Below are 228,140 nucleotides of genomic sequence, written 5' to 3'. Positions count from 1 at the left end.
GCATTTCTAAGCCAATTAACAAGCAGCGTGAAGGATACGGTGGCAGCTCAGCAGGATTAGTCCAAGGAAGCTGACGAAGGGCGAATCGGATAAAGTATGTTTGGACTCGTTCTAGTTTGAGGGCATGTGGGACGTGATACGGTGCCCAAACTGGCGCTGCGTACTCAAGTACACTACGCACCAATGAGCAGTATACAGATTTTAGAGCATAAACGTCAGTGATAAATGCTGCGTTGCGGCGAATGAAGCCCAGGACAGAAAATGCTTTTGCTGCAGTTAGCGAAACATGTTCATTGAATCTTAGTTTGCTATCAACTACCACACCTAAGTCACGAATAGAACTAACCCGCTCAAAGACAGTCGAACCAATTGCGTAGCTAAATTTGATAGTAGTCAGACACCGAGTAAACGAAACTACTTTACATTTCTTTATGTTAACGGCAATTCCGTTTTCATCGCACCACATCAAGAGCTGATCGATATCATTTTGCAAGGCAGTACAATCTACGATGGAAGCTATTATTCGGAAGATTTTGAGATCGTCCGCGAAGAATAATTTCCCAGATTTTAGTCGGTATGCGAGGTCGTAGATGTATAGGATGAAAATTAGCGGACTGAGTACGCTCCCTTGAGGAACCCCTGAGGTGATGTTGAATAGCGCTGAGGCGTCGTGATTCACTTGAACGAATGCTTTGCGGTCTGACAGGTAATATTTTAGGACACCTCTACGAATAAACCGATTTAAGTCGGATCACGACTGCTCTGCGACGTAGTTCCACCTCAGCGTGGTGCAGAGTGTAAACGTGTCTGCAAGTCCGGCGTATTGCAAATGTACGGCCAAGAGAACTACACCAAATCCACTAGAGGATGTCGACGGGTATGCCAAACCCGCGCGGAAGAAGTGGAGCACCCGGGTACTTAGGTACCTTTACTTGGGTGTGTGCGTGATGGTCCAACACGCTTTCGGGGGGTCATGGCCCCGATATGCGGACGTGACCGGAGGGAGAGCGATCGCCAACTCGTTTTGCGCTTCGGTGGGTATAGACCCGATTCCCAAAATGAGTAGATGCGCAAAGTGGTGGCCAATGGTGGGCCGATCACTTAGGGACGTGTTTACACGTCAGTGTCCGAGAGGCACATATTTGCCGGAGGTGTCAGGGTTCGACACGCGTTTCGGGAATTGATGCGCCTGAACCGCGAGTGTGACCTGATGAGGGCGTTCTATAGCCCGATCTGCGCTTCGGGTGGTCATGCGCCCGACTTGAAGATCGGGTAGTTGCGCTGAGTGGTGACTTAAGTCAACACTATTTGTGAGTTCGGAGGAGTCTGAGTCCTACACGTGGCTTAGGGGGCTTACCCCTCCTACCCGCGTGTTTGAACAGAGAAAGCGTCGTCGAGAACTCGCTTTGTGTTTCTGGATCTTGGACTGGATTTACAAAGTTAGTAGTTGCGCTGCGTGGGGACCTCATTCACACGATGAGATGTCGGGTCCTAACTCGTCAGAGGAGGGGTTGCGCATCGAGTTGTGTTAGAATGAGGTTTTGCTGATAGAGGATTCGGAAACGAGTATTGCCTTGGAGCGCACTAGCGCGAATTGACCTCCCACTATTGAAGTAAAGTGTGTCAAACAGTTCGAGGTGGGAACAAAGGTCAGTGGCCCCAGGTGGACTTTATGGCGTAAGGGGTACAGTGTTTCTTAGCATTGTATCATGAGTCGTCCAATTGCACCCATGGACCCAGAGTAGCAAACTGGGGGGACGCGGTCGCTCGCCGCGCCTTGGAATGCAATCCGTAAAATGGATTTACCACCTGGGTTAACAACTAATAAATAAAAAACTACGCATCAGTACGAAGCATTATGGAATACGCTGCACAGATATGGGCTCCTTTTCAGAGCACACAGAGTTACCGCCTTGAACGAGTTCAACGTAGTTTTATAAGGTATGCTTTACGGCGCCTTCCCTGGACTGAACCGCTTCGTCTTCCGTCTTACGAACAAAGATGCGCCCTTGTAAATCTGGCTACGCTTGAAAAACGTCGTACCGAACTTCAGCAAACGTTTATTTTTGACACCCTGACTCATCGTGTGGACTGCTCTTACATACTCCAGCGTGTCAATTTATACGTATCCACGAGGACGCTCCGACAACGCCAGTTTTTCTGGATACCTTACCACCGTACTGCGTATGGTCGAAACCACCCAATCGACAAATGCTGTGAACGTTTCAATGTAGTGTACCATCTGTTTGATTTCAATGTGTCTAAACGTAAATTTAAACTAGACATAAGTAGAATAACCTAGTTTTTAAGAAATTTGTCTGTATGGTAATTCCTTATCCAAAGACCAAGTAATAAATAAAAGTTTTATCCTCTTTAAGCAAAGTTCTCGAACAAATGTTGGCTGCTAGAATTACAATGTTTTTTCAAAGGTAAAACATTCTCTACAACTGCCAATATGGATTTCAATCAGGCTCTAGTACTACAACAGCCACTTACGAACTATTTGTAGATGTTTACAAAGCCTTGGATCAGAAAAAACGCGTCGGACTTCTCTTTCTAGACTTGAAAAAGGCGTTTGATACCATAAACCATGAAATCTTTCTTGAAGAGCTTGCATATTATGGCATACGCGGGAAACCTCTGGAATTGATGAGACGTTTTCTAACTGGTAGAAGTCAATTTGTATCCATCAACGGAGTATAAAGCAGTATTCAACCCTTAAAAGTAGGGGTCCCACAAGGAAGTGATCTCGGACCGCTTCTATTTCTTGTAAATGTGAACGATCTGCCTAAACTGAATATAACCGGGAAGGCACGTTTGTTAGCTGACGATAGGGGAAAAGTTCATATAACGCCCCATGTGGCTAATACGCGCCACCTTTGTTTTGAAGAATCTGAAACATTTGAAGCCTGCAAAATATTACCAATTTGTTCTAAATGCTGTGATTGGTCATGGCAAGTATGAATTTTTCCTTAAAATGCCCCTGTGTCGTGATAATTTCACAATTTAGGTTTTTCGTCATTTTGATCTAAATTTTAAAACACTTTCAATAAGGTGTCACCAAGCAGAGAAAAACGAATAAGACAATATTTTCTGACACATCGATAGAGGAGAATCTAAACTATGATTTTATGCTAAAAAATCATACTGAACTCGCAAAGGTATGCTTCTTATGGGTATGTTCTATCACGGCCCATGCGCTCGTTATAACGCGCCAATCGTAGTAGGCTGAAAATAGCATTAATTTTTCAAAAAGGCCAATTTTCATTGAAAATGAACAAAAAGTCTAAAACCATATTTTGAGCGTTAATTCAGCCCAAAAAATCTACTTTTCATTTTTTTTCAAAATTTTGATTAGTCCATTTTGAATTTCTTTTAAGTCAAAGTGTCTGTAAGTATTGGTGTGTTTTTGGTCTTCGGCTGCTTTCGGGTGTGTTCGGCTGCTAGGCGCATATTGAATACACAGCGGCGCGTATTTGCAACACAGTTTTGTTCTGTGGCTTTGAATATGGTTTTTAAAAATCAAGTTTTTGAAGCAACTATAGCAATTTGAGTAATGAAATATCACAGGCATTTGTAGAAAACACTTTTCTTCAACGATTGCACCCATTTTCAACATAATTTGTTCGTGGAATACATAGAAAATCAGCGATTCGCTTAGGTGGCGCATAATAGGGCATGTTCCCCTACATGCCTTTTTACGCTGGTGAAGACTCTTCCACAATAATCAGAAGTATGCGGAATGACATGGAAATCTTAAGTTATTACTTCGACGAGAATCTTCTGTCGTTGAACCTTATGAAATCCAAATACATGGTTTTAACAACAACCAGAAAACCCGAAGAAGCGCACCAAGATCTGATAGTGAACTCAACACCAATTGAAAAAGTAAATCACTATACATATCTAGGTCTTGACATCAATTACAAGCTGAAATGGAATTACCATATTCAAAAGCTCCTGAAACAAATGGAGAATGAAAACGATTCGTCCCCAGAAAACAGCAGACCGTGTTGTACCAGGCATTCGTACAATCAATATTACAGTATCTAGTATTCATTTGGGGTGCTGCAGCAAATACTCAGTTAAAGAAACTTCAAGCAGCTCAGAACCGCTGTCTCAAAGCTGTCTACAATCGTCCTTGGTTGTACCCTATTAAAAACTTGTAGGGGAAAAGTTCATATAACGCCCCATGTGGCTAATACGCGCCACCCTTGTTTTGAAGATTCTGAAACATTTTAAGCCTGCAAAATATTACCAATTTGTTTTAAATGCTGTGATACGCCATGGCAAGTATGTATTTTTCCTTAAAATGCCCCTGTGTCGTGATAATTTCACAATTTAGTTTTTTCTTCATTTCGATCTAAATTTTAAAATACTTTCAGTAAGGTGTCACCAAGCAGAGAAAAACGAATAAGACAATATTTTCTGACACATCGATTGAGGAGAATCTAAACTATGATTTTGTGCTTAAAATCATAATGAACTCGCAAAGGTATGCTTTTTGTTGGTATGTTCTATCACGGCCCATGCGCTCGTTATAACGCGCCAATCGTAGTAGGCTGAAAATAGCATAAATTTTTCAAATAGGCCAATTTTTATTGAAAATGAACAAAAAGTCTAAAACCATATTTTGAGCGTTAATTCAGCCCAAAAAATCTTCTTTTCCATTTTTTTTAAAATTTTGATTAGTCCATTTTGGTTTTCTTTTCAGTCAAAGTGTTTGTAAGTATTGGTGTGTTTTCGGACTTCGGCAGCTTTCGGGTGTGTTCGGCTGCTAGGCACATATTGAATACACAGCGGCGCGTATTTGCAACACAGTTTTGTTCTGTGGCTTTGAATATGGTTTTTAAAAATCATGTTTTTGAAGCAACTATAGCAATTTGAGTAATGAAATATCACAGGCATTTGTAGAAAACACTTTTCTTCAACGATTACACCCTTTTTTTAACACAATTTGTTCGTAGAATACATAGGAAATCAGCGATTCGCTTAGGTGGCGCATAATAGGGCATGTTCCCCTATTCTGAAGCTGATGACAGTATAATTCCAATTCAGGCGCTGAGAGAGCTACAAGCCACATCGATAATCCACTTACATTTGAACGATCAACTGATACATAACAACGTAGTGTACGAGCAACCCAACCACGCGTACGAGCTTCGTAATTCAGCCGCCCCCTTTCAATTACGAGACCCAACAGGGAAATGTCAAGGAAAGCATTCCCTTACTATAGCAAGGTCCTTTTTAACTCAGTACCCAGAAGCCTCAGAGAAGAAAGAAACCCACGAAAATTCAAAAGCAAGCTGAAAACTTACATCAGAAATAAAATTGAATCATATTTCCATTAAATCTTATTCTGGAACATCCGATGGTTAATAACTGTAAACCATAGCCAACTAGCGCTTCCTTAACAGAGATTATTCTCGCTGGAAGCAAAATCAACTCTACCTTCCCATCATTCGATACCCCGTAAACGTTCCAACCACATTCATCTAACCACAAATGTATTATTTTATCTTCTCATTCCCGCCAAATACCACCGCCGCCAAAAACCTCCACCACCCACCGCTACGCCCACCGCCATCGCCCGCCACCTCCAATAAGTACCACCAACAAACGCCACCAAAATTAAGTGATTCGAAAAATTCCAGTGTTTTTTAAATGAATGTGCGTAACAAATTGTAAAATCGAATTGAAAAAAGAAAAAAAGAAAAAAATGATGAGGAGGTTTTGCGCCCACTGGAGAAGGAACATGGCTTTTCCCTGCTTATAAAGGAAAAAAAAGGATGTCAATTAAAATTCTACATATCTGAAAAATTACCAAATATAGTTTGAATTATGAAGAATCGTTTTATATCAATAAATCAAAATCGATCATTTTTGCTACGTCGAGGCAAATACAATCAAAGTTCATTTCATTTTTTCAAAAACGTTACAAAATAAGAAATAATTTAAAAAAAATCAGAAATTTCAATGTATCTCTTTAATTTAAATTATCAGTTTCGATCAGTTTCGATATCTTTAATTAAGACAAAAAATTGGAGCTTGCAATGAAAAATAAACCAAGAAATGGAAATGTAGTATTAGATGTAGGAAACAAAATCGAATCTGTCCAGGTGGACATCTGTAGGAAGAGGTTGGGGTTGCCATATGTCCACATTTGTGCACGGAGAGAGAGAGAAGGGGGTAAAAATCTCATATGTCTGTCCTCGTGAACGGCCCCAAAGGCAATTTAATACTTAGAGGCTCAAGTCGTTTTTACTTCTAAAAAGGAGCGAGATATATTGATCCATCAAATATGGAACCAAACCGATCTGCAATGACTCGTAAGATAACAAAGTTATGATCAAAACAAATTTTATTGAACATACCAACTATATGGTGAACATGTATGTATGTATGTATGTATGTATGTTTGACCCACCAGTGGCTGATATGTCTTTCTACCCGAGTCGGTACGGGAAGTCTCGATCGCATATTCAAATATTGTTCATGCTTAACTCATCAACAATAAGTGCAGCACAACCAAGGGGTCCGTTACCACTGGCTTGGGACAGGTTTGACACATCTCACTCCCTTCCAACTGTTCGAAACAAATAAAGAATCCTGAAAAGGTACCTTAGTAGCCTAATCAAGATTCCAAATTTGCCGAGATACTCCGGCTGGCTTGAACCCACAATCCATTGTACATCAGTTTTTCGCTCGTTTGATGCCCTGTACTACCCCCTCTTATCCCCAATAATAGAGTTAAGCTATTTATAATCAAAAAATATCAACACCTTTTTAATCATGTTTTACATCTTACCTTATCAGCATTCACAATTCCCTTTTATACTTACCTCAGCATCTCTATAATGAAAGGATACTTATCATTATACCACTAAAGATTTCAGTTTTTTTAGCGGCCCACGCAATGATGTGCGTCAAACCTAACTGCAACTTTCTAATGCCAAGGACCAAGAATCCATCCAACATAATACACTCAAATGCTACTTTCAAGAGCATTTGCAATCTACATCATATAAAAACAACAAAGCAGGCATAGAAAATAGTTTCCACAAGCAGCTATTTCCAAATTAAACCAGAATATTTCTGTCGGACCAACTTCAACCCACGAGAACAACATTGATCTTCGAAATCTTCCTCCAGGAATCATTTAATAAAATTTGAGCACACATTTCCGGGACCCCCTCGATCACTACTTTAACACTTTGGCCAGGGCGTCATTTCTGGTCTTAGCCTTCATTGCAAAATAACCCAAAAAGCAAAAATCAGTAAAAGTGGGGTGCTTTTTTATTCTTGCCCCCAACACCTTTCAAAAACTCATTTGATTTTTGGCATTTCGGCGAGTTGTGAAAATTCAAGGTAGAATATTTAGAAAGAACATGAAAGTATTATAGGTGGAAAGATCAAAGCTAGAGCGCTTTGGGTAGAAGAAATTGAATAGTTGGTGAAAATGTGAGCAGGGCTTTTGTTGTGTGAACAGCTTTTGAACTACTTGCGTGATTCTTTGCCGCGCGCCGTTTCAATGTTGATAGGAAGCGATGAAGAAACCCATCGCATTCCTTATTTTAATCGCCGCTGGGATATATTCTTATTTAATTTTTGGCATTTCGGCGAGTTACAAAAATTACAACACAATTCACCACGATGCAAAAACAAAAGTAGCAACCATCCGATGTACCTAAAAAAGTAGCACGCATCGATAGAATTGGCTTAGCAATAGAACAGCACATGTGAGCGCTGCTTGGGTGATTTTTTGCCCGGTCGGACACAATCTCACATGTGTTCGACCCGTCCGTGTTTCAATGTGGGTAGGAATGCGATGGGTTTCTTCATCGCTTCCTATCAACATTGAAACGGCGCGCGGCAAAGAATCACGCAAGTAGTTCAAAAGCTGTTCACACAACAAAAGCCCTGCTCACATTTTCACCAACTATTCAATTTCTTCTACCCAAAGCGCTCTAGCTTTGATCTTTCCACCTATAATACTTTCATGTTCTTTCTAAATATTCTACCTTGAATTTTCACAACTCGCCGAAATGCCAAAAATTAAATAAGAATATATCCCAGCGGCGATTAAAATAAGATAACAAAACTCATTTGAGAAACTTTGTTCTCTACTATGAAAGACGTTTTCTCTGTACGAATGATAATCAAATACACCGGACATAATTATCGCACTTAACAACTGAGTGATTTCCAAAGATTGTTATTTTTCTTTAGTGAATCTTTGAATTAAATCAAACTTGTCAGTTGTCACTGTCAGCACCGAAAATAAATATGTATTTGCAGTTAAGTTTACACCTCAACTATCCGAGGAGTACAAACACATCTTAAAACAATCGCATCAAATGCGCACCAGATCCCGTGATTAGCTGGTGATATTTTCTCCTACTATTCTCCACCTGAATAACATCACATACCAACTATATGGTGAACATTATCAAAAATGATCAAACTATAGGGCTTGTGATATAGCTCAGTTGGCAAGTCTGTTGTCTCCTGAGCAGATGTCCGCGAGCTCGAGCCGAAGAGTAAACATCGAACACAGTTGTACCGGATAAGTTTTTCAATAACGATCCGCCAACTGAATGATCCCAATGTTTTTGCTGATACACCATACTGAGGGATGAGCCCAAGTTTTTGATGGATAACAATCTATTTTATCTGTTAAAGCACTATGCAAATTTTTAGCACAAAATTAAAAAAAAATGTGTTTAGACATTTATGAAAAAAGATTGAAATGCAACTCGAAATTTTAAATTCGGCCCACCCAACCCTGAACTGATCGGGTTGAAATATAAAGTGCGATTTTTTGGAAATTTTTAAACTTTGAGCAAAGTTTAAGTCATATTTACATATACATTTTGCCAAAAACATACGAAAAAGGTTTGGATCATCGACTTTAGGATGAGATCAAAAGAAATGCTATATGTCATAAGATGACTGAAATATGACCAAACAAATTTTCTTGTTTTTTGAGGGGGTGATCCCAAACTTATGGCCGGTAGCGTATATGGTCAGCAAATTGTTATTCAACGCTGTAAGTACCTTAACAAAAGTTATTTGGTGAAATTCGTTAATAATTTCCCAGATTTTAATCGGTTTGCGAGGTCGTTGATGTATAGAATGAAAATTATCGGACCGAGTACGCTCCCTTGAGGAAGGTGATGTTGAATAGCACTGAGGCGTCGTGATCCACTTGAACGAATGCTTTGCGGTCTGAAAGGTGTTACCATTGGGGTATTTTGCCCAATCAGAACCCACCGAGAGCAAGTATTGAGAGTACTCAATCTGAGTGCTTACTTAGAAGATATAATATTCATCGATTAAATATCGACAATTCTTCCCGCTTTTATTTAAATATATGCTTCATTAATAAGAACAAAAGCTGTTAAATGACTGAAACGGACCTTAGTTAGTATAAGATTAAAATATTAAAACACAGTAATCACAAATTCAACACAGTAGCGATCACTCCAAATAATGGATAGAAAGTATTCACTTTACACTGATGACACGAAACAAAATACACTAAACACTTAGCCACGAGTTAAAAATTAAGAGTTGGAAAACGTCAACTGGAAAGCGGAACGGAAATGCCAGTTAGGATGGGTAGCTAATCATTATACTAAAAGGCTCTACTTGTTCTTTCCATTCTCAGCCGGCATATTGTGCACATCGTGCATAATACGTTACATTTAACCCAATAAAGTTTAACAGTTATACTTTATTATACAAGTGGAAAGATTAAGTACAATTTGTATGAGATTAGCCTAGAATCAAGTGAGTGATTAGCATTAAACCCAGCAATAGCCCATCCGAACCCAAATCAATTCTACAGGACCCAGAAATCTTGTGCATAAATCCAACAAAGCACCATTTGGTCAAAGGCAAATGGGCCAGTGATCCAAAAAGCAATTCGATCCTTCCGGCCCTGAAGAATCAGTGAGTTGCAACCAAGAAGTTCGCAGAGGCTCCAGTTTGGCTTAGGCAAGCCAGTGAGCCTTCTCGTTAAACCCTATCGTTGATCTGTTGAGGAGCCTGCGAACCAGCATGAGGTGCTAACCCGCGGGCACCATCCAGAGCAACCAAGAAGCATTGATCTTCACCACGAGATTCTGGAGGGCACAGTTCGATCCCTTCAAACGGGCTCGTGAAACTTCGAACGTGTACCCTTCAGTTCCGTCGCTCCGTTGGTGACCTTGGCTTCGAAACTTGGTCCCGGAGAGCATCCAGTTGACACCCCAAACATCCGAACCAACATCTGAACCAACATAGACCATCCATCGCCGGCCGGCTCAGCATCAGCAGCAGCAGGAGCAGAAACACACCTCACACCCATACACGACACACACGTAAGTTTTTGTAAATATACAGGACATGAAAATTTAACGAGATTGTGTTTTCCTAAGAACATCCGACCAGTGCCCATTGTGAGAAGCCGACCCGAGCTAGCCAAGTAAAAGAGGCCGCATGTGAGCCCACCCTCACTAGAATTCCCGTGGCTTGACCAGGAGTTCGAGGGCAGTAGTAGCTGGCCCTTCTGGCCAGCTAAGTAATAAAGGTAATATTTTAGGACACCTCTACGAATAAACCAATTTAAGTCGCATCACAACCTACCACCTGTAGTTACCAATTAAAAAAAAAAGTCGAATCACGACTTCCCTGCAGAGGAGCTGGAACTAACGGTAGTCCGCGAACGGTGAAGGATGACTCCATCGACGGGGACCATCTAAGTAGTGTGCGTTCGATCCCTTGATCGAAGCTACAAAGATAAAACATCTTCTGCGTAGCGGAGGTCAGGGGTGCGCCCCGAACGTGTGTAGGATACCCCAATGTCGGGGGGTATCCGAAAAGTGCCGCTTCCTAAGGGGGAAACTCCCTGGATAAGACTTTACCTTCCTCGTAGCGGACCTCGAAGGAAGAGGATTAACCACTGTCGGGCGATACCCACGGGTAGGGAGGCTCTCGATGCCGGGTGAGCCTCTCGAGTCGGTGTAGGATGTCGTCATCGTCGGGAAACATCCGAGTCGCAGCGTTCAAAGTCCCGATCGTGTGGCAGGACAAGCTGCTCTCGATCTGGCACACAACGGGCAGAAAAATCCGCGGGCCGTCAATCCTAGGGTTACCAGCCAAAAGGGATAAAGAAGACTGGACAACAGTCAGAGTAGAGTGACCCCATCCACGGGGGGCTGTTATGTTGGAAAGGGTTATTCCACGATCGGGGAATACCCACGGGTATATCGGGTCTCGACGCCGGGTGAGCCATTCGAGTCGGAGTAGGATGACGTCTTCTTCGGGAATCATCCAAGTTGTTGCGTTAAGTCCCGCGCGTGTACCTTGACAGGCGCGAGTCTAGGATAAGTTGCTCTCGATCTGGCACACGACGGGCAAGGGGGAAACCCCGAATCCAGGAGATAAGAGCTCGGGCTTCGAGTCGTTAGAGAGGTCAGGCCTTGAACCTCCAGGCGGAGAGGTTTGTGTGGTCAACCTGAGTCTTTATGATAGGGGGTCTGGTCTCGAGTCGTAAGAGGAGGGACCAGGCTCTGTATCAACAAGTGGAGGGGTACAAGTGGTTACCTCGAGTCGTCACTAGGAGAGATCTCAAGTCGGTAGAGGAGAGATCGGGCCTTGAATCGTGCAGATGAGTGGTAAACCTCGAGTCGATGCGAGGAGGGGTCGGATCTCGAGTCGTTAGAGGAGATATCAAGCCTCAAGTCGCAAAGAGGAGAGGTTTGTGTGGGAATCTCTAGTCATTGCGAGGAGATGTCGGTTCTCAAGTCGTTAGAGGAGAGTTCAGGCGTCGAGTCGTAAGGATGAGAGGTTTTGCTGAAAGTGGTCTCGTTAATGAGTATTGCCTCGGAGCGCACTAGCGCGAATAGACCTCCCACTATTGAAGTATAGTGTGTTAAACAGTACGAGGTGGGAGCTAGGTCTGCGGACCCAGGTGGAGTTTAGGGAGTAGGTGGTACACACGGAGTATATCATGAGTCTTCCCATTGTACCCATGGACCCATAGTAGCAAACTGGGAGGATGCGGTTGCTCGCCATGCCTTGGAATACAATCCGTAAACCGGGATTTACCACTTGTGGTTACCAACCAAGTCGGTTATTTCTGTCAATGTTTGCTCCATTTGCTTGGTATTAAAAGGGTTAAGAGCGAATGAGTGGCTACAAAACGCATGAATCTTTGCAAAAACAGTCCAAAAACGCTCTGTATTACAGTGATATTGAGATAAAGATAAGATTCGACCCTAAGGACTTCAACGTCATATGTCATATGATAAAAATGAATGGGTTGTCTTTCAAAAATAACAAAACCAAAATTTTCAACAGTTGAATATACGTATCTTTATTGATTCTGATCTGTATGTGTGTATGCATATATGTATATTGGTTGTTTCAGTTAGTATATGCAGCTTCCAACGTTTTCGTTTATCATTTCTCCACTTGCCACCAACATTTAGTTCCGGTTCCGGGTTTTATGCGCTATCAGTACTTGTCTTCCTGCCTCATTATCTTAACTTTTTTTTCGGTATTAATCGGTACATCATACTTTAAGGATCTAAATTTGATTTTTCTATATTTTGTTTGTATGTATTAGCTGCGCGAACACAATGAAAAATGTTAATACTTTCTATTGTTTGTAGAATTGCACGTTTGCTGTTGCAATTAAATATTTTTTTTTCTTATTCTATGGCTCCACATTTACCTCTTCTTTTTTATATTACACAATTTCTCAACTTTTTTCTTAGGTTACAATAGTTTTTTTTCAATGATTATAGATCTTCTGTATAGATGAATCTACCATCGTTTTGTTATATATATATACTTTTAGGTAAAACAACTAAATATATGTATTTTCTAGTTTGATTTGTAATGTTTTTCTTCATATTCTTGTCCTTTGGTTGTGTTTTTTAGTTTTTGCTTGTGTTTTATTACAGTTGGAGATACCTCATCATTCATTCGATTCATTCAGTGACATTGCCAGAATGGTTCCGTTTTATTTTCACGGAGACCTAACGACATTAAAGAACTTTCGAATGCGTAGGAGATTGAGAACTAAAACAATCAACAATCACATTAACCGATAGAGTAGTGTTTTGGATAAGTGATTACCGAGTTCTCTTATCATTGATGGTTTTCGCGCGCTTGCATTAGCTCTCGTTAAACCATTATTATTTTGGGGGAAGGATGAACTACCAAAAAGGGAGGAACCAATCGAATCGATCAGTGTCCTGATTTGATTTAGTTTTAATTCGTTAGCTTAAGGTTATTGTTTTATTTTTTCGATAGATTTACAGTTCATTTTAATACTATTCTTTCTTTATGTTCAATGAAACCAATCAATGGGAACCAAAACAATAAAATTATCTACAATCTGCTAACTAAGACATCTCTACACATCCATACTAAAGATTGAATTGATCGTTTTGAGGGGTCACCTTTTGAAGTTTGGTTTATTTCCTGCTACTGTAACGAGTTATGGTAACAGAACTGCCCTATCGTAACGATAATATAATAATTAATACCCGTGTACGGTTAAATTTTATTCCCTTCTTCCATGCCGCAGAACTGACTCCAACAAATATTCAACAACAAAAACTGGCAATAATTGCTTTCGTTTTTTCCTCAATGCTTTCAGTTTTGTATGTACAATTTTTTTTATTGTTTTTATCGTTAATCTATACTGTTATTGTTTGCTTCTCTTGATGAGCCTCTAACGTTTTTATTCTTAAGTAAGCCGCAGCTTTGAATATCGTTAAATTTTCGTAGCGACGCTTGCAAAGCATAACTTTTTTCTTACTCAATACGCTTTTCTTTTTCTTATTGTGCTAAATAGGGTTTCCCCTTTTTTATTTCTTACGACTAGATGTGTTTATTGTCTTTTTGTCACTTTCGCAATATTTTAGTCATCGTTTCCAATGACAAGGGCCTTACACTAGTATTTTCAAATAATGTTTAACAGAAATTACCATGAACGTTCGAAAAAGTTACAAAAGTCTAATGCGACAAAAGAAATAAAAGTTCTCTCTGAAAACCTATTTTTATTATAACTCGACCTGTGATTTTTCAACTTAAAATTTCCAAAACATTGATTGAAGCTGGGAAACGACAATCGGTGTTTAAAAAATGGAATGTGATTGATGAGAACTCTATCTTGACCTTCTTTTTTGGGGATTTTCATCCGCATTAATGATTCATCAATACAATTGATGCTCTAAAAAGAATTTTAGTTGCATGAATATTTTCATAAATCATGTTTTTAAAGATTTTATCAAAACATTCTGTTGCTTGAATTCTTAAAATTAAGCACTTTTCAAAACATATAAGAAAAATAAAAAAAAATTAAAAAAAAATTGAGCCATCTATTGAAAATGCTCCCTATAAATGAAAATATTGTGTTTCATATAACTTTTTCTCGAGTGATGGGAAAGAAAATGCAAAAAAAAATATATCAAATGGACTAAAAGGTGGTTTTCAATTAGTATTTACAAATTTGCGTAGGAAATATCGGAATTCAAAACTTTAAATCATGGGTGGCCATGATTTTCACCAAAAATTGCCTTATTTTAAAGCTGCGGACAGCAGAAATTGAACATCGTTACGAAAATTTCGCATCATGGATCCGCCTGTGGGCTCTTTATGTACATCTAAAAAAAAACATTTGCATAGATTCGGGGATCTGAATAGAATCCATTTGGCCGCGGGTTTCTGAATCCGAAAGACATCTGAACAGCGTTGCCAGATTGCAAATCGCTCAAGTCCGTAGTTTCGACGAAAATCTTAAAATATATTGATTTCGGCAAAATGAATCTTTTTTGGTCGGCAGGTAGAATTTTCGTTTATTCGCAGAATCTCGTTAATTTTTTCGATAATCCGTAGAAGATTCGTAGGAAATGCTGAAAGCCCGTAGATTTTGAGCATCGATCCGTAGCACCGTAGAAATGCTTAAAATAGTTAGATCTGCGGAGAAATCCGCAGATCTGACAACGCTGCCCCTGAATAAATGCTAATATTTCATTTTAATTTCAATGTACATAAAGAGCCCACAGGTGGATCCATGTTGCGAAATTTTCATAAAGATATTCAATTTCTGCTGTTCTCTAGCTTCAAAATAAAGCAATTTCGGTAAACATCTTGACCACTTATGCTCTTACCCGATCAGGAGGAAAAAACTAAATGTTATCAAGATTAGATATTTTGATACTATTTTTTTCCTATCTAAATGAGTTATTATTCAGTACTCGTAGGATGTTAAAATATCTCAAATTATATCAAAAAATCTATGCAATCATAGCTAAATTATATCAATTTTAGATATGCTCCTTTCAAGATTATATCTCGTTCAGATAGCATAGTTTGATATTGGGCAGAACAAAATCTATCACAATTATAACTTATCAAGATATGAGGGCTTCGAGAAAATTGTCTAGTGGAAAGTCAATAAACCACATTATTTTTTATAACCGTGCTCCATTTTTGGTTTCCTAAAACTTGGATTCAATTTTATGATATTGTTGAGCGAAACTCATGAACGTACGGTTTGGGCCGTTGACTTCGATGTCCGTGTTTTAGAAAAAGTTGTACGTATATCAAAATAAGATATAATCATTTTATTTGAGGACTAAAATTTTGATCATTGAAAATGAACTCAACCCCATTCAAGTCTGTCAATCAGAATAAGTTATAATTCAGATTGGAGAAACTTAAAATCGAAAATTTGTAGTACTTAATTATAACTGAATCAGATGTAAATATCTTGGTGAGATACGCTTGAGTTTTTATTTTGATATGCTTTCCTGATCGGGTAATTATTCCCAATAATTAAATTTGAAATTTTTAAACTGGAATACCAGTATCTTACATTTGTGGAAAATAGAAATTGTGTGTTCAATATCTATATATATAAAACAGGGAGAGAGACAGCCCATACAGAAATGTGCGAACACGCAAAACTCTTCACTGGATCATCCGATTTGCATGCGATTTTTTTTGTTGTGTTCGTCTTCACGTGAAGAATAACACAACGGAGAGATAATTTTGAAAATGTTTTTGTGGAATTTGAAAATTAATTTTTAGTTTTTATTCGTATCAAATAAAAGTCATGGCACCCAATTCCCATTTTTTTTTATTCGAATCACCCAGAGTAGGAAGGCGCCAAAAGTAATCAAGGCTTACTGATGTGCATCCATCACGCTATAGGAAGTTTTGGCGCCCATTTTCGTTGCAAGTGTACTTTTCACGTGGCACCAGTAAAATGGATACTTGGATGTGATCAGGGGCGGTCCTAGAGCTGGCTCTTGGGGGGGGTGATTTTCCAAATTTTCAAAAATCAGTCAAAAACGTAAATATATTGCGGAAAAAATCATTCATTTGACGAGTGCGAGTGCGGGGGGGGGGGGCTTATGTGCAGTTTCAAATGAGACTTTAATATTTGCTGCACACCAGACCCGTTCGATGGACATGTCCATGGCCATGGGTGAGAATTAGTACGAACAATAGCTTATAGTGTAAATCTATTATTAGGTGTAACAATTTCATAGCGTGAGAGATAAATATTCAAATAAATTTTGGTTGCACTGGTAGGCTGACGGCGCAGCAATGAGCCGTTATCGGAAAGAGAAAAATAACGGCGAGAGGAAAAGAGAAATCAATGTTTTAATGATTGATTTAGTAGATTTTGATGCGCTGAACTCGAATCTTCAACTAGATTTTGTTTATCACTTCTCGTTTTGGTGATATGGAGTTTTGATAAGAATCAGTTTTGGGTGAAATCAATCATTGAAAACTGATGTATTTACAAGTGAACATGAAAAAAACTGGTTCTGAACTTGTTTATTATGCATTATTCAATTAAGGAATACTACTTTCATTATGAGGAATGATTTAAAAAAAATCTACAGTGTTTAAAAATTCTTTAAAAAAAAACAAGAATTTCTTACATTACTGAAGAAAGTTTTAGAAGACAAAGATTTTATTTCATTTAAAAATTTTGCTGAAGTCTGAAAAACGATTTGGTTTCTGCTATGAGAAAAATCTTAAATTCTATGTAGTCATTACTTCTTAAAATTCGTTAAAAGTCTATTATTTTCGAAATTGGGAATAGTAAATAAACAGAAAACTTCAATAAAAAAAAATTTCACAGAAGTCAAAATTACATGCGTTCTTGCGGAAAGAAATGTGATATGAACCGTTATTTTGAATTTTATTTGTAATGTTTAAAAGTTTTGTCAGACAGTGCAGAATTTTCTTGAATAATTTTTAAATTATTTAATATTTAAATTATTTTTATCTGAAAAAGTGTTAATCCTGTGGCCATGTGAATTTATAAAAACCCCTTTGAACCTGGAGTTGAACATTTAGATAAAAAATAGAGGCTGAAGTTGGTTTCTTGAAAAATATTTCATATCAGCATAAAATTTGTAATGATTCAAACAATTTTTTTATCTTAGTGATTAATCATCAAAGTAATGGATGAATTCGATTGAATATACTACTAAAAAACAATATTTCACGAACATGATGCACACTGCTTCTCCTCTTCCCTTCCAATTTCATTTTAAATTAAGAAGTTAAACTGCTCTTTTTGATATCCTTTTAAACTGCTTATACATCCTTTTATAAAACAATGTACGAATCTTATATTCGAATCTAATCGAATCTAATATTCACTGCGAACAATTGCTGACAAAAAGATAATTTCCGTCATTTGTATATTGCGCAGTTTAAAAATTATCAATTTAAGAACTCTTTAAAGAATCTTCCGATATAAATGTAATTTACAAATGAAAAAATAAACACATGTGAAAAGAACAATTTATTTGAGAATGTGTTAACAATTGCTATGAATTTAAAACTGAATGTTTTATTATTTTTCTAAAGTATTTTGCTGAATCGTGATTCGAAAAGCTAATTAATATAAACTCTTGTTTCGATTCTTCAATTTCAAAATATAAATTTAATTCTAAAACAAAATTATTAAAATCAAATTCTTAGGTATGCAGCTTTTGGAACTTCATTTTTATTTTTTTTCTCTTAAATTTCAAGCTCTCATAGATTTTAAAATTTATTTTAACTGAATCGAAAGATATAGTTACAAATTTGAAACAAATGATTTAGTAAATCAGTAAAAAATTATATTTTTGCTTCATGCATTCAATATTTTCAAACATAATGTATAATTTAAAATGAAAAAGATTAATAAAGGATTCATTTCTTATAGCTAATAATATTTTTCAACGAAAAGTACTTGATCCCGAAGAAATAGGCGAGTTATGACGGGATATTATTATCACTGGTTTTATCTCATCTTAATACATAGGCAAGTTTTTGGAGCCTTTTTTTAATCTGTTCTTGGAGGTATGTATATTCCTGAACTCAATTTTTATCAGGTTATTTCATCACCTCACCATCACCAATTTCGAATTAAACACTGTAAATGCCTTAACAAAAGTAATTTGGTGAAAATTGTTACAGCTGTTTTAGTTCATAGGACCGAATTTTTTTTCCAATTTTAAGAATTTAAGAAATTAATAAATTATATTATTTAACAATCACCCCCACGGAGTGGAAAATTTTGAAAATACCAAAGAACACTCACTAGGAAATGTTCGAACTTTTCATAGAAATTCCAGCGTTTGCGAGTATTTTGTAACGGTTTTTTGCTGCTTGGGGGGGGTGATCACCCCGATCACCCCCCCCCCATAGGACCGCGCCTGGATGTGATTTTCCCTATGGGGTTCCGCAACTACGAAGCATAGAAAGCCTGTACGAAGAATATTGACAAAATTTGTAATTTTTTGCATCAGAATCAAGGCAATTCTTAGATTTTTTTAGATGTTTGTTCGTTCACCGTTTTTTTTAAATGTCATATTCTTTTAACAACTCAAGCAATATGGCTGTAAAATTTCCAATAGACTCAAAACATGGCTTCATGAGTTTGAATTGAAACTTTTCATTATCAAATAATTTTTCATGAGTTTTGGTAACACCAATAGAAAGTCATATAACCGGTAAAAGATCACCTTATTTTATTTTTTGTTGATTTTATCCAGTTAGTTTGAGAATTGGAGGTTATTAATTTTGTGATTCCAAGTAAATTGAATCATTATCATAAAAACGGATGGGAGGATCAGGAAACATTGGAAAATCCACACAACCTTTCATGCTCAGTGGTTAATCGGAACTTTTGAAAATTTTAGCTATATAGGACTTTATCTTGATATTAGATCCAACTCTCAGTTTCAAAAGTCAGAAAAAAGGATCGTAATCAATAATATCTTCAAGTACTAAAAACTTGAAAGAATATAAAAATTACATTTTAAGAAAAATGCATGCCACCTAAAATTTCGAACATTTAAGTATAGAGAAAAATCTGAACCAATACATAAAAATACAAAAAAAGTTTCGTACCAGAGATAAAATCTAAAAAAAAAAAATCTGTCAAGCATAAGTAAATTAAAGTATATTAACACTTGAATTCGACCAAAAAAAAATAAATCAAGATCAACGAAAATCCAGCTTTTTAATTAACGTTTTAATATAACTTAAAATCCAGATTCATGAAGCCAAATTTAGAATATTGATACAAATTAACAATTAAATTCAGAAATAAATTTATCTGTATGGATTACAGTTTCTTTTCTTACGATCATCAACTATAAATTTAAGTAATTTGTGAATATTTTGAATTTGTATTCCAAATACTCCAAATAGATTTGCTTTCATTCAGGGCTTGCCTGTTATTAGAAAAATAATCTAAATACAAGAAAGTTTAAATTCTTTTTTTTTCTAAATTCTTAAATTCTTAGTGCAATTTGCCAATCCCTAACTGAAAATTTAAAAAAAAATGGTGACACAAATTTCGAAGACATTTTCAAACATTATATTGATTAGAAAAGTGTTGCTGTAAAATGAAATGAAATTAAACTTTTTCTGAATTGTTAAATATTTGTCAAACTCAGCTCTGTAAATTCACAATAGGATTCAATTAGTGTATTTAGTGCAAAGTCCGAAAAAAAAACATTTGAAATAATTTTAAAAAAAATTAAAATGAATTTTATATTCATTATTCTTCAAATGTTCCGGGTAATTTTTTTTTTAAATTTTCTATTTTGACGACCATTCATAAAGAAAACTGTAATGTATTTAAATACAGAGGTTAACACAAATCGAAAATACAACTCTATTTATGACGACTCCAGCAAAAAAGATCCATTTTCTGTTGAAATCAATCTTCAACATTTTTAAAATACTTTATCAGAAAAATACTTTATCAGATATTTTTGAATAGGAATGATGACTAAACTAAATTGAAACTTGACAGATTAAGCGTTCTTAAGTTACCGGAACTGATCATTAGCAGAACTTTATTATACGCTACCTCAACAAGAAAATAAGTTCGCTAAACAAAAGTTATAGCAAATCGTATGAGCGTTTTTGTGTCACGAACTGCCGGTTTTGAATATAAATTTATGTATGATATTTTCCATTCCATTAGCGGTTTTTTGAATGAACTTTAAATAATGAAATTCGAATAACGAACCATAATTCTGGATTTTTTTTTCTGATACAAAGGTATCCACTAGCTTCTAAACACTTAAAAGACAGGCTGTCTAAGGAACAGTGCTAAAATATAAAAAAAAAACTCAAAAATTACAGGCTTAACAAAGTTTGCCGGGTCAGCTAGTTTTAACATAAAATGATATCTACTGATACTGATGATATTGTTGAGAACATTTTCAAAATAGCTAAGATAGTCGATGGTATAGATGTTCTTAAGTTTCAAAATAAACTTAACTTTTTATAATAATAATATTTATATCATATCACAATAACTTCTAAAACAATTTTTTTTCAAATTAACCTGTTAACGGCCATGGTTCGTAAATACGACCCGAAAACATTAAATTTTGAAAATCGTGGGTCACCGGGTTCTTATCAAAAAGGTGAAGAATAAGTGCACACATTTCCCTTTTTTTTACCGTAAAACGGGGTAACATTGATCACCGGGGTAGCTTTGATCAACATGAAATTTTTCCACATAGTCATCAATAACTAAGTCTAAAGTTAAAATATCCAAAAACTGTTTTCTACGTTTTAAAACCTACATGTTGAGTTTCAAATTGGGTAAAATTTAATTTGTTTTTGAAAATTTCAAATCTAAGTAAAAATGTTATTTCAAAATCTATTTTTCCGAAGGCTCGCCAACAAACACCCTGCCTGATGAAATCAAAGGGTGTAGAAGCAGCAGGTTGATTTATGTGTAAGTTCAACTTTTTTCCTGAGTAAATGTATAGATTTGGTGTAGTTTTGGTTGTATTTTGAGGTAAATTTTTGATATTTAAAAAAATAGGGACATTTTTCAAGAGTAAGCCAGTTTACGACAAAAGGCTAGAAATCTTATCAAATAATCAAGTTTGTAGGAAAAAAAAATAAAGGGGAATAGTGCGAGGGCCTCAGGAATTGATTGAAGGCAAAATTTCATTTTTTTTTGTTATGATTTTTTAGGTAATGTTAAAAAACTTAATTAAATTAATTAAATTTAATAATTTAATCAATTACTTTATGATCAAGAAAACTTGTAAAAACCATTAAAATAAAGACTTATCAAAGTTACCCCAAAGCATCAAATTCAAAACAAAGACGAAATCGAATTTTAAATCAAATTTAAAGTGGTCTAATAAATTTCTGCAACCATGTTTTCGTTCATAGGAGTCCAGCACTGGTTTTGAAAAATATAAAACTTGACACATTTCCCTTAACAGAAAAAAATAATCGAGAAATATTGAAAAAGTGATCAATCTTACCCCGTTTTACGGTACAATTAACCCTCCTTACTTCCCTTTCAGTTGGAATGTTGTAAACGCCATGTTTAAAAACGATTCAAAATGGATCTTATAACAGCGTTCGAAAAAAGTTCAGAATTGTCAATTAGGGACATTTTTTAAATCCGTTAGTGAAAATTTATGAATTTTTCAGTGATAATACTTAGTAATGTAAAGTTCACGTGTGCAATATTTTGTGACTATCTGCCTAATAGTTTTTGAGATAGCGTCTTCAATGATCAAAATTTGACACGTGTAAAAATCACAGTAGTTTTCGAGGAAATATCTTATTGAACTTATTAAAACACGTCTTTTCGAGTTTGTATAGGCCATTAACAGGTTAATAGATGCATAGTTGCAAAGTTCTTCTAGTCAAATTAATAACTAAGAGGCTTACATAGTTAACATAACGGAAAAACCAACGGTATAATTTAACAGCTTAAATTTAATATTATTGATAGATACTACTTTCTACTAAATATACCTTATCTTCTAGGGTTTTATTGTCAACACAGCCTTTGAGAGTGAGTTCACCTCAAAAAAGTTTTCTTACAGTATATTTTCTTATATTCGATCTCATCCATTCATTCTCATTCATTCATTATTTCAAAACCATAAAATGAGGTTGTTGAAAATTGTTTTTGGAGTAATTTCGCATATTACTATTTTACTCAGGCTTTTCAAGTCCACTATTTACGTTAAAAATTTCGGAAAAAAATAATCGTAATCCATCGCACATTCATATATTGTTCATGCTTAACTCATCAACAATAATTGCAGCACAACCAAGGGGTCCGTTACCAATGGCTTCGGTGGGACCGGTTTGACTCATCTCACTCCCTTCCCGAAATAGTTCTATATTTAAAAAAAAAAAAAAAGACATACACCGTCTTAGCCGACTTAGGCCTTACAGACTGAATAAATGACGTGGACAACTTAAGATTAACATTTAAAACCCAGTACCGAGATGGGAATCTCGGATGGGAATGGGAATCAGTGGTCTAGCGATTACCGTCCTACCACGCTACCCACTCGACCACCGAGACGTACTGACGCTCACTGTATGTATCTTGAATAAACATGCTTCACTTATAGTTTGACTTTCTGAAGAGAACACGCGTTTTTTTTCGAGAAAGTCGTGTGTTAAAAACGGAAGTGTTTTAGGAGAACTTTCTGCGAAATGGAGTGGGCAAGACTGTCGCAAGGCTGCATAATTCGGATGACGAGGTCGTTTTCGGAACAAGCTTTGCTTCAGCGAGACCAACTTTGGAAATTCATCGAACCGGGCGTAGCACCAGCCCCCATAACGGACGCTTGGCGGGAAGGTGACGAGTGACGAGAAAGCTTTGTCTACTCTCCAGTTGTTAGTGGAAGAAAGCCAGTTGATTCGCGAGAAAGAGACGGCGCGACCAACTTGGGAAGCGCTACAGGAGCACCCGTACCAAAGCGACGTTTGAATAGAAGGCTGCACTGCTTAAACCAATTACCAACCAAAGCTATACAGTTGGCGATTAAATGGAGAGTTTTCTCGTGGGCATCGAACGTCAGTATGCTCGTTTGGAGAGTTCGGATCTAGAGTTGCCAGTACTTTCGAAAGTGATTTTGATTTTGAGCAATTTGCCGGAATCTTCAACCCGCTGAAGACAGCGTTGGAAGCGCGCAAGAATGATGAGTTGACCTTGGAGCTGGTAAAGCTCAATCTCATCGATAAGGCTGAAATGCAGATTCAATCGGAGGTGGATGAGCAAGCGCTGGAAATGCGCTCCAATCAGCAGAGCCGATCGTTTGTGTGTTATTCTTGTGGTGTACCGGGACAAGAAGCAAAATTTCAAAGCTCACTATGCAGAAAGTAGAGGCGCAGAAAATGAGGCAAAGAAGAATCCTAAAGAAAGAGCGAAAACATTGCGCGAAAGTGAACCAAGTGGTTCAATGACATTCAAGGTTAGTTGTGGTGATTACGGTTCGGGTGCGTGGCTCCTAAATTCAGGTGCAACGTCGCATGTTTCGAACAGTAAGAGCGCGTTCGTGAAGTAGGACACAAGTGAGCGTTAGGGAATCGCGTCAGCTGACGGAAAACCGCTCCGTGTAGAGACATCGGAGATTGCCGAATCGTGTGTGTAAACTAACTTAGAGAAATTGTTCCTATTATCCTGACGGACGGTATTTTCGCTCTGGGGTTGGAAATTAGCCTTATTTCTATCGGGAAATTAGTTAGTAAAGGGGTTCATGCAATGTTTGACGACCGAAAATGCAAGTTAGTGTACAGCAACAAAACAATTGCCACGGCTGAAAAGATTCGAGGTCTCTGTCGAATGAATCTGATTAGTGAGATTCTTCGGTTCTTTGGAGAAGCGACACACATCGGAGTGTGTGCATACATGGTACCGGCGGTTAGGCCACAGAGATCCAGAATTCTAGGAAGCGGAAGAATCTTGCTACGGGTATTCAAGTGAAATCGTGCGGCATACGTGTTACCTGCCAGTGCTGTGTTGTTCCCCGCTGTTTCCGAGAAAAAGTCTGGAAAATTACGCGACTTAGTGCATAGTGGTATTTGCGGTCCGATGAAGGCCTACAGATTCCTTGGCCAAGACGTGAGTGTGACGCTGAACCGGGGGCGGTGAAGGAGGAAACAGTGTTAGCCAAAAAGGCTGTAGAAATCCCTCAAAGCGAAACTGTGTTTAAAAAGAAAGTTGGCATAAAAAGTGGTGAAAAAAGTGACCCATTATCAAACGTCCGATAGTTGAAGTGAACAATCAAAACGATGAAGTGAATATTGAATATGATAAAAGTATTACACGATCGGTCGTTTGCAATGAAAGTGATAACGATTAACGGAGTTCTTCGGATTTGACGAATCTTCGGAGTTTGTCGACATTGAGGAGGAGCCGGTCGAAGTTCGACGATCCACTAGACCTAACATAGGTGTGCCACCGGAACTTTACCATGATTTGGTTGGATTAGTGGTAAATTCGAAAGCAGAACCGAAGACTTACCGAAAAGCGATAGCCAGTCCCGACACTAAGCAGTGGCGTTCTGCCATGACTGAAGAAATGACATCATTAGCAGAGAACGACACCTGGATTCTGACGCAGTTACCCCCAGCCGGAAAGCAATTGGTTCCCGCTTTGTATTCAAACGTAAGGAGGATGAAACTGGTAAGGTGGTGCGCTTTAAAGCGAGGTTTGTGGCGCAGGGATGTCTTCAGAAATACAGTTGCGATTATGACCAGGTATTTGCACCGGATGTAAAGCAAACCACATTCGGACGGCGCTGACTGTGGCAACGAAACGTCGGATGATGGCTAGGCAAGTGGACATTAAGACTGCTAATCTCCCCGGCGAGCTGCTAGAAGAAATTTTTATGCGGCAGTCGCCGGGTTTCGAGAGCGGAAATCCCTCTGCTGCATGTCGTCTTAAGCGCAGTCTGTATGGCTTGAAACAGTCTGCGAGAGTTTGAAACCAGAAGATCGATAGACTTTTGACGGGTTCCAAAGGTCGAAAGCTTTTACAAGAAGCAATCCGAGTGTGCATGCATTTATGTACTTTTGTATGTCGATGACATGATCGTGCTTATAAACAACGCACAAGAATATCAATCGCAGATGGGAGTGAATTTGAGGACAGCTGAACTTAGAGATCGTAAGTATTTTCTCGGGATCCAGGTGTGACGTGTGGATAACAGGTATGTTTTTAAACAAAAATCCTATATCCCTTGTTTGTTTCGGCATGGATGAAGCCAATACAACGGCGGCCTAATCAGCTAGTGCTGTCATAAACAGTCTTGCGTGGCACTTTTGAGTACGGAAGCCGAATATATCGCGCTTGGTGATTGCCTACAGGAGCCACAATGGCTACGTATGCTCATGACTGACCTCGGCGAACCATTAAAATTGCCCGTGGTAGTAAACGAAGACAATCAGAGCTGTATAGCTTTGCCAGCATCTGGAAGGACGAGCTGGAAATCGAAGCATATCAACACCAAGTTCTACTTCGTGAAGAACTTGGTGACCAGCGGAGTTATTAGAATTCAGTATTGCTCAACTGACTAAATGGAGGCCGACTTGCTAACTAAACCACTCGGCGCAGTGAAACTTCGACAGCTTCGAACTGTCATTGGGGTCAAGGAGCCCCGATGTTGAGGAGGAGTGTTGGACCCCTTTGTGAGGAGACAACATTGTGTAGAGAAATAGTTCTATATTTGACGCCCACTGTATGTATCTTGAATAACCATGCTTCACTTGAAGTTTGACTTTCTGAAGAGAACACGCGTTTCTAATTCTGCTGCTGATCCGATTCCGAACCCCCTATTTCACTGTACGCCCTGTGAACAAGTTCTAGATTAATATCAAAATCAGAACTTTCAATCAGAATTTAGAACCAAATTTAAGGATCATTATTCAGAAGAAGAATTCATAATCAGAATATTGAATCGAAATCCGAATTTTGAATTAGAATTAGAATGCTGAATCAGAATTTTAAATCGGAATTTCGAGATCAGAATTCGGGATTCAGAATTCAAAAATCAGAAATCAGAAATCAGAATTCAGAAATCAGAAATCAGAAATCAGAAATCAGAAATCAGAAATCAGAAATCAGAAATCAGAAATCAGAAATCAGAAATCAGAAATCAGAAATCAGAAATCAGAAATTAGAAATCAGAAATCAGAAATCAGAAATCAGAAATCAGAAATCAGAAATCAGAAATCAGAAATCAGAAATCAGAAATCAGAAATCAGAAATCAGAAATCAGAAATCAGAAATCAGAAATCAGAAATCAGAAATCAGAAATCAGAAATCAGAAATCAGAAATCAGAAATCAGAAATCAGAAATCAGAAATCAGAAATCAGAAATCAGAAATCAGAAATCAGAAATCAGAAATCAGAAATCAGAAATCAGAAATCAGAAATCAGAAATCAGAAATCAGAAATCAGAAATCAGAAATCAGAAATCAGAAATCAGAAATCAGAAATCAGAAATCAGAAATCAGAAATCAGAAATCAGAAATCAGAAATCAGAAATCAGAAATCAGAAATCAGAAATCAGAAATCAGAAATCAGAAATCAGAAATCAGAAATCAGAAATCAGAAATCAGAAATCAGAAATCAGAAATCAGAAATCAGAAATCAGAAATCAGAAATCAGAAATCAGAAATCAGAAATCAGAAATCAGAAATCAGAAATCAGAAATCAGAAATCAGAAATCAGAAATCAGAAATCAGAAATCAGAAATCAGAAATCAGAAATCAGAAATCAGAAATCAGAAATCAGAAATCAGAAATCAGAAATCAGAAATCAGAAATCAGAAATCAGAAATCAGAAATCAGAAATCAGAAATCAGAAATCAGAAATCAGAAATCAGAAATCAGAAATCAGAAATCAGAAATCAGAAATCAGAAATCAGAAATCAGAAATCAGAAATCAGAAATCAGAAATCAGAAATCAGAAATCAGAAATCAGAAATCAGAAATCAGAAATCAGAAATCAGAAATCAGAAATCAGAAATCAGAAATCTTAAATCTTAAATCTGAAATCTGAAATCTGAAATCTGAAATCAGAAATCAGAAATCCAGAACTCTGAATTTAGAATTCAGAATTCAGATTTTTTTTTTTATATTAGAATTCAAAACTCAGAATTCAGAATTCAGATTCTAAAATTCAGGATTTATAATTTAGTATTAAATACTCAGAATTGAGAATTGAAAATCCGAATCATACCTATTTTTGAAAACATTCAAGAAGCTTAAGTAATGATCTGTTATAATTTTCTCGCTCAATCATTGCTTTCATCCATATTTTTTTCATTTTTAATCTACCTCCTTCAATCTAGACATACCCCGAGCTTCTGGAGTTTTTCGCTCCTTAAATTTTACGATTTCAATAGATTTATTTGTCCTAATCTGTGCAGCTCGACTGTTTCAAATCGGATTCATTATAATATACACCGTTTTTTTTCTCTCGTCAGCAGAAATTAACATATTCTGCTTATTTCTTCAGCAACTGTTTCACATGAAGAGTTGGTTGATTTGGTATTAGTTAGATATTTCGTTACATTTCTGTGTTTTTGGATTTATGCTTTAATACACCGTTTACATTTATTCCCGAAATTGACTCTTTTAGTTTGAAAGAAATTGTTTTCGTTTTTACAAACCGACCGGTTTTGAGTTGATTGGTTTTTTTCTCTATTGATCCAGGATACAGACAGTTTTCTAAGAGTTTACGGATATTCTGCCAAACGGTTGTTATTAGAGGGTACAATTTGAACACTTAGTTGATTTTATGATTTAAAATTATTATTATCTGAGTGCTTTGTATTAACAATTGCTCTACACGTTTCATTTGTAGTTCTGTTGAAATTTTGTGGAACGCAGTCCATCATTGATTTACATAATTATTTACAATTTTTTTTCTTTTTATGATTTGGAGTGATTTCGATGATTTTCTATGGCTAAACGATGAAAATGAAATTCTAAGTGAAAGTTAATTTCAACATTCTAACACATACTTTTCTAAGATCTGCTTGAGTTAGCATTCGTGTTTTTGTATTTGTTTTTGTTTTTGTTTTTGTTCTATCTAAAGTGTAATTGCTTAAGCAGGGTTTTTATTTCCTTTTTTGTCGTTTCCATCGATAGTAATCATTTGAGAGTTATTTTTTCCATTTCTCGAGTTAAACTAGAGCTAAATTTGTTTGATATACATTTTACGATAAATACTGATTTTATTTGCATTCGAATATATTCCGCTATTCGTTAGAATACTCTCAAGTATAAGTAGAATTAAAGTTCTTCTACCTAAGATCACAATAAACAAAGCAGAATTAATAGTATAAGTATTTTTGTGTGTTGAATTTGAACAGTTTTCCATAACGTCTAATATAGTTCCATTGTTATCGCCTCGTGGCTTTTCAGAGGTCCAACGTACACTTTATGTTACAGATATTTTCGCGAAACTTCAAGAAAAGCACTATCTACTCCTCACTGAACGTAACCGTCTTTCGAAATCCTCCCGGAGACACAGGTCAATATGTGCGCTCGTTTGGATTTCCGTGCAGATACGTGTCTCGGGCTTCCGGTTGGACGGTTTCCTCGCTGATTACATTCGGATAAGCGAACGGATTGTTGGCCACATGTTGGGCCGTTGCGCCGTATCCGGCAGGCCGAGCACTGTTCGGATCCAACATGGCCGCCCCGGGTCCGGGAGCTGCCCCTCCGCTGGTGTCGTTGAAGGTGGTTTCCTTTTCGTAGCCGCTGGCCATCGGATCCCAGGCTTTTTGCTCTTCGACCTGTGGTTCAGCCCAGGGTTGCAGCTCGCCGGAAGCAAATATCCCATAGAAGGTGATTCCGACCAGATGGACTGTCGCGGCTATCGTGAAAACCGTAGACCAACAGGATTTTGGCTGAGAACGGAAATGAGAATTAGATATGAGAATGTTTAAATTAAAATTTTGCCTTTGTATGATGTTTTTTACGTTAATTTGAAAATTAGACATCAGCAGATTGATTTCGATTTTCAAATTTGTTGGCGTTGACAGGTAACCCGCGTCAACGTTGGTGTTAGTCTGGGGCTAAAAGCCTGCTCCGAAATCTACCACGCGGCGCTTGGGAATGACAATCGGCTGGTCCATACTCGGTTGCGGAGTATCAAGACGAATCAATAACGCTGCAAAGTCCTAGCCATACTCGGAGTTGGACCGTGCAATATCGTTTCCAAACGCGCTATCCTGAGGGTGATGATAGATGACAGACTCAGCTTTACGAGTCATGTTGACTACGTAACCAAGAGAGCGGCAATAGCCACGGCCGCACACACACACGGATGATGCCAAACTGAGTGTGACCACGTCATTCTTGCGGTAGGGATCAGTGGCCTGGAGGCAGGCCCTGGGAAGACACTGTAAACTGCAGCGACTTAGCAGCGTTCAGCGGCTGATGAACTTGCGAATCATCAGCGGATACAGGACCATGTCGTCCGAGCAACAAAAAACCGTTACAAAATACCTCCAAATGCTCGAATTTCTATAAAAAATTTGAACTTCCCCTAGTAGATGTGCTTTTGAATTTTCGAAAATTTTCCACTCCGTAGGGGTGTTTAATTAACAAAAAAGTTGTTAATCACTTAAAGCCTCAAGATGGAAGAAAAGTCGGTCTACCAAACGCAAGCAGCTGTAACTTGCAATTCCCTGGACCAAATTATACCAATTAACTTCTGTTGAATTACTTAGAGTGTTGACTTTGAATTTGCTTACAATTTATCAACTAAACATTTGAGCTAGGTAATGAAATGTAGAGAATTTTTTTATTAATTGTCACTAATATCCCTCATAATGAGTGATACGGTCAAAATTTGGTCAATATCAACTTGACGTATTTCGTTCAATTTTGCATTTAAAAAACCTGAACACCCCTCATTTTGAAGATGTGTGTGTGTAGAATGCATACTCCTATTTTGATTTTGGAATTCACTCTTCAGTTGTCAAAATGCCGTCCAAGGAAGAAGAGAGGCGTATCAAAATTTTGCTCGCGTATCGCAAAAATCCGAGCTACTCGCAAGCCAAGCTGGCAAAATCGCTAAAAGTAGCCAAATCAACCGTTACAAATGTAATTAAAGTGTTTGGATAACGTTTGTTGACAGCCAGGAAGCCTGAATCGGTGGGAAATCGAAAACCGGAATCCGCTGAGACGACAAAGAGAGTTGCCGGTAGTTTCAAGCGAAACCCTAACCTCTCTCTCCGAGATGCCGCAAATCAGCTGGGTGTATCGTCTACAACCGTACATCGAGCCAAAAAACAAGCCGGATTATCGACTTACAAGAACGTAGTGACTCCAAACCGCGATGATAAACAAAATACGACGGCCAAAGCGCGATCCCGGAGGCTGTACACGACGATGCCGGGACTGTCAACCAAGAAATTTACGTGAAAGAGTGTTTGAATAAACGTCTGCTGCCTTTCCTGAAGAAACACGGTTGTTCAATACTGTTTTGGCCGGATTTGGCATCTTTCCATTACTGTAAAAAGGCCATGGAGTGCGCCGCCAACAACGTGCAGGTGGTTCCCAAGGACAAGAACCCTCCCAACACGCCAGAGCTCCGCCCAGTTGAGAAATACTGGGCTATTGTCAAGCGGAACCTAAAGAAGACCAAAAAACTGCTAAGAACGAGCAGCAGTTCAAGGCAAACTGGCTTTCTGCGGTGGACAAGGTGTCTGTACAAAATCTGATGGCAGGGGTTAAGCGTAAGGCCCGGCAATTCGGATTTGGAAAAGCGGAAGGCTAACTGAATATTTTTCCTGAATTTTATACTAATTAAACTTGAAAATGAAATTTTATTTGATTTTTTAAATAAATGATTTCACCGATTTACACGCAATTTCCCTTGACCAAATTTTGACCGTATCACCCTTTAGCTGGTTCCCAAATAATAAAATCAACATATGAAAGATATCAAACAACAAAATCATCAGAGTATGAAAATCATTATTTGGATTTAAAATCAATCAAACATTTGGAATGGCTCTGGAGTTCGCAACGAGGTGTGGTTGAAGATTATGGCAACAAACCGTTGTCCAAATGGCCTTAAAACCTATATATGTATATCCCGAAAAAACGGAGGTGAAATAGAGTTCTGTATTATTCACTTTCTCTTTTCAATAAAATTAAGAGGTTAATTTCTCTATTAAAAACAAAAGATAAATAGCAAACAAGAATGAATCCAGGATTCTTTGTCTTGATTTATCATCATCAAATACTAAGCTCATCATCTTTCTGCCTGCATAGAATATGACATTTGACAGGCTTCATCCGATTCTACATCATCCTCCTCCAGTAGAATGTTTGTTCAAAAGCATCGTTGCAATCCGTTTGCAAGTAGCAAATTTGTCGTCGTGATACGTTGCTCTGGAATTTCCTTTCCTATCTTGTGGCAAACGCTGCAAGGAAAGGGGCCAAGAATTTTCTACTGGCAACAGTCCAATATGGCTTCAGACTTTGTGTGTATCAAATTGAAAGCTGAAGGAAATTCCTCTGATGAGAGCAGAAGAATAAATCCTATGTTTTTTTTTTTTCATTGGATGGAATTAAAAACCTGTATACCTACGTACATGTTTTCCTCTATAAGAGTGAGTGAAATATATATTTTTCAGATACGATCTTCTTTAAAAGTAATTTTAAGTGCACACAGAGTGCAACAGAGAGTTCGAATTTTTTAAATGAGTTAATATTAATTATCAAATTCCTCAAAATTAAAAATAACCACATAGAATATTTCACACAAACTGGTTACCTTCACTCCATTACATTTTGTCTTTTTCGATTATCTCCTATGGCAACGGTAAAGATCTGAAAAACAAAAATGAAAGCCAAAACATCGTTCCGATGTTACAAAGTCAGCAAGTTTGGTACGCAAAACATTTCCATCCCAATATCCTACCGATGGCGGTGGAGGGAAGAAAATAGAATGTTTTCCAGACGATTGCGAGCCGTGATTTATTGTTAAAAATCATCAAGCGTAAAACGTCATAACAAATTTAATTTAGCACTTCTTGCTTGATGCTTCAACTGAGAGAGGGTGAACATCTCTATCAGGAACAAAAAGCCGTCGGCCAAAGTCGACAGGAAATGGAAAGCGTATGGCTGGTGGAAATTTGCTATTCATAGCCCCGGTGCGGCGCCACGGTAGGTTACGATAAAATAAAGGCGGAGTTTTGCTCATTTTTCTGGTCCTTTGAAGGGGAGGAAAATTTGGGGAGCAAATGCTCCCCCTGAGCGATGTAGCTCTTCGAGTGCTTCCGAGCGTCAAGTTTACTTGAAGAGACAGATAACCAAACCACTCATTGCAAAATTTAGTGATCTGACTTTTTCCGATAAAAATTTCAAATACCATAACTCTGTTGTGTTTGTGAGCCTACTTGGTTGAATGATTCAACTGAATCAAAGCAATCGAAAGATTCCTTTTAATTCAACCACGGTAACAAACTTCCATCTAAAACCTTGTGGAGTAATCTTAAACGGGAAGGTGTACATAACAACCCTAAAGACAACCCTTCCTGTATCGAAGGGAACGTTGAAGAACTGAATACATTCTTCTCTGAAGGTCACAGACAGATGCTACCACCTATCAGTACTTATCATCCAACACCGGTACAAAACCACGTCGATCGTAGACCAACTTTTAGCTTTCATCACACTAATGCTGGTGAAATCAGTCGCAAAATATACGACATACATTCTAACGCTACTGGTACCGACGAGATTCCTATTTCGTTTGTGAAACTCCTGTGTCCTTTTGTGTTTCCCATCCTTTGTGAACTTTTCAACTCCATAGTCGATACTAAATCATTCCCTGATATCTGGAAAAAGGCTCTTATTACTCCTATCCCTAAGATTTCTGCTCCCGCTCAACCCAAAGACTATCGCCCTATCAGTGTGTTACCAGCAATATCGAAAATTTTCGAAAAAGTCATGCTTTCCCAGATAACTGATTATCTTGATTGTTCTACACCTCCTCTTCTTGCTGAGCATCAGTCTGGGTACAGAAAAAATTTCAGCACCACTACCGCACTCGCAAAGGTTACCCATGACATTTATAGCGGTCTAGATAAAGGAGATTGTACAGTCATGGTGCTTGTCGACTTCTCTCTGGCGTTCAACTGCGTCAATCATCGCCTATTAAGAAGTAAATTAGAAAACGAGTTTTTCTTTACAAGCGAAGCTTCAGACCTCATATCATCCTTTTTGAACAGTCGTTCACAAATTGTACGTCTTGGTACGAGCCTGTCAACTGACCGAGAGCTCATCGATGGCACTCCACAGGGTTCTTGTCTAAGTGCGCTTCTTTTCTGCCTGTACATCAATAGTCTACCGATCGCTTTGATGAAATGCCAATACCATCTCTACGCAGATGATTTACAGCTCTACATCTCTGGCTCTATTGGCGAAGTAGACCACCTCATCGAGCAAGTTAATCAAGATCTGACAAGAATCGTGGAATGGTCCAATAACAACTGTCTTGTACCGAACCCGAAAAAGACCCAAGCCATTGTGTTCAGTAAAACCGGAACAATTGTGCCGAACGTGGCAGTAGTTTTTAGAGGAGAAGTTGTACCACTTTCAACCGCAGTCAAGAACCTTGGAATTTACATGGACGTCAACCTCTCATGGACCCAGCAAGTGAATGACGTCGTAGCAAAGGTTTTTGGTACCCTCAGAACCTTTCGTCGTTTCTCTTCCGTACTATCTCGACCTACTCGCCTCAAACTGGTTCAATCCGTGATAGTTCCTTTGCTGACTTACTGCGACATTATCTATTATCCTGGATTAGCAGCCGCTCTCAGGAAGCGACTAAATATGTGTTTTAAGTCAGCTGTACGGTTTGTTTTCAACCTCCGGGGCAGAGACTCGACTCAACGCGTTCGGAAACTCATCCTTGGTCACGAGCTGGACTCCAACTATCAACTCCGAATATGCTGCTTTATGCGACAAGCTTATCACAACATTCTACCAAAATATGTTACCCAACATCTGCAAAGAGGACGTCAAGAGAGGACCCAATGTTTCATCATTCCGAGGCATGGTACATCTGGAAGGAAAAGCGTGCTTGTTTTTGGGGCGTCGCTCTGGAATGGAACGCCTATCTCCGTCAAAGAAAAGCCCTCATATGACACATTCAAAACCACATACAAACTCTTGCTGCAATAGTCACCTTTTTTTTCGTTTCGTCTCCTTTGTTAATTTAAATTACCTCCAATACTTGTTTTTGTTTGATTAGTTTTAAATTCATTGTTAGCTTAAAATAGTGTTTATTCATTCCATTGTTCTATTTGCTTTCCCACTGAAATCTCCTTGACCTGATACAATGTAATTTTACAAAAAGGTTATCGTCACTGAATAAAGAAACAATTACAATTACAATTACAAAATAAAAAGTTCATATACCAGTATTTCGATAGCAACTTACTACCTTCTTCAGTGAATCATCAATCGAAAACGTTCACTGAAGAAGGTAGTAAGTTGCTATCGAAATACTGGTATATGAACTTTTCATTTACCGTGGTTGAATTAAAAGGAATCTTTCGATTGCTTTGATTCAGTTCAAATACCATAAGTAATCTTCAATGTGAATATGAATAACATAATCATCAATCAGTTTTTTTTTTCAGAAATATGTTTACCATAAAGTGGTGGTAAGAGAAATTCTAAAGTTAATTTTAAAAGTGATGATATTTAGTAATTTTTCTTATAAAAATTTACCTGTCCCCTCGTGAGATGGTCAATCGCAATCGGGCATATCAGCCCGGCGATGGTTCCGATGCCGTTGGACATGCCCATCAGGATACTGGCGTAGCGGGGCGCGATGTCCAGATGATTGACGTTGTACCCGGATATGGCGAAACCGCTGAAGGCAACGCCCAAGGTGAGGGCTGTCACGGCACCCATCTGCGGAAAAGAAGGAAATTTTGCAAAAGTTTAAAATTAATTAATAGTTGAAACTTTGGAGATGGCTGTGGACTGAATTCGTAATTGGATAAAAGTAAGTTAGACTATGAAACTTGATGCTTGATTTCAATTGATTTTGTATTTATCTAAAGGATAGTTTAGGGATCTTCAAGCATACTCTATACTAATACGCGGTCATATGAGGAGGGGTGGTGATCGGGGTGATAACTCCCCCTTCCAAGCGGGAAAAACCGCCACAAAATACACAAAAAAAAACTAGAACTTCTATTAAAATTTAATACTTATCGGTAGTCGGTATACCTTTAAATTTTCAAAAAATTCCTCACCGTGGGAATGTTTATCAAACAAAAGAAGATACTCAAATTGCCGTTATGGTGGAATATTTAAATTTAATTCAAATTTTCCATTCTATTTATTTTATGTTAAACTTCAAAACCCCCAGTTTTTTTTAGCCGAAAAATTCATATTAGTTTTATGAGTACAACCCACTTTAGCTTAACGAAAAACTTTATTGTTACTTTTTCCGTTTTTCAAAATTTGCTTAACCACATGGGCTAAATAACTTAATATCAGTACTTTTTCAGTAGTAAATATTTATTTATATTTTGTATTTCCTCTTTTCTACCGAGCTTTTTTTCTAAAAATAATAAAAACGATGATGGTTAGTTTAAGACTTTACACCTAAATACAAGGACCGACATTTTCAGAAAAATAGGCAAATTTTCAATTTTGTCATGGTTTTTTTAGTTTTTCTTAAATTTATCTCTAACACAAACAGTGGTCATTAATATGGATTGTTTGATTAACATATACACATACACAACATAACAAAATTTGACTAAACTACGTTGAACGCCATCAGCAGTTTATAAAGTCAGTTAAGCTTCATCATTCTCAACTTGAAACGAAACTTATGATACAATTTAAATGTTTGATTTTTTTCTTATCTTAGTCACTCGAATTGAACAAACCGAATATTTGAAATGATTCAACGATAGAGAAAAAAAAATTTTCAACAAATTACAATTTTGAATGAAATTTAATTTACAATATGCAAAACTGATAAGCTCTCACTTGAACGTCACAACTAAGGAAAATAACATACATTTACGCTACGAACAAGTTTGAAGAATTGGTGTGAAATTTGATTTTATTATTAATTCCTGATTTTTTTCTATGTTCACCCTATTTTGTGTTTCAAATTCAAGTTCATCGTAATCATTTTATATGTTGATTTCAAAATAACCAAATGTGAAACTTATTAGTGTTTGTTAGAATGTGTTTTAACATTTTATAAAAACTAATTCATCAGGAACTTCGCAAGAAACCTTATGCACTTATAAATGTTCGAGGAATAAAAGATTTATATGATTTCGTAAAGAGAATTCTATTTTTGCGTTAAAAAAATCAGTTCATAGAATGCACAAAAAAATGAATGTACTCGGATTTGGAAGCTCAGATACAGATAATAAGATAAAAAACGAATAACTTGGAGCAATTGAGAAACGCATATTTGAATTTAAGAAAAAAAATATATGTATCGTAAATGAAAATTTGAAATTAATTTTACGGCCTTATCTGTGAATGTTATGTTCTTTTAGTGAGAACACTTTAAGATTTCAAAATTATAGACGAGTAGAAGCAGATTAGAAGAAACATTACGGGTGTTCAAAATGAGCGGGTAGAAAATTTTTTAAGAAGCATTTTCACCACGTACTTAACTTTTGTTCAAGCACGGATCAACTATTTTGAAATGTTAGAATCGGACAGGGTTGAGTCTAACCCTATCCGATTTTTACATTTCAAAATAGTTGATCCGTGCTTGAACAAAAGTTAAATATGTGGCGAAAATGCTTCCTTAAAAATTTTTCTACCCGCTCATTTTAAACACCTGTAATTTGTTTTTCTAATCTTCTTCTATCCATTTATAATTTTCATAATCTTGAAATGTTTTGACTAAGAGAACACGAAAATTAAACAATTAAGCCGTAAAATTAAATTCAACAAAAAATCACGGTGATTAATCTTAATTAGTAAATTACAATGGGCGATGGAATCGAAAAGTTATTCTTTCTCTCCTTAAGAAAAACCCGTAAGATCTGTCAAAAGTTGGGTGAAATTTTAGCTGCATCCCACTTGCACTAATGGAAAACCATCACCCAAATTCGGCAGCGCTTCCATATAGAGGACATCAACCCCCTGGCAACTTGACGTTTCCCATACAAATCGCGTGTGCCACTTTTTTCTGGTTCTCTGGTTCTGTCAAACCGAAAATCAAGCGACTTAACATGTCGGAAGGACGCATATTGACGCATATTAAATGCAATTGATTCAACAAGTTAAAAAAAAAAAATGATTCGAATATAAAAATTATTAGCTCAGTTATATGTAAAAACGATCTGTTTTCAAAAGTTTAATCGATGCAAACGACTCACAGACGTAAATCTGTGTGTCATTTATTAGTTTTAAAACTTCTGGACTGATCAAAACAATCCAATGATATACCACAGTTTTTTGGAACAAGTATCCCTTCCACCGAAACTATTGTGAACAAAAAATGTAAAACAAAACATTACCCCAACAATCATCAAGTGATTTTCATAAACTTCGGTACATATGAAAATTTCAGAATGGCAAAACTTTCACATTATAGCAGAACATTTCCTGTTTTATGGAAAAACTGTTCCTTTACAACAAATAAATAGGTATATTATAGAATGTGTATAATAATTCCGGTTGAATCTTTTTTTCATTCATTCGAAAGTTATGAATTTGCCTGATTCGCACCATTTGATGATGTGCCCTTTCCATACGCATGGCTCGAAAAGTTTGTAAACAAGCGGTACACATGCGACATCTGCGATTTTGAATCAGGCACACGAAACTCGCCAGAACTGTAAAGTTGCCAGGGGGTTGGAGGACATGATCAGTAAAAAATAAACATTAAATTATATATCACATACCATGAATCACATAACAAAGAACATGATGTGTTCTCTAGCGAAGTCATTCTTTACAAATTAATTTTAAATTTTCTATCAAAGCAAGTTCACTCGTGTTCGGCAACAGTGGTAGAAATTTTCACACTTGTAGCACATTTTGAAAACTGTACCATGCAAAAATGTTTTCAAGACTTTTGGGCGTTGTATTTTTTTTACAGCACCGTTTCTATTTCAGCCGTATGTGATATATAGAGTGCCTATAAGAAGAGTGACGCCAACTGTCAAAATTGGAATAGCGATGAACTGTCAGTGTCATTCCAAATGAACAAATGACTTGTCAAATTCGGTCAAATTCAGCCTGAGAAGGCTAAATTTGACAGGTCATTTGTTCGCTTGGAATGACACTGACAGTTCATCGCTATTCCAATTTTGACAGTTGGCGTCACTCTAGTGATATAATTATTGCTACTTTTGCATCACAGCATGCTTAAATACAACACGTGTTGTAAAAAAATTTGAATGCCACAGATGTTCAAAATGTTTTTGCATGGCACAATTTTCAAAATGTGCTGTAAGTGTCAAATTTTCTACCATTTTTTCCCAACAATAGTGAACTTTCTCAAAATAAATGTGTTGCAACGCACAACAGGTTAAGCTAGTTAACCTGCATTAAAACTGTAAACCAACTTTAAATATTTTCTTAATATTTTTTATTGAGTGAAGGATCCAGATTTTGTCAAGATTTTCTAGTTTCTGAGATACAATACTTTACAAATTAAAAGTAATTCAACATTTTTTAGAAAATCTAACTGATAACAACAATTTCTGTCATCACAAGAGTGCTTTCAAAGTTTTTTGATACAAAAGATTTCAATTTCTTTAGTAACTTTGTTGAAGACTACGAACGTCATTTTGATTTTGAATTTCTCTAAAATTGCATCAAATTGCATTTAAAATCAAAATGAAAACCTATGTATCTTTTTCTCAGGAGTCGAAATGGCAATTATTGAGAAAGTTGACCATTAATTCAATAATAATTTTGAAAATTTTCGCAAAAGTTTCCTTTTCTTTCCAAATAGTACACAATTTTATTAAATGAATTTTTTACCCATTTTCAAATGATACCCTTGAACCTTAGAAACGAGAACGGATATATAAAGTTAAATGAATATTTCAGCACTTCAAATCAATCAAAAACAGCTCTAAATATTTTTCACATAGGAAAAATATTAATTTTGTTGCTTTGTGCTATTAGAAACTGATCCTTTGATTCATGATTATTTTAAAATTATTTCTTTAAAATCTTTAAAAAACTGGGAATAATGTGGCTTTCAATAAAAAAAAAAACATTTTTTCACTTTATTCATAAATTTTTTATGCAAATTAGAATTTTTTTTTATCGAAGAGTTTATTTTTGTTTGAAAAATAAAACTCTTCGATAACAAAAATTCAAATTTGCATAGAAAAAATCAAAGAGTAAAAATTTCATTTAATTTATTTCAGTTTAATAAAAGGTAAAAATCTATGATGTGTGCTTGATTTTTAGTAGCAAATCAATGAAAGTAGTGTTTCAAAAGCTCTAGAGTTCAGAATGTTTTTCATAATTCAGAAATAAATAAGGATCTGTAATAAAAGTTCTTTGGTCACAATTTACAATGAGAATCTTTTAAAATTGATAAAAAGCAAAACGATATTCTTGATTCAGACAATAATAACAGAATAATAAGGCTGGAACAAATATCAATTTCTTCTTTTGTCAACCCCCCCCCTTCGAAATTTCCAAAAACCCGAAGGGGCGAAAAAATAAAGTTTGAAGTATTTTATGTTAATTTCGACAAAAAATTCAAATATCCGCAAGATTACAAGACCAAAATACAAATTTTGGAAGATGGGAGTTTTTCCACCTTTTCTAATTTTGATTTTATTGAAAAAGTACTTGATTTAAAGGTTTTGTGCAATGATGGAGTATGCTATTTTGTTGCATATAAGCTTTCGTGCGATTTATTCCAATTTATTTGTTTTTCGCATTATTTTTTATTGTCCCCCCCCTTGCGATGATGTTCCAACTCCGAGTGACAAAAGAAGGATTTAAAATTTGTTCCGGCCTAACAGTTTTATAACAAATTTTAAATTAATTGTAAAGATTATCAAAAACTTATCTTCAAAATTTGCTTTCGAATGTAAAGTTGCAAAATAAGAATTAAAAAAATAACGTTATGTTAACCTTGCGCTGATATGAAAAAGCTCAGAAAAAAATAGAAAATTGAAATGCTGTTTTTAAATTTTCTACTATTCAGCTAAAATTGTATTATTTTCATTTATAAAATGACATTTATAACTTGAGCTCTTTAGTCGATATTTTAACCTGGTAGACAAAATACGAAAATCATTTTTTCACCAAAATTTTCTAGCACGGAAAATTATAAATTAGCAGGTTTAAGTTGTAAGACATCGAAATCTATATATCGGTAGCAAAGTTTGAATAGGGCGAATGCGCCAAATGTAAACAAACTGAGTTATGCTGGGTGAAAAAGTACGTTCGAAGACCTACAATTTGATTATACAAAGTTATCTAAAAGATTTTTGGTTTATGAGAAATAAAGGAAACAAAATAATATTTTCTCGACACATTCGCGCATTCGCCGTATTCAAAATTCGATACCGATATATAAAAAGTTATTTCCGTTTGTATGTTCGTTTGTATGTTTATCTTCAACAGGCTCAGCCGCCTTAAGAGCAAGAGAGCTGAAATTTGGCATGGGTGCTCATTAGGACCAGGAATGATGAAAAATGTTTTTAGATTTTCGGATGACCGCTTCTGAAAGGGTCGTCAATTCAACACAAATGTTGTTTTAGCGATATTGACGTTATTAATTATTATTAAACATCGGATTGAGATGAACATTTGCACATGGGTGTTATGTGGCATGGGCATTTGATTTCATGAATCAGATTTTGTGTAAGGGGCCGGATAAAGGGGTCGTCCATACAACCCACATACTGTTTTAGTGATATTGATGTTATGGTTCACTGGATTGAAATGAAAATTTGCACACGGGGGGTTTTAAGGGTGGGCAATCTATTTCAAGTATCAAACTTTGTAACAGGAGTCGCCGAAAGGGGTCGTCCATATTAACTGTTCAGTATTTTCGCGTATTGTCGTTATTATGCATCGGATTGAAGTGGAAATTTGCTCACATGGGTTTTAAGGGACGGGCAGTTCGTTTCTGGTATAAAATTTTAGATCAGGGGTCGGTCGAAGAGATCGTCAAAATTAACTGTTCACTCTTCTCGCGATATTGTCGTTATTAAACATTGGATTGGCATGAAAATTTGCGCAATTAATTCAAAAAAGGGGTAAAAGGTTTCCGGTTCCAACTTTTGGGTCAGGGGTTGAAAAAAGGTGTCGTCCATGTCAATTGTTCATCGTTTTTGCGATATTGTCGTGATTAAGCATCAGACTGTGATGAAATTTTGCTCATGAGAGTTTTGAGAGAAGAGCTTTTGATTTTATGTGTCCAATTTTTGATCGAGGGTCGGAAAAAAGGGGTCGTCCTTATAAATTTTTCAATGTTTTCGCGATTTTATCGTGAGTATGCATCGGATTGACATGAAATTTTGTACATAGAAGTTTTTGTGACGAAAAATTCATCTCGATTTTCCAATTTGGGGTCAGGGATCGTCCATTTTATGTGCTCACTGTTTTAATGTTTTTAGTGTCGTTGTAATACGTTGGATTGAGTTGATAATTTGCAAATTGAAGTTTTGAGGAAAGGCAAAAAATGTTAGGTATCAAGTTTTGGATCAGGGGTCATCCGTTTTGGTTGTTCGCTGTTTTTTAATATTGTCATGAGTATGCATCAAATTGATACGAAATTTTGTTTACGAGATTTTTGAAGGCTAGAAAATTGATTTCATGTTTCCATCGAGGTAAAAAAAGGAGTCGTTTAAAATTTTGGGTCACAGGACAGGCAAAAGGGTTGTCAATATTAAATGTTTTGCAAAATTGATGTATCGAAATTAGAAAAAAAAAATGAACGAGAGAGTTGCAAAGAACTTAAAAATTGTTTCCATAATCAAATCTGGGATTCTACATTAGAAGGGCACGTCCAGGTCAAGAAAAGGAGTCGTCGATATAAACAAACCAATGTTTCTACAATAATAGTATGACGATGCATTGCAACCGAGCGATGTTCACTCACAGGTGTTTTATTGGACAGTTAATGGATCTAGAATTTATTATTTAAAAAAAAAACAAATAAATGTCCAAAATGTTCAACTTGAGAGATTTCCGTGATGACGAGAAAAAAGTCGACTGATAACGGTATAGTTTTAAACTCAGAAGGGAAAAAATAAAATTTAGGCAACTTTTCACATGCCGATGTTTAAAAACTGATTTTCGGAGATCCTCAACTCGATTTTTGTGTCAGATTTTTTCTAGCACTTCTTGCACAGAAGTTTTAAATTAAACAGTGAAGTCAATGATTGATAACTGAAGAAGAATGAAGTATCTAACCTAAAATATAAAATGAGTTTGAATATATTTATTATACTTCATTCATTCACCGATACAAATTAGCGGGAAGAATGGCACAAAGTGGTAAAAACCCGAAAAAAACGATAAAGATTTTGCTTGGAAAATCTTGTATTATTTTTTTTTTTTTTAATTTTGTATCAGAGATACAAAACTCTGGAAAAAAAATAATTTTTACAATTTTTAGAAAATTGAATGGACAAAATTACTTTTATTTCTGACATCCCAAAATTTAGTTTTGTTCAGTTAAGTATTTTAAACTGAAGATTTCAATCTATTTACCAACTCTATTGAAGACTGCAAAGCATTTGAACTTGAATTTTGAATATATATATTCATGATTCATTTTGAAAAAGAGCAAAATGAATACTCCTTTAACTTTTTTTTGAGAAGTTAAATTTACTTACGATGTTTGAGAAAATTGATAAACAAGCTAAAAGCATTATATTATAGATCTTTGACACATTTTAATCTTTTTTCTGAGAAGTGCACACTTAAATGATGAATGATGATGATGATTATTTATTTGAAATTTATTTGTATTTATTTAACAAAAAAATATTTTTTGTTTTTTTTCTAGAATTTATTCAAACACACTAAAAACTTGGCCAAAACATTTCTAAAAAGTATTCCAAACGCCAGCATCAGTACAAAACAACTGAGTTTTGACTAGTTTTTTAGACTCAAAATTTTAATATTGAAACGATTTATGTTTTGCATTAATTAAAATTATAAAATCATGTTTTCACCCAAATTTCCATACAAAGTTAAAACTTGATTTTTTAATCGACTTTAAAATTTGAAAGCTTTCGTAGGTGTTTGGTGCTCAAAATGTCGAAAAAACATATGGAAGCCATATGTAGAAATTTGATGTGACCTTGTTTGATTTCTGGATGTAAATTTATAAAACTGCCCTGTTTTTTCACCCAAAGGCGTTTTTTCCTGCCATCAAAATTTTAAACATATTTCGAAATCTGGAAACTAGACGAAGGAAAACTGGATAAACTTTTGCGATGGAACCAATGGAACTTTCGGAAAGTAAACCATCCCATCTCCGAAGGTTCAAGCACCAGATTTTCTGGCGAACTTCTCTAACATCTGGGATTGTCATTTTATTTGGAATTTCTGATGAGCCCGCTCCTTAATGTTTCTTTTTAATTTTTAAGAAACCATTTCAATTAAACTAGTTTGAGCCCAAGAGTAAACATCGAACACAGTTGTACCGGATAAGTTTTTCAATAACTGTCCGCCAACTACAACGTTGATATAAAGTCGCGAATGCCATATAGATGGTAAAACGACTATAATCGAAGAAAAAAAAATAAACTAGGGACATGAGAGGGCAGGTTACATACAAATAAATCCTAATCGAATGTATTTGCAATGTGAAACTTGTTCTTCAAGCCACACCAGCAATCGTGGAACTCGAAGGGGTTGATATCGTAATTTGATTTTGAACAAGTAATGCATACATTTGATATAACCATACATTTCTGATTTTACGGTTTAACGTGGATGCGAGTAGTTAATCATGCTAAGTTAAGCTAAGCTAAAACTGCCCTGTTTTTCACACGAATATTTTCTTTGACGACATAAAGAAAACATCTTGAACCATTGAAAAATTTTGTAATGTAATAAATAAGGTGAAACAATGCGTATTGTAAAATCTGATAGCAAGTATGGAAAAAAATTAACTTATTGATTTTTATCAATCAACCTATTTGACCTTCAACCAAAAACTTAAGTTCATTCTTTTTCGGTTAGTTAAAATATTGTTGAAAAACCATCAGCGGTCCAATTAAAGTTTTTTTTTCATCGAATCAAAGCTTTACCTTAGTATTTATCTAGTACTAAATACACTTACAGAGCTAGTGGCATGGGCTACCACCAGGAAGAACAGCCCTTCTAAACCGAAACCGCCACAATTGAACAGCTTCCGAACCGTGGTGGTGGTCATAATGCCAGATTTTCTCAAATAATCCGCCAACATACCGCCAAATGGAACTATGATGGTCATCAGCAGATGTGGCAGTGCTCCTAATATACCAGTCTGGAGAAAAAAAATATTAGCAGGTATCAGATACGGAGATTAATACTGACTAAGAGTCATCTTACCTCTTCAATTTTGAAATCAAACGAATGCTTAAGATATGCGCTTTGGTACAGCACCAACAGGTAGAAGTTCCAGGAGCGGCAGAAGTTGGCCACTATGATTGCATAGACCGGCATGGAAGTGGCCATGTCCCGCCAAGGCGTCGTGGCGATCGTTGGCATCGGCAGCGTTACCGACTCGCCCAGAGACTTTTCGATGTATTTCATTTCTTTAACCGTGATGGTCGGATGCTGCCGGGGCTTTTCGAAGGACAACCACAGCCAGAAGCAGTACCAGATGATGCCCATCAGCCCATAGAAGTAGAACGGAGCATGCCAGCTGATCCATCCGGTTAGAATTCCGGACATGGGCATTCCTATCACCACCCCGGCGTAGGAACCGCTGAAGGCCATCGTAGCCAGCCGGGATCGTTCCAGCGGAGGAGCCCAGAAGCGCCAGATACCGTGACAAGCTGGGTACGTTACTCCCTGTGGTCAATATTAAACATTGAATTTACAACCCATAGAAAAACATTTCAAGCTCTTACCTCAACTAAACCTTGAAGGACTCGCACCAGAATGACGACGGTCGGGTGCAGCATCATGGCACCGGGAACCAGAAGGTTCAGGAACGAGGAACAGGCGATGGCAGTACCGAAAATTCGGTTGGCTGGGAACATGGAAGCGAGAAATCCTCCGGGTACCTGCGTTACCAGGTAGCCCCAGAAGAAGGAAGAATCTACGGCACTCTCCATGGCCACGGTCCAGTTGTATTTGACTTCCTGCAATGAGAAATTAAAAAAAAAGAATGAAAATGAATCTTTACAGAAATAACACACGACATATTACAGGACACGAAACTTACTAACGGAAAAAGGAATTAAATTCACGATTTTTTGTCGACTGATTTCGGGGTCAATGATGCCCATCTATGTATAGGACGATGTCCTATTACAATCCAACAGTATTCGTCGAAGGGTGGTCGGTTTATTAAAAAAATCAGTTTGAACAAGTTGAAAAGCGGTGATGTCACTGCAGCGTAAACCTCATTCATAAGTGGCGTTTCTGATGTGTTGAAATACATGGATTCCTAAAGCTTAGTTCGTTTAGAAATGGGACAGTTACGAATGCGTGTATCTCAAAAACCTTTACCTTTAACCCCCTTCGGCCAGCTCACACTTTTTTCAGTCATGATAATGATCAGTTTTTTTAACTTATACTTCGTCTAATCTGTATTTTAGGTGGCTACATCCCCCTCCTTCAATTTCTGATACTTTTCGGACCAATACTTCTCTTTTAAAAGAAACTGAGGCCACTTTAGTGGATACAGCTGTTTCGAAGCTAACAAGTTTGATTATTTTTGAGCCACTTTTTGAGCGTTTTCAATGGAATTTCTGCTGGCAAAATCTGGCAATAACGAAGTAAAACTATGAGGAGATTGAACTTAAAGTATAATCGGTTAGTATAGATCGTAGGTTGCGAAGGGTAAATAAAAGATTACTCTTTTTAGGCTTTTGAAAAGAGTAAAAACCATAGTTTTCGTTTTGAAAATTGTTGTTTTTTTCCACAGGAGCAGAATTTTGGCAAATCATTATATTTTATACAAAATAATAAGCAAATACATACTTTAATATACTCGGGACCTTGCCACGAGCAGAAGTGGTATAGGATTCAAACGCTGAAATTTGTTTAAAAGAGGGTATTTCATAAGTTTTGTCGTTCATCAGAAATCATCTGTCCCATAGCCTCGGAACCAGATATACAGCTTACGAGCTATGGATCTGGCAAACAATTTTTAGGTTTGAATGACTCATTAAGAAGCAACACTTTCAGCTTATCGGAGAATTTTTTTTTTGGAAATTTCAGCGATCTACCCTTAGTTTTTTGCTTATTGAAAATTAAAAATGCTGGTATGAGACTTGACTTCCCTGATGACCCTTAGCCGAAGTTACCGATCATATGCTTCACTCCAATGGTTGATTTGAACTTTGTGGACATTTTTGACAGTATTTCCATACTTTTCCACCACTCACACACAGTAGTTCTTTGAATAATCAACGGGTTTGTCGGATATCAATTTGATTATGATGGATTTTGAATGAAACTGTGCAAAATTATTTTTTCATTTTCTCTTGCATCGTAAATATCTCAAAAACGCGTAAAATTTAAAATTTGAAAAAATAGGTCGGAAAGTACTTTTTACAGGCAACAAAATGCTGTCAAAATTTTGAATGTCCGATTACTAGTAAACGAGCTATTAGCAAAAGAAAGTGTCCCATTTCTAAAAGAACTAAGCTTTATGTGCTTAACGGAAATTTAGAACCAGAATCAAGGAACATAAAACGCAGTAGATATCAGCAGGAACAACGAACCAAGTGAAGCTGCTTACGCGTCAGAATTTAATCATCGCATACTAAATTGGGATAAGGTTCACTTTAAAAATGTGTACGCAAATCGAGATATTTAATCGCAAAGGAATCCATGTACAGCCACCACATCGTAAATGTAGATCATGAATGAGGATGACTCTCCAATCACATCACCGCGAATCAACTGTCTAAAACCGAATTTTTAACAACCCGATCACTCTTCGAAAAATATTATTGGGTAGTATGGAAATGCCTAAGTGTTTTTCTTTCATCTACACCTATAGAAAAGGTTGAAAAAATCTATTGCCTATTTAGCAAATCTCTGTCCTGAATGCGCAGAAACGGGTATATACAGGGTCCGGCAATTCAACAGTAATTATTTCGTTGCACAGTGGCTGGCAAACGGTGGATAATGTGCAACACGAGACCCCATAGTGCTCATATCCAGGCTTCCGAAAAGTACTGCCGAATGACAGTATTCTGCGAACGTCGCACATCCGTCACGATGAAAGCTTTTCGAATATTTCTTCCCCGACAGTTTTAAAAGGCGCGGTCGTGCGATGTACACAGAGGCCGGCAATTATATTCAAACCGTATGGAGCACATCTCTCAAATTTCCCTTCAGATTTCCCCTTTTTTGACAGATTTAAGCTTTTTTCCTCAGATTTAAGCTTTCATCTCCTATGCTCTCAAGGCAAAAAAAGCTTAAATCTGAGGAAAAAAAGCTTAAAAACGAGATTCACGACTACTTATTTAAAAGATATTGGTCACACGATACATAGACAAATTGTGTAACGTTGCCGCCATCTGATGACAGTACTGCTAACTCCGTCCGACTGTAGCCGAGATTTGCTTTGGATTATCATCCACGCTCGGGCCGAGTTAATTTCCAACAAACGTATGAATTTTCTTTTTCCTTTTGCCTCTCCTCCCCTTTTCGCCTAAGGTGCACCGGCACCCCATATCGCGTTACGCCTCGGTCGTATGCTGCTGCTCGGTTCGAATAGATGGCAAGTTCGATCTATTCGAATCGAGCAGCAACGCATACGATTGGGCATGGGTACGGTATGGGCTCGACAGTCATCCGTAACAGTCCTGCCCAAAACTGTCACGCCCTGCAGCCGCCAGTTAGGGTGAAATAGTTTTCGAAATAGGTGGCATGAAGGGATGGAAACGGAACTGCCGGTTGGGTTTGCTACAGCTTAAAGCACAAAATTTTCGGCCGCGCAAGATTTGAGCCGATTGTTCGAATGCGTTTCGATTCGTTACCGACGGTACAGCAGCGAACGAGTGGTAAGGAAAACCGAGACAGTTTGTTTGACAAGAAAAAAGCTGTCATAGCAAAGCCGTACTTTTAGGAAGCCTGCTAATATCACCCCTTATTCACAACTCCTATCTCTACCTCCCCGTGGTGCCGGCTGGAATGCGAGTAACCTAAGTGGAGATCGGGTACCCAACCCCAGTGGATGCTTTCGTCGCATGAAGACTGAGAAGGTGGCGGCACGCGTCTGTTCTGTCAGGGGCGGCGTGCAACAACAACCGAGTGTCTGTTCTCCAGGTCAGGGGCGGCTCAAACAGCGTCTGTCTTGCAGCAAGCGGCTGAATTTATGAAATGCGGCTCCCGCCAGCTAAGTCCAAGATGGCAGCCCCATCGCGGGATAAGGACTTTCGGCTAACAACCTAGTGCTCCCGATCTGTTGAATTGTTACATAAACTGCCGATTAATCATTAAATTAAAATCATAAACCAGCGGTGATAAAACTGTTAACACAAAAACTGAGAGAAGAAATAACCGATTTTGAACTTTGGCAACGACTTTCAGCATGAAAACACGGACTAGAATTGGAACTTGGAATGTTTTGACCCTTTCCCAGCCAGGTAAGCTGACTCAACTTGCTAAAGAAGCTAGCCGCCTCAAGCTAGAGATATTGAGACTGAGCAAGTCCGATGGCCTAACACTGGAGAACATTAGACACAGACTGGGCAAGTACTGCTTTACTCTGGCATACGAGAAAAACACGCTACACGGGAACGTGTAGTTGGTTATCTATTAAGCCCGCAGGCCCATACGGCCCTCATAAGATAGGAACCGATAAACGAAATAATAATCGTAGCCAGATTCAGAAAACGGGATAGAAACCTTACAATGGTCCAGTGTTATGCGTTAATCCTCTAAAAACTAATATTGTATTATTTACTAAAAAACGTATCACCCGCGGGGTGCGGCCTCTGCTGTTTTATGGTTCCGAAATCACCGTGTCTGATCAAGTTAAATATTTGGGTGTCATTCTTGACTCCAAATTAAACTGGTCAAATCAAATCGAATTCAGAATCAAAAAGGCATACATGGCCTTCGGACAATGCCGACGTGCAATCGGGAAAAACTGGGGACTCAAACCCAAACATATTCACTGGATTTACTCCACAATAGTAAGACCAATTTTGGCTTATGGGTGTCTAGTGTGGTGGCAGAAAGGAGAAGTTGCAACAGTTCGGACAAAACTAAATCACCTTCAAAGAATGTGTCTCTTAGGGATGTCCGGATCGTTCACTACAACTCCTACTGCAGCACTAGAAGCTCTGTTTCCTATCAAACCTCTACACTTGTTCCTAAAACAGGAAGCCTTCTCATGTGCTTTTCGTCTACAGGCAATTGGACTCTGGCTGTCAGGAAATATCGAAAGATCATCGAGTCATACAAATGTGTGGCCTGAATTAGTTAGATTAAACGAATTTAATCTAGCGCCAAACGATTTAACACTCTCGAGTAGTTTTCCCTACATGGGGTTTAAAGTCAAATTTCCTTCTCCTCAAGAATGGTTATCAGGTTTCGTAGAGGACCAAATGTCCTCTCATATTGTATTCTATACTGACGGTTCATTATCAAACGGCTGTGCAGGTGCAGGAATTTACTGTCACGAGTTGAACATAGAACATGCTCAACCTCTAGGAAAATATTGTACAGTCTTTCAGGCTGAGCTATATGCTATTATGCAGGCATGTCAAACTGGGGGTTTGCGGGCCGCATGCGGCCCGCGGCCTTGTTCAATGCGGCCCGCGTAGCCCCGTCTTACATTTTCACAAAATTCCCTTCTACACAGAAGTACGCTGGCTTTACTGCCACAAAATATTAAAAGATTTTTTTTGCTACTAGAGGAAATAATATTATTTTTGGAAATGAAAGGTGAACCTGTTGAACAATTTCAAGCAGACGAGTGGGTTCAGGATTTGGCATTTGACGTTGATCTCACTGGCCACCTGCCAGATTTGAACTTAAAGCTTCAAGGAAAAGAAATTAATATCATAACTGCTTGTGATGATGTGAAAAACTTTCAGGCGAAGTTACAGTTATGGATCAACCAAATTTCCAAAGAAAACCTTGTGAACTTCTCTACGTGTCAAGAACTGAAAAGATCAAAAGAGGCTGCATCATTTCGTAAATACGTACGATTTAATAATGGGTATGGCCTCCTTCGACCTTCAACATCTCCTATAAGTGCTTCGTTATACTTTCAACAAGGTTGTGCAAGTGTTGTGGGTCGAGTTCCTCCCACGCATGTTCCATGGCATCAAAATAAGTATTTTTAATTTGTCACACCAGTCTTATCAATCAGAGCATCGGGGAAGGCCCACAGATTTTCGATGGGGTTCAGATCAGTACTTTGTGGGGGCCATTCAAGGGGTTAGATGTGGCAGGAACGGGAAAATGACTTCATCGGATTGGCCGTATGCTTCGGATCGTTATTCTGCTGTAAAACGAAGCGCTCTTCGAGGCCCGTCTTGATGAGGTATACCTCGAGGTTTTCCCGCAGGATATTAGAATATGACTCAGCTATCATGATTCCGTCAATTTTTACCAAATTGCCCACCCCACCCCAAGAAAAGCACCCCCACACCATCACGTTACCTCCTCCGTGCTTGACTGTTCCTTGGATAAGGCGATCTTGGAGCTCCTCATCCGACTTGCGCCACATATGATCCCGCTTCTTCCGGTTGAATAGCTCGAATTTGGATTCGTCGGCCCACAACAATGTTTTCCAGTACTCGAGCCGTATATCGACGTGTTCCTTGACGAACTTGAGCCGCTTAGCCTTGTTCACCTGGCTGATAAAAGGCCTTCTCACTGCGATCTTTCTATGGTACTCCTTTGCATGGATGCGGTGACGGACAGTACAACGCAATACCGAAAACTGGAGCTCTTCCTGTATCTGCCGGATCCTTATTATTGCGTTTTTCTTCACTTCAAGAATGATTTTCTTGTCCGTTCTGGCATCTGTCTTGGGCTTCAGTCCTCTTTCTGGGCGATCCATCTCCGATCCGAACGTTTTCATCTTCTTCATGATTTTTGATACCGCTGTCTTGCTGATTTCGTAGTGCTTGGCCACTTCCCGGTGCGTTTGACCGTTATTCACATCACGAACAACCAGTTTCCGGATAGACAACGGAATGGAACCAGAAATTTATGCGTTCTCCATATTTTACAACTTATTCGAATGTAGACACCTGTTTGAATACTCCAGAGCCCAGCCAGTTGTTTATGAAACGTCAAAATACACAAAACAAACTAATTCGAGGGGCCTCGCGATGGAAACTTATCGAAATTATATTGATTTTTGAGTTGAACACTTTATTTTGCCCATGTTTTTTTGGAATATTAACTTTTTTTTCTATCAGAAAAACTTTGTTTTTTTCCAGCGCAACATTAACAAAAATTAAAAAGAACACAATAAACAATATTTTAAAAACGATGTGTTTTCGGTGAATTTTAACCAGAAAAATAAAAGAAATGATAAAAAAATAATTTGGACACTTTATTTTGCCCCTCACTGTATCTCCATTTTCGTTTGCTCCTAAAAATTCTGCTGATAATTTGCAACTAGAGTTGATAGAGCTGCAGTGCGATTCTTTATTAAAAGCGAAATACATTGAAGTGGCTGTACCGATTGTATCCCATTTACCCGAAAACCATTGCCCAGAATAAATTTTTCCCAGAATGACAAATACCCGAAATCAAACCCCAGAATGAACCATTTCCCAGAAAAAAATTCCCCAAAATGCACCATTTACCAGATTTTTTTTTTCCCAGAATGGACCATTTCCCAGAATTTTTATCCCCAGAATGGAACATTTCTCAGAATGGCACAAATCCCAGATTTTTTTCTCTAGTATTTTTATTGTTGTTTTTCTAATGAATTCTTGTAAATTTCATATGATTCGAAATTCATTTTTTCGAAATGATTTTTTAAATGAATCTACAACTTTGAAATTTTCCAACTAAATTTATTATATTGTGCTTTGTTTATGGTTTGGGTACTTTAATTGATTCAATGCTTACCATGGTCCTTTAAAAAACCGTTTTGGTATCCGACTCCTCACGCTGCGCGTTCGAACTTGAAAGACGTTTTGTCCTTCACGCTGTCGCGTGACGGACGGGGCTAAGGAATCACCCCTAGCTTTCACACAGACCTAGGAAGCCCTGGCTGACCTAGACCAATGTCTTAGGGCCGCCGCTTCCGACGGCGGGTCGGCGGCCACCTCGGATTTGGGAGCTTCGGCGGCTTTGTGCCGCCTCGTCCTCTTCATCCTCGTTGGTTGCGGCTTTGCCGCAAAAGAATACTATTATGAGAATCCAATTTTTGTTGAAAAATCTATTTTAATTTTTTGAATTTCAGGTTGGATAAATATATTCGATTTTCTGGGAAATGGCAATTCTGGCGAAAATTTCTCTGGGAAATGGTTCATTCTGGTAAATTTTTTTCTGGGAAATGGTTCATTCTGGGAAAAAAATTCTGGTAAATGGTGCATTCTGGGAAAAAAAAATTCTGGGGAAGTGGATTTCTGGTGATTGAAATTCTGGCGATTTTTCATTCTGGGCAATGGTTTTCGGGGAAATGGAGTACAACCGGCTGTACCGAAATTTTACATCTATTTGCCTGAACGCTACGTTGAGTTACGGAAATTTGTTGCCAGAATTCTTGCTATGTTTGCAAGTAGCTATCTATGTGAGCAGTTTTTTCCATAATGAAAGCTACAAAAACTCCTCATCGTTTGAGGTTATCTGATAAAAATTTATCATCAATAATGAAAGTGTCAGTGACCAATAAACTTCAACCTGATATCAGGGCAATAGATATAATCCATTATAATATAAGAATGTTAAACATTAAAAGCTTACAAAAAAAAATGTAAAGCGAAATTTCATTCCAAGTTTACTTATTACTATATTCCCTTTTATTGTATCTAATCTCCACGAAACTAATATATTATGTTTTCTAACTGATTTTGGCTGCGGCCCTCTACGTCTTAGAAAATTTTTAATGCGGCCCGCACACTTGAACGAGTTTGACATGCCTGCTATTATGTATGGAGTGCAAATTGCACTTCAAAAGAAAATTATGTTCAGAACAATTTATTTCTGTTCAGATAGCCAAGCAGCTATCAAATCACTTAGTGCTTCCAGTTCTAGATCAAAACTGGTAATCGCATGCCGGAAAGCAATCGAAGAACTTGCTGAAGGCAATGGATTAAACCTTCTATGGGTACCCGTACATAAGGGAATTTTTAGAAACGAATGCGCCGACGAACTCGCTAGAGCTGGATCGGAAAAGGAATTTTACGGACCAGAGCCGGCTGTCCCAATATCGCCATGTTGGTTCAGAAACCAAATTCAAACTTGGTCCTCTAACCAGCATGAACGATACTGGGAAGAGTTGGACACGTGTCGCCAAACTAAATTATTTTTAGAAAAACCATCTCCAATCATATCGAGTTACTTATTAACTTTAAATAAATCTCATTGCTGCATCTTGATCAGAGCACTCTCCGGTCATTGTAAATTCAACTATCACATGTACAACATTCAGCGTGCTGAATCTCCAGTATGTGGTAGTTGTGAATCAGATGTGGAAGATCCCTTCCATCTTATATGTAACTGTCCCTCATTTGCCAGTCTACGTTTTCGTACTCTGGGATCTTACGCTATAAGCGAATCTGAGTTTCAGACATTAAACTTAAAAAACATGCTATCATTCCTTACCGAATGTAGAAAAGAGCTTTAATGCTAATAATCCCTAGTGGATAGGCTTTATGCCATCTTAAATAGATTGAATTTATTTCTTCCTTTTATAGGTTTTTCAGGTTTCTCAGGTAAATGATGAAATCTTGGATAAAAAAAAGGCTAGGCACAATTTTCCCGTATGTTTGGATAACGTGCCGCTATTAAGCCTACCCCCATACTGATACCTGATACCTGAAGCCCGCAGGCCCATACGGCCCTCATAAGATAGGAACCGATAAAGGAAAGAATAATCGTAGCCAGATTCAGAAAACGGGATAGAAACCTTACAATGGTCCAGTGTTATGCGCCAACAGACGTTGCTGATTTTCAGGAGAAGCAGCAGTTTTACAGTCAATTGAACAGCGTGGTTGAGAAAATTCCGAAGGGTCACATTCAAATCCATTTGGGCGACTTCAACGCAAAGATTGGCTCCGACAATCAGGACCTTGAGCGCATCATGGGGCGCCATGGCCTTGGACAGATGAGCGACAATGGAGAGCTGTTTGTAGAATTTTGTGGCAACAACAACATGGTGATCGGTGGATCGCTCTTCCCCCAGCACATAAGGTCACTTGGGTATCCCGAGATGGCCGAACAGAAAATCAAATTGACCACATCTGCATCAGCCGAAAATGGAGAAGGAGCCTTCTTGATGTTCGCAACAATCGAAGCGCAGGCATTGCATCTAACCATACGACTGAGAGTCGCGCGTGTCCAGCGGCGAGAGGAGAAAGTCGGATGTCGATAAAACGTCCGCCGTTTGGAGAATCCAGAGGTGAAAAGGGCATACGTTGAACAGCTTGAATCCCGAGCCTCGGAACTGCCGACAGACGGAACAGTCGAAGGACAGTGGTGTGGAATCAAGCATGTCTTCATCACAACGAGCCATGGTACTCTGGGTAAAGTTTGTGGAAGACGATGTGAATGGATGTTGGATGAATCCTGGAGGATGATCGATGATCGGAGAAAGGCGAATGTCGGAATTGAGCAGGCATGTACCGGTCAGCCAAAGCAGTCACCCGCTTGCGATATGCGGAGGTGGAAAAGGCAGTTAAACGAGCTTGTAGACGAGACAATAGAGCCTGGACAAACTCTTGTAACCATCCATTTGATGAGTTACAATAACATCTTGGTTTTTGGGCCAATTTGGATGATACTCTGTAAATATTGTACTTCTATTATTGTTGTTAAATAACTTAAAATAGGACAAGATGTCAGACTCTGTGATTTTATGTTTGAGTGATATCTTTTCCTGTTTTAGCAGCATAAGGCTGGTGTCAATTCGCGTTTGTTTTGTTTAGCAATTATTTATTTATTTATTTATTTTATTTATTTATTTATTTTGTACATTTTCGTTAAATATTTATTATAACATTTACATAGTTTTTTTTATTCGTAATTTTGTTATACATTTAAACTTGTTAGCAAATTTGTTTGGAATGCACAAGATAAATATAGATGTCTGTACCTATAACCGTTTGTAAGTCCGACACCAGCCATATTTTTGTAAATAGTTGTGAAGCGTTCGTGTACCTGATGTTCAACGAAGGGGACAACAACACCATCCACGGGAAGTGAAAAGGAAAGGGACACATACAGACAAAATCATAAATAAGCGCTGCGCCCGCAGCTCGTGGCTTATTCTATCAAATGATAGTTCCGGTCCGAGTGAAGTTGGAAGAGCGACAGTGACGTTTCATCCGTAATTGGGAGGGAACGACCCCCTTCTGCTAATTTGTGAAAAAAAAAACCACGACCAGCTAGACGACTACACGCCGTTTTTTCCTAGCTGGTCGGTCGAGTGTGGCCGAGTGTAGTGTTTCCCAGGACATTTGTTCTTATCAGTGCCGATATCACCATTGCCCAGAAAAAGTCACCGGTATTCCGCGAGTGCAAATGGTCGTGCAGTGTTAAAGTGCCCTTTACGCTACAACCCCCTCAAGGCACGGTGGCAGGTGGTGAGGCCTGGTGGAGAAGCGCCTGGGGATCCATTCACCGACCGCCTTCGTTAGTGCCCTCTCGTTTGGTGAGTCACTCGCGTGGAAATAACGTGCACCATTACCACTCCCCGGACCCACCAAAAAACAAGGCTTACGCCCAAAAGGCCGAGTTGTCGCCAGAATATTGATTCCTCAACAAGCTACGGCAGTCCCGTTCCTGAATCCCGTTTCGTGGTTCCCCCAAAAGGTGTCCCCCAACGAGTCGACCATCGCAGCAACGGCCGCAACGAAATCCGGAAAAATTTAAACAAAGTGCGCAAGTACAAATCCTTAAATTAAAATAAATTACTAAAATTCAACTACGATATTTTCCATTTTTATAAAAGCACTAAAGTGCTAAAATATCAATCAACTCCAAATATTATATGGTCTTTAATATTCAAATTGTTGTGACTTCATTTGAGTGCATTCCGTAATTTAAACATTGTATTTAATTGTTGTTGTACATATCATGTTATATTGTTTTGTTAGAAGTCCACTCATAATCCTAAATGTTACGGTTGTTGTGATTCCTCCTCGAGAACCATTCAGTTTATTCCCCTGTTGAGCTAGCGCAGGGAAATGGTATCTTTCAGATTCTAACACTTTCTAGCCGAAGAGGGAGAAAGAGCCGCCGCCAATGGAGATATCCGATTATTATATGATATTTCTCGCCGCCTTATAGTGGTGCAAGGACTAATGCAAGAATGCCGCTGAAAGACCAAGCAGGTCAGTTATTGATCGATCGAACAGATCAGCTCAAGCGTTGGACTGAGCATTTTGAACAACTTTTCCGAGTCACAAATTGCGATAGCCAACAGAACCCGCGGCGCCAACAGTAAGTCGCATTAATGGCGTCAACTCGGAAGCGCCTTCGCTGGCTGAAATAGAAGCGGCAATCAAAGACATGAAATCCAACAAAGCGCCTGGAATCGATTGCATCCCTGCTGAAATGCTGAAAGCCGACCCTGCCTTGTCAGCACAAATGTTGCAGAGCAAACTCGACGACCTCACCGAAAGCTCCAAGGCAGCAGGTCTCAAAATCAATGTCGGAAAGACCAAGTCGATGGAAATCAACACAGAAAATCATTTCAATTTCGTGGTAGCTGGACAACAGGTTGAGAAAGTGGAGTGCTTCCACTATCTTGGTAGCCAGATTACGCCTGATGGTGGTACCAAGAAGGACGTCGAAACCCGGATCAGAAAAGCCCGATTTGCGTTTGCGAGTCTCCGAAACATCTGGCGCTTACGCCAGATCTCTCTACGAACTAAGATCCGAACCATCAACTCAAACGTCAAATCCGTATTGTAGTACGGGTGTGAAACTTGGTGCACATATGCGGCGACGACGCGATAACTGCAAGTTTTTGTGAATCGCTGCCTGCGGAACATCATCCGCGCTTGGTGGCCTTGCAACTGGATCTCAAACGTGGAACTTTATCTCCGGTGTCATCAAAAGGCGCTGGACATCGAGATTCGGGAACGTAAGTGGAGATGGATTGGGCACACGCTTCGAAGAGGTGAAAACGAGATTTGCAGAGAGGCGCTTGACTGGAATCCAGATGGGCATCGAAGAAGAGGCAGGCCCAAAAGCTCGTGGTGGCGAAGTCTAGCCGCTGAAATCCGCACAGTTGACGAGAACCTTGGCTAGCAGCAAATGAAGACGCTGGCTCCGGATCGCCAGCAGTACAGATCTTTTATCTCAGCCCTATGCGTCGGTCAATCGGCGCCGGATAGGTAGGTAGGTAGGTACACGAAGCAGTATTGAAAGGCCCCTTGTCGCTTTGTTTACATTAAGTCTTAGCTACCATTGGATGTAAGTGTTACTTTTGTAATCAGGTGTTATCCGGAAAAATGGATCTCGAACAGAAACGTAGGGCTGTGGTTGCCTTGTTCCAAGCGGGCAAACGGCAGAAGTACATAGTTCGTGAGCTGTCCGATATAAGTGCGTGCAGAAGTTTTGTATACCGTACAGTTAAAAGATACCTGGAAACCGGAAGTGCCAAAAACGGTATGGTGGAAGACGCCTACCTACTGTGGTGACACCTGCCGTGGCGAAGATCGTCAAGAAGTGTCTTAAGAGAAATCCTCATCGTAGTGCCACTAAATTGGCAGAGGATCTAAAATATCCGAGCGAGGTCTCCGTCGGATCCTGAAAGATAAACTTCAGATCCAAAAGGTTCAAGACCTTACGGTGAAGCAGAAACAAGAACGGATAAAAAGAGAGAAACGCTGCTGAAGAGGGCCGCGGAGAAAAGGTTGAAGAATATCGTGTTTACTGACGAGAAACTTTAAATCGTACAGCAGTTCTTGAATAAGCAGAACGACAGAGTTTGGTTGCCATACAGATCACGAAGCCATGCCGACTTGCTGACGTCCACCCGGCGACAGAAACCAGCATCGGTGATGGTTTGGGCCGGAATCACCCGTGATGGCCGGACTCCGCTGGTTTTTGTCCCTGCAGGAGTGAAGATCAACCAAAATACATATCGGGAACTAGTTCTACAGAATGTCGTCGAACCGCGGGCACGTTGACATTTTGGTTCTAAGGATTGGGTTTTCTAACAGGACTCGGCGCCAGCTCACAAAGCGAAGAAAACCCAACTTTGGATTGCGCAACATTTTCCAGGGTTCATTTCGAGCTCCGAGTGGCCGGCAAGTTCGCCAGACCTGAACCCTATGGACTTCACTGTTAGGAGTATGTTGGAGGCCGAAGTATGCTATAAGAAACATGAAGGTGTGGAGGTCCTGAAGTGACATTTCGTGACAACCTGGAATAAAATACCACAAGAACACCAGCGGGCCTCATACGATACGTTTCTGTTTTCATGAGAAATTGAATGAATTTGAAATAAAAAGTTGTTGTTTTGATCAATTTGTATGTTTATTTCAATGTAGCACTTCAATTGCCGGACCCTGTAGGCACGGGAAGGGATCGCTCAACGTTTTTGCATTCTAACATGACAAAAATACTTGATAGCAGTCATTATTTGACGAAATGACACAAATTCCATTAACTTAGATGAATGTCATCCTTAAACATGTTTGCCAATTTCGAAACTTAATAAGTTTTCTTTCGTAACTTTTATTGAAATGCGATTTGATAAGATATATTTGTCATAATTTAAGCTTTGAGAAAACCCGCTTTCAAATGAAATCTGCCGCAAGGAACCGAAGTTATTGATAAAAACTGGTTTTTCATGTTCCTCCCGAACAAAATGTATCAAAAACCCTTACAAACTTAAGGCTCGTTGAGCTTCCCCTTCCTGTGATTCGATCTGGCCCAAATTTGGTATGGGATCTTTTACTTCGCCTAGGACCAATTTCAGCCTGCAGCGAATATCTTTTTCAAAAATCGGGTCATTTGGGGCATTCTAGTGCACATGCACATTTTTGCACAAGAGTTAGATTTGATAGCAAAACACATTATTTTCTAAGTTTTCACAAATATTTTATTTGAAAATATTTATGTTATTTTTTTTTGGAAAAAAATTGAACTTTTTTTTTTAATTGCCCGCCACACTCCCCCACACCAAAAAACTCAATTGAGTCCCCTGGTAATGGACGCTACTGTTCCCAGCATGTCGACAGCATACAAATAACAAAACGCGAACAAGACTCTACTCATGCTGGGAACCAATTTTTTTAAGCTATATGCGAAGGAATGGACGAGAAAAAATATCTACATTTACGTTAACGTGTGAATCTCAGTGGACATATATCCTTTTAAGAGATCCACAGAATACGACAAGAATTAACAAAATTAAAATTAGGTTAAAAGATATTAGGTTAAAAGAACTTGATATATGAATATATATCCATATGTGTAGCTTTGTCATTTTTCAAAGAATCCTAAAATGACATATCAAAATTTATTGATTTTTTTCAGTTTTCATATAAAATATTTAAAAAGTATAAAAATTTAGTAAATAAAAACTTCTCAATGAAAAATTGTAAATATGCTTTAAAAAGTGTAGCGTTTGCCTCACTAAATACTTCACGAATATTTTATTCCAAATTCGAATTCCAATATTTAATTCGGTTGATCCCGATATTTTCTTCATACATTCTTGGTGTTAAAATAATTTCTCGATGTCATGATTGCGGTAACAATTTATCGACGTATCGTGACGTTTTCCGGCCAAGTCAACTGACGCCAACTATCGACTAATGAATGCTCTTTCTACATGTTATCCGAATATGAGATAGCATCGGGCGCACTGAAACGATGTCGAACAAAACGAATAAAACGACAATGATAATGAGCTACCGAGAGCCGAACGTCCGTCATGCAGCACACACAAAGGAAAATCCCTCCCGATCGAAGCCGATGATACGGGGAAAAACATTCTCCCATTGCATTGACTGGAGGAAATGGTTCTATGGATGGAAAAAATCCGTTCTGGCGGGCTGAAAGGACGAAGAAAATATGAAATTTTATGAACTGCCAAACATAATGGAAGCATTTATACCGGGCTGGCGAAGCTGCCCGTAATGCTCGCACAAAAGATGATAATTTTTTATTCATACCGCACCGAGACAGAATGGGCCGTCGTCGTCTTCGGGTTCTTCTAGCTAAACCAAAACAGGAAAACGACACGATGGCGACGACAAACGGAAGTCGATCCGTTTCCTGTCGTTGCCGGGTGATCCGTTTTTTTTTGTTGGATCTCGGAAGAATAGGGACAGATTTTTGGATTGCTTCTATGAATAGTGCGTAAGGATTTGTGTTTGAGATGTGGAGTTAAACGGATGCAACAGAAATTTCAATGCCTGGATTTGAGGAAAGCTTCTTTGACAGACGTACAATTGTTATCAATATCTAAGGATGATGAATCACTTAAATTCAAGTAAATTTATGATTATTCTTTGCAAGAAATTCGCCGCCCCATACATAACCTCAAAGTGAGAATCGAACTCGGTTAGAGAAAGGTACTAAAAAACACTGTCTAATTAGTCCGAATTCCTGACATTAATAACACTTGCCGCCGTTCCTGTAGAACGCCTAAAATGACACGTGCCTCAGCCAGATTTAAAACCCAACAACCGAAAGAACTCCATTAACGTCCTACACAAAGGTGGATACTCACCCCATTCTCGAACTGCAGCTTGGCCATGCCCATATTGCATCGCATGCCAAAGGAAATGATGAACCCGAGGCAGGTCATCAGGGCGATCGTGTATCGGGTCGTTTTGATGCAGGGACATTCGGCCCTCACATATTTGTCGATGTGGCGCAGTGGTGGTCGTTCGATTTCCTCGAACGATAGGGGTGAATCGACGCCCCCGCCCTCGTATCCCCCGGGACCTCCTCCGCCGCCGGGAACCCCACTGCCGTCCATCTGGTCGTAGCCGTGCTTCGGCATCTCGAACTTCTCGAAGCCCATTCTGCAACGACAAAGATGGAAAGATGGTTTTCAAATACTCATTTTGCATAAGAATGTTGAAATAGTTTTTAAAATTTTAGAAAAATTTAGGTGTTTGAGTTATTTTTTTAAGGTACGTCATTCGCTGTTATCTTTCAAAGAAACCTTACTGCATCCCAAAATACGTACATATTTATCGAACTTTGAAAATTAATTCTTTTCAATAACTGCAAGCAAAGTGACTGAACATTTGAACTGCACAATAAAAGTTGTACAATCGTTTTTACGTTTTGAAAAGTTCAATTACACAGCGAAAAACTTAAATTGAAAAAAAACAACGTCTCTCATCGCTTCTTTTGAAATACGGATTTTTTTTTATCACCGCGATAGATTGTGAATTAATTAATCCACTTTTTCGGCGAGTTTTTGAAATGATTAAAACGTGTTTACCAGTTGTTGGATTCTCAAACAAGAAAATGTGAAATGACGTCGCGATTGTTGACAATTTGAGAGTTTGGGACTTTTGTTTGTCGAAAAATCCAGACGCTAACTCCGCCTTCCGGGCCGACCCAGGAGAGCTGTACAGAAGGAGGAAACTGATGCAAATTTAACTTAGTTTTAACAAGATAAGTAGTTTGATTCTGATTCTCATTTTGTACAAATTATAAATTTAAATGGGAGTTCATGAAGCAAAACATTCAGAACAGAAATTTCCTGAGTAAGGGAATGGACATGGGAAATGAATCGTCTTTAAAAAAAACTTGAACACAAGTGTCCTTTAAGGAAAGCCTGTTGTGCAACTTCAACCAATTTTTACCTAGCTATAACAGTCAAGGTTGCCGAAAATAATTCTGTGTTTTGACGAAAAAATTCTGACTTTCTGTAATTTTACCCAAAAATTCATGTTAAATTGCGTCTTTTTTACATTTACTTACATTATTAATTTTATAATATTTTCCAATTCAAAGATAATTATCCAAAATTTATATGACATGCAATTTTTTTTTTTTAAGTTTTATTAACGACACTTTACCATCCTTATGGCATTCGTGTCGAGACATAGAAATTTAATTTCGAGAAAAACTTCCAAAATTTTAAAATTCTGTGAAATCTGAGAATATTTCCAAAATTCTATGTTCTGTGTGTGACACAGATTCTGTGATGAAAATTAGCTCAAAATTCTGTGAAATTATAGATTTTTCTGAAATTTCGACAACCATGATTGCAACGCATGTAGGCGTTTGTATAGATCTGTTTGAATTTTCAAATAGCTTATGAAAGCAATTGGCGATTCAATGTAAAGGTTTTACAGGGTAAGCAGGTTGTGAGTCAAACTGAAACTTGTTATTTCATCCGTTTATTCGAAGATTCGGTATCAAAATTAATTTCGTTTCACAAAGTTAACGATAATGATAGCATATTTTTCGATTTGAATCACATTTATCAGAAAAACTGGTTGTCTTTTCGTTGGTTTTTGTCGTGATTTTGTGTTGGTACATACAAAATATAATGGAAATTGAAAAGTGATTTATTCAATTGATTGAATCAGTTTTTCGGCAGTAAATAAGTACATGCCTGAAGTTATTAAAAAAATGTTAAACTCCGTTTATTTTTAAATACAAACTCATTTATCGTATTGAATGTAGCTACCCAGACAGAAATCGAGCAGTAACTTCATGAAAACATTTATGAGGGCGGCAGACTGTAGTTAGTAGGTCAAGGAGGGAGTAGTATTTTTTTTATTGCCTAGGTATTCGAGCTTTTCAGATTCGAACTTGGATTTGGTAGGATGACACTGCTTTTATGTTAACTGAAATTCAATTTTAAATTTTTTGAAAAGCGTTTTTCATCAGCGTTTCATTACCCGATCAGGAGTGCATATCGAAATAAGAACATAAACATATTACATATCTCGTTGTAATATGTTTATGTTCTTATTTCGATATGCACTCCTGATCGGGTAATGAAATGCTGATGAAAAACGCTTTTCAAAAAATTTAAAATTGATTTTCAGTTAACATAAAAGCAGTGTCATCCTGTCACTGTCATACCTTTTTCAGTTCGAATATTGTTCTCATAATTTTTGACTTTTAGTTTCTTGAATCTTGGTTATATCTTATTTTGCTTGGTATTCTTGAATAGGATTGAACTCACTTTCAACGATGAAGAATTTGTTTCAAATTGTTATAATATTTTATAACCGTATCTTATATTGATATGCATATAACTTTCCATGAAACACGGGCATCGAAGTCAACGGCCCAAACCGTACTTTAATGAATCAAATTTTGATTTTAGCAAATAATGTGGGTTACTGACACTCCGCTAGAAATTATCTCGAAGCATTCATATCTTGATAAGTTATAATTTTGGTAGGATTTGTTCTGCCTAATATCAAACTATGCTATCTGAACCAGATATAATCTTCATAGGAGCATATCAAAAACTGATATAATTTAGCTATGATTATATAGATTTTTTTTTATTTAAGTTGAGATATTTTAACATCCTACGAGTAGGGGAACTGGGGGTATAATGCCCAGTGTGGGCAAAATGCCCCACTGCCATATCTAGCTAGATTTACACTTATTTTAAAATTCTGTACGTTGTTCCCTTCTAATTAACAGTAGAAACCTTTTGTACAAAAAATAAGCATCACATATGTGATAAATCCCTGCAAAAATCCAACAACATTTTTCAAGCCATATTCCTTGCAATTTGTGCCTTGACTCTCGTAAGGAATTGTGGCATCTATCAGCAAAAAAAAAACTACCTGACATCTGTTGAAATGATGAACATTGGTCTTGAAAATCAACACAAAACGAAAAATTTCCTTATTAAATATTTTTTTCTGTTATTTTTAACGATTTTTAATAAACATATGTTTAATGAGAAATTAGAGATTTATTATAATCATTTAATTAAAAGCATGTTTCAAATGCACATAACTTTATAAATTTTCAACTGAAATCATCAAATAGCACATCAAAACGCATTGAAATTTTATCAACTTGTCAATAAAATATTTAGAAAAGTATAAAAACAAATTTTTTTTATTAAAAATTGTAAAAACGCTTTAAAAATTGTTTTAAGGTATCACCGGTATCATCAAACATTCTCCAATAAAATATGTTACGAACTTCTTGCGAACTATTTGATTCCATGCAGAGCTTCTTACGAACTTTTCGGTTCCATGCGGAACTTCTTACGAACATTTTGGTTCCATGCGGAACTTCTATAGAACTTCAATGCAAATTGAGTTGTGTCAAAATTTTCAAATGGTTTGTTTACATTCTCTTAGAAATTTTTTCGAAGGTGTTCTCAGTTAGTAAACAAAAATGGATAATTTACAAAAAAATAAGAAAGAATGGTTTGATTTATTACCGTCGCTGGCTATTGGAACAAAAATGGGATGAGGAAAGAACATTACATAAGTAAGTACAACGGAAAATAATATTAGGAGAATATTTTACTAATTAAAAGTTGAATTTCAGCACCAGCTTTCCTTGGACCAGAGTTGTAAAACACAAACCCTTTAGTTTTGAAACATCAAAGAACCTTTTCCAATTGGTAACAGTTTAATCTATCATGTTCATTCAGAAAGTTTATCGATGAACACTTTGGAAATTTGGGTCGATTGATTTTTTAATTTTTTTTTCTGGTTTCAGCCAATCTAAAATATACATATGTGTTTTAATTTAGGAAAATATAAAATAAACTAGAATTAAATTACAACTTCCTCCTGTAGAAACTGTTTATGCATTTTTTTAAAAATTGGATTGTAATGTAACAGAAATTGCAGCGACTTGTTCACGGCCCACATATTAAGGTATATTCCTTTTTTGAACTGCAAATGAACATTATACAATGAGATATAAAAGTCACAAAAAAGAAACTAGTTCGTGCACTTACATTCAAATTTAAATGTTGTGGATACGACTCACACGAAGATTATCTATTCATGGTATGCAAAATTGAAGGCAAAGATAATTTATTTCGTACGGCAGCCCTCGTTTCACAACTTCTGTTTATACTTTTTGAAGCTGATTGTTTACTATTTTTCATCTCGCCTACTTTTAAAAGGATAACCCGTAATTATTTTAAATGGATGTTTTAAATACCATTGAATCAGAAAACAGCCATGGTTCAAAGGTAACGTGCTCAGCTTTCATTCCACAGGTTAAGGTTCAAATCTCCAAGCAGGAAAATTTTTCTAGTAAGTTTAAAATTGTTTAAAATAGAAACAAACATTAAAAATAATAAAGATTAAACCAAATCAGAATTCAAAGTAAAAAAAACGACTATAGAACTCTATATTTTTGCAAGATTTTTTTTTTTTCAAAGGTTCATTTGAAGCTGAATAGCCTTCTACTCAGCTTTGTTTCTGGAACTTGAAAGTATCAATAAGAACTTAAAATTTCAGCTGAGTAGAACGCTATAAAGCCTTCAATCAGAGCTGAGTAAGCTTCTAAGAGACCATTCTATGGAACTTTTGGTTACTTGGGCATGTCTAGGTAGGGCAAAACGCGCCATGTCCGTTTATCTTTAAACATGTTTCATATTTGTTTAAATGTATATGCAGTTTCATCATAACAATTTAAAAGATATTTATATGTTGTATTGGAAAACATAACTTGAATATAAACGAATATATTTAAAATTTCTAAATTTAATATAGATTTAATAATCGATTCACAAGAATTTCAGTATATCTGGCAGCACTGCATTTTTCCATCTGTGAAATAGAATAGAAGTGTTTTTACCTGGCAAACACTTTCGGAGGCACTTGAATCAATAAACACTTACAATAAATACACACATATGCGCATTATGCCCCTACTGAATCTGAAATCCATTTTTAAACCTACTCTTCAAATTTCATTAAATTTGTGGCATTTTGGACCTTCCAGTTAATCTAACTATCAGAATTAGACAAAAAATAAACCAAACTTCCAAACACAAACGAAAATTAAGGTTAATCTTTTCAGATGTACTCTAAAACAAGGCTTTCTTCTTAACGTGGGCATTATGCCCCCTCTTCCCCTACTGAATTATAACTCATTTAGAAAGAAAAAAAATAGTATCAAAATATCTCATCTTGATATCATTTTGTTTTTCCCTCCTGATCGGGTACGTATAACTTTCAAAAGTCAAAATATTACTTCAAAAGGTATCAAAACTTGTTTGAATTTTTTTTTGAGTTTATAAATTCATAAAATTCGCAATGCAATGAAAAAATCTCGCGTGAGCCTTCATCACGTCATATGAATCATCTAAAGAATTCACTGGAAACTGCTGCAAAAGTTCCCAAAATAACTTAAAATATGTATTTCACATACAGAACATATTGTTTTGTTTTTTCTTTGTAATAATACTGTTTGTTTACATTTTGTTTCATTCGACGTAATGAAAGCTCCCGCGAGAAATATGTTGTTTAACCAGCCAGGTGAGGCCTCAGCAACCTATTGAAGCAACGGGGAAATTCTTTTGGCGGCTGCATTAAAAATAAAATTTAGGTAATGACAGAGCATTACGTAATTTTTATAACGAAAATTTTCTGACTAAAACAAAACTGGAAAAAGTTCAAAAAGTAAATTTATGTGCTTGTATGAGTTTTTTTTTTTCAATATAAGGCGATTAAACTAGCCGCAGTTGAATAGATTCATCACTGAATCTTTATCATTTTTCAATAATTTAAATGTTTTGATTGATTTGAAATGTGTGGCGAATATTTGTTTATACACCCAAAATTCAGCCTCTGTGCCAATGGCGTGTAGTCAATTTCATAGCATCATTGGTACAAGAAGATAACGCGACCGGCACTGATTCGATTTGCGCCCACCGGCATTAAACTCCCAGCGCAACCGAATTGCGTATGTCTGAATGAAACAAAATAAAAACGTTTTCGCGTCCCTCCCCATCGCATCACAAGCCGAAGAAGGATGGAAATAAATACCGGCCAACACCAGGCACAGCGAACCGAGCACTGCGCGTGTGAATGTAGCAAAAGCAACAACAAAAACATCCTTCTAATTCAATCAACCGGCAAACACGGCAAAGCTGTGCGTGTGTATGTAGCTAAAGCAACAACAAAAACATTCCTTCAATTTACCGGCAAACAATCATCGGCCAAGCTGCCTGGCTTTAGCAGCTGTGTATATGTAGCGTGTGTATGTAATAGCAGGCAGTAAGCAAAGCACAGTTCTCATTCAATGGGTTTCCCGTTCCTTCACTCCCGTTCCCTTTCCCGTTTCCATCTTAAGACAAAGGAATGCATTGAAAGGAGGCCAAACGCCGGCAAGCCGCCGTTGTACGTTTTTTGTGATTGATCGGTGGCAGAAAGCGTATGACAAATATACCTCGTCCTGCATGAAGCTCGAATAGTACACTGGTTAGAATGTCGGACTGGCATGACGATACAATTGGTGATGTGAGATCGATTCTCACTACAGCGCTGTGGTTTTAAGTTTTATTTTCTTGTTTCTGGGATGAATTATCCAATAGGAAGGAAATCCCATAAAATGTTTTTCTTGTTTCGCTTGAATGTAGTGGTCATCATTTTGGTTGGGAGCCGAGTCCTTATGCCAGTTACGGTTTTTCAAACATACCGTCTTCGGCACAGTGCACATTTCAGCGCATTATCGGCACAGAGATTTGCTAAATAGGCATTGGATTTTTGCAACCTCTTCTATGGGTGTACAAAAAGAAAACATCATTTTCTTTCCATTTATATATTAAAAATTAAAATATTTGAAACTCTTTCTATGGATCGTAAAAAGATTTGATCAGTTTTCTGAAAATAAGAAACGTTTTTGTTCGAACCGAGACGATGGTATTTTTCGTCATCACTTCCATTTCATGGAGATTAACCAAAGCGATTTCTTCTGTGCCTTTTTTCGATTTTTTTTTATTTAAATTATGTCGTGAAGCCACCTTTTTTTTATAAACGGTGATTTTTTTATAAGAAGTTCTTTATGGAATCATTGCATTGAGATGTTGAGTAAGGTTTCAAAATCATGAAAAATTCAAAATTTCCCAGATTTATAACCAGATTTGTCAATGTTACAGTTAAATTGTTTTCCTATTTGGAAAATCTTCACAGATTTTTTGTCAGTTTTTATTTCCGAGATAATTTTTATAAATAGGTAAAAAATTAATCAATTTGTGTAATTTTTTGACAAAACTGTAAAATAAAAATACTTGACTCAATGATCAACTTTTTCAGAGGCCTCAAGTATTTTTGAATTCTGTGAAAAAAGTTATGATTAGTTTTCTTTTCGTTATTAATTTAAAAACGGGAATTTTGACGAAATTTTAAAGAAGAATCAAACTAAATTGAATCTTTGATATTCTTAAAACCGTAAGTCAAATCATTTCGTTGTTGTTGAATGAATTGAAATCTTTAATATTCGATATTCAATGACTTTCTCTAATGTTGTCTGAAGAAGTTGTATAATATAAAGACATATTAAAAAAAAAAGCGCACGAATTTTGAACTTGGATCCTCTAAATAGTTTTGTCCAATTGACTTTCAAAGTTGAGATGAATCATCATATACTATAGGTCGTAGGTTGCGAAGGGTCCATACAAGATTACTCTTTTTAGGCTTTTAAAAACAGCGAAAACCAAAGTTTTCGTTTTGAAATTTGTTTTTTTTTCACAGGAGCAGAATGTTGACAAATCATTATATTTTAATCAAAATAACCAGCAAATACATACTTTAATAAACTCGGGGCTTTGCCACGAGTAGACATGGTTTAGGATCCAAACACTAGAATTTGCTTGAAATAGGGTTCTTCTTAAGTTTGGTGGTCCATAAGAAATTATCTGTCCCATAGCCTCGGTACCGGCTATACAGCTTACGAGCTCTGGAACTGGAAAAAAATTGTTGTTTGAGTTTAGGTATGAAAAACTTCCTACTAGGCAACACTTCCAGCTTATCGGAGAAAATTTTTTTGAACATTTCAGCGATCTACCCTTAGTGTTTCGCTTATTGAAAATTAAAAATTTTGGTATGAGACTTTACTTCCCTGATGACCCTTTACCGTAGTTGCCGATCATGTGCTTCACTCCAATGCTTGATTTGAACTTTGTGGCCATTTTTGACAGTGTTTTCAAACTTTTCCACCACTCACACACAGTAATTCTTTGAATAATCAACGGATTTGTCAGCTATCAATTTGATAATGATGAATTTTGAAGGAAACTGTGCAAAATTATTTTTTCCTCTTTCACTTGCATTGTAAATATCTCAAAAACGCAAAAATTTAAAGTTTTGAAAAAATAGGTCGGATAGTACTTTTTACAGGCAGCAAAATGCTGTCAAAATTTCGAATTTCCGATTTCTAGTAAACGAGCTATTAGCAGAAGAAAGTATCCCATTTCTAAAAGAACTACGCTTAACTCTATGCCAAATATGGTACGAATTATGACTGTAATCAATCAAACACCAAAATCCTCAGGCAGACAGCCATTATCACATACACCATACTTAATGCGGCACCAAAGTTACAAATCATCTGATTCATCAAGCAAAGTCACCAAACATTCTTGAACTTTCGTCGCCGCCACTCGATTAGTTTCGTATTGCTGGAATGGCGGGGTTAATCTTGAATCTGAAATAAATAACAGCCGAAAGGAGGACTGGCTAGATTTTTTTCCATTTCCATTTGGGCATTTTCTCCGAAACGGCGGCTGGTGGTGCCGAAAAAAGTTAGACCTCAAGAAAGCCGATATCGGCAAACAATATTATTAATCCCGGAGAAAGTAACTTAATTATGTTTGCCAAAGACGGCGATAACCTCTCGTCGTCTAAGAAAAAAAGCGAATATTGTTGCCGTGGAAAAACAATAGGAAAGAAAATCGGCATTCTCCCCGGCTCAAGATTTTCCCTTCTTGAAGGGGGAGACCGAAATCCGGGATTTATCGTTCCTTGTCGGAGTGAATTATTGTCGTCTTGCTGATTATGATTAGGGATGAGATTTTTTTCTCCCCACATCCAGAATTATGACGCATAACAGGATGAATGGGATGAAATTCGAGAATGAGAAGATTTTTCGTCTTCGCAAGGTTGTGGGTGGAACAACTAAAAATATTCATTCGTTGGTATTTTATGTTCCGTGAACAGAAATGGTTCAGTTTTTTAGTGTCGTTCGTTTAATGATCGTATAAATTGTAAATTGATCATACTTTAGGATAAATCACAAGAAGTATTTGGAAAAAGTGTAGAATAACATGACCATGTCTGCTTCGAAAAATGAACTGTGGAAAAAAAATGTATGAGCTCTAAACATCAAGTTTACATTTTCTTCACTTCACGTTTTTAAAATAATTTTCCGTATGAACTACTAAGAGTTACCTGACCTAAAAAACATTAACAACTGCCGCTTTTCAATCACTCTTTTTTGTGTTTGTCTTATAATTTAGACTAGGTTCCAAGGCAAACGACCACCTTCAGGCAATATTTCGGCGATAAAGATTTTTTTAAAATTATTTTCGTTCATCAATACCAACCGCCAAACCGTAAAAAGAATAAACAATTTGTTCCACAGCATAGTTTTCGTTGCGTCGTATCATTTAATTAACCCCCCCCCCCCCCTTTTGGATTCGGAGGGGTTTGAAACTATTATCAAACCCATTCTTGGTCTAGAAAACGGCTACACACAATATTTCACGTTGATCGGTTCAGAAGTTATTTTTGGTTATTTTGTATGGGAGCCCCTCTTTTTTGGATTCGGAGGGGTTTAAAAGTATTATACAGACCACTCCTGGTCTCGAAAATGGCTAGACATCAAATTTAACGTTGATCGGTTCAGAAGTTAACGAAAATTGTTCGAATTGTGTCAAATTTTTGATAATTTTGTATGGAATCCCCCCATTTTTGGATTTGGAGGGGTTTAAAAGCATTATAGAAACTAATTCCGGTCTCGAAAATGCCTACATATCAAATTTTACGTTGAACGGTCTGTTTAAGAGAATGTTGATGTTCGAGGATTCGAAGTGAGAACGTAGGAAAAGTGAGGCAGTTAAGTGAAATAATTTCATGAGGATAGACGCGTGTGGTGAAAAAAAAAGAAATTGTCCCTGACGCCTGGTCACTACAATCGGTTGAGTAGTTTACGAAAATTGTTCTAATTATGCAAAATTTTTGATAATTTTGTATAGGAGCCCCCAGTTTTTGGATTCGGAGCTATTTGAAAGTATTTTAGAAACATCTCCCCGCGAAAAAACCCTTATATAACAATTTAAACAATGATTGGTTCAGTAGTTTACGAATCTATAGGGAACAGACAGACAGACAAACATTCATTTTTAAATATATAGATTAACTCCAAACGCCTTGATTCTAAAAACAGTTGGTATTATTCATGGTTTTAGGTAGAGGACATATTTTTTGTTTTAGTATTATAACCCGTGTAGTTAGAAAAATAACATTCATTAAAAAGTTGGGGAAATAAGGGAATAATGAGCACCCGGGGCTTAGTGAGCACTCTTCTTTTCTACAAAAGTACGTATTTTCCTGGATAATTTTTTTTGAGGATTAGATTTGTGCTTCCTATGGTTTTTATTTTTCAGCCAAAAAGAAATCTTCTTATCATTTTTACAGAAATATTAAAAAAAAATATTCTCAGTGACGAAAATATTATAATTTTTAAGCACCTGAAAATAATCTTTTATGATTGATAAATCATCTTGATCTATAATGTGTGCACTGCAACATGATGTACACATTATTCCTCAATTTTCATCATTATTATTTTTTTTATTTTTCACTATAACCAATTTTAAAACCCTACCTGAGACCCAAGACCTGAGACCTATGCGCTAGTACGATCTCCCTTTCGAAGTCTCAGGGCAGCTTCCGGATTGGGATAAGGCCTGAGGCCCTAGGTGAAGTTTGGGGCGTATGTATAAGTATAAGGATGAGTGTATACGAGTCGACCCATTGGTTCCATGGACCAGATTTTTCTGGGGAGACACCAAAAAAAAAAATACACACACACACACATATGAGACCTGATCCCTGAGACCTGAGACATGAGACCCGAGACATGAGTCATCAGACTTCTCATGTTTCACTTCCACTTCTCACTTATCATGACTCATATCTCACTTATCACGTCTCACTTCACTAAGCTCATTCCTCAATGCTCACGACTCACTTCGTACTTTGCCCGGCTCATTTTTCACTACTTACCTGTCACTTCTAACTTCTCACGTCTCACTTCTCGAGACTCGTGTCTCATTTCTCATGTCTCACTTCGCATTTCTCACGGATCATTTCTCACTTCGTCCGTCTCACTTCTAACTTCTCGAGTCTCACTTCTAGCTTCTCGAGTCTCGCGCCTAACATCTCACTCCTTCCTTTCTCATTCATTAACTTTCACTTCTCACGTCTCACATCTCATGTCTCAGGTTTCATGTTTCATGTGTCAGGTCTCAGGTCTCAGGTCTCAGGACTAAAGTCTCAGGTCTCTCGTCTCAGGTCTCAGGTCTCAGGTCTTTGAATAGAACAATAATGAATACATAACAGGAGAGAACAGCATTTTTGGTGCCAATGTTTGGCGTGCTGAAATTTAAATCATTCGTCAGATTTTTCTATCACCTCTTGTTTTGGAGATATTTCTTTTAATTTCTTTAAAATTTCTTCAGTTTCACATAAATTAACATGTATTTGGTATCCTTCATTCAATCAAGGATTATGATCTTGCTTATCAAATTTAATTTCGGGAATACAAGGCAGAGTAAAATTATTAAATTTTTAAAAATTTAAATAAATAGATAAGACACAACTATTTCTAACATAAGGTTGCCAGAATTTTTTTAGCACGTATCCGGGCTATTTTTTACAAAAACCTGGCCAGAACTAGGCTTTTTATTTCTAAATTGACGACCAAATATCCGGGCAATATCCGGACACATCTTGTAAAAATTCAAAAAATACACAACAAAAATCAAGATAAATGAATTAAAAAAAATATTGTTTTTTTATCAAAATTCAAAAACAGATTTTAAATCGTATTTTACGCTTCGAAAAATCCTTTCATGATTATTTTTGCAAAATCTGCTGACAAATTTTTGATTTGGTGGCTTGATAAAAAAATTACAAAACGATTTAATTTTCTTTTTTGTTTGATTTGCCAAATAAAGTGATAAAATCCGGGCAAAATCCGGGCATATTAGTACAATTTGCATAAAAGGTTTTATCTCATATAACAATTTTTTTTGGAGACTGCAAAACGAGTTGAATCATGCTTAAAACAATATCAAATATTCCATTTGCTCTAAGTTTTCTTCAAAATTTCGCCAAAATTCTCGTATTGTCGTAAAGGAAAGTTTCAGTAACCTTTTCCCAAGAATTCAGAATATATAGCGGTCCAGACAAAGTTGATCATTGAAATAAATTGTTTGTTTTCTAAATAGTTGTAATCTTAAAAACAAAAAATGGGTGATTTTTTTTGTGACACCATGAATTCGATTCGGATGATCAGAATGACTTGAAATTTGGTTTGTTTATTTGTGCACAAATTTATTAAATGAGTTTTCACTTTTTTTATCACTCATCTGGAAAACTAGATCTCATAGAAAATAAACTATTTACATATTTGGAATCGTCGCTTCTAAATTTTTCAAAATCAGCGGAAAAAATGTGAGTTCAGTTGCTTGTGATCAAATAGTTGATCCATGCCGAGCAAAAGTTAAGCATGTATGTGATGAAAATGCTTCTTAAATGCTTCTACCCGCTCATTCTCAGCACCTATAGTTTTCTTCTAATTTTCTTCTATCCATCTATAATTTTCAAAATCTTGAAATGTTCTCACTAAGAGAACATAAAAATTCACCGATAAAACCGTACAAAATAATTATCAAAAAAAAAAATTGTTTTTGTGAAATGTGTGCGCAAATTTTCTAAACATGATCCAATTTTTTTACAGGGCAATGTAGTAATCGTTTTCTGTTTTCTATTCCTATCCTTGTGAAACAGATCAAAATGATTTTATTGAGCTTACGAACAAAATCCATTTTGTAGAACAAAAAAAAATAATAATAAAGTCATGTTTTTCAATAAACCAATCATAAAAACTGGCATATATGAAAATTGTGGAAAACTAGGTTTTCTTTTATCTAATGAAATTTTTCCAATAAACATGAAATTTGGAATGGGTGTAGCGTTATAAAAATACCTACTTGTATTCCTAAATTATACTAGTAAAAATAGAAAATGATGATAAGAAGTAAATTCCTTTTGTAAACTATCTACATTTCGAATTTTAAGAATCATGGATGTTCTTTTGATGATGAAATTTAAGGCGTGAAATAAAATTCAGTTGCTTCTTGTACTATTTTGCACACCCCTTAGTTGCAAACTTCTCCATAAATTTGTTCTCAACAGGCATAACGAGCACCCGCACTGCGAGCCACAAATAACCGTTAACTTCTAGGATACGAAAGATTAATACTTTTACTACCAAGCAACAAACCACCCCCGCATAAGCGAAACGATTCATCATCACAGCGGGGAAGCTGCGACTCACCACTGTGATATGACAAATATTCATGTTCCGTTCTTGGAAGGTTAGAGGAATCACTCCAGTTTACGTTTAACGATAAATTTACCGGTACAGCTAGGTTAGAAAGTTTTGAAGAAAATTCGTTCAACTTTGAGAGAAGAATTTATGCCTACATACTTCAACCTTCAGAAACCAAAATGTGTTGATTCCAAGAAAGTGTAGAGATCCTGTTAAACTACATTATTGTACAATCGAATGCTTGAGCACCCTCTTGAGCTCACTTTCTCCCTTCAGCTCAGAAAACCCAAAGACGGTTTTCTCCACTCCAAGAGTCACGTGGAAATACCAACAAAACCCAACGAAAGATCCCGCCATCATCCATCCCAATGTAAAGCAATTTGCGTGCAAGGAAATGACATTAAGTGGGCTTTCTCATTTAATTTCATTTCACTTTTTCTATTTACTTTCTTCTTGCGTTGGGGGCGGGAGACAAGAATATCGTTTGTCGGGGTGCTTCCGGTTTACCCAAACAGCATCCACGTCACTTTACTTTAGAGCTGTGCAGGAAACAGTGCAATCTTGAGCGGAAAGGTCGTTGTTTAAAGGTTGAATGTTTGTCCTATAGGGTTCCATGCAATGAAATAAAAAAAACGTCATCTACAGTTGACTTACCCATGCATTTTTGTGGCGGTTCGAAGTTACTTCGGGATTCTAGGGGTTTTCAAGCTGAATTTGCTGTCTAGAAGAATTTCTAATGACTACACTAAAAGACACTAAACAGGTACCACTTAGCTACTTTACTACACGACGAAAAATTATCTGAAATAAAGTACAAGTACATCAGTTTATTCAAGGAAAGAAGCTGAGAAAGTGCATGCGGGAGGTTAAACATAAACTTTAAAAAAGAATATAAGTTCTTCAATGTAACATGCAAGCATTTAATAAATCGAGTAATGAAATTTGCTAGAAAATTCCCAATAATAATAAAGCTGGTGTACTGTTTAGGTAAATATTAGGTACTATTTTGACTGTAGTTATGGTTGAATTAATGTTGATGAAATCATTTGCTTCAGTGTAGATGTTCGTAGAAGCTCTACCATAAAACTTATAAAAATTTTATGAAATCTATTGTTATCTTTAAGTACACTTGGAATTCATATGGCAAAATAAAACGGATCTCAAACCATAAATATCTTGTGATGATTTATAATTCAAATGCCGTCGATTTTTTTTTGTTTTATAAATACTCGCGATGAAAGAACAGTCACGTTCCATACTTTTCTCGTTCTCTTCCCAATCAGTATCAAACCGAAAACCTTTCAAGAAATTCAATTTCCACTCACTTTTGCGTGACAATCGGATCCTTCTCGGGCAACAATATTGGCAAACTGTTTAGATATTCTCCGGAAGAAATAAAAAACACGGAATTGTAATCCAATACCGCTTTTGAGAAATTCATTCTTTTTTTCCTCTCATCTCGCCATGCAGTTCGTTTAGCGACCGATCCTTTTGAAAAATTGCCGTAATTTGAAATTTGCGTTTTCCTCCCACCAAGTCATTGAGTGCGAATTGAATTTCAACGCGTTTCGGATTTGTTCCAATTTCGGGCGCGCTTTTTTATGAGCCAGCTAGAAGAGCCTTTCTGTCAGGAGACGTCGTCGTCGCGTCTCGTTGTCGTCGACAGCAGCATAAATCACTTCCTTTTATGCGTTCCCTGCTTTTTCCCAAGAAATAGACTCCATCCAACCCTTTCCATGTCTTCTGAAGACCAGCAAGTTACTTTAAAAAATGACTTCAAATGATGTCATCAAGTTTGTTGAGGAAAAGAGCTGCAAAAAATTCATCTGCCAAACTAAATCGCAATCCATAAAAATGGAACAGCTTTAACTGCTTCAACTTCACATTGAGGGAAATTGCAACACCACCTACTAGAACCGGAGGAATGAAAAAAAGCGGGAAAACCTCGAAAGCGGAAGCAATACTTGGGGAGAGAGAGAGCTAGCGCCTAAAACCCTTCAAATCCCTTCGGCATTAGCAAAGATATTGTGTTTACGTTCTTGTCGGATTGCGGATGAGGTGCAACATGTTTGTCAGGGTTTCCGACGAATGGGATGGAGGGTTGGTTTTGCTCGAATTCAAGAACAGCATTAGGGTGATTCACCTTAACTGAGTTATTCTGAAAACAAAAGCTAGTTATCTATGTTTAGAAAAAAACATGTTTATTCACATTGCCGAGCACTTCTGTGTAATGTTCCAATACGGTCAATTGCAGTTTGGCTATTATGCCCACTTTGATAAAATATGTGCGTTAGCCGTGTATGAAGAGTGATTTCCAGTGATCCTATATTTCATGCTCTGTCTAATGTGCATCGGGTTGGCCCATCCTTCCCAACTTCGTTGAAAACTAGCTCCCACTCCCAAATTTCGTCCACATAATGTAAAAACAATACTGGCAAAATTTTAGCTCATTCGGATAACTCTTAGGCGATCCTCAAAGACTTTCAAATGTGTATGGAACTTTCTTTGTCAGAAGTGAAAATTAAAAAAAAAAGGTATCAATGATTTTGCCAGCACTGCAAAACCACAAGTGCGTCAAGGTTTCAAGTTGAATAACAACTTTGTACAATATTATGAAGCGTCTGATGCACTTGAAAAAAATTAAAGGGATTTTATGTTTTTTTTTTTTTACTTTTTTAAATATTTCCACATTGATCAATGCCATGCGTGCGTATGTGAATCGGAACAATTCCCTCATCTGTTGTTTTCATCTTCGTTTATATTGTGATGGGATTGGGAGAGACACGAAAATGTTTTTATTTTGTTCCCTTTGGTCATATGCAAAACGGTTGCGCTGGGAGGTTGATGGCGTTCACATCTCATGCCAATGCCATTGAAATATTGAGAACTCATGATTGGAGTAAAGGCTGAATTTTGGACGTGCTTGTTGTCTTCTAAAAAGTTGTTCCTTGGCTTGAAATCTTCATTGCAATTAAAATTCAATTTTTCCAATTTTTAAAATTTTTCCAAATCTACCTTTTTCGTCATTTTTTTTTTCATTTTCAAGGCGTTTGAGGGTCGGATCAGATTTTCCGGTCAAAATGAAATTTGTCACATTTGGTTATCTTGATAAAAGGATCAGTATATGAGGCTGGGAGCAGTAAATTTATGGCTCTTAAAAACTCCCTAATAAACATTGATGAGCACTTCTGTACATTGTTTTAGCACTGACCACACCAACATGACAGTTAGAAAATGAATCCGATCATTCTTTGGCTCATATAGCCACCTGCCGTCTCGGTATTGCGCGGCTGTTAACTTCGACAAAAAAGCTTCGTGGATGGATGGCACTTTCCAACTGAGATAGTATTTCATCAAAGCGATCGCACTGCTGGAAAGCTTAGTTCAAAAACCAAATCGGGTGTCCTGTCAGTGTAGTGAGGGGTTGTTTCTTCAAAAATTTCGTCTTCAAGCGATGATAGGCTAATAAGAAAAAAATCTCATTAGATACTCTCGTTCCCGCAAACCCTGATCGTCCCTTTCTGCGCTTGTTGTAAAGATTTAACGCTGCCGTAGCGATCGCCAAATATGAGAAAATTCAGCTTGATATTCAGGTTCAGTACATTCACTTTCGCAGCTGGATTCCTCGTTCGATTAATTGTATTGATACTATTTCTTACATTTGGAAAAACACGTATTTTACGGAGCTAAAATTTTGACGTCCTTGCAACGCAAAGCCTGCTTAGAGGCCCTTGTACTTGGCTGTACATCCTGCTTCATAAATTTGTCGAAGATGTGCAAGCAAGCGATGGTCATGTTGTGTTCGTGAATATAAGTGGCAGAAAATAGTTTTTTCAGAGTGGCAGAGATTTGTTATGGGTTAATCTAATTTTTTTTAATATTTTAGGAGTGTAGTTGGCTGATACTTGGCCCAGCTGATATGGCCCCAGATCTTGACGACTCGCAGCCTAATCTCTTCTCTGACGACTCGATATTTGACCCCTCGTTATGACTCGAGCTTAACGCACCTATCCTATATACCTTTCTTCTACAAGACTCAAGGCCTAAACTCTCCTCTAGCGATTCGAGATCTGACCTCTCTTTGCAATGACTCGAGATCAACATGCATAACCCTCCCCTTGCCAACTTGTAGCCTGATGCTTCCACCAACGACTTAAAGTCGGATGAGGAAAGGATGTTTACAGAGGTTTAGAAACGGCAGAAGCTAGTTCTGCTGCCCAAACCAGGAAAGCCATTGGGGAACCCATCGGCAAACAGGCCAATATGCCCACTGGATACGCTTGGAAAGGTTCTAGAAAAGGTGATCTTGAATCGTATTCAACGATACACCAAGGGCGAAGGCGGATTGTCCAGCAATCAATTCGGCTTTCGGAAAGGGCGATACACAGTCGACGCCAATCTAACTGTCATCGAAACGGCTGATTAAGCCAGACTCAAGAAGAGAAGAAAGGATCGTTTTTTTGTGGTAGTAACACATGACGTACTCAACGCCTTCAATAGTATCAGCTGGGCAGCGATTGCATTTACGCTTATAAAAATGAGGCAATCTCAGGTGGTGTTTCGTCAATCCTTCGATATGGAAGGGCGGCCTAGAAACCCGGCCTAAACATCCAGTGTAAACAGCAGAAGCTGAACAGTGTAAAGAGGGGAAAGAATTTGTGGGAGTCATGCCCATCTCGGTTTTGTTGGTGGAGGACTTCTATAAGGATATATACGGATGATAGTATTGGCTTCAGCCATAACCTCAAATTTGGATTAGCTGGTGCGTTACTAAAATCAATGTTCGGAAAATCGCACAAGAAAAGCAATCAGGATTCATTTCAAGCTGGAAAAGATGTGATAAGCACATGGTGATGGTTTCCGTTGAATATTTGTCGAACATCATCACTAACTTGATACAAGAAAATATAACATGCCCCATCGAGGGCTACCGTTGCTATTTGTCACGTGGCTTTTCAAAGGTAATCGACACACTTGATGATACATTTTGAACATCGCTCCCACAATCATTCACGAACGTCTATCCACGCATCATTGTGTATAACAACGTTCGTTATTGATAGACGATCATGAACGTATAAGAAGGAAAAATTGAAGAAATTCCAGTACCAAATGCATAAAAAAAAGTCGTAGCACATGCTGGACCAGGGGACTGAGATAAACGTAGAATCATCGTCCATGATCAAACAAATTTTGTAGCCAATGCACAGTGGTGCAGAACATCAATCTAGCTGTACGAAATTAATAGCGCCCAGGGATGAAGAGATAGACATTTGATGTCTTCAGCAAGATTGTTCAGTGCTACATGGAACATATTCTAGTATAAAAAATTTTGCCAAGGGTCCACCGATAGCGAGATAAAAATGCTAACTTTTTTGTTTTTCAAATTAGGGCTTTGATGTCTTCGACAAAGTTGTTTATCTGATCAAAATACATAAGTTTGTAGAATACATTAAAGTTCTATCACATCACCCTCAGAAGTTACAGTCAAAGTAAAAAAAAATCTCTTGTAAAAACAGTTTTTTTAACCTGACTCGTTGTAGATTGGATAAAATAGTTCGCTGTCTTTGAAACAAAGTTGTAAAATGCCACCATCTACAATTGTCTTATACATTATGATGGGTTTAGAAGTTGCTGAAGCCCTACAGAAAGCATTTAGTGTATTTTATTGGCAATTTTGGAAGGCTCGTCCATCGAAAAGTGCACATTTTCGCAACACCCCCTTTTTTGTAATTATTTTTGATGATAAGCGAAACCCTTTCCATTTGAAATTAAAGGGGAAATCGGTGGAACTAGTAGAGATTTGAATGATTGAAAATACACTTTTTATATATAAATTACCTATTTTACTTATAGAATAAACGTTGAAAACATTTAATTTATTAATAAAGTATTGCAGTTTTCTTTTACATGTTTTGTTTTATTAAAAGAAATTTAAATTCGATTTTTCAAATCATTTGAACTCAAAAAAAAATTAATGTAATTAATCTGTTAAATTTGGTACAGCACTACATAAGTATTTGATATCATATAAATGAATAATAGAACCGGTTTTTCCAGTACACAGTAGTGCTTTACCAAGTTTAACAGATTAGATCATTTTTTTGGAGTTTAAATGATTTGAAAAATCGAATTTAAATTTCTTCTAATAAAACAAAACATGTAAAAGAAAACTGCAATACTTTTTTAATAAATTAAATGTTTTCAACGTTTATTCTATAAGTAAGATAGGTAATTTTTATATAAAAAGTGTATTTTCAATCATTCAAATCTCTACTAGTTCCACCGATTTCCCATCTAATTTCAAATGGAATTGGCTTCGCTTATCATCAAAAATAATCACAGAAAAGGGGGTGTCGGGGGGGGGGGGGGGGGCCTTCCAAAATTGCCAATAAAATACACTAAATGCTTTCTGTAGGGCTTCAGCAACTTCTAAACCCATCATAATGTATAAGACAATTGTAGATGGTGGCATTTTACAACTTTGTTTCAAAGACAGCGAACCATTTTATCCAATCTACAACGTGTCAGGTTCAAAAAACCGTTTTTACAAGAGATTTTTTTTTTACTTTGATTGTAACTCCTGAGGGTGATGTGATAGAACTTTAATGTATTCTACAAACTTATGTATTTTGATCAGATAAACAACTTTGTCGAAGACACCAAAGCCCTAATTTGAAAAACAAAAAAGTTAGCATTTTTATCTCGCTATCGGTGGACCCCTCGGCAAAAACTTTTATACTAAAGTATGCTCCATGTAACATTGAACAATCTTGCTGAAGACATCAAATGTCTATCTCTTCATCCCTGGGCGCTATTAATTTCGTACAGCTAGATTGATGTTCTGAACCACTGTGCAATGATTGAATTCGTTATAATTTGTTAGAGAGAATTAAAAGGTTTCAGTTAAAATGAGAGAAACCGGTGCTCAGAGAGAGTGAAAATGTGCTAATTGTTGCAAATGTTGCAAATTGTTACAATTTGTTAAGCAGTTGTGGAATTTTGATCATTACCATTCCAAATGCAAAGAATTCTCTCTCCACTGCAATCCCTTGTGCTGGACAGTTCATTGCGGATACCTAGTAATGATTTGTCCTTCGATGCACAGCGAAAATTAAAAAATCAACTCAAGAAAATCATCAAGGAAGGCAAGCATCATCGAAACGTTCATATCTGATAGTCTGCGTCCTTCTTTACCGCATCATGTTTTGCAAGAGTGTTTCAAATACAGGAGCGTCGTTGTCATGCATGATTGTTTTTTATAGTTTGAATGAAGAAGAAAAAATTGACTGCTTCGATCAAGGGATTGCAGTGGAGAGAGAATTCTTTGCATTTGGAATGGTAATGATCAAAATTCCACAACTGCTTAACAAATTGTAACAATTTGCAACATTTGCAACAATTAGCACATTTTCACTCTCTCTGAGCACCGGTTTCTCTCATTTTAACTGAAACCTTCTAATTCTCTCTAGCAAATTATAACAAATTCAATCATTGGCTGCAAAATTTGTTTGATCATCATGGACGATGATTCTCCGTTTATCTCAGTCCCCTGGCTTCGATTCTTTAGCTCAGAATGCAGTAAAGCATGGCTCAGTGAAAATGATCGATTTTCGGAATATTGACTTAAATCAGTGTTTGATTGATTTCAACTAATAAAAAATATTCTGAATTGGTTAAAATTTTTAATTGTCAACAGCTAAACGTTTGAATTCATTTACGAGGAATAATTACACATTCGGATAGAAATCTACCGGAGAGTTGCAATTCTCAGTGAAAAGATTTTTCAATAATAATGAATTGAAAAAAAATGTAATCATTTTACAAATATCAATGCACTAGGCATTCCTGAACACCCTAAAAATCAAAACGGATCATGTGTGTATCGCTTTTCCATAGGGCGAATTTGTCGATATTAGTGCCGGAATATCACGTTTATCGTGCACCCTTTTCAAAAATCGATTTAGACCCCCTTCTGAGGTATTGCCTTAGGGCAGTTACCGGTTTGGGATATGGTCTGAGGCCCCAGGTAGAACTTAAAGTGTATGTATATAAGGATGAGTATATACGGAGTAGACCCATTGGTTCCATGGACCCGGATTAGTTATGGTGAGGCACGGTAACTCGACGTGCCTTGGTACCAATTCGTAAAATTCCTTCTTCGAATCTACCACCTAATTTAATGAAAAAAAAAGATCGAACCTTTTCTCGGAATGACTCGAGATTTAACACATCAAAATCTTGGCGACTCGAGACTTAACATCTTGTATAACGACTTGAGGTGATATCCTGAACTCGTACCTGTGACAACATACGCGCGGGACTTTAAGTAACGACTAAGGTGATTTCCAACAGAGATGTCAACCTATTTACACTGACCCGAAAATTCGCTGCGAGAGTAAGGTCAAGTTATATGCACACAACCAACACACCACTCACATACTCTCCGGAGGTGGAGACATGCTATTAACTCGGACTAACTCCTGTCACAGTACACGCACGGGGCAAACAACCACTTTTTAACGAAACCATTCTGATGTTTCTCGACGCTGCAAAGAAGGTCAAGTCTTACTTATACCCACAGCTTGGAAGCGGCACTACTCTGATACTTCCTGGCGGTAGGGTATTCTCACAAGCACGCGGTTCACCGACGACCTCCACAACGCAGAAGGTAGAGAATATTCTTCGAAGTTTCAATCGTAGGATTGGACGCGCTTTACTCAGCAGATGTTCCCCGGGATGCTGTTTGTGGGATGCTGCAGAATCTAACTGCTATGCAATCCAATTACCCAGCAAACATAAAATCGCATTAAAAATAATAACTCAGGTCATTTAAAACGTTACTGCGAATCGTAATCCCAACTAACGCAAGTTCAAGGTCGAAAAATTCGTTACTCGAAGTTGGATTAAATGGTTTAAATCGGATATGATAAAAAGTCCGCCATATTTGCAGATTTTGAAGACGATTTCGTTCTTTTTTTTTCTCCCGCGTGGTTCAAATCAGATAGTGTATTTGCAAGAACTGTCCAATGACAGAAGCAACAAATATTGTCGCTGACAACGGTTCGCATGCGTTGAGAGAAAAAACTTGTGCTCTCTTGCATTCTTTCAGTGTATATGAATAAGGTGTCGAATATTGTCCAATTCGTATACTCTTATCGCTTTAGCCAGAATTTGAAAATATATATGTATAATGCCTGTACTTTGGTAGGTGAATGCTGTTTTTTCGAGTTTCATACTATCATTCTGTAATATAAATAAAACGTATAACAAAGTTGTTGAGAAATATATCTACAAAAATGCTTGTTGGGTATAATCCGGGTGACCGCGTGTCACCACCAGCGTACTCTGCACCACACAATCAGCTGTTCTATCGGGTCCTTGTGATGCTCCAGATATCCACCAAAAACCGAAAGACTTTTGGGGACCAAAATAAAACTTGTGCCAAACATAGATATTACTGTGTAGAATATACGTTAATTCTGAAAAAGCAGCTGAAACATCAGGGACACAACTAATTTAGTGTTGGCGCACACTTCAAACACTGCTGACGAAAGTGCGTTTCCTGTGCCAAAAGCACCATGTTTACCACCAACATCATTCTGGCGAAGGATAAGAGGGTTGCGAGCAATCAGTCGAGTGCATAAAGCTAAACGAGTAGCGTCCGCAATGGAACGTGTTGAATAATGCAAGATGTTTGCAGAGCAAACTCGACGACCTCACCGAAAGCTCCAATGTCAATGTCGGAAAGACCAAGTCGATGGAGATCAACACAGAAAATCCCTTCAGTTTCATGGTAGCTGGGCAACAAATTGAGATAGTGGAGTGCTTCAACTTGGAGTACATATGCGGCAACGACGCGAAAACTGCAAGTATTTGTAAACCGCCTGGCTGCGGAATATCATCCGCACTTGGTGGCCAGGCAACTGGATACTAAATGAGGAACTACATCGCCAGTGTCATCAAAGGGCGCTAGAAATCGAGATTCGGGAACGTAAGTGGAGATGAATTGGGCACCCGCTGCGAAGAGATGAGAACGAGAGAGGCGTTTGAATGGAATCCCGAGAGTCATCGAAGGAGAAGCAGACCCAGAAACTCGTGGCGGCGATGCCTAGACGACGAGAAATCCGAACAATCGACGAGAATCTTGACTGGGACCAAGTGAAGATGCTGGCTCCGGATCGTCAACAGTGGAGGTCTTTTACCACGGCCCTATGCACCGGAGAATCGACGCGGGACCATTAAGTAGTAAGTAAGTAGGCATAGACTGATTCTGCGGCATCCAGACTGGATTTAGTGTGCTGAAATCTTGGACCCAGGTGTAGATGGGAGTTATTAAACAAATACTAGCGACACCATGTCCTCCTTAGAAAAGTTAAGCTTTTGGAAAGCTTTTGAAAACGGCCATACATTAGACCTAACTACAAAACGTCAAAAATTTTCCTGGCATTGCGTATAGTGGCGCAAAGACCTCGCTACTTTGAACGCTGAGAATGCAGCGTTCATCGCTACCCAATCAATGGATGAATTCCTTAAGTAGTGGTTGCTGTTACGGGTGCGAGTCACTGTAAGTGCGGTATCTAGTGGCACACGTCTCGGTATTTTTTTAAACTAGTCTGACCTGGTTTGAATTCAATTTTCAATCCTGTTTAAAATGATCTTGTGTGACTTTCACCTGTTTTTGTTTAGCCTGAACAGAGTCTGACGGAAATTAGAACGCAGTCGGTGAATCTTGAGATGATTCCGCTGATTTTTTGGAAAAATGCCCTCAGAAAATGCTTGGTTGTTTATCTCTTGAACCTTTGGATCCTGATTGTAGGCTTGCATCGGGCTGACTAAAATGCTTAATGAATCCGGTAGATCCACATGTTACCCTTTGTACATTGTCACACTGTGGCAAGAGCTTGTGATCCATCTCTTTTGGTTCGAGGAAAATTTCTCTTTCGTTTGATCCACCCTAATGCTGGAAAGTAGTCCTTGTAGGATTAAGCGGAACGAGCTGTACTCAAATCTAAACAGCCTTCCAGTAAGAGGTCAGCTTTGCTAGCGGAAAAGTCTCAGCAGAAAAAAAAACCTCAGTTCAGTTTTCACCTAGGTACAGAATACGAGGAGCCGATGTAAACCTTGAAAGGTTGTGATAAGCGTGTTTTTATTTTATTCTATTTTTTCTTCGAATGCTCGGGAGGGGTGAAAAAGGTCGAACGAAATCAATCCTGCCAATTCGTTTGATTGCTGTTTTTCTTCCTAAACTTGCGAGGGGCACAAGAGGGTTGGTTGGATTTCCTTGGGTACGGTTTCGTTGCGGGTGGATTTCTTCGGTTACGGCAATCTTCGTTTTACTATCATCACGGATCGTTTTCTTCCCCTTTCTAGAGGGATCAATTGCGCAAAATTGTTACAAGGTTGTGAAAATAGCAACGTATTAGCATAACTGTATGAGGTTGTTGCAATAACATTACAATAAACTCTGGAAACTTAGTTTCTAGTTTAATAAAACTACCACCTGGTACCACAAATAAAAAACTTGTAGTATACTTTCATCAGAATCGAAATGTGATCCAAGAAAGAGGTTAAAATTGCTTTTAGTTTACAGTAGTCCTTCATTTATTTTTTCAACCCTGATCTCTAGAAATAGTGAGTAATTTTGACATCTAAGATAAATAAGTCTTCAAATTTCATATCCATGAGAAACCATATCAGTCTTCCGGAATCTCTTCAACTCAATCTCCACAACAACCAACCTTTTTCATGTCTCATTTCCAGCTAATTGGTCGGAATCCTTTCCGAATTCAATTAGCCATCCAACATCATCGGTAGGCAGAACAGTTATACGGTATCGCACCTTTGATTGTCGAGCTCCCTGCTGGGCAATATATTTACACCCTCAATTAAGTACCTTCCTCGACAGTAAGATTTTTCCTCGCTAAGGGGGAAAACATTTCAAAAGAACCTCCCCTGATGTTTTTCCTGCCACGGTAGGCAGGCAGTAAAGTCAGATTGTTACCAGCTAATTATATAAATTATGTATTTCTTTCCCACGCAAACGATTTTTCGCGTCGTGGGTGGACCGCTTATAGAGGATTGGTAGCTCGGTTTGCCTAACTTAGAAAATCAAATCAAAACTACCTTGTGGTCTAACGAGCAACATGAGTTTTTTCGCTTTCTTATCATAACAACTTCACATAACGAAACGTTGCAATTCCATGAGCCAACCCAAAATACAGGGGAGTATCTCAAATAATCATAAAAGTTTCACCACATTTCCCTCGGGGGACTTTCCAGAGATTCCCCTTTGAAGTGAGAGACCGGGTGTGGTGAGAAGGTTCATCAAATATTCACCTTGATTCGTCACCCCCTCCTGATGAAGGAGCGAAATCTAGAAGCGACACCACAAACCGGTGAGGTTGATTCCGGCTAGGATGTTATGATTTAATTCTCCCCTCTCGAACTGTTCTTGCCCTGACTGTACCTCAAATATGAACAAGCAAATTATGCTGAAAACTGAAAACTACCTGTTGGATTTGTTGGATATCCTTTTGGTAAATGATGCTAGTTTTTATTGAACTATTCATTCAAATTATTAAAACCATTTTTTTAAACTGTAATTTCTAGTCATTTTCTGAAGTCTTAATATATACATATCTATCAAATTTGAAACATTTTAATAGAAATCAGAAGATGAATTAAAATTAAATAAATTAATAAATCAGTACAGAATATATTTGAACGATTATTCTTTTTGTTGGTGCGTACTTGAAGTCGATAAATAAGGAGATAGTAGGCGATGCCTGGATGAAATCGTACGTGATTTTTCTCGTCTCGACACTTTTTTTTTTTTAAATTTACGTTTTCTTCGCGAAATTTAGAAAATTTGTTCTTACATGATATCGCCAGATTGATACAGCTAAAGTGTCCGTTGGAATTGAAAACTAACCTAGAGTAAAGAATGTAGCTCAAGGTAATAATGACGCGTTTTCTTTTCGGTTGGAAAAACAAGTCCAACTAATTTGGGATGGAAAAGTTATGGTTGTAAGTTTAAATGACGTATGCCTGTGAGAAGAAGAAAAACCAATGGATGTAAAAACGCGGAAGTAAAGTTATGCAGTTTTTCGAAATATTACACAAAAAGAAAGTTGTGTTCTGGGAAGTATAATGTGAAGAATTAACCCTTCATGTCTAGTGATTTGCTACCAGATCTGTCGCTGTTTTCTTGCGAAAATCCGCCAATGGTTGGCCAAAGAAATGTGTTTACAGTGTGAGGAAACTACAGCACAGGGCAGTGATGTCTGATTTGTGCTTCTAATGATTGTTCTACGGAAATAACAAATAATTTTATGGGATTGGAAGTTTTTATCCTCTATATGCAAAGTGACTGACCTGCGAAAAAAAAACAGCAACGAGTAATGAACAAGCAATTACGAATGGAAATCGGCAAAGACCCATGCGACGAAAAGGAATTAGCGTTTGGAATTTTGGAATCATTTAACTTCAGGGGCATCCACGTGCTCTTCTACGAAATTAAAAGCCGCAAATTCGACATTATAGCACTGTTTGATTTGATTTGATTTCATTGGTTTATTTATTACATAATCGCACGAGCTCGGAACAGCTTTCATAGTTATGAGAAAGATGCGAAAGCGCGTGATCTAGTGGTGGCCGATCGACCCACGAATGTGCCGGTTGAGAATCGAGGACCGCTTCTTCAACATCAACATCATCAACGTGCACAGCCCTCACCTCGGAAGTGCCGTTGACGACAAATACGAATTCTACGCGTAGCTGCAGCGTGAATACGACCGCTGACTCAAAGACTTCGCTATCACAGATCGACCACGTTTTGATAGACAGCCCACACTTTTCGGACATAATCGATGTCAGATCCTGTCGAGGCGACAACATCGAGTCAGACCAGGTGATGATGTTGATGCGCCCAAAACTCCTTGTAGTGAACAACATACGAAACCTCGGTTAATATCGCACGACTGAAGCAACTTGAGGTCGCGACAGACTATGCGCAATCGCTCGAAGTAGCGCTGCCGGCAGAGGGCTTTTCGAGGACTGTCGGGATACCATCAAGACAGCCATCTACAGCGTTGCGGAGATCGTCATCGGGTTTGTGGAACGAACGCGACGGAACGACTAGTTCGACAAGGAGTTTAGAAGGGTAATGGACGAAAAGAACGCCGCGCGGGCGGCAGTAGTGCAAAGAAGCACTCATCGAAACATGGAAAATCACCGACAGCGGAAGAGGCAGCGAGTCCAAATTTTCCAGAAGAAAAAGCCTCGATGGGCTGCTGCATTGTTCCAGGAAAGTTATATCAGAAGCACAGTGCATCCTGCAAAAACAAGCCGAAATGTACCAATATAAGGAAGGAAGTATCCTGACGGAAAATCGTGAGGTGATCAAAAGGTAGAAGCAGCACTTCGATGAACACCTGAACGGAGCACATGCAGGAAACCAAGAAGGAAGGCGAACGACCACTGGAGTCACTTTCAACGATGAGTGAAGTTAAAAATGCCATTCGCCAGCTGAATAGCAACAAATCGGCTGGGAAGGATGGCATCGCAGTTGAACTTATCAAAATGGGCCCGGACAAGTTGGCCTACACCGGTTGATGATCCGGATCTGGGACACAGAACAGCTACCGGAGGAGTGGAAGGAGTAGGTTACATGCCCCATCTACAAAAAGGGCGACAAATGGGACTTTGAGAACTACCGAGCAATCAGGATATTCAAAATCATAGAAATCCTGTTGAAATATTTTTCTCGTGTGATTTGAAATGTTTTATGAGATTGTGTTTTTTTTTATTCGAGAACGGGTAAAAATCAGTTGTGAGCGATACAAGCGGCTTGAATGTTTCCAATATCCCAGAGTATACTACATCTCAAGAGGGCCCAGCAAACATTTTTAAGGATATATTTTTCAACAACTTTGTTAAACGATGGATATACAATATAGAAAGATCGTATGAAACTCGAAAAAAACAACATTTACCTACTCAAGTGGAGGATATATACCTACATAGATATTTTTAACATTTGGCTGAAGCGATAAGAACTATACGAATTGGACGATATTTGCCACTTTATTTTTACTGAAAGAATGCAAGAGAGCACAAATTTTTGCTCTCAACGCATGCGAACCGTTCCCAGCGGCAATATTCACTGCTTCTCTTATTGGACAATTCTTTGAAAACATCATCTGATTTATAAGCGGGCCATAAACTACACAACATTTGCACAAGTGCGATGAAATTCGATGACATTCTGTCGCTGTGAATACGATGTCCTGGATCGTCCCACTTCAACTATAGTGGACTGTAAACACTTTCACTTTGGGACGATCAGAACTAAGCACAACTTAGTGCTCACTTTACAGTCCGTGTCTGGGGGAGGCAATCAAGGCCTTAAGGATTGACCGACGGGGGTACAAATAACTGAAGCCGATGTGTAGTCAGTGGAGGTTGGAAAAGACTAATTTATTTTGGTTTATGATCAGCTGTTGCTGTCGACACGATCGATAGTCGATCGTGCCCATGGGAGTGAGTTCTCGGGAGAGAATCTAACACTCGGTGATGTGGTTAGGGTGGCTCGGTTTTATAGCAGTTCATTATATAATCCAAAACATACAACTAGCATCGTGTATGGCACTGTTTGAATGAGCACGCAAACGGTTTGAGTAAAATCTGTCTGGATCGAAATTTTTTGTACAAACAACCCTCTGTGGCATGGTGTAAGGTGCTGTTTGTACAAAATCCAGGCTATATACTCAGCCCCAGCCGGGGTGGAGATGGTTTATTTTTGTTGCTGTTGCTGTTTTCGCCAGCAATCGTTCGCACGAAATATGTTCGTATCGTGTCGTGTGTGGGCGAGCATATAATCAAACAATCGTCGTTGAATTATCGCATTTTGTGCAAATTTGGTGTAGTATATGGCCCGCTTTAGCAATATGGATGCACTGCTGGTCGCAGAGAGAACAACGAGGCTGTTCTCTCATTTGAAGTTACCACGGGAGTGAAATCGTCTCCAGAATCTGCAAACATGGCGGACTTTTCATCATATTCGATTTTACCGACTTCAACACGTTCGTCGCCCAAAAAAAATCTCAGAGTCTCATGTCGAACGTCGAACGATAACGACTTGAGTTACCATTTCTTATGCGCTTTTATATTTGCTGAGGGGTTTAACCATTAGGGTTTAGTATCTTTCGGTCTATTAGAATCATTAGAAGAGCGAAGCATACTAAATCTCTATGCTAGAGATCGGGGGGGAAAGATACGTTAGATAGAAAAAGAAAACGACATTATGAACTTTTGATAACTCCATCACAGTTTTCGCTTGATGGCACGATTTCAGATCCATCCAAAACGAAGCATTAACTTTGAGAAACCTTTGAAAGTGCCATGAAAGAAGAGCAAACGCTTTTGTAAACATTTTTTGTTTTATTTGGCCGATAATTATGCAAATCGGTATGTAGCACTAGTCGATTTAAATCTTCTACAGATCGTCAGCCAAATTTAGAACCTATAAGATATATTTTTTTAATAATTTTTTCTTCTGAAGTAGAACATTCAAGCTAGGCTTTCCAATGGAATATTTCTGATATGAGACCCCCAAAGGGGCTTGCACCAAAGTTCGTATCGATTGCCTTCACGAAATTGTTCAAAATTGCACCCCGCTCACGATGTCGGCGGCGTACCACTCCATGGCCTTTTTACCGTAATGGCAAGATGCCAAATTCGGCCAAAACAGTACGGAACAACCGTGTTCCTTCAGGAAAGGCAGCAGACGTTTATTCAAACACTCTTTCACGTAAATTTCTTGGTTGACCGTCCAGGAAGCAATGAAAATGCTGCTTTTTAAGCCACAGGTACAGATGGCTTGCCAAACCAGATATTTCTTCGCGAACTTTGAAAGTTTCATGTGCTTGAAAATATCTGCTACCTTTCCCCTTCCTTTTGCCGTATAAAACTCTTGTCCCGGAAGCTGCTTGTAGTCGGCTTTGACGTAGGTTTCGTCGTCCATTACCAAGCAGTCAAACTTCGTCAGCATCGTCGTGTACAGCCTCCGGGATCGCGCTTTGGCCGTCGTATTTTGTTTATCATCGCGATTTGGAGTCACTACCTTCTTGTAAGTCGATAGTCCGGCTCGTTTTTTCCTCGATGCACGGATGTAGACGATACACCCAGCTTATTTGCGGCATCTCGGAAAGAGAGAGGTTAGGGTTTCGCTTGAAACTACCGGCAACTCTCTTTGTCGTCTCAGCGGCTTCCGATTTTCGATTTCCCCCCGATCCAGACTTCCTGGCTGTCGACAAACGTTCCCCAAACACTTAAATTACATTTGTAACGGTTGATTTGGCAACTTTTAGCGATATTGCCTGCTTTGCGTGCGAGTAGCTTGGATATTCGCGATGCGCGAGCAAAATTTTGATACGCTGCTCTTCTTCCTTGGACGGCATTTTGACAACTGAAGAGTGAATTCCAAAATCAAAATAGGAGCAACATTCTCCACACAAACACACCTTCGAAATAAGGGGTGTTCAGGTTTTTTAAATGCAAAATTGAAAGAAATACGTCAAGTTGAAATTGACCAAATTTTGACCGTATCACCCTTTAGGCCGTTGATCAAGTCGCGAATGTCACAAAGATGGTGAAACGACTATTATCGAAACAAAAAATGTATTTGAGGCTTCCAAAAAAACACTGTCATGATTATTTTGATAAAACTTGTTCAAAATATTTCGTTTTGGAGCATATATTAAAAAATGCAATAAATTTTTTTGATTTATTTTCCAAATAAATTCATGCAAAATCCGTGCTTTTTTCTATGAAATCCTGGCAACTGGGCTAGACTGTTCCAAAATTTTGTATTAAATATCCGGGCATTCCCGGATAAAACCGGCCAATCTGAAAACCTTAAATCAATTGTAATATACTCTCCTCACGGTAATGAAAACATTTTTGAATAATTATTGTGCAAGGAAACGTCGGAAGTTATGTTCAAAAATGAATGTCTTAACAACGGATAAACTCTGGAATAATTTTTGATAAGGATTTTCTGATTTGCTGTATTATATCATTAATCTGTTGCTGTTCGTTTTTTAAACATAAAAAAGAGACATTCTCAACGTCCAAACCTTAAAAGTGCGAAGCAAGGTAAAGTCAAAATTATAAAAAAAAAGTCCGCGTCATTGTCTTATGATCCCAAATTTCCAATTTCATACATGGCTGGGCACCGACACGGCATACGGGAACTCAGTCCACGCTAAGCCACCCCGAGCCGAAACTTTTCCAGACTGCCAAATTTATGATCAAATCGAGTCCGTTAAAAATCAAAACCGATTGAGTCCAGTTTCCTGTCATATCGGCAGGATCCAGCCACGGTCGATAAAGTTCCCCGGTGATGAATATTTTTTCTCTTTTGCCATCATCTCCTCTTAGTTTCAGTTTGATAAGGGCGGGGAGCGAGAGTTCGTTGATGGGAGATACATATAATCGCATTTCCTTTTTTTTATGAATTTTGTTACCACTTTGTAGTGGTACTTTCTTGGACTGCTCCAGAGGAATAAGTTCGGAATTTATGGTCATGCAGATATTTGCTGGTGCAATGGGTTGCATTTTTTTTCTTCTTCCTTGTGATCCGGGAGCCGAGAAGTTTGCGGTTACCACTTGCGAAAGAAGAAGTCGTTGGAAAAATGAGGGATGGCAAAGCCGCTCGTTAGTGCCCTGTCCACAAATGATACCACCCGCCTAATGGCGTATGAAGTTTTTCCCTTGCGGGAGGACAACCCTCAGCAAGTTGTCATTTGTGTAAATCGGATTATAACTTTTACGCCACTGACTGAGCCGGCAAAGTTGTAATCATTGGCAGTGACTGATGAATGAGAAGGCGTGGGGCGGTGTTTGTTGCCTTCTGCCGTATTTTATTTCTTACATATTTAGTTTTTCAACTTTTGAAAGTTGTTTTCCTAACAAAAAAGAATTGAGAATAGTTTTAATTCAATAACAAAGTGATTTAGATTTTCTGTAGACACCTACCTTTGTTTTGAAAATATTTTAAAATTATCCCTGCTCTGTGTAATCGATGTTTATTGCTTTCTCATACCACACCGGAGTTTGTCAAATCAACAGCGACCGAGAAAGCAGGTGACACAATGGTCCTGTCCAGAATGCTAATGAAAAAAGGTGTTCACAACACGCTCTCCGGTGGATTTTGTGAAGCATTCAGCATGGGTTAGTAGGAAGACACCATCTGGTATTATTCCCTATATCATAGTCCGGGAACCATGGCACCGCATAAATATCAATTTAAACCGAACACTCTTCAGGACTATTTCAGAAGCACGTGTCGCTCTATTCACTTGAAAAAAAAAGACACCAGAAAAGGCTCCATCTATATATCACATCCCGTCTGAAGGTTTTCCCCGACTTTCAAAATGCGTCCCAAATAAATAACCTGGCTCGCGACGCTTCAAGTGTAAAATTAATGAAATCGTTTTCAAGCGTTTTTAATTTAAATTTGTCAGCTCAGCACTAACGGCGGCTGAGGCAGCAGCACACTTCAAACGGTTGACGACGACAGCAACGTCGTCTCTCGATGATGGAATTCGAACCAATCGAAGCCACGTTTCCGGTATTTCCCATTTGCATCCCGATGCCAGCTAATCTTGCCGGAGCAATGACTGGCTGGAGGCTTGGCAATCGACTTTGGGGTTTCGTGTTTATTTCCTTAGGTTGAGATAGGGTGACTGTATGTAGGCTTTGACATTTTTGCTACACATTCCAGGACAGAGCGTCTTGGGAGAGTACACAAAAGAGAAAGTGATCCGTTAACTTCTTGCTCAAGTTTTCAGCGTAATACTGGAAAATTGTTTTTTTTTTCTATTATACACCTACGTAATGCATTATGCATTATAAGGTGCATGCTTGAGCACAGCTGGAAGCAGTTCTTTGATCGTTGGCAGAAGTGGTTTGGGCTACGGTTAGTCGCCAGCGACTTAAATCGTCCCATGCTGTCAAACCTAGCCAATGCTCGAAGTAATCGAGAAAAGGTGTTGATGGCCAAAAGAGGTTGTTTTTCTGGGGCTACCAGAAAACAGTCTGCCACAATTAGCTGCAAGCTGAGGATATTAGCTACCAGAAGCAACGCAAGGTTCGATTCGTTGTCGATTCTGGTGCAACGCAACACATGGTTTGAGATCAGAGCCTGTTGGTTGATGTCAGAACTCTGGCAGAGCCATACATCATCACCACAGCAAAGACTGGCGAGCGCTCTGTGACGTAGTTCCACCTCCCCGTGATGCAGAGTGGAAACGTGTCTGCAAGTCCGGCGTATTGTAGATGTACGGCCAAGAGAACTACACCAAACCCACTAGAGGCAGTCGACGGGTCTGCCAAACCCGCGCGGAAGAAGTGGTGCACCCGGGTACTTAAGTACCAGTACTTGGGTGTGTGCGTGATGGCCCAACACGCTTTCGGGGGGTCATGACCCTGATATACGGACGTGACCGGAGGGAGAGCGATCGCCAACTCGTTCTGCGCTTCGGTGGGTATAGACCCGACTCGCAAAACGAGTAGATGCGCAAAGTGGTGGCCAATGGTGGGCCGATCATCAGAATCAACCACGGGTGTTGTCATTTTTGCTGGTACGGTGAGGTGATCTCTCTTTGAGATTTGCTTAGCTGGTTGCTGCTGTAAATGGTTTTCACAAAGTTTCCGGACTTCCTGGACTGCATTTACAAAGTGCGCTGCGCATGCGCTGCGTGGGGACCTCATTCACACGATGAGATGTCGGGTCCTAACTCGTCAGAGGAGGGGTTGCGCATCGAGTTGTGTTAGAATGAGGTATTGCTGACAGAGGATTCGGAAACGAGTATTGCCTTGGAGGGCACTAGCGTGAATTGACCTCCCACTATTGAAGCGAAGTGTGTCAAATAGTTCGAGGTGGGAACAAAGGTCAATGGCCCCAGGTGGACTTTATGGCGTAGGGGGACAGTGTTCCTTCGCATTGTATCATGAGTCGTCCAATTGCACCCATGGACCCAGAGTAGCCAACTGGGGGGACGCGGTGGCTCGCCGCGTCTTGGAATGCAATCCGTAAATTGGATTTACCACCTGGGTTAACTACTAATAAAAAAAGACTGACGAGTGTTTGAAAGCCAAGCGGACTGGAACAATGCATCTGAGCAGTGTAGTTGGGAAGTCTATTGTTCCAATTACATTGTTCAATGTACTTTTGATACCATAGCTGGACCAAAATCTACTTTCGGTCAGCAAGTGCACCGAGAACGGGAAAAGGGTTACTTTTCTCGGGAAAAAGTACAATTTGAGTTTTCAGGGGAGGTTTTCGCCCAAGAAAAACTCCTAAACAACTTGTACTCCGTGGATTTATTGCGGAGCGCTAAAATCAGGCGGAAAGCCTTACTTGGAAGCCAACCGAAGTACAAACAGTGGCATATGCGACTCGTACATCTTGGCTTTGGAGCGATACAGAAGATGGTCCGCGATAATATGGTTGAGGGTATCAACCATATTCCAGCAAAAATGAAAAACCAAGCTGTGTGCGAGAGCTGTCTAGCAGGGAAGCAAACAAATTCCACAACGTTGAGCTTCCTAGGTCGGGTAGACCACTTGAGCTCATGCATTCCGACGTGTGTGGGTATATGGAGGTGTCAACGTTCGATGGATTTTGGCATTTCGTCACTTTAATCGATGATTATCCCCAATTCAATGGTCGTCTATCTAATGAAGCACAAGAGTGAGGTGTTCGAGCGCTTCAAGCAGTACGAACACTTCGGTCAGAAGTTGTACAAGCTGCGATGCGACAATGGACGTGAATACACCACCAACGAATTTCAAAGACATTGTTCTGAGAAAGGAGTTCAAATGCTATTCACGGTCCCGTATATTCCGCAGCAGAACGGCGTCAGCGAGCGAGCCAACCGAACTTTGATGGAGAAGGCCAGAGCGATGATCCATGGTAGCGGGTTGTCAAAGACGATGTGGGCGAAGCTGTTTTGTGTGCTGCGTATCTCACAAATCGATCACCGACTACAGGCTTGTGCACAACAAGACACCTTTTGAGACGTGGTTCGGTTGGCGGTCGAGACTGAGCAATCTTCGTAAGCGGCAGAAACTTGATTCCAAGTCTAAGCGACTCGTTTTTGTAGGCTACGCGAACAGCGGGTACAGACTTTGGAATGGAACGAGCAGATGCATCGAGATTCACCGCAACGTAATCTTCGATTAAGTCAGCGTGATGGAGTCTATACAAGAGCGAGTTGATTCCTCACCATCATCTATCCAGAAACTTACTGAGAGCCCACCTGAGCCTGAACTCACATTTGAGCGGTTAGCCAATGTTCCAAATCAACAATCAACATTTGAGCAGCTAGACAATGCTCATGCACCTGAAAACACATTCGAGCGGTCAGCCGGATGTGCCAACAACAGAAAACACATCTGAGCGGTTAGCCGAAGTGCCTGCTGATCCAGATCACACTGTGGTTAACAGTGTGGTTGTTGACGATCACGGCGAGAGCGACTACGAGAGCAGCGAGGAATTCCCGGACAATGACGATGATGACCAAGATTCCGTCACCCCTGAACCGGCCCTGAGACGCAGTCAGCGAACAAGAGGGACTACACAGCGCTACGTGGCTAACGTAGCCGCTGTTGTTGATGAGGAGCTACCTCAGAACATCACTGAGCTGGAGCGCCGGGACGACTGGGATTCCTGGAAGGTCACCATCGACGAGGAGATGACAGCCTTGAAGGAGAACACGACTTGGGAAGCGGTTAGCTTGCCCCCGGGTCACAGGAAACCCAAGTGTCCAAGTGGGTGTTCACCGTGAAGGACGATGGTCGCTACAAGGCACGAATGGTCGCGAAAGGATGTTCCCAAAGACCTGGATTGGACTACTGGGAAACCTATGCACCGGTTGCCAAGATGGTCGTTCATCAAATGGATCATCAAAACTGCATTCCTGAAGGGAAATTTAGAAGAGGTTATCTTCATGCAGTTGCCAAACGATGACGTCGGCAAATCGAAGGTCGTTCGATTACAGAAAAGCCTGTACGGCTTGAAGCAAGCAGGTCATGCTTGGAACCAGCGATTCGACGACGAGATTAGAAAGCTTGGTTTCTATCCGTTGAAGAGTGACTGCTGCGTTTACCGAACATGCAAACGAGGACTCATCCTCATCGTGTACGTGGATGACATCCTGATTGCCGGAAAAGACGTTTCAGAGGTTATCTGGATCAAGACCGAGCTTGGAAGACTATTCCAGATGAAGGATCTCCTAGAAGTCAAGACTTTCTTGGGGATGACCATCGAGCGAGACTTTCCGAATGGCGTCATCGAGATTTCGCAATCAGGATACGTCGAGAAGGTTCTGCAACGATTCGGTATGGCCGATTGTAAACCCGCAAGCACACCGGTTGACACAAACGTTCGCTGGACGAAGCTGAACGATGGTGAGGTTATCACCGAACAACCGTTCAAAGAATTGATCGGTTGTCTACAATATCTGGCGACATCTTCGAGACCAGATATCTGTGCTGCGGTTAGCGCACTGAGCAAGTACCAGGCCAGCCCGACGGATAGGCACTGGCAAGGTCGGAAGCGTATTCTGCGGTACGACCGATACGCGAAATTAGAACCACTCATCGGATATGCTAATGCAGATTTGCCAACAACTCCGATGATCGAAGATCTATATCAGGTTACGCTTACATGATCTTCGGGAATCTAGTTTCGCGGTCAACGAAACGTCAGCAGACGGTCAGTCTGTCGTCGACCGAAGCTGATATAGGAGCCCTTTACTATGCAGTCAAGGAAGGTTTGTGGTTAACAAACTTCCTAGGTGAATTGGGTGTGGTTAGCAATCCTGTCACGTTAATGGAGGACAACATCCCTTGCATCCTGGAAGAGGCGCGGACTCATCAGCGGATGAAGCATCTGGATGTTAAGTATGCTTTCATCAGAGACATAATAAGAAGCGGTCAGCTATCTTTGCGACACATCTCTTTTGAGGATCAGCCAGCTGATGCGTTCATGAAGGCGTTACCAAGGGCGAGGCACGCGAAGCTGTTCAGCATTCTCAATCTGCGAATTGAGAGGAGGTGTTGATACTTATGGTTTCGGCGGATCCACATTGCTGCCGATTGCAGCAGAACCAAAACATTGTTTGTTTTGGTTCCTCTTGCTTGTTGTTCAATTCGCAATCGAGAACAATAGATCAATGATTGCTGATGACAGGTGATGATGATAATCGCGGTACAAATGCTTATATCATCACACGGCTAGGCGAGACTATTTAAATTGGGTTCGTGGTAACACAACAGTGTTGCCCCGTATTCCAGGTAAGAATATCAAAGTACTCATTGAGAAATGAGTACTTTTCCGGTTAGGGAATACAAGAAGTGGAAAGTGACAATTAGCTATCGCTAATTAATATAGTTGTATTCTACTGAACTCACAGACGAAACATGAATAAAGATCCCAAGTAACCAAAAGTCTCATAGATACTTAATCCTGTGCATTAAAAGTTCACATTTGGCTGAGTAAAAGGTCCTCGAGAGAATTAAATATAAGTGCTTGAATCGGACTTCTGAACGAACATAAAAAGTCTAAAAAAGTAGCATAGATCATTTTTGTGCGTTCCAAGTACCTTTAAAAATACAGGATTCAATTTGGACTATCGTGCTTCGTTACGAACTTCTTACGAATTTTTTGGTTCCATGAAGAACTTCTTACGAACTTTTTGGATCCATGCAGAACTTGTTACGAACGTTTTGGTTCCATGAGGAACTTTTTAAGAACTTCAATGCAAACGTATACATTATTTACAAAAAATAAAATAATGGTAGGTTTTACTATCTCCGTTAGGAAAAGAACATTGGAAGGGAAAAGTCCAGGTTCATAAGTAAATGATACTAAGGGAATATTTTACTAAATTCAAAACAAATTTTTGCACCAGCTTTCCACAAATTCTTTACTTTTGGAACATTAATAATCCATAGTTTTGTTTTTGAGCCAAACAAACAAAAAAATCAAATTTTTATTCAAATTTTTCAAATGATAGTTTATATTCACACCGAATCATATTTTCTCATTTTCCTTAATTTTCTTCATGGAGGAGCAGCTTTACAGAAGAAGCGGAGCGGCCTAAAGCAAGGTCTCCACTGGTTGGTAGGTACCGGGAGAAGCCCTCATATGAGAAAAACTTAAAACTATGCGACTTCTTATAATTTTTTAGGCCCATTTTGAAGAACTTTGTTTTTTGATTTCATCCAACAAGCATCTAAAATTAAAAAATATCGTTAGTGGCACAGAACAAATATAACTCATTTAAAAAAAAAACCATACTAATTCACGAGCTCAATATGGCTTTCCATTTGCTGTTGCAGAAAATTTAAACTTGGAAGAGATATCGCAGCACTTCATTATTGGTTCTTCTTTTTTAAACTAGAACTTGAAAAAAAAAGTAAGGCACACATTTTACAAAAAGCAAAATCAAACATTTAAAAACTTACGTTTAATCACGAACCATGCGAGACCGCTTTGAAAATAAATGATGCATTATTTGATGGATGCAAATGTTTACATTTTAAATACTAAGCCTACTCGGAAAATGTGATAAACCAGAGTTAACTTTGAATAGAAGTTTTATAGTGTTTTCGTTTATTGGCAGTGGCAACCTAGTTACCCACGAGTTTTGCCCTAACTGCTGTTATTATGTTCGGTTATTAATTCAGAAGTCCACTAGTTTTGCCCGAGATTTGAACCTCAAGCAGGCGGTTGCACCCCGTAAAAGTTGTCAGTGTTGGGGGTAAACATAAGGGTGAGTATAGCAACCATATATTTACATCGTCCTGGGTAACGATTCTGTTCGTTTATTCAGAAAAAGTTTTGCCTCGCGCTAGTGGAGAAAACGAAAACGGCATTAGATAACATCAATCTAAGTATTGGCTATGGTACAGAGGTAGCATGTTCAGTTTTCACCAAAAAGGTTCAGGTTCAAATCTTCATAAAAATTGTAAGTATAAAATTCATTAAGAGTAACGGGAATAGTAGGTATAATAAAAATGAAATGAATAGAATTTCAATGGGAGAAGGGGGGTAAAGTAAATACCCCTACAATACTTTAAAAAAAAAATCTTTTTATTCAAAATCTCATGCAATGGCTGAATAGCCTTCTACTCAGCTTTGATTTTGAGACTTTAAAGTATCAATAAGAACTTAAATTTTAAGCTGAGTAGAAGGCTATACAGCCCGAAAACAGGGCTGAGTAAGCTTCTAAGAGACCGTTTTATGGAACTTTTGGTTACTTGGGATAGCTCTATTCAACCACTGAAACCTGCGTTTTCAACAGATAGATTACAAGTAAATTTAACATTCTGCATTAAAAGTTTGAAAAAAAAATTTACAGTATTGTTTTAATAGCCACCGTCCCCACTTACCCCAGTGTACCTTATATTGTAGTTAAGTTCTACAGTTTTTAAAATTTCGAAAACTTTCATTACAAATATTTCTGATATAGATGTAAAAGTTAACGCAAAGGTTTTATTTCATCTACAAATTTGTTGAAATCTGCGAAAAGGTTTAATTTTTGATTAAAAATATCATTAATTCAATTTGGTTTGAAACTTTCTTTTTAAAATTCGTATATAGTTTGAAAGTTTTAGAGTTATTTATAAAGTTTTAAAGTTATAAATAATGTTAAAAGTTATATAAAAACAATTGTAGAAATCATTGAAGGATTTTTTCCTATTGTTTCAAGTTATTTAAAAATCAAAAGCAGGTAGAGTAAAAATTAGTCGCATATTTGAACTCAGGGTACCCCAATTGATCAAAATTATTTCTAAAATTTATCCCAGCTTGGAAAATGTGCGATTTTGTAGCCTCGTTTAATTTATCAAAACTCTTTTAAAAGTGTAGTTAAGCATTTAGATGAGCAAGAAACTTAAATTTAGGCTTAAATTGGATTCTTGAAGAATATTTCATAAAAATTTGTAACGAGATACATTTCTTTATAATTCAAGCAATTAGTAATAAAGTAATGAATACTGGCTTTCAGGTTCTTAGCCTATTCTGTTGATATCGTGAGTAGTAAACAGCTTGTTGATGTTTAAATTAGAATTTGATGAATGAATTTTAATGTTTAAATGGTTGGTTCCATATTCTTAACTTGTTCAATTACACTTACTGATAAAAACCCATTCTTCGCAAAATGAAGTGCCGAATGCCTGAATGTTAAATTTCGCCGTAGGCGAGCCAATTTTCTGACATGTTAGTTAACACTTATTTTTAGCACCTTTTAGAATCAAGTTATTGTTTTCGCGTTATTTATTTATTGAACTGGAAACTTCACTTTAAGAAATCTCTGTGGAGGGGAGTGAAAGCATCCCAATTTAATCTGATTTTAAACAACTAGATACCTCAATACTAAAATTGACAACCCTACACTTCCTTCGAACGAAAAAGACCAAAACAACACCGGCTAAGCGTTCCTCGCTACTTCTATCCCGGTCGTTTTATTGAAATCTAATTCCCGTAAATATCATTTACAACTCTTCAGGGTCTTATCATTTAATTCCGGGTGGATTTGCGCTTCCTCGCAATGGGCAAACAACTGGCAAAGGCGAGGGGTTGCTGAGAAATGGGCGGCTGCGAATTTGTCTGTCTGTCTACTGCCGGCAGAAGGTTATTCCTTGGCTCGTCTAGTCAGGTAGTCCTCCGTTTTCCTCCCGTATCGAAAAAATGTAGGACTATAGCTCTCAATGAAGATGATGATGATGTCGAGGGAGATAATGCTGATTGTGTAAATTTAAATTCGATTTTTCTTGTGGCAGCACGATTCGGGAATTAAGTGGATCGGTAATCAATTCTTAAGCGATGTCCCGGGAGACTGATCCTAGAATTGATGAAAGCATTACTTAAACACAATAAGAACAGTTTTTGAAGAGAAAAAATATCTTAAAACTTTTTCATGACGGTATAAAAATTGGAAGAAGGATAGTCATTAAATTTTATGTTAAACCTTCTTTATTATTCTACCTCTTCCCTTCGATGAAAAACTATATTCAGTCTCATGGAAGATGATATATGTCATTCAAAATATGAATTCCTCAGACTGTCGATGACCCAAATACCGACAGAGCAAAGTTCATGATCCCATTATACGCTAATGAAGAAATCAATATATGATCTTAAATTATTCTTAAAACGTTCCTCATGTAAACTGCCGTTCTATAATGTCCCGCTTCCAAGTCGCACTTCCGGTATTGGTAAACAAGGTTAGAAACTTCCTCATGCTCGCTTCGTACGGATAAACATCCGTTGTACCAAATTGACTCCCAGGGAAGAAGAATTTTTGCTATTTTCTGCCTTCAACCTACCAGATACTGCATTCCAAACATATCTCCAACTCACCCCATCCAGCTCAAATTCCTTAGTATGCACGACACTTGCCCCTCATTACGGGATGTTCCGAAATTGGTGAGCTGAGCACTCAAACTCGACCAAGTCTGGCGCTAAAATTGTTTGCAAATACACTCTAATTTATGAGAAAATCCTTTGGTCGAGCCTGTTCTCGCGTACGACCTGAAAATGTGAACAGCCGACGAGAACAAAAATAAATCCCGAAAAACATAACAAACAGCTACACTTTCACTTCTTCAAGGGAAGAAAGGGAAAAGTTCAGCGTCAATTTTCCACTTGATGTCGCAGTTGAGACGGGAAATCTCTGTACGTCTAAGAACGTGCTCGGTCAAGGAAAAACATCAGGAAGACATTTTTTCGCGACCTACAGTTGCCATTATTTTTGTTGAGGCCGTGCGGACGAGGAAAATGAGCGGGATCAAGCAAATGATTTAAGCCACTTGTCTGGTGCGTGAGAAGATTTTCCAGAACGATTTGACACAGTTTTCAGGAAACAATCGATAATTTTGGACCAGATGAGTCTAAATCGAAAAAAAAAACAGTTCCATAGTTGCATAAAAGGTAAAATCTACAAAATGCTTGAATAGTTCAACTCGATTTTTAAATTTTTGATAGTCGCCAAAATGTTCACGGTTTATTATAATGCTTGTTTTTGTATCTTTGTTTTGTTTTTTAAAACTCTCCTGTGTACTCAAAAAGCTATAAATGTTTAAAGTTTATTTCAACAATTTTCCTCAGGAGACTGAGATAAACGGAGAATTATCGTCAATGATCACACAAATTGTGCAGTCAATGATTGAATTTGTGGCAATTTGTTAGGGAAAATTAGGAGGTTTGAGTTAAAATGAGAATGAGTGAAAATGTGCTAATTGTTGCAAATTGTTGCAATTTTCGAAGCAGTTGTGGAATTTTGATCAATACCGTTCCAAATACAAAGAATTCGCTCTCCACTGCATCCCTCGATTTTCCTCATCGAACAATACTAGGATCATACCCATGGGCAAAATTACACACTTAGAAAAATCCACGTAGATTTACATGAAATAGCATGGGTAGAAGGGAATCGGGTATTTACCTGTGATAAAACTGTTTAATTCATGTAAACTTCCTTCACATAAGCAGTGTTATCACACTAAAACTCGATGTCTTTTACCCATGCTATTTCATGTAAATTTCAGTTCCGGATACAATATTATTGTTTATAGTAGATTTACTTGTACAGCACCATTTGAGAAATGTCGGTGGGCAATAGTTGTTTTGTTTTGAATGGAGAATACTGATATTTTTAATCAAAATCCTTTATTAAATATGAAATGCACTGATAGATTTAACGTTAACACAAAATACACTGTCACGGGTCTTCATTTTGTCGCTCCAGGATCCTTTGTTTTGAAAACCAGCTCTAAATCGATATCGTTTCCGCGATCATGAAATTTCTTTGCATCCATGCTAACTGCTACCATCGAACTCTTCAACATCGAGATGGGAAAGGAAACCCACTCCTGGCCAAATGTATTGTCAGCTATGGGACCAATGCAGCCGGCAGCAATCGGGGCACCATATAGCCAGAACCAACTACGTCTCGCCGAAATCCGATATCATTTCCACTTGTTTCAGGCGTCAAAGTGATACCTTCGCCGAGCTCGATCGACCTCGTAAAGTGAAGTTGAGTACCTTAGTTCAATTTTAAAGACGGTCTAAAAGTGAAAAAAATTATTAGGAAACTCGATCGTTTTTATGACAAATTTGTTATCTTACCGGAGTTCAAATATCGTCATTGGTGTGTTGTGATTTGGCGGTCAGTTCTATAGGCAGCGAATCGTTCACAACTTATTGCATCTATGAAATAAAGTTCAATTAAAAATTGATTACTCATAATTCACAATTTTGAATTTTGCGGATTTAAGCGGCAGTATAAAAAAACAAATGCTAAAACTGGAAATTAACTTCCGAAGGCAAAAACTCGACAGAAAAAAAAATTTCTACGAAAATATACAAAAATATTTTTAATTCAAAATATAACACCTTAATTGAGGTTCTCTTTAAATCTTATTACCACTCTATGCTAAAGATGAGAAATTCGATTGATCTAGATCGACTGCAAAACGCTAATTGATCACTCACCTTCTCGAATAGCATCATTCAATCAAGATATATATATAACATCGTTCTTCCTCTTTTTCAGCTGTACGTAAAAAATGTGATAGCGATTCCCGTTCGGATCTAAAAATAATAAGCAAAAAGGTTCATAAAGATACCTGTACATAAAGGTTTAAAATTGCTTTTAAGACGGTTTTAGGTATCACATATAAATAATTGCAAATTTTTTGAATCATATGATGAACAATTTTGAATGATAAGTTATTGGTCGTCCTTTTCTGAATAAATAAAGTTACTCTAATTTTTTTAATATAAAATTTGAGATACCTTGGAGCTCACTTCTAACTAACATACGATCCTTAAACTTCCAAAATAACAGAAGCATGAAACAGCCATACAAATTTTTCCATTTTTTTCAGTAGGTAATGTTGATTTAAAAAATTAAATTTAAAATTGTATTGATAGTTACAATGCCAAAAACTTACCTGGTCAATGTTTCAATCAATGCAGCATAATTTTGATTGGTATGCAAATTCACGATCATGATTAATGTGTTGTCTCTATATATTTCAATCTTTTCAATGCAATGACCATGCTTAAGTCGAACCGCATACAAACCTGATAATAAAAAAAGTGATATTCAGGTTTTGATGCCTTTACATTTGTTCTAAGTACGTGGATGCACAGAAAAATACATTATATAGGTATTTATATAAGCTTCAATTCAACATATTATATATTATCATCGATCATCATACTTCCAAGAATAATTTTACCTCAATACTTCCAAGAATAATTTTGAAAATAATTTGCACTTCAAGATCTCAAGAATTTGTAGTCTTAAAAACTTACACTTGACAAAGATAAACCACTTCAAATTTGTACATAGATAACCATTTTAAAATATGAGTACAGCTGAGTTCATTAGAAAACTTAGTACAAAAACTGGAAAATACTGGATCTGTTAACTTTATTTACAGAATAATCACTTGCAAAAGGTTTACTTTTTCAAAAGTTCTTAATAATAATTATCTTATTAAAATTTATTAATTTTCTCAAAAGGGTGTAAGTTAAAATATTTCGCTAAATTATTTTTTTTAAAAGACGTCAGTTGAACAAAAATTTCTAAAATAGTTTCTGTTTTGAATTACGGTATAATACAATACAAAAGTAAAACATGCCTTGCATTTAAAAAAAAAACAAACAATCAAATCTCAAATCATCCAATATGTACAAAAGCTTTGTTCTATTTTTTTCGGATATTTGTGTAACGCCACATGAACAGTGCAATAAATTATAATCGCTCCCGATGGCATCCCTGAACGAACTTTCTTTAAAAGCCTTTTGGGTTTGTGACATTTTACTTCCTGGTGGGTTTATCATGATTTTGCTTTGCAGTTGATTTTGATACCATGGATACCTCTGCAGAGACCAGAACTTTCTCAAACGCGATTACCAAAATTAATACATAATTTCCAGATTATCTCCTGTTTTCGCTTTGCTATCGAGATCATCATACCATCAATTACATCGTATTATTGTGTCATCGGCTGGTATATTTTGTGTAATTTTAGTGAGCTGTTCAGATACTGCTAAATTCAATTCCATTTATTCCAGAAACTATTTTTTACCGATAACACCAGCTGGAAAGCTAAGCGGATTTGAAATCTCGATGACGTTTTACAACGACGGTAATGGCATTCCGGTGGCCAATAACATTGCTCCCCAGGGCATAAGAAGAGAAAGATCTAGAGAACCCAAAAACGTCGTAAAGTGTGTAGTGAATAGTACTAAGCTGTATATCATGTTGAAAAAAAACTTTGCTAAGAAGCAAGAATTTGATAGGAAAATTAGTCGTACACCCTTTTCCTATTTATAAGCCAAATTTATGTTGAAACTCTTATTGCATGACAAACCTAACATATACCGCTTAGTTCTTTTCACTACAAAGTGATGATCGAAAGAGTACAAAACTCAACTGACTTCAATTTTAATCTTAACCTTAGAATCCAAGATTATGGTTTAGTCTTCTTTTATTATCTTGAGTTTTTCTCAAAAGGAACAAATCGATACTAAATGGGCCAAGCAATTTTACATCAGTGAAAGAAATAACTATAACATGTAAAAGCTGGAAATATATGAAAATATTTTTGATAAATTTCTTTTAAGCTATTTCTCAAGATCGAAATTCTCACTATTACAAAACTTCAATCAGTGGATTGGGTAGATGAATTTAAAAAAAAAAGTTGTTCAACAATCACAACCTCAGAAATAGATTTTGATATGAACCATGATTCGGTTTGCCATGATATGATAAGGTACAGAATTGGAAAAAGTTAGATTCTGAAGATATTAAAAACTTTTTATTTTATAAGGGTAAGTTCTCCTCCCATTTCCATTGTTTCTTCTTATTTGTATGCATTTATATTGCACTTATCACAACTAGTCTAAATATTATGTAATAATTTGTTTAAAACCAGTTCAACGTTTTACTAGGAGCACTTACCCTTATTTAGGGCTGATAAAAGCAAAACACATGATGGCATCTAGATCTCAGCATGGCAAAACATACGCCAAATTTAAAGGGTAATTTTTCAAAAGGAATAAATTTTGCACTTATGTTGACCTCTATGATTGAAATGTGGAGATATTTTTAAAAACAGGATTTGATTTGAAGTGATTTTAAATGTGTTTATCCCGTTTTGAGTAAACTGCTTGTTCGCCCTTTTGAAATGCTACGCGAGAATTATCAAAGCGAAACAAGACAACCAAAAGGCCTTATAAATTAAAGGCGTTACTGCCGTTACTATTACGTGACAAAAAGGTGGGCTACAGAAAACTTGGAAATCGTTTTTACATGGCATGAAAATTAAAGACCAAATTAGTTATCATAATCAACCACACTTCTGTGCATAAACTCATACTTTCATTGATATACATAAAAAAATTGTGTTAAAAGAACCTCTAAATATTGACAGTGTCTTACAGAGGATTTTTTCTAATATCCTTTTGTAATTTTTATCCATAACTTTGATTGGAGTGCTTTAACTGTGAAACTCTTGTTAATTACATGCATAACGCCTGTTAGTTATGTTTATTCAAGTAATAATCATTAAACGATTTGTGTTGATTGTAAAGAGAAATCATATATTCGGCTATCCAAGTTATGAGGTAAAGAATTTTGTTCGTAGTGATCTATTTTTATATGTTTTATTTACCGTGGTGCACAATACTCTTGTTATCATAAAAACTACTGTGATACTAACTTTGCACTACTTTCAAATGAAAAGAACCCAAGGCGTTTAACGAACACCTACCTTATGGTTGTTGATGTGTTGAGGAACGGAGTTGTTAGGATGTTCGGATACTTAGATATTCCGTAGCAAAATAAGCCTGTATCCAAGAGCTATAAGTGTGACGATACTAATTTTGTTCTATCTAAATTCTTCGTGGCAATAAAAATTCCCGCTGTTTCTAAATCAGTTCCTGGAAATTGAAAAGAGTTGAATATAGTCATTCGGTTAAGTTTTTGTTCCAATTATTGATCTTACTATTTTATTCTGCTTAGATTGGTGCAACTGATATATGCCACATTTTTTGAAAATTCCGTTCTAATGGTTGACTATTTAGCTGGGAAATAACATGATGAATTATTTTTTAACAGTGTGAATAATCGCCAAGTTGCAAAAAGTTAAGTCTTAACATACGAGTGATGTACGGTACATCAATTTTTGCGACTGAGTCAAATTACAAATCGCAAAATGTTGACGTTAGAATGCTTTAGTTACAATCACAATTGAATGGGTTAACATTTCATGAAATGTAGAACTTCTTGCCACAAAATGTTCCTAATCAAAATGTCTTCATATGCGGAACGTCGCTCGTTGTCCTCTATCCATTTCTTGAATGACATTGAAGGTATTATTTTTTCAAAACTGCATCTGTGAGAAAACGAGAATGAAGCATTTAAATGAAATCCACCATTTATGTTTTTTTACTTCATTTCACCACAAATAAGAAATACAATTCACTCTTCAGGGCTGATCTATATGGTAGGGGTAATGTTAATTAAAACACAATTCACTATTTATGGGCTCACATCATATGCGCCTGCGCAAGGTATGTTTGGTAACATGAAGTTTTATACAGATTTTTGCTCTAGACACATAGTTTACAAGATAAATTCATCGGCAAAAACTTTTTGCCACTTGCCACAACAAATGATGCAAGAACTTTTTGTAGACACGTGGAATTACATGCAATTAATTACGGGTAAATTACATGTTATGACACGATATTTGATTCAGAAGTTATGACAAGTAAATTTCATGAGAAAAAGTTGGTTCACTGAAAATTACGTGTAATGAATTAACACGAATACCATAAGAAATTTACATGAACAAACTTTAGAATTACATGGAAACACCCGATCCCTTTCTACCCATGTTCTTACATGTAATGTTACATCGATTTTCAAAACTGTGAATATTTGTTCGTGTTTTTACATGTCTTTTCAAGCGATGTTTGTTTTCGATTTCAAAATCGCAAAATTCCGTGCAACGTAACATTACATTTTTTTTTCTGTGTAGGAACACGTTGAGCAATATAAGGTACATCGACACAATTTTAAAAAATGTATATTTTGCTAAAAAGGCTTCCTAGCCATTTGTCCTTAACAGTTACTGTTTGAAAATGTTACAATGTTTTAATATCAAAAATTTATCACAAAATGACTAAACAAATATCACTAAAAGTATTCATGTATACAGGAAAAAAGGTAAACTTTTACACAACAACCCAATTGGTACGAAATGCTTCGATCTCATCAGGAGAGGTGTTTGTTTGCGACCCTCTTGAAAATTATTTATTAGAAGACTTTGAAATTTAATTTCAAAAGGAAGATAAAGATCCAAGATAGGTAAAGAAAAAGATATAATGTTGCGCTTAACCTCAATCGACAGAGCCGTGTAAACGTAGGGTCAAAAATAGTTATGGAATTTCGAACGATATGTATGGGATTTGAAACAAAATTACAATTTATGGAAAATTGAGGGGTTTTATTGTTCAAATAAGTATACAGTCGCATTCTTTGAAATAACATGTGTGGCAATTAGTAAAATTGTTGTTAAATGCTTTCAATATTCTGACTAAGAGACAGTATTACTTTGGAAATTTAGCCGTATTTCTGCAAAATATTCGAATTTCGGAAAGCATTTTTTCAAATGTAGTTGTAAAAATATGTTAAAAAATGACTTACTGCAACTTGTAATGAATGGATTTTATCAAATTTAGCAAAAAGAATTTTTTTAACTCAATAAAAAATCCACGTAAAAATTATATTTTTCAACCGCATATGCGCTTAATGGATTGTAAATACTTTGGTTAACATTTTTATATTTTTTGCAGAATTTTAAAATTAGTATTTTTCTTAGATAATAAATATTTTAGTAATTCTCCGGAATTTCTATAACTATTGTTTGGTTGGCCTACTAATACATATGCAAGCAACGGAGTAGTATACCTAAAGAATCTAGCTATCCTGGATATTTACGGCTTCGGATAGGTCCTGAACATTCTTTGACTTCAGCAGAGAACATCTGCTGTTCCTCGAGAACCAACACATTGTTTTGGTTCTATTGTTTTCATCCAATTCGCTATTGAGGCATGCATATGTAAGGCATGCTCATTTTGATTCAATTTTCAATCCTGTTCAATGAAACACTATCTTAAAGTCTTAAAAAAAGTTTTACAACGATCATTTTCAAGACCCAAAATATGTTACGCACTCACTGGTAGGTGGTTTAATCAGACCAATTTGACGTATGAGCGATTATTTTTCATTTTTTTCTGTTTTTTTTTCTGATGATTGCTGATGACAGCTGAGCATGGTAAACACGGTACAAATGTGTGGTGATTGCGATTCTTATTTTCGCCATTTTCTCATATAACCGCCCTCTCGACCGCGCAATGTCGGCCAAAACACGCACCCGAAAGCCAACGCAACTGCATTCTCCAAGATTAGTTTAGAGACTGATCATTCTATGCTTAAAGCGGGCCATAGACTACACAAATTGGCCTGTACAAATTCGATGTTTCCACGACGATTGTTTGATCTATGCTCGCCCATACACTATACAAACATATTTCACGCGAACACAAATGATTGCTGGCGAAAACAGCAACAGCAACAAAAAAAACCATCTCCACCCCGGCTGGGAGAATGTTTTGTACAAAATATTTCGATCCCGACCGATTTTACTCCAACCGTTTGGGCGCTCATTCAAGCAGTGCCATACACTATGCAAATCGTGCTCACAGCGACAAAATTTCATCGAATTTCATCGCATTTGTACAAATGTTGTGTAGTCTATGGCCCGCTTAACACTCCAAAACAAATACGAACGAGCTTCCAAACACATTAACCAATCTCAAGTTTTCCTTCCACCACTACAAAAGCCATTTGAATAAGTTGTTCACCCACAGCCCACAGCATATTTCAGCTTCATACATGTAGATACTAAGGGCCAGCATACTAACACTATAGTCCTATTTGCCGCTGATAGTGTTGGTGATATTATGCTGGTTGTTTCACCAACACTTTTTAGTTTTGGGACAATCAACCTCAAAAACGACCATGTTTGTCGACCGGCTGTCCTTTTTTTGTACCGAGAGTTTTGGAGGTTAATTGTCCCGTCTCATCTGTACACGCTAAGCAAGTGTGCGTAAGAAATGTCAAAAACAACTCTATACAGCGCTATGTTTTGATTTCACCTACACGCTAGAAATTATTGAACCATTTATGATGCAAAAATAACCATTTTTGACCTTTTCCCGGGAAATGTCATTTTATGAGTTCTCCTTGAGAAGTCATAAAATGACTTCTAGGGGAGAAGTTCGAATATGGTTATTTTTCAACCGAATGGGATTCTTGAGGAGAATTGGAAAAATTGTTGTTTTTGAATCATAATGCAAAATGGGGGAAAATGTTAACATAGAAATAGTACAGATTGATGGGTTTTCGAGGAAAAAATAAAATTTAAACGATTTTGTGTTTTTCACATCTTTTTATTTGTTTTGACCGCTTGGCTCCAATTTGGACCATTTATAAAGAAAAAGCCAATTCATCCAATAAGTATTTGACCGGTGTTCGTTCGGTGCCCTGGAATTTGTTTTTTGTTGGTGATTATTGAGATTATTTTTGTAACGAAAATTTAAACAAACCCTTTACCTTCCATGATCTCTCACGGATTCGATATGTTCACTCGACAACTTGATTGAGTTACGTGGAATATAATCATTTTTTTAAAACGCGTTCGACTCCGATGACCGTCGTTTTCAAAATGGCGACGAAAAAACGCCAAATTTTTCAACCATTTTGTGGTTTATACTCGAGAAGTACCAAAATGGTTGAAATTCATCTTGAGAAAATTAATAAAAAATAACCATATTGGCAGTTTTAAGTCAAATGTCATAAAATGGTTATTTTTGAACCGAATATGGTTAAATGGAAACGAGCGTGTATATATTTTTTTATTCAATGTGCTCTTTTTGTGATCCACTATGCATGGAAATACACGCTCAGAACTTTAGCTCGTATTCTGTAGGTCATAATTGATTCATATTTTTCTATTCATTTAATGAGAATTCCTATTTTTATATATGAATAATCTTTTTTTTTCTATTCCTATTCTATCTCACCACAAAATGTTTACATCATCACACTGTGAAACTAAACAACCTAAAGTAGATTCGTGGTAACTCAACAGTGTTGCCAGATATTTTGAGCTCAGAATATCACACGAAAATTAGATAACAAATAAGTGAGGATATAACTTCAGTGTAACTATAAGGCCGGTCCCAACTGTGTATAGAGTTGTTTTTGACATTTCTCACGCACATTAACTAGCGTCGCACATGGCGTGTACGTACGAGAACGGGACAATTAACCTCCAAAAATTCCAGTGTAAAAATCGAACAGCCGGCCGACGAACACGGTCGTTTTTGAGGTTAATGTTTCCAAATAAAAAAAGGGTTAGTGAAACGCCTTGAATTATGACACGAATACAACTAGCGGCAAATAGGACTATGGAAAACAAAGTTTTGGACCACGCCAAAACAGTCCGTCTGGCACCGGTGGCGTATATTGCTGTTTTAGCACAGTTATCGATTTCAAAATTCCCAACCGTTATTCGCCTTTGTTTCAAATTCATGCAAATTTGAAACAGAATTCTAAAAATACAACGGATTGATTTTGACGTTTGAGGTTCACGGTGAGAAACTTTTAGCCAACGATGATTTTCACTCAAGTTTGGGTAACATTGGTTGTGATAATTCTTTCTTTTCAGATATTATTTGAATGTTTTTTTTTCGCTTCAACCAGCCTATACGTAACATAAATTTAGAAAAGATGTTAATAAAAACCATATCAAGTATAAATAATACATGTCACACGATTCTCGACTTAGTATTAAAGCTTAGTTCTTTTAGAAATGGGACACTTTCTTTTGCTAATAGCTCGTTTACTATTTGTAAACCGCTGCCGTGCTTGGTGGCCTGGAAACTGGATCTCGAATGAGGGACTACATCGCCGGTGTCAACAAATGGTGCTAGAAATCGAGATTAGGAAATATAAGTGGATATGCCAATTACAACTCAGGGCCATAGCTGGAGCTAAAATCGTCACATTTATTTATATTGGCTTATTGCAAACAGATATTTATCTAAATTGCAGATTATTTTTTGACAATTTTTGACAACTTTTCCATTTGGTGACAACATGTTTCCTATATTTTTTTTATTGCTTGAACAATGCATGCATAAAAAAGATTAAAATGTAGGTTCTATATAATTATTCAGGTTTGAGTTATTTTTCATTAAAAGTTAGTATTTATTTTAAATCAAAACATTCGAGAACAAGTCCTTAGCCAATGCTTAAATAAAACTTAGAACCAAAAAATCCGGAGTGATTCTAAGCTTTCGAGATTTTTTCCGCTAGCATCTGAGCCGTGCGATTCCGAGCTATTTTTCTAAAAATATTCGTCAATATTCAAATTATTTGATTAAAATTTTCAAAAAAAAACAATTGTAATTTTTTTATTGTTTTATATCGAAACTTATCTGTCAATCATATTTCAAACTCCCAAAAAAACGCTCCTTTTAATTTTGATAAAACTCTCACAACAAATTTAGGCGCGAAATACATTATTCTTAAAGATCTATTTTACGTACAGTTGAAACGTCCGCCATACTTAGCTACCCAAAAGCAACTTTTACAGTGTGATATATATCAATCACATTAGTGATTTTTCTTCTTTTTTTTTTCGTTGAAGAAAAATAACACATTCGTAACGCTTTTCTGTCGCCCTTTTGTTGTGGGTCCATTATCCCTGGAAAAGGTTTGTCGTTTTTCGTTTCGCCTTTCATTGCTCAAATACCACAAAAGACCGATGGGATTTCAAGAGACTTCGACACTGGGGCTTGCAGTTTGTCGCCGGTTTGTTATGTTGTTGCAAAATCTTTCAACCCAGGGCTCTAAAATCTCCAAAGGGAATTGCGGAACAATATCGGTTCCGTTTTTTCCACATCCTTTACTCACTCACTTATATGAGTTTACCAACATTTTTCCACTTCTGTGCTGTGTATCAGGGATTTTTGCAACCCACCCTCCCACAATTTTTCTGCTTTCGTTTGAGAGCAGCACGTGATTTATGAAGTGGGGAGAGATGAGGTGATGAAGAGGTGAATCAGGAAGGAGAATTGGAAGGTAGTGCTCATAAAAATCTCTCCTCTAAGGACGCCCATTGAGGTGGTGAGTTTGGAAGGAGATCCAAAAGAGCCAGGATGAACTAGCTACTTCTGTTTGATGATGATGCTGATCTTTTTCAGTAGCCTGTTGTGTATTGTCAACAGATTTGTGGCTCTGCTCTTGGCTTGGTCGTTTGATGAGCCAGCCCTTGCTCGGGATGGGGTTGCTCAGAAAAAAGGCCTGGTTATGGGTATTATTCATACGCCCCCGGGGAAATCATTTAAGCCGCATTTAATGATGACAGTGAAAATCAAATTTTGTCTGACTTTTTGTCGATAACGACTGATCCTAATGAGAGCTGGATGATTCAGTCGTCATGCTATTGTTATGAATATGGATCAGGGCGGATGAAATGACAATTCAATGAAATGACTTGGTATATTCAATTTTGAAATTTATCCGCGAGCTGATGCAAAAAATTTTTGAATCTTATCTTGAATCTGACTCTTAAATTCGATTCTTGAATCTGAATTTTGAATCTGAATCCTGAACCTGAATCTTGAATCTGGATCATGAATCTGAATCTTGAATCTGAATCTTGAATTTGAATCTTGAATTTCAATCTTGAATCTGAATCTTGAATCTGAATCTTAAATCTGAATCTTAAATCTGAATCTTAAATCTGAATCTTAAATCTGAATCTTGAATCTGAATCTTGAATCTGAATCTTGAATCTGAATCTTGAATCTGAATCTTGAATCTGGATCTTGAATCTGAATCTTGAATCTGAATCTTGAATCTGAATCTTGAATCTGAATCTTGAATCTGAATCTTGAATCTGAATCTTGAATCTGAATCTAAAATCTGAATCTTGAATCTGAATCTTGAATCTGAATCTTTAATCTGAATCTTGAATCTGAATCTTGAATCTGAATCTCTAATCTGAATCTTGAATCTGAATCTTGCATGTGTCTTAATTTCAAATTTGAAAACAAAACAGAAAATTTTTGAGAGAACCATAATTCGGAGACCAAAAATTGGATTTTTATATCGTAATCGCAGATTCAGGCCTATTTCGGAGCTATTAAATTCCAGACATTCAGTGGTTGGGGATTTTGATTGGTCCATTTAAATGGCCGGAGTCAATCATCGCTGAAGGAAACCGAATTCCACATCAATCAACGCACGAATCTGTGGCAACCGCCAGCGTTAAATGGTTTCAGCTGCTACCCTTCATTGACTGAAAGGCATTTCCCCACCCCTTAAGTATTCAATCGATTCCTAGAAGCCGAGAAGCAGAAAAAAACAATCTTTCTAGAAAAACATCCGAGTCCGAGGAATCATCTGCCTTACAACCGACAAGGGGAAAACCAAAGCGAAGAAGATACCCGATAAGAGATCAGAAATGAAGAAAGGAAAAGTCCAGCTAAATGCGAAAATGGGAAAATTGAATTCATCGCAAAGAGTCCAGCCGAGGCTTAGGGATGGCCAAAGATTGTTGTCTCTGTTTGTCTGTTATTTTTTTTTCTATCGGTGGAGATGTTCCATGGAAACTTTTGTTGGATGCTTTGCCAAGAGATGTGGGGGAGGAAAGCAATCATTAAAAATAGCTGTTAAAATATTGAATCTCCCAGATTACCGGAACCGAAATAGAGCTTCCGAATAATGGGGCTATTTTCTGCCGTTTATTTAGTTTGTTAACAGTTTTGCTGTCTTCAGAAATAGGATTTTTTTTACAAGAAAGTTCAAACAAGGTAGCTGAAATATTAAACTCAGCTACAAATCTTACTTCAAATACGTTTAAGTTCTACAATTGACATCAAGCTTTGTTTTAGTCGATAACCACAGGTTGTAAATCCCGGTTTACGGATTGTATTCCAACGCACGGCTAGCAACCACGTCTCCAAGTTTCTACTCTGGGTACATGGGTGCAATGAGAAGACTCGTAATATACTGCGTGTATACCTCCTACTCCCTAAACTTCACCTGGAGTCGCAGGCTTAGTTCCCACCTTGAACTGTTGAACACACTATGCTTCAATAGTGGGAGGTCTATTCGCGATAGTGGCTCTAAGGCAATATTCATAGACGAGACCACTTTCAGCAAAACCTCTCATCCTCACGAATCGAAGTCGAAACTCTCCTCTAACGACTTGAGAGCCGATAGCTCCTCGCAATGATCGAGGTTCCCACATAAACCTCTCCTCTTCATGACTCGAGGCCTGGTATCTCCTCTTACGAATCGAGATCCGACCTCTTCTCGCATCGGCTCGTGGTTGACGTACACATACCTCTCCTCTGTACTACTCAAGGTCCAATTTCTCCTCTATCGACTCGAGATCTGACCTCGTAATGACTCGAGGTAACCACCTATACCCCTCCTCTTGTTGGTTAAAGGCCTAATCTCTCCTCTTGCGACTCGATACTCGACTTCTCATCGTAAAGGCTCGGGGTTGACCACACAAACCTCTCCTCCTGAAGACTCGAAACCCGACCTCTTATCTCCAGGATTCGAGGTTTGACACCTATATTGCCGTTGTGTGTCAATCGAGAGCAGCTTATCCTAGACTCGCGCCTGTCACAGCACACACGCGGGACCTAACCCAACTACTCGGATGATTCCCGACAAAGACATCATCCTACTCCGACTCGTATGGCTCACCCGGCATAGCCCTTTCCCAACAATTTCAACTGCGGAGAAGGTCAAGTCTTATCCTCGCAGTTTCGGTAATTGGGAACCACACTACTCGGATAGTACCCGAAGGTGGAGCATCCTACGCACGAACGTTGCGTACCCTCGGCATCCGCTACGCAAAAGATGTTATCCTTGTAGCTTCAAACCGTGAGGTCGGACGCATACTACTCGACAACCCCCTGTCGATGGGATCAGCCTTCTCCGACCGTTGTCCGGTTTTCTTTTATCCCTTTGGCTGGCAACCCTAGGATTTTCGACCCACGGCTTTTTTCTGCCCGTCGGGGGGAAGATCGAGAGCAGCTTGTCCTAGATTCGCGTCTTTCACGGCACGGGTTTGGGATTTTGAAAGCTACGACTCGGATGTTTCCCAACAGTGACAACGTCCTACACCGACTCGAGATGCTTGCCCACTCTACGAGGTTTGCTACGAGAAAGGTATTGTCTTATCCCCATAGTTTCTTCCTTAGGAAGCGGCACTACTCGGATACTCCCTGGCGGTGGTTTCATATCTTTACAGCTTCGATCAATGGACCGGATTCACACTACTCAGATGATTCCCGGTGAAAGAGTCATCTTACACCGTGCGCGGACTGCCGTTAACTCCAGCTCCTCTGCAGGGCAGTCATGATCTGGGATTCGGGTGGTTCCTCTTCGTCACCACAATCTGGGCAATATGGTAAAGCCACTTGTCCAAACCGGTAGTGGTACTTTATGAAGCATCCATGACAAGTCAGGTATTGCGTCATATGGAAGCCAACTTCACTGTGTCTCCAGCTTCCGATGTGTGGGATCAGACGATGGGTCTACCTTCTTCTCGCTGAGTTGCCCTACAGCTGTTGTCAGTTGGATATCGAGTTCCTTATTTGCGAGATCTCGTACGAGGCGGTTCGGACGAGATGGTCCGGTATGCACTGATAACCCGCAGGTTCATCAGTCGCTGTTTGTTACTAAGTCTCTGCAGGTTACACTGTCTTCCCTGAACCTGCCTCCAGGCCGCCGCACTGACCTCAGGATTGACGAGGCCTTGCTTGACAGTATCCTTCTCTTGCTACTGCGGATTGCCGAGGAGTTCGACATCATCCGTGTAAGTGTGGCCGTGTCCATTGCCGCTTACACACGTAGTCGACATGACTCGTGAAGCTGAGTCTGTCGTCGATCATCACCCCTAGGTACTTAACTGCGCGTTTCTACACGATATCCAACTGCTATGGTACCTGTTTGGGGTGAGATCAGGTTGGTGATCAGCACCATTTCCCGATGGGAGGCTCATTCGTAGCAGCTCGGCGTACGTGATGTTCCACAGGACCATGCCATGTATTGACCTCTGAGGCAAACCCGCCGAGACCTCTTGTGTTTGTATTCTCTAACCGGTCATATACAGTTGCGTTCAAAAAACTTCGCTTCCAACTTTGACCAGCTGCTATTTCTGTCTGGGTTGGTATTTTTTTATGAAATTTTCACTAAATTTTGATGAACTATCAAAATAACACTCCACAAAATTAGAAGACTGTTCTATGACTGGAAAAAAAAAGATACAGCTATTCTCGTAGAAAAAGGAATTTCGAGATTGCTTCACAAAATTCGCTGTTTTTTCTGTTCTATTGAAAATACTTGAAATTTGGCCAAAAGATGTAAAAATGTTTGATCTTGTACCTGACCCAGTTTCATCGATCTTCGCGATCAAAAAGGAGACCGGTTTGAAAATGAGGTTCATTATTGTGCATTATTTCCTACAAAATCAATTTAACCTATTCGCACACTGGTGTGATACAAACTGCCTGCCTTTGAATCGCAGTAAATGTGCAGTCATCAGCTTTTCAAGAAAGCGGCAGTCTTTTTCCGCTGAGTACCTCCTCGCACGCGTAGAACACATCAATGATCTGGGTGTAATTCTCGACCGGAAGCTGGAATTCAGGACACACACAAACTGCGTTGTGGACAAAGCCTCGAGAAGTCTTGGATTCTTATTTCGAGTGACCAAGGACTTCAAGGATGTGTATTGTCTGAAAAGTTTGTATTGCAGTATTGTTCGCTCTATCCTTGAATACGCATCACCTGTTTGGTGTCCCTACTACCAGAATGGGGTCGAACGGATCGAGGCTATACAGCGGCGCTTCTTGCGATTCGCCCTTAGACACCTGCCTTGGCAAGACCCGTTTCACTTGCCAAGCTATGAACATCGATGCCGTCTCATAGACATAGACACTCTTCAAGCCCGCAGAAACGCAACACGAGCTTCCTTCGTCGCCGATCTCTTGACATCGCGAATTGACAGCCCCACGCTCCTAGAAGCCATTCCTCTAAGTGTGCAACCCCGACTTAGAAACCAAGATCTGCGATTGTATATTCCCATTCGTTTGAACAATTATGGAGCTAATAGCGCTATCATCGGTGTAATGAAAACATTCAACCGTTTTTCTGAGCACTTCGACTTCGACGTTTCGAGAGATATTTTCCGTAGTAAAGTTTTAAGTGTATTGAGAACCCTGTAATTAGACTTAGTACTCTTTTTATATTAATTTTAAGTCATCATTTGGACCAATATGTGTTCCGTTGATTTGTAATAAATAAACAAATTCTCTTTTGGACGGATGATTGTCTGGAAGATATCGATATCATTTTTTCATTGGATTTTTATTTTTTGAACGCAACTGTAAGTACTGTAGTTGGCGATGGTGGAAATAATTTTCCACAAGCCTATACAGACCCTCATCAAGATGAGCGACGACGCAATCGCTGTCCAACTGATGCTGTTGAAGGCGTTCTTCACGTCCAGAGTAGAGTGACCACCGCGCAAAAGCGGAGCCCTCTCCTCTTCGTTAGCCTGGATCTTTTCGCTACCTCAATGACAGAGCGGATGGCGTCTACGGTACTGCGTCCTCTTAGGAAACCAAACTGTTTCTCCGAGAGTCCACCCTCACTTTCATTGTACCGCTGGAGTCGGTTATGAATCACCTTCTCCAGGAGCTTACCCGTTTTGTCCAGTAAAAAGATCTGTCGGTACGCCGATGGGTATCCTGGAGGCGTACCCGGTTTTGGCAGCAGGACTAATTTCTGCCGCTTCCATGTATCACGGAACGATGCAATGATGACCGGAACATTTCAAGGAACTACCTGCTCGCGGCCTTCAATGCGACGTTCGTCTACCTGTCCGTGTACTTGAGCCCAACCGATAACGGATCGCGAAGTGATCGCTATGCGCGAAGGCCATCCTATAGTACACCAATCCCGGGCTACCGAAGGTTACATCTATGGTTGACTCGCTCCCGTTTCTGTGGTAGGTCCTAGTGTTCCCTACGTTCGCCAGGTCTACATTCAGCCTTGTCAGAGATTTGACCTGTAGGGTTTTGTGAGACGGCTACTCCATTCCTGCCTGGGTAGGTATTTTTTCATGAAATTTTCCCTTAATCTTAATAAACTATCAAAATAACACTCAATAAAACTAGAAGACTCTTTTATGACTGGAAAAAAAAGATACAGGTATTCTCGTACGTATTCTCAAAATCGATCAACGCCTATACAGATATGCTGGGACCCTCATCAGGATGAGCGACGACGCAATCGCTGTCCAACTGATGCTGTTGAAGGCGTCCTTCACGTCCAGAGTGACCACCGCGCAAAAGCGAAGCCCTCTCGTCTTCGTTAGCCTGGATCTGTCCGCTATCTCAATGACAGAGCGTCTACGGTGCTACGGTGGATGGCGTCGATGCTGCGTCCTGTACGGAAACCAAATAGTTTCTCCGAGAGTCCGCCCTCACTTTCATTATACCGCTGGAGTCGGTTATGAATCACCTTCTCCTACCCGTTTTGTCCTGTAAATAGATCTGTCGGTACGCCAATGGGTGTCCTGATGGAGGCTTACCCGGTTTTGGCAGCAGGACTAATTTCTGCCGCTTCCAGGGATCACGGAATGATACAATGATGACCGGAACATTTCAAGGAACTACCTGATCGCGACCTTCAATGCGACGTTCATCTACCTGTCCGCGTACTTGAGCCCAACCGATAGCGGACCGCGAAGTGAACGCTATGCGTGAAGGCCATCCTTTAGCACACCAATCCCGGGATACCGGAGATTACATCTATGGTTGACTCGCTCCCGTTCCTGTGGTAGGTCCTAGTATTACATACGTTCACCAGGTCTTCATTCAATCTTGTCAGAGATTTGACCTGTAGGGTTTTGTGAGACGGCTACTCCATTCCTCGGCCCACGCGTTAAAGTCGCCAGTTATAACGATGTGGCTTCTCCCCGTAAGAACCTCTACGATCTTGTCAACTTCTGCCAGGACCATCTTGGGAGAGCATAGCAGCTACATAAGTAAATCCCGTTAACTTTGGCTATCACCATGCCTTCGTTTTCAGTCGCCACCACCTCTTGTATGGGAAAACTATCTGTTACCCATAGCCCATAGCGAGCCTTTACGTGAACGAATGAAGTTATTCCAGCCTACTTGTTATAAACACAGTTCGATGCGGAAGCCAGTGAAAATAAAGGGCAGCTGTAAATGATATCAACATAGCATTTATTTCTTATTGTAGCAAATTTATATTACCAAGCAATAATCGGTGGCATTAAATCTCCATATTAAGGGTATTGGGTAAAAGGGCTCGACGGGTAGGAATCAAATTTCAATTTCTGACGCCATCTTGTAATCAAAAATGGCGGATTCCTCTTAACTTCAAAATGCTGTGAATGACTGAAAACCAGGGTTTGGATCATTCAACGTCATTAGTCAAATGACTGTGACTGTTGAGCCTCTTGGTCCGTCAAACTCATTTGACTGTTCCTTAACGACCAGTCACTTCGTTTGCCAGTCATTCATTCCCCAATCATTTGAAGCTAAAAGAATTACCTAGTCAAGCAATCGCATTCAAACGACCGATGACGAAAAAGAAACGCATTTATAATTATTGTTGCTTCTGCCAGCAAGCCCGTTTTCGGTTTTTTATTGCTATTGTTGCTCTCTGCCAGCAAGTCGTTCAATTAGTTGTACCTGCCGTCAGCAGCCGATCGAAGTGTGAAGAGATTTGCCGTCACTCTCAGGAGAAATTTGACCATGTGTACGAGCTTCGCCAGTCGCATGACGGAGAAATGTTGATTGTTGTCGTGCTTTATCCGTCATGCGAGTAGTGGGGCTCCGTCAATTGAGAACGCTGCCGGTCGTTTGATGAAACAGAACTAGTCGGGTCAGCGTGACGGGCAAAATTTACCAACCCTGCTGAAAACTGTCTTAAGCACCCACAACATGGGTATTGGGGAAAAGGGCTCAACGAGTAGAAGTCAAATTTCGTCATCCGACGCCCTTCGACCCAATATCATACATTCTTCAGTCATTTACAGCATTTTGAAGCTAAGCGGAAGCCGCCATATTAGATTTCAAGATGGCGTCGGATGAAGAAATTCGGCTTCTACTCGTTGAGCCCTTTCACCCAATACCCATATTTTGTGGGTTTCATACATTTTTCAGTCATTTACTGCATTTTTAACTCTGTTGTGGTATGAGCCTACTTGGTTGAATGATTCGACTGAATCAAAGCAATCGAATCGTTCACTGAAGAAGGTAGTAAGTTGCTATCGAAATACTGGTATATGAACTTTTCATTTACCGTGGTTGAATTAAAAGGAATCTTTCGATTGCTTTGATTCAGTGCATTTTTAAGCTAAGCGGATTCCGCCATCTTCAGCCGTTTAATTTGAAAAGAAATAAAATTGAAATGACTATCATTCAATTTTTTAACATAAACGAATGACGCTGATTCGAGAAATAGTTCGATCCTGACGAAAACCAAACAGAATGCCTTGGTGCTTCTTCTATGTCTGAATATTCCACTGCGCGCTGGTTAACACAGAAGCATGTTGTTCACAGAACAGATCGAAGTACGCTCATTTCTGTAGGGCTTCACTAAGGGGGTGAACGTGAATTTTGATTCATTTTTCAAACCCTGCTAATACTACAAGTGTCAACACTTTTACCACATTTTCCCAATACGAGTGAACTTACTCTTAGACTCCCCATACATTGGCAAATATCTGCACAAATCGGTTGTGGGGCATCGATTTGGACCAAATTTTATTTGCATGATATGTTCAAACTCTCCTTCCTTTTCCTTTTTATCATTGCCTCTCTAGTTTGGGAAAAATGTGTATACCTACACTCAACGAATTCGAGACATTAACGCTATGTGTAGGCCTATATAGATTTTTGCAATTTGTTGAACAATTGGAAAATATGTGTCCCACATATACCCAAAAACATAGAATGGTTATATGAGGCGACACTTGTAATGCATATGTGTAACAAATAAAAGTTATGAAATTTTGCATACAAAGGCTATATGTCAGGCATATTAGATTCATAAAGTTTTCTGCTGTTTATCAGTTCAATTTATTTATAAAACGAAAAATCATCAATGTATTAAAGCACTACACACTTTTAGAACTAAATATATTTATTGGTTTAGCTCATTTTATGTAAAGAACACATTCAAAAACCGTCCGGATTGGCAAGCGGCTCGAGCCTCCGACCATCTTGAATTGGATTATCCTCTTTGTCGATCCAGGGGAGCATCCCAAGCCTTCCGGTAGTATCTTCCTTGCATGTTTGAACCCGGATAGTGCATCTGAATAATAAGTGCATAGTTCCGAATCACATCTGGTCTCTGAACTCGAGCAATCATTTTTTAAACGCCGTTTTCGTTGACCTCCTTCAATAGAGTCCAAAGCCTGGAGGGAAAAATAACATTTCCGATCATTTTTGGTTTTCTGTGCTCACTAAACTTGAACTTACCTGCATTAACATCAACATTGGTTGCTTGAAAGATTTTTTTTCTGCAGTCTGCATTTCGAGCAGGATTTCGGGTATTTTTCAATTAATTCGTTTTGAATCCTCGAGGATCCTAACTCCAAGTCACCATTTTGAAAAAAAACAGAAAACCCAAATCATCGACAGCGGATTCGATGTTTTTCGACAGGTTCCGCACGCTCATTTTATTTTAGCAAGCTAAGTATTTTTACCCACATAGAAATTATGTGTAAAACTGTTAGTTTTTATTAGATTCAAATTAAATCAATGTGTTGAACAATTTTATAATCGTATGTGTGGGGGAAACATACAGTCTAAATGTCGATTTTTTGCAGTGTATCCAATTAAAATATAGGAAAATCTTCATAACACAATAAGGACCGCGAAGTTACCCAAGCCGGTAAACACCATTATTCGGCATGCTGTATCTCAAAAACCTCTATACCAATTTTCATAAATTTACCGAAAACTTACATTCGGGTTATGCTTCTGAGTGTAGCAAATTCGCGAAAAGCAAAAAATAACGAGATATCTCGTATTTGGTCCTCTATGTGTTAAAAGACTGAGTCGATTTGCTTGTGCCCCACGAAGAATGGCATGAAAAGTGGTCTTGCAATACTTCGCTAGGCACCCAGCAGTGGTGTCAATTGAATTTCTTGTTTATCAATGCCAAAAGACATACCCCTATTAAAGAGCTAATAACTTTATTGTCTAAAAAGATACGAAGTTATGATATTCGACAAATTTGTTCAGCGGATAATTTCCTGTAAGAAATTTATAAATTGGCACAAAGACCATTAGCAGGCTCGGTTCCACAGAAGGAACAAAAATGATGTTGATTTTTCAGTACAAAATATTCAATTTTCCCATACAAACCTAAAAGTTCAAATTTACTCATGTAAACGTTACTTAAAAATTCTGCAAAAAATCATGGATGAGTTTTGGACCAAAACGAAGCTTTTAAGACCTCAGGGTTTGAGAAATTCAAAAAATGACCCCAAATCGACTCAGTCTAATGTGTTAAGTTACTTGGTCAAATAGAAATTCTAAAATCTCCCAACGTTGTCTCTGTACCCCGAAAAGTAAGATCTCAGAAGGTATCATTTTTTAATTAAGTACAGGATCTATCGATCAGCAAAGGTAAGGTTCAACAAAAAATATAAATGTTCAAAGGTGCTAAATTCATAACCACTGAAATATTGGAAGGTGTTGTTGGATGCAGAGTTAGTTGTTTTATATTTTTTCAACCTTTTATTCAATGGCCCATTAGGCAAGGACTTTGCAATTCCCTTTACAGAAACGATTTTCTCTGAATAAGAGCCTCTCCATTTATAGTTACTGCGGCTTTATCCTGGCCATCAGCAGACACAGACATGGTGTCTACGTGTAGTTCTAACACAATTTTACTAGATAAAAAACGCAACCGCTACGAACAGCATCCCTATCTAAATATAGAGAGGCAAAATAGAGCCGCTCAGCCTCGATTGTCGGGACTCTCGAAGCAAGTCGAAGCAATTTAATCATGTTAATGGATTTCATTGTTGCTCTGAAGCACGCATTGTTCCAAGTGGAAAACCGTTTTTCCAACCATTCGCTATCTTTTTCTCTCCCTCTTTCGCTCGCACTTTTCCATGTTCGGATCCCATCGGCCACTCTGGAGGCAGACGGGAAGAACCTGATGAGTTTTCCACAAACAGCCCACCACCAAGTGCCAAGTGCATGGTGGAAACAGAGATATGGGCATTAAAATCTATGTTCTGCCTTTTAATTTCAATTATGTGCCAACATTTAGCAATGTGAGCACGCTAGAATGGGGAAAAGGACACGCTGATCTAGGCAAAACATCCCGACACGCTGGCAACTGGTAGCTTCTAGGGAGGAACCTATTTAAAATGCAATCGAAATTGAAACATCGGAAGATGAAAATTTATTGTTTTCGATTTGCATTCGGCAAACGTCAGCAGTTTATTCGGAGTGGCCCGGCGGGAAGCGAATTTGTATCTTTCCGCTCAGCTGTGGAAGCAAGGAAAGTCGTTGAGGGGAGTTTAAACGGGAATTATATGGATGAAATTTGGTTTCAGATTTTTAACGTTTTTCGGTATCGAGCTAGTTGAAATATGTTCCTACTATATTTGGTCAATTTTCTGTATTCATAAAAATATAAAACGATGCTTTAGGCTACTTAATCAGTATTTGATTTAGAATTTGATTAGAGGTTTATTCAAAACGTGGGTCATCGAAACAGGAAAAAACACTTTTAATTAATTATCTAAATTTTAGATAATCATATGTGTTTGTCTTGTTTTGATAACCCATATTTTGGACAAAGTTCTAACCAAACCCATATAGGGTGTCCCATACGATTTTGATACAACCCTGCTCATTCCGGATGACGTCTAAACAGGTGATTTCTGCTAGGTTTTGTTATTTACAGTCAGGCGTGCAGTTTCTCTCACGAGCATCACCGACGTGCTCGGTTTTCGATTCTCGGTAGAGATTCTCTGAAACGCACTGCATTGAGTTTTAGCCGAACCTCCGTAGAGAATCTGTAAATCAAAACGGCAGAGCCAACATACACTACCTACAGTGAAAAAAATGTTGTCACCGTGGAGAGCGAAAGCGTTTGCATATGGCTTGGCTGATTGTTTTTACTATTTAATACATACGAAGCGGCACACTCGCCCGAAACAATCATCGTTTGTTGAAGTCATGGTCTTTTGTTCGTGTTTGTTCTTATCTCTGCTTTTTCTTGGCTTTAACCAGTCGGTCCTGTGTTTTCACCGTGGTGCTTTACGATAGTAAATTGTTGCACCCCAAAGCTAAGAACTGTAGCGAAAAGTCATTAGCAACTTTTAAAACTAGTTTACTCAAAATGGGTGCACTTTTTTCTGTGTGCAATTAAAAGTTTGTTGACATTCTTAAAAATTGTTGCACGGTAAACAAAGTTACTCTATTCTGTATAAAAATCCATACAGATTCGAGAAAAGTGTCTCCACTTAGTTTTAAGTTTGGGCCCTTTACGCAGAGCGTGAGCAAAAAGCTTTTATACATTTTGAGCTTTCGACCAGTTAGTCAATTCTGTGTATTTTGAAGGGATGCCAGAATTTCAATAATGATGTTTTCTTATAAATAATAAATTTCAGCAAGAAATAATTTCTTCAAACTAAATGCTAATTCTTTATTTATAAATTCATTTGGACAAATAAACACTACATTGCAAAATACATGCAAAATACAAAGCATGCATATGTTATATGCCATAAATATTAATTTTTAAAAACACTTGAGCGGTGATTGCTGGGTCGTCCTCAATTATCAGGTTCCGTCGGAACCTATTTTCCAGCAATGGATTTCTGGGTCCATAATACGATCCGATGGACATGTGGCGCCGCTGATTCACTTTTTTGGTCGCTTTTCGTCGTAGAGCCTACAAAGAAAGAGATGAGTGATTTTGTAATTTTATCGACATAAATGAGTTTTATAACGACGAATGAAGAAACTAAAAATCCCGTACATATACTAACCTTGAGTTCCTCCATTTCGGTCATATTTTCCACGAATTCTGGACTTTTTCTAGTTGCATTTTGCTGTTAAGATCCTATCATAGAAAACCTTTTTATTGGTGAAACTGAACCTTTCCTGACCTTCCTTCCTTGTTTGGAATGCGCAGCTACCGTCAAGAGCATATTGGGCTCTCCTAAAAATTCCGATCCGCTGGTATTGGATCTCGGTTGCTGTCCGCAAAACAACCGCAAAGCGGGAAGCGCTGTCCCTCGAGCTCTACATGAAGTAATAGAAACATTGGAATCGTTTAAAATTGATTCGTTTAGCGGCGGAAATGCAATGGCAGAAGCTCGTTTTTTTTTTACTTTTACTTACCCGGTTCGGTCAATGATTTACTGATCAACTTGATGACTGATATAACAATTTACCACGTCAACAATTTCTTTTCAGCGTTTTGCTTCTGCTAATAATTTCTGCCACCATCTGAAAGCTTTCGCAATCTGTTCGCAATATGCTCGACATGGCATCCCTTTTTAATGAAATTCCAACAAAAACAACTTTTTATACAGAATTGCCTAAACGATTTGAATTATTTAGCTACTTCTGTATTTTAGCAACCCAAATTTGAATTGGGGTTATACATATTTTGAGCATCAGGCGATAAGTCAAAATGAAGGTGTATTCACAACACATTTTGTGAGTAGCTGAGTTTTTCCGTGTGTGCAATCATTTTATTCGGATTAGTTTTTTCATCTTCGCTATGGTTTGTATTGATCTTGAAACAAGAAAGACAATTCTGCATACTTAGTGCACTAAACAGGTTGTTACCAACTACCGACAGGTCTGGCCTAGCTGCTGTCTACGCCACGGGAACTTTTCCTATCCAGGAAATAGTGGTAGATTCTCGAGACGGACTCGTGATTGCAAAAATTAACGGCATCTTTTTCTGCAGCTGCTACGCTCCACCAAGACGGACGATCGGGAAGTTCGACACAATGTTAGATGAACTCACTCACGAACTGACAGGAAAGGCCCCTGTAGTAATAGTAGGAGACTTCAACGCTTGGACGGTTAACTGGGGTAGTAGGTGCAACAACTCCAGGGACCACAGTCTACTAGAGTCCTTCGCGAGACTGGAGGTTGAGCTGTGCAACACTGGATCTATCAGCACCTTTCGCAAGCATGGAATACCAGACAGAACGTCAGTGATATCACCTTTGCGAGCCCATCATCAAAACTGACAGGAATTGGAGAGTGTGTGACGATTATAGCGTATAAAGGCGATATGTTATAGCGTAAAAGACCGAAATCCGGTGGCAGCAAGGCAACTGCCAGTCCATGAGCGGAGATGGAAGACCAAAGTTTTCGATAAGGAAGTGTGCACCGAAGCTCTAAACATGCAGGAAGCATCGCAGGTCCATAATGTTGAGCAGCTGAAGAAAATTATGGTATCGGTGTGCGACATGGCCATGCCCAGAAGGAATGCACCGAAATGGTGGCGACTACCAGCTTACTGGTGGACCTCAGAAATTGCTGAGCTTTGTACTAGCTGCCTAAAAGCCAAACAACGAGCTCAACGGGCAAGAAACGAAGACAATAGAGAAACGAGAGGTACTGTTTACCGAGCAGCCAGAGTGGCACTTAAGCGAGCTATTAAAACAAGCAAAGAGAACTATTACAGAGCGTTATACCAGAGCGTAGATGATAACGCATGGGGCCAAGTCTATAGAGTTCACCTGGCGAGATTCTGTGGCGCAAGGTGGCCGACCGAAAAGTGTCCGGAAAAACTGAGAGAGATTGTTGCACATCTATTTAAGGCACAATTTTCCCGTATGTTTGGATAACGTGCCCCTACTGAGCCAACCCTCTTCTGATACCTGAAGGCCCCTGGTCCAGATGGATTTCCAAATGCAATGCTGAAGGTGGCGGTACAGACCATTCTGGATACTTTCAGAGTGGTGCTACAAATGAGTTTTGACGAGGGATCTTTTCCCAATTCGTGGAAAACGGCGAAGTTGGTGCTACTACGGAAATCTGGCAACCTCCAGGGCATGCATTATCATCCAGATCCATTTGTCTGCTGGACACCCTTGGTAAGCTACTGGAGAGGATAATATTCAACAGACTTTTTATCTACACAGAAGGCGAAAGTGGACTGTCGGACAGACAGTTCGGTTTTCGGAAAGGAAGATCTACGGTGGACGCCATCCGAATAGTGACAGAGTACGCGAAACGCGCATATAAAAAAGAAGCAGACAGGTGTTCGTCACTGCGCCATTGTGACGATCGACGTTAAGAATGCCTTCAACAATGCCAGCTGGGAAACTATTGCCAAAGCGCTCCACAGGATGCGTGTTCCTAATACCATCTGCAGGATTATAGGAAGCTTCTTTGAAAATCGAGTCCTGACGTACGAAATCGAAACTGGGTTACGCTTTACTGCCTTAACAGCGGGTGTTCCACAAGGTTCCATACTCGGACCTGAGCTTTGAAATGCCATGTATAATGAGATGATAACGCTGAAGACCTTGCAACGGTGTCCGCAGAAAGAGTTGGTATTTGGATGGAGGGAGTTAAGCTTTAGGTAGCTCACCATAAAACCGAAGTTCTGCTCGTGGCCATTTAAAGAGTTGTGCCGCACATTGAGATTACTGTTGGAGAACACACGACATCTTCGAAACAGCAGCTGAAATACCTTGGTCGACAATCACTTAAGTTTTAATGCGCTTGTTAAATACTGCTGGGAAAGTGCATCGAAAGTCATAGATTCATTGGGCTGGATAATGCCGACCTGCCATGGTCCAAAGAGTAGCAAGAGACGTCTCCTTGCGAGCGTAACACTGTCGAAACTTCGATACGGAGGAGCGGCCTGGACCTCCGCGATAGAGGTAGAGCGCAACATATCCAAATTACGAAGCACACATCGGCTGATAGCCATGCGAGTTTCCTGTGCGTACAGGACCATATCAGCAGATGCAGCTTTTGTCTTCACGGGCGTCAGCAATGGGACGCATCGAACAACGCAAGATGGACGCATAAGCTCATCTCGAGACTTTCAGACTGGGTAAATCGGAAATATGGAAAGGTCAACTTCTACATGACGCAATTCCTTTCGAGTCATGGGTGCTTTAAGCAATACGTCTTCGGTTTAAGCTTATCAGCTCGCCTTATTGCCCGGAGTGCGTGTATACAGAGAAATCGGCAGAACAACTTCAAAATTTGAACGCTTAAAATGTTTTGTGTGAAATGTTTCGCGACGAACAGTCGTAGAGTGCTATAGTCGACGAAATCTCGTAAATCATGCGCGATCCAATAACAACCAGGGAAGACGATGAACGGAGAGAGCGAGATTGTTAACCAAATTTGAGAAGCTAATGGAAGGTCTTGGGCCTCGTATGACACTTCAATTCAAAAGCAACGCGATATTAGGGCGCGGTATAACACTAATCTGGACTCATACGTATGGTGGGACTTAAAAGGTCTCACGTACGCAGCTACGATCTTTCCTGCAGCAAAAGGAAGCGGAGATACCATTCGGGGTGGTCGTGACGGGATTCTAGATTGATAGTTTCTCGAATGGCCATGCCTTGGTAGTCAGAAATCCTGCGGAAGTGGACACTGTGACGGGCGCGAGTTACTTTGAAAGCGTTACCTAGCCGGCACACATCTCGGGATCTTCCGCACCAGTCTGAAATTGGCGAAAGAGGAAAAGGAAAAAGAAGAAATGGAGTAGGAGGAAAAGGGAGAAAAAGGATTAAGAAGAAAGAAGATAAAGGAGATAGACCAAAATGAGAAAGAGGAAAAGGAAAAGGGTGAGATGTATAAGTGCATGAGCACAGCCTATAGTATCATGGGGTGAAACCAAGGGACACATCTGGCACACGTAGTGCAAGGTGGTTTTAGTGGGACAAACCCACTCACGGCATCAAACACTCGGCTGTTATGGTTTGAAGTCAAATTTCTATCTTGAAAATGGAAGAAAAAAGCATTGGAGCGGTTAAAAATTGGATTTCGAAGTATGGAAAGGTAAACAGCTTCGAGAACAAAAAAAATCTGGACGAAAACCGGGCCCGGTGAACAAAACATTGGACCATGCGTGCTTACGCCAGTAAGGAAACTGCCTCAAAAACATTGATCCCTTCTCAACCCTGTCCTTCGTACCAAGGTTAGATTGGGTTTAAAGCCATATTAAAAGCCGAAGCCAAGTCAAAAACAAGCTGATTCCATCAAACCAAGAGCTCAAAAATTATAAGATCAACTGCTGTGTGGAAAATTGATGGGCGTTATCATCGACGACAAATCCTATTGCAAGTTTGATTTCAAAACACTTCCGAGTGACCAGTATTACATTGTTCGGGATGGCCAAATTGTTGACGAGACGGAAAAATCAATTTTTACCGAAAAATTCGGTAAACAGGCAATGCAAGGTTTGGCGAACAATGATCCGCAAGCATGATCGCCCAGTACTGTTTTGGCTTGATTTTCTATCAGTTCACTACTCAAAGTACACGATGGCTCAGGGGCGGTCCTAGAGCTGGCTTTTGGGGGGAGGGGGGGGGGGTTGATTTTCAAAAATCAGTCAATTTAAAGGAACGTTAATATCTGGTGAAAAAACGATCATTTGAGTGAGCGTAAGAAGGGGGGAGGGTTTGCGGGGGGGGGGGGATGGTCAGTTCAAATGAGTCGACAATATAAGCTGCACACTGTTCCTCCTTCCCCCATGAGTTTCACTGAGCAACATGTAGGGTAACGGACTTATTTTGGACCAGCGGACCTATTTTGAACCACCTTGTCTAGCGCTCTTATAAAGCAAATAATTATGAAAAACTTTACTGCATTAAGTGCCCGGACTTTGACAATATTTGTTAAAAATTTTCATGAATAGTTGATTTATAAGAGAGCTAGACGAGGTGGTCCAAAATAGATCCGCTGGTCCAAAATAAGTCCGTTATCCTATTTAAAAAAGTATGAAATAAGAGATAAATAACAAAAACTTTATCAAAGTTTCTCTTTATATTTACTCATTTCAATATCCTGCTACACAACTTACACATCCTTTTATAAAACAACCAGAGAATCTATAATATCCTCTGCAAAAAAAATGTTGATAATTTTTTTTTAATTGTTGGTATATCTGGTACTTTAAAATTGTCACTTTAAGAGCTCTTCATAGAATTTCTTGTTATAAATGTAATTTTTTCAAAGAAAAAAAAAACACACGTTGTTGAGAGATGCAAATGTTGAAAAAAAAATTTCAAGCTATCTTCATTTTTTTCCTGAGCTTCTTAATATCAGTGCTCTGATGTTTTATAATTTTTCGAAAGTATTCTAAAATCTTCATACTGAATCGTGATTTGGAAGTTTAGTATTATTATTTTCAAATTTGGAAACACAATATATTATAAAATAAACATTTTCAATTTAAATTAAGCAGAAAAAACGATTACCGAAATCAGTTTCTGGATATGAAGCTTCATATTCATTTAATTTCATTTGCGCTTGAATTTAAAGTTATCATTCACAATTTTCAATTTCAATTGTACTACAACAAGTATATTATAAAAAGAGTGACTAGTCTTTTTTTATTGTTCATGTAGGTATCTAAAAATAATTACCAATTTTTTTAAAATAATTTTGAATTAAAATAAAAAATTATGAAATGAAGGACTAATTCTGAAAATTAATACATTTCTTAAGTAAAGAGTCTCAATTATCTGCAATTGAAATAGCCAAGTTTTCAGATTCAGAATATCAAACCTTAAGCTAAATTTTAATTTAAAATTTCAAAATTTTTGTGTAGATAAGCTGAAAGCAGTATCGCTGACATAATTGCTGTAGATCTTGAAATTTAGGAGTGTTGGTTAAAAATCACTAAACGATCTTCTGACTATTAAGCATGATAGATTGCCTTATTGCCGAAAAAATAGTGGAATGATAAGGGGATTTACAAGGGTGAAATTGAAACCGAGGCAAACTGGTTTTGGAAGATTTTTGCGTCGCAAACTTGATTTTTTTTTGTCAGATTTTTTCTCTCTGACATTTAGTTATTGAAAAACTAAGCAGTTTAGAGTGAAATCGATCAATGATAATTGATGAAGTAACTTACCTACATGGACAACAAAAAATATGTAAAATCTTTTCATTATCCTTTATTTATTCAACGATACAGATTAGAGGGAATAATGCCAAAAAACCAATACAGATTTCGTCTAGATAATCTTCATATTTTACTAAATGGGGAAAGATACTTACTTCTATAATTTTTTCTCATCATACTTACAGTCTTCATGAAAATTGATCATTAAGGTAAAAACATTTTTTCTAAATCTTTTTGATATTTTACACTTTTGCTTAAAAGTGCACAAATTTTGTTAATGAACCTTGTATTTTCAAAATTTGTACCGGAAGCAAGGGCTGATAAAAAAATACAAATTTGCATTTAGTGCTCCTAAATAAGTCGAAATCAGTTTTCAAATTTTTTGCACCTTGCAAAATGTGAATTTTATTTCCTTGTGTTATAGTTTTATAGAATGCAGATTTTGGGTTCTGGAGATGAATTTGAATCTCTATTGCCAACATCAATTCCTTCATACTGAAACAGCTTTTATAAATACTTTCTTGTTCCTTTTTGGCTCTAAAAACTCAGATGGAACGCGAAAATCATAACACCTTATCTCTTTTTTTCGATTTATTTTTGCTGAAATCTCTTGAGAAGATTTTTTAAATTTAAACTTGTACTATGAATATTTTATATTCGATTTCTGTTTGGCAGTACTTGTTCAGTACTTTTTAATGGTCATCCATAATATGAATGTTTGATGTGATACATTTCAAACAGAATTTAATAAAATTTGATCTGAAATTAAAATTTTTGTATTTGAATTTTATAATAAAAGTTATTAATTTCAAGTTAAGAAATAATTTTTGAATTGTGGAAAATTAAGGGTCAAAAAAACTCGCGAAAGAGAATCTTTACTGTGATTCTAAACCTGAATTCTTGTTTCGCAATAAGTCATGCATTCCATGTAAACGCAAGTGAAAATAGCACTACTTTAGATTTTAAAATGAGGTAAGCATTAGACATCTAATATAATAAAGTTTACAAATTCTCAATAAACCAGCTGTAAACAAAAGAAGAAAAAAACAGAATTTGAAATTCTAATTTATATTTAAATTTCAGTTATGTATTAGCTTTATATTCTTAAAGTAAAATTTTATTAGAATGATTTTTCCTGATTCTGAATTGATAATTTTCAATCGTTTAAAAAAAAAAATTTTAAATACAAAATAAATCCTAATGGGAAGCTTTCCGCTGCTCAAAACTTCATTAAAAATTAATTTAATGCAGCATCAACACTTGTTGTTTATTAAGATTGAATTTGTTTAGTGAAATATTGGCGACTAAAAGACAAAAAGAAAGACCCCTAAAGGCCAAAGGGCTTTTTTTACTTCTTAGAACGACCAAGATCTGTTAGTCCATTATACATGGTTAAAATTTCTAAAAATGAATAAAATTGACTATCACATGATTCCGTACGTTTAAAGTATAATGATTTTGTTTTGTTTCCTTCTGAATCTGTGCAAATAATAAAGAAACTGTATATTGAAGGCAATTAATGTATGACGACAGCAGAACAAATATTTCAAGTATTTTAGTGTTATAACCATATTCACCCCCTATGTGACTTTTTCCATTTTTCCATTGCATTAAAATTCAAAACAAAATCAAGAATTTAGAAGCTTTGAATTTGAAACAAATATAAAATTTATTACGATTTGCTCGTCTTAATTTAGGCATATCTGGGAAATTAGTGACAATAAAAAAAAAAGTTGTCCTTACATTTCATTATCAGCAAATTCAAAATCAACACTCAACAACACACTTTTGATGAGTTACCTATCAACAAAAGTTATATGGTATAAATCAGTCCAGGGAATCACAAGTTACAGCTACTTGAATTAGGTGGACCGACTTTTTTCCAATATTGAGCCATTTAAGTGATAAATTAACTTTTTTGTTGAAAAAAACACCCCCACGGAGTGGAAAATTTTGAAAATTTTAAAGCACATCTACTAAGAAAAGTTCCAACTTTTTATAGAAATTCGAGCTTTAGCGGGAATTTCACAACGGTTTTTTGCCGCTTGGGGGGGGGGTGATCACCCCGATCACCCCCCCATAGGACCATCCATCAAAGTGTCCTCAAGCGAGAACGATTGAAACTTTTAAGGCCCTAACCAAATCGTATTTGAGAAAACATGTAAAGCCTGGAGATTCTATCGAAAATTTCGCAAAAGAATAAAAAAAAAATGGCCAAAATAATCGCAAATCAGTCGCGATTAACTGAAATCCATCCAAGTCAATTTTTGAATAAGTCGTAAAAAATTTTTGGACACTTTCGAATTTGGTGAATTTGACAAAGATACAAAGATTTCCAAATATTTATTACTATTACTTATGAGAATGGATTTTTGTACCGAAGTTTCGAAATTATTGTGCACCTGAGGCTATCAACAATAAAAGTGTCAACAACGTTTCACGGAATACAAGTTAGAACATCATTGCGTTGAATTTTTTTTAACAACAAACCTAGACAGATAGCCGTCATCAGCAAAACAACAGCGAAGATTTTCCAACCTGTTCTAGCTGAGATAAGCAACATAAAATTCGAAAATAATGGCTAAATTATTCCGTCTGTCATTTGGCCGGGCGTCCGGCGATAAACGATCTTCATTTCCGTCCGTCCGGTTTATTCGAAAGTAATGAATTCGCACCCGCCATCCGAGCGAGGGGACGAAACAGAACTGTCTCCGGTGATTTCCATCCAGTATTTCAGCTTAAGCTAACGTCGTCGTCGATTCTGGATATTTTCCCAACTTTTATCTACCTCTCGTTTTGTTTTTCTATCAGTCAAATGGGTCCATTGTCACGTAATTACTGTCGTCAGCCTTTTAAAGATGAGTTTATTTTATGGCGAACGCAGAGTTTCTTTGCCTTCTTCCGAGGAAGCCGGAAATCACCCGGTAAAAGCCTGCTAAACTCTATCCAGATCCTCGGCCGTTAATGTAATTAAAGTGACTTGACTTAACCCCTTTCGGCAGGGATTTGGCAACATTTTTACGAGGACATGTTCTTTCAATCAGCAGAGAGTGAAGCACGGAGTAAGAAAAATGATACAACCAGTCAACTTTTTCTGCTAACAATGAGGGTGGAACACCACACCGATTACTGGACTGATTTTCGGAGCTAGCTCTACCTTAAGGGAAGAAAATGTGATTAGGTGGGAAAATCTGATCGAGTGATTTGACCTCCCCGTTGTCGATTTTCTTTCTTTCTCCTTCCACCTGTAGGGAATGATTGATGACAGTTCGAGGGATGTTAGCCCGAGAGGATATGTGGTCTCCAAACTAGAGGGTGATGATTTTTCGATTTTTCCTTTCTCTATCGGATTTTCCCTCCGGTGACGAATTGAGCCGATTTATTTTTCTAAATTTGACCCATTCCAATGCTTTTGGTTTCATATAAAATATTTCCCTTTTAAATTTAAAAAAAAATAGTTCGTTACTTTTATGAAGAGATTAACCACCGTAATTTTTGTTTGTTACTTTGATTTATCGGTCTAGTGGTGAAAAGTGATGTCCTTTTTAGTAGGGACATCTACAGATAATGAAATTTTTATATAGATGGATAGAAGGTTAGAAGAAATGAAAGATGGTGAAAATGAGCGGGTAGAATTTGTCTAGAAGCATTACCATCACATACCAAATTTTTGTTCCTCACGAGCCTACTACTATGAAGTGGTAGATACAGATAGAGTTGCATCTACCACCACACATTAGTAGGCTTAGCGTGGTCCGCCCCACAAGCGAGAACTTGTAGTGCGGACGAACTACAAGTTCTCGCTTGTGGGGCGGACCACGCTAAGCCTACTAATGTGTGGTGGTAGATGCAACTCTATCTGTATCTACCACTTCATAGTAGTAGGCTCGTGAGGAACAAAAATTTGGTATGTGATGGTAATGCTTCTAGACAAATTCTACCCGCTCATTTTCACCATCTTTCATTTCTTCTAACCTTCTATCCATCTATATAAAAATTTCATTATCTGTAGATGTCCCTACTAAAAAGGACATCACTTTTCACCGCTAGGCCGATAAATCAAAGTAACATAGTTCGTTACATTATAAAACTAACGGAAAAAAGTTGAAACCATAAAAACCAAGATTAAGAAGTTGATAGTCGTCACTACGATCCGCTTTTGGGCTATTCTATTTTAATGCTATTAATAAATATGCTTTGGCTTTAAGTGCAATAAAAATACTATGGACTTTCTTCGGTTGGTTTTAGAGTAGCATTTATCTTATTAAAATATATCAGATAATGCGAAACTAGCACAAGTCTACAGTTAAAACTTTTGCCCTGTAAAGTACGAGTTAAAGTTTAAAAAATGTAGCGTTTTTATTAATTTAAGTTTTATTCCAACCTTAAAAGTTCGCTTAAGACTATTTCCTAAAGCTACTTTATAAAAGCGCATTCTACGCTATTAGAACAACTACTTTAAAGCTAACATATGGACTAACTAACTAACTAACAGCTGTGAAATCTGATAGAAATTTTACTGTGGGAGCTTTCTGTTCCGTGTTTTTTTTTCTCGTGTTATCACTTACTCTCCCAAGCATTTGATGATTGGTAAAGATTCCATTTAAAATATTTAAAAAATATTCTTATTTTCATTTTCAATATATCTTAGCATGAAACTTCCCGCAACCTCAGATTTATGGTGAAATATATACGAATTAGCATCAAAACATAAGCGTGCCTCAAAGGAAATCAAGGTTGATCACATTTTAAGCATTTTTTTTAATTAAAAAATAATAATTTAAGGAAAACACACATTGCTCAAATGATGCAATTTTTGTTTTGCATTGAAATTCATTACCCTATACAACAGATAGTAGCGCCAACATTGTCAAATTTGTTGAAAATGTCTAGTTTTTAGTAATATAGTATAATTTCCAGCAAGATGGCGTCAGTAATTTCGATACAATTTCACAATCAACATGGCGTTCAGTAAATTAATTTTAAAATCTTAAGGCAGTTGTAAAACAGTTGAAAAATGGTTTCATGCCGGTTAGAAAAATGTTTCACTAAAACAATTTCAAAGAACAGTTTTAAAATGGATTTAAGAGACCTTGAATCACTACTTCGTTTGACGTTTCTCTAAATAGAATACACGCTCATGATGGATTTATCCATTTTTGAGAATGAGAAGTTTTTCGTTAAAAAAAATTAGAACATTTCGATTTGTTGCTTGGCAAAAGGTATTCATGCAACTCTTTGTTTTTTTTTTTCCTTTTGACTATGATCAGAGGATGGTTTAGGAAACGCTATTATTAATAATATGCAACATATCAAACTATAATGGTTATTGTTGCAATTGGAAGCGATAAAACGATTCTATAAAAAAACGTGCTTCGGATGTTTTGCTTACGAGATCAGAACTGCTTTAAATAAATCATAATTTTCAATGATCGAACTCAATTTCTCCGTCTTTGCTGAGGAGAAGCCGGTGGCTGCAGTCTTCTAGAAATTTTCAAGGATGGTTTATCCGGCAAGAATTTTGTTAACTCTGGATTGGATGACGTAGATAAAGATTAACTTCGCATTGAGAGACAGATATGGATAAATAAAACAGGTACTGTTTCGGCGTACTTGTAGTAAATTGTCTCGTACATTTACTCTTACCGAATCACAAAAAAACGTTTGTTCACAGTGTGCATTTATTCGAACCTTAAGTTTTGAGTTGGATAAGTTTTTTAATAACGATCCGCCAACTGCAACGTTGATAAAGTCGCGAACGCCATAAAGATGGTAAAACGAGTATAATCGAAACAAAAAAAATATTCGAACCTTACCTAAAGAATTGATCGAATAATGATGTGGACCGCTTTGCGGCTGTTTTGAAATTTGAATGCGCATGCAACAAAGTTGTTTTTATTTTTCAGATGAATTTAGATGTGTTAATTTATATCACTTTGATAGCCCGTTTTTCTCAATTTTTAGTTATAACCTTTCAAAACAGGTTATGCTATCTCAAAAAGAGGTAAAAAAGATGAGGCGTGTTTACGTTCTTCTCGATTGTCAAATCATCTGTCACTTAGTTTTATCATGCACGCTAACTTTTGGCTACCCCTTAACGAATACTTTTGACCCGTTATTTAATAAGACTGGGAGAACTCCTTTTTCCGGATAAAGTCCCTTTACCCTTTAAGGGGTACTCAGCCTGATAACGCTTGTAGCGGGTCAAAATTACCCCTTATTTCAAAGCGCTTGTGGCGGATGAAAATTACCCCTTTTTCCAAAAGCTTGCATATGCAATTTCAGTAGCTGTTTATGGGAAATAAATTACACAAAAGATTATGTTTCATTTCATTTATTCAGATCACAGTAAATTGAAACATAAAATTCATGTTGTATGTTTATTCACCACCAATCCATTGTGATTCGGGTTTTAACAATCGTTTTTTTTTATCGTCGCACACATCCGGAACTATGCAGTGCTGAAATATGTTAAAAAAAAAAATTAATTTCTGAATGAAACAATTATAATTTAAACGAAAATACTTACAATCTTTCTCATCATAATCTGTTTTCCGGACAAAAAGTAACGCTTTGGATTTGTTAACATCTGAAACTACCCCTTTTGAAGGGAATCGAGCTTTTCGGAATAAGGGGTAATATTAATCCGATAAATTGACCCGTTATTTGACAGATCGTGAGGGTTCTCAATAACGGGTCAATTTTACGCCTTTAAGGGGTAGCCAAAAGTTAGCGTGTGTCTACATACACTGTCCCAATAAAACAGTTTTTCAACTTGGCTTGAACGCTAGTTTTAAAATCATATTGAGCATATTTTTAAAACTGGTAACAAAGCTCTAATAAAAACCGGAAAATGTGTTTTTTTGAAGCAATACTTTTGCAACTTTTTTACAACAATCTTAAGATAGTGTTTTATTAAAGTTTTAGCAAAACTTTCAGGGCTCTTTTAAAACACGTGATAAATGAAGCATTTCCTATATTACAATAAAACCGTTATAAAAATTGGATGCCATGAAAAAGACTTTATAAAACAATATTCAAACTCAAAAAAGCCAATTGGCTTATTCTGTGTTACTTGGGTGTGTTACGTTGTGGAATCGATTGGGAATGATTGAAAGATAAAATTCCATCCGGACTTGTAACTTAAAACCTTCTAAAACTGCTTTAATTTCGATTCCCCCGGTTTTCACCGCGTAAATTTTATCATGGCGGGGAATCGAAATAAAAAAGTTCTATCAGGTTTTCGATTCCAGCTGGAATTTCATCTTTCAATTATTCCTCGATTTCACCATGTAACACATGCTAGTTGTGTCTAGACTGTCCTACCCGAGATTTCCCGACTGGGTTTTTCCGGGAATAAAAAAAATCGGGGATTCCCGAAGCTAATAAAAAGTCCTAAATTACTAAAAAATAACACGATTTATCGGGAAAATGGATCAAATTGAGCAAGGAAAATTTTAGTGCTACGTTGATGTATGCCTCAGAATTAAACTTTTTTTTCTTAAAACTGGCAAACAAATTGGATTTATAAAAAGTGTGTTTTCTCTCAAAAATCTAGTGTAAAAGTGAAAATCGACCAAATCTATAAAACCAAACAATTTCTATATAGAAACGCTACAAAAAGAATCTGAATGTTTAATTTTGTAACACTCATCATTCCCTTTTTTGCAAACTGCTGACAGTAGCAAAATCATCGGCAAAAAATGACTTATTTTGAAACAAAAAGATAGTTATCCAAGAATTTACGAGATTTGATGAATAACCAGAAGTATAGTCAAGCAACTTCTATCGAAAGTAAAATCTTTCTCAATTATTTAAAAATTTTGCAGCGAGAATCAGTCAAGTATTTCGGATTAAGTACCGTAAACTGGGGGATCTTTGATCACCGGGGTAACTTTGATCATCATGAAATTTTTGCAAATTATCCTCATTAACTAAGTTAAAAGTTAAAATATCTGAAAACTGTTTACTACGTTTGCAAGCCTATAAATTGAGTTACAAATAAGATAGAGTTTGGTTGAAATTTAATTTTAAAATCTTAAAATATCTGGTTTTTCGAAGGCTCACAAACAAACATCTTTCCTGATCAAATTTAAGCATTTAGGAGCAAATGGGTTATTTAATGTGAAAGTTCAACATTTTCCTTCACTCAGGCAAATTCTTATTATAATTTTCATAAGATACGTCTTATGAGCCCCTTTTTTGCGTCCAAACTAATTTTTCATGAGAGTCTTATGAAATTATTTTAATTTCCATACGAAGTTCTTATGAAAAATAGAAGAAACGGCATTGAGGAAAAATAATGAACACATCGATTCCATCAGTCATTTTTCAATCGTCAACGAAGTTTTTTAATTATTAATTTTATTGTACTGAATGGTAAGTTTGAAATGAAGTTTATTTTTAGTGATCGTTAAACATAAACTTTAATTTGTTTTTTGTTTACTTTTCAGCACGTTGGACGAGAAACACCCAAGATCAAAGGATCGTATGCGGCCGAACAAACTGGAACCGGTGGAACCGGGTATTGATGTGCTGCTGATGGTGACCATGAAGGTATGTATGTACCAAACAAATTAGCCGAACAATAAAATAAATTTTTAACATCAATTTTTTTGAATTTTTCGCATCAAACCTGACATATCCTGGTTTTATAAGACCCTCTTATGAAAAGCAACAACCTCTCATTGAAGTAGGTGTTCATCTGCAGAATTCATTCGCGTCATAAGATAATCTTATGAATTTCATTGATTTTTCTTATGGCGCCACTTCATAAGATAATAGTATTTTTCTGAGTATTTGTTTTGGTTTAGTTTAAGTGTTATTTTTATGGTCATTTGGTGATAATTTTTGGACATTGAAAAAAAACGGCAATTTAACATTCCGTAGAGTAAAAATGACTAAAACCATATAAAATGGTTCAATTTGAAGAAAAAAAAGAACATGGGAACAGTGCGTGGACCTTGGAAATTGCATCATGGCAAAATTTCATTTGTTTTTAGGCCAAAAAAAAAAGAAAAATGCCCCCCCTAGATGTATGCAGCAACATTGTCCATCTTTTGATTATAAATAATTTTGAAAAAACACCGTTGAAAAAATCAGTTTAGTCCGAACAACAATTACTGTTAATTATGTTGATGCCTTCTGTGCTAAATGGCACTATAACAATAATTTTGAAGATGTTGAGGTACCGTAAACTGGGGGAACTTTGATCAGCGGGGTAACTTTGATCAACATGATTTTTTTGCAGATAATCATCATTAACTAAGTATAAAGTTAAAATATCTGAGAACTGTTTACTAAGTTTAAAAGCCTATAAATTGAGTTACAAATAAGCTTAATTTGGTTTTTATTTAGAGATTTTTAATGTTACTTAAAATGTAATTTAAAAATCTTAAAATATCTGGTTTTTTGAAGGCTCACAAACAAACATCTCTCCTGATCAAATTTAAGCATTTAGGAGCAAATGGGTTGTTTAATGTGAAAGTTCAACTTTTTTCTTGGTTTAGATTTAGTTTAAGTGTTATTTTTAAGTCATTTGATGATATTTTTTGGTATTGAAAAAAAAAACGGTCATTTTCCATTAAAAAGCCCGTATAGAAAAAATGGTTAAACCCCCTATCAAATGGTTAAGTTTGAAGAAAACAAGAACATGGGAACAGTGCGAGGACTTAGGGAATTGCATGAAGGTAAAATTTCATTTGTTTTATAGCCCAAAAAATATTGAAATATGTTTATAATTTTTACCCCTAAATGTATGCAGCAACATTGTTCATGTTTTGAGTATATTTGTTTTTGAAAGAAAACGTTGAAAAATTCAATTGAGTTCAAACAAAAAATTACTGTTATCGATGTTTCGTGCCTTCTTTGCTAAATGGTATCAAAAAAATAAATTTGAAGTTGTTGAGACACGTTAAAACTATAGGTACTGATCAAAGTTTCCCCGAAACTCGAAGTCTGGTTTTCTAACAAACATTTAATTATTACCACCATCAAGGACTAAAAAAATCGTATTCACATCGGAGCAGCCAAGAAACAAAACCGCGCGTAGTTCACAAAAGTTCTGAACACAGTAGGTTCGCGACTCAGCAAACACGTGATTGTAGGGGATTTTTTTCAAGGGGAATCCGATCGCCAGAAAATCATGAGCGAGTCGTGGCAGAAAACCTCGCGAACCTCGCGATTCTGGTTCGTGAACCAAATTGGAAAACGCATTGCACACTTGATGGTCGTGTTTTCCGTTTCGTTATTTTGTCTCCACATGGTTGTTGATTGCGCCAAATGCAACGCGTGGACAGATGAAATAAATCGATTTTTGAAAGTTTTCATAACATTTAAACGATGTATATAATTTGTGAATTGGAGTTTGTCCTTTCTGATGTTAAACAGCGTAAAATTTGACCAATTTGTATATAGAGTTTCGGAAGGATGCGATTTGGCCCAACAGATAGAAATCAATCAATATTTTAATTATCGCAAGGATAAAAAGTTCCTCCCACTCCTAAAAAGATATATGGGGTGGAGGAAGGATTCAAATTAAACTGTTGGACCATCACAAAGAAAAAAATAAGAAAATTTGCATATCATAAAAGCTCCCAGTCCAATCTAGAAATGTGCTACTTCGGCATCTTAATTGTATCGCCTTTGTTATTTTCAAGTTTCTTCCGAAGTTCGAATTGAGGAACTTGTAAATTTTGGAATTTCAAATTTCATGTCATGGCAGAAAAAGGAGGCATTAACCGTGCAATGAAGTTGATGAAAGTGAGAGAAAACCATTAGGATAGTTAAGAATTTCAATGTTAACTCATTACGGACCAAATACAAGATATCTAGTTTTTTCGCTTGACGCGTATCCGAGCCGGACAAATCGCCCAAAATGTCCATAAATCCTAGCATTTTCCGGGCAAAAAAGACTTTTTTTTATCAGAATTTATCGACAGATTTTGAATCGTACTTTAGGATCCAAAACACCTTTCATGATTATTTTTCTCAAAAAATTCCGTTTCAAAATTTTGAATTGAATGTCCTGGCAAACCCGGATAAAACAGGGAAATCGGACAACATTGATTAAGAAAGAAACGCTATTCGTTAATGTCATTTTCAGTTTATGAGCAGTTAAAAATGACGAATTAAAAATAGCAGGAAAAAATTCATCAAGCTCAATCAAAGGAAATCCAGGCAATAAACTTAGATTTCAAATCCATGATGAGTATGATCAAGATAAAGTTCAAACCATAATTGAAAAATTTGCATAAAAAATTTGTAATTTGATTTCCTACGTATCATTAATTCTATTCAATTTTATTTTTGATTGAGAATGATGTATGAACAGATTTTTTTTAAATAAATTTCAAAAACAGTATTCACTATTCCAAAATTAATTTCAACTGAATATTTTTGGCATCACAAATTGTTCAGTCATGTTCCAAAGCCCCTATGGTTATGCAATTTATTTTAAATTGTCAAGTATTTTTCCGCCCTTACTTCTTTCTGAACTATCAAGTGAATATCATCCAAGCTCAAATATTTGAAAAACATTAAAAAATTGCAATCGAGCGCAACAACAATGGTTAAAATCGGTCATTAGAGTGTTCTGGTCGGATATTTAGTCACCTCATTAAAACAGTGATGAAAAAAGTTAGCCAATTTTTGAAGCTTAATAACTTTTTTATCTTAACTTTAATTGAAACGCAACTTTGGGATGAAATATTTGTCATAATTTAGGCTTTAAGAAAACTTATTTTTGAAAGAAATTGGTCGAAGGAGACAAAAGTTATTGACAAAATACTGGTTTTTCATTTTCCTCTCGAACAAAATGTCTCAAAATCCCATACAAACTTCAGGCTTGTTGAGCGACCCCTTCCCGTGGTCCGATCTGTCCCAAATTTGGCATGAGATCTTGTACTAGGCCCAGGATCAATTTCAGCCTGCAGCGTATAACATTTCACAGATTTTACATTTTCCATACGCAGTGTAGTACGCACTCTTATAATTCGGGTTTTTTCTCTTCTTGAAAAATTGTTTCGTCTTCTTATAAGTTAAAAATAATTAAATTCTCTGGAAAAACCATCGGAACTAAGGGTTTCATTATTTCTTCATACGTTTAGGTGCACGTGAATCCGATAAGGTGGTGTAAAAGCAAGTTTCCGTAGATATTTGTTTCCTTCAAGCCAAAACCCCGCAAGAAGGTTTTTTTAAAGAAAAATTACTTGAAAACTCTTCTTTTAAAATTGAATTAATTTATCAACTTATGATGATATTCACTTCAATCCAAAATAATCATTGATACGTATGCATATGTTTTCTTTGAGAAACTTTACATATGGAATCGAGGTTGTCTTTTCCAAATATAAGAAACAGTTTTGGAATTTTATACTCAACCTCTACTACAGAAATGTAGAGATTTGGATGAAATTGTGAGGCTCTAAGATTTGATTTGATTATTTATTCCTTAAACGGTTGTTAACGATCATTCTTAAGGTCTTCTTGCGTCCATTATTATCCATAATTTTGTCAAGAAGCTTATTAATTCAATTGACCACCCAGGAGTTGACATGACAGAATGAATTTGATTTAATTTTTAGAATTCCGTTAATCTTGAAACGCTGTAAGTTATCTTAGAAAAAAAAAATTGTAATAAACTTTAATAAAACATAAATATTTCATACAATAATTGAAAGAAAATGAAGAACTTCCTGCTGCTGCTTGAAGCACAATTTATTACCCGTACGCTTACCTAAAGAGACGCACAGCCTGCCTACGGAAGAAAATCTAATAACCATGCGTTTCCTTCCCGAAAAAAGTTCATGAACCTTTTCGCTAAATGGTTCGTGAGCCAAAATCGCGGGGAAAAATTTTCATGTATGTTACCATTTCCACGAGCGAGATAGGATTCAAAATCCAACAGAATCGTCTGTTGGTTGGACTGCTTCGCTCGTGTTTCCTATAGTTCACGAACCTAAGGGATTTTTTTTCACAGCCTGCTCGCGCTTTGGCGAACCTTTACGGGTAAAAATCGTAGACGAGCGGGAATCGCCACTCGTGTACACGATTTTATTAGTCCTTGCCACCAATGTCGTTTGAATTAACTGCAATCAATGATAATGTTTAATACTCCTCACCTCAGTAAGTATTTTAAAGCTTTTAGGTGTTACGAAAAAGCAACCCCTTCCAAAATATTCAAAAATGAATGAAAAAAATGATCAAATTTCCCCCAGTTTACGGTACGTATAAACCATAGTGATCAAAATTACCACCGAAATTCAAAATCTGGTTTTGTAACAACCATTTAATTGTAGCCACTAATGTCGTTTGAATTTACTGCAGTCAATGATCATGTATTGTACTCCTCACCTTAGTAAGTGTTTTAAAACTTTTAGATATTACGAAAGAGCAACGCATTCCAAAATATTCAAAAGTGAACGAAAAAAGTGGTCAAAGTTCCCCCAGTTTATGGTACTTAGTATTTAGGTCTAGGATTTTATAATTGCTAATTAAATTTTTGAGGCATTGAAAATAGTGCAAAAATTTGGCAATACTACTACCTACTATTGATGACTAGACCAGAATCGATACTTGTTATTACGCGATTGAGAGCTCGGGTCTTTATGCCAATAGTGCTTTTACAATCATTTCATCTTTGGCACAGTATACTTTCAGCGCATTTTCGGCACAAAGATTTACTAAATAGGCAATAGATTTTTGCAACCTCTTCTTTGAGTGCAGCTTCAAACATGTTTAAGTTTTGAGCTTTTAAGCCAACTTTAGTTTACCCAACGTTTTGAATCTGTCAGAATTGGAAAAATGGCATAAAATTTGCTGTACTTCAAAATAGTTGCGAGCAGAATGAAAATCGTCATAGGAAAGAAATCATAACGTAACGTTTAACATACTTCCGCTTTGCTTAGTGTTCAGAATTAAATGAAATCAGACGTATTTCAACACTATAGTTCTTTGATTTTATAAATAAGAGATGAATTTTGGTTCCTGTGACTTAACTGGGTTTGGGTGGGCTACGCTGTTGGTTTATTTTCAATTCATTATCATTTATCAAAAAAAAAGTTGAAACAAAACTTCCAAATTGTCATCGATTAGAAGCTTACTGTATTCAAAATTATAGAAACCAATTTTCCATTATAAAAAAACATTGAGCTTCATTAAATTCGATATGATTGATGTCACCGTTTCTCAAGAGAGGCAGACAGCCAACTCTCATCTAATTACGTTAGATCTTGTCAAAAGTTTTACCCGGTAATTAGATTCGAACCGCACCGAACGCATTCGGCAATGGGAAACCGATCCGGGACAAAATTAAATTAAAATCTAATTCTAGCGAAAAAGGCATAGACAAAAAAAAGATCTATTAGGGGGAAAAGTTTTGTTTTCGCTCTATCACCAAACGTTGTTGTCGTCGGCGTCGTCATCTTCGAGCCGGAATCTTGACTCTAATGATAATTAATATCACAGGGACTGAGCTTCTTGAGGAACCGTTAATGAAGAAATTGCGATTCTCTATACCTAATAGTAAATGGAATGTTTCTTAGAAAAACATTGTAAATTTTTTTTTAACCAATAGAGATCAATCATTCTCGGATGCAGAAAAGTATTAAATACTTTAGCTGCTTTTTGACAAATTTTTTGATATTTTCAACTTTCTATCTCTAATACTTATCTTCCAACATTTACTGTAATTGAGACATAAGACCTCCTCATCCGGTAGCATAGAAGATACATCACCGACCGTTGGAAAACAAATACTTTTATCTTAATCAGGACACCCTTCCGTCCCGGAAAATTTAGTCGCTAATGGCTGGCTAAAAGTGCGTCGTTGTTTCGGAAAAGGGGGAGAAACGACACAAAACCTGTCATTGTCAAATCATTCTCATCAGCCCCTCTCCCGATTCGAGATTTCGTGCCACCGTGAATGACAGTAAAATTTAAAGGATGTGAAGTGTGTCGTCGCCACCGTTTCATTCTGGTCCCTCCCCGTTCATGCAGATTGTTCTCGTTTGGTTCTGGTGGCGGCCGTGGTGCGGTTAGGTGGTTTCAAAAGACTAAAAGGCGGTAAACTCTTAGTGGGGAATGGGTTTCTTGTATGCAGTAGGGATGGGGTGATCAGGACAATCTCAACACATCAGCAAATATATCCTCTCATTAACGCAGATCGTGATGTTGAGGATTGAAGGTATCAAGTTGTATGCTGAACACTCGCTATCTTGTAGGATGAGTGTCGCGTCGCGAGTGTAGAAGTTTCTTACCGATTTTTTCACAAAAAATCTTTTTCGTCAGTAACTCCTTCGTTTTTATTAAATCATAGGAAATATTGAATCTGAACTAGTGAATTGAAGAAGGTAATAAAGGGTTCCAATTGTCGAATTGCATCACAGAATAACGCTGTAAAAAATTACCTGGACGTCCTCCATTATTTAAGTAACGCTTAAACGGAGTGAGGGAGTTACGCGAGCGTTACTGAGAAAGAGGGGAGGTATGTTAAACGTTACGTTACGATTTTCTTCCTTTCAAAGATTTTCATTCTGCTCGTAGCTATTTTGAATTTAAGCCAATTTTATGCCATTTTTCCAGTTCTGACAGATCTGAAACTTTCAGTAAACTATAGTCAGCTTAAAAGCTCGAAAGTTTAACATGTTTTGAAGCTGAACCCATAGAAGAGGTTGCAAAAATCCACCCAGCAAACATAAAATCGCAAAAGAAATGATAGTTCAAATCGTTAACAATGTTTATTCGAATCGTAATTCCTACCAAATAAGCAAATGATCGTTAAAGCCGTTACTTAAAGTCGGAATAAATCGGATATGATAAAAAATTCGTCATGTTTGCAATTTTTTCTCCCGCATGGGATTCAAGTGAGAAAACAACCTTGTCAAGTGAGAAAACAACCATTGGGAAAAAATGTAGAATGAGAGCAAATATTGTCGCTGGCAACGGTTTGCATGCATTGAGAGCAAAACTTGCGATCTCTCGCAGGATGTACGAATAAGGTGTTGAATATTTTCCAGACTTTATCATTCTTATCGTTGAAGCCAGAAGTTAAAAATATGTATGTAGGTATATTGCCTCCATTTTTGAAGGTAAATGCTGATTTTTTCGAGTTTTATGCGATGATTCTATAATGTATATGAAACGTATAACAAAATTTGTTGCGAGATAAACCTACAAAAATGTTTGCTGGGCAAGGCCTATTTAGCAAATCTCTTTGTCAAAAATGCACTGAAAAGTGTACTGTACCAAAGATGGTATGATCCCGATCAGAAGAGAAAAACAAAATTATATCAAGATGAAATATTTTGATATTTAATTTTTTCATATCAAAATGATTAATTACACTAGTTTACAAAATTTAAAAAAAATCGTGAACTTGATTAACTGACCAATATTTTTAATGTAAAATCGGGCGCTGAATCCGAAAATGAAATTCAAAAAAATCTCAGTAGAACCGTTTTTGAGTTATGCTCCAATTTTGAAATTTCGGAAAAATTAAAAAAGTTATTGTACTTAGATTAAAATATCTCGGATGGCATAACAGTAATTTGAAATCCCTCTTTTGCATATTGAAGGTGAATAAATTTTCTATCGATCATCCGAACATTGTTTTTGCGTTTGACCAACAGTATTGTTGATATTAGTGACTTTATGAGAAAAAAATTATAAAAAACGCATTTTTTTAGAGAAAATTTTGCTTCAACAAAAGTTTTAGACTCAATAGTAGCATTTAAAAAATCTGGTTTTCTTTTGCCCTTAAATGTCAATGTAAAACAAAGATTTCAAGTGGTTGTTTATCAAAATCGGTTGAAAATTGAAGAAGTTATGACTACTTTACCATAATTGTAATTTTTGCAGTTTTTAATAATTTAACGAACCGCAGTATACTTATAATAGTATAGGAAGAATAACACATGGTAAATCTCACTCGCTCCAAGTCAAAATTATTTATTAGCTTACCAGAAGGTCACATGCCAAGTTTCAGAAAGATCTGACCATAGGGAGGGGTTGCTTGAGTCTCAAACGTGAATACAATTTTAAGGTTTTCTGCCCGGCAGGAACAAAAAATACTGGTTTTTCATCAATAACTTTTTTCATCACCAGCCGATTGTTTTTTATGGTTGATTTTCTTAAAGCCTAAGTTGAGACAAATATTTCACCCGAAGACTGCAACACGATTGGACTTGAAGTAAAAAAGTTATTGCAGTTCAAAGGCCGCAAATTTTGTTCAAAACGCAATGAGTACTTTTTACTCATTGCGTTTTCTACGAGAATTTTCGACCAAAACACAATCTTTGAACCGCAATAACTTTTCTGTTTCAAACCCAATCGAGTTACAGTCTTCGGGTGAAATATTTGTCTCAACTTAGGCTTTAAGAAAATCAACCATAAAATACAATCAGCTAGTGATGAAAGAAGTTATTGATGAAAAACCAGTATTTTTCGTTCCTTCCGGGCAAAATACCTCAAAATTGTATTCACGTTTGAGACTCAAGCAACCCCTGCCTATGATCAAATCTTCCTGAAACTTGGCATGTTACCTTCTGGTAAGCTAATAAATAATTTTGACTTGGAGCGAGTGAGATTTATCATGTTTCATTTTTCCTATACTATTATAAGTGTACTGCGGTTCGTTAAATTATGAAAAAATACAAAAAAATGCTATCATGGTAAAGTAGCCATAACTTCTTCAATTTTCAACCGATTTTGATAAATAACCACTTGAAATCATTGTTTTAAATTGACATTTAAGCGCAAAAGAAAATAAGATTTTTTAAATGCTACCATCGAGTCTAAAACTTTCGTTGAAGCAAAATTTTCTCTAAAAAAATGCGTTTTTTATAATTTTTTTTCTCATAAAGTCACTAATATCAACAATACTGTTGGTCAAACGCAAAAACAATGTTCGGATGATCGATAGAAAATTTATTCACCTTCAATATGCAAAAGAGGGATTTCAAATTACTGTTATGCCGTCCGAGATATTTCAATCTAAGTACAATAACTTTTTTAATTTTTCCGAAATTACAAAATTGGAGCATAACTCAAAAACGGTTCTACTGAGATTTTTTTGAATTTCAGTTTCGGATTCAGCGCCCGATTTCACATAAGAAATGACCTTCAGTATACTGAGTTCAAAAATGCTGTAAACTAGTGTTATTAATATTAATGGGCTTGTGATATAGCTCAGTTGACAAGTCTGTTGTTTCCTGAGCCGATGTCCGCGAGTTCGAGCCCAAGAGTAAACATCGAACACAGTTGTACCGGATAGTTTCTCAATAACGATCCGCCAACTGTAACGTTGATAAAGTCGCGAATGCCATAAAGATGGTAAAACGACTATAATCGAAACAAAAAAAAAATTAATATGAATAATTCAGTACTCATAGGATGTTAAAATATCTCAAATCATAACCAAAGTTCCATGCAAGAATAACTAAATTATATCACCCCTTGATAGCATTCTATCATGATTATATCTCATCAGATAGGACTTGGACCACCAAAGAGGACAAAAAATGAATCTGGCATACAAGCTTTAATGCAATTTTTGCTTTGGATTGTAAGTTTGCATTGACTCCGGCCTTGCACTCAAACTTTTATGTATTGCTTCAAACTTGCACAACAGAACTTTATCTGAATAAGATTAGGGGAGCATGCTCTATTATGCCCCACCAAAGTCAATCGCTGATTTGCTATGTATTCCACGTACATTTTGTGTTAAAAATGAGTGTACTCGTTGAAGAAAAGTGTTTTCTTCAAAAGCTTATGACTTGTTGATATTCAAATTCATTTAGCTGCTTCAAAAACTTCATTTTATAAACCATATTGAAAGCCACAGAACAAAACTGTGTTGCAAATATGCGCCGCTGTATATTCAATACGCGCCTAGCAGCCGAACACACCCGAAAGCAGCCGAAGACCGAAAACCCACTCATACTTACAGACACATTAACTAGAAAGAAAATCAAAATAGACGAATGGAAATTTAGAAAAATTTAAAGTTGATTTTTTTTGGGCTGAATTAACGCTCAAAAAATAGTTTTTAACTGTTTTTTCATTTTCTATGAAAATTGGCGTTTTGAAAAATTAATGCTTTTTTCAGCATACTGCGATTGGCCCATTATAACAAGCGCATGGGCCGTGATGAAACACATGGGAAATAGATGTAAGACGCATACGTTAAGGAGAATTTTTTATAACTCTCAAATGGAGAATGCAATCCAGTAAATTCGACAAAAGTTTTGAGAAGGGGACTGTTCTTCACCATAAATATATACATTGGAACACTTAAACCAATAATATAAGTCTTAATAGTTTAATTATGAAAGGCTTTGTAAAGTATGATTTCCATTTCGTTAGGGGTAAAGTGCGCATATGTGCGCATGAACCAAAACGCGCCATTAAACGTTTATTACGTGTATATTGATTTAAGTGCCCTCGAAAGTGTTTGACAGGTAAAAACACTTGTATTTTACTTCACAGATGGAAAAATTCACCTGCCGTGTTGCCAGATATACTGACATTCTTGGGAAAAGTTAAATTAATCTTTAAAAAAAAATCAGGAATTTCAAATCTTTCCGTTTATATTAAAGCTATGTTTTCTAATTAAACATAGGAATTTATTTTAGAGTAGTGTGATGAAAATTGTACATAAATTTAAGCAAATATGAAACACGCTTAAAGATAAGCGGACATGGCGCGCTTTGCCCCGCCTCGACATTATTATTGAAAATGGCTCAAAATATATAAATAATTATTGAATTAGGATTTTTTTTGTAAATGTTTATGTTTATCATTAGAACAGATGACAGGTGTGTCGAAACCGACCGAATATTTGTCCTTCGCTTCAGCACGCTGATAGCGCTGATAGTCTCAAACCGAACCTCGCTTTGTAAAATTCTTCTTAAAACTGACCCGTTTTTTTTCCTCCTCACGCGTTCGTCTTCTCTCTCTCATCTTCATCTCTCCGAGAGAATTCTCTCCGTTTCACGCCTTTCAACGACGGCCTTTATCAATAGAAGGGTTGACCAATTTGCTTATACTCAATATCAAATAGGGATGCCAATAATCTTTATTCTCTTTACAATTTTTCTCATATATTTATTTATCCTCATCTTATTTCCTACAAGGTGGTTTTTTGCTTTTAGATGCCGCAATTCCTCACGAAGAAAGTTGAAAAATTGCAAGAAAAACTCCTTAAAAATTGTTCTTTTCGTTTGTCGTCCAATTTACGTATTATAAAAAACTAAGAAGGTTTTCAAATGATTATGAACGCATGAAAGAAAAAACTGGCATTTTCAGAAATGTTGATAAATGTTTGATTAGTTAAATATTGATGGTGGCGCATCTGCGCATTTTGTACCTAATTCCCCTACCCATAAATACAAATGTTAGCTAGTTCGGCTTGTTTTTTTAGCATAAAATCTAAGGTTAGATTCTCCTCTATCAAAAAAGGTAATTTTTGGAAAATCGCTGCTATTTCTTCAGATTCGCAAATTTTTTAACCACAATCAATCACAAACACCCTCCTGCACCCAATTGACATGGTTTGGATGAAGTTTGCAAAATCGTATTGAAATAAATTAAGAATTTCAAAAATTATTTTTCAACTTTGATAGGCCATAACTATTATAAAATGCAAAATAACGACTTCAAACCTGTTAAGTTGTGTTATCCGAATTAAAATGTTATTATTTCAAAAAATCAATAACTACTATTCTCATTTAAAAAAAAAGTCATGCATTAAAGGATTAAGCAAAAAATTCTTTCTTGTTATGACAAATCACAGCATTTCAAACAAATTGGTAATATTTTTTAGGCTTGAAATGTGTTACAGATTCTTCAAAAAACCAGTACACGCCATTAGCCACATGGAGCGTTGTATGAACTTTCTTCCTATCTCATTGAGATGGGTTTAAGTAGTAATTTTGATATGCTCTCCTGATCGGGATTGGAAAAGCACTACTGACATAAAGACTATAGCTCCCAACCAAAATGATGCACAACTAGTAAATTCAAGTGAAACAAGAAAAATATTTTATGGGATTTTCTTTAATAAATGATAATTGATATAAAAAAAATCAAGTGAGAATGGAACTCACTGCAACACCCAACTCGGGCTTGCCAGTCCGACACCTTACCCAGTGCACCATTTGAGTCGGATATCAATCGATAGTTTACTGTCATAGTCCCTCCGCCTGTCTGATATGTGTGAGTGAAATGGAGATAAAATTTCCCCTTTTTTTTGACAAACTCTTATGGTTCTCTCTTTATTTATTTATTATATATTCACGACGATTTATATCACCGCTGGATGTAATTTTCTGGGTTTCTTTTGTTGATTTTGTTCGGTGATGATGACATTTATCCATCGTGCATTTATCGTAAGTGCAAAGAATAACAAAAACTTAAATCAAACGATTTATTTCTAAAACGTGTGTGTATTTTTCAATTGATTGAACACAACATTTGAGCTATAACCAACAGGAAAATCAAAGTTTATCATTTACAAAAACGTCGATGAATAAAAGTCACATTTCCAAACAAAGTGGTTCTTAGATAGCCTCTGTTTTGTTATCAAACAACATATAAGGATCAAATTTTATTTTAAGCACTCACAATCGCTTTTTGGTCCTCTATTAAAATTGATCAGTTGCAATTTCCAAAATAGTATTAGAATTAAATAATCAGTGTACTACTATTAGACGTAACAATATAAAAATATTGGAAACACCTCAATTCTATCCTAAATTTTTGAATTTAAAACGATCATTTTAATGTATGTACTAATCTGACGCAGCAATCCTGATAGCCCAGTTTTAACCGGGCTAGCCCCGATTTTCAAAGAAAATGTTTGGAAATGCTTGGTCTGGTCCGGTAGCCCAGATATCCAGCCCGGATTCTCTCGATTTTATTCACAATTTTTGAGAAATTTCAAATTTTCAACTTGTTTTAGTGAAGTAAATTAACATGCATTTTTTTGAGTTGTGAGATAAGATTTGAACGCCGCTGATGTGCCTTAGATTTTGGCTGGATTTTGCCGGATATTTCACAGTTTTGAGTTTGAAATTAAGAAACTCAATGTCCGGATTTTCCCGGCTGGGATACTTACAGAAAAAAAATCTGGAAAGCTTACTCAATAAACAAAGGGTTAAAAGTTAAAAGATACTTAAAATTCAAATACAAAACTAACAATTGAGAATTACTAATAAAAGTTGACAGTGAATGAAAGAATGAAAATTTCAAAACTTAATCACTGGCTTAATAATTGTAATAAATAACTAAATTGACCTTTGAAGCATTTAAAAAAAAAGTGAACCTTTTAGTCTATGAACACACTTTAAAATTCAAGTTCAAGCCTGTAATCAATATTTTAAAAAAAGCACACAAAAATTTAAAGCGAAATTTCATTAAAGAAGATAATTTTTTACTAATTTTTGATTAAGAGTTGATCACCGTTGATTTATTTTTTTTTTTATTTATGTTTTGAGTTCTTATAAGTATCCTTGAACTGATTTTGTTTGTTAACCCTTCGTTTCATAAAGTAACAAATTTCCAACTATTAATGTATGGAAAGAGTTAAAAATCTTTTTTTATTTTAATTTTTTTCCTTGATGTACTCATCATATACAACTGAAAAAATGGTTTTTAAGGAAAAATAAAAAATCATGAAATGAAGGGTTAAAATTCATTGTTTCGTTATTATTTGTTAAAAATTCTCAATGAAATGTACAAGAACACATTATTACAGATCTATACTAGTCAAACCACAGATTTTATTTCATTAATCTCAGCTTTAGCAAGCATTGATGAATAATTTGCAATGTATAGAATTTCAATCTTTATTCAATTGGACGCATAATACTGAATCAAATATGAAATAAAATGAGATTTTTCAATTTTCCAGATGAATAATATTCTGAAGACACGTTTGCTCAATTTCATAAATTTTGAAAATTTTACCAGTTGTCAAGAAATAAATTGAAGATTGAAATATTCGGCTGCATAAATTTCAGTTGAATTTAACCTAATAATTCTGGATTTGAGAAAGGATTAGCCAAATCTGAGGACTACCATAAAAAGATTAATAATTTAAAAAAAATTACTTCCCTGTACTTTGTTATTTTATAGTACTTTTTTCCCGAAGAAGTTATGAATATCCTGCTTATTTTGATATGTTCAATATTCCAGTTTAACATCATGCGAAGTATTCATTTAAGGATGATGTGGATTATAAATCTAACCATGTTAGAAGAGTTGACGATCCAGAAGAGAACCCATGTAACGACACCAAAACTATAAATTTACTAAGAAAAAAAAGTTGAACTGTCACATAAATTATCAAAACGCTTTGATTTCATCAGGAAGGGTGTTTGTTTGCGAGCCTTCGAAAAAATAGATATTTCAATATTTTGAAATAATATTTTTACTGAGTTTTGAAATTTTCAAAAACAAACCAAGTTTTTTCCAATTTGAAACTCAACATGTACACAGGTTTTTAAACGTAGAAAAAGTTTAGGGTATTTAAACTTTAGACTTAGTTATTAATGATAGTGCGGAAAAATTTCATGTTGATCAAAGCTACCCCGATGATCAATGTTACCCCGTTTTACGGTACATTGATTGAGAATATAGATGAATTAAAATAAAAAGTTAAAATAATGAAGAAAAGTTATCTCACATCAAAATTTACAAGAACCTTGTGGCTTCTTTAGTTTTGAACATTCATTTTGAAAGTTTTGTTTTTGCAATTCAAAATTTTTCAAACTAAATTAAAAATAAATTTTTCAAATCTTCAAGCATTTCTCAAATGGAAACCTTCTGCTTAACATATTGCCCTAAGTACCTAAATTAAACTTCAACATAATGAACTTCGACAAATATTTGCCGGAAATTGAGTTCCGCTCACCCTCCGAATCGCTTGATGTTGATGTTGAAAAACAACCAGTTATTATCTGTTTCAAAATCAACCTGCTGCATGCGCCAGGCCATCGGGCCGGAGCAAATAAACCTTTCCGTACCCCTCTTGTCCCTAGAAAAGAATTCGGAGTTGATACTTATCTTCCAAAGCCAAATAGAAACGAGGGAAGTAACCATCCATCCATCCATCCCCGGGAAACTTCCACATCCATTCCAGCCAGCCGACGGATGAACGGAAACGGAAGGTCGAGGAGTTCAAAGTAAACATAATAACTGCCAGTTTAGCCGAGCGTGAGTTTACATATTTATACGTGGCCAAGCTGGGAATTGGAGGGTTTTCCCGGGGTTGAGAAATTCTAGGGCGTGTTTTGGCACTTTCCCCGGGGGACCAATGTTGTGGTGACCGTTAAATTGCATCTGGACATTTAGGGGAAATGAAATTTGAAAATTTTAGTTGGAAGTCTTTAACTTCCAATTATGGAATCGTACTTGTATGGTTGAATATTACCATTCGAAGAGTTATTCATACTAAAACAAGTTGTATTGCCAATGAGATGAATCAATTCTGGGCATCAATAGACGCCCTCATAAAAATCCACCAGCCATCCGGCTCATTTGAACGAGTCATCTTCAAACAGCACTAATGTGGCGTCGCCAAAAAGTCGCTACCAAGTCGCGTCCAAAAGTCTGGCGCTCGTTCTTCCCGTCTTTCCTTCTTCACAACCCCAAATGGAAGAATCTTCACAAGTTCTATTCCGATTCTAGGGCAAAAGCACATGGAAGTCAACAAAATTCCCAACTTCCTGCAATATCCTATGGCAACGAGCTATGGATGCTGCCGAAAATATCGCTAGATATATGATTCAATTTCTTTCGTTCGCCCAGTTTTTCCAACAATAGGAAACCCCGAAAAAAAAACAGTCGACTATCAGGCGCCAAACAAATCCAGTCAAATCGTTCTTCACCCAATTTTTGGGAGCTAGAATCATATCGACCGTCGACAATCTTTCGCCCCGTCTGGGGTTTATCTTAGGATACTTTTTTTTCTCTAACGCAAACTGGAAGAAAAACTTTTATGAGAAACTGTGTATTGTCTTGTTGATTCCAGATCGAGTGTCGTCGCCGGGACGGAATCGATTGTGGAGTTGATGACGCACGGAAAATTCTTCCGCTCGAACAAACCTGCCCATTTACTTAGGAACTTTTAGCGTAAGCAATCATTCAACATAAAATGACTTAAAGGTCATTGGAGGAAAATATTTGCGTAGATAACAGATGACAACGGAAAAGCGTTTTTTTTCATAGGAATTCATCAGCCGTAAAAAAGGCCTTATTGATTGAAGGACATTTTTCCAAATAAAAGTCTTTCGCTGGATGAGTAGTTTTTCTTATTCAGGTGTTACTTGTTCCGGTGTAAATTTTGATCAAAATTTTGAAATTGGTTATGTAAAGCTGACGTATTTTGGAACATTTTGATCATTCGTTTAGTATCCCTCCATCGAGACGATTGTTTTTTTTTTATTTTGCTCTGGTGCTATCGCTTAACAGCAGTTAGTGGAAAAACTTTGAAAGTTGTTTTATCCGGGTTTGTATACCGTAGGGACAACTCAATTGAATCGGTTGTTTTTGCGATAATGTTAAATATAATCACAGTTAAGTGCCGCGCGCTGTTTCGAAAATTCTATAGTCGAAACCAGAGGACTGGGATTAAGAGAGAAGATATGTAGGGGAAAACTGTACAAGACGCACCAGTTAAGCATAATTGCTATTTACAGTGATACCAATAATTTAAGAACCAAATTGGAAGTTGACGACGATTCAGGGATCAGATTTACGTATTATCGAAAAGAAAAAATATGATAAAAACACGATTTTGACTATATTTTTGTAAAAAACTAAAATAGCCAGAAAACAAAACGCGGTGTAGAACGCCGAACAAGGATAGAACCAAAGATCCCTAACTATCAAGATGATCGGGCACATTATTTCACGAACGAATCTTTGGAGACAACAACACAATGCACATGGTGCTGCCATCCAACGAGATGGGATCCAAGCTTTGCACTTGACGATTGCACCTCTCACTAATACAAACGTCACTTTTCCCAAACAAGATTTTTGTGTACACTGTTCACGCCAATCATTTTGCACTATGGGTGAATTGTTATTCTTTCCCACTTTTGATGGAACATTTTGTTGCAACTGGTCGTTTCCAGTCAACCCTGACCCCAATCATTCGCCAGCGGAACGGATTCCCATAGCATTCATCAAAATTCAAGGAAATTCGCTACACCGTTTAGTTAACAAACTAAAAGTGAACAAAATTTGATTCTGAATCCAAATCAGGATGCAAGAAGGAGATTCAGGAATGTCTTATCAACGAATTTAATTTCAGCTTAGCATCCGATGGAACGGCTAATGAAAAATTCAAAAAGAACCAATTAGACAGATGGATCATTAATTTTGGCTGCCCGTTCTTGCGAGGAATCAGCCAACACCGAACTCGATCGTTTGCCAGTGCGACACATTTTAGCATAATTCGAAAAAAATGGAATCTTCTATTCCTCCGGTAAGTTGATAAGTTGAAAGTGTATAAACCAAACCAAATCGAATTACAGCTGTACATCAGACGGAATTTCCGATATAGGATCCCAGGAGGAAAGAATCTTGCAAGCCAAACAACCGGATTGTCCTGCCCAGTTACCCAGGTTTTTACAATTGTTACATTTTTACTGTAATTCATTAAACTTGAACATTTGACGTAATAGATGGTTTATTGTTTTGAATAACCCATGTCACTTAGTGAAACAGGAAAGGATGTCTCATACCAAATTTAAGTAAAATACGACACTACTCGAATAATTTTCAAGTTCATTTTCTCAAATTTGTTAAACAGCCAAGTTTTGATTGAATGAATTTTGAAACGAGGGTCTCGTACAGAATCAATGTTTTATTTATACGAGGCAAATAAATGTTTCAAATGAACATATCAAAAATTTAACAACTGCTGGCATATATTCCACAAGCTCATAATGTTCAATCAAGTTACATATATATTCAACACATTTAAACAACTTTGTAAAAATTTACATTTTTTTTGCAACTTTGACCACTGTGCTGTGGTGTAAAGAGAACTGGGATGTAAACAAAAAAGTAAACGCGAGCTGCTTTGATTTTTATGCAGTAGTGTGTGTAACAGATTACACTATTTGAGCTTGGATCTCAGTCCGTAAAATCTATTTTGGCGTTAGTGTTCTGTCGCCAAAATTTCTCGGAAGCCGGTAGGACCTGATAGAACGCACCAAACATGAAGGATGGTAAGAAATAGAACAACGATTATACGGAATGTAATTATTGAAACATCAAATGTTTGATGACATGTTCATCGTATTTAGGTAAACTAACCATTATTTGGCTAAAACTCATTTAGTGTTGCTAAACTCTACGAAAATTTCGCTTTTTAAAATACACTTTTCAATATCCTTATAAATAAAACGCCTTCAAGTAGGCAACGAAATTCAATTTTTTTGACTGATATTGTGATATCGCGACAAACATGGCGGCCGATATTTTTTTCGAGTCGAATATTGGTGCACCGTTTTAAATCGAACAAGGACGAAATTTGATATAGTTATGCATTGATATCGTAATTTGGGAGTCAGCAAATAAAAAGAATGGCATTTTGTTTTGATAATGGGGTTTTCTCAAAAGTTAACAGTATTCAAAATTTGAGCGTAAAACACGTGGTCTTGCGGGCATTCTGTCCCAATTTTCATATGAACGATTTTTGATAAAATTTTGTAGGAAGTTAATAAAATACAACAAAAATTTTAAAGTCTCCCGAAAGTGCACATGAGTGGATAAACGATAAGCTGTAGTTTTATTAGATTGCGCAGGCTGTTTTACCATAAAACCTTATATGTTACTTATGAAAAAGAACAAGTTTCACGCTGATTCCATTAATTCTTCTGTTTCTAAGAACTGAAGTAGTTTTTGTGAATTTTTCATCTATTGAATGATGAAAAAGCTTGTTTGCTACAATATAAATGAAGAAAAACATCATTCGAAGCCGTTGGCTAGTGTACATTTGAGAAATATTGGCATCGGCCATCTTACCCCGCTGGTGCGTCTCGTACAGTTTTACCCTACGTCAATGATCAAAAAAAAATTGCGCAGCCAATGATTGAATCAGTGGTAAACTATTGCCAATTGTGAGGGAAAATTAAGTTAAAATGAGAGAAACCAGAGAGAGAGAGAGAGAGATACTGTGCAAATTGTTGCTGCGAATTGGGAAGCAACTGTGTAATTTTGATCATTACCATTCCAAATACATACAAAAAAATTCTCTCTCTATTGCAATCCCCGGTCCAAACATTCGATCGTCATCATCATCGATCGTTCTACACCAGAGACAAAAGGGTCTACAGGATATTACCAATTTGTTTTAAATACCGTGATTACCCATGTCAAGTATGCATTTTTCCTTAAAATACCTCAGTTTCGTCAAAATTTCACAATTTAAGGAGTGTATTCGAAAGAATGCAACATTTTGTTTTGTGAATTTCTTATAAATGCATGAATGGAAATTTCCAGCAATGCTATCTGGTAACGTAATTTTTTTAAGTGCAAATTTTTGTGATGTTCTGTCAAGTGATTTTTGAGATAGCGCCCAAAGAAGAAGTTTTTCGAATTTGATATTTGGGCAACACTTGCGCCATCTATAATGCATACTCTTAACCATCCTTTTTTTTTAAATCAAGGCTATTTTTGATTACTTTTTCTGTTTCCTGAAGTTTGACCTTCAAAATAACTCAATACTTTGAATTCGGTCTGAGTTACAATAAATTTATCCGAAAGTCCTTCTTCGGCACAAAAACTACATATCTATTTGACATATCACTCCAGCACAGTTTTTGCGTAATGACACGATTCCAGATCCAACTTAAACACAGTAAAAACTTTGTGGGACCTATTGAAGTTCTTTGCACAGAAAATGGTCGCATTTGAAGGCAGTTTTCTTTGCATTTTTAGCCATTCATCGAAGCAATAGCTATGGAACATTGATTGATTTGCAGTTTCCACAGATCGTTAGCGTCCTCAATTACTAGACATTAAAAATTTTCAATTTTTCTCCTTGTTCATCTCCGGGAAATACAGGCAAGATGTGTCAACGAAAAATTTCTGGTTGGAAACCTGCCAGGTACCGCTAAAGAATTCGTTTTGATGTCTATTGCGAAATTTTTCAAAATATCTCCCTACTAGCAGTCCAAATATTTTGCGAACGAATTGACCCACGTATTTTGTCGATGGGCAGCTTTTCTACCTTATAGAAATGAAGTCAGGCCTGTTTATTAGTCAGCCAGACGAACCATTCAGTGAATTTTATCTTTTTTATCACTTCCTCCATTGATATTTTCGGATTAAGCTTGAAAAACCGCTCACATTTCTTAACTTGATGAAATAAACATCTTCACTTTTATTCAAACTTTAGCTCACTATTGGATGCTCTAGGACATTTAAAAAAAACCTTATGAACTTTGTTCGAATAGTTGATTTCAAGCTGTTTTTGGGTCTTTCAATGACACTTTTCTGGATTTTTCTCCATCCTGCCCAAAAAAAAATTTTCAATGAACTTAAGTATTGCGTGATATTTCAAAAATCACTAGAAAGATTTATTGTCTTAAATATATTTACACATTACATTACTTGGTAGCTTTACTGAGAATTTCATCAATTTCCATTCATGCATTCAAAAGCTATTCATAAAACAAAGTGTTTTATTATTTTCGAATACACTCCTAAGGTTTTTCTTAATTTCGAACTACATTTCAAAACAGTTTCAACAAGGTGTCACCAAGCAGAGAAAAATGATTAAGACAAACATGTTTCAAAGGCTCCAAAAAGGATATGCACAACTAACACACAACCCTAATTAGATTCCAGCAAAATAAAAAAATCCAGCAAAAAAAATAATAATAAAAATCCTCAAAATGGAAATAGTAATTCTACCCCTTCTATTCAGAGACTTCCGGATTTCAATGCGTCCCCGAAGGACTTCCCCCCATTTTCTGGGAAGTCAAAACCCCAGGCTTCCCTTCAGAATTCAGGACCTTCAGTAGTTAACAGGAATGCAACAATTTCCAGAGAAACTGCATCTGATCCATCGCAGTTTGCCCAGCTTTTCGGCTGATGGTAAATGAAATTTTCGGAAATTGTTTCGTTCATCCTGGACTTTTTCAGTGTACCAGCAGGATGGAGGACTATGATAAATATGTTTAAACATCTTTTGAGAGAAGTCTTGAAGAAGAAGGCTCTCACTTTGACCCTCATTGCAGAAACAATTTCTTTTGACGAATAACCCGTCTATTAAGGTAAGAGAAATTGTTTCTGTATTACAATGGAACTGCAAGAGTATTTTACCAAATTAGACTCATTCAAAGTATTTATACACAATTTAAATAGTGATGTGTTCGCTTTACGCGAAACTTGATTCTCTCCAATCATAGATTTCAATTTTCATAGCCACAATATTATTCGCCTGGATTGTAATGGACAAAGAGGTGATGACGTTCTTTTGGGGATCAAGAAAGCGCAGCATAAGTATTATAGACCGTTCTTCAGCTTCCTCCTCTCTGAGCTTGGATGTACGTGGAATAAAATCCAAGACCCTTAGGGAAGCGATCATTTGCCACTCTTTTCCAATATTTTACTCATCAATCAAGTTAATCATGAAAAATTCAACGAGTATAGTTAAAGCTCCTTCTTTTTATTCTAAACATATCAAACATTCCATTTAAGGAAGGGGGGGGGGGGGGGGTAGGGTCTAACTCAGGGGTGAGCAACCCGCGGCCCGTGGGCCGCATGTGGCCCGCAAGACCCTTATGTGCGGCCCACGAAGCTTTTTTCAAATGTTCATGCCTAAACTTTTTTCTTCAATGGATTACTAGGAAAAATGAATATGACATGGTCAAATATGCGCTTATATGCATTTTCCCAATAGTCATTCAGATCGTTGACCTTTTCCCTAGCTTTTAAAGCATTTATTATGTTCTGTTTAAGGCATAAATGCAATATTGTTTATTGGCATAATGTAATATTGGAGTTTTTTTTTTATTATTCAGGAATCAGGATACATTTTTCCTAATAATTCAACTCCTTCAAATTTGAAAAGCAAAATCCATTAAAGTGAGGAAGAGCAGCTAAAAATCGGAAGCTACACATAATCAAAGGAATTTCGAAGCCCGTTAGTCAAGTCATTATTTTCGTTTCAAGTAAAAATAAAGTTTTATGATAAAAAATATGCTCAGCAGAAAATATTTTTAAATTATTCTATCGAATTCGGCAAAAAGGATGGTTCGGTTAGCATTAAAATACTGGAAAAAATTAAAACCAAAACCTTGTGAAATATTTTTTATTTCTGAATATTGGCGAAAATTACGAAAGTTTAATAATAATGACTGGGTGAACGTTTTTGAATTTTTTATCAACTTGAATTATCCGGCATCAAAGTTACCGACAAAAATCAAAGTTTTTGATAAAAGCAATAGATATCTGAAATTCTGTGATTCGACCCAAAAGGTCTTTGAGAATTATCTGTGATGTTTTTTTTTAGAAATTTGATAGAAAATTTATAACAAACATCGATAAATTGAGTTATTTCACTTTTCAATCGCATTCCCCATTACCAAAGTCATTATATTACTAGAGAAATTATATCCCAATAATATCTAAATAAGATGAAAAAAATAAAAAATCTGCATAAAAATTCTAGAATTAAGAATGTAGTTTTGTAGATAATTGCTTAAAAATATGTGAAATTGAAATTTTTTCTGTGATTTTGACCACCCTGTTCAATTTCAATTTAAAAAACGGGGGTTTTACCGTTTGAAGGAGAAAATCTAGGCTTTGAGGACAAGTTTTAACTGTGGAAAAAAATCCTACAAAGTCAATTAGCGATTCAACTTCCAACGCTAAGAAGACAGCAATTTCTTCGAATACATATTTTTCACACTTTAAGTTATCACTGTGGGAGGCTCCAGGAGATTTTTAAATGGAAGTGATGACGAGTTGTAGTACCATCGGTTTTAAAAGAATGTTTTATGAACGAATGTTTGCCAAGAAGTAATTTAAAAAAATTGAGAGAATTGAAAAATGTCAAACAGTTAATGATACACCTTCTCAATATCGGGTATTCAAAATGTCGTGTTGAATTTCTGATGTTAAAAAAGTGAATTCGATTTATCTTTCCTTTTTCAGATTTGTTTTCGCTAAAAACTTTCGGTTATAAAAATGCCATGAAGCTCTGCTTATTATTGAAAAAAAAAAAATAGTTATTATAAGTGCGGCCCGCCGACAAAATTTCAAATTTAAATTGGCCCGTTGGTTCAAAAGGTTGCTCACCCCTGGTCTAACTGATAAAAAATACACCATTTTCACGAATTTTTTTTAGAGCTATCATTCAAACAAATGTATTCAAATTTTTTGCATTATACAAAGCATTGTTAAAAGAACATTTAGTAATTTTTTCGTAGAAAAATATTGAAAAATGAGCCGGTGACGGTGCACTTTCAAGGATGCCTTTTAGAAAACAGGATTTGCGGAGGACACTGTATCTCAGCACAGAATCATCTTAAGTCAAAAAATCAGAGCAAAATATTTTTAATAGATGTTTTTCTGGACCCCAACGATTTTATTTAACTTAAAAAAAAATTTATGAAATTTTTGTGGCCGTTGTATTAAAAACTACGATTTTTCACGAAAAAATCCTCCATTTTTTATCTGTAAAATCTCCCCAAAGCAAAAAAAAAAGAAAATCGTTGGGGTTTGGTATTTTATATGTAGAAAATATGTTCCAAATTTGAAAAGAATCGGTGAAGTAGTTTTCAAATGACGATGTCCATTGACTTTAAAAATGTGCTTTCGAGAAAAACGCGTTTGAAGTTTCTGCTCTAGAATTCTTGCAGTATTAAATAAGAGGAGATAAAGGCCTATAATTTCTACAGTTTTGCTTTGATTGACTTGAAAATTTGACACAACATTTTTGAAATTTTATACAATAAGAAAATAAAAAAAATAAAAAATCGATTTTTTTTAAAGTGTTGGACCCTACTCCCCCCTTAAACTAAAAGTTCAATGCATTTTTTACAATAAAATTTTTGAATGTAAAACATTGTTCAATAAATTGGAATCAATTCATGATCCTTATTTTTTAAACTGGTCTTGATTTAGCAACGATGTTCAAGTACCAGCTTTCGATATTTAATATTAGAATTTATGCAACTTTGTTGAAGACCGCAAATCATTTTATTCTTATTCTTAGGAAAAAAAAAACTTATGTTAACAATTTATTTTTGTTCATCCATAATTTCGATAACTGTCTTAACGGAAAAAGGTAGGATCTATCCAAAGAAAAATTAAATAGCTTAGTATACAGAATTTTTCTAATATTTCAATGTTGACCCCTGAACTTAAGAAATTGAGCTGTTCAAGGAAAGCCTATTTTTATATTTGGATTCAGCGAAACCAAATTGATCAAAACCAGCTCTTTAACTCCTAGCACCATTTAAAAATAATGTCATAGATATTTGTTCTTCGAACGTAACAAAGTAAGTAGACAAATACCTTAGCATCGACAAAGTCTGCAGTTGGTAAAGATATGAAAGAGGCTGTTCACTAATTACGTAAGCACATAGGGGGGGTGGGGGGGTTTCACATTTGCTTACGATCTCTTACTAGGGGGGTAGGGAGGGTTTCCAAAAATCTTACGTAAGAAATGTTACATTGATAATTCGTCACAGCAATTTTTTAATTTTTTTTCTCACTACTTTTTGTTGTTTATTTTTGATGTTATGTTATTATGTCTTTGAGTAAATAAGAAAAATAAACTCTATTTAACAAAAAATTTACCAAAAAAATCCTTAAACTTTATCGCTCACTGCTGAAATGAGTCTGAGCTTTTGGGTTAACTAACAACGTTATTGTCGTTAAACATTTTTGCATCAATTATAGTAGTATAGAATGATTTTTTTAGATTTTTACGATTACCTTATCTTTCACTCTTTTTTTTTGTTTGGAAATTAGATTTTGTATTGTTTATTCGATTCTGGAAATTTATTATAAATTATGCTGCTACGAACATGCTATGTATTAAATAATGTTTTCTGTAATCGTTTGTGACATTTCATCTGTTGTTTTGTATAAATTGTGCTCTTCAAATGCATATATTAAGTTTTACTTAAAAAGTGCTTAGCTTTGAAGCATGGACGTTTACTTAATTCTTAATATTTTCGAGCTCTTTTTGTAAAAACTTGTAAATTTCTCAAAGAATCAAAAACGTAAGATCTTACTAGGGGGGAGGGGGGGTTTTGAAAAATCTTACTTTTTCTTACCAGGGGGGGAGGTAGGGTATAAAATTTCCAAAATTTTGCTTACGTAATTAGTGAACGGCCCCAAAGCCAACTCAGACAATCTAAAATTTTCATAATCCCACCCATTAGTCGCTACTTAGTCAGGCTAGACGGTAAGCGCTTATTTGGTTCGGACTAAATTCTATTAAAAGGCTTAACTGGGAGATAACCGTCAGTCGGTTATTATTTCCAACTTTCAACATAGAACACAGAGCAGAGGGGAAATAAATTGAATAAATTTAGCATCATTTTTCTCCTCCAACGGCAGCAAAACTTTCCACTTTCTGCAAATGTGGGCGGATCGACATCGACATTGAAACATGTTTATTTCGAGTTGCGTTTTTTGCTGTTGCTCAATTCCTATATATACTGTGATTCACCGCTATATGGCTTTCTACGGAAAGGGGGGATGATACTTTTTGGCCCGATTTGGACCAACCTTCCCTTCCCTCCTCCAGGTGGCTGGCTCGCTCTGTACGCAACTGACAATGGGCACAAAGAGGATTATTTAACAGACAGAAAATCCACCCACTTGAAAGATGGGCCGATCCCGGAGTTTTGATAACGATTTAATTAAATGCGATAATTGAAGCTGCTGCTGATGCTGTTGGGTTCCGAGAATAAATTGCAATAAGCCGCTTATGGGAAGGCTCGCAAGAAATGTGCTCGGAAAAAGGGCGATTGAGCAAGTTGAAAAAGGAAATCTTCAAGCAATCCCAAAATTCTTCGAATTTATTCATAGTTTTTTTAGTTTCTAGTTTGATTATTTTTTTTAAATTTTTTTCAGACACCTATAAAATTCTTAGTGAGAACCTATCATAACTCAGAACAAATTTCTCAATATTAAAACATATTATTATTGTCCCTCGACTTGCCATACAGGAATTGTTCCCGCCACAGGACATAACAAGCATATCGAAAAGCAATTTCTCAAAACCCCAGAATCGTGCCGGAATGCGAGCAATATTGTTTGGTTTCTGTTGTCTTACACAGTTTTCTGACGAGTGCCACTTGAAGGTACAGAGAAGCAGAGCCTTCCAATTTCACTTTTACCATGACCCTCGGCGGTGAGGATCGAAGAATTTCCGACAGGGAAAAAATAGGAAAACAACAAGAAATACTCACCTCCGGGGTCGGTTGGCAAAACTCGAAACGTGACCAAAATTGGCAATATCATTCGTATAGTTCGATTCGAGTGGTTTTTCGGTCGGCATAAATGGTTCTGGAGGGTGATAATGTTCGATAAAGTGTACTAGAACATGTCCAAAGATCGACACTTGAAGTGAAAGTAAAATCATTCTTCACGTTTTCCGAAGGATATAATTTTTTCTCTTCTATTTGGGTGAAAACGTGATTCGAACCGTATGGTAATAAAATGATTGGAATTTTAATTAGTATATGATAGTTGAATTCAGAGAATCACCTTATATCGAATACGCTGGATTCTTTTAATAAACGATCTTATTTCACATGGTTTTATTTTAAACTTTTTTTTAACGATTTTCTCAAAAATGATTTTCAAACATGTCAAAAATAGGGCTTAAACATTCCCGTTTTGTTCCCAAACTAATCCTAGGTGGTCAATTGATCTGGGCGTAGCTTATCGATAGAAGCATGGACAAGGACTATAAAAATCGCTCACTCCTCGAAACGCACACGAAAATGCTTCGCCGCCAGCTCGCTATTCGTTTGTGTTCAATACAATCACGAAAAGCAACAAAAACGATTCTACGACGACAGTTTCTATGCTGCTCGTATTAAAAAATATTCATGAGCGAGTCTGAGAAACGGGATCACGAGAGACTCGAATTTGCTTCATGAGAATTTTGATACCGAGCTTGCTGTCTGTTTAGGGAAGGAAGTACGCCAGTTCAGAAGAAAAAAGTAGGAAGAAAAAAAAAGAAAAAAGAATCTTTCGGCTCGTCCTTCTCAGAGACAAACCGTCCGTACCGTCCGGGCACCGATCGTTCAAAGATTGGCTACACAAGTGCACACTGTTGCTGTTGATGTTATTGATGTTCCTTCAAGCTCGTAGCTTCAAAAATTGACGCACATTCTTTCGTAGAAAGCAATAATAACAGCACTAGCAAGAAGCAAACAATTCTTTTGGCTCGGCATATTTGCCTGAAAAGAATAATAACATCACTAAAATGGATTGGATGTGCCGGCCGTATGCACACTGTTCTTCTTATTTTCGATTCCTTTTGGCCAACACGACTTGGCGTCATCTTTGTTGCTGTTAGTGTTTGTTCAAGCTCAAGCTTTGCAAAGGGACGAACATTTTTCCACGGGAAAGAATAATACCATTACTAACACGGCTCATGAGCAGGTTGGTAATAAGTTTCATGAATCGGCTCGCTGCTACGCAATCGTCGGGTTGATGCTAGATGTTGTGTGCGGAGAAGGAAGCAAGGCAAAAAGGAATCAGGAGCATTGGTCGTGTTTTCATTTTGGTCGGGCTTGATTCGTGAGAACAGGAGATTCTCGCTCACACCTCATTCGCGTTCCAGGGCATTTTTCTGAGCAAAAATCGGAGCGATGCAGGCTCCGTCGCTCGTTTGAATGAGTTTTTCAATCCTTGAGCATGGACCAGAATGTCCACTTAAAGACCCTGCTTAAGTTCTGCAACAATCGTTGCAGAAAATAATATCCAAAACAAGTCATTAAGCTTCCAGAGTTCTCTCAAATCCCCTTAGAGCAAAATAAAGTGTTGCGTTGTTTTCGTAATAATCTTTTTACTGTATTAAATTATTTTTGAAAAATTTTTTGTCAAAAGATTTGCCAAAATGGAAACAGGCAATAGTGTGCGTTTTATTATTTAAAAAATTATTCTTTTCCAAGCATGTCAATGATGGATGAAAGTTAGAAAGCTGATAACTGTAAGCATATCCAACATTTTTAACAAATTTGTAACGATAAGTAGATAAGATAAGAAGAAATATAAATTCCTACTAACTACAACTAAACACTTAAATTAATTCAATGGTTGACAAGTTATAGCTGTTTGAATTTTTAGGACTCTTATTCTGGACGTTGATATTTTGAGCGTTTAGTGACATTTTGGGAAAACCTTTAATTTTTACCAAATTTGATAAAAAAAAATATAAACTTATTCTTGACTGTCGAAGTTGATTTTGAATCGGAGCCCCCGTTCTCAAAAATTAGGAACACCCCAATCAGGCACGGTCCTTTGGGGGGGGGGGGGGTGATCGGGGTAATCACCCCCCTCCCCCCAAGCGGCAAAAAACCGCTACAAAATGCTCGCAAACACTGGAATTTCTATAAAAACTTAGAACTTTTCTTAGTGGGTGTTCTTTCGAATTTTCAAAATTTTCCTCTCCGTGGGGGTGATTGTAAAAATAAAAGAATTTATTAATTTCTTAAATTCTTGAAATTGGAAAAAATTGGGTCCGCCAAACTAAAACAGCTGTAACTTGCAATTCCCTAGACCGATTTTCACCAAATTACTTTTGGTGAGGCACTCACAGTGTTTAATAAAATTTGCTGACCATATATGTTTCTTTAATACATTTTTTATACATTCGTATCTATTCAATTTTCTAAAACTATCAAAAATTCTACTTCTAAAATTAGAGGTGATGAACAAAATCAGATAAAAAATTGAGTTCAAGAATAAACCTCCAAAAATAGTTTTTAAAACCTAGGCTCCGAAAACATGCCTGTGTATTAATTTTTCCCAGATGAAATTAAACCAGTGATAATGATAATAATCCCATCATAACTCGACTGTTTTCTTGGGAACAAGGTAATCGTTCAAGATATTTTTCTAATTTTTGACCAGGACGGCTGAAGTTCCAAATTCACACCAATTATATCGCCGATACTGCAGCTCATCAACACAATAATGATTAAAATTTTAAGTAGAAATACAGCTTAATAATTTAAGTTGCAAATCTACCCTGAATCTGAAAGTTCCGTTATTTCAATTGCAATTGATTAGGACTTTTCATTGAAAAATAGTATAAGCTTTTAATAAATTAACCCTTCATTATTTATTTTTTCATTTTAAATTGTACAATAAGTTTGAAAATATTGAGTACATGATAATATACATATTGAGTGTACAATCAAAAATACGATTTTTCACTTTTTTACTAAATCATTCGTTTCAAATTTGTAACATTTTTTTTCGATTCAATTTCAATAAATTTTAAAGTCTACGAGAGTAATTTAAAAGAAAACAAATAAAAATAAAGTACCGGAAGCTGCATACCTAAGAATTTGATTTGAATGATTTAGTTTTAAATTAAATTTAAATTAAGTTAAATTTATATTCAGAAATTGACGCATGGAAACAAGAGTTAATATTAATTCGTTTTTTCGAATCACAATTCAGCAATATACTTCAGAAAAATATTCAGTTTTACATTCATAGCAATTGTTAACACTTTCTCAAATAAATGTTTGGATTTCCAAAGGTATTGTTGCTAAACGAGAATCACTAAAATATTGGTGAAAGTTTTGCGGTGATATATAGATACTCAAGAAAAATATTGTAGATAACTTGAGCATTTTTTCACATTTTCTTCTATAAAAATGTGTGTATTTTTTCATTTGTAAAATTACATTTATATCGGAAGATTCTTTAAAGAGTTCTTAAACTGCTGAATATACAAATGACGAAAATGATTTTTTTTTATCAACAATTGTTCGCAGTGAATATTAAAGATTCGCAGATTGTTTTATAAAGGGATGAATAAGTTGTTTAAATGGATATCAAAGTATGTATGTAGAGAAAGTTTGTTAAACTTCTCTAATTTAAAATTTTTTTAAATACAAACCTCAAATTTAATTCAATGAAATTTGAAGGGAAGAAGAGAAGTAGTGTGCATCATGGTCGTGTAATATTGTTTTTTTTTTTTAAGAAGTGTATCATTTCAAGTTCATCCATTACTTGAATGATTAATCATTTAGATAATAAAAATTTTTGAATAATTACAAATTTTATGCTGATATGAATTTTGTTTTTCAAGAACGCATTTTCAGCCACTATTTTTTATCTTAATGTTCAACTCCACATTCAAAAGGGTATTTATCAATTCACAAGGCCACAGAATTAACATTTTTTTAGATGAAAAGAATTTAAGAGCTAAATTTGATTTTTGTTGGTGGCCGAAATTATTTTCAAATAGGTTAAAAATTATTTAAGTAAATTCTGCACTTTTCTGACAAGACTTTTAAACATTACAATTAAAATTCGAAATATGGGTTCATACCAAGTAATTTTTACTTCTTTGAAAAAAAAATGAAGTTTTCTGTTTGTTAACTGTTCCCAATTCTTAAAATAATAGACTTTTAACGAATGTTTAAAGAAGTAAGACTACATTGAATTTAAGATATTTCTCAAAGCAGAAACCAAATTCTATTTCAGACTTAAGCAATTTTTTAAAAATGGAATAAAATCTTTGTTTTTAAAAACTTTATTTAGTAATGTCAGAAATACCTGTCTTTCTGAATTATTTAAAACTGTAGATTTTTCAGTCAATGATTAACTTCACTCAAAACTGATTCATTTAAAAATTTATAAACTCCATATCACCAAAAAGGAGAGGTGATAAACAAAATCTAGTTGAAGATTCGAGTTCAGCGCACCAAAATCTACTGAATGAATCATTAAAACATAGTCATTAAAATGCTTTCTCTGGAATTATTTTGGAAAGATGTTTTTATTAGAAAAAAATAAAAAATTTTCAAATGTTAAAAACTTATCTTTTTTTATCTTCATATTTATGAAGAGTTTAATCCTCGTGATTTTGTTTGTTAATTTGATTTATCGACCTTATTGGTGAAAATTAAAACAACAAAACTAAGAACACAACATTATGAAAATTCTTGGAAAATAGGAAGTTAGAAGAAATGTATGGATATTGAAAATGAGAGATTAGAATTTTATAAGAAGCATTTTAATCACATGTCATTAATTCTTTCCTCATGGATCAAAAAAATAAACAATTCAATTAATATGGTTAATAATTAACATTGTTATCAATTATTCTGACCTGATCTGATTTTTTGTTAGAATTCAAGTTTAATTTTTTATCAAATCTGGTGTTCTATTTGATGTTTTTTTCTTTGGCTCAATAATGGCTTTAATCCAAATTTTAATTCGCATTTCATTTCTGATGTTTTGAAAATACAATACTTGATTTTTTTTTTAAAATACAAAATAAGAACCAACATTTCGATTAATTTAATAATGACTAACCAGAAATAAAATTGATTTGAAATTTTGATTCTGATTTATTTTGATTCGAATCAATATTTTTTTTCGAGTTTGTGTGATGATTATCGGTTTGAATATGGTTTTGGAAAAAAATTTGCTTATTTATTGTCCTCTTTTCTGTAATTGTCATTATTTCAAACAAAATTTGAAATTCGAAACCCCCCACCCATGGACGTGTCCTTCGCAAGGGTCTGGTGTGCAGCAAATATTTAAGTCTCATTTGAAACTGTAAACTTAACCCCCCCCCCCCCCCCTCCTCCTCCCACTCGTTCTCGCCAAATGAACTTTTTTCGCCTTATATTTAGATACGTTATTGAATGATTTTTGAAAATTTGGAAAATTTGCCCCCCCCCCCCCAAAAGGCAGCTCTAGGACCGCCCCTGACCCCAATATTTCTTAATACTTAAATTTGTTCTAGTAGTGCGCAAAAAAACTTGATTTGTTGCTCTGTTGTGTTGTGAGCCTACTTGGTTGAATGATTCAACTGAATCAAAGCAATCGAAAGATTCCTTTCAATTCAACCACGGTATATCGTTACTTACAGTCAAGGTTGCCGAGAAAAATCTGTGTTTTTGAAAAAATAATTCTGACTTTCTGGGATTTTATCCAAAAATTTTGTGAGGGTTTTTTTGTGATGCTATTTCCATAAAAAATTTATAATTAGGTGTTTTTAACATTTTAGTTGGGAAAATCTATTAACATTACCAATCTTATAATACTTTTGTAGTTAAAAGTACATAATAAATTTTTGTTATATATTGGCCAATAAATTAGAATTTTAGAAATTCATTTAAAATTCAAGAATTCAGTAAAATCTGTGAATATTTTAAAATTCTATGTTCTGTGACACATATTCTGTGATAAAAATTTGCTCGAAATTCTGTGAAATTACAGATTTTTCTGTGATTTCGGCAACCTTGCTTACAGTACGCGACAATATAAAGTACGCACATGCTATCAAAACATTCAAATCCCTGTATCTTTTTTCACATAAGAAATATCAACTCAAAATATTCTGATGAATTGTAGTATTTTTGATGCACTAACGAATGATGAAAAATTTGGTCAAACAATGCTGTATGTTCTTCACGCATAAGCGTTGTTGTAATCGAAGTCAGTTTTCGCATGGACAATAAAAAGTACGTACTCTTAATAACCTTGAAAGGTCGCTATTTTACTGCACCGAAAATTGTGGCGGCTTCTTAAAAGTATAAAAATTTCTGCAAACTCCCTCGGAGTAAAGGTTTTATTATTTGTTAACCCTTTTCAGGGCGCGATTGATTCCAATAAGAGAGTCAAAGAGCAAGTTTCCGTAGATATTCGTAAATTTCAATCTCAAAACCTTCGGGAAGTTTTGTTTTAATGCTAAATTGCTTTAAAACGAACAAGGAACAAAAAATTAGAGCTAATCGGCTAAAAATCGTAGCGGTTCAGCAAGACTGAGCGACCAAGCAGAAATCTACAACCAGCAATAAACACCGAATTTTTCGAGCAGTGGCTTTAAAGCTATGTTTGTACTGAATAAAATGTTATTTAACATTATGTAAGAAAAAAGGAAAAGAAATTGATGTTTTTGATAGAATATATTGGGCCAACGAAGACCAACGTTTCGATATGTCGACAGATTTGATTACTTTGCATTCAGCATAGAATTTCGGCTGATGATCATAATACTCTAGAAACAGGTTATCTGAAGACATCCAAAGTAAATTTGAACTTTAAGGTCTCAAAAATCGAGCATGCACAGAATTTTCGGCACAGTTCTAAACATAATCAACAGAAAAACTGATAGCTCCACAACTAGACTCCCTTCCCAGATTCACACAATCTGATGAAAACTTCCTCGCGAAAAATATCACTTTTCCATCGAGAGGGATCAGGTTGCGCTCATTGAAAATCATATCTCTTCTTCCTTCCCCACCTGGGTCGTTGTTGGCTAACCGATTTTGGAGATGTCTCATTTATCGCCCATGATGATGATTATCATATCAAAGATTGGTGGCTCAAAAGGAGATATCGCCCTTGTTCTGATGAATGGAGCAGCATGTGGTCTCCCCCGGATGAATGGAACATGGAGCTCTCCCTCGGCTTTCGAGATTCGTATCCGTCATCAAAAAGTCGAATGAAAAATATCGTCATTCACTGGAGAAGAGAGCCACTCGTTATTTTTTTTCTTCTGAGCTAGGGTAGGATGATCGATAAAAGATATTTCAAAGAGTGATAATACTTAGAATGGCCAACTTTAGGAACAAGGACCGTAAACCAGTGCGCGTTAAAGAACGTCATTGTCGTCGAAATGTGTCCTTCTTCTTGAGGATCCTTCAGGAGTGGAAAAAAGCATTAAAAAGGCAACGTTTTCCGGTAGCTTTTGCGGGAAGTGGGAGGTTTCGAAGCTGCATATCATTTCCCGAAAGCTGGCTGAAATGAAATTGCCGGTTCTAGATGAAGTGGTTAGCCATTTCTTCAGCGCATGAGGGGGAAAAGGTATCAATGACTTCCTTTGAGACGGATGACTGAAATTATCGGAGAATCACGGAATGAGAAGGAAGAAGGGATGCCACGGTTGAACGGTTGGTTGCACGCATGAAAAATGTCGTTCGCACCGTCGTGGTTATTTCGAGATGTTCGATGCCTGTCATCAACCTGGAGGATTTCAGTGATTTTTTGTTTCCTGATCATGTTTCTCATGGTTTTATGTGAGATTACAATCAAAGTCATCACTGTTTGACTATATCTCCTAAAAAGTTTTCCAAATAAAAAAAGCATTTGTAGTTTTTATACAATTTACAGGGTTGCAATGTGAAAAGATACAATTTTTTATGGTATAAAACTCAAACCGTCTGCTATGGACGTGTGTTTTTCAAGCTCTCCATTTCTAGCTTGTGAAAAAGTTTCGAGAATTGAGATTTGAGAATTGAGAATTGAGAATTGAGAATTGAGAATTGAGAATTGAGAATTGAGAGTTGAGAATTGTGAATGAGAATTGAGAATTGGGGATTGGGAATTGAGAATTGAGAATTGAGAATTGAGAATTGAGAGTTGAGAATTGAGAATCGAAAATTGAGAATTGAGAATTGAGAATTGAGAATTGAGAATTGAGAATTGAGAATTGAGAATTGAGAATTGAGAATTGAGAATTGAGAATTGAGAATTGAGAATTGAGAATTGAGAATTGAGAATTGAGAATTGAGAATTGAGAATTGAGAATTGAGAATTGAGAATTGAGAATTGAGAATTGAGAATTGAGAATTGAGAATTGAGAATTGAGAATTGAGAATTGAGAATTGAGAATTGAGAATTGAGAATTGAGAATTGAGAATTGAGAATTGAGAATTGAGAATTGAGAATTGAGAATTGAGAATTGAGAATTGAGAGTTGAGAATTGAGAGTTGAGAATTGAGAATTGAGAATTGAGAATTGAGAATTGAGAATTGAGAATTGAGAATTGAGAATTGAAAATTAAGAATAGAGAATTCATAACTTAGAATTAAAAAATGAAAATTTAGAATTGCGATTTAAGGATAGTCAATCAAGAAAATTGATAACAGATATCTTTTGTCGAGATCATAATTACTTCATACATACTTCAACGGCCCATTCACCTGCCAATCAGATTTCGCTCGGTCATCAGCTCATCTTTGACAGAGCAGCATCGCTTTAAAAACGACGGAGGGCGAATATCAGTTCTACTTCCCATAGACTGCAGCTCAAATAAAGACACAATTTTGCCGCTAGACAAAAAAACCACCCCTCCATTCGCAAAACTTTCCGGAACGTGCCTCTACGGAAGGCATCAAACATAATACTTCGCTCCTAATAAACTTCATCCGGCTCCACTTCATTTGACGGTAATATCAGCATCATCCACTCCACGGTTATGATTGCACATTGAGTTTGGTGGAAGATTCTATGAGGAAGATTATTTTATTTCAAAATTATTTGTAGCCACTCTGTTTACGAAGAAGATTTTTAATATTTCGGTATTTTAGTATTTAAGATTTGTTAGTTGAATACTTTAGATTATTATATCGAAAGCTATTGATCGATTTCTCTCTTTGTCCACTTGTTAATAAATCTCAACCCATGCTAAATTTTTTCCACCTACCGGGTAAGAGAAATAATTGTATCATCTGCCTGGCTTCCTTCCTCATCATTCTCGTTACACCTCGACTAAATGATGAAATTTTGTGATTTATAAAATCAAAAAGTGTCCTTCCCTAGGCGAATGAAATCCACTCCCTTTTGAAGCCGAGGAAAAAACTATCCCAACGGCGGCGGCTAAAAAGTCACCCTCCGGTGTTTATTTCAAAGTGCCCCTCCACTTCTGTCTCTTACTCTTCCAATATCAACCCTCCTTCTTTGGGAGCAAACGAAATTGTAAATATTAAATGCGATATGGTTTTACATCAAATTGAACGCTCCGATACGCTTTTGCGGATTCCTCCCCCAAAAACGACTCGACTTGGCCAGTTTTGGCTGGTTTGCTTTTATTTATGCTGATGTACGATTTATGGTGCGGAATGGAAAACAGTAGCGTTTTATGGTTAGAGAAGCAACTTTTGTCGAGCCACCTCCTTCCCCTTTTTGCCGAGCTCGAAAAAACGTCAACAATAACGTCAACATCAACAATAACAAGAACATCAACATTAACAACAAAAACGCTAAGTAACACATCGACAACAATTCCGGTAATGCGTAACAATTTGTTGTCGGCTCTGATGATGGGGGTTATGTGGATTGCGTTTTTTTACTTCATCAGTTTCCAAGGGAGTTTTGAATTTTTTTTTTTCCTGTCGGGTGGGGGATGAGAGTCAATTTCTACTGTCTGGCTTTTTGGATTCTTTGAAAGGCATCTAACCGAACAATATGGAATAGAAATCACACGCGGAATGCATTAGCACGAGCACGTGTCCCGCCTGACGCTTTTGGCCATCTTCGGTATCGGTCTGATGGAGACAATTATAAGATTTTTGCCGACGAACAACGGAGGGTTCGTGTTCGTTCATGAATCATGTTAATGATTTGGAAGGATGATAAAAAGTGACCACTAGAATGTGTCCATTTCCCGGTCATTTAAACGTTTCCGGGAATCGGCAAATCCAAAGATGCTTTTTCCCGGGAATACGAAACACTATCTATATGGTATTTTAAATTCTTAAGTAGTTATATTAAAAATATTAAAAGTGTTTTATTGTAACATAGGAAATGCTTCATTTATCGTGTGTTTTAGAAGAGTCCTGAAAGTTTTGCTAAAACTAAAATAAACACTATCCTAAGAGTGTTGTAAAAAAGATGTAAAAATAGGGCTAAAGCTTCAATAAAACACATACTTTCCTGTTTTTACTACGGCTTTTGTACCTGTTTTAATAAAGCACTCAATGGTTTTTTAAAACTAGCGTTCAAGCTAAGCTGAGAAACTGTTTTATTGGAACAATGATTGTAGGAATGATAAAACTAAATGACAGAAGATTTGGCAATCAAGAAGAACGGATACACGCTTAAACTTTTTTACCTCTATTTGAAATAGCGTAAACTGTTTTGGAAGGATATGGAATGATAGCTTTAAGAAAAACGGGCTCTCAACATGATATAAATTAACACAGCTAAATTCATCTGCACAATAAAAAAAACAGCTTTGTTGCATCCGCATTCAAATTTCAAAAGAACCGCAATTCAGTCCACATCATTAATCGCTCTATTCTAAGGGTTCGAATAAAAGTACACTGCGAATAAATCAATTTGTTTTATTAGAAAATTAATTTGTGCTTGATTGAATTATATTTATTTGTAATTCTAAGTATGCTCTTCCAGTTAAATAAAAAAGAGTTTTTGTAGTTCATATAACGACAGTATTGAATCCAGTGCGAATGGAGTTTAATCCAGAAGACATAGTCGTCAGAAAAAGCTTCATTCAATGCCGAATAAAGCACTTGTTTTATTTATCAACCTATGTCTCTCACTGTGAAGTTAATCTATATTTACGTCATCCAATCCAGAGTTAACAAAATTCTTTCAGGATAAACTGCCGTTTAAAATTTCTAGAAGACTGCAGCCACTGGCTTTTTCTCAGCAAAGACGGAGAAATGGAGTTTTTTTAGGTTTATATATAAATAATTGGCTTGGATTGGATACTTTTGTGAATAAAAAAAACATTTCTAGAGTTTGTTTTGATTAGGTCGTATGAACCATTATAAACAAAATTGAGTTTTAGACCGCAAACGATTGTAAAAAATGTATTCTATGTTTGATAAAAACATGGATTCATTTAGACATTGATGAACTTCAACAAAACTATTTGAATTTTAGACGTATAATGACTTTCTCATTTATGAGTGCAATTTGGTTTTAACGACCTTTTGCGTTGCGCTAATTTGCCGTGCATGCAAAAGGACCTAAACAACAGTTTGGCTGATATGATTGTTCGGTCCTTTTGCATTTTTGCAAGAAATGCATGAAATTTTGTGAAAAAATGGGAAGAAATCAGATAAATATCGCTTGTGAGAGTGTGTGTGTGAGCTTGCTTAGAAGAACGAGTGGCCTAAAATTTTGCTGGGTAAGTGAGATATGAGATACATTGATATATTTTTTGACTACAACAGATACTTCCTGAACAATTGATTTGCCCTGGAAACGTTTACGCTGTACTTGCTGGATCAACTGAGACACAGGTGGTAGCTAATAGTGTCCTGTTTCATAAAAACATTTCGCTGAAGGACAGTCCGGCGCAGCACCGATTCAAGGACCTATCGAGCAGGTACTTCTAAAAGGTATTTGTGCTTCCGATTGTTCTAATCTTTACTACACATAATTCAAAATGAATAGCGAAATTTTGGGCATATTCAATCATTTACCAAGATTGAATTCAAAAGTTAGCAAAATGACGTTTGCGCCAAATCACCAATGCAAAAGGTTGTAAGTACATGTTGACCTGTAAGAATAAAATTTATGCCCATATCGAATACACAGGCATATTCTTTATCTATTTTACGATTGGAAACCAAGTTTTCAGACAAATCTGAACAATAGTTTAAATACTAGAATTAAAAAGGTATTTGGAAACTTTCCTCGCGATTTCCTCGAAACTCGTTAAGTGGCTCATACGGCCTAATCAAAACAAACTCTAGATTTAATATCTGACTTGTTTCGAATCAAGAAAATAATTTCATTAACAATGAACTTTGATTTTTAAACTAGCAACTTTCAGAAACAGTAAATCAAACAAGACCCGTTCTTATTTATTACTCACTCAATTGAAAACCCAAAACAAAAAGTAAAACTGATAGATTATTTGGTGCATGTAGCGAACCACAAATAACATAAAAAGCAAATACTAACACTGACTAAGATAAATCTTCTTAGAACGAAGAAAATGCGAATCCTTATTATTTAGCTTTGAGGCCAGGCTTTTTAAGACTGAAAATGATCTATTCAAAAAAGTCTGACGTTATTTGATATAAAATACCTACTTGTTATTGTAAGATAATTGACCATCCTCAAACCATACCAACAAAACAAATAGTTGCATGTTGCATGAATGCCTTTTACCAAGAAACAAATCGAAATGTTCTCATTTATTGCGACAAACTTCTCTTACTCAAAAATAGATAAATCCAACATGAGCGTGTATTCCATTTTGAGTCACGTCAAACGAAGCTGTGATTCAAGCTATCTTAAAACTCTCATAAAACTGTCTATTGAACTGGTTTTATTTCAACATTTTTCTAACTGGCATAAAACCATTTTAAAACTGTTTTATAACTGCTTTTCAGATTTTCAATATTAACATACTAAACGCCATTTTGATTGTGAAATTCAATCGAAATTACTCAAGCAATTTTGCTTGAAATAATATAATAATACTTAAAACTAGACATTCCTAACAAATTTGACAACGTTTGCGGTACTATTTGTTGGATGGGTAGTGAATTTCAATGCAAAAATGGCATCATTTGAGCTAATTTATATGTTCCTTGAAATATTATTTTTTAGTTAAAAAATGCTTTAAATGTGGTCAAACTTTTTGATGCTTTGATGCTATTTCGTACATATTTCACAAAAAATCTTTGGTTGCAAGAAGTTTTATGCGAATATATAAATAAATGAAAAGATTTTTAAAATTATTTAAATGCAATCTTAACCAATTGCCATATGCTTGGGAAAGTTACCGATAACTTAAGAAAAAAAACACGGAGCAGAAAGCTGAGAAGAGTCACAATAAAATTCCTATCAGATTCCATGATGTAGTTTTAAAAGAGCTGTTGGTAATCTTAAAAGAGCTCTGAAGGTTTTTTAAAGCTAAAGAGTGATACGGTCAAAATTTAAAAAACCCGAACACCCCTCATTTTGAAGGTGTGTGTGTGTGTGTAGAATGTTGCTCCTATTTTGATTTTGGAATTCACTCTTCGGTTGTCAAAATGCCGTCCAAGGAAGAAGTGCGGCGTATCAAAATTTTGCTCGCGCATCGCGAAAATCTGAGCTACTCGCACGCAAAGTTGCCAAATCAACCGTTACAAATTGTAATTAAAGTGTTTGGGGAACGTTTGTCGACAGCCAGGAAGTCTGGATCGGGGAGAATTCGAAAACCGGAAGCCGCTGAGACGACAAAGAGAGCTGCCGGTAGTTTCAAGCGAAACCCTAACCTCTCTCTCCGAGATGCCGCAAATAAGCTGGGTGTATCGTCTACAACCGTGCATCGAGCCAAAAAACGAGCCGGACTATCGACTTACAAGAAGGTAGTGACTCCAAATCGCGATGTTAAACAAAATACGACGGCCAAAATACGACGGCGATCCCGAAGGCTGTACACGACGATGCTGACGAAGTTTGACTGCGTGGTAATGGACGATGAAACCTACGTCAAAGCCGACTACAAGCAGCTTCCGGGACAGGAGTTTTATACGGCAAAAGGAAAAGGAAAGGTAGCAGATATTTTCAAGCACATGAAACTGCCAAAGTTCGCGAATAAATATCTGGTTTGGCAAGCCATCTGTACCTGTGGCTTGAAAAGCAGCATTTTCATAGCTTCCGGGACTGTCAACCAAGAAATTTACGTGAAATAGTGTTTGAATAAACGTCTGCTGCCTTTCCTGAAGAAACACGGTTGTTCCGTACTGTTTTGGCCGGATTTGGCATCTTGCCATTACGGTAAAAAAGCCATGGAGTGGTACGTCACCAACAACGTGCAGGTGGTTCCTAATGACAAGAACCCTCCCAACACGCCAGAGCTCCGCCCAATTGAGAAATACTGGGCTATTGTCAAGCGGAAACTCAAGAAGATAAAAAAAACTGCTAAGGGCGAGCAGCAGTTCACGGCAAACTGGCTTTCTGCGGCGAAGGTGGATTAGTTTTATGGCCCTAGTCTTATCTCACTCGTTGCAGTGTAGCAGTGAAACTAAGGCCCTTTTAATCGGCCAAATTCAGCAGCTACTCGGGTGTCCCCCAAGGCAGTAACCTGGGACCTCTACTGTTCTCCATCTTCTCCAAAATTGAAAGAAATAGTTGATATTGACCAAATTTTGACCGTATCAATTTTGTGTCAATTTGGTATCCTTCTTCTTTGTGCCTTAGACAGAAGGAAGTAAACAGTGTGAGGTATGTGGTAATAGATCTGCCTGGGACGAATCCATGCTGATTGAACGATGTATATGATCTCATTTTTCTCGAGATAATATTTGAAATCAGATTTTCAAACAATTTGGAACCGACACAAAGTGAGGTGATACCTCTATAGTTTTCAATGTTTCGTTTGTCACCTTTCCTAAATGTTGGGAACATCCATGACTCTTTTCCATAGCGAAAGGAAGAAAAAAAAGATAACGAACTCGAAGACTTTGTCTATCTCGGCTCCCTGGTGACCGCAGACAATGACACCAGCCGTGAGATCCGGAATTATCAGCGGAAGTCGTGCCTACTATGGACTCCACAAGCAACTGCGGTCGAGAAGACTTAGCCCTCGCACGAAGTGTAACTTGTATATGACGCGCATTAGACCGGTTGTTCTCTACGGGCACGAGACATGGATATTGCTCGAGGAGGACCTGCGTACACTCGGAGTATTCGAGCGACGAGTGTTAAGAACCATCTTTGGCAGCGTACAGAAGAACGGAGTGTGGAGGCGAAGGATGAACCACGAGCTCGCGTGACTCTACGGCGAACCCAGTACCCAGAAGGTGGTGAAAGCTGGCCGGATACGCTGGGCGGGACATGTTGCGAGAATGCCGGACGACTATCCTGCAAAACAGGTGTTCGCTACGAAGCCGGTAGGAACAAGACGAGTGGGGGCGCAACGAGCGAGGTGGTTAGACCAAGTGGAGCGTGATTTGGCGAACGTGGGGCCCGAGAAATTGAAGAATAGTTGCCATGGACCGAGTGAATTTTAGGAATTGTGTTCGTCAAGTTATTTCGTGAGACGGAATAATATGTAAAAAAATAATACAATACATTAAATTAAAAATTGATTCAGTATGGTGTTATATGAATGTTGTATCTAACCCCGCTGCCGCTGTTGCATGATGCCCCGTTTGAAGGTAATTTCTGGGTTTTGACAAAATTTGCCCGGATATTGCCAGAATTTATGGTCATCAATTTAGAAATGAAATGCCCGAATTTTGCCTTCGGTCTTCGAAATGAACTTAAAAGCTTAAACATTAGATGTATTATTCTAAATTGTCCATTTCTACCAACCTCCAGGATATGTCTAGAAAATTGAACAAAATAACAATCAACACCTCACAGTGCCGAAAACATCAAAACAAATCACTCCCCAGGGGTCGAATTAGAACGGAATGGTGAGATATTTGATATCCCCTGATTTGGAATCCCCTACGAATAATTTCGCACGCAGTTTTTACCGCAGTTCGATAGCCAAATAGCTAGTAGGTATCTGTTGTTAGATTTTTTTTCGGGGAAATTAAATAAAAGTAAAAAATTATAATCTTAAATGAATTTAAAGTTTTCCTTTTCGACTCTTCAAACTTGTAGAGAGGAGTAGGAACCATCCATCGCAATCAGCATGTTTTTCCTACTCTCTATATCAATAAAAAAATATCCTCAGACTTCAATCAGAAATGTTTCTCCAAAATTTTTCGAAGCCCAAACTTGTTGGGACGTCTCGAAATGATTACAAGCAAAAATTAATGAAGCGTGCCAAAACTGATAAGCCCTGCCTGCTCCCTCGAAAAGGGGGAAAAATTCGGCAACTTTTGTACACATAAACCGCTTAAACATCTTACGACGAGGATATTTTGTTCTGCCGCCAAACAAAAATCGTACATATGAAAGATGAATCCAACATGATAGGGCGGCTGCATTCGTAGGTTGGATGGGGATGTTGTTATTTTTTATTTTTGGGTTGATAAACGCACAGCAGGATTTATTCCAGATTTTATATTTCTACTCTTCAACAACTTTTCGTTCCAAGTGCTCTACAAACACAATCTCCCCGCGAGGATTGCTGAAGCATGAAAGTTACCTCAGAGAGACAACAGAGGATTGTATTCTGCAAATTTAAAGTTCCATGGCTGAAAACGAAAAATCAATGTTTCGATAAGAAACCAGTTTAAAAAATAGATGCTAAACATTTTCTTAAAATTCAGCATTAGTTATTCAAGCAGCAAATATTACTTTGTTTCTTTAAAAAGCGCAATTTTTTGTAACAATGCTTAAGAATTTTATAAAACTGTATAGATAAACAAAGTTCTGTAAATAATCGTCATATCAGAAAACGCATTTTAACTGAGGCGGTAGTTGATATGCATTCAGCCAAAGTAGAGTTTTCAAATGGAAAATTGAACAAATCTGCAAGTGTTCGGTACTTACCCGCTGAAAACGTTGGCAGCGCGATCTTTGAGTCCTGTTGCAAAGGCAGCCATTTTGGAGCAAGTTTTCGCAACTACTCCGCTCTCAATTCAGGGGTTTATACGATTGGATAGGGAGAACTGATGTTTTGAGGTTTTTCGGATAAGGATTACACACCCTATCCGCTAGGAACGGGCTCAAGTGTTCCTCCAATCGAAAGGAATTTCCACTTCCCCTGTAATCATGTCATCGTTGTTGATGGTGATCTGAAATGACAAAACGGTGGTTGTTGTTACTCAGATTATTACTAAAATTACAGATTTTTGATTATTTATTTAAAGTAGGTTCAGTAACGTTGATTTTGACATGGTTTAATAAAGGTACGTGTGTCAAAATAGCTTCCTCAAAACATAATTTTCAATTATCTCGGCATTTACTGGAGGAATATAATTTTTCTAAACACCAAACAAAATAGAAATTTTTACATAACAAAAAAAAATCAAGCAAATTTTTTTACAATTTTTTTTTGTAGTGAAATAAATCCAACTGTAAATCGAAATTTCAGGGGCTAGACTAAATGAAAATTAATGTTGAAAAATATGCGAAAAAAAAATCGCCTTGTCTCCCGGTAGGACTTGAACCCACATCTTGCGCCTCTCCGGGGCCCATGTATTAACATTCTACTACAGGAGACAACCTGGCGTATGAAAGTTATACTGGTCGAGTGTCGATGTCTATCGGAATGAATTGTTTTCCCATGTGATCATCATCATTTTCGTAGTCTATTTCTATTCTCATCATTTCAACTTACGGTAGTTGACTCAAATTTTGGATATTTTTGAGCACGGCAAGATTTGCATTGCCTTCTCATATACTGCACGGGTTGTCAGTTATGATGAGAAATGATGCGTTTGCCGTATTTGGATATCCAACCAAATTCGGTGTTAGGCACCGCCTTATTATCTATTTTTAAACTGTGACCCAGAGATGGGTCTTGACTCAAACATTCAGTCAGCGAAACTTTTTTGTAGGGAAATGAATCCAACTGTAAGTCGAAAAAAAAATTTCGACTTACAGTTGGATTCATTTCCCTACAAAAAAGTTTCGCTGACTGAATGTTTGAGTCAAGACCCATCTCTGGGTCACAGTTTAAAAATGAAGAATTTATTTTTATATGTAGGCACGTTTCAAATTTTGTTCCTCAAATTTCAAAATTCAATGAATCTAGTACATTTCAACCTTTTTTCACTGGGAAGAAAACATAACAAAAATTGAACACCATAGCAACTTATACTTTTGCACGCAGAAAAATTGAAGCAGGCTAAAAATGCTTGGTAGATAATAAAATGTCTAAATATTTTTCTTCGTGTCATTAGAACACGCGGAGTAATTTTTGAATGCTGGCGCCACATCACAACCAGTGTATTATTCACTTACTAAGCTGTTAAGACACAAACCTTTGGTTGATGGAAATGTGGTGCTGAGTTATGTCAGTTTATCAGTAATCCAAATACGGCAAACGCATCATTTCTCATCATAACTGACAACCCGTGCAGTATATGAGAAGGATTTTTACAAATTTTACCAAAACTGTGTTTGCACAGCACTATGGGGTTTGATGCGGCAAAAAGTCAAAAACTGAACTTTATCGGATCGCTTTTTTTATTTTTACTAGTTAATAACTTTTTTAATATATTGACTAAGATATTCCCAGTTTTTCAACTCATTATCTTGAATACAGAACGCACCACAGACATCAGACTTTGAAAAATTGAAAAATTTATATGATGTAGAAAAAAATTTAAATCACATCTATTTCTATGGAAAACATTTTTTTCTCAAATTCAAAGTACACCATATGAAAGCTTTTATTAAAAGCTATCATTTCAACCATTCAAACTTTTTACACACTAAATTGGTCTATGATAAAAATGAGTAAATAATTTTTTTTTTTTAAGTCAAAAACTTTAAAGCAGATATACTAGAACCGATATACACCACTTAACGAAAAATCGGGAGACACGAATAGCGCTATCTGGTGACAGAAATGGAACTATTACACTGTGATTTTTTTCGGAGCTTTGATCAGAGATGCCAGGTGTCCTGATTTTTCAATTGACAATCGCAAAAAGTGTGGCGTAGCATATAGAAAAGGCGGAAGTAAAATTATTACTATTTGAATAAATATGAATTATTAACAGCGCATATTCTTACAATTCTTAAAACGTTGTCTAAACCCTAAAAGCATCGGCAGCGATAAGTGCTATCCCAGGTGTTAACCCCGGACACATTCTAGCTCCTTTTTTAGCTTTAGCAGTACATTTGCGCACCAGTAAGTGCTAAACTGGTTTCCATTTTAGCCACTGTTGACGCTCCGATAGGTGTTGTTGTTTTTTGATGCTATTTCCTTTTGTTAGCATCTGTCAAATCAGGAGCTGGTCGGTATTCAAATATTGCTCCTGGCTTGCTTTTTCAATACCGAGGAGCAAGTGTCAAAATTGAGTGTTATTATAGCTTTGACACCTGACCGCTTCTGATACTCTTAAACATCGTGATTGTAATATTCCTATCGATTTAGCGCAAAGTTTAAAAAAAGAAAGAATGAAAAGGGAATGTTATTAGAATCATAAACTTTAAGGTCAAGAATTCGTAATAAATGACTAATTTATTATGACTTCATAAATAACTAAAAATACATTGATTTACGACACTCGCCATAAAATCAGCCTGCACAGATTTTAGACTTTTGCATTGCAAATTTCCGCCAACACTTTACGAGAAAGCAAACAAACTACATATTCTTAATCAAACATTTGCGCCTTTTAGTTTCTTTAAATCAAATTCCATAAATTTTATTTTATCTTTATTTCGAGTTTTTAACAACGATCCTAGAATATGTCATACAAAACGGCAAATCAAAATAAGCGGAAGCTTAATACAAATTTTAAAAGCTGAGCTAAGAGACGAAAATTAAATATAGATAAAGTAATAAAAAAAATGAAATTCAAAAATGATTATTATTAATTTTTCCTAGTTGTATTTAAACAGTTTTTTGTGTTTTGGAATATCATTTGTTTTGCAATAGTAAAAAATAATAAAAACGTTTCATTTCAAAACCAATATACATGCCAATACCAATATAATTTCGTCACATTCCATGGCGGGAACAGAATTTTTCCTTCTTGGTAATAACAAATGACATGATGCTTAATGTGCACACAGTTTTCGTATTAATTAAAAAAAATGTGCTTAAATTTTGTTTTCTCCTTGATAATCGTTTCTGTGACACTATTTTAGCTGTGATTTTTTATTTGTTAAGATTTTTGTTTTGTGTTCACGTGCACAAATAAATTATGGGAAAACATTAAGAAATATATCGCATTCGGATTGCGAATCGAAAGAGTTTTTTTTATTTATTTCAGTACAATTGGTTTGAATTTGAAAGAAAAAACAATTCTGTTGCATACATTTGTCTCAATTAAAAAAAAATCAATCTGTGCCCTTTCAAAATGTTAATCTGGAATTGTCAAAATGCTGATCAGGAATGCCGTCCGAACATATTTTTATCACTTTTTTGTTTATTTTAGGAACACATAAAAAAAAATTCCGCTCATTTAAAAAATGAATTTAAAATTCGCACCACCAGCCTTTACTTCTTTCATGTTTTTCAGAAGATATGTCACAAGTCTCTCAGGCATGATTCCAAGTCCATAATCAGAAAACATGGATATTAGTTTTTAGCTTTTTGTTTTTTTGGAGCACTGGCATTTCTGAAACGCTTTGTTAGCATTGATTTTTTTAATCAATTCATTAATTATAAACATTCAAGAGAGATTATTGTCATGTTATTGCTGGATAAAAGCCCGGTATAATGTCCTTTGACCTAAGATCTGGATTTGATAAATGATCTAACCAACTTTATAGTTTGATAATGATAAACCAATTTGTTTGAAAATGTTCAAATATTAACAAGAAAAATCTAGCCTGAGACAATAACAATACCATCTTTTAATACGAATCGTTTAAAACCCCATTTTTTGCCAAATTGAAAAGCGACACCCGTCATCTAAGAGAAAATAACGATATTTCTACGTAAATTTCGTGATATTTTTTTCCTTAACTATTATTAGTAAGCAAAATTTTGATAAACAGTAAAGCAGTTGAACGATTGAATTTAAAATCTTTTTCTTAAAAAAACATTTTATGCACATCCAAATCTATGTATTTTTTGAAACAATAAAATTTGTTGGTTTACTAAAATTTTTATGGTGCAAGAATAGAAACAAATAATTTCATTTATTATAACTGGCATCCCTGATCAAGTCGAGTCGGAATACACGCTATTCACAAGTTAGACGAATTTCTCGAATTAATGCTTCCATTTTGTCCGCTAGAGGATGCTGATGGTGTCGCCTTCTCATTATATGAAGAAAATAAGTGTGGTGAATATTGTTTCAATTATATTTGTTTAAAGCCTTGCCAAAAAAATCCCCGCATTTCCCCATTCTTTTTTCACTGTCAAGATCTAGTTTAAAGTCCTAAAAGTACAATGAAAGAGATTCCAGGCACCTTAAAGCACCGTTTTTTGAGTTATAGTCAAATAAAGCTGAAAATATCACGCAAATGGGTAATTTTTACCCATTAAAGAGTATAAATTCAACAAAGTTGATGTTGGTTTGTCAAAAAAAAAAATGTTTCTCATGATTGATCAATCATTTCACACTTTTTTCTCTCGAGTTTCGTGAAATGTCTTGATGTTATTTATCATTTAATGGTCAATTAGTCCAAAACCCGGTTTTCAAAAGAAATAAAAAATAGGGTCAAAAATAACACCAAGCATTTTCATACTAAATTTTCAAAAATAACAAAAAAGTGCAAAACACCTAATCATACTTTTTGTCGCCTCATTGTATGGAACTACCCCATAGTGCACAGGTGCAGTTTTCACATTCTCAAACATTTTTCTTCCTAAATTTTGAACCATATTAAGCCTGACTCATAACTAGCTAGCTTAGGATTTTTTTTTCTCAAAAAATTTATCAAAAACGGTGATAGCTATAAGGCCTATCAGTTTTATAGATTGAAAAACACATGGATCAAGGATTTCTGTGGCTTTTGTTTGACAACAGCTTGTCAAACATTTTTCATAAGTATGGACTGTTAGACTAACATATTTTGAAACATTCTGCGCATAAAATAAATAAGAAAAGTGATTGGCTATGGTTTTGTGCCGATTTTAGTGGAACCCGTCTGACGGTGGGGTTGGGCACTAGAGGGTTGAATTAGCTGTCCCGATGTGCCTTGCTACACCTTTAAAAAAATTTCAAAAAAAATCTTATTTTAACTCTTCTGTGGGCATCATTTTAAATCAAATTGAAACAGCTTGAATTCCGATTTGTTATACAAAGATAAATAATCCTTTTTTCCTTAAACTTGATCTCTTAATTTATTTTCAAAATCTGAATTTTTACACTGTTTTGAAAAGCTTCATATGTTTACAAATATATTCAAAAAACATGTTTAACTGATACAAATTCACCCTTCCGATACGGAGAGAGCTCACTAACTAATCCATAGACATATTTGAAGTACATCCACAAATCAGACTCTACCTCAATAATACCTACCTTGGAGGTGGAATTTTCGATATAAGTTTCTATGCCGGACCAAGTTAGAGATGAGCGGCATTAAAATTTGGCAACCTCTTCTTTGGGTGTAGCATTGAGAACTTATACTAACAAAATTGTATTGGTGCTTCCTCTCTCCTTCGTATAAATGTGCCTACTCACTGGAGAAAGGTTGTGTCTGAAATAATCATTGAATCATATCCAAATAATTTTCCATGTCAAATTTTGCCAATTTTTAACATGAATTCTCTGCGTCAATCGATTTTTGTCGGGTTTCCAGCATGTCCAAACCTACCAGTATGCACAAGACTCGAGACTCCGGCATTTCTGCTTGCCAACCAAGGTTTCTCAAACCGTATTTCAAGAACTTCTTCTGAACTTTCTCTAGTCTGTTGTTGGGTATGTTGTTGTACGGTCGCCACACAATGCCGGCATATTCAATGACGGTTCTAGCTAACCCAGTGTAAAATGAGACAATCGTATAGGGATTATCCAGCTCGTGACAGATTCTACTAACCATTCCGAGCATAGAATTTGCCTTGGCTGTGTAAGGCATTTTGCAGAGTCACGCAATCCTTCGGGTGACGAATAGGCAAAAACATTTTTAAATCATCAGCATAAACCAGCACGAACACATCAGTCAGCACTTCAAGAAATTCGTTAATTACAACGATGAAAAGAAGGGGTCCCAAGTGACTCCCTTGTGGAACACCACTGTTGACCGAGAAAGTACTAGATTTCACTTTCTCCAGTTTGAAGTATTGCGTTCTTTCGATCAGATACAAACGAAACCATTGAAGGCAGGATCCGGTTATTCCATTCTTGCATATTGCCGACAGTACACACTAATTCTCCTTGACTCAGATTTAAAGGAAAACAATTCAAAATGCGCCAAAACTGGGAAAACTCTAATTTTGATTAGAGCCGCCAAACTCAGAAATGAATGTTTTCGCGAATTCTGAGTTGTTTTCAATCAGGCATTTTGAAGAAGCGTTTGAACAGTCTGAGCCAAAACAACTCAGATTTTTATAAAATTTTGCAGCAATTTTTGTTGGTATTTCAGATTTCAATAAAAATGAAACGTTTTTATACACGTTTCAGTGATCAGACATCCATATTTATTCAAATATAATTCAGGACGGGAGCGAGAGAATAACCTTTTCTAGGATTTGTAACTAATAAAAATCCCGTCAAGCTAGCTCAGTAGCAAGAAAGGTCTCAGAGTCGGCTTACTACTGGGTAATCGGAGGACCTACGCGGACAAACTTTACACAAAATACTATCACAATTCTTTCACATAAATTAATACACAAATCAAATTTTACTTTACTACGAAAATTATATTTATTTAAGATTTAAAAGCAATTTAATTTGGAGTTAAAAAAAAGTGATTTTTAATTAGCTTTTAATTTTATTTCTAAAGACTTCTTATGTGGGTGTGTCTGATGTTGGTGTAGGTGTGGTTTTAACATTGGATGATGTACCGGTACGATTTCTGCTGCGGCTGCTGTAGAAGTCGCCTCGTTCCCCTCTTTGTGATCGCTGGCAAGTATTCTTCGGTTGGATCGAGGATATTGGTTTCTGTTCCAAGGTGGGAGTTGGGGTACTTGGTCAACAGTTCGGTTGACTTCTGGGACACGTGGCTTACAGGTGGTAATCTCGAGTTACACTACTTAGCTCATAAATGGGATGGAGCGGAGCTAAGTAGTTACAGGCGTCTTCCCTCGTGGACGCAATCGGTTCGGCCCAGGAACTGGCCAGAGTGACCGAACCGAGAGGGGGAATGTTCTCCTTTATGGTTATGGCCCGCGAGCCAGAGAACTCGATGCTCCTTTTACGTTTAGATGTAGCAGATCCTAGATCTGCTAAGCCGACGCGTGTGCAGTCCTTGGACACTTCCAAGGAGCCAACTGATAGGGTAAAAAAAAGCAAAATTACCCTACCAAGCCACTTCACAAACTTCGTTTAAAGTTTTGCTCCGACGATGTTGAGCACCAGGCTTGCAATTTCTCTAACGAGAATCACCGATGTGCTCGGTTTTCGATTCTCGGTAGAGATTCTCTGAAACGCACCGCAGAGATTTTTAGCCGAACCTCTGTAGAGAATCTGTAAATCAACACGACAGAGCTAACACACACTACAGTGAAAAAATGTTTTCACCAAGGAGAGCGACAGCGACGGCAGCTGGCTTGGCTTGTTGCGTTTACCAACACATACGAAGCTGAACCACTCGCCCGAAACATTCATCGTTTGTTGATGCTATTATTATGCACACCATCGTGTTTGTTTTTGTTTTTGCTTTTTGGTGGCTTCAACTAGTCGGTTCTGTGTTTTCACCGGGGTGCTCTACAGTGACAAATCGTCGCACGCCAGAGCTATTGAACTTGGGTGTGTGTGGCTTTCGAAACCGGGGTGAGAATAATGTGTGGAGAGGATCGAAAAATCTCACCCGGGTGATTTGCAACTATCGCACGGGGGTTTTTTTTTCTCCGTTCTCCGTTTTTCTCGGTAGAGAATGGCATCTCTGTTGAGCACACGCACGCCTGAACTCGAATGACCCTCTCCTTCCGGATGTGGGTCTTTACCGCCCTCTTTCGTCATCTCTCTATGCTCGGGCGAGGCGAAATGTTCATAGGCGACCCCCAGGCGAGGCGAAATCTCGATGTTCGCCTTCCAGGCGAAGGCGATGCGAACACCCACTAGTATCACCCTGTTACGCCACCCCACACATAAGTATTATACATTTTTATTACATTTTATTACAAAATTTAGATAACAAGATAAACCAAAAATAATTAATTAAAAACATACAATATAAGAACCGAGACAGTAACCAAAAACATTCAAATCAAATTGCACCCGTTAAAAAACCAAAGATGCTTTGTAACTGAACGGTTACAGATTTGTTCTGCTCCAAAGAGGAAACATCGTGCCGCTTACGATGGAGGAACCACCAACACCGGAATAAGGTCCTCCTATTCCGCAAGGTGCTAAGGGTCCCGATATGGGCCGAGTTGCCGGTCGTGGTATGCCGCTTCCATTGCAGGTGTTCCGGCTGGATCCGCTACATGGAGTGGGAGGTTCATCTCAGCAGAATATGGCCCTGATTGAACGTGCAAATCAAGTTCCGACACCACCAAAAATACGTTCGGTTAGATTAGAATTCTGTGGGAAGAAAAACTTCGTTTAATTTCCCATGAAACTTATTAGCATATCAAATTTGATACAAACCTGGTAAATTTTCACCAACTTCATTCTGTTGATCTCTCTAATCATCAAAACAAAAAAAAATAAACAAAAAAATAAATAAACCGAAATTATTCAGTCTCTAAATAATCTAAAATTACCGTGTAGAGCGTTTATATTGATTACGTCAAAGGCATTGGACATGCAGGCGCCGGCAACGCTATTCAAACCGTATGGAGCACATCTCTCAGATTGCCCCTTTTTTGACAGATTTAAGCTTTTTTCCTCAGATTTAAGCTTTCGTCTCTTATGCTCTCAAGGCAAAAAAAAAGCTTAAATCTGAGGAAAAAAGCTTAAAAACGAGATTCACGAACACTTATTTAAAAGATGTTGGTCATACGACACATAGACAAAACGTGTAATCCTTTTTTTTTTTTAAGGGCAAAACTAGCAGTTAGCTCGAAAGGAGAAAAACGCGTTTGAATTTTCGGACCATCTTAACACATCCTATTTGAAAAATCGACCACTTTTTGTTGAAGAAAATCAAGAAATGTGCATTATAATCATTATAAACTTAGCACAGCATAGCATCATAATATTATTCATTGATTATCAAAAACTTTTTTCACTTTATTTCAGATGTTCTCGAGCATCGACCTTTTTTGTTTTCGATTCCAGTTACGCCTGCAAGTTTCGCTCTATTAGGATATATTGACAGTTCTACACGAACATTACCTTAGTAGGAGGCCTCAGCCGTCAGCCCTAACCTCAAACCATGGGAGAACAGAATCGATTTTTGAGAAGGGCGCACAATAAACGCGATTTTCCGATACTTATATCGACAAGTTCGCCCTGTGCAAAAGTGATACACAGATGTTCGTGTATTGAATTTTTTGGGTGTTCAGGGCTGCCAAATGCATTGATATTTGGAAAACGATTATATTTTTTTGATTGAATTTTTATTAAAAAACGTTTTTTTTTGAGTACTGATTTCTATTCGAACGTGAAAATAAACGCAACATTTAACTGAACTGAACTGAACTGAACGAAATAACAACTGTCTGTGTCGCACACTTAAACGATGTAGCGAATTATGTGGATATGTTTGAAATAATCAGAGCATGCCGGCTATTATTTTCACAGTCAACGTAGACAAGGCTTTCATTAATTTACTTTTTTTTGTAACTGTGAATGATTTTGCATTCGTTTAGAAGTTAGAAACAACTGTTTTTAATCTACCAAGCAGTACATGAAAATATATTTCAGATGTTCAAAATTCACCTTGAAAATTCATTAGCAAAAGATAGTTTATCTTCATCTATTTAGGGACGCCCCATAATGCATAATGAATTCAAACGTTTAGCTGTAGATAGTTAAAAAAAATCATCAATTCAAAAAATTTATTATTTTTTTGAAACAAAGAAATATTGATTTTAGTAATGCACCTAGCATCACTAGTGAGGCCGCCAGCACATCAAAGTTTGAGGTTATGGCTGAGGCCAATTTTTCGCCAATACTATCGTCCGTATATACCCTTAGAGCACCTGCAACGGTTCAGGCGTAAATATTGGTTTTAAGTATACCAGTTTTAGCACAATTTGAAATTTTAGAATCGGCTAAAACACCCACTCCCCACCGGTGTAGGAGCAAATTTAAAACGGAAACACTTTCATTGCAGACACTCAATAATTGAGAAGAAAAAACCCATTTTATTAGAAAAATTGCATAAGTTTTGAGTTTCACGGTTAATTGTCTTAAAATTAATTCTACGAATATTCTTTTTGACAGAACAATGATTTCAACTATTCTACCAGGATTTCATTAATTTAAAAGCAAAAATGACTACACAACGAGGAAAAAAGGTCAATTGAACCAATTCTTCAAATAATTCAATCAAATTGCTTTGAATCAATGGAATAAGATTTTGTTGAAACGAAATGAAAAAGCAATTTTTTTTCAAGTTATTGCTAACATTGATAAAGGAAACGAAAAATGTTCATCCCAAAGTCAAAGGAAATTTTCCTTTGATTTGTCGACATTTTTGTTTGACAAAAACTTGTTTCACTATTTGTAAATTTATGTATGGATACAGAAAAATATGCTGATATTGACGAAAACTCCGAGCAATCCATACGAAACTAAAAATCTCTCAATATCTCAAATAAAACAAAAATTATAGAACAAACAATAAACATTTATTTTACCTCAAAAAGTGTTAAAATTTTCTTTTCGTTTATTTTTTTCAAATTTTAGAACGCTGACTGGATTCACTAATTCGCCGAGCCCAAATGAAAAGCTTTTTATTAAATTATATTAAATCGAGAATAATGTGACATCTATTATTTATACTTGATATATGGTTTTTATTAACATCTATTCTCAATTTATGTTACGTATAGGGTGGTTGAAGCGAAAAAAAACATTCAAATAATATCTCAAAAAGAAACTATTATCACACCCAATGTTACGACAGACCGATTTAGTTCACGGTGAGAAAATTTTAGCCAACAATGATTTCTTTCACACATGTTTGGGTAACATTGGGTGTGATAATAGTTTCTTTTTGAGATATTATTTGAATGTTTTTTTTCGCTTCAACCACCCTATACGTAACATAAATTGAGAATAGATGTTAATAAAAACCATATCAAGTATAAATAATAGATGTCACATTATTCTCGATTTAAAATAATTAAATAAAAAGTTTTTCATTTGAGCTCGACGAATTAGTAAATCCAGTCAGCGTTCTAAAATTTGAAAAAAATAAACGAAAAGATAATTTTAATACTTTTTCGATGAGGTACATACAAAAAGTATTTAATTGTTTGTGTTTATTGTTTGTTCTATAATTTTTGTTTTATCTGAGATATTGAGAGATTTTTAGTTTCGTATAGATTGCTCGGAGTTTTCGTCAATAGCAGCATATTTTTCTGTATCCATACATAAATTTACAAAGTGAAACAAGTTTTTGTCAAACAAAAATGTCGACAAATCAAAGGAAAATTTACTTTGACTTTGGGATAAACATTTCTTATTTCCTTTATCAATGTCAGCTTGACAGCATAACTTGAAAAAAAATTGCTTTTTCATTTCATTTTAACAAAACCTTTTTCCATTGATTCAAAGCAATTTGATTGTATGAATTGAAGAATTGTTTCAATTGACCTTTTTTCCTCGTTGTGTAGTCATTTTTGCTTTTAAATTAATGTAATCCTGGTAGAATAGTTGAAATCATTGTTCTGTCAAAAAGAATATTCGTAGAATTAATTTTAAGACAATTAACCGTGAAACTCAAATCTTATGCAATTTTTCTAATAAAATTGTTTTTTTCTTCTCAATTATTGAGTGTCTGCAATGAAAGTGATTCCGTTTCAAATTTGCTCGTACACCGGTGGGGAGTGGGTGTTTTAGCCGATTCTAAAATTTCAAATTGTGCTTAAACTGGTATACTTAAAACCAATATTCACGCCTGAACCGTTGCAGGTGCTCTTATTGATCGGTCGTTTTTGTTTTGGTTTTGAAGTAACGCCCTTTGTTTCTACACGAAAAAACTGATTACGCCTTTTTGTCACACACGGTCAACTCAGTTACGCCTATTGGCCCTACACGAATAGAAAAATTAACCCCGTTTGAAAAGGCGTAACTTAGCGTTGCAACTAAAATGCATCAACAGAAAGATTCGCCCAGTTAAATTTCATAATTTTTTGAAAGTTTTAAATGATTTTATGATGAAACAGCGTTTATTAAGTAAAAAGCAACCACGTACATCCAGACTGACCGAACCGTGTGGTAGCCAAAACTGCCCTGCCTTCATTCGATTCCACGGAAAAATCACACAATCATCTGTATTTGTTTATTTTATTTTTTTAGTCCAAACCAGTGATTTTCTGGATTGTGTACAAAATATGGGGGAATGTGGGCTAAAAATGGCACTGTATATCAATTTTTAAGCTTGTGCAGCATCTGAAACTATGTCCAATCGATTCTCCGTACAATATTCTAAAGGAAAGTATATTTTCATAGATTTGGTTCGTGGAGGAGGGAAGATATTGAATTTCTTCGCGGCTTATAGGGGAGAATGAGGATACTTGATCCCTGGGGATACTTGATTCCTTAGCTATATCTCGAAACTGGAATGTCTTACAAAGATCAAATGTTCTAGAAAAATGTGTCAAAATGAGCAAAATAACAATTTTTAACAAAATAATTGTTTGAGGAATTGAACTTTGTTTGAAAAAATTTACAAAATGTAACTTGAAGATCTTTTTTCATCACTTTAAAATGTTCATTACATGGGAAAATTATGAAAAAAAATATTTGTTCCAATGTATCAATCGTTCGAGCGTAAAATGAATTTCATAATGCCATATTTTCAAAGCAATGGAAAACTCTCAACTATTTTCAGAAAAAGTTTTCTAAAATGTTGATTATGGGTACAATTGATCCCCTAGAGTTGGGTACAATTGATCCCCCTTCCAAACGGCATATTCTTCTTCTGAATTGATCGTTATGATTGCTGATTACGAAATTACTAATATTTATCCTAAAACTAATAATTATCAAACAATTGTCTGAAGAGAAGAGCAGAAATAATTAATTTTCTCTTAATTATAGAAAAATAGCGCCTTTAAGTATGCAATGTTATTAGCGTTGAGACAAAGTTATAGAATTTTCTTTTTATGTCTGCTATAAATTGTGAAATGAGAACAAACATGACCAAAATAGTCAATTAACATTCTATCTTGGGGTTTTGTTTGATTTTTATACAAGGATTAGGGCTTCCTGAATAAAGATCAAGTCTCCTTCAATAGGGGATCAAGTCTCCCCTAACTTCAGAAAAATCGCAATATTTTTACTCCCACGAAAATGCTTCTAGTTCATCAACGGGTTCAAGTATCGTTCTAATTTTTGGAGCATAGAAACTTGAAGTTACAAGCTGTCAGAAAATGTCAAAGACGGCGAGTTGCTAAATTTTTCCAAAAAGATATGGTGAAAATAAGAAAAGGGGATCAACTATCCCCACTCTCTCCTACGTTTTACTTCATTGGGCGATGCATGATAACGTCAATATCGCCAAAACAGTATTTGTGTTGATTTGAAAGCTCTGAAAAAATCACTTAGGCCTACAAGAGAGACCACATTTGGTCCGCGGCTGACTTTTTGTGGTCCGCGAAGATTTTTCCCGGAATTTTATGATCAAAGAATTGAATGTTTATCTTAGTTATATCATTTGTCTATAGTGTTCTTCCATAGTAGGTGATAGTGTTCATTCTTAGTATGTGAAGGAGATTATTGAGCAGAAAAATATAATAAATCTTTTAAATCTAAAAAGGGAGTGAAACGGAATTCTATGAAAATAAAAATAAATCAATAAAAGTATTAATACTTAGCAATTCAGACTTAGGCCTCCATATTGTTGGGTAGTACTTATATATCTAGGCCTTAATTTAAACTTCTTAGGTATCTAAACCCCAAAAACATTGCTTGGCCCATAGACAAAATTTTGGCCACCTTTGCTCTAGCTAGAGTTTATTACCTCCTCCGTCAATTCAAAACCATCATTGTACTTTTAAACCATATAAATTTTCAAACCAACAGCTATTGATAATACCTGACACGTAGACATTTTTTAAAGAAAGTTATCTTTAACGAAAATGTACTGAAATCATTCTGAATTAAGTCCAACAGTTAATTGGAAAAATAGCTTTAATCTGTCGGAAAAAGAGAGAAAACTTTTTTTACGTTCTTGAAAACGTTGCTCAGACCTCGATTGCATTTGAATGTCTGCTTCTGAAAACTCAACCCTTATCAGGGTCATGTGATCTCTGCGCATGACTCTTTCTCTCACAAAGAGGGCGCTTTTCAAACTCTGTACAGAGCCATTCTGAAGCGTAAAAATTTATTCGTTAGCTACAAGAATTATGTAATTTTGCAGCGTAATAGATAATGCGATTTTTCTGGTTGTTCACTGTTGAATGAAAAAAGTATTCAAATGTCTGTAGCATCGATATCAGGATTCCTCATTTATCCAACACAGTGTTTGGAAATTTTGCTGTTGTTAAAATATGATTGTTTTGCAGCTTGATATTAGGTTTATCCTTACTTAGATGATTCAATATTGACTAAACTAATTTATTCATGAAATAAAAAGATTTTAAGGAAGAATATTTTTACTTGAAATCCCTTGCACATGCGCACTTCGAAGACGATTCTTTCAAATAGTCCGTTACATAATTAAATCCTACCATCGACCAAGACTTACTTCAGTTTGCAGCTTCAAAATCCATTTCTGCTGCAGAATGTGATATATTTTTCACTAGCACATAAGAACTAAGTAATCCTTTTCAACGAGCACTCACTTTCACAGATCACCATTTACACCATCTATCTTTTCACTCTGCACAATTGCAAATCATTTCTTTCATAGGGGATTCGTGGTTTTTCTCTATTGGATAAAGTAATTCCAAACGGTTTCAACGATAATGACCACTATCGAACGCTTTCCTTACTTCCGATCCATAAAGATCACACTTTACCCAAGCCACCAGGGTAATATCCAACAACTTGCACTGCAATCCAAATCATCGATGGCTGCTTCTGCTTCTGCACTCTGAACAAATCCCCAGGACTCTGGGGCTAGCAGAGCTTCGTCTCACTCCACACTCGACGCTTCCCGATTTGCAGAGCCCCAAAAGGATCCTCTAATATGGAAAGAATCTACCGACCCCCAACTCTGCCTCACAAAAAACGCTACACACAGTGACCTCCCCAAAAGACAGACACACGGCCACCGGAACAGAGAAATTTCACGCGCCTATGCTAGACCGAACAGGACGACGGTCGACATTCGTCTGCCAAGGGAAGACCCAGCGCCAGTCGTGAAATCTAGCACGGAACGGAACGACAACGGCCAAGCAGGATTGCGCGCTCTCCCTTCCGAAAGGAAACGAACGCACCACGCGGATGCTTTTGGGTGAAGGAATTCCATTGATGCTGCCAAATGTTGGGATTGATTCTCCTTCAAGTGAGGTTACTTGTTTTAGGAATTATGCGTCGAAGCAATAGAATATTGTTATATTATCTTCATCGTGTTTTTTTTAATTTGTTATTCACGTAATAATCGAGAACGGTAAATTCGTTATTATAAATTGTAACTGCGTTCAGTTTTAGGGACAGTTTTCGGTTTGAAGTAACGAAATTTGAACTATCAAAACTAAATCATTGCTTATTATACCAATATATTTCAGCAATGTTCATCGAAAAATCGATTAGCAGTAATTGCCTAAATACCGAAAAAAAATATAACATTTAGTTCTTTTTACTGAACGTTCGTAATTTTTAAGATTTGTAGAGTATATTTTGGTAAATGTACCTGTGGTGGATGCCCCACTAGCTACGTCCATGCGAACATTCTATCGCGACGATCTAAGGTTCAGTCCTTTATGCTGACACAAGCAAAAGGAAACTGTACTTCGATCGTCCGATGTTTGTTTATGCTGACTACGCGTAAGCTACGTGTAGGTCGCCACCCAAATGTAGGCTTAAGAAATGGATAATAAAATTAATCTTAGTTAGACTCCCAACTTGACCGGATCGTTCGCTCGAGATATCACTCCCCTTGTTTCCCTAAATAACGCGGGACAAAACATGGCGATCCTAGCCAGTGCAGTGCAGTGGAAGAAGTAATTAATTAAGTTGGAGTGATATGTTATAACGTTCACTGTGTGTCTATCAAAGTAATGAAGAAAAGTATTCTGATCATTGCAACGAACAATCTAATTACCAAAGCATGTGAAAAGTGAGTGTTTGTTAAATTAAACGATCAAGCAACGCATATTCGCCATGGGATGGTTCTCGGCAGACGAGATCGTTGCCCCAGCAGCGGCGAACAACACGATAGAGCAAAATCACACAGCTCAAACTGTCGCGCTGTGTGTACTAGCAGCGCTAGCAGTAGGATACGTGGCGTTTAAAATTGTATCAAAATTGCAACGTCAACACACCGAAAGGGTGGCCGAACGGGTAGTGAGACACGCGAACCTACCGAATGTATAACATAAAAATCAGTGAACACATTGTCGAAAAGTGTGACTTGTGAGTGAAAAAGGACAATAAATTAAAGAACATTTTACGAAACAGTGAACTGAGCAATAAGGATTTCGGAACGAGTGAACTGAGCAATAAGGATTTCGGAACGAGGAAGCGCAAATACTGGCAGCGGCTGGTGGACAAGCAGCGGCAGGTCACAGAGGAGGAGCTGAACGCCAAGAAGGAAATTATACAAACAATATACAACATCGGAGCAGGAGCGGCAATCAAGGGCCCAACCGGAGCCCTGAGGGAATCGCTCCTGGGGGACTACAGAGAATTGATGGGGACGTTGGAAACGTACCTCAGAATGGGAACCGGATCTAGATAAGTATCTATAGGTTTAATTTAAAAAAAAAAATTTATAATAATGTTTTAAATGTACAGAGTAGTCAAAAAACTAAAATAATATTTCGACTTTTAGGAACAATAAACAAACGGAAAAACAAAACATGGAAAACCAAAACAACCAACAGAGGAAGAGAACAAATGAAGAGAAATGAAGAAAGACAGAAACAAAAAAAAAATAATCGTAAGTAGAAACTGTATTTTTTTTTTTTTTTTTGAAATAATGCTTCTTCCCTACTCAGGGAATGGATAGATTTTTAGAAGCGGGAGATTTACTTAACCAGCTTCTGATAAACCTCAAAAAGAATAGTAAGTTAAGCAAAAAGGACAAGGAGTCTTAAAATCTTACAGATTAAAGATACCTTGTCTGATGCAAAAAACTTTGCTATAAAACAAGGAGGAAAGGAAAATGAACAGGATATAAAGAAAAGATACGTATATTTGAAAAATATTGCCAGAAGTTGTTTGGCAATATTAAAATCAGATAACTTGGAAAAAACAGAACTAGAAGTAGTTCTACTAGAAAAAGTTACCAAAGGTTCTGAAGGACCAGGTACTTCTAAAAGCACTAAACCCGAAGGAGTAGAGAAAGAAGAGGAAGAAGACTCAAACGAAGAGAGCGAGGAAGAAGATCCTCTCGAAGAATCAGAAGAAGAAGAAGAAGACGAGTCGACTGATTTTCTATCAGACGACGAGATAACTGAAGAAAAAATGGTAGCCATCCTCGATTTATCGTTAGCTATGAAGCTAATTGATAAATACGATGGAGAACCATCGAAACTGTCTCTGTTCATAGAGACAGTAGAGCTCTTGGTGGAATATTCCACGGATGTTCCACCAGCAGCCATAATCAAATTTTTGAAAACAAGGTTAGTGGGCGCAGCCCATGGTGCAATCGACAATGCACAATCCGTCAAGGAGGCATTCGATGCACTAAAAGCCAAATTCTCGATGTTGTTGGCTCTTCCATCTGTACCGTTGAGCCGTCAACACGTACGCCGGAGCATCGTATCGTTGCTGTGTACCTGCAGGAACATTTTTACATTATTTATTTTTTCCTTACCTGTTTTTCAATCAGCACTTTTCAGTGCTATTATTATTTTTATTTTCTTTTATTCATATTTCTCTCTTTTCTTTCCAGCATGGGGAAGTCTTCGGCCGGCTCAAGGGCCGGGAGAAAACGGATTGCCGAACCTAATTCAGGTCCATCGCCCAAAAAAGTTGAAATTTCCAATTCATTCGATGTCCTTCATAACATCGGTGATGAGGAAATATTCATATTTAATTCTGATAAGAGTACTAAGAAACCTTCTTCTTCTTATACTCTTAAAAACGAAAAGATTCCACCAATAACGGTCACGATTCCTGACTTCAATGCCTTTCGAAAAGAAATCGTCACTTCCGTCAAGGATGTGAAGATTTCTTTTCAGATCGGTCGAAGGGGAACTGCTCGTATATTGGCGGAATCTTTTAATGATTTTCAAAAGGTTTTAAATTATTTGAATAATAAAAAACACCAATTTTTTACGTACGACACTAGAAGTGATCGTCCATTTAAAGTTGTACTTCGTGGTCTCACTGGCGATCAGACACCGGATGAGATCACAGCTGAATTAAATTCTTTGTTAGGTTTTTCTCCAATTCAAGTAATTCAAATGAGGAAAAGAACCAACACGAATAATACCAGTAGTGTTGGTTTTGCTCCTGAACTTTATTTGATCCATTTTAAAAAGGATCAGGTTAATAATTTGCAAATTCTTGAAAAGGCTCGTCTTATGTTTCATTGTCGAGTCAAATTCGAACCTTTTCGTAAATCTTCTACCATTTTTTTACAAAACATTACGCAATGTCGTCGTTGTCAAGCTTTTTGTCATGGCACTAAAAATTGTAGAATGAATGCCAGATGCATGTTTTGCGGCTCATTCGATCATGAAAAATTTAAATGCCTTTTTGGTGGTGATAAGCCAAAAACAGAATTTTTTAAGTGTGCGAATTGCGCAGGTAATCATTCCTCGAATTCTCTAGACTGTCCCGTTAGGGCAAAAATTGTTGCTTCTAGGAAAAATCCCAAAGTTTCCAGAAAAGTTTCTTCTCCTCCTTCCTCTTTTTCGTCTTCACACGTCAGACCGGCAAACAACCTGCCTGTTCGCGGTCAGCCTCGGCCTACATTGGAATCACGGCTGGGTAATACCCGAAGTGATTTTAATGTTACCTGGGCTGATTCTGCGCCTCAGACTCGTTGTTTATCGTTCTCAGAGGTGGTTGAAAATGGGTTTCCCTCTTCAGGTTTAACTAATAAAAATGGGAAAAAACCAAGTCTCAACGTTCATGCGAAGGCTTGGGAAAATCCCCGAAATTCAAATACTTTTTCTTCTCCTTCCTCTTCTGATCCTAACAATTTTGTTGATTTGGGTGAGATAACTGAGGAAAAATTAAAATTTTTGCATCAAAATTTAATGGAAATGATGCAACTTATGTTGAAAGCAAATTCAATGTTTGAAGCTTTCCAAACTTCTTTTAATTATGCTAACAAAATTATTATGACTTTGCGATTCCCTCATGGATCCAAATAGATGTTTAAATATTATGAATTGGAACGCTAGATCTTTGCTGGCTAACCAAGATGAATTCTTTTTATTTTTGAAAACTCAAAACATACATATTGCTGCCATCACTGAAACTTTTTTAAAGCCAGACAATAACTTGAAAAGCAATGCTTTCTTTAAAATTTTACGAAATGATCGACTTGATCGACAAGGTGGGGGTGTAGCTATTGTCATCAATAGTCGTCTCAAATTTAGACTTCTTCCTTCTTTCAATACAAAAGTCTTAGAAACAATTGGAATTGAATTAGAAACTTCTATGGGGAAAATTATAATTGTTGCCGCATATTTGCCTTTCCAATGCAGCGGTGAACAGAAAAATTTTTTGAAGGGAGATTTACAAAAACTCACCAGAAATAAATCTAATTTTTTTATTATTGGTGACTTTAATGCCAAACACCGATCTTGGAATAATATTTCATCAAATTCTAATGGGAAAATTTTGTTTAATGATTGCTCTGCAGGTTATTATACTGTTGAATATCCTAATGGGCATACTTGTTTTTCTTCAATTAGAAATCCTTCCACAATTGATTTGGTTCTAACGGATTTAGGCGAGCATTGTAGTCAATTAGTTACTCATGCGGACCTCGATTCAGACCACCTTCCAGTAACTTTCTCTTTATCCCAAAGTCCCATTGAAAACCCTTTAAAATCAACTTTTAACTTTCAAAAGGCTAACTGGGAGCGATATATGAATTTTATTGAACGTAATTTAGATGTAAACGTTCCACTGAATTCAATAGAAGATATTGATTTGGCTGTAGAAAATTTGACAACTTCAATAGTCAATGCTAAAGCCGCCTCAATACCTAAAGTTAAACATAAATTTAATCAACCTTTAATTGATGATGATCTTCAGTTTTTGATACGACTGAAAAACATTCGTCGACGCCAATATCAACGTACTAGGGATCCTTATTTAAAATTTATTTATTGCGACCTTCAAAAAGAGATCAAACGTCGTTTAAATTTCATTCGTAATGAAAATTTTGCTAAAGCAGTAGAGGACATAAAACCCTACTCAAAGCCATTTTGGAAATTAACTAAAATTCTTAAAAAGCCCCAGAAGCCAATTCCTACTTTGAAAGATGGGGATAAACTTCTTTTAACTAATTCAGAAAAAGCTCAAAAATTAGCCCAACAATTTGAGTCTGCTCATGATTTTAATTTAAACGTTGTAAGTCCAATTGATGCTCAAATTTCCCTAGAATTTGATGATATTCTTTCTAAGCAAAATGTGTTTGAAAGTTCTTCTGAGACAAATATTGATGAACTTAAATTGATTTTCAAAAAATTTAAAAATATGAAAGCTCCAGGGGAAGATGGGATTTTCTATATTCTTATTAAAAAGTTGCCTGAAAGCACTTTAAATTTTTTAGTTAAAATCTTCAACAAATGTTTTCACTTGGCTTATTTTCCCAATAAATGGAAAAATGCCAAAGTAACTCCAATTTTAAAACCTGGAAAAAGTGCTTCAGAGCCTTCAAGTTATCGACCAATTAGTTTGCTTCCATCTTTAAGCAAACTATTTGAGAGAGTTATTTTGAATAGAATGATGATTCACATTAATCAGAATTCTATTTTCCCTGATGAACAATTTGGTTTTCGTCATGGACATTCTACTACACATCAACTTTTGAGTGTAACTAATATGATTAACGCTAGCAAATCTGAGGGTTATTCAACTGGTGTTGCTCTTCTTGATATTGAAAAAGCTTTTGACAGTGTTTGGCACAAAGGTTTAGTAGCTAAATTAGCTCGATTTGATTTTCCTGTATATCTCACCAAAATTATTCAAAATTATTTGACTAGCCGAACCTTACAAGTAAGCTATCAAAATTCATGCTCTGAAAGGATACCCATTAGAGCTGGTGTCCCTCAGGGTAGTATACTTGGGCCAATTTTATATAATATTTTTACTTCTGATCTTCCTGATGTACCAGAAGGAAAAGGTAGAAGATTATTTGCTGATGATACTTTGCTTTCAGCCAAAGGTCGAAATTTACGGGTGGTACGCAGTAGATTGCAACAAAATTTAAATTCCTTTTTGAATTACTTGAAAATGTGGAAAATTTCTCCTAATGCTTCCAAAACTCAACTTATTTTATTTCCCCATAAGCCAAGAGCAAATTTTTTAAAACCTAATAAAAATCATTCCATAACTTTTAATGGGGTTTCATTAGAATGGTCTGATCACGTGAAGTACTTGGGACTTACACTTGATCGGAATCTTACTTTTAAAAATCACATTGAAGATATTCAATCTAAATGTAATAAATACACTAAATCTCTTTATTCTCTCATCAACAGGAAATCCAGGTTGTGTCTGCAAAATAAGATGTTAATCTACAAACAGGTCTTTCGACCAGCGATAATGTATGCAGTTCCGATTTGGTCTAGCTGCTGCGCGACGAGAAAGAAAGCCATCCAGAGGATTCAGAACAAGGTTCTGAAAATGATTTTGCGGCTTCCACCTTGGCACAGCACCGAAGATCTTCATCGGATTGCGGGCATTGAATCGATCGGAGAGATGGCCAACAAAATTATCTCCAACTTCAGAGGCAAATCGATGCAGTCCTCCATCGCAGAGATTCGTTCTCTTTACAATTAAGTTAGTTTTTAGGATTTAGGATTTAGTTTATACATGTTTTTTTTTTTTGCTCAACAGGATATTCTCCTATAAATCAAATTATTTATTGCTAAAGCAAATTTAAATCAAATAAACAATGTTTAAAATTAACTGTATCAAAGAGTTGAACTGATCATAATTGATCTGAACACTTTAATTTAACTTTAATAATGTAACTTAAATGTAATGATTAAAAGACTAATAATAAAAAAAAAAAAAAGCCAAATTCTCGATCAAAGTAACACCGAGGGCGGTGGAAAAAGAAATGTTGTCTAAGAGACAACAATCCAAGACTATATCTGACTATGGGTCAGAATTAGAAAAACTATCCGCTAAACTAGCCGCCGCTCACGTCTCAATGGGAACATTCCCAAATGAGGCAGCGGCATTAAATATAGTAGAACCCGTAGCGGTTCAGGCCTTTGTCGAAGGGCTGAAAGATCCCTCGACAAAATTTTTCTTGAAAGCGAGAAACCCTACCTCACTAAACAAAGCCATATCCGATGCTTTGGAGTGCCAAAGTGCTCCGAACGCGGATGCAGGTGAGGTGAAGCGTTTCGTAGCGTTTGCGAATTATTATCACAAACATGTTAAAAATTTTGCAGCAATATGCGCACCTCTAAATCTCCTAACAAGAAAGAATACACAATTCAATTGGAGCATTGAATGCAATGAAGCCTTCAATACTTTAAGAGAAAAATTTATAAATCCACCTGTACTTGATTTTCCTGATTTTGGTAAAAATAATACCTTTACGTTACATACGGATGCATCTGGGTATGCAATTGGTGCAGTTCTTTCCAATGGAAATGGCAGACCGGTTGCATATGCTAGTAAATCCTTAAACCAGGCTGAGACTAGATATCCAACTATAGAGAAGGAACTGTTGGCTTTGGTGTGGGCAATCAGACATTTCCGACCGTACCTTTACGGAAGAAAGTTTATTGTTCATACTGATCACAGGCCATTAGTTTACCTGTTTTCTTTAACAGATCCTTCAAGTAGACTAACCAAATTTCGGTTGGCACTTGAGGAGTACGATTTTCAAATAAACTATATTCCCGGAAGGAATAATGTGATAGCGGACGCGTTATCACGTATTTCGATTTCCGATCTAAAAACTATGACAGAAACAACAATGACAATGATAACACGGTCAAAATCAAAACAAATCAAAGAAATCACTGACACGGAAAGAACTGATCAGCCTCAAGAGTCAAATGTGGAATATATGGAAATGGAAGTATGTCCAAGTATAAAAGAAATTGAAATAACCCCACAAAAAATAAGAATACTACAAACTCAAACATTAACTCACCTACGGGGAGTAATGAAAAAGGTAGTGGATTATATAAAAAATTTAAAAATGAAGAATACCGCCAACTCAAACATTAACTCACCTACGGGGAGTAATGAAAAAGGTAGCGAATTATATAAAAATTTAAGAATGAAGAACGCATGCATACTATTAAAAAGAAAAAAGAGCGCTCAACATCTAATGGAAAATATCCACGAAATAAAAATAAAGGATTTACCAGATATAATTATTATAGGGGAACACATAAAAGTGATAAAAGAAGACATACAGAAAAAGATAATAATGAACGACTATCATGTACTACCAACGGCAGGCCATGCAGGCATCAATAGAACTCTGCACACTATCCAGCAAAGATTCTATTGGAAGAATATGAAAAAAGATATCAAATATTTCATTGATTCGTGCCAGTTATGCCAGAAAAACAGAATCATGAATAAACCAAAAACACCAATGATAATCACAACAACAGCTAAAACTGCGTTTGAAATAATTTACTTAGATCTAGTTGGTCCTTTACTGCCTAGTGCAGAAGGTAACCGATATATATTAACAACGCAATGCGACCTGACAAAGTTTATTACGGCAACACCCATTAAGAACAAAGAGACAGAAACTGTAGCGAAAGCTTTTGTAGAAACCATTGTTTTAAACTATGGGATTCCAAAAAGAATTGTTACAGATAGAGGCAAGGAATTCATGTCGAATCTATTTTCAGATATATGCAAATTACTCGAAATAGAAAAACTGAATTCAACGGCATATCACCACGAAACAATCGGTGGACTAGAAAATTCTCATAAAAACTTGGGAAATTTCTTACGTATATATAGTGAGAAATCACCCTTGTATTGGGACAGTTGGTTGAAATACTACCAGTTTGCGTTCAATACTACAGTCCACACAACGACAAACAAAACACCATTTGAGCTAGTTTTCGGTAAAATCTGTAACTTGCCATCAAACCTATCTGACGCCGAGACAGTTGACCCAATATATGACATTGAGGATTATTCAAAAATTTTAAAAATTAAATTAAAATCTTCGCAACAAGCAATCAGGGACAAAATAATACAAGAGAAAATAAAACGAGTTGAAAAATTCAACAACTTGGCGAAACAAATGAATTTTAACAAAGGAGACTTAGTGTTATTAAAAAATGAAACTGGGTCCAAGATGGAAAATATATATGTAGGTCCATACCAAGTATTGGAAGATTTAGATCCAAACATAAAAATTTCAATTCAAGGAAAACAAGATTTTGTACACAAATGTAGAGTAAAACCATACATAGGACGTGTGGTGGATGTTTAGAAAATAACAGAGCAGATAAGTGAGATCAAAATAATGGCATGATTTGGTATTACATTTTTTGTGGTGAAAAATCAGATTTATTTAGGTGTTCAAAATTAAATAGAACTGAACACAAACATCAAATTTGTTCGTTACCGGCATAGTGTACGGATTTCAAATGTTGATTTTTCAGTGACAGCCAGAATAGGTATCATTAAGGTATCATTATTTTGAATGAAACCTCCTTGCTTCTATTGAACTATTTTTAACAGTTGAGTCGTTGCGACTGTTACGGCCCCCTCTCCCCTACTTACCTAGGGAAACGAAAAAACCAGGCACAAAAAACTTAAACAACTTTTACGAAACTACTTCTTAATATAGAAAAAGCTATCAATGTTAAGTTATTTATTAATTTTCTGTTCGGTGTATACCGAATACAAAATACAAATAAAAAAACGAATTAAAAAATTATAAACTCCAATAAAATAACTGAGAATTCTAAACTGAGACCCAAATGAGGTGCTAAAAGTGAAGAGAAGACCAAATTTGTTGTCTAAAAAATATGATACATTGTACATAAAAATGGTCAAAATCCAGACAAAATCCGGACATTTTTTCCACAAGATACAGGCCGTGTCACATTCTTTGCTGTAACAGCAACACCCGTTTCCTGAAATATTTATCTTCTCTTTTATCAATGAAAGTGATCGATGAAGTCCTTTTAATTCAATCACTAAACTCAAACCCAACACTGAATATAAAAAAAAATCATTGATTGCTTACATTCTCACAAAAAAAAATCATCGATTGCTTACATTCTCAATTACTTATATTAAATCTTTCAAAAACACCTCATAATTTTATTAAAAAAAAATCCATTCTTGAAATAAAGTTTTGATTTTAAGCTCGGCTGGCGTATTTCTTTTTGATTATGCTAGCGCAGAAAAAAGTAAAAAATGATCAATACGAGTTCGTCCGTCGAACCTAATTCGAGTGTTTCACATAAGGATGACGGTCAAAATCAAAGTTCTTCGAAATTAAATAATATAAAATAAAATAAAATATTTAATACACTCTGGGTCAAAATTAAGATTGAGGTGCGCCGCATGCACCATATTAGCGATTAATATTCTATTTTTTTTTCTTAATTTTGTCTTTCGAATCAGGAGCGTGAAGTTTTAACACCAATAAAAAAATTATCTCCTAGTTTTGAGTGTAAATTTGCTACCGTGTAAAAAGGTAAACAAACAGTTGCTGAATTCATTGTCGTGAATCAAAAACAGCTACACTAGAGCGTTTAAAGTGGTTTTCCGTGAATTCCGTGCGAGTGTAATAAGATTAAGATGGTCCAAAATCCGATGAAAAAGGTATTCCGTCAGCAGCTCTACCGTACCCACACCGCTGAGCGCCGTTCTGGCTGGCAGGAACAGAAGGCGACAGGATCATCTTACAGCAAAAAGGCACTATGTCATACGATTGTTGTGTCAGTAGCTGACCACCGAAAAACAAACATCGACTGCAACTTCCGGTTGGTTCTGCTAGAAATGAACGACGAGGTACCTGTTCCGGAGATAAATCGTCGAAAGAACAGAACAGATGGATTGAAACTGGCACTGCTCCCTTGTTCGATTTTGTTGCCTGACACTGAAGGCTTTCCAATGACTTGGAAACCAGGCGTTTTAGATAAGTATTTTTTTTATAACTTTCTTAAATAACTGATCCCTTTGTGTGAATTTTTCCAGATTGGACCATTGGATTGCAAAAACATCTATTGTTAAAAGGCAGAGGACGAATAGAATGTTACCACGGAACGTTACCACATAAAGTGGACTTAAATTAAAAGTATTGACCAATTAGAAGACCCCATCGTTGTTGATGAAAAGAAGATCCAAATCATAATAGTGATACAACAACAACAACAACAAAAATCCTGACTGCCGCTGGAAATCTCAGCAGTGGAGATCTTTTATCGACCTTGTATCTACAGTTGACCTCTAGGTGAGTATAATTAAAAAGAATCTGTTCCACATTCTGGTAAATTATTAGATCGATACTTTGTAAACCAGATTTTGAGAAATCAAAAAATTTAGAAATCTATTTGTCAGTTACGTTAATGCGATGCTTTTTCGTCGATAAAGCGTTTTTACAAATTGATCAGTTTTTCTATGCATAAATAAAAGTTCGGTTTTTAAAACGCTAACTTGAAAAACGCTTCGAAAGTTAATATAGCTGTTCAAATGTTTGGATAGAAAAATGTTTTACCTGTATACTTAACGACACTAAATTTTCAAATATTTCGATTTGATACTGATAGCTTTCTTTTAAAATTGTCTTAGATCATTATAAACAGTTAAGATCACTCTGCGCTTCGACTCTGTTCCACTTTAAGATTTGTTTTGCTCTTATTTTTGTATTTGAACAATAACTCGTTCGGAAATCAATTTAACAGTTGTGTATTTTTATTTAATTAGATTGTTTTTTTTTACAAATGAATCTCACATGTGTTAACCCTATTGCATAGTTAAAGGCGATTTTCTAAGATGTGATTATAATTCGGCAGTGAATTTAGATTAGGGCGAATGCGCCAACATCATTGTAACGCGAAAACGCGTATGAAATATGGCAGATCCGTAAGCTCCCAGCATACAAACATTAATTTTTTTCCGGACGCAAAAATCTGTAATAATTCAATTTTTTAACATTTGGCGCATTCGTCCATTTCACATTTCGATATAGAATATCCCCATACTGCCAGTGAAACATCGAATAATTGCATAAATGCAGGCGATTTTGTAATAACCTAACATCCATGTCACAAGGTATTACACGCATTCATCTGCCGTTCCAAGCAAGACTGTCCCATGTGACTTTTGGTTCATTTTCATTTTTTTGCTGGAAACACCCTTTCTTAGTGTTAACTTTCGAATAAAAACACAAAGAAGTATACTTTGTTCTAAACTTTACGAAATTTTCATCTAAGTGGCTGTCTTTATGTTGACGTTTCTACGCAAGAATTTCACACTAGAGAAAATTCTATGAAAAATGCAAATTTTATCAAAAAATTCTCTTAAGATGAGTTAAAACTATTGAATATAATGTTATTCACCAAAAAGAACACTAAAATACAGGGCGGAGGAGGAGCAAGAAGCCTTGAGTGTTTTGTTCAGAGAAAATTTACAAAACAGTTTTCGGTAGGCACTACTTACAGGATCCATACTCAACTATATATTTTTATAAACAAAGAGGAACGTACTTCTCAAATTACGGTTCAACTTAGGTGTTTAGAAAAAAGAGAAACAATAAGAGCTTTTAAACCGTCGGTGAATTTTTAGTTTGAGAGATAAATTGGAAATATAGCTGAAATTTCAATCGCGTTTTTCTCGTTTGCATGTTTTTCCACATGGCACAATCTTGCTTGGAACGGCAGTCAAGCAGTCATAAATAGTGAACTACAAGTTTAGCTATCTTGCCAATGTAGTAAAATTTGAAATTATTTTTCACGAACGAAGTCTTTACAGCTCCAAAAAAAAAGATTCTCGATTTGCAAACACAAATACCACAGCTATTCCAACTTCTGGTTTCATTGAAAGTTGAATAATGCCTCGTTTTGCCAGCTTTTTGTAAAAGGGAATTCAAAGCACAATGATGCAGCTCGTTGTAACGCCTGAGTGTATACATTACAACGTTATTTTGCAATTTGTTGGAGTTTAATGATCTTTTGCTATCATGCCTTTTTAGCGAAATTCGGTATTATTGTTCCGAATAATGCTGCTACAATACCAAAATATGGATCTTGTTTTCTATATACGGATAGCACAGTTCTGCCAAATTTTGGTTTCACCGAATGTATTTTGATACCTCGTTGAGCCATTCTTTATCAATAAAATTTTGAAAGCCCGACAATGCCATATTTTGGTATTAAATTGTACCTTAAAGTGGCATCATTTTGCTCTCAAACCTAATTTGAAACGTTGGCTTAACAAGGCATCATTAAGGTTTCAATGAAACCTACACTTGGTATAATCGAGGTATCCGTATATGAAAAGTGAGACCCAAATTTTGGCATTGTACCACCTTTATTCGGGCAAAATGATACCTCATTTTACTTTCAAGGCATGATAGCAAAATTAGGTATAATTTTGCTATAAAAGTCTGCTCGGGTAATCAATAACAATATCGATTAGTAACAACTTATCAACAAATCAATTTATTGCTTATTATACTACTATAAATAAGAAGAAGACTATAACAACTTTAAACTTAATTTAAAAATTAAACAATAGCATAATTTTTAAATTTTATAAGAAAGGGCGTGTGGTGGATGCCCCACTAGCTACGTCCATGCGAACATTCTATCGCGACGATCTAAGGTTCAGTCCTTTATGCTGACACAAGCAAAAGGAAACTGTACTTCGATCGTCCGATGTTTGTTTATGCTGACTACGCGTAAGCTACGTGTAGGTCGCCACCCAAATGTAGGCTTAAGAAATGGATAATAAAATTAATCTTAGTTAGACTCCCAACTTGACCGGATCGTTCGCTCGAGATATCACTCCCCTTGTTTCCCTAAATAACGCGGGACAAAACATACCTACCTACTTAACTCATAATTGAAGACTCGGAGTTAACCCTTTCCTTCCTACAAGGTTTTTCACGTCTTACAAATAGAAATATTGACTTACAACTCAAGCTCTAGGAAAAAGATGCATAATTTAAGGCTACTTCAATGATCCATTCATTTTAAAATAAACGTTGGTTTCAAGGTGGATCATATATGTATGCTCCGTTGGGAACAGCGATGGAAAAAAATCGCTTCTAGCGATAATTGAATACATACAAACCTCGTCTACGATGCATTGACATCGTTGCCTGTCGACGACACTCACATACTCCTCTCACAATTGCAAACAGACCTCTGTGAGATACGAGTTACAAGTATCTCAAAAGAGCACCATCTAAATACTATCCATGTTGGTTCAGACTTTACGCTCTCCTTCTTACCATATTTCTCTTGTAGTGTGCGCTGACCACAAGATGTGGATCTCAAAGTGCACAACTGGGTATAAAGAGTTTATCGGAAAATGTACATCTGACGAACAGAAGCCATCCTATCATAATCGTTTCGTCAAAGATAATGATTTTCTTACTAATAAGCAGGGATGCCTAGAGCGACATTCATCAGTACGAAAACGACTGTCAAAATGATCAGATTTTAACTTGCGACACATCAATAGAAAGCTCTTGCCCTGTACATGATGGGAAATAATGGGAAAAGTGGTTCGGAGCCATCTGGTCCTGGCCACGGCCAATCTGGCCGGTTCCGGAATCCGAAAAATTAAAATGATCAGATTTTAACTTGCGACATATGATTAGAAAGCTCTTGACCTGTACATAATGGGAATTGATAGGAAAAGTGGTTCGGGGCCATCTGGTCCTGGCCACGGCCAATCTGGCCAGTTCCGGAATCCGAAAAATCAAAACGATCAGATTTTAACTTGCGACACATCAATTGAAAGCTTTTGCCCTGCAAATGATGGGAATTGATAGGAAAAGTGGTTCGGAGCCATCTGGCCCTGGCCACGGTCAATCTGGCCGGTTCCAGAATCCGAAAAATTAAAATGATCAGATTTTAACTTGCGACACATGAATAGAAAGCTCTTGCCCTGTACATGATGGAAATTTATGGGAAAAGTGGTTCGGGGCCATCTGGTCCTAGCCACGGCCAATCTGGCCGGTTCCGGAATCCGAAAAATCAAAATGATCAGATTTTAACTTGCGATACATCAATTGAAAGCTTTTGCCCTGCAAATGATGGGAATTGATAGGAAAAGTGGTTCAGGGCCATCTGGTCCTGGCCACGGCCAATCTGGCGCGTTCCGGAATCCAAAAAATCTTAATGATCAGATTTTATCTTGCGACACATGAATAGAAAGCACTTAAGTTTTGCATGGTTAATATATATATGGTAATATATGGTAAACCTGCCTGCGAAGTCTGATGAAACTACAGCTTAGCGTTTTTTATAAATATTTCAATGTATGTTTCAATGTATTTTATTAACTTCCCCCAAATTTTAACTAAAATAAATCAAAATTGAGGCAGAATGCCTGCCAGACCACGTGTTTTTCGCTCAAATTTAGAATGCTGTTACCCTTTGAGAAAAGTTTCTGGTTCCCAAATTACAATAAGAATGCATAATTGTATTGAATTTCGTCCTTTTCCAAGTTTAAAAGGTGCACAAATAATTAATTCGAAAAATTCAAGAAATTGAATTTCGTTGCCTACATGAAGGCGTTTTACATAAAAGGATATAAAAAAGTGTATTTTAAAAAGCGAAATTTTCGATAAGGTTTGCAATAGTAAATTTTTTTTTATCCAAAATATATTTAGTTTATTAAAACACAATGAACATGTAATAAAACATTTGATGTTTCAATTTTAACTTTCCATATAATCATTGTTCCATTTCTAGTCATGTGTCTATTCAAATCTGATTTTGATTTTTCGGATTCCGGAACCGGCCAGATTGGCCGTGGGCATGACCAGATGGCCCTGAACCACTTTTCCTATCAATTCCCATCATGTACAGATCGAGAGCTTTCTATTCATGTGTCGCAAGCTAAAATCTGATCAATTTGATTTTGCGGATTCCGGAACTGGCCAGATTGGCCGTGGCCAGGACCAGATGGCCCCGAACTACTTTTTCTATCAATTCCCATCATGTACAGGTCAAGAGCTTTCAATTGATGTATCGCAAGTTAAAATGTAATTATTTTGATTTTTCGGATTCAGGAACCGGCCAGATTGGCCGTGGCTAGGACCAGATGGCCCCGAACCACTTTTCCTATCAATTCCCATCATGTACAGATCAAGAGCTTTCTATTCATGTGTCGCAAGCTAAAATCTGATCATTTTGATTTTTCGGATTCTGGAACTGGCCAGATTGGCCGTGGCCAGGACCAGATGGCCCCGAACCACTTTTCCTATCAATTCCCATCATGTACAGGTCAAGAGCTTTTTATTCATGTGTCGCATCATGACATTTTTAAAAATTTTCCATGACAGTCACGGAATCAAAAATTCAAAAATGTCATTCCGTCAGTCAGAGGACCAACAGAATCTTCGACTGTCATAAGTCAAAAATGTTATCGACACTCATTCTCCGTGCAGCATTTCAGCTTGCGATTTGAGCACACATCGAGCAAAGAAAGTTACTCACTGGTCAGAGCTATATGTTGTCTAACAATGTATTCGTTATCTCCGAGTGACAACCGTACCAACATTTTGTTATGGATTGAGAGGAACCAAGTTTGTTCGCTACTTGTACAGATCGCTAAGTGTACAGTTCAGGATAAAACCTTTATCGCATCATATTCATTTCATTTCCATCGCTGGTTGGGAAGATAACAACACAAAGGGTGCAAATAAAAAATAATGGCAAAAATACATGGAATTTTATGACCTCATTGATCACAAACTAAAACGATTGTAGCATTGTAATTTATTTTTGATGGCTATTTAGTTCTGAGCGTGTAGTGATTGTGTTAATTCAAGCCAACATTCAATGTTTATAATTAGGAGTGTAACCTGTCAAACGAAAACACATGTGCAAACATAAACGAAAAGAGAAGAAAACAGCATAGAACAGAAAAAACAATTCACCGTTTCTGATTGTGTCGCGCAGTCCGTTGCATCCCGAAGCCGTAAATTATAAAGGACCTGGTCGTTTCCCATCGGCGAGAGGTGAGCAAAAACTATTAAAAACAAACGGATTGGATAAACATCCATTCTTTTCAACTCCAGGTATCTCGCTACAACATCCAGCCCCGACGATGAACCCGTCAAACCATGCTGAGTCGAAGACGGCAAACTGTGCTGGTAGTATCAATTCCAACGGCCCCAACAAGGTGAGTGACAAAATAGCAAAGGAAACCTTTGAGAAAAGGAGAAACAATGTTTGTTTTCTACAGGGCCGTTGTTGGAGAGCCGAGTTCGGGAGCTCAACGCACTATTAGGCCCAGCTCATTCTTTTGGCCAAGCCGAAACAGAACCAGCCGGAAGCAGACAGCGGAGGTGCTCCGGGCAGTGGTGCGTGCCCGTGGAGCAGTGCAACCAGGCAGGGTTGCCAAAAACTCCGTGATATTCAGCTGTGATAAACCTGTGTCGTGCGAGCTGTGATATGATTGTTGTTATTGTTTTGATGTTATGGTAGGAAAGGGCCCGTGAGTAATAATGTAAGCTCGCTTAAGTTTTTAAAATGTCGCGTGTAAGTAAATAATTATAATTGCTACAAGTTTTGGGTTTTGTGTATTTGTGTTTTGGGTAAAAGTTAGCCGTGCAGCACACACTGAAAGTCAGTGGTGCTCACTTGTTTCACGATACTATTGGGTAAAAAACTTCATTGGTATACCCTTCCCTCGATAGTCTATTGAAATATTTGAAATTTTCATTTTTGCCTTGAACAATGGCCGCTATGACACTTAGCGCCAGGAAAATAAAACATGGCGTTTCTCGAAAAAAAAATCTCGAACTTTTACAAAAATTTGAGACATGTGGTCATTTTAGCAGATGAAACAACTAGCCTGAAGCGAAAATTTTTTTGATGTAATGATTTTAAATGAAAAGTACGTTTTGTTTCCAGTGTATCACCAGTGATCCACTTTACTTACTCGGAAATTTTTATGTTTTAGTTGAAATCCAGTAAAACATCATTTTTTCTGCTTGCATAAGCAACCTTCTGCACGTCAGTATTTTTATTCGAGGAAAATTATAAAAACTGGTCATGTTATTGAACAACAAATGACGACTTGATTTAAATTCGAAAAATAATTCGACTTTTTCGCAGCTTTTGATATGCCAAGCAATTTGGAAACTATTTTTTTTTTAATTTTGGAAACTTACATTTGCGTGTATTCAGGAGATCATAAGGGGACTCACTTGTTTGTCATCTTATGACGACAGCAACAGTAAAGTGTTGTTTACTAATGACAATTTTCAACTAAATATGTGTACTTACTGTGCTCCGCTTTTTTATTGTTTTTACCGTGAACTCTTCGGATCTATCCGTTCCGTTCAGGCCCTGTGCACCTTTCCGAGCCGTAAAAACACCTCCACAAGCTTGGTTTCTACGCGATGCAATCTTGTTGTTTGTTTTGTTTTGTTCCTGCTCGTTACATAGACAATCAGATGTGGACTTTCGATCAAATTGAACGCGTCAAAGTTTCTAGTGAACAGATAAGGCGCTGATAGTTGGAATTAATCTTTTCGAGTTTGCTACGTTCATGTCTTTGAACGAAATGGCCTATGATAAGTGCAAATTCGAAGCAAGACAAAATCCTGAAAGCTCCTACCAACAACAACCAAAACTCTCGTATCTCGTATCACCAATAATAGACGGCCAGTCGAGAATCCGACTCTTACACCTTGTGTGGGTACAAAAAATGTCGCCGTGAAGACGATTGGAACGGTCACTCCTCCCAAAAAAAAGTTCTGGCGAGGCTGCAAAACAGTGTCTCAGTTAAAAAAGTTGGAGAGCTAACTATGGAATGCCTTCAATGTGAATCTGCCGAGGTTCATCTTCTAGTCCGCAGGGATGTTGACGTTTTCACACTTTGGCCCATTTCGTTCAAAGTGGGTGGAGATCTTAAGCACACGGACGCCGCACCTTCCAACATGCCTTGGACAGCTGGAGTCTTGTTCAGGGAATTCGAGTTTCTGGGATCAAAACCCCGTTAACACCTGCTGTAACGTTCCCGCCCGCTTCTTCGTTCAAGTCAACTCCTGGTGGTTCGACAACTCCAGTCACACCACATTTGTGACTGCCACAACCGTCGACTTTACGTTTTCCGACAGCGGGCCCTCCATGGCCTTGACATCGAGTGCTCTCAGCACTTCCAAATGATCATCGTCTTTTGTCTTGCTCCAGGAGGCATCATAGTCAGTACAACGGAGACCTCCGAGCCTATTGACTCTATCCATGCCGCTACATTAGGGATTCGATCACCGGGACGCAACAAATCCGGTCTTTTGGGGCCTCGGAACCCTTCGTCTCAGTCGCGACGTTTCCAGCCAGCATCTGCAGTCGTCCCGGCCCTGAGTTCGTCTGGGGTGAAGAGGCACCCCAGATTGCCCCCACAGGCAAGTATTTTTATTTCAAATTTAATAGGTTCATCGAATTTCAACCTCATCTGAGAGGTACTGCTTAACCGACGAGGGCTTCTTCATCAGGAAAGAACTAGGCAAAGAACTAGGCACTACGGAGACCTCAGAGCCCCTCGACTCAGTCGCGCAGCTTCCTGTCAGCGTCAGCAGTCGTCCCGGATCCAGTCTGCATGCTTAGCAAGTACTCTGTTTCATATCTTCTTGAACATTGTTTTTGTGTGATAAATTTCTGCCCAACCGAACATCACTCGATCACCAAGCTGCGCTCGTGAGTACTTCAGTTTTTTTCGCACCCCGACAACATCACGACTTCAACACTGAGCCCTCATCACCGGGACGCAACGCTTAGGGCCTTACAAAGACTGTTTGCCTGGTAAGACATCCATCTTCTATTGGCTTTCCTCCGCGTGAAGGATCTTCCCGTTCTAATGCACAACGACCCGGTTTGCATAACGAGAAACGTGATTATATCAACCTTTACTACCAGAACGTCGGCGGCATCAATGCCTGTGTCAAAGAATATTTGCTTGCCACCTAACATTCCTGTTACGACATCGTTGTCTTCACAGAAACTTGCTTAAGGACAGGACCTTTACCAGCCAGGTTTTCTGCCACCACAACAGCACGAAATCTACTGAAGATGGTGTTTGATTGCCGTTAGGTTTTGCCAACAGCCGTGCCCATCGATGATCCCAGCCAACAATTTGGTAGGTATATCAAAAGATATACGTACGTCTATGTCGACACAAATCATCGTACATGACGTTAGAAAAAAGCATATACCTACCAAAAGTGGAGGCAATATACGTACATGTTTTCGTTATTTTCTGGTTTACGACATCGACAACATCATATGTGATGTCATTTACGATGTTAGAAATACTTTGGTACTTTATGTCGCATTGGCGTCGTTTTATACGTTACATTCAAGGATTCGATTCATGCGCATTTACGATGATGGGAGAATTGACAGTTCCATCCACACATTATGCGATGTGTGTTTTACCCTATTACGACTTGAAGCGATATGATGATAAATTGGCGATTTAAGTCACCCTTTATGCGAGGTGTGCCGAACTCTTGTATGACTTGAAGCAATCTGTCGATGGATTGGCGATTTAAGTCACCCTTTATGCGAGATGTTTTGTACTCTTGTATGACTCGAAACAATCTGACGATGGAATGTCGATTTATGTAACCCTTTATGCGAGATGTGTTGCAGTCTTATACGATGTTCAGAGATTTTAACATCGATTGACAACTTAAGTCACATTTTATAAGATGTGTGTTGTAAGCTTGTACGATATGATGCAATTTGACATTTGATGGACTCTTTAAACGTTATTTTATGTGAGTTGGGATGTACTCATGTACGATTTGTATCATAAAACGATTCTGCGGACCATTTTATGTAGCATGTTATGTGTAATATTGTGATTGAAATACGTCGCTAGGAAGAAATAAAATTAATTGATGATTTTAACTGATTTTTATTATAACTAACATTGAAACTACATATATTTTCGTAGGTACCGCAACCGGGCATTGTCCCGCTCGCTACTTTCTTAACTGCCACCGCCTCCATGCCTCACTCAGGATCTTTGACGCCTCTTTCTTTCGGGTTTACAGCGGAAATTGCCGGGCCACAATTCTGTCCGTGAACATTCCTTGATACTCGTAGTATGCACATGCAAATCATCGGGTAATTATCCGGCGGGTTTTTTTAATCTGAGCCTAGTAGGGGAGAGTAATCCTGTTATTTTATAAAGGAAAATGTTAGTGAGGTTTCTGTCCAACGTTGTTTTTCCAAAACTTACCTTTATTATTTTATTTCATCCGTTAGCTTGTTTGCTCAAGTCGTCAACTTTCACAAAACTCAAATGCTGATACAAAATTGCAAGCACGATCGCAAAATTGCACATCCACTGAACACGATTTATCACGATGAAGTTTTAATATCATGATGAGATGTGGGCGAACGCTAAGTATCTGTTAATACGAATCTGATTTGATCGCATTAAATATATTTATATCGTGGGTAAAGTGACCGATTATACGATTATAATTATAATTGTTATAATATTTGTAGCTATATCGGAAAGACACGGTGTTAATTTGCCTACTAATGTGACATTCTAGTAAACATACAACGTGATACGAAAGATGATGCTTACGTAGTATTCTTTACGAATTTATTCGAAGTCATTTACGATTTCGATTCGAAAGTAATTTGTGTACCAATAAAATGCTTCTTAAGAAATCTTATGCGACGTTATAAGATTTCATTTGACATCGGTGGAACTAAATACGACTTCATCCAATATATCGTAACTAAGTCGTATTTCATTGGGATGTTGCATCTTCTACGATGAATAAACGATATGGTCGAATGGTAAGTGTACATATTTACGATTCCGATTTGAGTTGCATCTATAATCGAGTTCGACGATGATTTCTTTTACGATTTCATGTTGGCTTGGATGTGACATGGATTGACTTGGAAATGGTCTGGACTTGTATCGACCTAGGCGAACGGAAGCTTTACATTGGTACTGTGTCCCTTCCCCCCGATCGTGCTAAAAATGCGACTATTGCTGTTTCCTTTTCTAGAAAACTTTCTAAAGTATGCTCAATAGGGTGGCCCAAAATTGTACTATGTCTGGGATTTTGGGGGCTCAAGCTTCAAATGATAGCTTAGGGTGTAAGCAGGGGTGTCAGGTGTCCTGATTTATCAGGATTTGTCCTGATTTTCGAGAGACCGTCCTGATTTTTCAAAAACGCTTGAATTGTCCTGATTTTTGAAAAATGGCCCTTAAAACGACCTGATTTGTCCTGATTTTTTAAAAATATCCAAATTACACTGAGGTTTTTTTTACGCAGTTTTTTTTTACACGGTTTTTTTTACGCGGCTTTTTTTACGCGGATTTTCCAATTAACGCGGTTTTTTTTACGCGGATTTTCGAATTAACGCGGCTTTTTTTACGCGGATTTTCGAATTAACGCGGTTTTCAGAGAAAATATTCTAAGACTTTTTCAAAGGAAAACACTTAGAATCTTTTTGTAGTTGGGAAAATCTTAGCTCTGAGACTAAGACCGTGATACATGAGTTCTGTGACCTGAGACCTGAGACATGAGACATGAGACCTGAGACCTGAGACATGAGACCTGAGATTTGAGACCTGAAATATGAGACTCGAGATCTGAGACACGAGACATGAGACATGAGACGTGAGACCTGAGACATGAGACATGAGACCTGAGACATGAGACCTGAGATTTGAGACCTGAAATATGAGACTCGAGATCTGAGACACGAGACATGAGACATGAGACGTGAGACCTGAGACATGAGACATGAGACATGAGACATGAGACCTGAGACATGAGACCTGAGACATGAGACATGAGACATGAGACATGAGACCTGAGACATGAGACATGAGCCATGAGACATGAGACCTGAGACATGAGACATGAGACATGAGACATGAGATATGAGACCTGAGACATGAGACATGAGACATGAGACATGAGACATGAGACATGAGACCTGAAACCTGAGACATGAGACATGAGACATGAGACCTGAGACATGAGACCTGAGACATGAGACATGGAACATGAGACCTGAGACATGAGACCTGAGACATGAGACCTAAGACCTGAGACATGGAACATGAGACCTGAGACATGAGACATGAGACGATCTGAATTCCACACAGTCAAATAAGCCTCACTTTATTCTACTATTCTATTAATCTAATTGGTTTTGTTTTTTTATCTTAAAAATAAACTATCATTGTCGTAATTTTTTAAATAATCATGATTCTTACGCGTTTTTTTAGTAACATGCTTTTTTGCGCGAATTTTTTAATTAAAATGGATTTTTTACGTGGATTTTCGAATTTCGGGGTTTTTTTACGTGGATTTTCGAATTAACGATGTTTTTTTTACGCGGATTTTCGAATTAACGCGGTTTTTTTTACGCGGATTTTCGAATTAACGCGGTTTTTTTTTTACGCGGATTTTCGAATTAACGCGGTTTTTTACGCGGTTTTTTTTACGCGGTTTTTTTTACGCTGGACGAAATACCGCGCAAAAAAAACCTTAGTGTATAACTAAATTTATTTTTAAATGATGAAACAAATCTTGAATAAAATAGTTTAACCAGTTAATCCTATGAGATTGTTTGATTCAAATGACAAACTTTTCGATATTAACTGCAGGCCACCCAAGTAACACAGATTATGCCAACTAGCGTTAGGAAGTTTTATTATGGTTTAATTATGGCATTTTTTGTGCAGCTCGTTTTATGGCGGTTTTATTATGGTCATGCAGAATGCTTAAAAATTTTTTCGATCATATGTTTTCAGATGGTTTTGAAAACGTTAATAAAACTTTTATTAAACATGCTGTTTTAGTTATTTTGAAAGAGTTGTGAATGCTTTTTTTAAACTATAATAAAACACAAACCCAGAAGTTTGCTCCAAGCTTTCTTTTGCATGTTCTATAATAGCACTCAGTGCATGATTTTTAAACCGCCATAAAACTTAGTGACAGTTCTCGATCAAGATGTCAAAACAGGACACGCTCAGATTAGATAGCACATATTTGAATTGGAACTCCCATTTTTACACATTTTTGGTAAGTTATGCGTGTTGGTTTTGAGTTAAAATAAAAAAAAAATACATCTTTGAAAACTTGAAATCACCGAAAGTGGTATGAATATCTTTACAATATGAGTATTGAGTGAAAGGGCCCAAATAGTAGGACAAAATTGTTGCTTGACGTCATCATTAATTCAAGATGGCGGCTTCCGCTATTATTTTCAAAGCTGTAAATTACTGAAAATATCGTGAAACCTTCACAATATGGTTATGAGGTGAAAGTAATAAATGAGTAGAAGTCAAATTTCGTTGCCCGTCGCCATCTTAAATCCAAGAAGGCGGCTACCACTCAACTTGAAATACTGTAAATGACTGAAAATCGCATAAAACCTATATTATAGGGGTATAAGTTGAAAGAAATCAACCGGTAGAAGTTGAATTTCACTATCTGACGTCATCTTGAAATCCAAGATGGCAACTTCCGCTAAACTTTAAAATGTAGTAAATGACTTAAAATGACATGAAACCCAGGTGGTAGTGGGTGGAAGGGCTTAATGAGTAGAAGTCGAATATTGCTATCTTACGCCATCTTGAAATCCAAGATGGCAGCTTTCTATAAACTTTAAAAATGCTCTAAATCATTGAATATCGCATGAAACCTCCAAAATATAGGTGTTTGTCAATTGGGATAAGCTATAAAAAGTTTATTATTGCATTCAGACGCTATCTTGAAATCCAGGATGGTGGCTTCAGCTGAACTTAAAAATACTGTAAATGAATGAAAATAGCATGAAACCGCCAAAATGTATTGTATTGGGTGCTAAGGCTAAATGATAGAAGCCAAATATCTCTTTTCGCGTTTCTCTGAAAATCTGTAAGTGACTGAAAATCCCACAAAAACCACCACAATACAGACCCCGTTCGTTTTTGGCAACATTAGATTTTGGCAACATCGAATTTAGCCCATGTGCCTAAATCAGACGGTAAACAGAAACAACATAACCTTATAGTTTTCGCTAGAATAAGACCAATACAATTTAAACATAATAGCATGATAATAATAGAATTACATAAATGGCAAAAAAAAAACAAAAACTATAAACAAAACAAGAAAAGTGCTAAATGCATTAGAAACATAATGAAAAAATAATAAAAGTGATTTAAAATGATCTAAATTGTCTTAAAATAGTAGTTTTAATGTAGTATTACGTGAAAAAAGTTGTGTTCATGCGATTTTCATTGATTAACAGTATTTTAAATTCAGTGGAAGCTGCCATCTTGGATTTCAAGATGGCGTCGGAAAGAAAAAAATCGACTTCTAGTTTAGCCCTTTCACCCAATACCCGTATAGTGGTGGTTTAATGCG

General features: G+C 36.8%; 1 protein-coding gene across 1 annotated transcript; it reads right to left on the bottom strand.

Annotated features, from left to right (window-relative positions):
• Positions 1–27,599: 27,599 nt before the first annotated feature.
• Positions 27,600–202,564, bottom strand: LOC129747230 (vesicular glutamate transporter 1). Its single transcript, XM_055741326.1, has 8 exons — positions 201,987–202,564; positions 186,933–187,177; positions 61,349–61,646; positions 45,402–45,635; positions 44,878–45,342; positions 44,627–44,812; positions 35,080–35,265; positions 27,600–29,231 (listed from the first exon to the last, which is right to left on the bottom strand). Exons 2-8 carry the CDS (start codon positions 186,983–186,985, stop codon positions 28,854–28,856), a joined length of 1,800 nt encoding a protein of 599 aa, XP_055597301.1. The 5' UTR covers positions 186,986–187,177; positions 201,987–202,564; the 3' UTR covers positions 27,600–28,853.
• Positions 202,565–228,140: the final 25,576 nt, after the last annotated feature.

This window comes from Uranotaenia lowii, chromosome 2 (genome assembly GCF_029784155.1).
Source record: "Uranotaenia lowii strain MFRU-FL chromosome 2, ASM2978415v1, whole genome shotgun sequence".
Taxonomy (NCBI): Eukaryota; Metazoa; Arthropoda; class Insecta; order Diptera; family Culicidae; genus Uranotaenia; species Uranotaenia lowii.
Note: the sequence above shows the minus strand (reverse complement) of the source record. Positions and strands in the feature narration are given on the sequence as shown.

Coding starts and splice junctions, on each gene's coding strand:
- LOC129747230 (XM_055741326.1), bottom strand. CDS start 186,985: ATGGCTGCCTTTGCAACAGGACTCAAAGATCGCGCTGCCAACGTTTTC. Junction 61,647..186,932: donor GCTGCCAACGTTTTCAGCGG/GTAAGTACCGAA, acceptor TTGTCGTTGCAG/AATGGGCTTCGAGAAGTTCG. Junction 44,813..44,877: donor TTGATTTCAAAATTGAAGAG/GTAAGATGACTC, acceptor TTTTTTCTCCAG/ACTGGTATATTAGGAGCACT.